Raw genomic sequence first — 226,365 nt, forward strand, 5'->3', positions numbered from 1 at the left:
CAGTTCAGGTTGGGTAGGCAGCCTTTAGGATCCAGTTGCCACTGCCTCTTTCCCCCCCACTCATACCTGCTGACACCACTGTTTTTCCCCACCTGCTGCTGAGGCTTTTGCCCATGCTGGCACAGGGAAAGCAACTTCTGCCAAGGCCCCCCCAACCACCAAATGCCACCAAAGTCCCATGTCTACAGACCACATCAAAAGGCTCTGCAGGCTAAATCCAGCCCATGGGCTGTAGGTTGCCAACCCCTGTTCTATAGTGTTACCTAGCTCAGAGTTTATCTATTTTATGGGCTACCCTGTTTTTGGTAGGCTAAATTAGCTTTAGCTGTGCTCTCTGTTGTCAAAACTCTTTAAGAAGTAAACTATATGGAAGACATACTGTTCTGCTTTCTAGGACATCTAGCATTGCAGCATCAAAGTGGTTCCCAGACTGGCATCCTGAGGACCCTTAGGGGCTTCATGAAAATGTATGCACTCTCTTTTAGGAGTCTGCTAAATCTCTGGTTTGGGAGATTGCTGTAGGAATTTCTTTATCTAACATTTATGGTGAAAAATCAGTCACAAAGTGGGAGAAGCTGCAAAATTTCCTGAAGATTGTTAATCTCCAATAGTCTCTATCCCTCTGGAAGCTCACTTCATAATTGGGAAAACTTCAAAATGAGAATCTATGTGCTTTTTACCAGGTATAATGAGCTGCACTGTCTGTAAATAATTGATGGTCTTGAAGTGATGCCAGAAGTGGACTGGGAATGCTGGGATGGAAAGAAGGATAATATGCTCATGTTAGTTTGGCTTGCCTCACCCAGTGATTTATAATTACTGATGGCAGCATAGCCAGGTATTCAAAAGCATCTCTTCACAAGGGAATTGAAACACTTCCCCTTTTAATTACAGCCATGTTTTCAAATAGCATCTGATCTCACCTTCAGTAGTAATGCCAGTACCTCCACTCGTTCTTGTTGGATCTCTCTCTCTCCAAATTGGCCTTATATAATTTTTTAATGATTAAATAGTGCCCCTGTGTAAAGTTCATACAGTTTGGAAAGACTTTATGTGAGCACATACCAAAAGGAATGTAAATTTATCATCTTTGGTTTTAATTCTACAAGATGCTGTACATCCCTACTAAGTATAGAGAAACTAGAGATCTGACAGTCTCTGACAATGTTGTCACCAGATATAAAGAGTGCCAATTCTTAGTATCTGGTAATTTTTTTAAGCCTACTAGGCCAACCATACTAGCAGTATTCTGTTAAGAATAGCCTTAGTTAGTGGAGCCAAAAGTAAACTTACTAATTAACATATTCATATTTACATCCTTAAGTTAAAGCATTTGCATTTTAACAATTAATGCAAAACCAAAGCTAAACAGTATGCAAGATGGTGCTCGCGCCTGTATGCAACAATGTTGAACACACAAGTTACTGAGCATTTAATACAGTATAATTCAATTGTTCTTCCAGGGAGATCAGTGAAGAGTGAATGTGTAGTATAAAGTAAGGACCTACCAAAATCTCATTTTCACGATTTTTTCAGAAACTGCAATTTTGGGCAGGCCCCACAAAAAACCAAGGGGTCCACATTTTTAGCAACTCCCTGGAGAAAAAGAAAAAACTCACTGAAAATAAAATGCTGGATCCCTCTGGGGAGCCAGCAATCCTTGTGGCCGCTGTGGCCTGGCTGCACAGCCCACCGGGAGGGGTAGGGGCACTGCCAGCATGGCAAGATGGCTGCTGGCCCTGCCCCTTGCTGCCTATTGGCTGTAAGGGCTCTGTCATATGGCCCTGCCCCTCGTCACCAATCATGAGGGGGTGGCTAATCAGCATCAAGGGGCAGGGCTATATGATGGACAGCCCTCACAGTGGCAAGGGGTGGGGCCACTGGGGCCCCTCAGCCAATCAGAGGTGGGGGAGGGGACCTGCTATGCTCCATCTGCAAAAATGGCTGCAAGTCTGGGCATCTGCCTGTGAAATCAGATGGCAGCCACCTCCATTTCAGCAGACCCCTAAGTTTAAATTTTCTATTGAAATTGCTACATTTTATTACGAGCCAGCAGCATGCCCTTGTTCCAGGAAGGCTAATGGCATCCTGATTGCATTAGTAGGAGCAGTGCAGTAGATCAAGGGAAGCGATTCTTTCCCTCTATTCAGCACTGGTGAGGCCACATCTGGAGTAGTGTGTCTAGGTTTGGGTCCCCCCACTACAGAGAAGATGTGGACAAATTGGAGAGAGTCCAGTGCAGGGCAACAAAAATGGTTTGGGGGCTGGGGCACATGACTGATGAAGAGAGGCTGAGGGAACTGGGTGTATTAAGTGTGAAAAAAGAGAAGACTCAGGGGGGATCCCTTAACAGCAGCCTTTAACTACCTGAAGGGGCGTTCAAAAGAGGATGGAGCTAGACTGTTCTCAGTGGTAGCAGCTCACAGAACAAAACAATGGTCTCAAGCAGCAACAAGACTTTTGGCAAGATAGCAGGGAAAAAAATTCTCACTAGGAACGTCATGAAGCCCTGGAACAAGTTACCCAGAGAAGTTGTGGAATCTCCATCCTTGGAGGTTTTTAAGACCCAGCTAGACAAAGCCTTGGCTTGGATGATCTAGTTGGAGATGGTCCTACTTCGAGCAAGGGGTTGGACTAGACCTCCTGAGGTCTCTTTCAACCGTAATTTTCTATGATTCTATGTATACTCGAATAAATCATTGTTGGGGATGCTGTTTGTGTGTTAAAATGATGCGGCTGTAACAGGAGAATTTGGCACTATATTATATATGAAAAAAATACGTTTTCCAAAATGACCCATGCAAAGGTGTTCTCTAAGAAAAAACTAACTCGGAGGTTCCTCTCGTAATGATTTAGATGGGCCAAATATAATGAATTACATTGAAAATGCCCTGTAACAGAATGTTTAATACTAGGTTTAATATGGAAAAGTTACATCAATCAGTTAAATAATGTATCTCTAAATACAGATACATTTAGCTATCATCTGCAGGGTGAATGAAAAACACATATCTAGGCTTATTATATTATATTGACTATGCAGAAGTTAAACATCTGTTTGGTATTAAAAGCCATGCACTTTTAAAACCAGTTTTGTTTACTGTTTGCATAAGAAAACATCCTGGTAATAACTGTGTAGCAAGTATAGACTTCCTGATAAGCCTATCCCTTTCCCCAGCCCTGCCCAAACCTTAAGATTCAATGTACTTTAATAGTAATGGATTGCATGCCATATGTACCAGCCAGGATGTACATCTTGATAAAATGGGTATACACTCTGTGTGTTATGAGAGAGTTAAGCCTATTAAAATATGGGACATGTAGAGATGCCGATATTCCAGTGACAATATTATAATACACTTATTCAAGGAATGCGTAGGTTTTCTTGTTCTTTTCTTTTAAGGTAGTATTAAAACATTTCAGTTATTTACCTCTAACACAAGTGGTTTTACATGATTTATGGTATGTGTGTATGTATGCATGATTTATTAAGGCAGGAGAAACTGTACACCAGCCAGTTTGAAACTTTTTTAAAAAAAAAACAACTTTAATTACCCAGAAGTTTTACATACAAAGAATAAATGAATTATGATCTTACTTTTCCAAAAAAAAATTAACATCTAACATTGGTGCAGGCTTTTAAATTATATAAAATCTGCTGTGGTAAGTCTGACATGTTTTTAAACATGAATCCTGAGTAAGAGTGGAAAAATATAGCATCATTGACTAGAAGAATAAAATCCTTTCAAAATTAAAATAACTGAACAGGTCTTTATGTTCTACCACAGAACAATAAGGCAATAGATGATGATGGCCTTGTAATCAACAAAATATTGTGAATACCCACTGCAAACCTGAATATTTTTAGCAAAAATAAAAAGGCAGATTATGCATAAGTTTTAAAAAAAAGCATCAGAAATAGATGCACCTGGGATTATTTAACCACAAAAATCAGAACTTAGTTTCTGTGTTAAAGTCACTGAATGGTGAAACCAATCTGAGATAACTACATTAAGCAAACACTATGTAGACACCCCAAAATAGGTTTGTACTGCAATGTTAATATGGTGTCCCAGATAGGCAGACACTTCTGTCACATTTGCATCCAAAAACTATATGAAATCCAAATCTCAAAATATTATTAGGATCCACCCAATATTTCTGTGTTAAGAAAAAATTCTGGCTGCTTTGGTAACTGAAGTCACTGAAATTTCAAAATTGTAGGTACCTCATGGAAAATAAGAGCACTATATTCAGCAAGGCAGCATCATATCAAGGTATTTTTACACCAACTAGGGCACAAAAAACTTTGCATCATGGTATACAATATTCAGTCTTCGAATAACGTTTTCTATGTTCCATGTGGTGAAAGTGCATAGGAGTGGGGTTCTGCTGGAACAGCAAGAATCCTCTCACAGTATTAAGGCCTTTCAACTTTGTGAACTGCGTCAGTCTGAAGTCAGCACAGTGAAAAATGAAAATCTGGTTTCTGACACTGTACTGCGCACCATCAGAAGCCATCTCAACAAGTTCTCTCTTCTAGCTGTCGTTCATCTTCTTCATCTGCTTCCTCAATAACCTGAATGTCATCTGTTTGAGGTAATGATGTATTCTCTGTCTGAAGTTTACTCACTTCAGATTTACTTTTTTCTTCTTCTTCTTCAGTTGCTTTCTTCCATATCTTGTGATTTTTACTAAGATGGTGCATTAGCTGACAAAATATTCGCCGTCTGCCTTTTTTCCTTTGTAGTTCTGTAAAAGTAAAAGGATGTCTGGTTCTTATCCTAGTCAGAATCCAATATAGGGTGGGTGAATGCTACAGCGATCAAACCTGACTGCTACTTCATACAATGGCTGTAAGTTTTGAAGTCAAACTAACAAGTAAAAATGGACACTTTTAACAAACATTGAGATTGTATCTTTACATATCAAAATCTTAAAAGAAATTAGAAGATTAAGTCAGTCCTAATTGAGGTTCTCTCCTGATTTTAAATCAAAATTTTTGTTTTTTTCCTGCTTACAGCTGTATACACATGTTCAAATCATCCAGCAGAACTCTCCCAGGTTTGTTTTCTTGACAGAAAAACCAACCTGTACAGAAGTTCAAGCAGAGAAGCACAGCTCCTGTGCTGCTGACCCTGGGCTCCCAGGGTTCCCTAGAGCAGTGGTTCTCGAGCATTTTTGTACCAGGACCCATTTGGAAACACTGATGGCCAGTCCCTGGCCCTCACCCACAACCCCCCAACCCTCCTGCAGGGGAAAAACCATGATTTCCCACATTGTTCTCCTTTAAAGGGGAAGCCATTTTTTAAATTGGTTCATGACCCTTTCATATATTCTTGTGACCCACTTTTGGGTAGCGGCCCATGGGTTGAGAAACACTGCCCTAGAGCATGTGTCCCAAAGAGCTTTGCAGGCTTCTTTTTCTGCCCAGTGATAGTGAACACAAGCAAGGGCATGGGTCAGCAATAATTAGCTCGCTGCCTCAGGACCACACCCCTGAGGAACTCCAGGTCAAAATCCCGCTCTCTCTCACTTGCTCTGGTGAGGCTTTCTTTGACAAGCTCAAAATCTTCCCTGTTAGGAAGCCGTGCTTCCCAGAAAGAAGTTTACCAGGTCAGGGAAGGGAGGGGGTGGGCCTGTGCCCTTCCGGAGCACAGACCTCTCCAAACCAGATTCCAACCCAAATGCAGCCAGACATGGACCTGCAATTCCAACCACCTAAGTGCTGCAGTTGGGGCTGGGGTTGTCTTCGTCCAGAAGGTGGGCTGGCTGGTTCTGATCTGTCCTGAACGGACCCCAGGTCACCAAAAAAGCCAGGAGCAGAACATGACCCTTATGTTCTTCAGTGCTGGACTTTTTCAGCCTTAAGCATTCAGGGGATATGTTCTGCTCCCTGCATGACAGGGACTGATATGGCCTCTCCCTGGCCCTGGGGGAAGAGTTTCACTCACAGTTTCACCTGAGAGAACAGGGACTCTCCCTGGAGAAACATCTGTCCAGTTTATATAGTACATATATGTATACACTAAGTAGCCTATGTGAAAATGCAATAGTGAATGTTTGTGAAGCATAATTTCAACTAATATTGCCATATGCAAATCCATTTGACGAAAATCCTATATACTAGCTTAATCTTACTTGGACTAAGATCATCTTCCATTTCTTCATCTTCACTCTCCATTTGTGCTCCATCATCATCTTCAGCACTTTCTGCATCATCTTCCTCATCCACCCACTGGCCTGGAAGCAAGCCAGCTGCATCATATGAATTACAAAGGGGGCCAACAATATGAGTAATAAATGATTCCTGTAATTTTGCAAGTTGAGGAGAAGAACGGTCCATGAAGGGGCTAATAGGCAGTCCAAGGCTTGCTTCTTCATCGCCCTGAAAATATTAAAAATATAAAATTAACTTTTTTTTTTAAACTGACTTATCCTCAAGTTGATGTTTTCCCTCTCTCTCAGAAACAATACATTTCAGCACCTACTATTCAGGATATAAATGGATTAAAAATTAGCTAAGATAACTTGCAATAAATAGGGCTAGATTGTGGGGCAAGACGGTACTTCCAGACAAAACGAGGAGTAAATCACTTTCATGTGTGGTACTGCTGGGTCGCTGCCCTGGGCGTGGGGGTGGAAGACTCCTGCACAGATGGCAGAGTTCTGACTGTGCTTACTGAGCTTGTGGAGAAGCAATCTGCTATTGACCAGACATGGTACCAAGATACTTCCCCCCAAGAGAGGGAAGGAAAAGGGAAGGGTATGTGATTTTCTGGGTAAGAAAAGATTCTTATAAATTTACTGAATTGAAAAGAATAATTGTTCATGATAGTGCTAAGAGAATTCTGCCTCACAATTCAGATACGACTTGGTACCATTGGAGTTTCTGTACAGAGGACTTTTTTAACAGTGCACACTAGTCTAGAAAGGCTTACAATTCACCTTGGTACTTCTGCCTAAAATAATCCACTCGTGGTTATGTCAAAGACAGACAAGCAAATGAGGACAGCTAACTGCACAGAGAAAATGTAAAGCTGATATTAAAAGGGCCATGAAACACACAAAACAACAAGATGGAAAAACAAAAATAATAATTGTTTTTCTCTAATTACTTTCAGTTATGGCAATCTTAGTTGACATTTGTAAGAACAAATCAGTCATTTTCAGACTATATAAATCTTAAATGACTGGTGACTAAATATATTAGTAATGTTTCCTCAATCAAATGTTATTTATCTTTAAATAGCATTATTCAGAGATAAGCATTTAGGTTCGCAATATTAAATAAAGCTTGTATTAACTAAAGCTTTTCCTGCACTTTAAATCTACCTTTATTTTTCAAAAAACTCACTGCAAAGTCATTACTGACTATTTTAGGATCCATTAGAAGTTCTATGTTCTCTCTGCCACCTTTAAACCAGTAGTTAATTCACAAATATTGTTCCCAGTATTGCACTGATATCAGAGGTAAAGGTGGTACACATATATGAATTTTGACCTAAAAGGATTCTATGCAACTAAGTTACAACACTGATCAAATTCTTCATCAATGTGCTTTATCAACATAAAATGGCTTTTTGATGGAACAACAGTTTGAAAAGACTTTCAGCTTCTGATGAAATTTTTTAGCTTTTTGGCAACAAAATGGAAAAAAAAATTAAATCTTTGTTTTCTCCCCTACCTTTCTCTCCCCTTTTCTCTTTCCTCCTTCCAGTTTGATGCTGGAAATGGAGAAAAGTAAGACGGAAAAAAGGAAAATGAGAAAGAGCTCGTGTAGGGAAACAGACTGAAAACGCAAATGTTCTGTGGAAAACTTCAATTTTTTTTTTTTTAACCAACTCTCCAGATATTTACCAGAAATAAGCACTCAAATATAGCACCTATGTACTTCAAATCAAGTAAAGCAGGGAGCCCCCAAAGGAGGTTACATATGCAGTTTACCACCAAGGTTGAATTTATTAAGAAATGCACAGAATTTATAAAAATGTACATATTCATCAACCAAGTAAATTTATCTATTTGAGAAGTGGACTAAATTGGTAGGAGATTTTTTTGAAGCTTCTAAGTCAATCAATAGAAAGTAAAATAAATAAACTACCTATAGAAAAGTTACTTGAAAATACAGCAGATGAAGCAAGAAATAGTTTTTCTAAAAGGGTTAAAAAAAAAGAATAATTCTTAACTAGTAAATCCTTTGTAGCGTTATCCCTCTGCCATTTACTTAAAAAAAATTCATACTTTCCATACCCACCTGCTCATAAAATTCATTAACAATGCCTTCGGTCCATTTCAGATGCAGATCTCTACTTTTGGCTGGGCCATTAATATCTGCAAGTTTGATGCATATCTGACACACCAGCAAGCGATCATTCTCATTGCTCCATTCTATACCAGGGCTGTTTATATCACTGGCCTGTTTAAGCAGACATTTTAAGATCATGTTGAACACTCATGTAAATAGCAGCTAAACATTAATGCTAACACTTTTTTCAACCTGTGCACAATATTGCACTTTTATACTAAAGTTTCTGTATCATTTTATGGCTTATGTTATCAGAGAAGATAGTTTTGTTTTGTTTTTTCCAAAAAACACAATTATGGGATAGTACCAGCAGCAGCAGGTATCCACCTTGGACGATAAAGAAATCAGAACAAATTGAAACAATAATATTATCAGTTTCCTGTACAGTTATTACATTCCACTATTATCAATCTTAATATACCTTTTCCCCTTTGTTACACTTTATTTCTCTCAAAGTCATGATTTTCATGTATGTTCAGCAATGCTCAATTCTTTTCTAAACATAACTCTACTCTGAAGTTCTCATCTAGAAAATGTTTCTGATTGAAAGGCTAAGTGCAGGATATCAACTTTCCAATTATGTGCAAATTAAAGAGGTTATTGTAGATATTAAATTAATGAATACACACTATCATTAGGAAACTAATTGTCCAAAGTTTTTGAGCTGGGTGGGTGGGTGGGCAAGTGTGTGTGTCTGTGTGTGTTAAAATACTTTAAAGTATAATCATTAAGTTTCTACTGACAGGTAAGCATGTCAGAATGGAATAGTATGTTATTACTTTTGAATACACTAAAAACAGCTTGATTTAAAGGTTCTGAGTATAACGAATTGTATAAGATACTTTAGTTGCCTTTCCTACTACTGTATTGATATCTGCAATTCTAAGTTATTAAAATTTAACTTATTAACAGCAATACATATTGAGCAATAAATGCTGACTGTATTTATTTCTGTAACAAACCTTGGCATTAAATTCAGCAAGAAAATCAAAATGCTTCTTGAGATCTGTGGCAAGGATTGCTTCAATCACTAAGAAACGAAACCGTTTGAATTCCACATGATCAAGATTAGATAAGAAATTATACTCTGGTTGAGATAAGAAGAGACTCCAAGCAGCGGCAGCATGATGATTTTCTAGGACTGATCTGTCATTGTAGAGCACAGCCTACAAAGAAACAAACAGGAAAGGGGAAAATAAACTTTTGAAATTGCAATTAAAAGTGTAAACACTAAATAATGACAATCAATATCAATTTGTGCCAGGAAGCTGATCCAACATCTCTCCCAATTTATACCTTTGGTCAGTAAGAGTTGTCACCCCCAAAAAAGCCTTGCTTCCAGGTCATTTCCTAAACCATCACGATTACAACAATACCCCAACCCTACTAAATAATGACAAGACAGTTTTGTTCAAGAAAAATGTCGAAGAAAGCATTATTTTGCTTTTGTATTGTAATGACTGAACTCAGGAGAAGAAAAAGATACAGAATAAAAACTAAATATAAAGATGAAGATATATTTTTAGGAAAAAAACATTTTGCATTTAGGTTTATTTTGTATCTACTAATAATTTTTATTTTCTCTTAAAACATTACTTTGAAGTGAACAGTTTGATTAACATCTTTTTCTGTATGAATTATTTGCCAGTTTACAACAATTCCTTTCTAGTCTACTTGCATTTCAGCTCGGTGCATAGCAATCAATTACTAAAAATGAAATGCGACTTGGGGACGGGGGTCTATATTTGGATAGATTATTTTAGTGGTTAAACTGGGATATACTACATGGTAAGATTATGAAGAGATGCAGCATTTTTGAATGCTGGAGCTTTATTATATGTAAATCTTGGAAATACTAACAAGTTCAAGACAGGTTTTGTTAGAGGACCTTCTTGGGTCTCCAAGAATACACGCACTGTGGTATATCATCGATTACCAGAAAGCCGATGCAGCTTTGTTGCCAGTTTGTAAATAAAATGACCACCAACAAGTGTCAATGCTCCAAAAAAGACAGTAAAGGTCTAAAAATAATTTTAAATACATTCAACAGGCTATAATTCTTTTTCATACTGTAGAAATCATCACCTTTACATTAACTTTCTGAACATAATGTCTAATCAAAATACCCCTTCTACCCCTTAATTAAGCATAGGTTTTTAAGATAATTGTCCATTTGGATTAATTAACACTTGTGAGATGCAAGGTATTTTTGATTGCCAAACTTAGAAAAAAGTGCGTTTGGAACATATGTAGGCTCCTGGATATCCACATATGTTCCAGAAGGTTGCGGCCCTGTCCCAATTAGTTCTTTCAACCACGGCCATAGCAACTGTAAACATTTAAAAAATGCTTGTCACCTATACTCTTACATTTTTCCTTGTTTTAACCTGGGAAAAATATTGATCTCAGTGTATTCTGGCTCACAGCTGCTTCTGGTCTACTCCAGGGATGCTCAACCCCTAGCCCACAGGCCAGATCCAGCCCCAGGCACCACATCATCCAGCCCACAGGGCTCCCCATGAGTCTATGGGGACCCTCATGGGCTAAATGGGGCATACAGGGCCTGATCCCAGCACATGGGGATGGCGAGGAGGGTGGAGGCAGTGCAGGGCCCTGAAGGATCAGATCCATGGCTCATGATCCATCAACTTTGTGGCAAAGCTCCTGTCAGCAGAAGTTAGTAATGATTCCAATTATCAGGAACAGCTATTTGAGTTAGGTGTGAATAATCACCATGAGTAGATTTCACATACGAGCTGACATTGTGTACCCAAGACTGAGTCAGCTGCTTCTCTGAATGGTTTCTTCCAATTCTGAAGTTTCAAAACTTCAGAAGAGACAAAACTTTAGAACAAAATTTATGAAGCAAAATAATGGCACAACTTTTCTTTCAGCAACAGGAAACAGGCAATCAGGTAAGTGGAATACATCATTTAAAGAAATGTCCCTGGTTTGAGTAAGGTAGCCAAAAAACCAGGGGGTCAAGTGTTTGAGTAATAGCATTCCCATCTGACCAGACCAAGGAAGAATGCAAATCAATGGATTTTAGGAATAAAAGGAAAGAACTCTTAGTATAAAGGGTTTTTGCCCTCCTACTTAGACAGAGATCATGGCAGAAGAGAGAACATTTTCACCAAATGGTGACAGACCCCCAAGAGCACACCTTAAAAAAATGGAAGTTTTGCAAGTTTACAGAGATGAGCTGAAATCTCTACATAACCTCAACATGCCTAGAACTTTTTTCTCAATGTCTTCTCTCAGTAAAGGCAGCTGCAGCTCTATGCTCCCCATATTGCTGATAGCCTGGTGTGATGAATGGTCTTGCTGCTGCTTAAGGTAAAAAAGTAACTCTCAGAAGCCTAGTAGTTTCTCATTAGCTGCATTAATGCTTGCAGAAGCAAAGAGGAAGAGAATCCCATAAGTTAAAAATTCAACACCTTTAAGCCTCTCCTAGATTATGGACTTGTGAACAGAGAAGAATGACATGGCACTAGACAGTGGGGTTAATGAATGCATGGGTGCCCTCGGTATGATGTAGGGGTCACATTGGTGCCTACAGGTGTATTATACACCAGAAAGTGTCCTCAAGTAAGATCTGTATATCTTTGCTTGTGCATTATTAAACAGGTCCCTTCTCAAAATGTTAAGATCTGAACCATGAGAGCAGCATCTGAACAAGCCATACTGAGTGCAGGAAAGAAGCTAAAAGATGTGTAAAGAGCATTAAACTAATTCAAGATTTACAAAAGAGTGAACAAAAGCTTAACATGGCCATCACGATTCATTTCCTAAATTTAAAAAAAAATTGCGATGCTATTATTTATTTAACCTCTAAATCAATGTTTATAAAAAATAACAGTAACTCAAGGCCACTCACCGTGACTGAAAAAATCTAGAAATCAATTGCAGTTTGGCACTGGAGAGACAAGTAATGGTAAGTAGAGTAAAACACTGAATACTAATTGGGACCAATGCTTGTGTGGTTATGAAAACAGGCAGTTGATCAGGAACCCTAAGATTTAACTTCTAGCTGTGTGTTCCTGTAGCACTACAACAGTAGCAAAATCACTGCAACTTTAACTCTCTTTCATTCAGGGTTTCATTTATGGCTATTTGGCTCATTGTATCACTACAGGAACATATAGAGATAACAGCTGCAGCATAAGAGCTGAGGCAAACTCCTGAAAGCAACTCCCTTCCTCCTTTTGAAGCAGTTAGAAGGTCTGTTCATCCATAGCCAGAGATTGCATTTCAAAGAACGTATCAGGAACTTTATAAAGGTATTTTTTTCAAGGTTACACACACAGCATAAAATTTCCTGATAAAAAAAGAACAGGAGTGCTTTGCAGAACTTTAAGAGAAGGAAAGAAACCGTAGTGCAGAAACACAGCACAAGAGGCAGTTGATTTGGCATTCAATGACCTACTGTACCTCAATCTTTCTGTGATTCATGAATATGTCTGCATATCTCCAAAACACAAATAAAGAAAACACAGGAAAATCCCTGCAGAAGTATGCACGTGACAAAGCTCACATTTATCACATTAATCTCCTCTAGAGATAATATTTATATAAAGCATATAGAAATATAATCGCACCTGAGCAGAATATACAGGATCACCTGAAGTGTTAGTGCTGGCTAATGACATTACAATAATTCAGTGGCTGGCAAGGTTTTGGAGCCACATGCCAGATCAACCCAGCTCAGGTCCCAGGTGAACTAGTGCTCCTGACCTGACCCGTCTGCCACCGCTCCTCCCTGCCACGGCACGGGCAAAGCACTTCAGCCGTCCAGCCACCATGTGGGCAAAACTACTATCTGGCTGCTTGGCTGTGGCACGGTGTGTACAACACCCCTCACCCCACCTAGCCTCCCAGCTAGAACCCAGCATATGCAATGCCACCAGCTCCACAGGCTGGAGCCAATGGGCCCTATGCTGCCAACCCCTGCATTGATGATTCAAGATAAGACATAGTAATTCAGCCTATTTTCATTCTAAATCTCCAAGTACTAGATTTTCACAAGATCTGTCACCTGCTGCATGGCCCAAAGAGTAAAGTATTGTGCTGCCATCTAGAAATGTGATATCTTCTACGGGAGACCTGAGGAAGGGCAGTACATGGCTGAAAGCTTGTGAGATCTCTCCCCCAGCTATACAGTTGATCCAATAAAAGATACCACAAAACCTCTCTCACCTGTATATTTCCTGGGCCCACTGCAGCTATAACACCACTCTCACCCCATTTAGAAATGTGCAATTTATGTCCCTTTTATTTTTCAGCATGTCTTTTAAAGTATCATATACTGCAATCCTATTAGTGTCATCTCCATTAACAGTTTTGTAGCTGAAAACAACTCAGTGGAGTTTTCAGTATTTCTCAATGATTCAGTAATTTATTTGCACAAGATAAAATTGTTTCCCCCATAAAAATATGGTATATTTGATTTACTTTTTTCCATCAGAGAACTTATGATAAAAATGAAATTTCAGATTGACTGAGCTGCACAGCCCTGTTTACAAGTTTTGCTTTATATGTGAACACAAGGAGATGTTTTCTCTTCACATTATTTTTTTTTAATCTTAAAAATCTTCCATACCAGTTTAGTATCCTGTGTTATTGCAGTCATTTATAACCAGCAAGTAGAAATGGATCTAAAACCAGAATTTTGAGAGCTTTTACAACTGAATGTTTTAAAAAACAGTAGGAAGTAAGGGTCAAGGGCTCCAGGTCTTTCCGCTTTACACTGCTGTCTGAAGAACACTGAGTGCCCAAGTAGAAGGTGGAACAAAGACATAGGACGGAGGCATAGTTTATAGCTCAGAAATTCATCTAGTTCATCCTGTACATCTAGATAAGTGCTACAGTGCACATCACTCTTAAGGCACAACCAACTCTGCAGGGCAAAAGTTAAAACACTAATATCAATCATTAATTGACCTGTATAAATGCATAGCATATGGGTTATAAGATCACCAAAAACAGCCAGACATACTATAAATAAGAAATGCATAAGAATTCAGGGAACAATGGAGACGCACAAGGAGAAAAATACTCAAATATGGAAGTCAAGCAAGATGAAAGAGCAAAAAACTGTATCAAAAAGTCTGTGAAATCCTGAGTTGCTGTCCTACTAATAGACAGCAATAAGCTCCATAGAACCCCTGCCAGCTCGTGCCCCGCGCTCCTGCTGCCCTGCTCTGGGCCCCACTGGCCCTAGCCCTGGCCCCAGGACATTGGTGAAGTCCCCGCACTCCTGCGTACTTCCACTCCCCCCCAACCACTGCCGCTGCTTTCCCCACTTTCCTGCCCACCTGCCAGCCGGCCGCTCTGCACCACATGGCTCCCAGCTGCATGGCTGAACTGTGGGGCTCAGCAGGAGCTAGCCAGGTCCTGAGGACTGGGGCAATCCCAGTGGTCCTCCCCTTCTCACCTGAATTTCCTGCTCCAGCGCAGGTACAAACAGCCCCAGAAGCCCCTGGCTAGGCACTATTTCTCATAGTGCTACTTTTCATGCAGGTGGAGAAAGAAGTGCGACTGATGTGTGGAGTGGAAGACAAAAGAATATGTAAATGGTTTGGTGCCCTCCTTAGTGACTGATCACTTCACATTTTACGGTTGTGTCATGCAACTTTCCCATAATCCTTCCTGATGTGTAGGTGCCATTATCAGACCAGATTTACCTTAAGTTCTAAAGGCAGAGTTTTAAGGACTCACCTAAAGAAAAGGAGTGTGCCAAAGTACATTAGGGAAAACACTAGAGTGAACCAGAGATACTGTTTCTGACAATACAGCCCCTATTCAAAGTGGTGCAGGGGTTTGGAAGCCTGCTGGACCTCCCTCTAAGAGTGGACAACGCCATAGCCATAGCATCTAAAAAGCAATTTCTTTCATCTCCAGCTTCCTAAGTAATTTTTTTTTTTTACATCTTCACAAATGAAGACATGGACACAGTAATCTGAATTTGTCACTTCTAGGCTAATTCACTATGTCTGAACGTTATGTGAAGACAATGCACAGGCTTCCAGTTGGTGTGCAATTCAGTTGCCAACTTTTTCATATTTTAGGCTGCCACAAGTACCTCAGGCCCTTATTCAAATCTCTTCATTGACTCTCAGTGAACTTCTGGGACAGGACTAAGAATTCAGTATTATATCTTCAAGCTGGGAACAAGCCGCCACTACACTGACCCTATGAATGGGTGAGACAACTACATTCCTCTGAGACAATGCAACTAAAAAACAAAGCTAAGGATGAACCTGTAAGAGCTGAGTACAAAATAATCTGGATCAAAGGAAAACAGATTTCAAAGCAACTTCCACAAAAGATTACAAAAAATGTTCCACAAAAAAAAAATTTAAAAAAATCAGGTAAATCTAGATTTTGATAATTTTTAAGAAACACTTGCAAAATCACTTGCAAAAAAGATCCATCTACCATAAAAATGACACTCAATAGTGACATCCTTCTACCAAAGCAAATAAACTAACAATACCCTTGTAACAGTGGGAGAAAGCCTAGATGTGGGGCATCCGATAAACAAAAGACCCTGTAAAAGCTCCCAGAAGAGTAAGCAGAGGAGAGGAGGAACCGAGCTGTAAGTGGACAGGGAGCTTCAAGGACCAGAGCAAAAGGCTGTTTGTTTAAAAGACTATATTCGGCTTGGGATAACTGGCTGAGGAGCTCCTCAGGGAACAAACATGCCTGCAGAAGTCAGCTGGCTAAGCAACCCGCTTACATTCCCCAACCAAAAATAAACGAATAAAGTAATTCAGCAAAATTTAAAAGCTCCAAAGTTCTACCTCATACAAATTCCAACCAAACCCGCCTAACCCCTCTCCCCAGGAAAAAACACCAAAAAAAATATTAAATCCATTAAGTACTTAATGTTGTCTGGAGGATGGTCAGAGAGTACGGCAATTGATTAACAACACTAGGGAACCTAAAGATCTAAGGCTGTATTTTTAGAATTTCTCCTATAGCAAGTATATGCAGTGCAGATGGATGTCTGTGCAGCTAAGCTGAGGGTCTTTTGATCCTAGCAAAGTGCTGGATTTGATATGGGGTCCTGGGACCTGTCATTCTGCTGTGGCTCCTTGAAGAAAAATTCTGTTTTTTAGTGCTGTTTCTTCTGTTCTCGAGCAACCTCACATTTACACACACAGTAGTTCAGTAAAACAGAACTGTGGGAGCTGGCAAAGTAAACCCACCTCCAGGCTCTCTCATAGGGTTTGAGACCTTGCCAGAGTTAGCCGTACAATGCACTGAATAAGAGAAAGCCCGGAAATAGAAAGGGCCCCACATGGGTAGATCTAAAATTTTGAAAAGGAGGGTGCAGATGGTGAGATGCATCATTACATATAAAACACATTTTTCTCCAGTTAAAAATAAACAAGTGCTTTACTGATATGCTAAGGGCCTAGGGCTGTTTTATTCTGTTTAATAATGAAGCAAAAAACAAATATAACTTCACTGGAATTACTTAAAAATAGATCTGAAGAGCTGTGAAATAGGAGCTTCATTACCAGGAAAAGCTAACAGACAGCAAAATTGCTGAACAATAGCTTGATTGGTGGAACATCAGGATGGTTAAAAAGAAGAGAGGGTTGTTAACACCTGTGGAATGGAGAGTTCAGAAGGGGCCTGGTATAGCACTGCCTGACTAGAAATGCTGCTGACAGGCAAATGGTTTCAAACTTCGGAAAGAATAGGATCAAGGGGGAGTGTACATGCACTGGTGCACCCCACTGAATACATCCTTGAGGCCCCACAAGATGTCCACATCTCACTTGGGTGGCTGAGACAGCTGTTCATTAGTCTGTCAAAGTGCTTCCTAAATTTTCAGAGTTGCTTTTGTACTTTCCTATTAGCTGTTTGTTTCATAAATGGGTATATCCTCTTTCCTCCTGCTGGAGACAGTACAAATCGAATCTGAGAAATGACTAGACATGTCATTTTTAAAATATCATTAGCTGTGGAACCACTGGACTATAAGGGAGCAAGAAAGAACACAAAGGAAGGACAAGACTACTACATAGAAGCTAAATGAGTTTCTTAATATTGGTTGCTGATCTAAATTAAGAAATTGATAATCCAAATAGTGATGAATCACCAGAACTGGATGGCATTCAACCAAAAGTTCTGAAGGAACTCAAACTCAAAATTGTTGATCTACTAACTTTAGCAGGTAACCGATTGCTAAAAGCCATCTTTGTACCAGAGAACAGGAGGGTAAGTTTATGTAATGCCAATCTAGACAAGGCTCTAAACAGAATCTGGGGAACTACAGAGCAGTGATCCTAATTTCTAGTTCTGGTAATAAAAAAAAGCAAGCTGCAATAAAAAAAAAATAATAATAATTGTCTAATATATGAATGAACAGGACTGACTGGGGTCAACAAGGCTTCCTCATTCTATTTTTCTATCTTATTTAAAATACTTCTTCCTAATTCTTAGGTCATCCTCCTAACGTTATTCTTTTTAATCTCTCCATACACCCTATGCTTCTTTCCTTTCCTGTTCTTACTAAGGCATTCGAATACTTTCCTCACATCATTTGCTGTCCCATATTTTGCCTTGTTTGTAACAGACTGTCAGCTCTTCAAAGCAGGAATGGGTTCTGATTATGTTTCATAAATAACTTAATTTATTTATATTATTTGCAAATGAACATGTAAATAAAAACATATTATTAGTATTAGAACAAATAAGATGAAACAGTACTAACTGCTGAATGGAACCTAATTCCGAGTTGAAATCTTAAATTGTCCAGGAAGGTTGTTTTGATCTACAATCATAATTAAATACAATTCTTATTGAAAATCAAGCAAAACAATCAATGGCAACTGATTAGGCCCGAAATAAAATAACTGCTCGTAGGAATCTTTGAGGCCTTCCAGTAAAATTACAGAACTACTATGACAAGAGACCAAAGTATTTTTTAATATGGAGAAAGGAGGTACCTGAAAAAAAAAAAAAATCACTGGATATTTGTTTTGTTTAGTCAATGTTCATGGAGCAAAGTTCTAACCCTGTTTAGACAGACACTGCTCTCCTGAGGAACACCTGGCAACTCATCTGCTTATTTGTAGCAGTGGCTCATTAGGGCTGTGCAAAGCTTTGGTCCCAATTCAATTCAGTGGAGATTCAGCCAAATTCGGTGGCCGAATCTCTGATTCCGAATCGAATCAGAGGAACCCCTTTAATCTCTCCAAATTAAATCAGAGAGATTCAGAGATTTGGACATATACACAGCTTTACTTATTTTTTCTATGTGCCTCTAGGTAGCAGGGGCTCATGAGTGCTACGATGCTGGGGCGCATGGAGTGTCCCACAGAAGCACTAGGGGGCTCCCCAGCATGCTCAGCAGCAGACCTGGAAGTGAACCAGAAGCACTTCCGGGTCTCCTGGGGAGCACACTGGGGGGGGTCCCCCTATACCCCTTCCCCTGGCTCAGTGATTGGTGCCTCCTGGGTCTGGGGGGGGGCCACATCCGGGGTCCCCCTGACGCCTATCGCCAAATATGAACCTGAAGATTCGATGCCAATTTGGAGAATCAGCAATTCGGCCATAGACACAGCTTTAAAAGTTTTTTCTACATACCTCAAGGTACCAGGTGCAGCTCATGAACGCTGCTATGGTGGGGCAGATGGAGCGTCTCACAGGAGCGTGGAGGGGGCTCCCCGCATGCTCGGCAGCAAACCCGGAAGTGGACTGGAAGTAATTCTGGGTCTGCCACCAAGCACACCAGGGGACCACCCGCAGGCAGCTGTGGCAGTGTTGGCAGTGAAGATAGTGAGTGGTGGGCAGCAAGCAGGGACCACCCACAGCTGCTGGCAGCGGAATTGACAGCAGGGAGGGAGGGGGTGGCGAGACAACCTGAAGAAACCAGCGGCAGCTCATCTTGGGGGGGGGGGGAGGGGGGGAGGATGTGCCCAGCCATGCTGTCCGTACACGTCACATATGATTTACTCCAACCCCTTGCCTGAAGCAGCATCATCTCTATACAAATTATCCTATATGCTGTACAACATCTGAGCTTATTGGTAGGTATGCAATGCTGCACTAAGGTATCTACAGTATATCTGGCCTGGGAGTTTGTTAAGAGCAAACAAACTGTCTCAACATGAAAGCAGGGAATCTTAGTACAGCACAAGATTTGTAACGCGCACACACACACACACGCGCACACACACACACACACACACACACACACACACACAGTCTTGTGTCCAAAACTTTTTACCAGCATAACTTCAAACTTCAGAAGCATAAGCTATATTATCTTGGTCTTCCACTGTGTCTTTTCCCTTCTTACCTCTTTTACTTCTGTTTGTCTTAAGAAAATATAAAAAGAATTGTATTTTGGCAACAGAACCTGAGAGCTGTTATCTAAATTTGACTTCTTTTCTTCCTTAGAAGGACATCTGATATAATGAAAGACTCAGTAAGAATACTGAAGGAATAATGGAAAATTTTTAATATGAACACTTGATTTGTTCATTGTTTGTGCTTTTATTTTTTGGATTTTGTTTTGTTTTTGTTAAGTAATTTTGAAACATTTTTGTTTGGTAGGAAGAACAAGTGAAAAAAAAAGTATCTGGCAACAAAACCCCAGCCTCAACTTACTGAAATGTGACAATAAACAAATCACAAATGGTATAAGATATAAGGTAACAAATGGTAAAAGGGAACAAATGGTACAGGCAACCCCTACTTAACACTTTTTCCTTTAGCACTGTTTTGCTATAATGCTCATTTTAAACTGATTCTTGATTCCACTTAGTGCTCAGCGAGTTTCATTATAATGCTCATGGTCACCAGCGTGGGTCATTTAAAATGCTTGCAGTCACCATCTTAGGTCATCAAAAACTTTTGGTTTCGCTTAAGGGGTCATCTAGTCCCAGCACTTTTTCCTGCCTATGCAGGGGGTCGGACTCGATGATCTATTGAGGTCCCTTCTGACCCTAACATCTATGAATCTATGAATCTTAACGCTCAGTTTTTCAGGAACCAATTAAGAGTGCTAAGTGGGAGTTACCTGTATGAAAGTACACTGTATTAAAACAACTGCCCAAATCTTGATGTGCTTCAAGAATCTATTTTCTGAAGGGGAACTAAATCACACTGCACTGTGTACAGCCTTAGATACAAATGTTTTAAGGTTCTGAAGCAGAGAAAAACTTGCTCTGGGATAACTTTGAGGCTTCTGGAGAAAAAGGGAATACTCTAGCAAGGTCTCAGGTGCTGCCAGACATTTGTGCTGGATAGGAGAGGTGCATCAAGCAGAGCTGGCACCCTGGATAAAACGCTGTGGGAGAGGGAAGGCAAGATTTCAAGATGAAATGCACGGGGAGCATGCATGGGTTCAAGAGCCGAGTTGTACCCATATCAGTAGCCGGCCCCAGTTCTGGCTGCTGTCAGCCGGGAGCCTGGGCTGCTTCCATCAAGCAGCTAGGATGCTGCAAGCGCTGCTGGGAGCAGCCCAGGCTCTGTGGCTATCAGCAGCTACCCAGAGCCGGGGCCGGCTGCAGCTGGGAGGCTACAAACAGCTACTGCCCTCCTGCCCTGGCCCTGGCCCCAGCTGTCTCCTGGCCCCAAGCTCCGGGAAGGCAGCAGGTGCCAGCACTGAGCTCATTGGGGCTGGGGCCAGGAGTCAGCAGCTGTTTGTAGCCTCCTGGCTGCAGCCGGCCCCAGCTCTGGGTAGCTGCTGATAGTCACAGAGCCTGGACTGCTCCCAGCAGAACTTACAGCATCACAGCTGCTTGACGGGAGCATTCCGGGCTCCCGGCTGGCAGCAGCCAGAACTGGGGCCAGCTGCAGCCAGGAGGCTGCAAACAGCTGCTGCCTCTCCGGACCCAACGTGCCAAGGAATGCTGACCCCGATCCAATTGGTTTCTATAGTTATTCAATGTATAACAAAGGTATGCATATATAACTATTCCGTCACACTTCAAAATGTCTACATCTCTGTGCACTTCCCCTCTGCCCACCAGTTTAATCAGACTAACTAGCTCAAGACAGCCACCTAAAATTACCAATTCCCAATGTACATATTTTGCAGTTATTGCGATATTTGAGCTGCACAAGATGACTGAAAACATTAAAATGATAACAGATTTTAACAGTCACCAAAGGTAACACCACCATGTTAATCAAAGGTGTTACATCTCAGCTCTGTGTTCTTGGGCAACCCTGGCACAGGATGCAGTCTGACTCACAAGGACTCACCCTCCCCCCTTCCCTCCCCTCCTCTACCTAAACGAAACTGATTAAGATGCAGTGAGACACACCTAAATCCCTCCAGATAAGGGTGACAAGGGTGAATCAACTGCCCTAGGTCTCATTTGCATCCGAGATGGAACCAAATGACCATTCATTTACACGAGAGATGGAGAACGGAAAGCCTGAAGCAGAGACTGCAGTGAATTCTGGGACCAGAGAAGCAGGGAAGCACTGCATGATGGGGAATCTGTGCTCTAAATGTTAATCAACCCATGTTCACACACACCCAGCTCAGCATTTATCAGACCAGTTCTAATCTGGATTTGCTAAGGACTTTTCCCCCCCCAGACACACACACACACACACACCTCTAAGTTTAATAGGCATCTCGGGCCGTACATTCCCCGGTCCCAGTATGGGAGGCCTATTTAAACTTGATTGACTAAAACTCGGTTGCCGGGTTAGGGAATGCTGAGGCAAGAGACCGAGTCAGAGGGGATATGGGCAACATTTGAACAATGGTTAAGGGTTCATCACAGCATCCAGTCTGCTGGAGCCTTAATCCCAGGTGTTGTCGTACTTTTCCCGAGACGACTGGTGGGAGTCCTCTCCACAAAAGGTTATGAGCACCCCAACAATTGTCTTAAGTCTGTTAAAAGACTATAGTAAAATCTGGAAAAGTCATGCTAAGCTGAGGCTTGTGAACAACAAGTAAAAATCCAAAATCCTGATGCTGCAAGCCATCTATTGTTCCTGAAGAAACCATGAGATATCCCATCAGTATATCTGCCATCCATAGGAATCTCAAGCTGGCTCCCAAGTATTTGGTTACTCCCTAATCTTAAGTGTTTCCTGATTATCAATCAGTTTCCTGAGATGGTCCAAACCAGATAACCCCTTGTCAATAGAAAAGACAATGATTTAAACTACTGAGGGTGCTTCGAAGCAGCTGAACTGAGGGTATAAAAATCTGTAAGTGTGTGTGCTGCAAGAAGAGAAGAAGAAGAAGCAGGAGGAAAGAAGGAGAAAAGGAAAGAAGAAGAAAACTCCTGTGCTGACACCATCCCCTGTCGTTCTTGGGACGCTGGAAGAACAGATCGTCTCTCTCTTCAAGGATTGTGCTACAGACTGTGCCTGTCAGCTTTGCAGCCTGAGTATCTTGGACTAGGTGAGATCCCAGTGCTCTCTCTCTTCTTTCTAGGCATAAACTTCTGAACCTGAACTGTATCAGTTAAGCTTGAGCTAAGTTTCCCCAAATACTTAGTGAAACCAGGGTAGTACTGTAATTGTTTGTGTTTGTTTTTCTTTTGCATGTCTATTACTACTAGTACTATTATATATTTCATATGCTTAGCAATAAATAACTTTTATAGTCAAACTGGTAGTAATTGGGTATATTTTTCCTTCTCTGCTTCTCTTTCCTCCCGTGCTCTGCAGCAACGCTTCTTTTACCTACGCTAAAGATCCCTGTGAAGCCCAAAATTATTGTGGGGTCTGCTCATCAAGAGGCCAAAGATTGGGACGAGCTGAGTTTGAAACACATAAGGGGATCAGCTGGTACAGGCTGATTGACCCAGTTTGACTAAGACGTGCCCTTATGAACTGAATGCTGGCCCATGAGGGTGTCAGCTGGACACCCAGCCGGATTCAGAGGGATTCTGTTTACCTGTGTGCTTGTGTTTGACTGCATTTTATTGTTGCTCTTATGAACTGATTCTTGGCATATGAGGGTGTCAGCCTGTCCATGCTGATCAGCCCGGCCAGGTCAGGCGTGTCATGTTAATTTGTGTGTGTTTGTATGTATGACTCATTTGGTGACTGGAGGAACCCAGTCCCATTGAGATTGAGTCCTGCAAGATAGCTCCACTGGGGGTGAGGGCTTGCAGAAGGGAGAGATACAGCTCCGTATAGTAACATAAGCAGCACATTGACAGAATCACCAAGACCCTAGAAACTATCCCTAATAAATGAGCACACCCCAAAGTAATGGGCAAATTTGGTAACAAAGGGTACCAGAAAGTCACAGGCATTATATAGATTTCATAGATTTTGGGGTCGGAAGGAACCTATTAGATCATCAAGTTTGACCCCCTGCCCTGGGCAGGAAAGAGTGCTGGGGTCAGATGACCCCAGCTAGGTGTTTGTCCAATTTCTTCTTAAATACCTCCAAGGAAGGGGACAGCACCACCTCCCATGGAAGCCCATTCCATATCTTGGCAACCCTCACTGTAAATAATTTTTTCCTGGTGCCCAATCTAAAATATCCTGATGGATGTCCTGGTAAACACTGTATCCCCGATTTCCTGCCACAAGATCACCTCTCAGCCTTCTCTTGTGGAGGCTGAAGAGGTTCAGGTCTCTCAAATCAGTCCTCACAGGGTTTTTCTGTAGGTCTTTAACCAGATGGGTCAACCTCCTCTGATGAACCCTTTCCAGGCTATCCACATCCCTCCTGAAGTGCTGTGCCCAAAACTGGATGCAGTACTCCAGCTGTGGCCTGATCACTACCACATGGAGGGGAAATATGTGATAATTGAAAAAATAAAAATTACCCGCTGCACAAATTAATCTCCATATAAGCAGTTAATTGCCCAAATCTGAAACTGTTTATTAAAAAAATCATTTTCCAGATAATAGAAAGGTATGGGTAATCTGTTTGGCCCCTGGTTGAAAGTGGAATAGTTTAGAAACTATTCCATTTTGATAGATTTCTGATATTGTTTCCAAAAACGAATTAGAGAAAAACAGCCAAAGTATCTGTCCCTCACAAAATAATTCTATCCAGTTCCCTAAATACATTCATAAATTACCTGGCAAGGAAAATCAAATTTGGGAGGCTCTCTTAAAAAATGCTTTTTCTTCCATGACACTACTTTTTCCTCTCCTTTCCGCCTCTTAATTACTACACTTTTTCAACTTGCTGTATCTAGTTTTTCTTTTAAAAAGTTTCTCCTTTCCTTTCAACTGCATCTCCATTCTGTTATACAAAAGCAACTTTATTCTCTTATGTTATTGTTGTCTCTTACTGCTGTCCTCCTCTTTCAAATCTATTACTTAGTGTCCATTTAAGAAGTTACCTACAAATAACGAAATAAATTTACTCTTTTGTTCTGTTGTGAAATAAGTGTCAGACCACATCATTGTCACTGGAAGATTAAAAAAAATCCCTACTCAACACCTGACAAGCAATAAAGCTCACACCTGTATGTAAGACTGTTTCCATTCTTAGTTGTATTTATTTTATTGGTTTTCAACTTCATTATCTAAAAATGATTCTTACGCACAAACAGAGCACCTGGAATCCCTCGGATTAAAAGGTATCTCCAAATCAGCTGTGTTAGTTTATTGAGGGCTGAGATGGGTCTATAACAGTTATTCTCAATTAATGCCTGTGAGACACTTACAGGGGTCCCACTATGCCCCCACTTCCAAACCAAACTACCTCACTGCACTTTTCCATTTCCAGGGAGCAGGCCTAGACTGGGAATCAGCTGCAGCAATTTTGGGGACAGAATCACAGTCTCTTTAGGACCCAAAGGTACTTGCCTCTTGTCCGGTAACAGGTGAAAGCTGTGACTGTGAAGGTAAGAGTGGCAGGAGCTGGCAGCTAGGGCAACCTAGTCCTTTCTCCCCTATGCCCTGGGAAAGGTAGGAGGCCCCATTCCAAGAGGTTATTCCCAAAGGCAATATGCAACCAGGGCTTGCTACCAAGCTATGCTACATGGCATGAAGCTGCACTGTGCCAGCCAGACCCTTCCCAGAACAGGGACTCAGCTGCCCTGCAAAGGCATTTCCATCCTGAAGGAAGAACCTCCCCCTCTCTATTTTTAATGGGCTGCCTCTTCACTTTTATTTTCCTCCCTGCTCTCCCTCTCTAGACAATGTGCTAAAAATGAGCAGTTTCCACCAAGCTGGGGAAGCTCGTGGTTTTATTGTTAATCTTATGAAATATAAGGTTTTGCACCCTCATTCCTAGACAGAACCTCATTTTGCATTAACAACAAAAAATTCAAATTTCTAGACTTCACACTTACACCCCTAAGTGCCATTTAGACACCTTTTGAGTAAAATGGAATCTGACCCTTAGTCTTATAATACTACTACTGGGTGTCAGGGTATTGCTCCAGGGATAAATACATTAAAGATCTGGGGTGTTCAGACCCCACAGTGACAGAAGCCATCATAATATCTTTCCAGAGCAGTAACGTTCAACAGAGACACTGCTCAAATGTTGCACTCATTATAATATTATTGTTATTCATGCATTTTACCTGTTTGTTTAATCACTGTGTTTCTGATCACATTATTTTTTATGCACTATGATATATACACTATTTTTAAATGGGGGCCACTAAAGTTAGAACAGTTATGGAAGGGTGCCTCAAATCGAGAAAGGTTAAGAACCATTAGTCTGTAAGAAAATGAGGCCACTGACCTGAAACAAGAAACTAGGGCTGCATACAGATGTTAAAAAAACCCACCAGCACTTTAAACTCAGCACGCCCTTGCACTGAGCCTACCACATGCCCAGAAGAGGCACTGTGTTAGTTGGACCTGCCTCGCCCACTGTCTGTATAGATCAGGCACTGACTGAATCAGCTCTTAGATAAAAGCACCAAAGAGCCCTGCGCTAAAGCATGCAATCTATACAGACGCTGCAGAGTGGGCTTGAACTAACACACTGCTTCTTCTGGTAAAGGACATTTTTTTTCCAAGTCAGCTGGCATCCTAGGTTTGCAGAGAAAGTCTATTTACTGTATTTTTCTTACATTTCACATAGAGAAATTTTTAAATTTTAACCTTCCAATAAAACATTTCCTACCTGAGGTGCATTTGTAGCCACTAGAAAAGCATTTGTCCGACCTGGGTGATCATAATCGTGCATGGCAGCTGCTACATACAAAGCCATCAACTCCAAGGCAGGAATATTTGATGCCATACACGCATAGCGGTTATCAAAAACTGGGCAGCTTTTTGAGGAAATATAGGTGACTCGTTCAGGGGTCATCCCACTATCTGCATCTGAGGAAAAGGAAAACAGAATAAAATGTTCAGAACATTCAAGAAAAATTCTTGCATTTCTGTCTTCAAAATAGTCCTAAAATATATCAACCAACACATTTCATTGCTCATGCTGGTGATTTATAGGAGCTATGTTGTTTATAGAACATTAATATTTTATAGTTTAAACTGTTTATTAATTTGAATCAAAACCATTAGATGCATTAGATGTTTCTGCATAAATTAGTATAGTTTTTATAGTGCTAGTATGTTGTAAAATTATATTGAAATTTGCTGCTTGCAATGGAAAATCCAGAAACGAAAGAGAAAAGAAGTCAAGCTACACCATGACATCTTCCTAACCTTGTGCAAGAAACATAACATCATCCCAAGGAGCCTTGTCATCTACACCCCTTTAGCTAACACACACAACTCTATATATGCAACACAACTACGCAGGAAAACTTCAGAAAAAAACCCGAGAAATTCTTCTTAACCTACCCTACTCCAAAAGGGACGTTTAAACCAGACATACTTATGTTACTAAACGAAAAGACATACTTGGCTACTATGCAGCAGAACCAAATGTACCACCAAAAATTTGATGACAGCCACCCAATATAAGAAGAAAAAGTCACAAGCACTGCACCAGCAACACAGGAGAGAATCAAGATAGAAGCACCCTGAACACCAACACCATTAACTTATGACAACACCTCTCACCCCACTTTGAAATACCTGTACCCTCCAACAGTCTGAACTTTTGCCCATGAAAACAACCTGACAAGATACTCACGTGCAGAGAATTAGAATTCTTCCACAGACTGCCTGAAAGAGTATTTTCAGTACCAGGACAGAACCACCTTTGACAACCCTCCTATCACAACAGGTAAAACAAAGAACAATAAAACACTGAACTGGACACCTCCCAAGGACGTAACCCCACACTGGACTACTACATCAACTGTTTCAAGAAGAAAGCTAACAGTGAAATTCTCAACAAATGTCATGACCATGACAACGTTTCTCCCTCAGAGAGAAAAGTCATGCAAATCCAAAAACCCAACAATGAAATAGTCAAACCAGTGGACAAAAGTGGAACTATAGTAATTTTCAACCATCAAGACTACATCACTGTGGCCAGACAAATGACACCAACTATGATAAAGAACTTGGGGAAACCAGTATTTGCTCTAGAATTAGAAAATATTATCAAATCCTTTCCCCATCAGATTCAGGAAAACCTACTCCACCATTAATCCCCAATTCTCCTAACATAGGAACTTTCTATGTGCTCCCAAAGATTCATAAACAAGGTAACTCTGGGAGACCCATCACATCCAACAGCGGTACCCAATCAGGATTCATAGAAACTGTCCTGAAATCACCTGTCACTCAAAGAGCAAGTTTTCTACAAAATACAACAGATTTCCTCAATCAGAAACTGAACACCAGCCACCTCCCCAAGAAGGCCATACTAGCAACCAGGGATGTCATCACCCTGTACACTAGCATCCCACAAGATGAAGGCACAGCAGTCTGCCTGAAATGCCTACAAGAACATGGACAGCCATCAGATTTGCAACAACATGTTGCACAAATCATCCACCTCATCCTCACCCAAAACAACTTCACCTTCAACAATCAACACTTCCTCCAAACCATGGGCATAAAGATGTCCCCTCAATATGCCAATGTCTTCACAAGTCAACTGGAGAAAGAATTTCAAGAAAAGTGCACCATCAAACCTGCATTATATGTGCAGTACATAGATGATATTTTAATCAAGGGAACTGAATACCCGGACTCAATTATTGACTTTCACCCTAGGTTTAACAACTATTACCCCTCAATCAAACTTTCCCTGGAATATTCCTATACTAACAAACTTTTTAGACACCATGATTCACATTTGGGATGGCCATACTTATGTCCACAAGACCAGCAATCATCCCAAGTACACAAAAACACACACAATCTATGGTCAGGCTCTCAGACACCACTGTATCTGCTCTGAAGAGAAAACAACACCTACTTGGCCAGCCTTAAATCTACCTTATACAATGGGAATGACCATTTAGACCATCTCAAATGACCTTGGAAAACTTTACATGCTAATACACACATCTCATTCAAAATAACAGATGTACAGAGCATGCACAATAGCTGTTTTCAGAAAGTCTACATTAATTCTTGCTCAAGTACTGGAATACAAAGATTTGCACTGAAATATCTATGACTTCACATTCACATAATTTAGAAGGAACTTTACTGAATCCTCATTAGAGGAAAGCATGTTTATTCCAATTAAAAATTTACTACAGCAGGGTTGGCAATGCAAGGTCCATGGGCCAGATCTGGCCTGTGGAACCATTGAATCCAGCTGGGTGGGGGGGGGGGGGGGGGGGAGGGGGGCGGGGGCAGATAGTTTTGTTTGTGCCTGTGCCTGTACCAGGCCAGGGCAGCAAGAAACTGTGCCAGGGTTGTGTAGCTGTAAGCTGTACCTATGCCACTGCCACTTCTACCCATTCCCTTCCCCCAGCTGTCCCTGCACTGCAGCCAAAAGGTGTGTGTGTGGGGGGGGGGATGGGTAGAACTAAAATTTAAAAAATAAATAAATAAATCAGAAGATGTATCAAAACACCAGAATTAATTATTAAGAAAACCCCATATACTTGGGGGCTAGTTTCATTAAATTTTGGGGTCTGATCCCTGAGTTTTAAACTTTTGATGCACAAGAATACTGAAGATGTGATTTTGTAATCCCCATCATCTAAGTCTAATCTCTATCCTTAGACAGCTAGTAAAACATTTTGTTAAGAGAAATAAATAATAGTATTTATAAATCATCATAGAAAAATTGAGTGAAATATATTTACATGAAAGAATATGTGGTAGATCCCTCCAGTTACCTCAGCTGAGAATAGGTCATAAAAATGGCAAATAAGATTCAGGTGTTGAACATCACTTAGGCCACAGGAGGTATTACATGTCCAGCACTAAATACACCCTATTAGCAATGCAAAAAGCCATTCAGACAGCTTTTAGTACAAAAACATGAAGCTGCCACAGAATGTTACCTCTTTCCAACTGGAACTCCCACCAGTTTTCTAGTGCTACTTTAAGTTCTGTGCAGTTACATGTGGTGCTATGAGGTGTGGCTTTGTCCTCCAGTATCCTGGAAGGCTTTGCTCCTCACCCTTTTCCCTACCCCATGACCCCAGGGAATCTATCTGTGACCACTGCTAACTTCCCAGAAATTTTTCATGCTTAATACTCTTACTCAAATTACTACTGAAATGCACAGTAATAAGAAACCAAATGAACAATCCCACAACATGCTGAAAAGTAAGCATATACACGTACAAAGAACAATATATTTAAAATTCTCATCTTTACTCTTACTTCAATGAACAATCAGCGGAACCATCTGTTGAGTAAATTGCTATATAATACGAATAAGGCTGTCAGAATATGATCCTAAACAGCTACCCATGCTAATAAAAAGATATCTAAATGAAATATTCTGAGGAGCAGTTTACTTTAACAAAAATTTACACCCTATAACAGAAAGTAAAAGAAAGACATTAAAGGGCTCTTTGCGCAACCATCTCTAAATATCAATGCATTTTTCCAACAAGGAGTATTAATTTTTTAGCATACGTCAATTCTCTGTTATTTAATGGTGTAAAGATGAGCCAAAAAAGTCAACAAAAAAACTAGAATCTATAGCTATGGAAAAACTTTAGATTTACATAATTTCAGACCCTGTATCCCTTGAGAAAAATTTAATTAGCCAAGTCATTATCTATAATAATTTATTAAACCATGAAGCTGCCATTTTTACAAGAGCCTACTGCAATTTATGGAATATTCCGAATACATTGTTCTGAATTTTGTTATAAATACGTATTTATGAATACATACATTATGGGCATATCTACACATTCATTAATATGCTTTAGATATTGTGCATTTAGTTTAGTATTTCCTTAATGAAGTACTAACTAAATGTGTAGTACCTAGAGTTACCATGCAGTAGCATCGGTACACAGTTATTTAGTGGTGCTTACTGCGCATTAGCCTAATAACACTGTGCAATAGGATTTTAGCACGGTTTTTGCCATGACACACTACTGGGCAATGTTATTAGGCTAATGCACAGTCCAGTATGTACTTATTATTAAATGAAAAACTGAGTTTAAGAACACCATATTTTATGTAAAACACTTTCAGACATCCAGATTGATGTACAAACCTAATCTTTAAAAACTGCCTCCAATGACATTACTAACTTCACAGCTCTAGCAACATTAAGCTTAGTGACATGAAATCAGTGCTGTTGTCAGTATTTTGATCACTGTGCTGTCTACTGTGCTGACATCAGCAAGCACAGTGCTGCTGATCAAGTGAAGCTGAAAATTCAAAGTTTCAAATACAGTTTGGCTGGTGGCTAAAATTTGCCAAACTTGGGAAAAACCTAGGAGACAGAGACAGGGCAGCTACAGCAAAGGAATATGATCCAAAGAAGGAAAGGTCAATGGCGAGAATGATTCTATTCTACCTTGCTCAGGGTTCGCTACCTTGCTATTTTTTTTTTACTCAGTCTTAAGGGTAAGATGGCAAACTTACAAAGATAGATGTATTCATTTAATTTTCAGAAGTTGAACAGGGTAGAACAGAATTACATTTAGGTCCCTAAATCCATGTAGACACCCAACAGATGGAGTAGCATCAGGCTCTTAGTCTGCATAGAGACTGCACCCTGTAATCCAGAGCAGTAAAGAGATGAAGCCTTATTACTGCTCCTCTTCTGACCATTAGCACTATTATACATCTGGCCATTAATAATAAAATGCTATTTGTCTAGTGTTAATAATACTTTTCAAATCTGAGATACTTCAGTGTAGTGAAATAATGGATTTTATCACTTTTACTTAGGGGAGAGCAGTAGGAGTATGATTTTTTAAAATAATTTTCACTTGAGAAAATTGTAGTTGAAGGTCCATAGGGTGCATCCAGATGAGCGCACACGTGCCTCTTGCAGTGTCTCAAACCAGTCTGAGATGTCACAAGAGGCATGCTGAGAACAAAAAAGATGTTCCCTGCGTTGCATATTTGCAGCATAGGCTCAAAATTTGATGCCTGGATTTCCAGGTATCAAATGAAAACATGGCAGAGAAAAGCAGAGCAGGGCACGGATCCCCACAGTGCCCTGAGGCAAGCCAGGGCTCACACCTCCAGGAACTCTGGCATCCAGCCACAGCGTCTCTATGGTGCCCCCTGCTGCTCTAGCATGCTGTGTTCACGTGCTGGGGCAAGCAGGAGTGGTGCAAGGCTGTCACTGGGGCACTGTCCCCAGTAAGTAGGGACTGGGGGGCAAGAGGGGGATTGTGAGGTGGGGGGTAGCTGTGCACATGTGGGGGTTGTGTGGGGATGGCGGGGGGCTGGTTGCGGGCATGGGTCCCCCACAAGGCCCACAGCCCTCCTCCTCCCCTACAGCAGCAGTGGCCACGGGGCACTCAGGGCCTGCTGCGGCCAGAGTCCCCAGCGGTGCAGCACAGCCCTGATTGCCTCAAAGCCGGCACCACTTGTGCCATCTCTCGTGGGACCGCCCCAGCTCAGCATGGCACCACTTGGGGCTGTGTGGCTTCAGGCAGCACCAGGGCCACTTGGGCTATCACCTGGGGACCAGCACCACTCGTGGGGACCGCGTGTCATGCCAGGCTGGGTTCTGCCTTCACAGGCCCCATGCCATATTCAGCTGGGCCAGTTCCATGGAGGCAGGACCTGGCCTGGCCCAACACATGATCCCCACAACTGGCAGTGGCCCCTGGGTGACAGCCCTAGTGGCCCTGGGCCAAGCCGGGCTGATCTCATGACAGGCAGCACAAGCAGCACCAGCTCTGAGGCAATCGGGGCTGCATCGCACTGTTAAGGGTTCTGGCCACAACAGACCCCGAGTGCCCCATGGCCGCTGCTGCTGCAGGGATGAGCTATGGGCTCTGCAGAGGGGGTGGCCAGTCCAAGTGCTGTGCAGGGAGGCTGCACCCTGTGGGGCAACGGAGGACCCGCCCCTCCTGAGCAGTGCCCCCACACAGCCCCCCCACACCCACAATCCCCCTACAATCCACCCACAACATCCATATCCCCAAGCCACCCATACAAATCCCTCACCCACATACCCAGCCACAAACCCCAAACTGCCGCATAAGCCCCATATCCCCACAAACCTCACCCCCACAAACCCTACACCAACCCACAAACTCCCCCACCCCCTCTCCAAATTGCTTTACACTTGTAAATACATCAATAAAACATTGCCCAACATTGCCCAAATAGATCAATAAAGCATTGCCTTCTCTATAAATAGTGGTGTTTTATTTTAATAGTGGAAGAACATTATTCTGGGTATTTTAATGAGAGAATTTGGGTTTCTTATCAGAGAATTTGCAATTCATAAACAGGGCACATCAGGATCTCTGCTGGCGAGACCTATGCAGAGGAGCCTGTTTAGGGCCAGCAGCTGAAGGGCAGATGAGGTGGCTGACCTGTTAGCCATCTGAGGCCAAGTTGAAAGTGGGCCACCACGAGGAGCACACAACCGGGTGATAGCTGGTCCAAGGGGGCAGATGCTGTCGCAGGTGGCAGCAGGTCACAGGCAGGCAGTAGTCCCCACTGCTAGACTGCTGCAGTGGGTAGAGGGTGCGGAGGCCACTCCAGGTTAGGGCTGCTTCAGCAGTCCATCTGGCACAAGGGGTAGCATCTCCAGATACCAAGTGGCTGAGCCTCAGAAGCTCCAGAGGGCAAGAAGCCTTGAGCTGCCGGCCAGGGCAGGTTTTTATATTGCTGGGGCTGCAGATGTGGGAGGAGCTGGGCAGGGTTATTTTGCCCCAAGTGGCACAACTTGCCCCACACCAAAGTGCATGTCTGGGCATGTGCGCCAAAGCAAAATTCCCTGGCTCAAATTCGTCCCACTCCTATTTGAGCCGCTGCAAGCGCACGTGCCTACATGTGTGGCCCCATAAGGGCCAGTTGTCTATAAGGAGGCAGTAGCCGATACATCCAGGATTCAGTCACTGTAATGGTCCTTGGTGGCCTTAATGTATATGCTCCTACTGAAGTCAGTAGGGGGAAAAAAACAAACAAACAAACCCCTCTTAACTTCAAAGGGGATGATATTTTTCTGTAAGCCTAGAAATGAGTGCAGTGGTAAAAAAAACTGAGCAATCTTTTATTTCAGCAATTAATAAAACACATGTTAAACACCTTGTTGATTTAAATACTTAGATGCAAACTCATATTATCCGCGAATACTAGATCTCTCCATTTTTGTTCTAATTTAATACACACAAATGTAAAAATAATCAATGTCCCCACTCTATAGACATGTGCATTAGTTGACTTACACAAACAACATTGCAGTGGCACACCTAGGAAGTTTTTCAGAGCTGCTTGATCGGACAAAGACTCAGTATTTGAGCTTCATCAATAAAGAACATTACATTACTTAAATAATTCAACTGTCCCATTGGCTTGTTTATAACTTGGCTACTAAAAATATCTATCATTATTAATACTATTAATATTAGTCTTCAAAAGGAGGCTAGACAATCACCTAGCCGGGGTTGTTTGACCCCAGCATTCTTTCCTGCCCATGACAGACTTGATCTGCTTAGGTCCCTTCTGACCCTACCAACTATGAAATACATTTTTCTCCGTTTTATATGCATCATAAACTCCCTGCAACCTAGACAGAAGGGTGGGTGTATGGGAGGTTTTGCATGGGCTGCAAGAAGGGAAGTGTCTTTGACTATTTGAAAGTTCCTTCACCTTGGCTTAAGAGAGGGAGTGATTAAGCTGGCAGCTTAAATAAAAGAGCAATTGTTCAGATAACGCATCTCTCCAAAAGCACCCCCTTTCACTCTAAATGTGGTTGTTTCCTAGATGGGCAGAGGGCTGGTTTCCTAAACCATGTTCAGAAACCCTGCAACTCAGTTGATACCAGAGTTGTTCTCTTGCACCTCTCAGGATATTAGGATATTACTTGTTCCCTACTCTCTCCCAGTCCAATCCAGGGTAGGAGCAGAACTTCTAAAAACAATGTTCTCATAACATCTGGTCAGAAAAGAGGCAATACCTTTCTATCAACCCATTTACTTTTTTATCTACAGAGAACATGGTGCAGGAAAGAGGAAATCCCAACAACGTACTAGTATCATATTTGGAGAGGCTGATGGCAGCCCTCAAGTAATGGAAGTAAATAAGAAATGCATGCTGTATGATCTGTACAATTTATTACTATATAATTTCTATGTGAATTAATAAAATCATGGCCCAATGAAGCCTCATGTGTTGCATCTTGTCTTTATTCCTGCATAACTGGGATAACATAGGGTTTATCTAGCAGTGCTGACTTAGTGTTAACTAAATAAACAGCAATGAAGAATTGGCTTAAAAAACTAGCCCCATAGTATAGTAAAAGCTCTGTTATCTGACACCCCCTGGGAATGGGGGACGCTAGATAACAAAATATGCCTGTTAATTGAGCGGCCCAAACAGGCATCCTTGCCTGTTAAGGCCGCCACTTCTCCTGCCGCATCCAAGGTGTCGCCGCCACTCCCACAGGCCACACAGGACAGGAAGGCGGGCCCGCGCAGCCTGTTATGCCCCCGGGCCATGGGGGCTCGGCAGCACAGGCTGCTTTGCCCTGGGCCATGGGTGCTCAGAGAAACCAGAAGTGCCACAGTGGGCACTTCTGGTTTCACTTTACCATGCAAGCTGGCACGCCAGTTAATAGAGCATGCCAGCTTGTAAGGTGCCGGTTAACAGAGCTTTTACTGTACTAAGGACTATTTGGATTTTTCCAAGCATACTTAGAAAAACAAGGGCTGCTTAGAATCTGAGTGCAACTGTTCCTCATTCTCCTCCTTAAGAATACTTTGTTTGTTGTATTTAACTGCTTAACCTAAGTCTTACTAATGCAAGCTTTGTTGGATAGATTAATATGTTGACTAAAACAGGATTCTCAGATGCTCAGGACTTTCTCATTTTTATGCTGGAGCCATTAACAGAGTTCCAATTAAGTTAAATTACTTAACATTAGGTATTTTTAGTTTGAGAAGTTTAATTTTCCAATTAAACGAATAGTGATATAATGTATTTCAACTGTGGCAGACATGCTGACTACAGCACAAAATGTTGGCCTCATTCAGAAGAGGAAACATCAAGGAAATCAGCATTCTTGGATAAAGAGCCAAGCATAACAGCAATTACTCAATAAATTACCATAAAACCAAGTTTCTACTGTTAGTAAATGATAAGTACTGCTACCGTCTTAGTTTTAAGTTTTAATATTAAAATATCTCTGTAAGAAAAGCAATTCTTACCACATTCTTATTTTTACCTTACTCTTCAATGCATTCATAATAATTATTCTAGTTTGGTACTAAAGATAGAAACAAAACAATTAAAAAAAAATCTAAATAAAACAAGAAGTCAGTACATACCTATATCACTTTCCTTTATATGTTCACTGTGAACTTGATGAAACCCAGGAATGGGACGTGTTGTGAGATACCATACTGCATGAAGAACATCTGTAGCATGTATACGATTATGATCTAAAAATCATCAAAATATTGAAGAAAATATGAAGAGCTTGCAGTTCATTAAGTATTCTGGGGAGAACTGGACCCCCATATAGTTCAGGTTGCCAAACAGTTTCTACTATAAAAGATTTTATTTGGTTTTTTTTGGAAAAACTAGCATCTCTACTACCAGTATTTTCAGCAAGACTTAGAAATTTAAGTGAGAGACAGTCCTACACCTTCACCCTTTTGCTCACCCATGAAATTCTATTCAGATCTGGCAGATACACAAAGGGAAATGGGAATTTAATTGTTTGTATCTCAGAAAAATATATAGTAGCATGACAAAGTAAAAAATGGACATGAATACCATAGAGTAGGGTCCTCATATAGGACAATTAATAGCTATGATTGTGTATTCACCATATTTACATTTTTTTTAAATTAAGAGTTGAATGAAAAATACAACCCCCCCCCAACAAAATATTAAATAAAGTATATCAAAACAATTATTTATATTCAAACGACCATAAAACCCATAAGTTACAAGGGCAAAACAATTTCATTCTCTCAAGCAAATGACAGAATAAAGTATAAGAGTTCATGGTGTCCAGAAATACTCTCTTTTGGTCATAAACAAATTAGATGTAATTAGGGTTTAGCATAATGAATACAAATTTATAAAATCCAAGTGTAGGGATTAAAGCAGAAACTAGTGAAGTGTTATCCAGGATAATCTCTTTATATTGCTACTGAATAAATTGCCATTCACAGGGAACTGTATCTTGCTACTGAACTAGTTGATGTCTGAAGAAGTTTACTCTCTAATTTTTGTTTTGTTTTATTTTTTGGAATCTGGCCTTGATTGCTGGCTGATTGAGCCAGAGTATTCTTCAGACTGGTTGTTAGGGAATGAATGTACACAAGGCTCTGTGAAAATGAATAGTACCATTTTTTTATTTATTTTTTTTAAATGAGGCCACTGTCGTGGTCAAGTCAGAGGGATGCATTATTTGTTCAGGTTGTAACCTACAAGGGGTGTGGGAGTCCACTTTAAAACTATATGGCTTACTAGTGGATGGAAAGCCTAGGGCAAATAAGAGATCAAGGCAGTTCACCAACTGTGTTCACTAGTGTAGGGGGGCAATGCTGATATAGGGACCCCAAAAAGAACCCATAGTAGGTAAAAAGAAAATTGTTGCCAATGCTGCTGTTAGTCCTATCCACAACTGGTCTTGATTTACTGGACAACCTGCATAACTCCACTAAAGAACATCAGCCAAGGGAAATCAGTAAGGCTAGAGATACCTATTGGTGGGGTCCCTCAGAAAACAGAGATGTGAGCTTCATGAGGAGACTGCTTACCTTTAAAGCATACAGAAACATAAGGGTTTCCTAATGTTCAGAAGTCTGAGGAAGCTAGCTGGCTAGAGAAGACTAGTAAGGAAAGGCAAATTATTCGTCCATCGGACTTCAAGAACTGCTAGTCAGTCTGTCTTGGAATAAAAAAGAAAGGAGAGTTCCACAAGGCTTGGAGAGGAGTCATGGGTTTCAAAGGCTGCGAGGATCACAGCTGTCTACCCCCAAGACTTAAAAAAAGCCAAAAGGGACTAATGATTAGAAACACCTTTCTGGAAGGGCAAGAAGAATCCACCTCCCACTCTAGCCTAATATCCTGAGAGGTACACTGCCTACATCCCAATCTGTAACAGCAGGGAAAAATTCCCAAATTTCCTCCGGTCCCCTGATCATTGTCACATTTTTCCCATCCATGCAGGCACTAATAATGCTCTCAAGGGTGACCTTGGATAGTGATTACAGTACTCTGAGATAAGTGGTGAAAGAATTATGGACAAAGGCAGTGTTTTCAAGAATCCTCTTGGTCAAGCATTAAGATCCAGGAAGAGATGGACACAGACAGGAGGCTGAATATACACGACTATAAATGGCTGTAGACATGAGGGCTGTGACTGCTTCATCCATGGAATGGTCTTCCACAAAGGGGACTATTGGGAACAGAGACGTCATAGGAGAGACAAGAGGGAGAATTATGGGATAACCTGACGAACTTCTGTGATTGATATACTAATGAATATTAAGAATAAACAGGATGGACTACAAGTTTTAATGCACAACTAAAATTGAAATGGCATCTCATAGCTTGATGAAACAAACTGCAGGACAGAAACTACACTCGGGTTTCTCTCTATGCAATTTTGTTTTGTGCAAATTCGCTTATATGTGAAGACCTTATCTATACCAGAAACTCGCTTTGTGCAAGAAATATTCGATCTTATGCACAGAAGCATACAACATGGCTATGCAGTGATGCGAGTGAAGCATTGTGGGAGGGTGAGTGAGACGGGTATGTCACACCATCACGCACTTGCCTCAGTCTCGCATCATCCATTGTTCTGTGTGGTGTTATGCTACTCGCACTCATATTGTGGGGCATCTATTTGCCTTTATTACTGAATGTCGTGAAATGTTGTCTAAGTGACCTTAATTTAGTGCATCTCCTAACCCCACCTCCTGAGCCAGCCATGAAGCAAAAAAAGGAGGCTGACATGTATCCCTATTAATTACATATAATAATGGATTTTTATGCAAATTCGCTTAATGCGAGGTTTTTTTGCAACGCAGCCCTCACATAAAAGAAAGACCCAAGTGTATAAAGAAGAGATAGCTTGTTCAGGAAAGACAGGCAAAGGTAAAAAGGGAGAAAAAGCTATTATAGTATGTTTATTTCTTCTGAAATCCAGCAGGAGGTTTGTAAAAGGTTAGGACCCAGAATGCACCTAATCTGTGCATGGGCAGAGTCATAGAGAGAGTGCCACTAAACCAGGAAGATTAGATATATGAGGCCTTTTAATCAATTAACTGAATTCACTGGAATGCAGGATTGCATTGAATGGACTGGTAGAGAACATGAAGGAAAAATGGCATGGGTAAAAATGATCACAATATGACAGAGCTCATGATTCTTAGAAACAGGAGGGAGAATATTATAACCAACACAACAGACTTCAAGAAATGTAGGTAAGAGTTAGGTAGAAAGAGGAGGAGGAATTTTAAAAGCAGGGTAGACAAGTATCTTGTCGGGGCAAAATCAAGGATGAATTTGATGTTCTCCTGAGGCCCTTTTAAGCCCCAGATCTCTGACACTGTTATAGGCCTAATCAGCTAAATCAATTAAAAATGTTTCCATTGCCTTTAATAGGTTTGGGTTCAGGCTCAATCTGAATAAAACTTCTGAACTATTTGTACAAATTTTACTAGATTCTATTTAAATGCAAGGGGCGGTGGGGGTGGGGAACAACAGGGGATGACACACGCTTAATTTTTAAACTCATTTTTATTATAGTATATTAGTCTGATTTGATAAGTTTTGAGAGACATTGTTATGAAAAACAAACCCAATCATCATACCTGTAATATAAAAATCAGACACTGGGTATATTCAGATATAACAACCATACTGATATCAAAGGATACCAATATAAGCTGTTATAGTGCAATCTGCATGACTGTAGTGATACAATTGCAGGAAAGCTGGTACAGCTTCAACCTTATTTCATTCTGGATCAAAGTTAGGATGATTTAGCTAAACTGGACTCCTACAGGATCATGAAGATATAACAGCAAGATCATAACTGATGTGTGCTCCCAAGTGGCTCCCTTTTTAAGAAGTGTATAAAAGATACGTTTGCCCAGATCCACTGCATACCTGTAATTTTGGGGGTAAAGTAAACAACCATAAATTCATGTTTTGGAATAAATTAATAAATATATATAACATTACTTACAGGGAATATCTCTGTAGCCATTTTCTAGTGCACGAAAGTAGTTCATGAATTCTTGAGCTGGGATTTTGAAAATTTCAAATAAACCAGTGTCTTGAAACAAAGTATATATTACCTAAATACACATTGAAATGAATTTTAGTTTGAGAATTTTCAAGGATCTAATAGTTTCATTAACTTAAATAAGAATTATAGAAGCAAAAATATTCTCATTATTTACTGACATACCTGATCAATCATCAACAGCTTACTAAGAAATAATGACCTGCTAATGTAGTTTAATGGAATTCCTCCCATCAAAACAAGCAGACTTGAATTTATTACAGCTTGGATTTAAAAAAACAAAACAAAACAAACAGCTAAAGAAAGTTAAGAACCTAAATCTTTGAAAATCCTGGCCCAAAACTTTAAAATTGTACCAAAACTGTGCATAGGTGTATATACAAGCATTCTATAAGCATAGTCTTCAAGTACGATGTACAGGACTTCAAAAGAGGTCCTTCCAAAGACTTTACATTTTAAAATGACCCAACATTTCAAACCCAAAATCACCTGCCCAAACCATTTTTTAATCTTTTATCTTCTCCAACAAACAGATGTGTTTGGCACTGTGATGTTCAGACTCACTAGAACTAATGAGCAAGAGAGATCTCAACAGTTAAGAACTAGAACTAAAACATTCCGTCTCCAAGCTACCTGGTCAAAAAAAAAAAACAACACACAATAAAACACACTTTTCTCTATTGTAGCTGTTATTCTTGAGGATGTGTTGGACATATACCTATCCTACTACTTAATGTATGTGGGCTGAGCCAGAAGTTTTTGGATATAGAAACTGTAGGGCCAAAGGACTTCCTCTGCTTGCCTTCATGCAGCTGTCTTTGGGCTAGAGGGTAGAGTTTTCCCCAACTCTCCTCAGTTTCTTCAAATCAAGACCAGGGCTGTATTGGAATCCAAAGGAAAAGGAAGGAGGATGCATCAGGAAATATACCTCTGTAACAGAAAGGCTATGGAAAAGACCAGAACCCTAACTGAAAATTTCAAATTGTCCAGGGCACTAACTGGGCTGTAACATAATAGTGGTGGATGGGTTGTACTCAACCTGGCGAGATGTGAGCAGTGGGGTACCCCAGGGCTCGGTCCTCAGGCCCGCACTGTTTAACATCTTCATCAGCGACTTGGACAAGGGGGTGGAAAGCACGCTGTCCAAGTTTGCTGATGACACTAAGATGTGGGGCGAGGTGGACACACTTGAAGGGAGAGAGAGGCTGCAACTAAATTTAGACAGACTACAAAAGTGGGCAGACAAGAATACAATGGGGTTCAACATAGACAAATGCAGGGTGCTGCACCTTGGGAGAAGGAATCCACAGCATACATACAGGCTGGGGAGTTCCCGTCTTGAAAGCACAGAGGCGGAAAGGGATCTTGGAGTCATTATTGGCTCAAAGATGAACATGAGCGGCCAATGCCAGACCACAGCCAGCAAGGCCAGTCATACCTTGTCATGCATCCAAAAGGTGTATTTCAAGCCGGTCCAGAGAGGTGATACTCCCCTTCTATGCGACTTTGGTCAGGCCGCAGTTGGAGTACTGCGTCCAGTACTGGGTGCTGCACTTCAAAAGGGATGTGGCCAGCCTGGAGAGGGTTCAGAGGAGGGCCACCCATTTGGTGAGAGAGCAGCAGGACAGGCCCTACAAGAAGAGACTGAAGGACCTGAACCTGTTCAGCCTCAGCAAGAAGAGGCTGAGGGGGGACCTGGTGGCTGCCTACAAGCTCATCAGGGGAGATCAACAGCAAATAGGCAGAGCCCTTTTCTCCCCAGCACTACCTGGGGTGACAAGGAATAATGGTCATAAACTGCTGGAGAATAGATTTAGGTTAGAGATTAGGGGGCAATATTTTACAGTTAGGGTGGCCAAAATCTGGAACCAACTTCCCAGGGAAGTGGTCCTCGCCCCTACCTTGGGCAAATTCAAGAGGAGGTTGGATGATCACCTGTCTGGGGTCTTGTGAACCCAGCATTCATTCCTGCCTGTGGCAGGGGGCCAGGCTAGATGATCTGTTCAGGTCCCTCCTGACCCTAGCTACTATGAAACTATAAGAAGAATATGTGAAAGGTAATCAATTTTGAAATCTGGTGTGAGGACATTGCCTACCATTTTTTTTCTTTCAACATATGCCACAAACAGCCATAGCAAATGCAAAAGGAAACGGCTTATATATGTCCAATGTAAATAGTTTCTGTTTGCTTTATTGGCATGAAGCTTAAAGAGAAATAAATGGTAAGTGAATATCTGGTTGAGTTGGAAGTCTGAAACCACTGTGGTGAGCTCTCAGCAAGTCCTTGGAAAAGCTTTATTCGTAGTAGGCCTACCACCATATATTGAAGTCCTCCTACTCTCCTGGCTAAAGTTATAGCAAATACTAATGCCATCTTGTCAGGTATATATAACAAAGAGCAAGTGGTCATAAGTGCAAAAGGAGGTCCAGAAAGCATTTTAAGTACTAGGTTTAAATTTCATCAAGGGAACAGATCTCTAAAGGAAGAGAAAACTCTGGTCCAATTTTTAAAAAAATATTAATTTTGGGATGCAAGAAAGCTAAATGCTTTTGCACTTACAGCTGAATTGCTGAAATGACTACCAATGCACTCCTAAGGAACTAAGAATTCTGTTGCTTTCAGCTAAAAGAAGTGGACTAAAAAGTCTTAAATAGACATCTGAATAGACCATATAAACAGCTCTGGTAGAGCCCTTTCTCCTATTTATAGGTATTAAATAAACCTGCTGAGTACAACTGCTCTCTAAGTGGTTCAACTATTCACCATTTAGACTGTGAGAAGATAACTGTGGGATAAGGTGGTAGATTTTGGCTGAGATGTGAAACGCATTTTCCCAAGACAAGTGGCAGGTGAGAGTGGCTGAACAGACTACAGTTGAAGGGTAGAAAACTGATCATGCCCTGGTCATGTGGAAACTATTAGGATATCTTTGAATTGTAGAAATGAATGTACTAGCTCTGAGTGTCAAGGCAGCTAGAAAGCATCTCTGAGAGAGTCTAGACTCTAACCCTCCTGGACTATACACTTGAAGCATTTTTTATTTTGTTTGTTGCAAAAAAGGTCACTAAGTGAAAAAATGTAGTGAAAATGAATTTCGCTGTGTCAGTTTTCAGAGACTAAGATGATCTGCAAGAGCACCGTATGTCACTGGAAGATGACAGACTAAGAGTAACAGTTTCAGTTATAAAAGGTCCATAACTTTTGTACAGGCTCCTGACACAAGGGGGAAGATCAGGTGCTGACCTGCCTCTTGGGATGAAGTAAAGTCATCATATACATCATCCACAACAAACTGAATCACCAAGTTTTTGATGGGAGAGAGGAATGCCTGGCACACTCAAGGCTGGCAAGGTTCATTGGGTAGATGTGATATCTTTTATTAGGCCAACTAAATAGTTTGGAAACAACATTATTTGCAAGCTTTCAGGCACAAACACCTTTCTTCAGGCAATGGGAGACTGCTGCTGTCTCTACCCATCATCTTCCAAACTTCCATTCATTTGCATTTTCACAGACAGACTTCTTGTTATACTTTAGGTACTTTTCTACCTTGGAGAACACACAGAACTTTTTTCCAGCTATTTAGTTGGTCCAATAAAAGGTATCACATCTACTCAAAGAACCTTGCCTGCCTATGTCCTTAAACCAACACTGCTACAACCAGCAACCCTGGCACACTTAATTATTCTTCATTATTCTTCATTTTAAAATGCCACACACCAAACATGGGAGGCACTGCAGCCTCTCAGCCCAGCTGGTGCCCACCCCCCAGGCTGATGCCTAGGGACCATGGCCTCCTCCTGCTCCCCTGCCCCCCCATCAGTATGCCACTGCTCCCAGCACTTCATCTGGGAGCCACACACCTTCAAACCAGGCGAAGCTGGCTCTGTGCCAGCACGTGGGGCTCCCAGCACTATAGCCAAGAGCTGCCTGCCTTCAGGATGAGTCAGACTGGCTCCAAGCCAGGATGCGGGGCTCCCAGCACTGCAAGCGGGAACCACACAGCATCAGGCTGGGCTGGCTCTGCGCCTCATGTGGCTCCCAGCTGGAGTTCTGGGAGCCCCACATGGAGGCACAGAGATGGCCCAATTTGATGGCATGCAACTCCCCATGGCTCCTGGCACTCCAGTGGGAAGCCATGTGCCATTGGGCCGAACCAGGCTCGCTCTGTGCCTCCACACGCAGATCCCTGCTGGAGTGCTGGGAGCCCCATGTGGCAGTATAGAACCAGCCTGACCCGATGGCACATGACTCTCCAAGGCTCCTGGCACTCTGGCGTGGGAATCCCCACTATTGGGCCAGGCTGACCGTGCCACTATGTGGGACTCCTGGCATTCCAGCTAGGAGCCATGCACCATTGGACCAGGCCAGCTGGCTCTATGCTGCCATGTGCAGCTCCTGGGACTCCACTGGGGGGGAGGGGGGGTGGCTCTGCCTGCTGTGGGCCCCGAGCACCCCAAGGGCCCACTGCCTGCTGCTGCTACCAGCAGTGCAGGCTGTATGTGATGGGTTGCCCACATGCACATCCCACCATACCTACCCCCAGACCCACACAAACCCCACAGCCCCCAAACACACCCCACCCCCACACAAACCCTGCCACACATCCAACACACACCCCACACCCCCCCACACACACAATACACAAAACTAAGACTTCATTTTGAGCTATTATGCAATTGCCTGTATATATACTATGCAAACGCACATAAATCAGGACAGAAATATTTTTTGAAATAAAATGTTATAACAGATGTTTGATTTTTAGTATATGATTTGAACTTTTTCTGCTTCCAAGATGGCACGCCCCGCCCTCCCCCCCACAAGAGTATTTCCAGGGGCAAAGGTCTGAGGTTAGGGGACAGGACTTCAGTCCCAAGATGGTGGCCAGGGGGTGGAGCACATCTCTTGCAGCCCCTGACAGCTTGCCAGAAGTTGTCAAGTGGCCCTCCAGTCAAAATAACTGCCCACCCCCTCTTGAGAAAAGACCAAGATCCTGATTCAATGCAAGAGCTAATTCAGCACAAATAGCCAGAAGGAACCAAAGAGGGTTGGGATAGCTCCACTCCTTTAAGAACTTAGCAGAAGGAACATGCACAGCCTCTGCAGAATATTACTAAAATCAAGTACACTAGCTGCATACACATTGACAAGTGGAATGTATAATGTGAACAAGCATTCAGAAATGAACAGCTGTGATGTGAGGGGGTAGAGGAAATATTGTGAGGTAACCAGAAGTCCATCTATTTGAGACTTTACAGGTTAAAACCAACTCCTAACTGGCATGGAAGTGGAAGATAACACAGATCATGAAGCAGTAGGGCAACAGATTACCTGGAAAGCAAAATGCCATTTAAACAGTGGGCCATGGCATTCTTGACTAGCTGAGGTTTCTGGACACTAAGACATAAGACTATCTAAACTGCTTTACAGTTGGTTGCTCTCATTGTGAAAAAAACATAAGTTATGGGTGGCATAGATTGCATCTAAACAAAAGAATTGTATCCTGCAAGCCCAGCATAGATGATAAAAGGAACCTAATACCATTGCTATCACTTAGGCAACAAGGAGGAGCTGAAGACCCAAAACAGACAGAAATTATATGCTAACAAAGGCATGCACTATCACCCAATAAGGGAACTGGGATAACCTCTGCTGGGTTCTTGGTTTTTGCTTTCTCAGTCTAACATTACAATCCATCTTGCCTTCATTGAATCACAAGCACTTATTTCAGTCTCAATAGAACAGTAAGTAGTCAATCAAGTGCGGCAGCTGCATCTGAAGGATCTATAGCTGAGTATCAGCTGCCTACAATATTTTAGAACCCTCCATTTGCAATGGAAAGTGTAAAAGTCTGAAACATTCTTAGATTGTATAGCAGTGAGTTTTAGTCTTGAACTGACTACTAATAAAGTTATGCTCCATGAATAAACTACAGTCAGCCTCACAGAGGGCAACAATTTTACATAAAGGAGCAAGCTGGCAACTGCAAGCCCTCATTCCAGAGCTTTAGGCAATATTTCATGTAGAAATTTGAGACAAATTTCAAATGCTTCCTGGTAGAAAATACAGAGATGTCCTCTTTCATAGCTGAACTTCTTAGGTTTGTCTGACCTGCTGTTAAAAACTTCTGGAGTTAGGAGATACAATCTCTTTAGGTAATCCGTTCCAGTGTTTAACAACCCTCCTAGTAACAGGGTTCTTCTTACTATCAATCTAAACTACCTTTGCTACTTGTTAAGCCTATTGTTCTTTGTCTTGTCCCCTGATGCCACAGAGAATGGTCTCTGACCTTCCTGTTTATAACTACCCTTCAGGTATTTGAAGACTATCACACATCTTCCTTCAATCTTCTGTTCTCCAGACTAAATAGTCCCACTTCCTGCAGCCATTCTTCATAAATTATGTTTCCCAGTGCTCTAACTCATTTTTGTTGCTTGAATGGCCATTATCCTCTCAGCAGAACTATATGCAAAACTCTAGTTTCATTTTGTTAAAAGATGAATACTGTCATTACACACAAAGGGCTTGATGTGAAGACCAGTTATTCTGTCAGGTTGGAAATATATATATACAAACTGGTAAAATTGCTTATCAGTTTATCTAAAATACATAAATATTATTAATGTTTTGTATAACATGGCTCATTCATCAAAAACAGCAACAAACCTGACTGAGGATCCTTCTGGACTTGTCTCCCATTTCTTGCACAAGATCAAAAATTTGGAAATTCCAATTGTTCATCTTCTCCATTAGTGAGTCATGATCTATTAACATCACTTCTAATGAGGGATCATACTCCATCTGTATGGGAGAGTGAGAGAATGTAATTTCTAAAATGCAAATGAAAACCAGATTTGTCAATTATATTGAACAAGAAATAGAAATTAAAATGATAAATTATTATTGAATGTTTTGCATTCTATTGGGCTGTGGAAACTCCCTTTACATTTATTTTGTCCACCCAACCTTTTATGTCTTGGAATGATGTCATGATATACTTTATACTTGATGGATCAAAAGCAGTGAACATTGTACCTTTGAAAAAAAAGCGTCTATTCATGCCAGAATAAACAGCTCAGGACCTAACTTTGCATATTTTCTAGCATATTGAAAACAATTGATTCACTTATGGCCCAGCAGCTGTCAAGACTTTTAATGTATTGTTAAGAATTATATGCTTCTATTTTTTGTTGTTGTTAAATCAAGGCTGAAATAGAAATAATGAGATGATATTTTATCCAAGTTAACAAAGAGCATTTTCCAACTTTGTAAAACTATAGTTTAAAACAGCTAATATTGATAAAAGTAAATGGAAATGGCAAATATAACTAAATGCCACTATACAACCTTCTATTCTGAACCTTTTTTATTTTTTGCAGTTATCTGTATTCATATAATCAAAGCCAGTCAAATTGTCAGAGAGCACATTTCTTTCTTTCTAAGGCTTCTTCTACCCTTAAGTCCTTGCTTTACAGCCTCTAATATCTAACCAATACAGCATCTACTCAATATGGCATATATTTATATATTGCCAAAATGTGAGGACAGATGCAATACTATACTCAAACTAAAACTAACTCTGGTATCTGTATGACACTTTCAGCTCTATTCGCTGATTAACAAGGGTATGTCTACACCACTTCCACAGTGTTCCTCAGCAAATGGCCTCACCTACCCATTCTTATTATTATTACACACGCTCCAAACACAGAAATTAAATGGTAAGACCATTCTGGGGGAGATGTACCTACATACACACGCACACAACTCAAATTCTCTGTATTGATTATTCTTGAGGGCACTGGTAAGGAATGCTTTCAGGGAAATTTACTGCCTCATTCCTGAGCCCATATGTGAGAAGCCTGAGAGAGTGGACAGGACATGCTCCTTCATGGTATACTCAAAAGCCCCAGAGAAATAACAGACATACACTAAGAGGCCACCATCAAGAACCAGGTATGTGGTGCAGAGCTTTTATTGCCACAATAAGAAGTTAAGGTTTTTCTTTTGTTTGTTTTTAAATGAGGAGCTAATTACAGAGTGAAAGAAATGCATAAATTATGGTCAAAAAAGTAAACTTATCCAAGTTTACATGTTCATATTGTCCATGTCTTTCTTGGTTGCCAATGCAATATTTGTACTAAGTTTACGCCTATGCACCTTTATTATTTGAAATTCTGAATCCCACTAATACACTATTTTACAAAGGATTTAAACCAGAAGGGGTCAAACACCTGGTCTGCGGCACCATGTCATTCAACCCGTGGGGTTCCCTCTAGGTCCAGAAATTAGGTAGGGGAGCTCTCCTGCTGTCAAATATCCAGGCTCATAAGGAGCTGAGGCTCTGCACACTGGATCAGGCATCAAATCCCAATCCACAGAGCCAGACAGGGGTGGTGCCAAACCCCAGAACCATATCTTGGCACAAAGGGGCAGTGCCAGGCCCCAGGGCCAAATCCTAGTGCTGGAGGTTGAAAGGAAAGTGTCTGGCCCCCAGGACCCAATCCAAGTGTGGAGGTAGGAGGGGTCAGTGCTAGGCCCCCAGGGCCTGATTCTAGTAAGCAGGGCTTGATCCAGCCTGCCCTGTGCTACTGATCTGGTCTGCAGGACCAAAAGGTTCAGCACAATTGCTTTAAATCATAATATATACAGGGATGTAAGACTTCCTAACAAGATATTAAAAATTGCAAGGAATAGATTACTATGCATCACTGAAATTATGTGCTTACATCAGACTGATTATTCTGCATTTGATCCATCTGCTGATAGTCACTTTCTCTTAATATTTTCCTACAATCTCTGTGTTCCTTTTTTTCATTTTGTTGTTTCTCTGTATGATGGAATGATTCTTTTGAAATATCAATGCTTCCATCTTCACCTTAAATATAAAAAAAATGCACAAACAGTATCAACAAATTACTCAAATACATTAACATTTGCCAATTAAATATTATTTACTCCCACCCTTGATCCACCACAACCTGGATTTCTTAACCATGTAGCTCCTAGACAGGGGGCAGGAGCAGCCAAAGCCCAGAAATACCAATAGTAGGAAACAGGCATAGCTGTGCCTAGATCTTCCCCAACCAGTGGCTGTCCAACCACTTCTTGAACACCTCCAATGAGAGAATCCACAATTTCCCTAGATAGTCTATTCCACTCCCTCACTAGTTTAAGAGTGAACAAGCTTTTTCAGATATACAATCTACACTTACTTTGCTGTAACCTCAAGCCATTGGTCTACATGCTCCTCTCTGCAATGAGAGAAAAGGCACTTTCCTACTTTATTGCAGCCTTTCAAGCATTTGAAGGCTGCTATCATGTTCTTAAGCACCTCTTCCACAAGCTGAACATGCCTAGCTCCTTCAGTCTCTCCTCACAGAACTTGTTTTCCAAGACCTTGATCATTTTTGTTGCCTGCCACTGGACCCTTTCGAACTTTTCTACATCCTTTTTAAAATGTGGAGCCCAGAACTGCACACACTACTCCAGATGAGACCTTAACCAGTGCCTAGTAGAGGTACTATCATCCCCTGTGTCTTGCACTTAATACTTGTACTGATGCAGCCCAAAACCTTTTGTGCAGCTGCATCACACTGCACTCATATTAAGTCTGTGTGGTCTACCAAGACTCTCAAGACCTTTTCCATAAAGCTGCCATCCAGGCAGATGTCTCTCATTTTGTATTTGTGTCATTAATTATTCCTTCCAAGGTGTAGCACCTTGCATCTGTCCACAATGAACTTCCAATCTGTCAAGATCCTTCTGAACTGCGCTCACATCCTGTGTTCAGAATCCTTCCCAGTTCTGTGTTGTGCACAAACTTGCTCAAGAAGCTCTCTATGCCAGCATCCAAATAGTTAATAAACACAATGAATAGCACCAGGCCAAGGACAGACCCCGGGGGTTTCCACTTGAATCCTCCTGCCATTCTGACATGGACCTGTTAATAATGACCCTTTCCTTGCAGTTACTGAGCCGGTCATCTACTCACCTTGTAGTAGTTTTATCTAGCCTACATTTCTCCAATTTGTTTATGAAAAGATCTGGTCACATGGGACCTTGTCAAAAGCCTTGCTGAAGTCCTGATACACTATATCCACAGCATTCCCTTCATCCACTCAAGCAGTTACTTTGTCAAAGGAGATCAGGTTTGTTTGACACTTTGTTTTTCATAAATCCATGTTGGAAGCTTGCAACCAGCCTTTCCTCCTCCAGATGCTTGCAAATTACTTTCCTTAGCATATGCTCCTGTAACTTCCCAGGAACAGGGGTAAGGCTAACCAGTCTGTAGTTCCCCCAAGTCCTCCTTCTTGCCTTTTTTTAAAAAGAGGAACACTACATTGGCCCTTTTCCAGTCCTCTGGAACCTGGCCCATATCCCACGACTTCATGAAGATCACTGCAAGGGCTCGGAGATCTCTGCCAGTTGCTTCCGGACACTGAGATAAAGCTCATCCAGCCCTGCTGATCTGAATTTATTCACACCCAACAAAAGCTCTCTGACCATCTCTTTTTGTTATCTCCAACCTCAGCTTTTCTTATCCAGATAATCCCTATTCGATGTCTGGCAGATGTTTTGTGACTTCTTACAATCTTCAGGGCTAAAGTAAACATACTTATGATCCCTGTGATAAAAGTAAGCATGCAGGAAGGATTTCAAAGAGGAAAGAGTAAAGACTGAGTAGACAATAACAAGCACATGAATGAGGAGAATCTAGTTGACACAATGAGTTTTTCAAAAAGTTTTCGATACAGGTCCCTCACCAATGGGACCCTCAAGTAACTCCAGCAGATTGGTGAGACAGGATTTTCTGTTTACAAAAAAGACATGCTGACCCTTCTCGGACATGATATTTGTCCATGTAAATTCTGATTTTCTTGCTTATTATAAATTCTACCAATTTACCAGGGTTATTTGCTGGACTGCAGTTCCCAGGATTACACCTGGTGCCCTTTTTGATGATGGGTATAATGTTAGCAAACTGTGAATCTTCTGAGGCCATTTGTAACAATTGAGGGTGTGCCCATTTGATACCAATCCGATCTGATTGCCATTATGCAACCCAGCAGCTTGGAGAGCAGTGTCTTGCCAGTATATCTGTTAGGGGAGCGGGAGAAGGGGTGTGGGAGAGGGAAAGGGCATGGGGAGGCAGATCAAGGCCCCCCATGGTGAGGGAGGGAGTGGGGCTGGGACAGGGGCAGGAGCCACTCAGCTGGAGCATGGCACGGGCTGGAGCTGCAGGAGGCTCATCCAGGGGACATGTGGAGTGGCTCCTGTTGCTACGTGCACACCCGGGGAAGGCATGGGGGGCATGTGCCCCTCAGATCTGTGTGTGGGGTGAGGGCAGGCTGCCAGCTGCAGGCTTGGGGCTGAGGGCAGCACCACGCTTTTCCAGGAGGGAGGGAGGGAGGGAGTGGGACTGGGGTAGAGGCAGGCGCTGCCCAGCTGGGATGGGGTGGGACAGGAAGTTTGCCAGGGAGCACAGAGCAGTGGGTTCCTGCTGCTGCACTCACCCTGGGGGAGGTATGGGGGGCACGTGCCCCTCCCAATCTCTGTGCAGGGCAAAGGCAGGCTGCCTGCTGTGGGTTCAGGGCCAGGGGCCGTGCCAGCCTCTTTCCAGCACGTGGGGCTGGGGGACTGTGGCGCTGGGAGGGAGGGGTTCCAGGGGTAGGGCACTATACCCCTTCCCCCCCCCATTTACTGTAGTTCCCTCTCCCAGTGCTGCTGCCACTGCCTGCTCAGACCCGCCCTGAGTGCAGCCCCAGAAAAGCCTGGCACTGCCTTCAGCCCCAAGCCTGTAGCAGGTAGCCTGCCCTCACCCCACACACAGATCCAGGGAGCACATGCCCTCCCCGCCCATGCCTTCCCTAGGTGTGTGCATAGCAACAGGAGCCACCCCACACATCCTCTGGACAAACCTCCTGCAGCTCCATCCCATGCCCTGCCCCAGCTGAGCAGCTCCTGCCCCTGCCCCAGCCCCACTCCATCCCCCAGCATGGGGGCCTTAATTTGCTCTCCTCCATGCCCCTTTACCCCCACAGACTTACCAGCAGGATGCCGCTCTCCAAAATGCCGGGCTGCATTCCTGGCCACATGCATGACACGGCTGCATGCATGCACACAGAATTTAATGGCAACATTATCAACCACATCAGCCAAAAGAAGCCAAATGCCGATAATGTCATTTTTCCTTTTGTCAGTGTCTATATGATTTGGACTGATATATTGGTGCACCTCTAATAAAAGTATTTTACATACAATTGACAACACTTCTTCAATTTCACCTTTGAATTCCTTCAGAACTTTCAGGTGAATACCATATGGTTCAGGTGACCTATTGATGTCAAGATGTAATGGAATGGAAAGAGTCCAGCAGACTGACAAAAATGATTAGGGGCCTGGGAGCAAAGACTTATGAGAAAAGGTTGACAGAGCTAGAGTTAGTCTGCAGAAGAGAAGACTGAGGTGGGATTTGATAAGTCTTCAAATCTCTGAAGGGAGAGTACAGAGAGGATGGCAATACCCTTTTTTCTGTGGCCGTAGGGGACAGGAGTAGGAGAAATGACCTCAAAATGTTGCAGAGGAAATTTACGTTGGAGATTAAAAGGAATTTCTGACTATGAGGGTGATCAAACATTGGAACAGGCTACCTAGAAAAAAAATGTGGTATCTCCATCTTTGAAAGTTTTCAAAACCAGGTTAGACAGCCATTTGGTTGGGATGGCTTATTCAGGGATGACCCTGCCTTGAGCAGGAGGCTGGGTTAGATGATCTGGTGAGACCCCCTTCCAGCCCTACTTTCCTATGATCCTAATTTATTGATTTGTTTTAAAATGTCCTTTATTGTCACTTCAAATTGATCCAACTCATCAAATATGCCTGCTAGGAAAAACTGATTCAGTGCAAGAATCTCTTCAATATTCTCTACAGTAAAAAGTTAAGTAAATAATTAATTTAACATCCCTGCTATGGCCCTATCATTCCTTTGTATACCTTTTATACCCTGAGCATGTAATGGTCCTTTGCTCCTAATGTATTTGCAAAAAATCTTATTTGATTTAGCAACATGCTCCTCAAATTCTTTTATTGCTTGGATTATTACTGTTGTTAAAAAAAAAAAATCAACTTTTTTACAACAGTCTACATATAATATTACTTCTTCAATTCTGTTAGTAAGGAAAAGGAGGAAGAAACAAATTTTTCTTAAGAACTGGGCAGAAACTAATTTTCAGGTTGTATTCATACTGTTCTTAAATTCTTTATCTGGGACATTTGCAATACAAAGAACAGAAATCACTCTCAAGACTTACAGAGAAAACTTGGTGAGGAGAATAATGCCAAGTCCATGGTTTGTACAAAAGATGATGCAGATAGCACTTCTGCCTCATCTACTCCTAGCTCCCAAAGCTGGAGGGTATACTCAGAGTAGTGACTAGGAAGGATGTATTGGTTATAGAGCAATGTTAAAAAGCAATAGGTTGTGGATATTCCCTATTCTGGTCTACAGTGGGCACATCTACATGAGATGCTTAAAGCACACTGAACTAAGTTTACTGTGGATTAGCACAGCTGGCAAAAACCATGCTAATGCACTAATGTGTAGTAGATTTAGTCCAGTGCACATTAAGAATCACACAAAAAGCATTCATCTGCATTAATGCACAGTAGTGTCAACTATGGAGCATTAAGTTAGTATTTGTTATTACAGGTACTAAAACTTAATGCACCATAATTTGGGCATGTTAATGAACATGCAAACCAGGGGTGGGCAAAATCTGGCCCACCATCTGGCCACCATTTCCCATCAGCCTCTGCCCGCATTGCTGGGGCCGGTTTCCATGGAGACCCCAGCAGCAGCCCCGCAATGATAGTGCAGGGCCAGGGTTTCCATGGAGACCAGCCCCAGCAGCACTGGCAGACAATAGCAGCACCAGCCTCTTCCTGGTGGGAGGGCTGAAAAGGGGCTGTGCTGCAGGCAACTGCTGTCACCTGTGCAGGGCAGGCAGTGGCAGCAGCACTGGGAGGGGTGGATATGGGGAATTTTGGGGTGGTTAAACTTCCCCACCCTCCCCCTAGCGCTGCCCCTGCTGAAAGGAGGCGAGGCAGAGCTGTAATCCACTGCCTGCATGGCTTTGCCCGGGGCGTGCAGACTGTAGATTGTGGCTCTGCCTTGGCTCTAGACCATGATGTCACTGACACAAGATCCCAGCCTGGCTGTGGAGCAGCTCTGTGCACTGCCGTGCACCCTGCCAGCGCTGCTGGGGCCTGTCTCCACAGAAACCTCAGCCTTGCCACTATCACAGTTCAGCTGCTGCTGGGGTCTTCATGGAAACCAGCCCCAGCCATGCGGGCAGGGGCTGCTGGGAAATGGAGTCTGGACGCCAGCCAGATCCACCATTTTGCCCACCCCTGATGTAGATGCACCCAGTCTCTTGAGAACTACAATCATCAGATAGAAGTTACAGTATCCACCAGGTTGCACTATCCTCTGCTGTGTTTAAAGGCATAGAACTTAGAAATCATCAATGCTTTTTCAGCCCTAAGAAGAAGGTAGACACAGCAATGAATCAAGCCTTTAATGTTTAATACTGCTATAGTAGATGATTCATGAATAACACAGATAATAAGCCCATAGTGTCTACTTTAAGGCATAACCCATTATTGCAAAGATCAGATCAGAAGTGCTGACATACTTTAGCTACTTTGTGCCTCTTTAGCAGCACTACCAAGTAGTGGTAAATCTTGCTTAACTGAACAATAATTCTTGAACTGGCCTCAAGGAGGTTCTCCACAGAAACATCAGCAAAATTACCTTATTTTTATTTATGGATTACTCAGAAGCAAAGTAAACATTTTAATATGCAATATAGATGTGCTAATTTAACTGGCAATTAAGAAAGCACAAACAGGCAGTATCAAATATTTGCATATTTTGAAATCCCACCTGATTTTTTGCCTTGATATTCTGCACCAAATTCTGATTCTGATGTTAAAATAGGCTTGAGTATCTGACGTCCACAGCTGATAGAATAAAAGAGAAATAATACAATACTAGGTACTTTTTCCACTTCTGAGTACTTTATATTTAAAGTTGTTCTCCAGATACTGGGCATTATATGACCTTGGTAGGCTCCCAAAACCAAAGCATGTTATTGTCTGTTAAGCACTTATATAAGTAACCCCCCAAACCCTCCAAGTGCCACTGGGGTCAACATTTTTGGCAGGCACGCCACAAATTAATCCCTGTGCCCTCCTGAGTGCCCCTGCAATCCTCATCCCCTATTCAATCTGCTTCCTTGCTCCCTGTCCTGTGCTTCCTGCCTGATCTACTGCCCTATTTTCTGCTCCCTACCCTATCTGCCACCATGCTGCTTGCCTCCTCCCTGATCTGTCTGTCACATGCCACACAGAAGGTGCCTGTGCCATGTGTGGCACATGTGCAGCAGGCTGACCACCCCTCTGCTAACAGAAGCATTGGTCATTTGGAAGGTGTCTGAAACTACTGAATTGAATTCCCAAATGTGGAGGTTCCCTACTCCTCTTGAAAGCTGTAGAATAATATTGCAAAAGCAGATTAGCTGCTGTATTCCATGACAGACTATGGACCATTTCAAATCAATATAAACTGCTTTATAATCCTACTGGATAAAGCTAATATGTAGATACACAGGTATAAATAGTATGAAGAGGTATCAATATGTCAGTATGACTGGAAAAAAGACTAAATTAGTATGAATGGCTGAATAAAAATGCTGATATTTACTATAACTGAACATTTTTTCTTTTAAGAGATTACAGTACCTGCTACATGAATAGCTGGTAGAAGTCCTGACATGCTGTTGAACATCTGGAGAACTAAATGTATATCCCAGAGGTTTATGTAAATTAACACTTGGCTTAGTAAGAAAATCAGTAGTATCAGGAAATTCTACAGGTGACCGATTGACAAGTGACCCACTGGAGATAGAACCATGACCAGGTGAACCCAGAGGACTTAGGCTACAGGAAGTACCTGCAAAAACAAACATTTACCATTTGATTGAATAGCTCCTTAGAAGATATTAAGAAAAAGGCTTTGAACAGTTAAAACAAAACAGGCGCAAGAAAATTCTATAGATCAAGAAGAACTGTCTGAAAAATTTAGGGAAAGTCTGCATATGCATCATATTTTTAAATACATATTAGACAGAAAGGCTTTTGGGGTTTACAAACAGGCACCACAGGATAGGCTGCACATCAAAATGACCTGTTGAGTGAACACTATTCAGTGCTTAAAAGAGTGTATGGAAGCTTCTGAAACAAATTTGAAGTACATATAGTATCAATGGGTCTCTTACATATAAATATGTTTTAAAGTATCTTTTTGTTAAAATGATGTAAATGTTAATTTATGCAATGATGATGATGGGCAATTACTCATGGACGAGTAAGATAGTCTTCCAAGGATCTTAATAGCGAGTCCCCAGGTGGCTCCATAGCCCAATTCTAGATCCACATCTTGTCGCAGTAAGGACAGGTGTTTCCAGGAGAGATGGGCACCGTGTTGCTGCATTAGATGTTCTGATGGGTTTTTTTGCCTGTTCCTCTTTTCCTCTTCTGCCTGTTGACGAGCCATTTCAAAGTGTTGAGTTCCCTCCCAAAGAGTCTTCCTCCATTTTGGTCAGTCCTAAGCAAGGGTCTCCCAAGTGTTAAAGTTGATGTTACACCTCTTCATGTTTACTCCAGGGTGTCTTTGAAGCGCTTTTTTTGGCCTCCACTACTTTGCTGACTTTCTTTCAGCTGAGAAAAAGATTCTCTTTGGAAGGCGGGAGTCAGGCATGCGAACATGACCTGCCCAGCGAAGTTGGTTTTGGATCATCATGACCTCAATGCTGTTGGAATTTTCTTCAGCCAAGACGCTGATGTTTATGCATCTATCCTCCCATCTAATCCAAAGGATCTTGTGAAGGCACCATCGGTGGTACTTTTCCAAGCTCTTGAGATGTCTTTTGTATGTGGTCCAAGTTTCCGAGCCATACAGCAGAGTTGGAATGATAATGGCTCGATAAACCAAGAGCTTTGTTTCAGCAAGGATGTCATGATTTAAAAAGACTCTCTTACTCAGGCATCCAAAGGCTGCGCTCGCGTATTTCAAGCAGTGTTGTATTTCTGCACTGATGTCTGCCTTTGATGAAAGATGGCTTCCAAGATAAGCGAAGTGACCACACTCTCCAGCAATTCTCAGTTGATTTGAATGGAGGTGGGGGTTGTTTCTCCATTTGGAGCAGGTTGGTAAAGGACTTACGTTTTCCTGATGTTTAGAGTTAGGCCAGTACTCTTGCAGACTTCCAGGAATATGTTAAGAATGGTTTGGAGGTCCAATTCAGACTGAACAATGAGCAAATGTTTATGTAGTCAGATACTGAAAGCATTGCCATATAAAGTTCCTTGACATTTCCCATTGTAAGACCTGGCTTTCAACTGGTTGAAATTATGTCAAACCTTAGCCATTTGGGCTGAATTTTTTCATAAAAGACATCTGCCTCAGGCAGAATTTTCATTATTATTGATTTTATGTTTTGGAAAATTTCAAGCAAACTAGTTCAGCTGTTTCTTAGAACAAGGCTGGGAAAAACAGTATTATTTTCCAGTATTAAAAAAGTACTTGTAACCATGGAATAGTATGGTTGGAAATGACTTCCAGGCTCATCTAGTGCAACTCATGCATAGATAAAGGATTTGCTGCTGGTGCTAAATCATCCCAGGTAGATGCCCACCCAGTCTTTTTCTTGAAAATCTCCATTGAAAAACATTTCCACTATTTCAAAAATTTATCCCCCTTGGATCTGCCCCTTAACAGGGAACTAGGATGAAGAATTAAACAGAAAACTTACTGAGAATAACTAAACACGGAGACAGACTATGAACTAGTGGGGAAAAGGAATAAGTCTGTAGAGGGGAACAAATCAGACAAGGAAGAGCTGGGACTGGATGGATAAACAAACTGAGACAAGGAGACAAAAGAAACCAGGACGCTAAGACGGTATAAGAAGCGTGGGGCTAAAACTTGAAAGGTGAGAGAAAACAAAAAATATTGAACAGCTTGGTTAAGGAAGCAGTGAGATTTATTCTGAAACTATAGTGTTCAATATAATGGTTTCAGTATTCTTAGAAGGCTATTAGACTAAAATATTAAAAGATCTGGAAGCTTATGCTACAATACTAATGCTAATTCACACTGATGCAGCAACATTCAGAATAATAAAGATAAATATTATTGTAATATGTGGACAATGATCTATAAAAGGTGGAGCATATGAGAAATTTTAATTTAGGATATAATCTGGACAGCATGCTGGCAAATCATATGATAATAATTATTGCCTTACCTGTTCGTCTAGGGCTTATATGATGAGCTAATGTCACTGAGGATGACCTTTGTTTTGGTATTATCAGTAGGTTTGTACTGAAAGGCCCGTTACAATGGGATCCTTGGCTAAAAATAAAAATTAAGAAAATATCAAGCTCTCTTAAGCCTCTTCACTTTTGTTCATTATATGCAGTTAGTCAAGGAAACTGCATGTGATAATTAACTCGTTTTAATTTAGCAAAACTGATAGAGTACAAAGTTTGATACAGTACTGTTACCCACCATTTTCTTTCCTAGCACAGTATTATACCTTTCTCTAATATTGTTTAGAAAACATCTCAGCTTCCCCATTATTTGTTTGTACAACTTCTAGCTCAACTCACAAATGTCATATGCTCAATTTTTTTTTAAGGAAGGCTCTAGAATGACAAATATTCCCAGACTATTAATCTATTAATAAACTAGTGAATTAGAAGATTTACTGTCATGTTTTGCTTATCAGGACATAGCCACATACTAATTTTACTGGGATCTGCAATACAGCAATGTGAAAATTTTTAACACTGTGGTCAGCAACATTTTTCTGGTGGCTGGCTGGAATGAGCAGGGCTTGGATCCAAAGTAGGCCAGTGTTAGGATCCAGCTGCTGTGGCTAAAACCACAGCTGCTTCTCCCTTTCACGCAGCCATGGGACAACACTGGTGAAAACTACCTGATGCCTGGCCTCAGTGCAGGCAAAGCAGCCTCCTGCCAAATACCACTGAAGCCCCATAGCTCCATGGGCTGAATTTTGCTAGTGGGCCACAGGTTGCTAAACCCTGTTTTAACCTACCTTTTGACCATATACTAGTATAACAATAGCAAAACATTTTCTAGCAAAATAAGAACTAGCTGGAACCTCTCCTCACACCTTAGGTCAATTTTGATGTCTGGCACTCATAAGCAGGGATCCTGGTTTTCCCTGATTAAAAACAGCAAATTCTCTGATAAAAAAAACCCAAAATCCACCCTCTCCTTCCCCTCTGGCTGGTGTCCCTCACTCCCTGCAACAGCCTCCTCAGCCCTGCTAATACCCCTCACTCCTCCCAAAACAGTCCCCCAACCCCACACACGTAGACACACAGATGCAGGCACAGACAGACACCCACCCCAGCAAGTAAGTGTGTGGGGGGGGGGGAAGGGTGGGGCAGGGCAAGGGTAAAGAATGGGACTGGGGGGGCAGACTGAGAAGGGGGTGGGGGTAGAGTGTGTCCCTGTGCCCACTCCCAGGAGGAGGGCTGGGGGGTGAGAACAGGGGTGCTCCTCTACAGGCTGCACACATGCTGGCCAGCCAGCCAGGGGGGGTTCGCACACAGCAACTGCCACCGCACCGCTGTCCCCCACACTGCCTTCCTGCAGCCAGCCGCACAGCTCCACAGGCAAGTGGCAGCATGGGGTGGTGTCAGCCACCATGTGTGAGCCTCCCCCCACCTGCTGGCAGGGACTTGTACACGGCACCCGCCACCACCCCATGCTGCCACTTGCTTGTGGAGGGTGCAGCCGGCTGCGGGAAGGCAGCATGGAGTGCGGTGGTGCAGTGGCAGCCACCGTGTGCGAACCCCCACCCCGGCCAGCCATCTGGCACGTGTGGCCTGTAAAAGGGCACCCCTGTCCTCACCCCCCAGCCCTGCTCCTGGGAGCAGGCTGAGGTGGGGGGGCAGGGAGGCACCAAGGTGTGCCGCCTGAGCCCGGCATGCCCCCCTCCCCCTATCTCCCTCAGTCCCCAGCCAGCTTCCTCCTTAGCCCTGCCCCACACATTCCAAGCCCCACTTACATCCAGGGGTGAGGGCTGAAGACGAGTGAATGTGAGCCTGAGCCTAGCCTTGGCTGACTCAGAGGCTTAGGCCTTGCCCTCCATCTCTCCATCCCCCTCCGGACAGGGGTGGGGGTTTCCTGCCCCTTTTTCAAATCAGCTCTTGCAGGCTGGAACTCTGCTAGCCTGCAAGAGCTCTGTGCAAAAGCGGGAAATCCGCGGGTTTCCCTGCTAAAAGGGAAAATCCATGTTTTCTCCAATAAAAATGGGAAATCCATGGTTTTCTCTGTTTTTCTGTGGGAAACTGAAAACCCGGATCCCTGCTCATAAGTCATCTTATTCTTTTTTTTCCCCCTGCAAATTTGGATTTCTGAAAGGCAATTAGTAGCAGCAAATTTTTCCCTTGTCCAAGTTCCTGCTCCAAAGGAAACCAAATTTAACTTGAAATAAACCCAAAATACAGAAACTAAGATCACTATAACCTTTTCCCCTCACCAAAACCTAAGAAATCTACAAACACTGAGACAGTGTTTTCTACAAAACACAAATGGTTTAATTTCATCACTAAACACAAAACTGAAGTAGCCTTACGGTTTCTCTGCGCAAGGAAACTATTGTGAAACAAGGTAGAATGTAAATTTTAAAATGAAATAGTTATACTAGAGTAAAACTGCAGGGGACACTCTTATCCCACAATTAAAAAGCCTTTCGTGGTTAAGGATAATCCACTTCCAAAGGGACTAAGCTGAATTACACGTAGGCAACCTTACTGCAGAATAAGTGTGTTGAAGTGAAGCTAGTAAGCAAAATATTTCTTCAAGTTATATTTCATGTATACAAGCCCTTATTCTTAATCAAAAAACCCATGGGGAAGCAGCAGCAGCTGTTGGGGCACACATCAGGCAACACACACCCAGGCAGGCACGGGGGAAACTGTAGCCAGGCAGCTCAAACCCCAGCACATGGGGCTCCAGCTCCAGGCAAACTTCTACCCACCGCACCTGACTGGTGTGATGAGCAGCCACCTGCAGGCAGCCAAGTGGGTGGAAGGCAGAAGCTGGAGCCCAACATACTGGAGCAGGAGCTGCCCAGGTACAGCTTCTGCCTGCCTGGCTGGGCATAGATTCATAGATGTTAGGGCCGGAAGGGACCTCAATAGATCATCGAGTCCGACCCCCTGCATAGGCAGGAAAGAGTGCTGGGTCTAGATGACCCCAGCTAGATGGTTAATGTGGTGCCTAGCACACATCCCCACAGCTTCCCCATGCTACCTGCTGCCCAGAGTGGTGCAGCAGGAGCAGGAAGAGAAACCACTGGAGGCGGGGGTAGCCAAGCAGCACTTGGGGCAGCTGCAGCAGCAGCCCTGCCAGGAAGCTGTGCACCCTGGCCAGGGCTGAGGCCATGTTGCCTGGCAGGCATGGGGCGGATGCAGGTGGGACCATAGCATGGGCAGAAGCAGTCAACACTTGGCCCATGTGGAGCACTGCAGAGGCAGCCAGATCCAGCTTGTGGTCCATATTTTGCCCACCCCTGCGCTAAGATATATCAGAAAAGGTATCTCCAATAAAGTTACCAAAGTACTGTCATTTCAGGAATACAATGTGGAATATTGTGTAAAACTGTGTTTTCCTATGTTCAATACGACAAATTCGTATCTCTGAAAAAGGTGCAGAAAAGTTACTACAGAGAACAGGGCACTTCTGTCTTATAAAAGAAGAAAAGGGCTTGGTTTATTTAGCCTAGCGAAAGAATGGAAAGCAAGGGAAGGGATACGACTGTCCTATAAACATAAAAGGCTGGGGGAAAATTAACGCTATTAAGTTGAAAGAACTATTTAAGCCAAGGAAAAATATTAGCACAAGAACAAGTAGAAATAAATTACCTGTGAAAAAAATCTAAGTTGGAAATTTAAGGTTACTAGCCATTAGAGGAAAGATGTTCTGAAACAACCTTTAAATGAGATTAGTCTGACAAAGAAATGTACTGATTTTAAGATAGAACTTGATCAGTTTGGGAAAAGGATTACATTATTTGACTGCTAGTGTTAGCAGGACCCAGACTGTTAGGGTAGCTTGTCATGTTTAATGCTCTGAAGTTGTATCTACTTATAGAGTGGTGAATTATAGTATTGTTTATAATTAGCCTTATTTAATCATTGCTTACATTTTGCATAGCCTTATTAACTTTTTATTTTTGTTATTAGCTGGCCTTGCATTGTTTTTGTAGCGCTCATAGTGCTCATTATATCTTTTTCCTTTTTACAATGGTGAGAAGTTCTTTTAACACAACATAACAAAGCAGCAGCATTGTTACCAGCTCAGATTAACTGAATTTGGCATGAACCATCTGAATCAAAGGGATGAAAGGATTGGTTATGTTAATAAAAACTGATAAGGGAGAGCAATGGACAATGCCCAAAGACAGACACCAGAAAAAGGCGAGATTAAGACGTGTGCTTGTGATGGGTCTGTTGAACAAATTAATATACTGATAAAAGATGGACAGTATGCTGACCACAGAGGCCAAACAGAAAGCAAAGTCATCAAAGGAGTGAAGTTGAAGAAAAGCATAAAAGGGGGCGGCAAGAAAGTAGGTGTCATCATAAATCCAGCCTTCAATACCTGTCTGGACCGTCCCAGCCCACGACATACCTTTGCTTCCAGGAACTGAACGGCTGTCTTTTCTGTTGAGCAAAATCACATCTGGGATTGGGTGATATTACTGTACTGAATGTTTTTCTCTCTCTGAATATAGAAGCTGCTAAGATAATACTTCTTGTACTAATAAAGTTAGACTTTGATTTTAGGGTGCTGAATTGTCTGCATTCAAATTAGACTCTGAGATTAAGACACTGAGTTGCCTTGTCTGTGTTCGTATTTCACATTCCATAAAAGGATTCATTGTGCTTTAATGATCCTTTAGCACTATCTGGGAGACAGTGGTGCTAACAAAACAGTCCCTTCCAATCCTAAAATATGAGGAAATTAGAACCACCTAAAGAGAGAATTACAGTATATACTATAGTATTCCAAAACTCTATTTTCAGTTTTTCAAACATCTGCTTTGAAATTATCTTAGCTTTGAAATACAAACAATTTTAATGGCAAGCATTAAACACTCTACTGACATACTCTAGAGGAGCAGACTATTTTTGATAGAAACTATCTGAAAACTTTTAAAAGATCCGTTAAATTTGAAGCAAGTGTGAACCCTAATGTATACAGTTTTCTACTCGAATTATATTTCATCATTCATTTCAGTTATATTTTTAAAACTAAAACTGATTTTAAAGTTTCATGCATCTATATTATATGGATCTTTATTAGTTAAAATCTGGTAGCTGGCTATGCTGTTGAACAGTGCCATCTGCTGTTGACAGTGAGATTGCATCACAATTTTAAACTATGAATTTGTTAGAAAATATATTTTACTTTTGAAAATACTTTTTATATGCAGTTGAAAAATAATTTTATATATGCTAATAAAAGGTCTAATAAATACTGCAGTAGAATGAATTGCTCTGTTCCAAAGCATGAAAATGCATAATAATTCACAGATTATTTATTAATCTATTGTTTGATATTTTATTAAATAACATTAAACCAATAGATTATACATTAAACAGTCCAACTTGTTGATTAAAATAACATCTAGAAATAACAAGTAATAGTCGACTAGAACAGTATGCTAGAGTTATATAAAAAAAAATTTCACAGTTTAGAATTTATTCTAATATTTCCATGTCTACCATTAATTTACTCTTGTGACCTTCAAAAAGGCCTTAGAGTACTATCTCCATGTACTAATCTACACATAAATTTTAACACTGCTATAATTTTATTGGTTTAGAGATGTACATTTTGTTAAATTGGTATAAACAATGTATAATTTGCCCTGGCACTATGGGAAAGCCTATTTCAGGATATAACCATAACTATGGAGCTAACTGGTGTGCCTCTATCAAATTAAAACAGAACTACCCTGAGGTACAAGGGGCACATTATATCTTCTTATTGCTTGCTTCACACCTAATTACTGGAGGAGGGGTAAATACTGCAATGACTTGCAATGGCAGCAAGGAATTTGCAGAAATTATATCATACTTTTTTTTAATCAAAACAAGAATTTGAAATCCAGAACTACTAGAAGAATTAAAGTAGGGTAGCATTTCCCAACCTTTTTCGTCCCACAGCACACTTACCTAAATAAAAAAGCACTGCACGTAGTGGATGTACAGCAGGGGGTAGAGGGGGTGGAGCATGGCCAGCCGGACACCACAGGGGAGGGGTAGCGCGTGGCCAGCTGGACAGCATTCTGGGCTGGAGCCACGCCCCCTGCCTGGCTGGAGCCACACTCCCCATCTGTCCGTGTCCGGAGCAGCAGCAGCAGGCGGGGGGCATGGCTCCAACCCAAAATGCCATAGCAAAGCGATTGGGAAACGCTGAAATAGGGAACTTTATCTAAGATAATAACGATCTGAGACTGGGCCTTGACAAAACAGAAAGCTAGTTTCCCTTGGATAAATTATTCTTCGATTTACAAAAACTGATTTGTGGTATTACTTCTCAAAATTGGGAAGTTTATTTCACCTCAGAATGGCCTCATGTCTGGTTCTTCTGGCTGAACAAACCTACATGGTCATATAAAGATTGTTACCTCAAGTTTTTACCACTTGTGTGACAATTTAGAGAACTGATTCAATGATGACATTTGCCACAAAATATTCCCCACAGCCCAATGCAAACATTTTGCAGATGTGGAAGATTTAGAATGGCTACATTTATTAGTATTATACCAATATATGGTTTACCTTGAAGTATTATGTTCCTGGTGAGGTCTCTTGGTGTTACTGCGTTCCCACCTAGAAGACGACTGTTCTATAGGTGGAAGGGCAGAAGTTCCTGAACTTCGTCTCAACTGAGTTGTTGGCAAGCTATTTCTGCTATTTAGACCCTGTTGAATAATTTAACAGCAATTAAAGTTTCTCTTACTGAAAATTAACATGGTAGCATCTATTAGTTTTGCAGACTAGGTTTGACATTTTTATACCTAATAATTAAATGAATTTGGAAGTATGGTATTGGTGGATTTTTGAGTGGCAACCTCAGAAAAACGTAGGTGCATCTTGGTTATTATAGCAATGATGTTGAGATGGTGGCAAAGCGATCAAGGGACTTTGCTATTGCCACAGAGGTATAAGATTGAGCCTAACTGAAGTCCATCCCAAGTTGAACAAACTGTAAACAGATAACTGGTTGTATGGACAGGGGAGTAAGAGGGCATAGACCAGTGGTTCTCAACTTTTTTAGCCTCAATGTACCCCTCAATCGATTCAAGACACCCTTTCATAACTTTTGTGAATTGAGCTGCACACCATTCAAAAACTAACTTATTACAGTGCTCAACTCCTTGCAGGGGGGCTAGGCAGTAAAGCAGAGGAAAGGGCCAGGCAAGACCTGAGTTTGAACCTGAGCTTATCTCCCTATCTCCTCATATCTGGCAGCACCCTTCAGAGTATCTTTCAGCACCCCTGGGTGCCTCAGCCCTCTGGCTGAAAATCACTAGTATAGACAAACTTGGAGCAGCTTCAAAAGTGAGAGGAAAGGGCGGCTGTCAGGGAACAAGATTTGTACACAAGCTTGTAGCGAAACAAGTAAATTAAATCATTTCAGCTTTAACCCGGGATGAAATAGGGTTAAAAACCTACCTAAAGCCTACCTAAATCCTACTTAAGTTTCTGGTTGCTTAAGTGGGGACAGAGTACACCGAATGACCATTTAATGTTGATGGTATAGGAGCAGCTTGAGACAAAATACAATTGTTGGAGAAGCAGAAGGTAATTGTGATGCCCACATTTTGCCTAATAACTCACTTGCCAGTGAAGTGGGAGACCTAGGTTGTAGGCCCTCCTTAGCATGAAGGTGATCAAACCCGTATCGCCCAATTCCTAGAAAAGTGCCCTAATCACCAAACTATTGTCTAGGATGGGTAGTATCCTCTTGTACCCTTCCAGTTGAAGCTGGCCCTTTAACCAGTAAAGATTGAAAGATTGAAGAGTCAGGAGAGTCTACAAGAGCAAATGCAACTCTAGCCTAGTGAGGAGGTCATTTCCTTGGGAAAGGCAAGTCCCAAATCCCAGTCCCTACTCTAAGAGCTGCTTATGAATTTTACATTAGATGGTCAAATACAGAAATAAACCTAATATTTCTACATTATTCTCCTTTCTTTTGTTATTATTCCAATCAATCTAATTGTACTTTTTGCCTCACTAAATTCCTCTTTCTTTGATGTTAATACTAGTAAAGATATGTAGTCTTAATATTGATCCTTATTTACTGTACAGTCAAGCTGTACAGACTCCGTTCTATTAAGCCTTGATGAAATTCCCACTAAAGTCAGTGCAGCAACTTCCATTGATTTAAGTGGAATTTAGATCAGGCCTTCTTTCACTTTTGTGATAATCATCTCGACATATAGTAAGTAGCACAGTAGCTACAATGTTATCAAGTCAAGACTGATTTCAAGAAGCAAGTAAGATTTTAGAGCAGATGTTTTAAAAGTAACCAGTTATATTTTTAAATAAGCAAAATAAGAAGATGCACTCAGAATTTTACACACATCTGCAAATTATGTCAATAAAAATGCCAAAATTATCTAGAAGGCAGTCATAGGTAACAGAATGGCATTCTGTTTGTAACAGCAACATTGGATACTTTTCACTTAAAATGAATGGAAGTAACAATAAAGCTATTTCAAGAACCAAAAATTACATTCCCATGTAAACATCCTTAGTAATAAAACGAAAAAAACAAAACAAAAAAACAAACAAACCAAAAAACCCAGGAAAATTAGAAAATTTATGAGAAAGTGGTTTTCCCTACCAGTATGTGGGATTTCTACTAATGTCCATTTGAGAATTTGTGTCAATGGGCTTCCTCCTGCAAGTGCCACTTTCATAGGCAGACAGAGCAGTCTCCAGACATTGAGCTTTTCCCTGAAAGTGATTGTATGTTAGGGTTTTGAATCAGTGCCCATCACTATATTAGATTGCCTCCCAGGCTAATTAGATTAACAATGTAGTCCCTCTTATTGGGTTTCCTGGAGTTTTTGGCTCTTTCCTGATGAACACTACTATAAAATATCAAAATAAATTAGATTCAAGGCCCCACATAAAGACTGAAAGCATCTATTTAGAAGGCAGATACCAAAATGAATAATCTGAGTTGAGGCCACAAGACTGCAGTTCAAAACTGATAGATTCCAACACCAGGTGACTGGTCTGTCTATCTCTGAGTGACACATACAGGAGAAAGCACTAAATATATTTAAAAATGAGCAGAATGGAGAATTGTTTTCAAATAGAACAATCTAAATTCTCCCATGAGGCACTGCCTTAGTAAATTCCTATTATAAACCAATCTGTGTCACTTGAAAAAGCAGAACTCTTTAGTACTGCCCCTCCTGTCCAGCCTTAGTAAGTTTCTCAGTAAAAAATGTTTATATATGCTTGGTCCAATTTTCTTTTGAGTTAAATTATACATTTATAATACAGTATAAATCTTTTTAAAAGTCAATGGAAAAGCCACATTGCCAGCAATTCTAAGAGATTTACCTGGTTAGGAATTGTGCCCTGAGCCAGTAGGGAGAGGCCTGAGGTGCTGGCAGATATGGGCTCTGGCCATGGGGGTGCTATGAGGTAGCCTGCAGTCAGGAGCTTAATCTTCTTGCAACCACCACAACATCCCAGCAATATAAAACCCCTCATTAGGGAGTAGCCATGGGAGGGTGGGAAGGGGGCACAAGAAGGGTTAATCCCAGCTGCTAGATATCTCCTGCTACTCCACATGGCCAAAGCCCATAGCTGCCAGAGCTTTCAGCCCTACTGCCTGCCTCCATTCTAGAACTGCCCCCACTCCTATACTCCACACTGACCGCCAGTTATGCCATTGATCAAGGCTCTTCAAAGATCTGGGACATTCCTGAGGTATTATCTTGGTAAGAAAGACAAACAGCTGCTAACTATGTGAAAGAATCTCCCTTCCAGCCTCCTCCCTCTCTTTGGGGGTAGTCTGTTTCCTCTCTCTCATGTGTCTATAACCCCAGGTGCTTAGCAACCAACTCACTGTCTATGTGACTGACTTCAGGTAAGAGGGAGCAGATCTAGCCTCATGACCTGAGGACAGGGGCTTGAGCTTAGGTCAAGGTGTGATGCTTTTTGAATTGGCTGATCAGCATAAAACAACACATGGCCTTGATTGGAACTAGCAGGTTAGGTCAGAAGGGCTATTTAAGAGGTCCCCTCCAGGAAGAGGAGGCAGACATTTTAAAGACACATACTGAACAACATGGACTTCAGAAGCCTTCTTTCATACTCAGGATCCAGAAGTGAGTAATATCCCAGAAACCTAACTAGGAACTTAGCTGACTGTACTCTAGTCGTGTGGTAAAAGGCAGACAAGCCACTCAGATTTGGTCAAGCCATTTTTTCCCCTATATTTTATTATTGGTATTCCTTCCCCTCCCCCCATCCCTCTTTGATCAATGCATCTGTTTTAGCATGCCTCACTGTGTGGGCTTAGGAGGGAAGAGAACCGCTAAGGTGGCCTCAGCTATTTTACTCTCCTTCTGCATGGGAGGCTGATGGTGAATGCTTCTTGCTAATAGAAGCACCCCAGAATCCTAAGGCCTGTGTACCCTGGGGGGCACAGGGCCCAAGCAACAACCAGAACCCAGGTGGTGGCAGCGGCTACCCTAGTCTTACGGGTGTGCTCCAGGAAGGGGGTCGGCCAGTCGTAGGCACCCCAGGGGAGACATTTGGAGCTTGGAAGGTGGTCAGGCACAGTAAGGTGGGTGGCTCAGCATAGAAGTGCCCCCTACTGGCCTGCCACAAACTATACCTCTCCTTTTTGGCAGCCTAGCTATATAAAACCACATTGTAAATACTGAAAAAATAGCAAACCTAGAAGTAGCAATGGGAACTGACAAATGCTGATGTCTTCGCATCGCCAGCTATAATAACAGGCATATAAGAAGATAATTCTCTAGTCTGAAAAAACTTATGGTAATTCCATGATGCTAAACACGTTGCATACGTGTACCAAAGACAGGCCCCTGTGTTCAGAGCTTACTACCAGAGGCTTACATTTTCGTGTTTGTTATGTTCGTTTTTTTAAAAACACTATTTAGACACTGTGCCAAGGCAAGCTGCACTTCCTGCAGAGAGTTCTCATAATTTACTATAGATGAGTGAACAATATTCTACCTAAAAAAATGAACAACAGGATACACAAATCACAGTGATAGATATGCACAAAGGGCAGCAAGTTAGAGTAAGTCTCTGGAAGGGATGGAACCTGTAAAAACCACTTCCTGCAACAACATGAGAACTTATAAAACTGTTAGGGCATGAATGAACAAACAGATGGAGCAGTTTCAAATGGGGAGTGTTGCTGCTACTCCAAACAGCCTGGCAGCTGTTATACGGTAAGATTTACATGTACAGGAGCCAGCAATGATAAAAACGTAACAAAATCGCCCCAATTTTAATTCAAATACCTCCGAAGTTAATGCTAGGGAAATTTAACTCTGCTTCTTCCAAGGTTAAAGCTGGGCAATTTAGCTCACTTAATATCACTACAGGCTCACGCATGCATGCTAATTAGAACATTAATAGCTGCTGCAGGTTCCCAAGTAGCAGGTCCCTCTTCCCTTTTGAAGCCTCTCCAAGTATATGTGTGTCCATGCCCTAACACTTCTTTTTCAAAAGGTGGCAAAAAACTCAAGCTGAAACTACCATCTATATAGAATTGTTCTTTTCAAAAAGTAATCTTTAGTAAATTGCTCAAAATGGTAACTCTTATTTGAATTACAGTTACAGTCTTTTGACCTTATGTAATTTTCGATCTCCTTTTTCAGCTGCGTCCTCCATTTCAGAGCAGGGGTAAAAGCCAGGAAATGGTGTAAACGGATTAGCCTTTGGCCTGCAGGAGCCTGAGAAAGCACCCATCAAACTACTAATGCTTCGAAGAGAAGAGGTCACTTGTGGGGGAAGAGATGGATCGATCAGAAGGTCTGACACCATGTTCCGAGCCTCATTAAGTACTGACAGATCAACACCATTTCCACTGCTGACATTCTAGAACAGACAGAAATATTGTAATGATCAATTATTCTTGTTTTCCTTCTTTTTTTCTTATATTTGGTAAACAACATAGAAACAAAACGTGCCATATAACATATATATAACTTATATTGCTATATAACTTACATTAACCACATAAAAATGCGAAGAAAAGGCTGAACATATGAAAACATCCAACACAATGGCAGCTTTTCAGAGAAAAACACGTCATTATAAATTAGGCAAAAACAATTTTTATTGGGAAAAAAAAACACTTTATTAGTACTATACAAATTATTCAGATTTCAGAATTTTTATATTTAGCCCTTTCCCTGGCCAACAGAAAATAAAAAATGGCTGTATCTGCAATTTCTGCCAAAGTAGGAGGATATATTTCAGAACACTTTAAACTTTTTTTCATTCTCTTTTTGAATACAAAATTCTGGGATCAATTCTTTCCTTACTTCAGCCTGTGCCTCATTTCTAGTATTATATCCTATGTATATTGGCTATCCTAAAACTGTATCCATGAGACTATATCCTAAGATTTATCAGTTAGATTTTTTACTATTATTTTACCAAAATTAATTTAATTCTATACTGGTACATTTGACTACTACTAGTGAATATCAAGCTACCAAAAGGAAACTTAAATAAAACATGGTAGTTTTTAAAGTGTATTTAATTTTGGAAAAAGTCAAAAACTGGAGAGACAGGCCAAGTTACAACAAAATAAAATTATATTCTACCTTAAATTCAAAGTTTTGGAATGTTAAACAGGTAATATTTTAAGTGTTTTAATTTCTTAATAATTTTATTTGATTGAGTGTGCTCTATATCTGAAAAGTGTACTCTAGTTTTAATTCAAGGCAAAAAATAGACAAAAAATTGATACCATGATCTATTAACATCAAACCTATCAAACACTCAGAATATCACCTACACATGATGCATAAAATATGACTAAGTCACTAAAAGTAGATGTTTTATCATCACTATTTTTGATATTGCAGTAGTGTTTAGAAGTCAAAGCCACACTTTATGCTAGGCTCTGCACAAATATGACAATTTATCACGTGCATTTCAGCAACACTATATGTCCCCAGTGAAACTCTTAGTTTTAGACTTCAGAAATGAAGGATTTAATCAACAGTGGAAAGCAAAGTACAAGTGAATCTATAAAAAGTGTCCAGAAGTTAGCAAGAAGTGGCTAAGAAAGTCAATGTCTTAATACGCAAAGTGAAACATGTAGGTTGACTAGCAAAAAAGGAAGGCTTCATCATGTATATTGTAAAAGATTATTACTGCTAATCTACTATTTTAAAAGATATCAAAAAATTCTCAAAACGAGAAGAGAAGAGCTATGAGATGTATTTGTAATATTGGCAAACTATCCGATTAGGAAACTTAAACAACTAAAATTATTAATTTGGAAATACTGTACTTCAAAGATAACTAACATTTCAGATGAATGTGAAACAGTGTATTCAAAATTAAGTCATCTTTATTAAAGGACATAATGAACTAGCAAACTTATGGACACAAACCAAAATTCAAAAAAGAAAAGTTTTAACTTGATATTAGTAAGAATGTTCTCTTCGAAGTTCTTTGGAATGAAAAATCAGGAACCACCAAGGTAAGCAGATGCAGTTAAAAGCAATCAAGGAATTTCTCATGAGAATAGTTAAGTACCTGGAGAATCTCAGCATTCCTGAATATACCTGAACTGAGCAAAAGAACAGAAGAACAAAGAAAAACAAAGTAGTGAGAAAGTATTTCTAAAAATTTAAAAGGGGAAAAAATGTCAATAAGATTTTATAATTTACTTATTTTTCCCCTTGCAAGAAGGATAGCTCGCTCTCTATCTTTCTTTACCCATATTAATAAAAAATAAATCAAAATCACACTGGAAAATCTCAAGTTATCGCTGAAAACATTTGTAAACATGAATGGAATCTATTTCTAAGCACTTGGAGGAGAAAAAGGCGATTAAGAACAGTCAGCACGGATTCACCAAGTTATGCCTGACCAACCTCATTGCCATCTATGATGAAATGACTGCTCTGTGGATGCAGTGAGACTGGTGGACATGGTGTACCTTGATTTTAGCAAGGCTTTTGATACAGTCTCCCACAACATTCTCCCAGGCAAGCTAAGGAAGTATGGGTGGATGAATGGACTGTATGGTGGATAGAAAACTGGCTGAAGCATTGGGCTCAGAGAGAAGTAATCAATAGCTCGATGTCTACTTGTCAGCCGATATCAAGTGGAGTGCCCCAGGGGTTGGTCCAGGAGCCAGTTTTGTTCAATGTCTTTATCAATAACCTGGAAGATGGCATAGAGTGCACCCTCGGCAAGTTCACAGATGACACCAAGCTGAAGGGAGTAGTAGATACGCTGGAGGGTAGGGCTAGGATTTAGAGTGACCAAGACAAATTGGAGGATTTGGCCAAAAGGAATCTCATGAGGTTCAATTAGGAAAAGTGCAAAGTCCTGTACTTAGGACAGAACAATCCCATGCACCAGTACAGGCTGGGGGCTGACTGGCTGGGCAGCAGCTCTGCAGAAAAGAACCTGAGGATTACAGCGGACAATAAGTTGAATATGAGCCAAGTGTGCCCTTGTTGCCAAGAAGCCTAACAGCAGGGCAGCACTGGTAGGTGTGTTGCTAGCAGGTCAAGGGAAGTGATTATTCCCCCCTATTCAGCACTGGTGATGCCACAGCTATCGTACTTTGTTTAGTTTTGGGCCCCCCACTCCAGAAAGTATGTGGATAAATTGGGAAAGAGTCCAGTGGAGGGCAACAAAAAAGATGAGGGGCTAGAGGACATGCCTTATGATGAGCGGCTGAGGAAATTGGGCTTATTTGGTCTGCAGAAGAGAAGACTGAGGCAGGATTTAATATCAGCCTTCAACTACCTGAAGAGGGGTTCGAAAGAGGATGGACCTGGACTGTTCTCAGTGGTGGCAGATGACAGAACAAGGAGCAACAGTCTCAAATTGCAGCAAGGAAAGTTTAGGCTAAATATTAGGAAGAATTTTCTCAGTAAGAAGGTAGTAAAACACTGGAACAGGTTACCCCAAGAGGTGGCGGAATCTCTATCCTTTGAGGTTTTCAAGACTCAGACAGACAAAGCTTTGGCTGGGATGATCTATTTGGGGCTGGTCCTGCTTTGAGCAGGGAGTTGGACTAAATGACCTCCTGAGGTCCCTTCCAACTCTAACTTTCTATGATTCTGTTTATTTTATGACTCTGGATCTGACAAGTGGTGTTAAGTCCTAATAACTTTAAGAAATATAGTTTAAACAAGAATCACTTGTTTTTTTTTCACCTTTTTAATATTATTTATTTAAGAACATCTATAGAATAGTTAACAGCATTGGGAACAAAATTAAAAAGTGGAACATTGATCAGCAAAAGACATCACATTATTGGTTTGTTTGACACAGATGTGCGGAATCTACCCTAAAAATGCAATTACATTGTGAATAATGGAAGCTGTTAACAGGCCACGTGGTAACACTGTGTATTGGCAACAGCAATTACCCACTAGAAACCTCAAATGTCTTCAGTGGGGAATATGAAAATAAACATCTTGGAGATCACAATACAGTTATTAATCATTTTGATTTAGAGCTGAAAATAGAGACAATGGAGGTATTTTCAGTAGGGAACCTAGTGCTGAGGACAGGCCTTTGGACACAACATGTAACTTTTTGTTGTCAAATATGCCAGTGCCAAAAGATACGTGACTGGTCAGTACTGGTACTGAAGAACACTGGTAACATGGGTGGTATCACCATTGACCTGATAGGGTAATATCTGACAGGTGCCAGTGAACAAATGCTTTTAGGCCTTATGCTACCCTTACTTCCAAGATGTGAAAGGACTTACAGCTTTTAGAGGCATGAAAAGGACATGGCTGCTTCTTCCTATGAGCCCAGTACTACATTTCTCACTATCAACTAATGTTTAACATACAGAGAGTGGCATTTGCCAACAGAAACCTCAGTTCCATGGAGTACAGTACACAATAGAAGCACTTTGGGATGACAAACGTTCAGAAGTTGTTGTGCTAGAATAAGAGGAGAGATTCATTCATCTCTCCCAGGGAAGGGGGAAAAACAAGCCAAAATGTCCCAACTCTCGGGAGCTTTCTGTATATTGAAAAATGACCTTCAGATGCCCCTGTTCCCTGATGCAATAAGCATCCAATGTACTTCTTGTTTTAAATAATTGTGTTTAAAGTTCAGACATTGCAACTGAATCTAATACTGCAAGATCATCAACAAAGAAAAGAGCAGTTTCTCCACAAAGGTAAAGAAAGGAAGCGTTGCAAAAGAAAATGACGCCACTAAATCTAATCACTCACTAACCACTATGCATCCGTCTTTTTAAAGCTCTTCACATATAAAAGGAAAAGATCACACAGTGCACAAAAATACTCTGATACTGCAGGTTCTCTCTCTCAGCTAGGGGTGGTGAGAAAGAACGGAGGGCTGGCTGGAGTAAAACTACTGCTCAATGACCTTACCTAGAGACAAAATGACAGCGTGCAGGTATGGCCAAGTGGACATTGCTGACAAACCTCCCCCTCCTTCCCAGAAAAATCCCACAACACTCAGGTTTGAGTGCATTTGGGTGCAGGTGTCTGAACAGTAGAATTCTGTATGTATATTTGGACAAACAATTAAAAAAGAAATAGGAGTTGTGAGAAAAGTTAAGGGATAGAATTGTGGTCACAGAAAAAAGAATGGCACACTGTGGGTATACCTAGACTCATAGGACCTGAAAAAGAGTGACACCACACCATGCCTACCACAAGACTATGTTTTGAGATGTCTGATAGGAAAGGATCAGCAAAAACATCACTGTCATCTATTTTATTCTTATCTATACAAGTAGAGAAGACTAGATGAGTTAATCCTTGTGCAATGTAAAACCTAATGGAAAACATACTATTTTGGCTTACACCCATGTGAAATCAAGCCTACATGTAAAGTATTCCAGTAGAAATATCAAGAAATCTTTGGCCATATACAGGAAGTTAATTTGATAGTACATAGCACCACTATGATGGCAGACAGCAAAGTAGCATAACCAAATTCTGTACCAGCTAAAAGGAAGGGCACGTACACCAAAATATCAAGTACAGTTTTGATTACATGATTTCCAACTACCACATTCATCAGCTAAATAATGAAGATATAGGTAAGGTACAGGTAAGGAGACTTGCACATTTATGTAATGATGACATTGATACAAAAAAACCCCTACGTTTGAAACTCTCTGGTTCATGAAGGACCAACTCTAGTTTCAGTATAGCACCATATTCAGAGGGGAAAAGGTTGCTGTTATCTATTTTACCCACATGAAGACGTCATACAAGGAGATGAAGAGAACCAAGGTGTAAGAGGGAACAAAAAAAAAAAAAAAAAAAAAAAAAAAAAAAAAAATGGTCAGACACTTCTAGAGAGACTGAGAAGATAATTAAAAGATGTTCACGGTATACATGCATAAATCACAACAATTCAAAAAAAGCCGTAAGTTAATCAGTATTTAGAGGTGGTATCACTCCTAAACCAAACTGTCATTTTAGTTATTGCCAGACTAAAAGCACTATTTACTTGACACAATGTCCCGAGGCACTCATGACTGGCAGTAGTGTCTTATTTGTGAGCCTTTAATTCCAAATGTTTGCAAAGGGGTGGGTTTAACCTAAACAAAGCCGGAGAAGCCCAAGACATTCCCACTTCAATGGAGCAGTCGAATGTTCATTAGAGATGACATGTTGCCATCATTCAAAAAGGTAAAGTGGTAGCAGATAGATGCCTGTTTGGTCATCATCCAATAACGGAATGCACTAGTAACTGGCTCATGACCCTAATCAGTCTGAAAGTTCTCTCTCAGATTTGTGTTCTTGGGGAACCCTGGCACAGTACACAGCCTGTCTGAATCAAAGGACTCGCCACCTCCCCACCTCTGCCTGAACAAGAACTGATTAGAGGAAGGACTTACAGAAGACAATGAAGATACAGTGGGAGATGCAGCTAAAGCCCTCCAGACAAGGGTGACAAGAGTGAACCAAATCCCCTGGTCTCATTTACATCGGAGATGGAACTGGATGACAACTCATTGTTATAGGAGATGGGACAGGAAAGCAGCCTCATTAGCATTCAGAATGGAGACCAGAGATTCCAAGGCAAGGACTGCACTGAATTCTGGAACCAGAGAAGCAGGGGAGCACTGCATGATGGGGGATCCCTGCTCCAAATGTTAATCAACTCAAGTCTACATACACCCAGCTCAGCATTTATCAAACCAATTCTAGTAATAACTCCTTTATTGGTACCCAAAACACTGAATCTGCCTGTCTGTATTGCAAGCTTCTTCAGAGTAATGCCACCCATAGCCAGAAGTGATCCATTCCTATTATCCAGCATATGAGCCATCCTTTACCCATAAACAAACCTAGTCTTCTACCTTGAGCCATTGTTAGTTCTCTACAAAAAACCCTACCCAAGCTCAGTTTTGGTCCTGGTGCTTGGATCCAAAAGCTGCACCAGTTCCACTCTTTTTCTGCCTGGAATCCCTGCATTGATCATGCTCAGAACTGTACCTGAGGCACCTCGACTGGTTCAAGCTTTGCTGAGTGGTGAGACCCTAACACTCCCTCTCTCCCCCTTCCCCTCCCCCTCTCTTTTATTCTCTTACTGCAGGCACAGCTTTCTAAACCTGACTTTTGCTAGTCAAACTTGAGCTAGACTTCCCCAAATACTTAACTGAAACTGTAATGTTGTAACTGTTTTATTAGTCTCTCTTGTATGGCTGTTATTACTGGTATCATCATAAGTTCATATACCTGGCAATAAATAACTTCTATGGTCAAGCTGGTTGCTATAATCTCTCTCAACCTCATTTACTTTTCCTTCCCCTTGACCATGAAAAGAAGCGTTATGCAGCAATGCTTCTTTTACCTAAGCCAAGGATCGCTGTAATGCCCAAAACTGCAGTGGGGTCTGCTCATCAAGGGAGTTACAACTAGGACCACTGTAACAAGAGATTGGGACGTGCTGAGTTTTGAGGCGCACGAGGGTATCAGCTGAAAGTGCTAATCGGACCCACCTGCTCAAACGTACCCTGTTAGCGTGTGTGTATGTGTGGCAAACTGCATTTATTATTGTCCTACTGAAATAAGGGATGAATTTAGTTCAAGGTACATGAGGGTGTCAGCCTGTCAATGTAAAATAATCCAGCCTGACTCAGGTGTGCCCTTTTAATCTGTGCGTGTGTTTGACTGAATCGGTGGTTGGAGGAACCGAGCCCCACTGAACCCGAGTCCTATAAGATAGCTCCATCGGAGGTGAGGACTTGCAGAAGGCAGAGATACAGCTCCATATAGAAACACAAGCAACATATTGATAGAATTACAGAGACCCCAGAAATGTATCCCTTAATAAGCACACGCCAAAGTGACAGGCAAATCTGGTAATAATGCTAATGTGCAAATTGTTCAATGGGCAAAGAGCAGCTCCTGATAGGAGACAGCTCTAATTTTCTGCATAAAAAGTAAAAGAACATTTGGGGAAAGTTCTGGATATACAGTAACAGTCTGCTAATCTCACAGAACATAGTATATAGAGTTGAAGTAGGAATGCCAAGTCAAGGTAAAGATACAAGTAAGATGGTTGCCTGCTGTCTGAGGGAGAAGATATAAATACTGTACATCATAACAAATTATCATTCTGGCAAAAAATAAATACTCCTGAAGAGCAAAAACACTTGATCTGTAAAAGCATGGAATCTAGAGAGCTGCAACTGAGAGAGACTAATCTAACAGCATAAACAAACGCAACTAATCCAATGAACAACCAAGGGCTATATTAAGTCTTTAAAAATAACGAAGAAATTCGGAAGAGACGCCCCAGTGACCCAACAAATATGCCCTGGTTGAAATTGTCCAGTGGCAATGCATAGGGGGTGCACATGCACCCTCTGGGCGTGCCAGTGCACCCCCTGACAGCCAACATTCCCAGGCTGGTGCACCCCGTCCCACCAAGAGTGCCGGAAGCAGCAGTCCCCCCTGTGGTTAATCGCGCTCACCCGGAAGTGCCAGTGGCGTGCCGCTGCCACTTGCGAGTTGGCAGGATTGGCTGCCAGTCGCTCATGAAATTGTCAGTATAACAATTACAGGACTGTTTGAAGAAAGCAGTAACTAAAAAAAAAGTTGATTTGGAGAGAGTCTCATTCTGGTGGCTTTGTTTCATATTAGTATTATCAACTGACTTATACATTTGTTAGCTTAAATATTTTATTGCTTTATAGTTTTAAAATTATAATCATATACCTATTTGATTTTAAAGAGGAGTATTTAATACGCCTTAAGAGAAGTGGAAATGGCTCAGTGGTAGCTGGAAGTGTGGATGCGTATATATGGGGCTTCACAAAAGAGAATCGTCTCTTGCAGCCTCTTGGACTGTACCTGTCCAGTACCAGACAAAATCATGACTATTACATTTCAGAAATTAAACTACAGGAGATCTGGAGAATGCCAGTGAACTCTGGGGAGTACTCAGGGCAGATGAAACCTATTATTTCCTGACTGGCAGGTCCAGTCATGAGTCACAATAATATAATAGAGACCAGCCACTCTCTGGAATGGGAAGACTGCAAATGATGAAGCAGCAGACTCTTAGATGCAGAAACATTGTTAACCTGGTGTGCAAAGACTAGCTAAAAGTTTTACAAAGGGAATAAAATACTTTGGCATGATAAGAGACTTGCCAGGGGTTTTACTAGAAGTAGAGACTTAGAATTGAGAACCCTGGGCATTTTTACATGTACTCTGGAGTGGGGGGGGAGGAAGGGGGGGCAGGAAGAAATGCTTTAATTACAGTGGCTCTGAGAACTGCTCTAATTAGAGTGCCCAGAGCATCTTGTGTATCACCATCCCCATGCTTCAAAGAGGTGGCAGGGGTGCTCTGTCTACTGCTCAAACAAGCTTTAGTTAATCCACCCCTGCCACAATTTTTAAAGCACAGGCACACTGATGCACAAGACGCAGAGGCTGGCTGGAGCACGGTAATTACCATGCTCCAGCAGACTCAATTAATTACAGTGCATCAGAGCAGCCTACCAGCCTGTGTACAGGTACCTGCTGCGATGAAAATAGTCTCTCACTAAAGACACAAAGCAGTAGATCTTGATTATACAGTCTTAGAGGAACACCCAGTTTCCTGGATCATCTCAAGAGGAACCTCTAAGGAGTCCACTACCCTCTTGACAAGGTCTTGAAACCCTTTCAATTCAATCAGTTTGGGGAAACTACAATTATATCTGTATACAAGGAAATCTCCCTATTTGGTTCTAAGGCTGAAGATAGTCAAGTAAAGGATGTTACTGGCAGATCTCTTGCAGGTGAATGATATTCTGTCCTATCTGGGCTTCAAGGTTTCCAGGATAGCCACAAAGGCATGTTAGAATCAAGTTCCTGTAACTATGGCAAAGAAAACATTGGTCCATATCTATAGTACTAAGCACCATCAGTCAGCAGACTTTTTAGGTGGGGACCCAGCTCAGGTCTGAAAAAAGGCCAGCACTTGGACCCAGCTACTGCTGCTGCTTCTACCTGACACCCAGCCACAGCACAAATGAAGCTGCCCACTGCCCTGCTGCAGTGTGGGTAAAGCTTCTAGCCACTGAATGCTGCTGAAGCCCTCTGGCTCCACAAGTGAGATCCAGCCCAGAAGCCACAGAGTCTAGAAGAGTCAGCAACTTAACACAGGAAGAGTCTACAGAGAGATACCAGGTTCAACTTGATATCAGGTTGAATTTTCAGGTAAATTTAACTCCTCCTTCTGAATCATGGATGCACTAGAATTCTACAAGTAAATAGCGGTATGAATTTTTAGCATGGTAAACTCATCATATTTTTCTTTAACCTCTTTTTAAGAAACATCGGACCCATGAAATGTTATTTTAAAAGAAACAGCCTTTTTAAAAGATACCGAAACATGAACATTTTAAACAATTAAAAGTTAGGCAAAGAACAATGTAAGTAACTGAAAACTAGCTCTTATAGCAGCAAGTGCTGGGCAACCTTAACTATATGTTTCTACCATGACCACATTTGAGTACATCTTCTAATTTTAATTTTTTTTTTAAATCACGCCAAGGAGGTGTTTTATTGGGAAAAATAGATTTCCATAGTGAATACAAAAATCAGACACAAAATTCAGAAAAACACCAACACAGTCTTGAATATGAACAATAGCTTCAGTCACTGATTAGACTCATGACAATACCTGCATTTACAAACTTCCAAATGCAGGCGAGTATTAGATAAGTGGACCTGAAAGTGAGAAGAGGAATTTATCACCCTCTACAACTATTACATACAGAAATACCATTTAAGTAGCTGTAAAACAAATGATAATATAAATAAAATAAAAATTAAAAATTATCATTCTATAGGGAACCTTTTACCCTCAATTTGTATTTTCATTGAATTAAAATGCTGTTAAAATGAACTAACCTGATAATGTGGTTTACACCATTGCTTCAAATCCCAGTCCCAGAGAATCATCTATAAGAAGAAAATAAATAACAATGAGTAACAATGAAACAGAATATACCTTGATCAGCAGATTCTTTTAAAATAATATGTTGGTGAAATGTAATAATACAAGTTCAAAATAAACTTCTTTCAGATATTGATGCAAGAACAAGAATCATGACAAACTAAGAAAACTATATGCAGCAGTAGTTGTCAGTAAAATATAATTATTTTAATAGTAATATGATTTAATTACTGATAAAAATATTGAAAGCACCTTATTTAAGTACTGTTGGAATGACAGGAGTAAAAAAAAGAAAAAAAAAGTCATCCTTCAGAACAGAAAGGAACCACTCCTTAGTGCTAATCTCTCTTTAAAATAGTTTATGAGCACATGGACAAAAGTAGTGCACATTATTGGAAGAAATTACATCTTCCCAGCCAGCTAAAAATACAAAAAAGATGCCTACTGAAAACTACTAAAAATAATTGAGAATCTAACCAAAACCAAAAATTGTGAATAAGAGTAATTAGTGGCAGACAAAACTGTTCAATGGGGGACCATACTATCTTGGTCAAGTTACTTGATCACTTTCCCTGATACACAAAGAGCTATGAAACAATCAAACTAATGGGAGAATTTAAGTGAGAGTTCCGAAGGACAGTTCCCTCTGCATTTTAGCAGTTTGTGTTTAGTTCAGCTGTCGGTATGGTCAGGAACTAGAGGTTTACTAATACAAATCAGCACCGATATAAAGGAAAATTTACATTAATCGGCAATCGCTTCTTTTGGCTGATGTCGTGTGCATGCATGCAGCTGCAGCGCAGTACGCAGGCAGTAAAGAGCACAGTGCAGCACAACAGCTTGGAGAGCAATGTCAGGCTCATAAGTCTGTTGCGGGGGGGGAGGGGGAGAGGAAGACTGAGGCCCCCACAGGGAAGTAAGGAGTGGGGTTGGTGCTGGAGCAGGGGCAGGCACTGCACAGTCAGGGTGCAGGAACACTGCTGCCATTGCAAGCCTTGTCAGCTGTGGGGCTGGCAGCAGAAGGTGCATCCATGGGGCCAGGAGTCCCTCAGTTGATGAGGCTCCCAGCCACAGAAGCATCTGACGACGATCAATTAATGGAGTAATAGTAACAAGCTACAATGTTATTATACATTTTTTGTGGAATAACTTTGTACCTTATTGCTTGTTTTATCTCCCCATCAATTGGGTGAATGTGTAGCTGTGTTACAATTTAAGGCATGACTAGCCAGTTAATCACACCTTAAGCGTAAGGTGTAGATATGGCCATAATGTTCACAGAACTGACTAAAGTAACTGCAGAGCCTATGGCTATTATCTCTGAAGAGAGACAGTCAGCCATGCCAGTCTGAAGTCAAGGTACGTAGGTAGGTATCACAATCTTTCATGAGCTAAAGCTCTCCATCAGATGTTGTAAAAAGATGTTCAGAAAGAGTGCAAACTCAGTTTGGAAAGGTCAGGTAAGGCCCAAGACTGGAAAAAAGCTCATGTAGTTTCAAATAAAAATTCAGGAGCATCCACAGAATCAATGACTGACCAATCTAACTATGATAATCAGAAAAGCATTTGAGCATATCTATCAGTTTCTAAGCACCTTGAAGATAACAAGGTAATCAGTGAGAAGCAATATGAGTTTATCGCCTAGCCAACTTAATTTCCTTCTACAACAGCATAGAGCAACGATTCCCAACGTGGTGCATGCGTGGTATGGCACCCCCTGAGGTTCATTCAGGTACTCATGTGCATTTTCACCATCAGTAAAAACCCTTATTCCAACATAAAATGCTGCCACTGCTGACTGAACTCAGGCTGTATGCAACAGCCACCAAAACGAGACTGAGTCAGTCGTGCTTACTACTCCCTCACCAAACGAAACTATGCACATGTGCATATCTAGGATGCTAAATTCTAAACTTTAATATTCATATTGGCACCTGCTGCTTTCTCTTTTAAAGAGATGCTCTATGTCCCAAAGTTTGTGCCCAAGGGCACAAACTTTGGGACATAGAGCATCTATTGACAGGTGGAAGCAAAGTACTCCAATTACATGCATACTAGATAATAGGGCTATGCAAAGCTTCGGTCCCCGATTTGATTCAGCAGAGACTCAGCCCGATTCGGTGACCCAGCACACTCCCCGGTGGACCTGAAGTACTTCCAGTCCACTTCTGAGTTCACCACTGAGCACACGGGGCAACCCCTACCCCTCCTTTGGGACGGTCCATCCATTCCACCATCGCAGCATTCATGAGCCACACCCAGTACCTTGAGGTATGTAGAAAAAACATTTAAAGCTATGTCTATGGCCGAATCGCTGATTCTCTGAATCAGCATCAAATCTTCAGATTCGGATTTGGCCAAATCTAAATCGGGGACAGTGATCTAAATCAATGAATTGAATCACTGTCCCTGATTTGGGCTGAATCCAAATCAAATATGGCCCGTTTCACAAACCCTTACTAGACAAGTGCATAATTAAAGTTCATAAACACCCTGCTAGCCCAATTTATTCCCTAATGCCCATGTTGCATTAAAAATTAAGACGTGAAATGGGTTACACTAAGATTCCCATTGAAATGACAGTAATTCTCAGTAGTCTACATAGTTCGGTTTTCTTAAGATGACAGTTCATAAATATCGTGGTGGTATCCAACCAAAGGCAGGGTAGATATGCCCTGACTTCTGATTGACTTCAGACAAGCACAACTACCTACCTCTTAATATCCAACAGCACACATAAGTACATGCCTTAATTAATTGCTATGTATTACTATGTTTTGTTTGCAATCTTTTCACAAGTTAGTATTCCATGAAACAGCGTTCCTGCCCAAGCCACCTGAATTTGTATTTCTAGTATGAATCTGTGAGACGAGAGTTGCCAGTGCTTTACTAAAAAATCTGATGTTTTTACTCAATTCAGAAATTCTACTAAAAACTTCAAATAAACATTCACTGTAATTAATCAAAATTACAATGGACAATTAGATATTTTCCCATATTTCAGATATTGTCTCTTGTAGTTCTGTGTAATATGTGATATGGTGATCCTGGGGATACCTTCACTTCAAGATACGCTGCAAAAGCTAAGGGACTAAACTCAATGACTTAGAAGCCACTTTTAGACATATATTCTTATATAAGTATATAACAGCTGTCTTGGTGTATCTGCCTGTCCCTAACCCAACAGCTTAATGGAATACAACACCTATACTTATGGCTGTTGAAAGACTTAGCAAAAAAAAACACTTCAAATCTTAAGTCCCAAAAATAATTAGTAGTATGAATCAGGGGGGAGACCCTTAGGCTGGTATAAATCATGCTAGAGCTACCGACTTCAGAGGAGATAATATAAATCAGCTGAAGATATACCCATTTTTATTGCATGCATGTTATTCATATAAGCATGTTTCCATTCTACTTCCATGCCACATTTTTGAGCAGAGTAACAAATCTTATGACATATTTGGAAATATTATAGATCAGGGGTCATCAAACCCTGGCATGTGTGCCATTAGTGACACGTGGAAACATTTTTCTTGGCATGCCAGAAGGCATGCAAGGAAATTGTTTACTTTTTTTTTTTTTTTTTTTTTTAAGTTGCTGCTCTGGGTTCTCTCATGCAGCCACAAGTCCCAGCACCCCAGCAGGCACCAGGGCGGAGCCAGGAGAACACAGGCAAGGACACTGTCTGTGTTCTACTGCCCCTACCTCTTGCACCCAGGCTGTGCCCTCCAGCCCAGCTGGCCCCTGGAGGGAGCTACGGGTAGACAGGGATGGGGCCAGCACAGACCTGCACAGGGTCTCTGCCCTAGAGGCTTCCAGCAGATGGCAGAGCCTCGGGCTTAGGCAGGCAGACATCCTGTCCCACCCGGGCAGGGCAGAACTGGGGTGCCGAGTGCCAGGACTGGGCGATCGGGGCAGGGTCTGGGTGGTGGTGCTATGGGAAAGCCAGCCCGGTTGGGCCCTTAGAAAGATGGGCTGGGCAGGCAGGTGGGGATGCCCAGCAGCACCTGTGGTGGGGCATGGCCCAGCCTATGCAACTCCTCAGGGATGGGCCACAGTCACCCTGCATGCAAGGGATGCTGCCTGGCTGGGGCAGGAGGCTGGGCGTGGGGGCTTCCAGCTCGTGGATTGGCCTCCTTGTACGCTAGGCACAGTGCAAGCAGGGAAGAGCCATCTCCAGTGCACGGGCCTGGCCACAGGAGCCCCCTGGACCTTGCAAACAGTCACCATGGCTGCCCCAGCATGCCTGGGCCCCAGCTTTGCCCACCCGCAGCTCCCAAGGGGCCAGGACCAGGGCAGGCACTGCACAGAGGGGCTGCACTGCAGACTCCCGGCCAACTTGGCCCTGAGCACCAGCTGCGGTGGCTGTTCTCAGAGCCCAGAGAAACAGCCTGCAATTGTGGCTCCCAGTAGCACTGTACCCAGCACACAGAGGCCAAGCAGGGAGCCCCCTGAGCCAAGTCCTGCCCCAACCAGGCAGCACCCCTTCATGGGCAGGGTGGCTGTGCCCCATCCCCGCAGAGCTGCACGGGCTGGCTGGGCCTCACCTCTAGTACTGCTGGGCTCCCCCATGGTGGCCTGAATCTGCGCTGCCCTGGGGCAGCCCCCACTCCCCACCTGACCCCCTCTCTCCAGCCTGCCTGCCTGCCTGCGGTGACTCCCCCTATGCCTGCTGCTCCTCTCTTTCTCCTCTCATTATAATATGCTTAACAAGAAAAAAAAAAATCACAAGAACAATGGCAGTACATGAAGTTTTATTTATTGTCATCAGATTTAGAAAGTTTAGAAAACCTGATATTTACTGTAAAAAAAGCAGCATTTATGATTATTAACTGTATTAAATATGCAGTGCATCCTGCCATGTACCCCGCCTCCCCGCGTTTTGTTTTTGTGGCGTGCCGGCACTCCAGCACCTTACAAGGTAGACATTGTGGGTTTTTCAGCACTCGGGCCAAAAAATGTTGCTTACCCCTGTTATAGATTAAAAGTCAAAGATTATTTTTAAACTAAAAAAAAACCAAGTCATGTTTGGGTCTTTATTTTATTACAGCATTATTAGCACTCCCCCTTTTATAAATTAACATGTAATGTCATTTTTTTTTTAAATCTCATGTTCTCTTACCCCAAAACATTTTGACTCTGTTCAGAAAACAAACACCTTTTTTTTTTCCCCCCCTGTAAACACTTTGTAGAAGGAACCTAAATTAACATTAACCCCAAAACCTTAGATATATCTGCTGTGCCTAATTGGAAAAAAGAAAAAGAAAATGCTCAAATGCCTTTTGTACAAATGTATTTTCATGCTAAGAGTATTTTGTTAGGCATTGCTTTTTGAAGTCAATCACAAACCTACATCCTGAATAGCTTTATAAAACCACCAAAACCACAAAGAAACGTCATCAACACAATCAGAAGATGTTATCAAGTTCTGGTACGTCAACTGGATTAATTTGTTCTCTCTGCAGACCAAAAATAAAAACCTACATACAGAAGAAAGTTAGAGAATGAGGACTACTAGTTACCTTTTAGTAATGTTCAAGTTGTGTGAATACAAACATTGTGAACTGGAAGCTACAGCAGGAGAGGAACAGAGAGTAGAAAATTATGGATATATCCAGTTCACCCTTCTCTCAGCATCAACTCTCTGCTGCTATGTGAGAAGGGCCCTCCCTATTTGATGTGCCAAAAGATCATGGGCTTAGGCCCATCACAGACTACTAGAAGCCTCCCTTAATAAGGAATGCCACTGGGGATAGATCAGCTAATTTCAGGGGACAAATAGAGAAAACAGGATGGGACATGAGGTCACAGCTTGAGAGTGTTCAGAGGAGAGCCCCGGACATGATCAGCGGTCAGGAGAACAGGCCTTATGAAGACAGGCTGAGAGCCATGGGACTCTTAAGCCTGGAAAAGCGCAGGCTCAGGGGTGACCTGGTGGTAGCCTATAAGTATATCAGGAGTATGCATCAGGATCTGGGGGAACATCTGTTCACCAGAGCACCCCAAGGGATGACAAGGACCAGTCACAAACTTCTCCAAGACTGTTTTAGGCTGGGCATAGATTATGAGAGACAAGATCCAGTAAATGGCAGGGTGTATGATATTTCAGCTGTAGTCAGGAGCATATTTAGCTTTCATGGTTATATTCCTAATAATTTTGTAAGGAATACAGATTATGCAAACAAGATTATCCACTATTTAAACAAAAATAAGCCCCTGAATATTCTCCTTTTCTATAGTTTCAATGCAACAATAGGATATAGATATACCACTGCCTTAACAGTTCACTTGCTGCAGCTGCTACAGTTAATCTTCATTTTTTAATATGTGAAAGGATGCTGAACTTTCTTTTTGTGGTGGTAATTATGTATCCCAACAGCTCTGTCACCGACAGAGTCCGTTTTTCCTGTTTACTCTGTACCAGAGGGCACAAAACCTGTCTCCTTATTGATTCATTGATGTGTCTTTAGCATGCTAATAAGAGACATTTCTGTTTCTCTGATACATGTCTTAATATAGTGAAACAGATGATTCCATGCCCACTGGAAATGAGGTTGGATGAGGTGTAGATCAGTCCAGACGAGTAATATATTTAAATCAAAAGAAGTAACTGCAAGAATTGATGAAGAGTAGATCAGCAAAACTGAGTGATAGCCTGAATTGAACAGTCACTGTTCAGTGTGCACTCTAACATGCCATATAATACAAGTTATATCACCTAATTAAATCGGTAATGTTTAACAACTATAAAAAGGAGAAGATTAAAATCAATATGATTTTAAAAAGTTTTGAACTCTTCCACATAAATCCACTACTTGACCAGTTCTAATGCTTCTTAAAATTACATTCTTTACATATGACTTAGAGTACAGAATTGGAAGTCCTCGCAGTCATGGAAATATGTTGTGATTGGAATAACAGACTAGGTGGGATAGCTTGAATGACTGGAGCACTGTCATGAATGGGTGTAAACTATTCTGGAAGGACAGGCAGGAAAGAGGAAGAGGCCCTGGTTCTCACGGTGGGGTTAAAATCACCCTGAGATCTGGAGAGTGTTATGGACAACTTCCATTCCTAGCACAATGCTGGAGAGGCCAACTAGGGGCCACGCTCTTCTTGATCTGCTGCTCACAAACAGAGAAGAATTGGTACGGAATGTAGTAGTGGATGGCAATTTGGGCAGCAGTGACCATGAGATGATTGAGTTCAGGATCCTGAGGAAAAGAAGAAAGGAGAGCAGCAGAGTAAGGTCCCTGGATCTCAGAAAAGCAGACTCTGATTAACTCGGAACTGATGGGCAGGATCCCCTGGGAGGCCAGTCTGAGGGGGAAAGGAGTCTAGGAGAGCTGGTTGTATTATAGAAAAGCTCACTGAGGAGACAGGAACAAAACACCCCAATGCACAGGAAGACTAGCACGTATGTCAGAACACCTGCTTGGCTTAGAAGGGAACTCTTCAGTGAGTTAAAACACAAAGAGGAAGCTTATGAGAAGTGGAAACTTGGACAAACAATTAGGGAGGAGTATAAGAGCATTGCTCAAGAATGCAAGGATGCAATCAGGATGGCCAAAGCACAATGGGAGTTGCAGCTAGCAAGGGATGTGAAGGGTAACAAGAAGGTCAGCAACAAAGGAAGATTAGGGAAAGTATGGGTCCTTTACTAAATGGGGGAAACAACCTAGTGACAGATGAATGTGGAAAAGGCTGAAGTACTCAATACCTTTTTCACCTCAGTCTTAACAGGCAAGGTCAGCTGCCAGACTACTGCACCTGGCAGTACAGTTTGAAGAGGCAGTTAGCAGCCAATAGTAGCAAAAGAATAGGTTAGGAACTATTTAGAAAAGCTGGATATGTACAAGTCCATGGGGACAGAAGGGATGCACCCGAGGGTGTTGAGGGAGTTGGCCAATGTAATTTCAAAGCTGCTGGCTATCCTCTTTGAAAACTCATCGTGAATGGGAGAGGTCCCAGACAATTGGAAAAGGGCAAATATAGTGCCCATCTTTAAAAAAGGCAAGAAGGAATATCCAGGGAACTACAGACCAGTCAGCCTCACTTCAGTCCTTGGAAAAAATCATAGAGCAGGTCCTCAAGGAATCCATTTCTAAGCAGTTGGTGGAGAAAGTGATTAGGAACAGTTCAACATAGATTTACCAGGGGCAAGTCATGCTTGACCAACCTGACTGCCTTCTATGACAAGATGACTGGCTCTGTGGATGTGGGAAGAGCAGTGGATGTGATATACCTTGACTTAGCAAGGCTTTTGATATGGTCTCCCACAAGATTCTCACAAGCAAACTAAGGAAGTACAGATTGGATGAATGGACTGTAAAGTGGCTACAAAACTGACTGGATCATCAGGCTCAGAGGGTAGTAGTCAATGGCCTGATGTCTAGTTGAAGCCAGTATTAAAGTGGAGTGCCCCAAGGGTCTCTCCCAGGGCCAGTTTTGTTCAATATCTTCATCAACGACCTGGAACATGGCATAAAGTACACCCTCAGCAAGCCTGCGAATGGCACAAAACTGAGGGGAGTTGTGAATACACTGGAGGATAGGGTTAGGATTCAGAGAAACCTCAATGAAATTGGAGGATTAGACCAAAAGAAATCTCATGAGGTTCAATAAGTGGTGCAAAAGTCCTGCACTTATGACAGAACACTCCCATGCACTGGTGCAGGCTGAGGACTGACTAACTGAGCAGCAACTCTGCAGAATAGGACCTAGGGGTTACAGTGGACAATAAGCTGAATATAAGCCAACATTGTGCCCTTGTTGCAAAGAAGGCTAATGGTATACTGGGCTGCATTAGTAGGAATGTTACCAGCAGATCTGAGGGAAGTAATTCTTCCCCTCTATTCAGCACTGGTGAGGCCACATCTGGAGTACTGTGTCCAGTTTTGAGTCCCACCCTTCAGAAAGGATGTAGACAAATTGGAGACAGTACAGCGGAGGACAACAGAAGTGATTTAGGGGGCTGGGGCATATAATTTCTGAGGAGAGGCAGAGGGAACTGGACTCATTTAGTCCAGAGAAGAGAAGACTGAGGGGGGATTTAATAGCGACCTTCAATTACTTGGGGTGGTGTGGGGAGTTCAAAAGAGGATGCAGTTAGACAGTTCTCAGTGGTGACATGACAGAACAGGGAACAGTGGTCTCAAGTAGCAGCATTGAAAGTTTAGGTTAGATATTAGGAAGAACTTTCTCACTAGGCGGATAATAAAGCACTGGAACAGGTTACCCAGAGAGGTTGTGGAATCATAGAATCCTTGGAGATTTTTAAGCTCTGGCTAGACAAAGCTTTGGGTGGGATTATATAGATGGAAACAGTCCTGCTTTGAGCAGGGGGTTGGAATAGATGACCTCCTGAGGTTCCTTCTAACTACTTTTCCATGATTCATCATTTGAGTAATTTTTACAGCATTTTGCATTATCCAATTTTAAAAAAAGATATGAATGCAGTGCAGGTTTGTTAACAGAAACACTGAAGTACTAAAGTTCACATTTCCTTCACTATACTCCTGTGCTTAGCTCCACCTCTGCTGTTTCCAAAGCACTTAGCATCTAGCATTTTTAGCCATTTATATCAAAGCTCTTTTGTCTTATGGTAGGCGTAGCAATGTTTTCTAAAAGGGGGACTAGAATGACCCAGCTAAAGTCAGAGATGGGTGGGCATCAGGACCCAACCACTGCTACTGCTTCTCGCCACTGTTCAGCTGCAGCACAGCACAGTCCAGTCGAAAAACCACTCTGCCCAGAGCTCATGCCACCCAACTATGGCAGGCACAGGCAAAGCTCCCCCTCTGCTGGAGCCCCAGCACACTAACAAGAGAACCCTCTGCTGCTGAATACTGCAGTCCCATGGGCCGTTAATTGATGACTCCTGCATTAAGATGTTAATCTATAAAGCCAATATGACTTTTTGTCACATTTTAGTGAATGCCTCTTTTCTTGTGCACCGGCTTATTTCTTCTGTTACAACAATCAGATGCAGTGTATTTTAGTGAAAACCTTTCTAAACTTGTTTCCCATATATATTTGAAGGAGATCCAGTAAAACAATATTCAGAAAGCAATGTTAGGGCTACTTTTTTGATTCATACATTTGTTTAATGTTTTAATAATAGAATATAATTTTCACTTGAAATATTTGAATAAACAAATTATACAGCCCAAAACATGCAAAAGAAAATATTTTTTGCCCTTTGGACTAGAAAAGTCAAACAATCTCCTTAGCTGATTTCAGCTGCCACAGTATTAAAACAAGAAGATAACAAGCTGCCACAATCTATACAAATTATGCTGAGGGGAAACCAGCACGGGTTCGTGGCAGGCAGATCGTGCCTGACCAATCTAGTCTCTTTTTATGACCAGGTTACGAAACGCCTGGACACAGGAGGAGGGGTGGATGTCGTATACTTAGACTTCAGGAAGGCCTTCAATATGGTATCCCACCCCATACTGGTGAACAAGTTAAGAGGCTGTGACTTGGATGACTACACAGTCCGGTGGGTGTCGAATTGGCTAGAGGGTCACACCCAGAGAGTCGTCGTAGATGGGTCGATTTCGACCTGGAAGGGAGTGGGCAGTGGGGTCCCGCAGGGCTCGGTCCTTGGACCGATACTCTTCAATGTCTTCATCAGTGACTTGGACGAGGGAGTCAAATGTACTCTGTCCAAGTTTGCAGATGACACAAAGCTATGGGGAGAAGTGGACATGCCGGAGGGCAGAGAACAGCTGCAGGCAGACCTGGACAGGTTGGACAAGCGGGCAGAAAACAACAGGATGCAGTTCAACAAGGAGAAATGCAAAGTGCTGCACCTAGGGAGGAAAACTGTCCAGCACACCTACAGCCTAGGGGATGACCTGCTGGGTGGCACAGAGGTGGAAAGGGATCTTGGAGTCCTAGCGGACTCTAAGATGAACATGAGTCAGCAGCGTGATGAAGCCATCAAAAGCCAATGGCACTTTATCGTGCATCAGCAGATGCATGGCGAATAGGTCCAAGGAGGTGATACTTCCCCTCTATCGGGTGCTGATCGGACCGCAGTTGGAGTACTGCGTGCAATTCTGGGCACCACACTTCAAGAGGGATGCGGATAACCTGGAGAGGGTCCAGAGAAGGGCCACTCGTATGGTTAAGGGCCTGCAGACCAAGCCCTACGAGGAGAGACTAGAGAAACTGGACCTTTTCAGCCTTCGCAAGAGAAGGTTGAGAGGCGACCTTGTGGCTGCCTATAAGTTCATCACGGGGGCACAGAAGGGAATTAGTGAGTATTTATTCACCAAGGCGCCCCCGGGGGTTACAAGAAACAATGGCCACAAGCTAGCAGAAAGCAGATTTAGATTGGACATTAGGAAGAACTTCTTCACAGTTCGAGTGGCCAAGGTCTGGAACGGGCTCCCAAGGGAGGTGGTGCTCTCCCCTACCCTGGGAGTTTTCAAGAGGAGGTTAGATGAGTATCTAGCTGGGGTCATCTAGACCCAGCACTCTTTCCAGTTTATGCAGGGGGTCGGACTCGATGATCTATTGAGGTCCCTTCCGACCCTAACATCTATGAATCTATGAATACTAACTTAATAGTTTTCACATATACATTGCAAGCATCAAAACACGTGATAAAAGATATGAATACAAGAGTCACAACCTGGTTGCTGACCACTGTGAAAAAAACCAGTTTCTACACTTCAGATAATTTTTCTGCATACTTCCTACCTCTAAGAAAGTTCTGTGGAAGACAGGACTTTCATAAGAATCTCTTCTTAATAAAACCCTTGACAACACTCCCAGTGCACGAGACAGGGATTCAATCCATTTTCTTCAAGGAATCCCAACAATCTAATGAGGTGATACTGAAATCTAAAATCTCTCCTTTCTTCTCCCCCAAAAAACAATTATTTGATAATGCTAATTATCTTATACTTGCCCCTTTTTTTGAGCAAAAAAAAGAATACAACCCAGTGGGTGCATCTACATGTTCATTAACACACTTTTGTTATTGTACATTAAACTTAGTACCTGTAATGTGAGGTACTAACTAAATGCACATTAGGATGCCCTAATGCGCAGCAGCGAAAGCACACACTTTATTAATAATGCTTAACACACAGTAGGCTTATTTTACTGTGCATTAACGTATTAGCATGGTTTTTGCTGATGCTCTAATACACAGTAAAGTTTACTGTTCATTAAAGCATTGCAGAAGACACACCCACTACATATTAAGTAGAAATATTAATCTACAGCTGTAAACACCCTCGGATAGGACTAATCTAAGATGTGGGGGCAAGTATAGGTTTGTAATCAATTTTTAAAATAGCATCTCAAGATTTGCTCCTATACATACAAGATTAGTTTAGAACAGAATTAAGCCCTTACTAAGTTGCTTGGAAAAGACTGAAATGAAGACATATTTTATTTCTTAACGACTTCCAGGAGAAATCTAATTAACTTAATAGCAGCTGTGCAGTTTCAATCTGGTACGTTAAAGCTAAGTGTTCCTTCTACTACCCCCCGTCATCAGCAACAAGCATTCTGCAATCATAGTTTTAATTTAAAAAATAGTCAATAATGCCTATCAGATTCCAGTGCATTATCCCAGACATATATTGATTTTGTTACATCAGAAGGAGTACAAAGTATTAAAATTATTTTAACCTGTTAACAGACAGGATTGTAAATAGGTCATTAAACAAAACCTTGTGAATTCCATAATTCTGCAGTCATGAAATTTGTTGCAGAAACACTCACTTGAAGTAGTTATACTCCATAATCCAAGTGTTTTTAACCCACAGGCAAACATGCTATAGATCCCCCCTTTATGCCTAATGCACATGTCCGCACACATGCATGCACACACACACAAGTTGTTAAAGCCCCCAAAATACAAATCCTCATCTCTCTCCATGCCTGAGGTCATTGTAAATTCTAGTGTGTTGGCTAAAATGGTAGCCATTTTATAAAGTAATGCTTCATCTGGCATTCATATGGTAGGGGGCTTCAAATACTGAAGAGCTGCCTTTGGGCAAGGGTAATCTATGACCTGCTTTGTGAGCATATACGAACAATATCCCTTCTGTGACCAATTTGCTGAAGGTATGAGTTCTTAGGCTGGAAACAGATGTCACCTTTGCGCTCCCATAAAAATGTTTATAACAATACAAGTCCCAAGCAAACAGATGTCCAGGCCCCTTGTCATGCCACAAATGCCCAAAATTGTGACTGTAACAAAAGTGGTAAAAATCTGTACCACTTTTTTGCAGCAGATGTGTTCATTTTATGGCAGGGAACGCAGGCAGTCTGGAGCTGCCCACATGCTCTCTAGCCACCCTGGGCAGGCATTCTCAGGGTTTCAGGGGCCTGATCCTGGGTGCCCCAGGAATTCCCCTAAAAGGGAATTCCCAAGGTGCATTGGATTGGACCCCTGAAGCCTTGGGAGTACCTTCTCATCTGCAGAGACACACTCCGGGAATCGCTTGGCAGGGGGTTCCCCCGGTGTGCATATCATGCTGCCATCCCCCCACTTAGAGCAATGCTTCTACAAATGAGGCAACCCCGGGTTCCCACACTTGCGTAAGCACACCCAGTGAATACCTTGGCATTTCCCAGGTGCATATTATGCTGCTGTACCCTGACTCGGGGCACGCATCTGCAGCTGCCTCACAGGATTGGGCTCCTGAAACCCTGGGAGCAACACAAGCCTGACCCTACAGGACAATAGCAACATCTATGCAACCTAAAAAAAGCAGATCAGCTGTGCCAGGATGCAGCTGATCCTGCTCCAAGTATGACATCTGCTTATAGCTGTAGAACCTTTAGGTCTTTAGTTCAAGCTAAACCAGCTCATGCTATAGCAGCTCATGCTCTGGAAGTCCATTCTTCTTTTCTGTGTGTATTAGCCAAAGCATTCTAGTTCCAATTTCACTTTTTAAAAATTCTGATTTCAAGCTGTTTTAGTTTTGAAGGAAAATCTGAAAATGTAAATAAAAACACTGTTGGATTGTCTATAGTCAGTCCAAGGTATAACTACATGGCTTCAGTTGAACTGAAGTCATGGCTTTAAACCAATAAAAAAGTCAGGGTAAATCACTATGTGAACACCCTTACTTCAATACAAAACTGGTCTTCTGTGATTCAGCAGAAGTCAACTGAAAACAAGTTTAGGTTAAACTGAAATAAGCTACTCCCCAACAGGATTTGCATGAGTTTAAACCATTAGGATAAGCAGGTCTCTTGTCCTTTCCCTCAACTTGTTCCAGGAGTCCTCTTTTTTTATCTTTCCTTTTCTTATTCTTCTCAATAGAGGCCTGTGTCAAAACGGGACTAAGCAAGATGTAAAGAGTACTATAAGGAAGTGGTGGAAGACATCAGGGAAGAGATGGACAGATCATGTAGAAGATGGACTGGTACAGACTTTTAAGTTAAGTGAGCTGTAATGACCATGGGACAGGTTGGTAGAGGTATACTGTTACACCCCCCTCCCCCACCGTTTATTTATATATATAGAAATATATATTTTTGCAAAAAAACACAACTGTTTGACACTGTTAGGCATTAGATCAGTAAATAAGCATTTCCATAGCAACCCAGCATGAAATTAACTAAGCAATTATACTGCCATAGCAACTTGATTCAGAAATTGATTACGTTGAAATCATTTGTTCCAAAGCAAAATTCTGCTACCAGCTGATGAGACAGAATGCATGTATAAAGTGACGTTTCTTTTGCTTTCATATGAAACTAGTTTATCTATTTCATAGTTTTGTTTTGTGTTTTTTTTAACCAGGATTATGCTTTTTATTTATTGTTTTTATTTTAAAATGAAATGTTTTCTGTTGCTTCAATTTTCAGTCTCCCGTTGCCAATACCATGCTTCTTGGCATTCTAGAACACATTGGAGCAGACTCAATTAACTGAGTTTGCTCCACATTCTAATTAGAACACTCCAGCATCACTGCAGGTTTATGTGTATTAAGTCTCTGCCATTTTAAAATAACCACAGGGCGCTTTATCTAAACCTCATGAAAGGTTAGATAAAGCATCCTGCAGTCATTTTTAAATGTGCATAGGCTTAATACATGTCACAGTGAGGTATTTTAATTAAAGCGGCTGCCCAGGAACCACTCTAATTAAAACGCACTCCCCCCCCCCCGCTGCAAACTCCGAGCACATGTACAGACAGTCCTCCAGTCCTGTAGCCTTTTCTCCCGCTAGAGCCAAGGGATAGAAGACAAATAAGGCATTACATTATTAGATGTCCTGAGCTTTCCAATTATTTTTGTTTGTACATGTGTCAAAAGTAATAAATATTCTCTTTAGAGCATACAGATTTTCAACAGATAGACCAAATTATCTTTAGCTTCAGGCAAAAGACTAGATTCAGATAGAGAATCACTCTGTCAAAGTTGAAGGTGCCGTATTTAGACTCCACTTTCAAAATCCTGTGGAGCAAGTTAATTAGTAGTCAAAATGTGATTGCAGAAGTTCTCAATCTTTTTAGGTTCTTGGCATCCCTCAAAAAACTTAAGTGAATTGAGTGGCACCCCATTTCAATAAAGCATCTATTTATTGTACAGCTTAACTACCGGCATGAGGGGAAGGGGGTGGGGAGGGTTAGAAGGTGCTGTGGAAGGACTTGGCTAGCTTCTTGCAAAACAGTGAGATGCAGATAATCATGAGCTTACATCCTTGCACTGGAGCCAAGCTGCACTAAGCTCTTCATACAGGGGTCAGGGCAAATAAGACATGCACCTTGTTTTTGGAAGGGTAAATGCAGGGGGGAAAAAGATTTTTTTCCGGAGTCATGACCAAGAGAGCTGACTGCATACAGCAGCTCAGTTTGCCTCAGCCAACTTGCTGCCTGCTGAATTGTCAGCAGCTACGAAATGGTTAATACTGGACTCTGCCCTTGTCACTGCCTAAAGAGAAGCATCAGCCATTACAACACAGCCAATGTTTCTATGCAAATGAAGAAATATCAGCCTCCCCACTTAAGAGAGACAGCCAATTTTGGAGGGCTCTTTTTGGGGAAAAGGTGTATGTGGTATATGAATAAACTGATTATTTAAGAAGAGAATTCCCTAAAAATACAACATCTTACTGGTTTTGCTTTGGTTTTTTTTCAAACAAAGGGGATGTTTCCCCTTTCGCGGTCTTCTATGACGTTATCTGTCTTAAGTGATTTTTCAAGGATAACCATGGCCCCCAAATTACTAGGGCTGTGTGAATTTTCCTTCCCCAATTAGATCTGGCGGAGATGTGGCCCAATTCAGTGGCCGAATCTCTGAATCGAATCAAGAGATCCTTTAATTCCTCCAAATCAAAATTGGAACCCTCTAAATCAATTCGGAAAGATTCGGCAATTCGGACATAGACACAGCTTTAAATGTTTTTTCTACATACCTCAAGGTACTAGGCAGCTCGTGAATGCTGCAATGTTGGGGTGGATGGAGCATCCCACAGGAGTTCAGGGGGTTCCCAGCGCACTCAGGAGCAGACCCAGAAGTGGACCAGAAGCACTTCCAGTCCACTTGCGGGTCCATCAGGAAGTGCCCCCCCACACCACCCCCCGGCTCAGTGATTGGTGCCTCCTGGGTCTGGGGAAGCACCCAGGGTCCCCCCCATGGTCGATCACCAAGCCAGTGAAGTGCAGGGGGGCCCCCCAGTGAGCTCACCAGTGGACCCGCAAGTGGACTGGAAGTACTTTTGGTCCACTTCCAGGTTAGCCACCAAGCACATGGCCCCCCCCCCCCCCCCACATGCTCCTGTGGGATGCTTCATCTGCCTCAGCATCACAGTGTTCATGAGCTGTTTCTGGTACCTCGAGGTATGTAGAAAAAACATTTAAAAGCTGTGTCTACGTCTGAATTGCTGAATCTCTGAATCAGCACTGAATCTTCAGATTCAGCCAAATCAAGTCAGGGACAATGATTCAAATCAACGAATCGAATCACTGTCCCCGATTCAGGCCAAATCTGAATTGAATATGGTCTGTTTCGCACACCCCACCAAATTAATAGTCTTTGACTGCTCATTTGGCCCCTACTTAAAAAAAACAAACAAACCCCCAAAAAACAACCATCCATTGTATAAATAAACTCCAACCTGTTTTTTCCTGAACTAGACTGATTACTTATCCTGTCCTTGCTGACAACTGTGCTCACCATATAATGGTTGATGAACTGTGAAAACTGAAGAAAAAGGAATTAAACACTTAGCCTTTTCTACACTGTCTACATCAGCTTATCCTTCCTATGCTTTCATTGGTTTTCCTCCTGCTTTTAACAATTTACATGAAATATCTACCTAAGAATGTATGGCATGTGGAGATTAATAAATCCTGCAATTAAACATTATTTTTTATTCTCAACTGTTCTCCAATTTGACATTTTCTTTTCAGAGTTGCCAATTAAATTATTTCATAAATTGCTTATAGTATGTTTATATTACATATATTTTAGTAAGTTGAGGACAATTAAACTGATCATACTGTATCTCCTTTTACCTTATTTATATTCAGCTTTGCACGAGTGCAAGCAATTACTAAGATGCAAGATAGCAAAGAATAAGGCCTAGAACTTCTACTTCTCTTAAGAAAAAAGAAATTCTCTTTCGGAAACCAATACCCCAGTTTCTTACAAGCTTATCTGTGAGAAGCAATAAAGGGTAGCCACCCAATAAGAATTCTCATACCTCTAGAAGAAAAAAAGAACAGAGATATAAGCAGCAATAATCAGAGATATTTAAAATATTAGGTATGGAATGCACTTCTCAACCCTCCACAGTATAGCAAGATCTTTATTTGATATCGTGTTGAACTGTATACAAGACAAGACAATAGCCATGAAGAAAAAGGATAGGAAAATTGCTCGTGTTGTTTTAAATTCAACTCATAATTTAATATCATAAGTATCACTTAAAATAATTACAAAAGAAAAAATACCCACATTAAAATATCACTATTAAGCTTGCAAAGTCAAGTACCTAGAAGTTAAGAAAGGACAAAATTACAGGTGTCTGCAAAAACTTAAATTTGGCCTTTTCATGCATCTCAATTAAATGTTAATTACATGTTCATGGATTACTTTTTCCACAGGGTACCTGCCTAATTTGGTACTTAGAACAAACTGTGCTCATTTCACAAATAGCTAATTCAATGTGTTTTCTTGTCCTCATTTTTCAATGTGTAGCTCCCAGGCCTACTTACAGCACATGCTCATAATTTATCCTGAAGACTGGATTATTAATTTCCTCATGGCCTTTTTTACGGTTCTTATCACTATATTATCCAAGTGCTTCATTCATTCATAATGAATTTATTTTCACAACACCTCTGTGAGAAGGACTATTTCCTATTCATATTATGGATGGGAAACTGTGACAAATGTAGATCAAAAGCACTAATTTTACTCATTTAGAATCCAATTATTTAACACCCTGAATTCAACAGCAGCTGCAGGCAGGGTAGGTTTAACTTGACTCTTGGCAATTACATCTGACACCTCTTGCAGCAGCATCCTGTTCCTCTTATGTTCAAGAGATTCAAGTCCCCCTGCCCTCATTCCAGTGCCTCCTTTACTGAGTACCTAGAATTGCATACCACACACAGCACCTGCTTGTACCATTTGTAACATGTGTGCCAGTTTCCCCCACCCTTATCTGGGGAGGAGGAATGATCTTGAGTTCCATTCCAGGATCTGGAAGGTAGTTTGTTCTAGTGGACAGGCTTCTGTCTTTTCTCCTTTAGAGTTTGTCCTTCCTTGTGTCCAGCCCCCTCTTCAACTTGTTTCCTTTCCAACTGTGACTCCTCATCCAAATCTCTTTGTACTCAGCTAGCTATCCCCATTTCTGCTCCTTATCCTTCTTATCCAAATCAGTCTTGTATTATTAGTATTACTGTCTGAGCCCTGGTAATGGATCAGGACCCACTGTGTTAAGCAGTGTACAAACACAGAATGAAAAAAGGCAGTCCCTTCCCTTAAAATTCAAGGATAAGGCAAGAGTTAATAGATATAAGCCCACATCTGCCTATCTGCATACATGTAAAAATGAGATAGTATTGGTCAGCATGACAGATCTTTGTACGTGTACTTCCATTTTATGTTTTTGTAGGCACCCAAGGAAAGGAAAGATAAGAAAGGTAAAGTAGGATAATTAGGTAGTTTTGCATATGTTTATAAAGAGGTATCTTCAAATTTAGGAAAAGCAGAAAGGTGCTCATTGAAAATTTAATAGGCGATAGGGACTAGCATTATGAGTCGATTAAAAACAGTACTTGACATCTTGATACAGAATGAGAGCTCTTAAGCAGAGGCTTTGAAAGTAAAGACAAGCACCTACATTATGTCTAATGTGATATGGAAGAGCCAGCTGGGAGATGCAAAGAAAGGAGTGAAGGGCCAAATCGAGGGCTAAGAGAACCAGAATGCTGCTGCAAAAGTAAGAGGAGATGACTGGCGCAAGAATGCATCTGTCAGGGGCACAGAAAAAGATTTTGTAGTAATCAAGCTGCAAGGTTATAAAAGCTTGGATGAGAACTTTGGCTGAATGAACTGACACTGAAGGTCCTATCTTAGAGGTCTTACAAGGAAATCATGAACAAGATTTAACAGATACAACCTGGATGCCAGAATATAGAAGTTACCTGACTAAGTGACAGGTAAGGCTGAGGTCTTGTCCAGCCCTTATTGAAAATAGTGGATTCTCATATAATGAGCAAAAAAGGGAAAGGGAGAAAAAAGGGAGTCACAGAAAGAGTTTGTGGGGTGAGACTGAAAGGAGACAAGTGTGAAGTAGAGACAAATGTATGAACTGTCATCTGAAAAGATGCTAGCTGTATTCATGTTTGTGGACAAGATTACACAGAGGGTAAGTTGCAGAGAAAGGGATCATCTCCTAGTAAAGCTCCTTCAGCTGAACTCTCAAACAGATATTTTAGCCACCTCCACTGTGTTCATTTGCTCCCCAACTCCCTTAGATTTGAATGGGATACTGCATTCTTTCCGTGTGGCCTCTCTGAACAAAGCATCCCTGTTACCCTTTCAGAGTGAGGGGACACCGTAGCCCCGCCACTCTATGCCACCAGGACTAAATGGCCTTCTTAAATCCTATCAACTTGCACGCCCTTTCTAAGAGCTCTGTGTGGGTGTTTCACATATACAGTATATTTCTTCAGTTGAAGAATAGTTAAAGTGAACAGATGCACAAAGCTTGCAAAAGTTTCTAACCAGTTATGCTTACTTTAGATAGCAAAATGATATATGGAATTGCACAGCCCCCCCCCCCCCCCAAAAAAAAAAACCCACCTCCCTTCAAATGTTTCACTGACTCAGTTTCCTCTGCAGCATTCTCTGTGCTTAAATCCAGAAATCTCTGGGGTCAACCCAGTTCTTCTACAGCACACAGGTTTTCCTACAAAACAGAGTCTGTCGGTCCATCTGCCCATTCCTGCAGATTAGCTTTCTTAGATCTTTGGTCCCAGAGCCAACAATATTCTATGCTATGAAAGCAAACTCTCTCCCCTACCCAGGCTCCTTGTGTCTCTGAATCCTCCCTTTGAGTTTATTTTGACCATCTCATACTCCATGCCTTTTAATATCCATGATTAGAAATTTAATTCTTTATTCTCTTGCTTATACCCCTTTCCAAAACATAACCCCTTCAAACAAACTAGGTTGAACAAGCTTCTCTAGACTTCTGACACTGTCCCACTTGAATGGGAACTATTCTTCATTGTTTCAGACTTGATAGATGCATAATACAACCTAGACAACAAATAGTAAATTCCATGTATACTAAAGCATTAATGAAACAGCAATTTCATTGCATCAGTCAAATTCTTAATTTCTACATGCAGCAATTCCTGAAATCAGTCATAGAAACCATATTTAGAAACCTAGTAATTCTCCCTAGTATACTTCAACTTAATAGAAAATTTGTATATATGTATGATTTGTGCCCCTAACTCATTTCTGCATTGCTCAACATGGCAGCTGAGGGGACTACTTGGGGGCCATGAAAGCCAGAGCATTGAGTCACTCCGTTCATTACAGCAGCTTCTCCTCAAATGCCTTACACATCTGCCTCCCTGGAACCAAGAACAGCTCTGACGTCAGCCAAGAGTTCTGAGCAGCTACTGTTTCCTCCCTGCTGCAGCTAGTTGTTCAGCAACTCCCCTCATGAGTATATTACGTTTCAGAGAGAAAGCAAGATAGAAAGCTCTAACTGCTACTTAATTTACTACCCTTCCAGAATTTGGGACTCCCAGAGACAGCAGGGAGACAGCATAACTGCTCTGTCTAAGCTTAGGGAAGCATCTAGCAAAAATGTGGCCTTTCTCTACACAGATGACAGGGAAGTGTTGCGTCTTAGGGCATTTGTCCACATGCTTGCCCCACATCAAAGGTCTCAAAAGCGCACCGCCACCATTTCTCAGCACTGATGTGCATTATCGCCATTTATACACATGTATGCAACACAATGCCAAGCACATCAGCTCACATGCTGAGCAGAAAGTCTGCTCCGACGCACCAGATCTCCGGCACATCGGAGAAGATAAATGCGTGTGTATAAATGCCATTATAGACTAACTGGTTCATAAAAACTAACCCCAAGTGGGTTAACTGCTTTGTTTATCCCCTTTGACCCCTTCAATGACATTTGCATTTCTCATCAGCGCTACCTTCTTTCCTCACCCTTTCCTTAAATATACCTTTTGGGTGTAAGAATGAAGCGTCCTGCCAATTTTAATCCAGAAAAAAAAAAAATATGTCCCAGGGATAAAGTTTTGGAAACACTGTTCTAATGGTTTTTTTTATCCTCTGTTAAAAAGAAAGACCAGGATATTTCTCCTCAGTTTGTCTAGCTTCAGTTTCCAACCACGGGACCTCATTATGCTTGTTTTTGTCTACTACTATCACAAATTTCTTCCCAATGCTGGTACTTGCAAACCATGATCACGTCATCTCAAAGCTTCTTTTGAATAAACAGACAAATATTTCTTTCACCATAAAGCATTTTTTTAGGTGTCAAATAATTCTTGTAGCTCTTTTCTGAACTGAATTTCAGCATCTTTTAAAATATGGCTAGCAGGAATGGACACTATTTCAGAAACAGGTCTCATTAACATCAGTTATAAAATTAATACTATTTTCTTCTACTACTTAATATGCAATCAAGGATCTTATCTGCTTTCCTACCTATTTGACAATTTATGTTCACCTATATCCATGACTTGTACTTTAAATTTCCCTACTTTTCAGTATCACTGCATTTTATGATAATGTCTCCTACCTTGTTTTCTTTTTCTTAGATTTGACCATCTATTAGGCTACATTAATATGGATATTATGGATATTGTTCAAATAAGTCCATTTTATCAAGTGATTCAGATCAGTCTGTAAAATGGATCCATCCCCACCATTATTAACCATTCCATAAACTCATCACATCTGCAAGTTTCCCCCATTAGACACTGTATTCCTCAAAATCAGAATTTCAGTGCAGACAAATGACAGTCTTTGCATAGCAATCTCTTAGGTTGTACTCCATAATAAATTTATTCCATAGTGGGCGCATCTACACATGATACTGTCGCCACAGCAACATGCTATGAAGATGTAGTTTCAGTGGGTGTCTACATGCAACCAGCAACTACTTCACCATGGCAACGCACTCCCCCATTATAGTGCACCGCTACAGCGAAGTAGCTGCTAAAAATAACCATGTATGGTGCATATGGTGCAGCATGGGCAGTTACTGCATTGTTACAGGGCAGTAACAACCTCGCCATATGGCAAGATGTAGACACGCCCAGTAAGGAACAAGCACAGAGCCAGTTCTCTAAAAACAGCCCACAGTGGGAATTACTACAGTACCTAGCCACTAGGTGGCAGGGAAGTCAGTTTACATTTAAAAAACAATGACCCCAGAATGAAAATTACTAGGGGGCTGAACACACAACACATCCCAGGTAATAACTTAGCCACGTTGTAAAATTACTACACTTCCTTGAAGGAGTAACTTTACCCTGGAACCAAGTGATTTACTACACAGTAGTGTTACACATTGGGTGTTCACTCCACTTTTACTACGTAGTAAAGTCAAATTACTGCATAGCAAATAGGTTGTGCACCTGCAATACCTTTGACTTTTATGAAGCTGTTTTCATTCCCAGGACACAGGGGGAAGAGTGTGATAGATCTAAAGACAAACACAGGCATTCTGTGGTGAAGGAGATATTGGTCTTGTCACACAGACAGAAGGTGGCCAAAAGCCGCAAGATATATAGTACCCAACTATTTGTACACATAGAATCCTGGATAATTCTGTGAGGTTACAAAGATGTTTCTGTGCCTGACCCAGCCTTCCTTAAGGCAAAACATGGGCTGGATCCAGCCCAAAGGATTCTGGCCGGCCCGCAGTAGGTCCCTCAGTCCCGCCTGGCACCAGGTGTGGAGGTGCTGCCTGGTACAGACCACCCTGTCCCCAGACATGGCTCTCAGGTGTGCTGGGAGTTGCAGACAGCAGGGCCTCAGGGCAGGGATGGTGCAGTGGCCAGACTTGGCTTCCCAGCAGTCCTTGCTGCCCCCACCCATGAGCAAATGTGTGCCCCAACACCAGACACTGCCCTGTTGCCATAGCACCCCAGGTCTTTTTGCCCCACACCTGCCACCAGGGATGCCAGACAGAGCAGGTGGGCAGACACGGTAGTGATCTGCTCCCTGCAAGCCCCTGTCCATGATCCCGGCCCCACGCAGTCACTGTCCTGGCTCCACCCCCCCCATCCCACTCCAGGACGCCACTCCCCGCTCACCCACAGTCCCATCCCATCCACCCAGCCAAGCATGTCCTGCCTGCAGGGGTTCTGGGTCAGTCTCCATAGAGATCCCACCTCATCTTAGAATTAAGTACAGTAATTAGTCATCATAGTCATATCTATATATATCTATATACACATATATGTAGATACACACACACACACACACACACACACACACACACACACTGCCTAGGAAGTGACCTGCTCGGTAGCACGGAAGTAGAAAGGGATCTTGGAGTCCTAATGGACTCCAAGAAAAACGAGCTGTCAGTGTGACGAAGTCATCAGCAAAGCTAACTGCACTTTATCATGCATCAGCAGATGCATGACAAACTGAACCAAGGAGGTGATACTTCCCCCTCTGTCGGGCACTGGTCAGACCACAGTTGGAATACTGCATCCAGTTTTGGGCACCACACTTCAAGAGGGATGTGGATAACCTGGAGAGGGTCCAGAGAAGGGCCACTCATATGGTTAAGGGCTTGCAGGCCAAGCCCTACGAGGAGAGGCTAGGGCACCTGGACCTCTTCAGCCTCCGCAAGCGAAGGTTGAGGCGACCTTGTGGCTGCCTATAAATTCATCATGGGGGTGCAGAAGGGAATTAGTGAGGCTCTACTCACCAAGGGGCCCCTGGGGGTCACAAGAAATAATGGCCATAAGCTAGCAGAAAGCAGATTTAGACTGGACATTAGGAAGAACTTCTTCACAGTTAGAGTGGCCAAAGTCTGGAATGGGCTTCAAAGGGAGGTAGTGCTCTCCCCTACCCTGGGGGTCTTCAAGAGGAGGTTAGATAGGCATCTGGCTGGGGTCATCTGAACCCAGCACTCTTTTCTGCCTATGCAGGGGGTCGGACTCGATGATCTATGGAGGTCTCTTCCGCCCCTAACATTTATGAATCTATATGTTATATCATAATAATATATCATAATGTTATATACATTAAGCATCTGTTTTGTTCTTTTCCCCCAAAGGCTCCAAAACTTCACCTCCAGACATTCATTTATCTTCTCTACACTGGAGGTATCAACCACATGTCCCACAAAGTTTCTCATGGGCTGTGCCACCCACCTCTCCAGCCTGAATTCGGCCTGCAGGGCTCATTTCCACAGCTGCTGGAGCCCCTGCAGCAACTGCATTAATCCCTTCGGTTTTAGTGCGACTATGGAACCCAGGGAGATAGTGCAGTTTCCCTTCCCCACCTACCCACTGCTGAAACTGGGGATTTTAGTTTTTCCTGGCAAATAAAAATCAGCAGCAGTGGAAAAACAGAGGTAAGCAGCAGCGCCACTGACTCCCTCACTTCCAGAGCCCCACCGAAACAGCAACTGTGGCAGCTCCAGGGATTAATTCTACTGTTTGCAGGTTGTCCAGCCTGCAGGAAGTCCCACAATCTGGATCTGGCCCATGGGGCAAAATGAGTTTGACACCTTTGTTCCTTTTCAATCTATTTTCCTACAACAGAAATGTACATCAATAATTATTGGTTAGTAATTTGGCATTTACCTGATTGACCTCATTCTACTACTTGTTTTTGTTATTCTAAAATTCTTTAAAAGAATCATGATTAAAACGGAATATATAAAATTACAGTGAAAAAGAGGAAATTTATTAGCATGTGCAGGATCTCTCACACAAAATGGTTAAAAAGAAAATCACAGAAAAGTAGCAATACCTTAATTTATGGGTACTTCTTCTGGCCATCTGCCTGAAAGCAAAACAGCTGCCAATGATGCAATCTGGAAAAGCTGCCAATCTGGCTCAGTTACAGCTGCATACCCAAGAGAGCAATTAATAAGTCACAAAACAGTACCCAATTATGCAAGCATTTCTGAATCCTGGGGCACTAAGCAGGGCTTCATAGTATGACATTGTCTGAAGGCACTCTCAGTACTGAAGTATACAAGATGCGCTTATACTACAAACTTTCTTTTCTAACAGTTTTATCAAGGGTAAAGCTGCAATAATATAATATATTTTATACTACTATTTGTAAATAGTAAAAAATACTACTATTTGTAAATGCAAAGCTAAAAACAACCACATTAAAGCCACTGGAAAAGATGTTTAAATAATAAATGGAGTTAAATTAGGAGATAATTTTAAAGTATGGGGGAGATATTTTATTTGTAAATAAACAGTAATTACGTGATACTTTATACCATAAAAGGGGAAAATGTTACAGTAACATTCAACCAATCAAATAGCATTAATGAATGTTACAATTTGACCTAGATAGCTCTATAAAAGAAAATAGCCAGCATCTTGATTTCTGAGGGGTTTAAATGCCAGTTATTACACCTCCGTATATATAGAGAACAACCTGAATTAATTTCTGGTCATTTTAAAAAAGAATAAAAACACTATAATGATTAAAAACCCTTTCTAACTGCAAGCTGGAAAGCAACCAAAGTTATATTTGGGCAGCCAACCAGAAAGGTTCATGCTGAAAGCATTCTTGGCAAATGTAGACAATTGTACTATATCAACTGCACGTTATTAGCCTTCTCTTTTGCTTAGGATAAGCTTCCCTTACCAATTACCAAAATCTACCTTTGATAAGGTTAACTGATTAACATTAGTGGTTTAAAATATAGAACATAATTTTTCCCAGTTGCCATTAATTCTTTTCTACTTCACTTTACCATCCTTAAAATAAAAGTCTAGATTTGCTTCAGTTACTGAGGCCTTTCCTTCACTGGGAAAAATGGGTTATTGATGCATCTTAAAATCAGTAAACAGAACAGTTTTCATTTTAACACACATTAACTGGTAAAGTCAACTCTATTAATTTGTGTTTCTTGATTTAGAAGGAAAGAAAATATTCTACATACACAATAGAAAATATCCAATACACTGCAGGGGCAGGCAATTATTTTGGGCGGAGGGCCGCTTACAGTTTTGGCAAGCCATCGAGGGCCACATGACAGGCAGTCAGGGGCACATAAATATTCATTTTCTAAGTTTTTTTAGGGGCCCCTGGGCCTGATAGAATGGCCTGGCAGGCTGCATCTGGCCCATGGGCCGCATTTTGCCCACCCCTGCAATACAAAAGCTAAAGATATAAAAACATATTACTAGTATCAATAAAAATACACTTTTGATAGTTTTCTGCAAAAATGTTTTAGGTACCATATTCCTTACTACATAGATAATTAAAAAGGATATGACATTTCCATTAGTAACTCCTTCCAGAAAGTAGGGGAAAAAATCAAGACCCCAAAATAGGTAGGAGAGTTATCGGGCCAACATGGAATTTTTCTTCTACCTTTTGAAATGCTTCCTGAATCATAACACCATAAAATATATAAAAGTTCAAAACATCTGCTTTCTGTTTGTCGCTTCATAGTGAGCAGAAAGAAGCTATTTTAAAACTTTGTTTATTGGACTGTGTAAAGTTGAATTGATCTACAGACAGAGATATGTAGATCTAGATAAATATTAAAGTAAAAACCTAGATATTTTTGTTCCAGGCATTATGCAAACATATCTGCAGACAAATTCCATACTCTCAAAAGTTTGCAATCTAAGCAGCTGAGGTTAAACTAAAAAATAAAAAAGCTTCATACTGAAGAAAAAAAATATTTAATTGCGTTGAAGTTGTACCACAAATAATGGTTTTGAACACTTCAATCAAAAACTAAAAATGACTACTTTCAGGTTGAGGAAGTTACCTTACTTTTACATCATAATAAGTTAAAATACATCAAAGCCACTTACATTATTTTAAATCACAATTATATTCTGTGACTTCAAAAATATATAGTAAGTATATATTGTTATTACTCAAAGTTAAATATTATTGTATCAATAAAAAGCAAACCTAAAACAACTGGCTAATTTTTTTATTTTTTTTTAATGGGCATAATTCCTATAGAAGAGCACCTCCCTCACTAATAACTCCATACCCGAGCCCCTGACACAGGTTACATTTATTATACAATTTATTATTAATAGATATGCTACACATGCAAAGTAATTATCACACAATTAAAATGACCAACCAGCCACAAAGATGTTTCTTGAAAAATGTAAAAAAAACAAACAAACTCTACTGTAGTTGGTCTCTATCAAAGCTATAATTTGAACATGTGGCACGTTACACAGTGGTAGTGTTTGGCCAGGTCTTCCAGTATCCTAGGGTAGACTGCTTTCTTTCTTCCTCTTCCCAACTTCCTGTGTCTCATGCTGAACACTGCTATCCCCGAGTGCCTCAGTAGGAGGTCATGACTAACTGCCCCTCATCCCTTTCCAGAACAAGCCTTCAAAGCTGCTTTTTCAAGGAGTCATTATTAGCGCCTCAACATACTTTATTTCCACATTAATAATCCGAGAGAAAAAAGAAGGGAAAGTTTGGAAAGCTGCCAGGGGGGACAAGATGGGGAAAAAGGAAAAGCATGTGCCCAAAAGCACCTCATATGGTGTTCTGGGAGTTTGAGCCTCACTGCTTCTGCCCTGGCCATGTACCCTTCACAGCAATCTCCCCTGTTCTACGCAAGGGTCAGGGGAGCAGCTCCTTCACCCAAGGGAGCTCACAACTTGTTTCTCATTAGCAGCACAGCTAACAGCCCATACCAGCAGCACTCCTTGCTGGCAAGCATTGGGAGAGCAAGTTCCTAAGGCACTTATTTTCCACTTGGGATAGATAGCCTGTGACCATGAAACAGGTCACGTGACATGAAAGTTTTCATCAACTTTGCAAGTGCTCTATATATAAAATCTAATTATTGAAGGGGTCATCTTAAATTCAGTCATCTTGGATTCAGGTGAATAGAGTAATTTAAAGGAAAGCAGACAGACTTATTAGGTCAGCTATTCTATGATAGCTTTTGTGTATGCTCCCATCTTGAAGTAAATGAAAGCTAAACACTTGCAGCTTACTCCAGGAATAAGGCATAAATTGCCATGATTTAGCTTCCACCTAAGAGTAGATAAGACCCAACACACAAAAATGGCTACAACTGAACCGCTGATGTGCCATATTATCCTCTTTCCAACCCCTTTAACTCCTTATAGTCTGCCCATATCCTGAGGTTCAAAAAGCCTCCTTTCATAAATACACTTACTTAATTACTTATAATGGGGGGGGGGGGGGGGGGGTGTCGCACCTTTATTTGAAGCCTCTCATGTTGCCCATGCTCCAACAGGAGACTTAAGCAGATGAAATATAGGAATTTCCTTAATGAATCCTGGAATTTTTCCTATTATAAAAACTTCATAGAGTATAAGGCCAGAAGAAACAACTGTGATCATCTTGTCTAATAAAGAAGCAGCCATATGCTCAAAATCCAAGATGCACCAAATTGTGAAACCAAAAGAAGAAAGTGTTCAATAAGCAATATAGCAGAAGCCGTATATTTTTCTCAGGGTGAGGTTTATGAATTAAGTAGAAGTACATATAGCAGCAGCAAAAAGCTATGCAGGATCACTGTGGTATTCTAGGTCAGTTTCCCAACCAGTGTGCCGTGGCACAAAAGCGTGTCATCAGAAATGAACAGGTGTGCTGTGGAATTTTGCCATGGCAATGAGCTACAATAGGTATGAGGATGGGGAATGCCTTAACAAGTGTGCCGCTGAAAAATGTTATTAATGTAACTGTGCCTTGGGCTGGAAAAGGTTGGGAAACACTGTTCTAGTTTTTATTTCAAAGAGAGCTGCTTCTCTAATGCGTTACACAGGACTGCTGCTGAACTCCAGCATTGGTCAGAGCAGCGTTCTTTGAAGTAAATGCAGAGGCAAACAGCTGAGTGGCTCGTCTTTAGTTCAGCAATCTACTGCAAACTAAGCAGAGCTGCAAACCACCCAGATATGAAAGATCCAGGTTCTGCCATAGTGACTTTACACCAGCTAACCAAATATCCACTCTACAGACTTCTATAAACCTTCATTTTAACATCTTCTGTTGGTAGGCCCTCAGTTACCAAGGAGTAAATCTCTCACACAATATAAACATTTAATACGTTGAATTACCAAGGTGTATGAAAGGGTAATCTTTCTGATATTGTTAATTCATCTAAGCAATTAGATCTGTAATTCAAAGTTTCACTTAGAAATGAGAAAATTTAATTATATGATTTACAGAGGTCTAGAGTAGAAAGATTCCAACTAGATTTATCTATCTATAACAATGTCATGCTATTTTTTGAGCTAAGAGTTTTCTTTTTCTGCATGTTAAAAAAAAAAACCAAAAAACCCCCACAGACTAACAACAAACACGTGCGTGCAAGAAAAACAAAAATGCCATGAGCTGAAGAAGGTCAGAAGCATCACGTCAGAGATGAACTTTATCCCACAATGGCACGTTTCAAGCATGAACATATTTCAACAGAAAGCAGTTGAAGGAATTTTTTATTAACCAGATTTCTAATGTAACAGCTGTAGCTTGTTTGCACTCTGTAAATACCATAATTTTCTCTAAAGTATACTAAGAAATTACTTGTTATTTAAAAAAAGATTTTAATAATTGTTAGAGTACAAATTCAAAACATTCAGATGAACTGAAAGATGTGCTTGTATGGTCTTCTACTTCATACTATAATGAGTTTGCCACCTACTTCACACACAAAATCATCCATATTCAGCATGGCTTGGGGAGCACAACTTTTATTGCAGAATCAAGAGTTCATGGTTGGGAAAGCTCTGTCTTGTTCAGTTTACATGGATGTTTCAAGCAGGGTTGCTTGCTGACATAAGAGAATGTGCTTAGGGGGATTTAAGTGGCCAGCTGTGAAACTGGACCTGTGCCCATCCTGGTTTGTAAAAGCATCTCCAAGGAGACTGGGGCCATTGCCAGCAGAGGTTTTCAATGCCTCCCTCGTGAAGTCTGAAATTGTCTGGCCTATACTCAAGAAACCATTTCTTGCTAGCAGCTTGCCCCATCTTCAACCTCCCCTTTTTAGCAAAGCTCAATAAACAAGTGGTCTCCTGATGGTTCCAGGTATATCTGGATGTAATCAGATTCCTGGACCCCTGTCAACCTTGCTCTTACCCTGGATATAGCATGAAGATTTCACTCATGGTCAACCATCTTTGCTTGGAAGTTGACATGAAACTGCTCTGCTGATCTTACTAGATCTTTCATCAGCCTTTGATACAGTTGACAATGGGTTTACCCATGACCTGGACTTAACTGGTTCTGCTTGTTCTTAGCAGGCAGGTCCCAAAGGATGGGACCTGGGGGGGTTCCCAAGGATTCCACTGTGTCATCCCACATGCTAAACATGTGTGCAAAGGCCACTAAGCAAAACTGTGTGGATATTTGGAGTGAGGTGCCATCACTAGGATGATATCCAGCGCCCTTTTTGTGTCATCTGACCTGGGTTCTGCAGGTCTTGGTCATTTCACAGTGGCCGACTGCAGTTGAGGACAGGATGTAAGCAAACCAATTGAAGCGGAATTGAGACAAGACTGAGGTGATGGTGATGGGCAGTGCACACAAACTAGAGGAAACTGGAACACCTGTCATTCATTCCTGCGGTTCAGCCTCTCCTTGTCTCTCAAGTTTGCAACCATGGGTTCCTCCTAAATGTTCCACTACACCTGGATCTCCAGATAACAGCACTGACTAGGAGTACTTTTCACCAGCTCCATCTGGTGAGAAGGCTGTGACTATTTCTTTCAGATTTGGATCTAGATGTAACCTTGATGCTAGACTACTACAATGGGCTGTACGTGAAGCTGCCCCCAATGACTGTCCAGAAGCTGCAGCTGGTGTAGAATGTGGCAACCTACCTCTGACGGGGTGGGTTGCCAGGAACACAAAAAACCCTGGGGCTACAGACCTTGCACCAATACCCAATAGCTTCAAGGTACAATTCAAGGTGCTTGTGGGTGTGTCTACACAAGACACTTTAGATTGATGTTGGTTTAATGCACAGTAATGTGTAGACGGTGATGCTTTACTGCACACGTGTAGCAATTACTATGCAATAATTAGTTTAATGTGGTTGTCTAGTACCTGTAGATACAGGTACTACAAATCGGTGTATTAAAACTAATGTGCTGAAGGGCACATGTAGATACAGAACAGAAGCAAATTGCTCCCATTCAAGCTAGGCACCATGGGGCCACAAAAGGCAGGGAGAACTGTCCCGGCTCAGCAGGACGCTGCCTGTCAGCCAAGAGAGATGTCCCAACTGCTGAGTAGCTGCCTCCCAGCCCCATGGAGATCAGGACCAGCTCCCGTGCTCCCTGCCAGCCCAGGGCTAGCACCCAGGAGAGCTGGAGCTCTCTCTGGCTGCTGTAGGGAGGGCAGAGCAGGACAGGACAGGAGTTCCCTAGACTGAACTGCTCCCAATGGGCACACATTCAGATGCATGCAGGGGCGCAGTTTAATGTGCCTGAATTTTCTGCACAGAAAGTTCAGGTGCATTAATGGCACATGTAGCCATGCCCCATTTTGACATAAGAGGCTCCAAATGGCATAAGCCCAACTCATCTAAAGGAACGCTTTGTCTTCTATGTCCCACTGCAATCCCTAAGGTCATCTAAGAGTACCACCCAGCAAGTACCATCAATGTTCTAGTTTACTTGGTGAAAAAACATGGGAGGTTGTTCTTGTTAGTCATCCTCAGCCCAAGTACTCCCCCATGGGTGGGAGCCCCATCAATCCAAGGACTCAGCAGGGAGAATGCTATCACTGTTGTGAGCCCTGTGAGATGCAGGCCATACCTCACAAGGCTCACAGCAGCAGCAGTATTCTCCTTGCTGTCCCTATTGTGATCCCTGCACCTTACGAGACTCACAGTGGCAGCAGCATTCTCCCCACTACCCCCCCCATACAAGCCTTGCAGCGTAATATTATCTAATACACAATGCCACAAATACACCAATTGTCATGCACGTTTGGCATAGCAGGAGATACAATTGTGTAGATTGTGCATTAGAATGCATAATACCTTCACCTGCATGTGTAGAGGGACCTTATTCACCTGTTTTAAGTCGTCTTGACCCTTCATCAGGCACACAAATCTAATAAAGAAATAAAAAATAAATAAAATACTATGAAAATAATCAGTCAGGAGCCTATGCTTGCTCTTCTCTTTTAAAAGAGTTATAATTGTGCAGAACAGAAGTTAAAGTCTGCCATTTAAAATGTCTAGTAAAAATTTATGAAACAATACAAAATAATATTTTTCGACTGAAAGTTTTGAAGACATTGGGGAAGTTCATTCCGCCGTGCCCCCCCCCCCCCGCTTCTGTCCCTTCATGGCAAAATTACAATAGTATGTGCACTTCAATTTTTCATATCTAAACATTTGAATTTTGTTAGCGTAAAAACTAAGCTCTGAATTGGCTGGCTCTGTAATGCATATTCCAAGGATAATTACAACCTCTCTCTAATGGTAAGTATACAATCTTAATTTCAATGTTATGCTTTTTTGGAGGAATGGTGGAGGTTTTTTTTTCCCTGCCTGCACTGCCTTTGTCCAACATTTTATGTAAACTCCAGATGGGAAATTTTCAAAATGGATCTTGATCCTGTTGCTTCTTCCTTTTTCTAAACAAATTATGCTCTCACTTAAGGAAGCAGGCAGCACACAAGGAATCCAGAGACATGAGTTCCAGATGCATTTCTCCTATTGCCTAGCAGTAATATTTCTGTATCTTTCTAAGGCTTTATTACCACTATAAGAAGATTTACACAAAGCTGAAAACAAATCAGATCTTTCATGGCCAGTAGCATAATGATGGGTAGACAAGAGACACGTGTACATACACCCTGGTCTTGTATCAGCAGCCAAAAAAAATTACATCCCTCCCTCACAGCAGTGACACTAAAGCCATTGCCTCTGCACTATGTATGTGCCTCCACTTGGCCAGGGCCCAGTAATAGCCAGTTTTGCCTCCGATTATGGCAGACCTTGAAACTCTCCATTTGGTTTCACTTGTTTTAGAAAGAGCCTGCCATAATAATGAAACATTTGTAAAATGAGGTAGCACAGGGTCTGGCTAGAGACCCTGCTTTTGCACATCTCCAGAGCTCAGAGGGTGAACACAGCTGCTGTTTGCTTTTCCCTTCCCTCTATCCTGCCCCCTTCCCTCCCCCAACCCCAACTGCTGAATTAAAAATTATGTTAAAATACTGCTATATTGCAAAGTCAAGCACCTGACAGTTAAAAAAAATGCCAGAAATAAAAGGCCATCCATACAAACGTTGCTTTGCCTCTTTGTATTGTAAGTATTACAGTCTTCAATTGGGTTGGCATTAACCAAATGATCAAAATGCATTTCTTTCCTGGAAGACTGCTATTTGAGTTGGGAGATGTTGCTACAAGTATAAATTAAAACTCAATAGTAACCAGCTAAAAATTAGTGTACATTTTCGAGGTCTAACTTTATAGCTGGTTGGAGCTTTTTATCATGTGATAAGTACTTTACACGTGTAGCTGGTCTTAAGTTAACTACACAATACCTGTAACTGGTAGAGGGGTCCTGTGTATAGGATACATAGCGCTCAGACCAAGACAGCACTACTATTTCTATATTTGTAACTCAGTGTGCAACTTCATGTCTTTTTAATGCTTACCATCCACACTCTGCACTGAATACAAATTTCCACATGGGCTTTTATACCATTCTGTTAATAGACTTATTTTTTACATCTCTCTTGACAAATTAAGAGTATTATTATTCAAATGTTACAGTTAGTGTCAACCCAGCAAGACAAGCAAAGTGATTAACAAAGTCACAAAGTGAATCTGTTGCAAAACTTGCACTGTAGGCCTGGATCTCCTGACTTTCTAGTCTTGCACTCATTTATCTACACCAGGAGTGTTAAAGATAGGTCCCAAAGACTAGATCCAGCCCACAAAACCCCATCACTCAGCCCTCAAACATTCCCCTGGGTCAGAGTTGACTCATGTAGCACACATTGGACCAGCCCTGTAAATGGGGCTGGAGATGTACTCCACACACGGTACCCACTCCAGGATCCATGCTACACACAATGCCCATTCTGGTCTGTCTGGGCTACACCCTGCATACAGTGCCCGCTTCAGCCAGTCTGAAACTCATGCTGCATGCAGTGTCAATGGGCACTAGGTGTAGTGCAGGTCCTGAAATGGCTGGAGTGGGTGCCACATGCAGCACAGTCCCAGACTAGAGGCAGCACAGATTGTGGAATGGCTGAAGCCTGCACTGTATGCGGCATGGATCCCAAAAGGGTAACTTTAGGCCAGTCAGTCTTACCTCTATCCCTGAGAAGATACTGGGGGGGGGGGGGGGGAATAAAAATAAATAAATAAAAAAAAAAAAATCAAAGAGCGCATTTGTGAAAGCCCAGCAAGGGAAACAATGCTAAAAGGAAACCAGCATGGGTTTGTCACTGGTAGATCCTGCCTGACAAACCTTTATGCCTTTTATGACCAGGTCACACACTGCCTTGACATAGGAGCTGAGGCCGATGTCATCTACCTGGATTTCAGGAAGGCCTTCGACACAGTTTCGCATCCTATTCTCATATAGAAACTAACAGGCTGTGGAGTGGACGCCTACGCAGTCAGGTGGGTGGCTAACTGGCTTAGGGACCGCAGCCAGAGAGTGGTGGTCAATAGGTTGTTCTCTGCCTGGAAGGGGGTGGGCAGCGGGGTCCCACAGGGTTCAGTCCTTGGACTGGTGTTATTGAATATCTTCATCAGCGATTTGGATGAGGGTGTGGAAAGCACCCTCTTCAAGTTCACAGATAATATCAAGTTATGGGGCAAAATTAATACACCGGAGGGCAGGGAGCAGATACAGGCCAACCTGGACAGGTTAGATCTGGCTTGTCCAACAACATATGGCACGCAGGCTGCCATGCGGCCTGCCAAGCCATTTTCTGAGGCCCGAGGTGCTGTCATGGGAAATGAAAGTAAACACTGTTTAGTTTTGTTCCCACCCCTTGTCCTTCCCCCAGCCCCTCAAGCAGGTGACCGGTGAACATGGACTATGAGGTGGTTGGCTGCCTGGTGACTGCTGACCCTCTCCCTGGGGAAGAGAAGAGCCCCTCTCTCAGCTTCCCCGACCGCAGCCATGGAGGCTGGGGTGGGTGAGCTCACACCATGCGGGTCCCAGGGCCCAGGCCAAGGTGCCCCCCTGCCCCCTCCACGCCCATCATGCGGCTCCTTTAAGCCCCGTACTGAGGGTGGTCCGCACTGCATCGGTGGGGAAGGGGCAGCACGGGGCGGGGCAGCGCAGTCTGGTGCAGGGATGAGTGCACGAGCATGAAATACGGCTGCCCAGCTGTCAGTGGGGTCGCATCCCCAGGCGGGATGCTGAGGAGCCCGCACAGGGGTGCCACACACGCATGTGCGCTCGTGAGGAGGAAGCACAAGGTCACACTCACGCCTTCCTCCTCCTCCATGGGAGTCAGAAGCGAGGATGGAGGCGGGTTGCGTGTGCATGGCCATGTGTGAAGACCAGGCTCCTTGTCCCCAGTGGAGCCAGGCAGCATCCTGAGGCGCTGCTTCTCCTCCTCCTCGCTGCTGCTGCTGGAGGCCAACAACTGGCTGCTCCTCCACGGCTTCCTCTACCTGGTGCTGTACGCCCAGGTGTCCCAGGGCAAGCCTGCATTAAGCTTCTTTCATTCATTGAGAAGTGAGTAGAAGCAAAAGTGTTTATTTTAGTCAAGTGTTTGGTATTATTTCATTGTTGCTTTTATATTGTTTTTATTTTGGATTTTAAACCACACTTCTAGACCCATTTCATTTCATTGTCACTTCCTGCAACTTCATTGCTGTCAAAGGTCACGTGACATCACTTCCTGATGTGATACCCCTTCCAGTGAGGTCTCTGAATATGGCCCACTGGCCCACTAGGTGATAAAAAGTTCATGATCTGGCCCCACATTCAAAAAGGTTGGACACCCCTGGGTTAAATCAATGGGCGGAACAGAATAGGATGAAATTCAAAGATAAATGTAAGGTACTCCACCTAGGAAGGAGGAATCCCCAGCACACCTACAGGTTGGGGGATGACCTCCTCAGCAGTTCAAAGGCTGAGAGATTTCATAGACTTCAGGGCTGGAAGGAACCTCGGAAGATCCTCGAGTACAGTACGTCCCCCGTTCCCCCCCCCGCCACGAAGGGCAGAAAGTCAGTTGGGGTCATAGGATCCCAGCAAGATAAGCATCCAATTTACTCTTGAAGGTGTTCAGTGTAGGTGCTTGAACCACCTCCGATGGCAGCCTATTCCCAGACCTTGGGGGCTCGGACAGTAAAGACATTCTTCCTTATGTCAAGCCTGAAATGGTCTTGCGGTAGTTTATAACTGTTCGATCTCGTCATCCCTTGGGGTGCTCTGGTGAACAAACATTCCCCCAGATACTGGTGGTCACCCCTGATAAACTTGTAGGTGGCCAACAGATCACCCCTGAGCCTGCGCTTTTCCAGGCTAAAGAGCCCCATAGCTCTCAGCCTGTAGTCATAAGGTCCGTTTTCCTAAACTCTGATCATGCGCCTAGCTCTTCTCTGGACTCTCTCAAGCTTCTCCGCATCCTTTTTGAATTGTGGGGCCCAAAACTGGATGCAGTACTCCAGCTGCAGCCTCACCAAGGCCACGTACAAGGGAAGAATGACGTCCCGGGATTTGCTTGAGAAGCAAACATGGATGAAAGCCAGCATTCTACTCGCTTTACTAGCCATAGCATCGCATTGCAGGCTCATGTTCATCTTGTGGTCAGTGATGACCCCCAAGTCTCTTTCTTCCGCAGTACTACCGAGCCTATAAGGATGCTGCAGGTTTTTCCTCCCAAGGTGGAGAACCTTGCATTTTTCAGTGTTAAACACCATCAGGTTCTCATCCGCCCATTTGCTGAGCCTGTCCAGGTCAGCCTGGATCGTCCTCCTGTCTTTAGGTGTGGATGCTTTGCCCCAGAGTTTGGTGTCATCGGCAAACTTGGCCAGTCCACTTTTGATTCCAATGTCCACATCGTTAATGAAGATGCTGAACAATACGGACCCAAGGATGAAGCCTTGGGGGGCCCCACTGGTCACAGGGCACCATGACAATTGACTTCCATCAATTACCAGCCTCAGGGTCTGACCACAGAGCCATCTCCCCAGCCAGCAGATCATGGTGGACACAAGGCCACAACTGGCCAGTTTCAACAAGAGGTGATCATGGGATACCAGATCGAAGGCTTTTTTTGAAGTCAAGATATATGACATCAATCTATTCTCCCTTGTCCAGGTGATAGGTCACCTGGTCATAGAAGGAAATGAGACTGGTCAAGCAAGACCTACCCACAAAAAAACCTGTGCTGGCTATCCCTCAGGATGTTGGTGTTGGCTAGTCCACTAAGGATGGCCTCTTTAATAAACTTTTCTAAGATCTTCCCCAGGATAGAAGTCAGGCTGACGGGCCTATTGTTTGCCGGATCCACTTTCCTCCCTTTCTTGAAGACAGGCAACACATTGGCTTTCTTCCAGTCTTCGGGCACTACACCAGAGCGCCAGAAGTTCTCAAAGATCTGTGCCAGAGGCTGGGCTATGATGCTCGCCAGCTCCTTGAGTACCCTGGGGTGTAGGGCCACGTGACTTGAAGGTATCCAGCCTCTCAAGGTGTTCCTTCACGAGGTCAGCATGGATGGGTGACGGAGATCCCCTGCCCTCCAGACCTCCCTGTCCCATAGTGGGCATGGGCGTCCCATGGGACTGATGAAAGACCGACGCAAAGTACCCATTTAATAGGTTGGCTTTTTCCTGGGTGTCAGTTGTCCCATCTGGTTCAGCAGGGGTCCAATGTTGCCCTTGCTTTTCCTCTGGCTCCCCGCATATCTGAAAAAGGACTTTTTATTGTCCTTGATGCTCAAAGCTAGATGGAGTTCAGTTGCAGCCTTGCCTTTCCTGGTTCGGTCCCTGCAGGACCAGACCAGCGCAGAATATTCCTCCTTGGAGGTGAATCCCATCCTCCATCCTTTGTAGGCCTTTCTTTTTAGCCTCAGGAGGTCTGCTGGATCCCTGGAGAGCCAGGGGGACTGCTATGCCCTCTTGCTGCCTTTCCTCCGAGATGGAATAGAATTAGCTTGTGCACTGAGGATCGCTCCCTTGAGGAGCGACCACTCTTCCTGAACTCCCCTCCCCCTGGGGTCGTGGTCCCTTAGGGCCTCACTGACAAGCCTCCTGAGCTTGTCAAAGTCGGCTTTCCTGAAGTCAAGGACTTCAGTGTTGCTGACTGACTTGCCAGCTTTACGGCAGATGGTAAAGGTGATCAGCTCGTGGTTGCTGTCACCCAGCTTCCCATCAATCACTAGGTCGCCGATTAGGTCATCCCCAGTGGCCAGTACCAGGTCGAGCAGCGACCTTTACCTCTTGTTGGCCCATAGACTTCTCAAGTCAGGTAGAGGTCATCCACTCACAATAGGAAGCATTGTGACTGCTCGGATTTTGCTGAGTGATCCTCCCACGAGATGTTTGGGTAGTTCAAATCACCCATGACAACCATGGCCCTGGAGCATGCAGCCTCAGCCAGTTCCCGGGAGAGCTCCTGGTCAAGCTCTTGACTTTGAGTGGGAGGTCTACAGTAGACTCCCACCGTTGTGTCCCCTGTGCTGTGTTCCCCATGGATGTTAACCCAGAGGGTCTCCAGATGTCCATCCTGGTCGCCAACATCAGCTTGCAGGGACGTGGAGCTTTCTTTAACATAGAGAGCTACACCCCTGCTCCTTTTATCTACTCGATCTCTCCTGTACCAAGGTATAGCCATCTATACCTGCGGTCCAGTCATGGGTGGAGTCCCACCAGGTCTCCGTTATCCCTATGATGTCATAATTATTTGCGTTAAGCAGAGAGATCTTGAAGTCATAGTTGACTCCAAGATGAACATAAGCCGGCAGTGTAACAAGGTCATCAACAAAGCAAAAATTGCACCTTGTCGTGTATTAACAGATACATGACCAACAGATCAAGGGAAGTGTTGCTCCTCCTCTATGCGGTATTAGTCAGGCCACAGTTGTAGTACTGTGTCCAGTTTTGGGCACTGCACTTCAAGAGGGACACAGAATCTAGAGAGGGCTCAGAGGAGGGCCACCTGCATGATTAGTGGTCTCCATGAAAGACCCTACGAGGAGAGGGTTGAGAGATCTGGATCTCTTCAGCCTTTACAAACGATGGCTGAGGGGTGACCTTGTAGCCGCCTATAAGTTTATCGGGGGGGACAGCAGGGAATTGGGGATGTGCTGTTTACCAGAGCGCCCCAGGGAGTAACTAGAAATAATGGGTGCAAACTAGTGGAGAATAGATATAGATTAGACATTAGGAAGACATTTCTTACAGTAAGGGTGGCCAGAGTCTGAAATGGGCTTCCAAGAGAGGTGATACTATCACCCAACTTGGAGGTCTTCAAGAGGAGGCTTGACAATCACCTGGCTGGGGTCGTCTGACCCCAGCCCTCTTTCCTGCCAGGGGCAGGGGGTCGGACACGACGATCCACTGGGTCCCTTCCGACTCTATAATATATGAATCAAAGCAGTGGGTAGCAGGGGGGTCCCCCCAATCTGTGGGCCAGATTCAGACAGTAGACTGGCCCCACACCACCTGTATGAGCTGCAGTGTAAAAGGAGTTTGATACCCTTGATCTATGCTAAACTACCTTCAAATACCATTGATGTAAAATGATAATTACTGAGAATTTAGCACTTCCCAAAAATGAAGCTTTCAATGCTGTAAGTTAAGTATATAGAAAATGAGAAAATCATGACCACTTGTGGAATTTTTTTGAGCATATCAGCCATTTGTAAAAAACTGTCTGCAACAATCTAATTTTTTTCCAAATGATATTCAACTGTTTTTACTGTTTTCCCTCTTCTTCAGTCACTACCTGTATTTATTTTACACCTTCCAACTCAGTAAGAATGAAGCATGGGTCTTATAAACTGCCTCTTAATTACATAACTGATACAAAGAGTCTCTGGGGATGTATTTGACAGTGAAAAATGGGACCAGCAGAAAAAACAATACACAGCCATATAATAAAGACTGCATTATAATGCATATATGCATATGCAAACTGTGAAGACTTACAAGTTTGCTTGCAAAGTTACAAAGCATAATTTATGTAGTTAATTTCTACTAAAAACTACATAGTTGTTTACTGTACAAAGAGACACATTTTAGAGCACATTGTATATCACGCTGATTAAAGAAAAGTGTCCACAGTGAAAAGTAGAAAAATCTATTTCAGTTCATACTTTATATTACAGTAACACTATCATTTGCTGATATTTTATAAATAACACTCATTTAAAGTTACATGGATGATAAAACTTGTCCCACTGGATAAAGGGACGTAGAAGAACAATTGTGTAACTAGCTTTGACATTCCTTTATAGTGATGCATGTAAGCAGTCTCCATCACTGACTCAATAGAATGGAATGTATTTTTAAAGACTAAATGCCCAAAACGTTGAAGTATGTACCTGCTACAGATGTTCTCTCAGACTGAGGAAATTCTTGTACACATAAAAGGAGGCATCCAGATTAATATCAAGACACTGAAATTGTGTTTTGTTTTTTTATCATCTACACATTATTAGAAAATTGCAAATACAAAACAGCAAACACAAACTATTAACATGCTAAATAGTTCTGGATGAAAAGTATACAGTGATGGATAACAGAGATGCAGATTTAAAGAAAAAAATATCCTTACCTTGTAACACAGTAAATAGGCTTTGTCATACTGTACCAGATCTATTGTCCATCAAAGTCTAGATGTTTTTTTTAGCAGGGATAGTGTTTACTTAATGAACAGCTATTCAAACTTTTGGTTTTCCCATACCGACCAATGTTTGGTCCCCTATTTTATGTACCCTCTTTAAACACTGGTTTAATGACAACATTGTTTATTTCAGGGGTTTGGGAAGGGGGGAGAAAGGGGCTGAAGGGGTTGTTTTTGGTTTTGTTTTTTAAAAATGATTCTTACACACTGTAGCAGGGCTGTTCAACCCCCAGCCCACAGGCTGGATCCAGCCTCTGACACCTTGTCATCTGGCCCACAAAGCCCCCCATGGAACTCTGCAGTCTGGTGCCATACATGCTAGATCTGGTATACAGTGAAGCATGAAGCCCCATCCCCATACACGGGGCTGGGCAGAGGTGGTGCAGGGCCCACCACATGGGAGCAGGCGCAGGCAATGCAGGGCCCCAGGGGCCCGATTCCAGCATACGGGACTGTGTGCAGCACAAGGTCCAGAGCTGGATATGGGGGCCTTATCCTGGGGCGCAGGGTCTGATCCAGGCTGCAGACCAGCCCCATGCCAGTCATTTGATCTGCAGGGCCAAAAAGATTGAGCACCACTGTACTACAATACCCAAATGCTCCGCAAAACATTGATTTATTTTCACTGCATCCATAATGGTGATGGGGTATTATTGTTCTCAATTTACAAATAGGAAACTGAGGTACAGAGTGATTATCTTAAATATCCACTGCTTTGAGGACCTAATTTGCAATGCCCGAGACCTAATTTTTCCAGAGTACTTTGCATAATACTTCATTTTATTCATGCAAAGCACGCCACTCATTGACCCTGCTTGTAGTTGAGAATGTTTAGTATTCCTACAAATCAGACCTTAGGGTCCCAAATAAGATACCCTGCAAATAAGGATCAAACAAATAGTAACCATCTAGAAAACTTTTAGTTTAAGTGACATGCCAAGCAACACGCATAAACTTAGTGACAGAGAAAAAAAAACAGAACTTACTTTTCAGAGTAGCACTCAAGTGCCTCCCTCATGGAGACCATTCTTCCCCCTCCCCCACTTCAATCCTCCAACTCATTATAACCTTAACACTGGTATCTTTTAACTGAGATGCCAGTTAAAAGCTTTTGCAACCTTAATTACATATATTTAACAGGGTGGTTTGTGTGGGTTACGGGTCCGATAGCCGATTTACAGGTATGCAGCTGGGCAGCTTAGAGAACAGCATCCTGCTGGTAAGTCTGTGGGGGGGGGGGGGGAGGAGCATGGGAGGACAGATCAAGGCACCCATGGTGAGGGAGGGTGTGGGGCTGGGGCTGGCCAGCCAGGGTGGTGAATGCGACACTGGGGGCAGGACAGAGCTGTAGGCAGCTCATCTTGGGAGATGCGAGTGTGGGGAAGGGGGTCAGCTCCCTCCCACTGTGCACACCTGAGGGAGATATGGGGGGGCATCTGCCTCCCTGGATTTGTGCACCAGGTGCAGGCAGGCTGCCCGCTATGGGCTTTGGGCCAGGGGCTGCAGTAGATTCTTCCCGACTGGGAGGCTGGGCAAGGAAGAGGACAGATAGCAACGCTCGGAGGGGTGGCTACAGGGAATTTTAGGGTGGCTATAGCCCACACTGTAGCCACGTCTTCCAGCGCCTCTACCACCCGCCAGAACCCAGTCCCAGCCCAGCCTCCCCACTGGGAAGAGACCGGCGCAGACCCAGGCCCCAATCCTGCAGCAGGCGGCCTGCCCTCACCCTGCACACAAATCCAAGGGGACACATACCCCCCCATGCCTTACCCTCCCGTGGCCCCTGGATGACCCCCCCACCTCCATCTTCTCCCCCACCCCACATGCCCCTTCCCCAACCACAGACTTACCAGCCAGATGCTGCTCTCCAAGCTGCCCAGCTGCATTTCTGGCTGTGTGCCTACACACAGCATTTATCGGTGACATTATTGGCTACACTAGCCAAAAAAAGCCAATTGCCAATAACGTTAATTTTCCTTTTATCAGTGCTGATCTGATGTGCAACTGAAGTATCAGTGCACCTCTAGTAATTAGTTGTTATCCTCTAAGCCAGGGGTGGACAAGATGTGACCCACAATGCCACTATCCGGCCCGTAAGGCCCCTAAAAAATTTAGAAAATTAATATTTATCTGCCCCTGGCTGCCTGTCATGCGGCCCTCAATAGCTTGCCAAAACTCAGCAGCCCATCACCCAAAATAATTGCCCGCCCCTGCTCTAAGCAAACCAGCACTAGAAGAAATGAAACATTTTATCAGCAGGTTCCAGCAAAGAACGTTTGCCAAGTGGAAAAAAAACACTACTATTCCTGAGACAAATGTTGGGAAAGGCATTCATAACACTGCAAATTTCAGAGAAAAAGTACTACTCCGGGGGTGATAAGAAGCAGAAAGCCAGCTATCAACAAGGAGGCACAGTGTCTCCTCCTTGATGGCTTGATCTCCAGCAAATTCCACAAGATGCATGAGTTTTGGAGACTGACTTGTACTCAGTCCCTTATTAAATGTTCTTATACAGACCTTATTGCCATATCTTAATGTCAAAAAATCATTTAAGGATTTATCTTCATAAATGAGATGGGAAAATACTACTCATATTTTCCAAGAGGAAAAAATAGGATATATATCAAGTGACTTTCCAAGATCACACTACGAGTTTGAGACTAATCCAGTCTCCTAATGTTCTATTCAATTCCTCATGATTGAGATCTTTCTCCAGCCCTGGCAGGAAAGTCGCATGGAAATGTTAAGTTCCACTTGTAAAGTGTTCAGTCCCCCCGAATATCAAAGCAGGTACTGATGTAGCCCAGGGGATAGCTACCTATGGCTTGCAGGCCGGATCTGTGAAGCATGGGAGATTAGCAGCACACTTCAACCAGGCAGCAGAGGCAGCATCTATATGGTCCTACCACCAGCCTTTTTCCATCTAGTCCAGGGGTGGGCAATTATTTCAGCTGGATGGCCACTTAATGAGTTTTGGTGAGCTGTCAAGGGCTGACACATGCCCCATGCCCCGGTCACCATCTTGGGACTGAAAGTCCTGCCCGCTAACCATTGCTACAGGACGTCCCTCCCTTTGCTACAGGACGTCCCCCACCCTCCAGCAGTACTCTTTTTGGGGGTGAGGGGTTGCCATCTTGGAACCGGAAAGAAAACAAATCATATACTAGAAGTCAAGAATCTACTACAATATATTTTCATTTTATTTCAAAAAATATTTTTGTCCCGATTTATGTGCGTTTGTGTAGTGCATCTAGAGGTGATGGCATAAAAGCTTAAAAATAAAGTCTTATTCTTGTATATTGTGAGTGGGGGGCGGATGCAAGTGTATGGTGGGGTGTGCTTTATATGTGTGTGGGGGTTTGGGGGGGTGTGGAGAGGTATGGGGACCCCTCTACATGCCCCCTGCATGGTGCACAGCCCCAAAAGGTAATTTGAGTCAAAAGTTTTTAACAAAAATTTTTCACATTAATTTTTTTTTAAACCCTTACTAAAATGGTAAAAAAAAATCCAGGAACAATATTAACCATTTGAATTTTTCATGGTGGTTTGTAGAAGGAGAGAGTGTGTGCACGCGTGTGTGTGCCCACGCCTGCCTACACATGCATAAAAAGACCCCCACCTCCCCATCAGCATTTTTTTTTTTTTTACACTGTTTTTTCTCTCTCACTGGGGTCATAACCCTCATGCAAGAAATCTAAAATATTCTGGAACCAATGCTTTGTCTACATTATTAGTCTGTGTGTGCTAACACAGGGGTTTCAACCTGTTTGGGTCAGTGTACCCCCGGCAGCAGGTTGAGAAGGAATGATTCCTTCAGTGGCCAGTCTACGAGCAGGGAGGGAAGAAGTGCCGGCAGTACAATGGTGGTGCCCACTGTCAAATACCCCCTGGGACCATCCAAACTACCCCCAGGGGTACACGTACTCCCCAGTTGAAAACCCCTGTGCTAACAGATCAGCTATAAAGCTTTTATTTTTATAATACTTGTCTGTAGAACATTTTATAATAAGTTTACATACAAACAGAACTCTTAGACTACACATGAGTTCTTGTCTGTTGTACCTAACTACTGTTCAAGTTGTCATGCCACATTATGAAGTAGGCTAACAGCATATGCAAAGTCATTGTAGACTCAGAACCCAGATCTTTAACATGAAAAGTCCCAATCTTATTCATTGTACCACACCACTTCTCACAGTGACCAATCCAGTTCTGGATACCCTGTCTGTAACTATTAGAAATCAACACTTCTCTCCAAAAACTAGAGCTAGAATCCAGGATTCCTCACCACCAATATTCTATTCTTAGTAAAGTTTTTAAACCAGGGCTTCCCAAAATATGGTATGCATACCCTTGGGGGTACACAAGACATCTGGGGGGTATGTGGGAGAAATGGTAGATTTAATGGTGGATTTAATTTTCATTATAATAATAATAATAATAATAATAATAGGCATTTAAGGGGTTAAAACAAAATGCATACTGGCAGGGGTACACGCATTACCTGGTAAATCTGGAAGGGGTACGCAGTAAGGAAGTCTGGGAACCTCTCATTTAAATCACTGGGAAAACATGAATCATGTCCTCTTTCAGTACCTAACATGCAAAGTAGCTAATGAATCCTGTAGCTCATTTAATGTGTGTTGAAACTAGGTATCTAAGGTCTAGGAGTTCAAATTCTACAGCTGATGTGCTGAGGGTAGGGGTTGCACAATTTTATGGGATTGTCATATGGGAAGACCTCCTTAAAACAAATTTTGTATGCGTTAATTAAAGATTCACAGCATATCTCAAATAGCAAAAACCTTTTTCTCATTTTATGCACCCTGTATTCTGCTAGCACATCTCACTGAAGAGAAGAATGGTCTCCCTTCTGTGCCTGAAGCACAGAGGATGCAAGTCTCTGAACACTTCCCTTTTGAGGGCTTGGCTCTTTAGCACAAGATAGGGAATCACACTTTTAAGCAAAGCAAATCTGCACTCTTACACAAATCCTTAACAGTGACATCAGAAGCATTAATTAGTAATTTTCTAACTGCATGTAATATATTATACAGTCAGATGTGCTGACTGGTTGATACAAAATCATATAACATCACTGTTAGGACTTTGTCAGAATGCATGTTTAAGATGAAGTATTGTGTTTTGTCCCCTGTGGGTACCAAAAGTTAAATATTTAGCATACTAGGAATCAGACACATGTAGGTAAAAAGAAGATGGAAAGGGTACGCAAAAGTCTCTCCTTAACATTTTACCTCCAACCTTTGAAGCTATCTGGTACATGACAGTCAAACTTCTCTGATCTTCCTTGATCAATGACTCAAATCCTCAACATCACTCGCAGTTTAAATGCGCATAACAGAAACATGCTGCCAGAACAGCTGTAACTAACAAACATCATTTCTTCAAAGACAAGTGTGTCCAAGTGAACCCTAATGCTGAGGACTACAGTTTTGATGGAGATTGTGTTTAACTAAAGTTACTGTAGTTCCAAATGATTTCTTGAACAAGAGAGGTAATTCCACTATCTACAAAAATCCACTGAACAGAATGCAAGGAAGGTTTTCTTTTTCTCCTTGCAAGTGTTAATTATTTTAATCAGTCACAATTTACAGTATAACTTAATTTATAAATTGTGACCTAGAGGAATTGTTGTTACTTCCAATCTATGCAGTCCAACAGTTTGAAGGACCCACACTTATTTGTAAAATATGAACTGAAAACTAGACCCTGGAAAGCAGCAATATTCTTCCTCTGTCAACACAACAAACAAGTCACTAGCTGGTTTGAGCAGTTTAAATCCAGAACATGTAGGATAAAGTTTATTATAAAGTAATAAAAATAAACATGCAATATGAACAGATAATGGAACAAAGGAAGAGTATACAATACTTTAGATACCTGTTTAGCTTTTGAGGATATGAGCACTGTAATTTTCTCAGTGCAGTGCTTCATCATAACTTATAACTTCTTCCCTTTTTCCTGAACAGGAAAAGAAATCCACTTCTGAATTCTATGCATTTTAAAGATTAGTTGTACATAAGTTTGTGAGATACAGAATATTCTCAAAAGAAAAAATGATTCACAGTTCACCAAAGCTACAAATGAGTTATTAAAGTCTTCCCATTCTTCAAATGAATTTAAGTTCTACTTCCAAAAACAAGCCAATAATTATGCTTATACCACAATCAATAAGGTTTTTAAAGTTTTTGTTTATAAAAATATTTTAAAACACTTTTTAAAATAGTGTAGCAATACAAGCAGAAGATTTCTTCACAAAATATAGTCAGTCTGTTGTTTATCCAATCGCACATTGTTGACATTGCTCTGCTTCCTATCAACGAACCTTTGGCTAGCTCAAGCTTATCAGCAGGGACCCAGGTTTTCCATTTGCCATAGAAAAAACATGGATTCTCTCCTTAAAGGAGAAAATGTGGGAAATGGCAGGTTTCTTCTTACAGGCTAGCAGAGTTCCAGCCTGCAAGGGGCTGATCAGATGCAGGGGGCACCACCTGCATGTGTGTACAGGCACATAGCCAGCAATACAGCCAGGCAGCATGGAAGAGAGCAGCTCCCTGCAGGTAAGTCTATGGGGAGGGGGCATAAACGACATGTGGGGAGACAGGGGAGGCCAGATTGGGGCAGCAACAGTAGCTCATGCCAATCCCACACAGTAAGGGATGGAGTAGAGCAGGTTTGGCAGCTGGGGCTGGAGATGCTGCCCAGCTGGGGTGGTGCATAGGGCCTGGGTGAGAATGCATGGCACTGGGGCCTGGCTGGGGAATAGGATAGAGCCACAGGCAGCTCGGGGTAGGGGGGCTGGCAGGGTACTCAACTCCCTGCTGCTGCACACACTCCTGGGGAGGGGTGGTGTGCCATAGGTGATTCATTAGAGGGGAACATGAGGGGTATCTGCCCCCCAGATTTTGTTCCTACAGTGGGACACAGGGCTGCCACCAAGGCCCAATAAGCAGGACGTGAAGTGGGATAGTGGAGCAGGGTGGCCAGACTCACTGCCACCCCTACTGGGACTCCCATGCCAGCCATGCTGCCAGCAGCACGAGGAGTAACAGACCAGAGAAGGGGCCATGATGCCCTCACTTCCTTCTGCTACCAGCACAGTGGGCCATGGCTCTACCCCAGAAGGGAGATGGCATGGGAGGTAGCACAGGCAGCCTGAAGGGAGCAGCAGCAATGGCGGCCGTGCCACAGCAGTAGGGTATAGCCAAGGCCTGGCATGCAAGCGACTGGCGGCAAGAGAAGATAAAGGCAGTATGGGCCCTCCCCCCCACCAGTCCATTACTCCTTGCACTGCTGGCAGCACAGCTGATATGTGGGTCCTGTAAGACAGTGATAGTGATAGCAGCAGCAGCAGCAGCAAGTCTCACAGGCCTGCTTCACCCTCCTGCAATGGGTCATGGTCACTGGGCCGTGGAGACCATTCTTGCCCATGCTGGTTCGGCCAGGCTGCAGCTATATCCCTCACCATGGGGGGCACAAGACACGGACATGTGCTCCATGTCCCCCTGACACTGCACCTATGGAAATCGCCTATGGTTGGGCACCCCCTGCCCTGCCCCCCATGCCAGACACTATGGGGCTGGGAGCTGCAGCTCAGGAGTAAAGGACACCAGCAGGGTTGGGGTGGCTGTGACTTGAGAGAGTGAGGGGCACTGGCATATCAGGGCTGCTCAGTGCCATAAAACAGTGTTGGGGGACAGCCACAGCTGGACCCGTATCCTGGTAAGCAAAAGAGGCAGTGGGAACTCTGACTTTCTATGATAAAAACACCAAAAAGCAAAACGCCAAAATATATAAGTATTTAGAATTTATTTTATTATAAGGATTGAATCACTAGTAGGCTTCCAAATTGCTTTAAAATTGTAAATATATCAATAAAACATTTTGTGTTCAACTGATACATACATAATACATACACATAAAATGGTATTTCATTTTAAATTGTGAAAAATGTGGATTTGTGGGTTTGTAATCAGGGAATTTGGGATTGTTTAGCAGAGAACTTTTGGGGTTTTTTTAAACAGAGAAAACCAGGATCCCTGTGTATCAGTACTGGATAAATTATTTGTCATTTCCATACTGTCTCCTAATGTATGCAGAACATTATTGAAGGCCCACGCTCATTAAAAGCTACAACTAAGAGTGCTTGACATCTTAATTAAAAAATATGGTGATTTATATATGCTTATAAAACTTCTGTCTTCTCAGACTTTGGCTCTCCTGCATAAAAGGAAGTCCTCAAAGTACTGAAGGAAATCTGAGCAACTAAGCATAACTTGCATATCTCAGCTGTGGTAGTGGACAGAAATTTAAAATTGCCTAGACTCTGCTAAAATCCTTCCAGGAAGTTTTACATCCCATACTAAATCATGCAATCTTCTGGAAAGGACTAAAGCAGCTTAATATGAACACTTTTGATAATTACTGCCTGACATTAACTCTCTTCCTCTTGAATAAAATCATCAAGACATTGGTTAAGAGTCATCTACAAAAATAAAGAACTTTGCTAACTCCACTTAACCTAGCCAACATACAAACTATTCATAATAGACTATTCATCTTTTTGTTTATTACTACAACTTCCAATGTAGTCATTCCCAAGATGGTCCCAATTTTTCCTTTAGAAAAAACAACGGACTGATAAACAGTGCTGATGATCCTTATTGGTTCATCACAGAAGGAAATGGGGATCAGCTGAAACTCTTAATTAGCTATCTCCACATTGCCCTACATGCCCTCCCATCCTGTGTAAGCTATTACAAAGGACATCACCAGTTACAAATTCAAACAGAGAAATGTCAACATGTTTAATTTGGCCGTATGTATAATATGGTCTTTAACAACACAACTGCACGTATAATTGTACTGGTCTCATTCAGTGCTAAACAAATAGATATACAGTATTGGATCTCTTCTTACCTTATTTAATATATAGCTTCACGTCTTATTTATTGTACATTAACTAACTTCAGAATCAAAAACTAAATTTAACTAAAGATCAACTAAATTTCTATGTGGGTTCTCCTATCACTAATCAATACAGTATCTGAGTACTTCACAAGTGGTTAATTCATCACAAAACAGATGAGATGAGGGAGGCACTATCATCCTCATTTTATAAAGGAAAAACTGATGTACAGCCAAACTGTCCACTAGTTCTGGATGCTCCTTTTGATGGGCTTAGGGACCAATTTATATAAGTTGAGTACACTTATAGCATCATAAAAATGCAGATGGCAATATTCCAGTATACTTAAGGAACAGTGGCAAGGTCTCAGCAATTCTACAAATCAAGACTCCAGTGTTTTGATTAAAGCATTCAGTGGCCACATGTGAGAAGTATGGCTTAAGTCAGGGCTGTCCAACTGACGGCTGGCGTTTAAGGGTACCCCAAGTCTCCCACCCAGCTGCTGTTCCCTCAATCTGAAGCAGCAGCCACCAAGAACTCCAAACTCCCCCCTTTCTTCAGCTTCTTCTTCCTGCCCCTGTCTTAGTGGGGGAAGCAGGGGATGGCAAAGCAGTGCAGCACAGCATGGCCTTCAGTGTCAGATGAGCCCGCAACCCAAGTGATGCAATGTAGCAAAGGAGTTTGTGGCTAAGGAGGCTAAGGGTGAACTGTGATGCCCAGGTATAGGGTGCTTGGAGAGCACAGGGAGCATCCAGTGCACAAGCAGCACAAGCACCTGAGCACACAGTACAGGACAGTGAGGCATGTAGCCCCTGCTAATGTAGCCTAGGCAGCACGTGACCCAGGGCCACTTAGATGTTAGACAGCCCTGGCTCAAGTGGTGGGACAAGCATCATTTAGGAACCCTGTAGCAGTCTGAGAGAGTAACTAACTAACTAACTAACTAACTATTTCCAAGCAGTAGCATTCAGCCGCTGTACCAGAAAACCATCCCTTCTCTTCCAGTAGTCAGTGCCTCACTTTCAACTTCCAAGAGGGACTGCATAGGCGACTAACTCTAGCATTTCTAACATTCGAGAAATTAATTAAAAAAAAAATGCAAATCAAATAATATTTGAAATTTCGGAAACTGCACACAAAAAGAAACTAACAAAAAGAAACTAACCCAAAAAGCAGAATGCCCTTCCCCCCACCCCCAATTCCATCAAACAGAACCACAGTGGTCAATGGTAGGTTTGCAAATTTCAGAATTCACTAAATACAATTCCACCACTGGAACCGAGAGAGTGACAAATACCAATAAATATATGGCAGCCCCTCAACAAATCCTGGGAACAATATCATATTCTTTAAGGAAACATTCTCTAGCAGTTATAGGCCCTTCTATCTATCTATCTATCTATCTATCTATCTATCTATCTATCTATCTATCTATCTATCTATCTATCTATCCCTTCCAGTAGGTTTTGATCCCTTCTCTTCCCTACTCCCAACTATGCTATCCTCATGCAATTCCTATTTCTCTCCCCTTGTTCCTCTCCTATTCTGAGTCCCATCATCCTTTGCCTAGCATGATCCCTAAGAGCTCCTCACTCTTCTCTGTTCAAGTATGGCAGCTTCTTAACTTTTTGGCATAAGGGCAGCATTAACAGAACATGAGAGTCCTTAGTTCTGGCATGACAACAGCACCCACACCAACCAGGAAAAAGAATTTCAAAAAGAGTCCTGTCCTCTTCTACAGCACCCTCATTACAAAGGAAATTTTCAGAATGTTTTGCAAATGAACACACCACTACTGACCACGTACAAACAGAAAATCTTCAGCTGAGTCAAAATATGGGTAGGCTTGTCCTACGGTATTTTCCCCAGTTTCATATAACCTCATTGTGAATTTTGATTGCCTGTTCCAAAGGATAGTGGGATTGGGGTTTCACAATGTAAAAAGTTATAAAAATATCAACATTGGCAAAAGATTTCCCCTAATCTGCTTCTGAAATGACTTGAGTATTTTGCTGAAACAACTATAACAACAACAACAGCCATTACCATAACAACATTAAAAATCTGAGGTTGACATGGAAAATTTCAGCCTGCAAGGATTTGCAGATTTATAAGCAATTGAAAACAATGTTTTTATAATGGAAAATGTTAGGCACCATTCCCCACCACAACTACAGAATATGGTACCAGTCTTAGTCTTTCCTGAAAACTAAGAAATATTTTAAGACCTAGTGACAGTGTGTAAGCAAACAACACTGAACCCTGTATTTCTTTCGCAATCATATATTAATATCACCATTCCCCAGTTACCTTGAAGCTTATGCCAGATCTGTATCTGGAGCAAAAATGGGTGGCTGAAGCTATACCAGAACAAACCACCATAACACATCACTTTCAATTAACCTTTGCTATTCCATCTTTCTGAGCATCTTTTCAACATTCATATTGCAAAAGCTGAGAGCAAGAACTTTTTTTCAACTGCGGCTAACCAAAGGCTATAGCCCTATCTTCTTACATTTAAATATTTCATTTATTAGCACAGTATCCAGGTCAAACAAAACACAAGCATTCATAACAAATCAAAGATGACACTTGCACAGTGCCATATTTACTCAAATAGAAGTTGCACCCTGAATACAAGACAACCACCTAATATTTAGATTCTATATATATGAAAAAGTTATAGGTTTATTATAATTTTCCAGTAAAGAATCCAATATTGGAGGTTTGTCTTAAATTTGTCCCACTACCACTATTACAATAAGGAAAATAAATCTTAAGGGTCAGGTAGCCCCCTTACCCCTTCTCCCCAGCTTTCTTCCCCCTGTAGCCCCTTCTCTCCCTCCTTATTACCCAAGACAACAGGGTCTGACAAATTACTACAGGTATCCATAGATTTAGTTCATCCAGAATTGATGGATTTTACCTTAGACCAACACAGGTAAGCCAACAACCCTTTTACCTTTTTTGAAACTGCTGCAAGTTTTAGCACAGGTAGTCCATAAATGCATTTTTAAGCAATACTGGACCTGTACCAACCCACGCCTCCACATGAAGCATGGGTCTGTGCTCGACCCAGCTTGGGGAATCAGGACCACACCGGGACTCGTACAGGATTGCCCCCCTTACAAAAACACGTCCCTGGAGATCACAGGGGAGGTCTCTGTAAATGGGGAAAACCCTGGAGAAGGGTAAAGGGGCCCAATTACACACAGGAATTCCTGGGGTGTGCAGAATCAAGCCTCTCAAGCCCCCAGAACACCTGCCTGTGGGGAATGGGAGAGTGCAGGCAGCTCTGGGTTGCCCACGTGCCCACACCCTCCCATCACAGAGCAAATGGACATCCACTGCAATAGAGACACTATTTTACACTACCTTTCAACTCAGCCACTGATGTGATAATGACAAGAATAAGGACATCTGCTTGCTTGCCATTTATGCCACCATACTAGATGTTCTACAAAAATTGGGAAATACATCTAACGTAATAAAAGCCTGTGCTTTGTCTTAGCCATTGAAATAGTAGGGAATCTGAAGCTATATTTAATCAAAATGAAATAGTTGTACTTTAAAAAACAAAAACAAAAAAAAACCAAACTTGAAATGTTGTCAAAATGATAATGTAGCAAGGAAATTAGAAGTATTTTGTGATTATGATATGCAGAAGCAATGGACTGGGAAATCCAAAACTGGATCATAACATTTACAATGTTAAAATTGTTGACAAGTGACACAACAAAGAAGTGCTGCCCATTTCACTTGGAGTGCAAAGACGTAATCTGAAGCCTTTATGGGATGGCTGATTTTTGGACGAGTTCCAGACAGGATAAACCTTGGCACAATCAGCTCCTTTACAGAACTATATACTTCCTTGCCCACACTTAGAAACATGCAGTACAAATACACCTGCAGAAATCCCAAGCAAGCCACCTTGTGCCCAAGACATAGCTGTTTCCCTGCCTCCATTTTCTTATAAATTCACTCAAACTCTTATGGCTCTCTGACACTACGGTACAGAACCAACACCTTGCTCCCTGTCTTTGGAGTTTAAAACTACAGTCTTACAATTCTGTTAAGACTACAATCTTCCTACAGCATGGATCCTCCTCCACCCCCTGACTCCCATGTCAGACTTCTTTTTATTTGTTTCAGAAGCATCTCAGTTGCTCCTGATGTTGGACACAACATTTAAAAAGATCTGCACCCAAGAATCCTGATGGCATGCTGAAAGATGGTAATAGTCTAAAAATAAGATTGCATCATATATTACTACAATAAGCTTGCTTTAAAGGTATGTAAAGCCATGAATTCTGGAACCTTGATATTTTTTGTAAATTACCCAAAACCAATATTTTAATTTGCTGTTATACATCAGGATACGAGTAGCAGTTTCCGCCGGAGTAGTTTCCACTCCTTACATTTCTGCTGGCAAAAGAGAAAGTAACTGCATGCAGTCCAGAGAGCAGAACAATGAGCAGGTTCAGCTTCCTAGCTGCTGCTACTTAAAATACAAGGAAAGATTTTTTTTCTTCATTCTGCCTTTCAAAAATAAGGTGCATATCTTCTCCTATACACGTTTTGGAATAAGGTATGGTAACTGTTTCCAGATAAATTGTATGCTGTTGTTTCCTAACTCTTTCCTTCCTTCCAACACCTGCCACTGATTAGGGAAGCTGGCCAGCACACTGTAGGTGTTATAAAAAAAGAGGAAACTTTTCTTGTCTAATTTACAGAGGGGGCCTCGTTTTTCAGAATGCTACAGCACCCTTTTCTGATTTCTGTATGATCAGAAACATATAATACTAGAGTAGAAAAAGTTAGAGCCTTCCAAACAATGATGAATGATTGGTTCTCTCTTATCTGAAGACACATAATTACAGGTTCATAGTATTCAAAAGGTAACCATTAACAGGTGCTGTGACCCTGGAAAAGTAAAAAGCTTGATGCATGTTTAAAATAAAATACAAGAGAAAAAAACACAACAAACAAAACAAAAATTAATAGCCTTGAAATGTAAAATAGCCATTATTAAGGATTAACATCCCAAATATGAGAGCACTAAAACTTCCTACAAAAATGCAAAAGAAAGGTTAAAACACCCACAAAAAGGTAAGTAAAAGAAAAAGTGAATGTTTTAAACCTTTGTCAGCCATGATGTTGGTAACATAAGCAAGATGCAAAAATTCTCATCTATGCCACATGGTATTCCAAACTCTATGCAAGCAGGTTCTTCATTAACTAACTTTTAGAACTGTTAAAATACTGAATAGTCAGCCCACTATATCTTCCAAGTTTTAGTCATTCAGCCAGATTCCACTTATTTATGTACCAGTATGGTCATACCATAAGATACAGGTGCCAACTTTTATTTTGCCAGAGGGACCTAACATGATGGACATGAGGAAAATTTTGCACATTTCAGGTGACAGCCCTCTCTTCAGGGTAGAAAGCCCTCAGACCTGAAAATAACACAGGAAAAAAAAGTTTTCAGGTTGTTCACTTTGTAAATTTGGCACCATTTTCTGTAGCCAATTTCACCATTTCCAATTAATACTTTCAACTGGCTAGCTTGTTTTCCCACTTCTGCTTCCAAACAGCAAAAGGTAAGTGAAAAGAATTGTTAAAACAGCAATATATGATTGTGAGGCTCAAAAACTGGTCAAAGTGGATCAGAGGCAGTCATTTAACAGCTATTTAATTTTCCTTTTTATGATTATAAGCAACAGAATCACCTGATTTGGGAGAAATGCACAGATGCTAGAACTAGGATTCAAACATATACCCAAGCAAGTAATTCCTTATATGATCACTGTAAAAACACCATGGTGACTAGTTTTATTTTCCAAAGCTTGGCTTTAGATTTTTCATTGTACAAATGCAATTTTCTTATAAACATAGACTCAGTTCTACACAGCTGAAATATTTGTGTAGAACAATGGTACTCAACTTGACAGCCACATAAGCCACAAAATGTCTGTCTATGGGCCAGGTTGGCATGTGGGGTTGGTCCGTGGGTGTGATTTCGCACAGCAACACAACCCTGTGCCCCACTTCCAATTAGGTACAACCCTGCACACTGGATTTGGCTACCGAGTAACCATTTGCCAGGACAATCCATCATGTGGAGCCATGCCATCCAGACCCTGGCACATCCCACAAGTCCAGAAATTTGGTGGCAAAGAAAACAGCGGCAGTGTTAACTGCTGCAGTTCATGTGCTACTACTGCTCCCATGCCACCAAATTTCTAGAGCCAAAAGGAGCCCATAGGCCAGATTACATGGCTCTGCGGGCCAGAGTTTGAACATCACTGATGTAGATGCATCACAGAATGCAGGGCAGAGTTTGTTTGTTTTTTATAAAATATTGCCAAGTATATTCCTAACATAAGTAACTGTTTCATGTAAACTTTTTCTGGCAGGATCTGCCCATACACAAAATGAATGATATGCAATATTTAAACTTGGGAAGTAATTCCATTCATTCTAGGATACAGAAAACATGGTCTCCTAAAAGACCAAAATTATTTTCTCTTAAGACAGTGATAATTTATGCAGTGGTTAAAATGCTGCATTAGAGCATTTGTACAATATGTTTTAAATAAGTCACTTATCTAAGAATGTTAAAATTAGGGATTTAAGTTATTTTTTCTGAATGAGCAAGTCAAACTAATAAAAACATATATCAAGGATTTATTCTATTTTACAACTACCTACATATTCTGCTTTTGACACTAAACCTATTTTGTTACTATTTACACATGTAAGTAAACTCATCTGATGCATCTCTTTTTGTGATGGGAAGCTCTAATCACTAACTGTCTTTAATGTCCCAACAACTAAGTTTGCAAAAAGGACGTTCAAAACTAACAGTTTAAAAATAAAATCACCATCAAGGACAAATTTATAAAGATTAAACCAGCTTTGTTCCAATTCCGTTTAGTACAAAAGCATACCTACCAATTAACTCTATTAAGTTTTCCAAACTTGCTTGCTTTACTCCTTCAAAATAAAGTCTCTCACTTTATAATAAAATATCCCACTTGAATGAGAATGTATATCCCTATTTTACTCGCAAATATGGCCAAGATTTGAAAATTATAAACAGCAAGCATGTAAATGTTCTTCCCTGTAACATTTATGTTCCTTTTAAATCATCATTTGGTGTTATACAAGAAGGGCTAAAAAAAACAATCTTTTAAAAAGATAACAAGAAAATCAAAATACCTCTTTTTAATCATGGTCTGCTAACCAAAGCTTAGTTACTAAACAATTAGGTACAGACAATGGAAAATACAAAAATATATTTAAAATAAAACAAAAAAGAAAAGCTTGACAAGTACTGTGTATGTTTATATAAAGAACAAATCTCTTTGGACTAATCAAGCTTCATAATTTCGCCTTTTCCAACAGTCTGCCCACAGCAGATAAACACACAAACCTTCTTGTGCAGCATCAACTGACGTCAGCAGTCGCTTAGGAACCGCATTTGGTGCAGAAGTAGTATTGCTGAAACTGTGTTTACAACTGAAAAAAGCATGACAGTATGCAGGGGTAACCACAACTTCAGGGACATAATTACAAAATTACTAACTACAAAAGATCTTTTCTAAAAGCTTCATTAGCTTTCCAGAGAATGCTGATCTGTCCAAATCTCTCTCAGATTGCTCCAACATGACTAATGCAATAGACTTATTTTTCCATTTTTGTAATAATTATTTTTTCTAAAGAAGAAAGTCATCAGTTTTGGAATGTGAGCTTTCAGTTTCTTTCATTCCTGTTTAATATGTAAACACAAATTCAAATCCAGCAATAATTTCAACTAAGTAACTATTTACAGGCACAAAGACCTGCTATTCTCACAGCAGGAAACAGGAAACAAAAGATCTCACAAAACAACCTACAGCAGTAGATATCCTAATCCTGCCACTGTTTTCTAAACAGGGAGACATTTAAAATGCTTAGCATTTCATGGACATATTGTCCTGCTTCTTCAGAAAATAGAGAACCAAACTTGCTTCCAAATACTTCAACAATAAAAAAAAAAAACCTTAAAAATTGTACTGGTGTCGTGACAACAAACAGATTGTTCACTTAATGTAAGGTTTGCCATATAAATGAAGTACAAAAAAGTTAAATGCTGACATTTAAAGCTATGAGGTTTCTAACTAGTGAAAATGTGAATGAATGAGAATTATATAACTTTACAGGTGGAAGTAGTAGGAAAGCCTGTGATTAAGGGGTCTCTACCATTCCATTATAATACCCTATCCTCAGTAGCTTATACTTTGACCAAGCTGTAAGCCATTTGTAATGACAATTTATGCTGATTTTTTTCCCTTAATTTGAGGGAAAATAACTATTCAGCTATTTCTGAGAAGGGAAAAAAATAGTTAAGAAAAAGGTTGATGGTTTTGCCAAAAGGCAAACTATTTAAAAATGGTTTCATTGAAAATCATGGTACTTCAAATTTTAGAAGGGCGGGGGTGGGTCTGCCAGGTATTGGCCATGAAAATCCTCAAGAAAATCCAGCCAAATCTGCATAAGTGATAAACCCCTAGGGGAAAAAAAATGTAGCCTACATGGGCTCAGAGATTATTTGTCAGAAGCTATAACTAATTTCTCAAAAAGATTACACCTGTGCCAGACATCTGACAAAAGCAAGCAGATTTTTCCCTGAAATTTTTCTTAACAGCAGTTGGGGGCACTGTGGTGTTAAACACTACAGCAATCCTCCTTTTGGCACCTAGGCAAAATGAAGGAGGGAAAAAAGCAGCATCAATTTTGCTAGAATTAAGCTGGGGAAGGAAGACTGGACATAGGAATAGCAGTGGATGGCATACATTTGGCAAATTTATAGGATATTTATAATATAGAATGGCCATTTTAATTTTCTGTTAATATTCCTCTAAGAAACCCTGTGCATGACTATTCAATTTCAGCCTAGGCCTCCGATTCAACGTGAATCCAAAATACTCTAGAAACTATCATTTTGCATATGTTTCAGCTTTTTTTCTTTATCATGCCGTGATAGAAAGAACTGTCCAGGAAAAGATCACATTCTTTTAAGTTCCAGTAAGTTCGTTGTTCTTTTCAGCCAATGTTATTTCTGTCACCAACCTAGCAGATGCCTGGGGCATATCAGATGGCAGAAATTAAAAAAGACTACCTCCATGCAAAATGGAAAAAAACTGTCCATAAGATAGCAGGATGTAAATATTCCTTTAAAGAACATATTTATATGGAGTCCTGCTATGCTTGTCGCTAGCTGGGAGTCATGAAGACAACTTTGAGACAACTAAAGAGGCTGATCTTACCAAAACACTTGTTCTATCATTTGTAGGGTGCATCATACAAAGCCCCATCACCAGGTGACAGATGAGCAAGTAATAGCCCATCTACATTTACCAAACAGTTATTCTAGAATAACTGGACACACATGAATTCTATAGCAGCATGAATGATGCCAATTTATTTTTACTGCTGGTTTTATTTTTTTTTCCCCTGGAGAGAACTTACAAGAGTTTTATGCAAGTTAGTACAGAACTATACATTGCATGTGTCTTCTTTTTATACCTAAATGTTCAGGCCCTTGCAGAATCAGAGAAATGAGAGATAAATAAGAGAAAAAGAGAACACACTTCAGAGACTGGAAGCTAAGATATCTGCTGGTCATGTAGCTGCTATGCTTTTATCTGGAATTTAACTCTCCCAAGGCAGAGAGTAGTAGTTTCCTTCCTTTGAACTAAGTCCTGACATGTTGTCCTTTGCTTTACCCAAGTCACAGAAATATAAAATGTAATCTGACAGTGAGAAATGCACATTCCTCTAAGCAACAACACCACCTAAAGAAAGATGTTAAAAAGGAAGTTAAGGCAGATTAAACTTTTGGGTAGTCTATCCAGGAAACAATTCCAAGAACGTTTTCAGTTTGAACACAGGGATGGCACTCTAGTTGGAAGTATGGATGTGGCTAGAAAGATGACATGATGATGGATCCCTATTTAAAATATATCCTAAAAGATCTGGTAAACGGATGGACTTGGTGAATATGGCCATCTCCCAGAGGGCTTTGGTATGTAGACATTACTACTTCGTAATTATATACTCTTAATGGCCAACGAATGCCGAAGAGAAAACCTTCTTACCCAGGCCATCAAAAAGAATGGAATGCATTTACCACCTTTCTGCTCTCTGGCTACTGGCAATTTGGGAATGAGACACATATGAAGAGAGGAAAACTCCTTGGAAAAGTGCATGATGGAGGGTTTCTGCTTTTGGGACAATGAAGTATTTAAAGGCAGGATTCCTCTAAATCCTGTTGAGAGGCAGAATCCTTTTTGGATCCTTCCTGAAGTAGTTTTCAGTGTTGAGGACATCCTGCCAAACTAGTTCTGAAACAGAATGGCAACTGGACAAGAGACGGGTGAAACACCACCTGCCAGCTCTGACTAGCCTTACTCCACGGGAGTTTCCTGGCATCCAGTACATCCCTCAACTTCTTCCTTGGAATACATGTCCTGAATTAGCAGTGTTACTACCTTTCAAGGAACTAGAAAAGTTGTTCTACATGCTTCAAACCCAATGCAGTCAATTTGTTCCCTTCTGTATTTGTCTGTCTAGCATCTGTATCATTGGAATATCTAGACTAATTTGTGGCAGGTGTCACAAGTGGCACAGGCAGCCTTGTGTGTGGCATCTGCAGATCAGAGAAGGCACAAGCAGCACACAGGCAGAGCAGGCAGGGAGCAAAAAGTAGAGCATCAGATCAAGTAGGGAACAGAAAGCAGAGCAGCAAATTGTGTAGGGGGAGGGGATTAGAGTGACACTGTGACACCTGGGCCACAGGTTGGCCACCCCTAATCTTGACAAACTTCAATAACACCATCTAGCTCCTCTAGCATGTGTCATCATTCTTGCCAGTATCCCATATTAAAATGTTTATCATAAAAACCTAATGAGTAAGTGGAAAGAAAATTGGAAATTCAATTACAACTAATTAAACCTTCTAACTTTGTCTATTTGGTAAGGATCAAATATCTCTAAAATACTATTTAAATGTAACCAGTCCAGTCAAGAAGAAAGTTGTCTGGCTGGACCTGGACTTTATCTTGCCATTGTCCCAGCAGTTTGAATAGGAGTCACCACTGCCTTTGGTAAACAGCATGCAAGATAGACATCTGTGTCTGTCTTGCAAGACAATACATTTGCACTGAGTGAGGCATCAGCTCATTGAACATCTGCGTGTGTGGCAGCAGAGCCCAATTCTTGAATGACAACCCTTCTGTACTTATCACACGTGTAGCTCATATCTAACAGTCCTGAAAGTGGTGTAGGGTTCTTCCTGAGGTTTCTTCTGTCCTCTACATGTTGGGCTCTTCTTTCCTCAGAAGTCTTCATTCCACATTTAGATTGTTTCCAAGTGTTTCAGTCCTCAGCAATCTTCTCTCAGTAATTTGGCTCAAATGTTCACTGCCTTCATCTCTCTCTTGAAAGCATCTTTGAAAGAGAGATAAGGATGCCCATGCAATCTTCCTGTAAGAGTTCTCCCTACAAGAGATCCTTGGGTATACAGCCATCGCCCATTCTCTGCATATGACCAAGCCGCTGAGAAGACAAGAGAATGGATGCTCAGATGTTGGTACATTCCAAAACCTCAGCATGGGCAATGTTGTCCAATGCAGCAAAGGCAATTTAAGCGGAAGCTGTCGAGTATATGGTCCAGGATTCATTGCCATAGAAAAGGGTGCTGACGATGCAAAAATGATATGCTTTGACCTTGGTCTTAACAGTCAAATTGTTGGTGTCCCACATTTGTTTGCTCAGCATGCTCATGATACCTGATGCTTTGCCAATATAAGTCTTCAGTTCAGCCTCAAGTGACAGGGTGTTGGTAACAGAGCCAAAGTATGCAAATTTACTTAGAACTTCTAATGCATTTTCACTTATTGTGACCACTGGTGGTGAACCAGAGTTCTGGCTCGTAACATTGGTCATCGTGATGCCGAGTATTAGACCAAACTCTTGGACAGCATGAGGCTTTGCACGTCACTCTCTGTATGGCCTATCAGCAAAGCATCATCAGTGAAGAGCAGCTCACAGATCAAAACTTCCCACACTTTAATCTTCACTTTAAGCATGTGAGGTTTCCATTTGAGCATGTATGTAAGTAAATTCCTTTGGTGGCAGTCCCAAAAAACAGTATGCAAGACAAATCTAGTTTTTCTAAGGAAAGGGAATGCAATCTCAAGGGAGAAGTCCTCTAATTGTAAGGGTTTGATGATAGAAGACATTTTGTTTTTCATCAGTTAAAAGAAAAAAAGACACCACCATGTGGCAGTTTCTCTTATTTCTCTCTATTTTGCCATGAGGATTCTTGAACCAGAAAAGCTTTCACATCCAAGTATGATCCAACTGCAAATCAAAGCCATCACTGAAACAATGAATGTAGTAGGCTCAGGTGAATATAAAGTGAACCCTGGTATCTTTTCAGGTATTATTACAACAGGTATGCTTATTATGATAGGGATAGGACTCTTTGTTCAGATTTTGCTCTTGATAAGACCCATTGATTTTGGTCTGGATTCCAAATAGGATCTTGGAATTGACCCAACAAGACAGTGCTTCTCAACATAATTTTTGCTCCTGGAGGCCAGTACTATCAAGAGGGCTTGGGATGCATTGTAGCCCTGGTTGAGTAGGGCTATAATCCATATTTATAGATCTTATTGGCTTGAAGCTGTAGGGTTTAGCCAGCATCTCTCGTAGCAGTGAAGACTGGAGCCTGACACCCCTATGTAGCCTTGAGATGAAGGCACTGCATATGAAGCCCTTCTATAGATAGCAGCATATGTCAAAGCAAGACAGACACTGAGCATGGGCTTCTGAACCAAGGAACAGGTAGAGAACAGGTGCAAATCTTAAATACTGCCCTCTTCTGTTTATATTCCAATGTAGAATCCATGGGCCTGTGCCACAGGATTGGCTCAAAATCTAATATGCTAAAAAATGCATATGATAAGAAGCCTCGTCTTTCTTCAACAGTGGCTGAAAACAACAAGGATGGTCTATCTGCTTTTACGACTTCAGTTTTAGAACGCTTAGGAACCTGAGAAGGAAGGCAGGAATACATTAGTGCAGGGGCAGGCAACTATTTCAGGCAGAGGGCCGTTTACTGAGTTTTGGCAAGCCATTGAGGGCCGCATGACAGGCAGCCAGGGGCAGATCAATATTAATTTTCTAGATTTTTTTAGGGGCCCTGCAGGCCAGATAGAATGGCCTGGCGGATTGCATGCAGCCTGCACTTTGCCCACCCCTGCAATAGTGCATCAACATGTAAGGCAACCAGGAGATTTCACCATCCATGTTGCACAATTGGTACATCCTCTGAATAGGAATATACAGCATGCTCTCACAGAATTTTTAAAAAGCATGATCTTTTTTTCCAACTCATGATAGAAAGAGGAGACCAGAAGCAAGTGCATCACACATGGTAAAGAAATGTATTTAGACAGAGATTCTGTCAGAGTTGAAGCACTAGCATAAACATTTCTCAGGTGTAAGCAAGAAAAGTTCTCATCTGTAAATCTTTTTCTTCTCAGAGGCTCTCTTCTGGGTCTTGGTTCCCAGCACAACTTTGTGTAAGATGTAGGCTGCTTTTCAATATTTTTTGTTCAGGTTGTGTCTGTCAAAGACACCAAAAGAATTTGTGGAGAAGGGAAGGTGGCACCTAGCTTAGAAAACACTCTAAATCCAGAATATCCCAACTCAGTCTGAGACTATAAAACTAATTCATCAGCTAGCAACGTATGTGCTTTGTTGAGGTACCTTAGACAATAACCAATTCCTTTCTGAATTCCTTTTCCTAACAAAATAGAAAAAAAATTTAGCACATGCAAAAATGTGCTAGCAGAAAAAAAAAAGGGGGGGGGCAGGAAAAAATCACAAGCACTACTGATTAAACCTCCAATTTTCTGGCTATTAATGAAACAGAAATAAGGTAAGAAATTTTTCTCCCCACCTTGTCAGGGTGCCTACAGCTGGCTTTGGCTAGAGGACTGCCTCAGCTAAAACCAAAAAGAAAGACTGTGAATGGCAGCCAGTTGTCTACAGAGTGCTTCCCTTCAAAACTGGCAGCCAGATATTTGGAGCAACACTTGTCAGCAGGAATCAAGTCAATCAAGAGTTAACCATCCTAGCTGGTGGTGCATGACTAGGATGCTTGCTTCTGTAATTCCGGATCCCCTGTTCCCTATGCCTAGCTGGCTTCCCTCCCTGTCCTGTTTCCTCCTGATACCTGGTGGTCTTCCTGGCTCTTACTTGAGGTATGGACACACATACATTTGGAACTGTTTCAAAAGGGCAGCAGCTCTTGTGTTCTAATTGTTACACGTGGATAAGCCAGGCATAATACAAATACAGTAAAAATGCTCAAAATATATTCATGTGCAGAAGCAGTACGCAGGCAGGGAGCAGGGTGGGGCAGTGGGTGGTAGGAGGGGAGGGGCTAGTTCCCCACTGCTGTATGCGCACCCACGAAAGTGGGGGACCTGTGCCCCTTAAAACTGTATGTGGGGCAGGGGCTGCATCCTACCCACTGTGGGCTCAGGCTCCCACCCTGCTGCCCTCCCCTGGGGCCTCCACAGCCTACAGTATGCAACCTGGCACTGCAGGGAACAGCAGGGCCATGCAAAAAAGCTGCTTGCTGCTGCTGACAGCTCCTTGCTGCCCTGGTGACATGTCCCCTGCAGGTGCAGATGCAGATGCAGCAGGGCCACAGCGCAAGGTTGCACGCAGGACTGGGGGAGCAGGAGCTGTGGGTGGGGGGTGAGGGGCACAAGTGGGGGGGGCTTTAAATTTTAATCATGGATTTGGGGCTTTTTTTTTTTTTTTTTTTTTTTAATCGGAGAATTTCCAATTTTTTTTTTTTTAAATCAGGGAAAACTAGGATCCCTGATAATCATACAATACTGAATATTCATAGAAATGCTAGAGGAAGACAATTCTAAGATATATTTAGGCTTGACAAAATTCAATTTTTATTTTTTTAATTGGTTTTTAGCTGTCAAAACTACATTTATTTTTTAAGCATTGATTTTGTTTTTTTATTAAACTTTTCCAGATTGCATGACATTAGGCATGGAGTGGGCAGACAATTTATAAAAATCCCATGTTAAAATATAAAAAAAGTAAATATCTATAAAGCAAACCTGCTTTAAATCATTCTAGTCATTTGATATTACATTCATACCAGGCTGGAGCCTTCGCTCTCACAGAGCAAAGAGCAAGAGTAGGCTAGGAGCTGCAGGCTGCTATTGCTGGCAGTGCTTGCTGAGGGAGGACTTGTCAGGGGACTCCTGGCTGTCAAGTATCACAGAATTCCCTGCACCCCATGCTGTGCAGGGTGGTAATGGGCACCCAGACCAGGACACAAAGCAGCTCCTTGTGGCCCCTCAGGAGGCAAACCCCACCTGGCAGGCACCAGCAGAAGGTCAATCCAGCCACTTGACAGCCCCCTAACCCTCCAGGCAGCACAAGGGCAGCTGCTGTGCCCCAGTGGCACCTCTGCGCACCCTGCCCCAAGCATGCAGGGACCAGGCTGGGCTAGGCAGGAGTTTGGTACCGGATCCTTGGCTGGGACCTGGGCAGAGTGAGCAGTCAGGCCCAGGCTCCTGGCTGCCAACAGCCCAGCGCCCTATCCCAGCACAGCCCCTACCTCTTGCAGCAGCTATGTGCATGTGCATATCAGCCGTCCTGGATTTCCTTATCCTCATTCCAGATCTTTTCTTCTTCCCACATCCCCTTTCTATACATTTTGATCATTACCAGTGGAAAAACTTCTTTTGGTCTACAAGTATGAGGTGAAATCAACAGAGATTGACATTTAGCAATAAAAATCAAATCCCGCTAAACCTAAATATATTAAATATAGATCTCAGATCCATACATCAAGAGTTGCATTTTTAAACTGCTGTTACTGATGTATTCACACACAGGACTGTAAATAAGCTAAACGTCATTCTGCATTAGCTTTGTACAAGAAAAAGAAACAATCTATTTGATAAAGAAAATTCTGAATCTGGGACAGCTCAAATGAGAAAGGTACACGCCTTTCATCATTTATGAGAATCAAAGCAGTAACATTTGGATTTACAACTGGCCAACTTGAAATTAGGTTGTAATACTGTTAATATGGGCTATTTAAAAAGAACACAAGCTACATTTTACAAGATATGCAAATGTGCTTTGAACTGCATCAACCAAACCTATGAGTCTGCTTTTCTGGTTTAAAAACCAGGGTGACCCTTGTCTCAAAACAAGGACCTGCCAGTTGCTTTTAAAATATTTCTATGGTATCTATCATAAACAAAATATTAATCAGAATAAAGGGCAAGTGTTAAAATTAATTTGTAACAATTGCAGAAGCTGAGTCAATGGTTGATGTGTCCAGAGTTGGACAGATTCTTAAAAGCATCAAGACAATCATGTGTGTACTTCTAGGAACCAGTTTAGGTTTGTGCTCTCAAGCAGCCGATTTTCCACAGGACGATCCCCAGTTCTTACAAGGTCTAATTCTGCAAAAATCAAGGACTGTCCTACAATAGTTGTAAAGACCTGCCTCCCAGTTCTGTGCCACATGGCTTCTTGTCAGGCTTCACCTGAATCAGGTTAGACTTGCATGTGTTCTTTAGCAAACCCAGAGTGCTGAAGGATGCAAGTATCCAAGTCTCTGGTGACTGTATCCAAGACAGACCCCATGGACTTCTCCATAAAAAATAACAGCCAAGTCTCATAGTCTTTCCATTTCCTGGATGTAAATGACCTACATATGGAGCATTTTCCAAGAATAAGATTTTCCTAAAGAGTAAAGGCATCCAACTCCCAACCAATCCAGACAAAGCACCATCACAAAGTGAGTACACCTAACACTGGAGAACAGGGACAAGTCTAAAAAGATGCTTCAAAAGGAAAAAAAAAAGGCTCCTATCAAGAAAGAGAAAAAGGCATAGAAAATAGCTAGGACAGGGAAGATGAACTCCAATGATGGCACTTCAAGCACCATAAACGCTAAAGTAGGAAGCGGGCAGGGGGGGGAAGCATGAAAGGGCATGATCTGCAACAGAGAAAGAAAATAGCTAAGAAAAAAAATAATGTGATTTTTGTGAGAGAGAAGCAACAGCAACAATAATCAGAACACTACAGGGAATATTAATAAATTGTAGAAACTCTCCCAATAGAAGGCTTTCAGAAGGTTTGCAGATTCTAAGAATGCTCTGACAAGGGTACTTCATCAAGCCAGGGTAGTGAAGAGAGAATAAAGAACAAGAGGATAATTGACAAGCTGTGCCAAGAGAATAAGCAAATTATCCTGTTGGCATAGCACTATAGTTTGCTCTGCAGGTACTGCTAAGGCAAAAATTATCTGATCAATTGGTTGAGGTACAAGTGTACTCACAGTGAGGATGTGCATACAGACAACCACTCAATGGGGAAATTGCTTCCTTCCCCCCCCCCCCCAACAAAAAGAAAAAAAAATCATCCAAAAATTCTCATAATTTTTTTCATGCTCAATTTTCACATCTTTGCCAATACCCAAAGAGGTGATAAAATGAAAGTTGTTGCAGTATGTCTCAGTTATAGTTAAAAAGTTAATTTCTGATTTAAGACTAAAAAAATTAAATAATTAAAAAACCCTAAAACTAGAAGACGTTGTAAATCACCTAAGAATTAGGAAATACTAAATGTAAGCCTTCCTGAGCAACTTGATTTCTATCCCACTGAATGTACTTTCCAATATAGTCTTTAAGGCTAAGTACAGACAGTCAAAAAACCTGAGACTGAATCGATTCAGTCTTTGCAGGTTAGTCTAAGCTGTAGAGATTAAACTGAGAAACAATTGGACAGACATTCATTTCCGATTCCAGAAATGCAGCCACATACCTGCAATGCCTCAGGCCAGAACCCAGGGGCACTACAGCATGGCACTCTGGCGCACAGCCAGCATGGGCTGTGTGTTCATTTCCTCTTCCTGCTTGCCCCAGAGGTCTCTGGGATTTGCAGTCGAGAATCACAACAGCAGGTTGTTGCTAATCACTTCCCCTTCCTGCTTCCAGGTGCCTCTGGGACTTGTAGCCCACAATTACAGACAGCAGTAAATTTTTAGCAAAGCACAACAGCTCTGTACTTGGGGGAAGGGAAGTTTAACCCTCCCCCTCCCCCCCCCCCCAAGGCCCCAGGCAAGTTTACAGGGGAAGGAACAGGCAGTCCCTGCTTCCCTCCCGACCCCCTCAACACCCCAACCCTTCTCTGCTGGAGCAGACAGCACAGCACAGGGATAGAAAGGATGCTGGGGGGCTGTGATTTAACTCAAACCAAGAAGGAGTCTGGGACAGAAGTTTCATAATCCAGTTTGACACAAATCAGTTAAGTCTGGTATTACATTCAACCAGGTTTATCTTAAGCCAGTTTCAGCCATTTTGAAACTGCTTTATGTGCACTGAGCTTCTATTCTGTTACAAGTTTAAACTAGTTTGATTATTTAAACCAGTTTATGTGCAAGTTCTGGTTCCTAGCCTAAAGAATCATTTCATGTTCCACAAATAAAAAGGAAGGATTACAGGTGGCTGAACTCCCTCTTCTTGAGATAGTTCTTCCTTCTCAGAGGCTTCCTATGAATCGTAATTAAGGCTACACTGATTCTTGTCAGTGATTGTTTTCTTCTTTGAGATGTTACACATGAAGAATGCCTTCCATAATGACTTCAAGGATTACATGAATCATGTGCAAATGGCTACCCTTATAGTCCTTATATCTGAACCTCTAGAACAGTGATACTCAACCAGGATGCTACAGCATCCTGGGATGCCTCAAGAACTTTTCAGGGGTGACATGGAATGCCACAAAGTATTAGCACGGATAGGTGTACAAACATGATTCACAAGGTAAGCCCAATGACTTCAGATCAGAATTAATCATATTAAAAAAAAATCTGACTTAGTGATCTTTCTGAGTTCTTCACAATTAAAAAAAAAAAAATGCTGTATTATTTTTCCATAGTCAGAAAATGAGTGAAAACTAAGAGCTGGCATTTTTTTGAGGGCTGTCTTGACTCTAAAAAGCTTGAGAACTGCTGCTCAAGAAACTTACAGATCTAAAAAGCTTACAGAAGTCTAATGAAGGGGCTGTAGGAAAGCAAACAAGCAAATAACTCCTTACCTTGCTGAGATTCAGAAGAATAAGAGAAATTTACCTTCCAATGGGAAAACTATAGATGAGGTACTAAAAATAAATAGAAGCTCCAGAAAAGGAAGTCACTAACACTAAGACAGTAGCTCTGCGCTTACTGAAAGCAATTTTAGCTACTCTCTTGCAGCACTTGTGCACTGCTGCAAAAAAATTTGATTATTTCTTTTATTTCTCTCCTAGGGAGCTACTAGATCATGGCAAAAATGGAAGGAAGTCCTAAAGAGAACATTTGTTTGTAAGAAGTATATTCAAGGATGATTTCACCATTGTGAAATTCTATTTTGTTTCAAAATTCTGACTTCATAGTTAATAATTTTATCAGATAATCAACATGTACAGACAGATTTAAGTTTGAATAGTGATCTCATTACCTAAACAAATCTTCATCACAGGATCCCTTTTGACACAAAAATTTCCCCTTTGCCATTTCCAAAAGAAGGGTGGGGACAATTGAGGAATGCAATTCCTACAGGGTGAAGGACATGAAATGGTCTCATCTTTCTTTGTCAGTGTTATTCTTTATCCCCATTCAGCTTCGCTGCCAAAATCAGTCTTTGGCAAAGGCTGTTACTGTATCCATTTCCTGTTCTTGTCTGACTCTGATCCAAACTGATTTCTTGGAGAGGTGCTCTGGAGACCTGTGGAGTTGCCATGAGGCTACAAGTTTCTTCCTGATCTTGGGAAGAAAGCTAAAAAATGACTGCCCTTTGGAGTCTCCCCAAACATTTTCCCTCCACTGATTATGCTGCAATTGCAAGTGTAGATATACCCTTTGTCTTGAACTGGGTTAGCATCTTGCACTGGTCAGTTACACTAGGTGCCCATTAAAGGAAGAAGAATCTAGTATTTATTAGCAACAAGTGCTGTACTTCACAGGAAACTGACAAGAACAGATTCTCCACCTGCCCAAGACAATACTAATCAAAGGCTGAAAAACTAAGCTCTTCTATATACAGATTTTAATATAATAAAAATATGGTATTCCCACTCCATCTTCTGGTTAGGAGCTTACTAGATCAAATTTTTTTTTTTTAAATGTAATCAGAAGGTCAAAAAAAAAAACAAAAAACTGTATAAAGTAAATTACTACTTAACTAAGCCTGTTCTTTTTTAGTTTAGTTTTGATTTAATCTCAATTCAATCTGAGAGCAGTTAAATGTACTTAAAACTTGCTTTTTTACCAAGATTTCTCTTTTCCTTGTAAAATTAGTCTCCCTCCCTAATTTAACTTTTTTAAATTCCCCGATATTTTTCTTCTATTTTTAAACATTTGGCTAAACCACTGTTATAGCCAACTTTTTTTTATAAATATTTTGCCTAAGAATATGTCTGTAATAGAGCAACTATATGACTCTTTTCTACTTCTCTCTATCTTACTGAATTTGACATTTAAAAAATATATTTAGTAAATGGTCATAAAAGAAATAAACGTGTTCCTGGCATGAAGCTAAAAACAACTTTATTAACACCACGATATTAACCCACAAGTTACAGGACATATGGTGAAAATTATTTCTCTATAATTGTTTTTTAAAAAGCATTTCACATGATTCTCCTGGATCACAAGCCCCTGTGCAAAGCCACACATACTTATCTGGTCTGGTGACAGGAAGCTCTGGCAGCAGCCAGCAACTGCCACCACCAAACCAACCCAAAAAAATATGCACGCTCATGTTCTTCTGGTGAGTCCACTACAACTGCTGTAGTGCACACTCGCAAGGCTGCTGAGAATGGGCTGTGGCAGGCTTTTAAAGCAGGTGCTGAAATATCTACACCGGCCTTTAGCTAGCTGCCAGACAAGAGAAGCCCTTACGTGGGCTGCAAACTTTATAAAGCATATACAAAGCCCGTGACTGGACAAAATTCTCAAAATTAAGAAGGAGATTTGAAGGTCTGAAACTGTCTTCTAGCAAGCAGAGCTTTCCAACCATAGGGAAAATACAGCCCCAGTGCCTTCAAACTCCATGTAGTCTGCACAATGCAAAAATCAGACTAGAAGCTAATACCCACATCTCTCTCACTAGGGCTAGGGATAGAAGTTACACATAAACCGGTGTAAGTGATTAGAAACCAGTTCAAATCTGTAACACAACAGAAGTTCAGTGTATATAAGCCACTTTCTGAACAGCTGAAACTGGTTTATGATAAACCTGGATGGATGTTGTATCAGACTTAAGTGACTTAGATTAAATCAGTTTTTTGAACTTCTGTCCCAGATTTCCTATAGATTCAAGTTAACTCACAGTTCCCCATCATCCCAGGATGCTCTTCACCTCCCCCACAACCCCACCCTTGCAGGGTGGGCAGGCTAGCCTTGGCCCAAGCTGTCTGCTCCAGCCAAGCTGAGAGGCATGCTCTAGTCCAACCTCCCAGCTTCTGGCCTGAGCAACCACAGGCATGTGGCTGTGTTTCTGGAATCAAAAGCGAATGTCTGTTCACTTGCTTATTGGTTCAATACATGCAGCTTAGACTACCCTGCGGAGGCTGAATTTCAGTCGTGGCCTTTTTGACTGTCTGCGCTTAAATTTAATTCTCCAGGAAAGGAGGCTGAAGCTTAGAGAAAGATCCCTCCACCACATCAATATTATGCAGAATAAATTATTATAGAAGAACCAAGTAGCATTCCCTACAGTTAGAATAAATAACATTTCTAGTACAGAAAATTATCTGGACTTTGTGACATTCCAACACTTTCACTGTTTATCTTTGAAGACTTCTGTAATTTAGCAGGGACAGTCTTGTTCTAAATATCTTCCTTTCATTTGTCCCAGGAAATGATGTTCAGGTCTGGCCAAATTAATTTCTTGTTCTTACTCACACTGCACGGGCAAATTTTGTCAGCAAACCTAATTAACAAACCTCATACAAACATTCTAAAAACCCGATTCCAACTTGACTCCCCACTAGAAACATTGGGGGACTACCAAAGCAATCATCAAAACAGCATAAGAACAGAACTAAGAGAAGGTCCCCTTCCTGAACTCAGCATATCATTCCATGAAGCATCCTATATTCTGAGATAGTCTCCTGATGCCAGCTAATGTATTTAATGCTGTGGTAACAACTGTGCTATGTGCTCTAACAAGATACCACGTCTCTGATTTCATTAATTATTTTTACTGGGAATTTATTCTGCAGTATACTTGCATGTTAAGAAGCATTATAAATTAAAATGATGGTTGTCATAATGAACATTACTTTGAGGCTTTTGTGGGACACTGGTTTTTACTAATTAATATATATAAAAAAGTAAGTTTAAGTGGGTCTACTAATTACTACTCAGAATTAGCTAGGTTTGTATTATAATTCACTAACCATTAGATTAGCTTGCATTAGATTTTCCCCAAGTTTTTGAACTTCTGTATTTAGCAATTAGTATCAACCTGTTTAAAAAAATTGTGCTGTAATTAAAAAACTTGCGGGTGATTCATGGTGGTAGAGTTGTTATTTAATATTAACAGCTGGATTTTACTTTTGACTGTTAAAACAAAGCTAGAGACTTGCATAAAAAGAACTATTAAAAAAGTTATGCATACTGAAAACCAACCATTTACAGTTAGAAAGTGCTAATTTATAGTAGTTCTCAAAGCCTTCATTTTGCACCTGTGACATGCATATACCTTCAGTCTTTTGCTTCCTTATTCAGTACATAGGATGAATGCACAAGCAGGAAAAATGACAGTTACATGGGCAATTGTAAGTCTGGAATTCTGTGGTTTGACAGCTTTACCACAAAACTATCTTTTTCTGTTCCAGCCATGCTCTGCCTCATTCATTATAGACCTTCCACTTCTACAAACAAATGGGGCAGGAATAACCTAAGCAACAGCTTTACTTACTGTACTGGTCCCTGTGAATATTGAGTCCTATGCAGCAAATCAGGCAAGGGTCCTGTGGAGAAAGCTTGGCCCAGGCTCAGAGCAATTACCACAATAAGTATTGGTAGTTTATGACCCCAATAGCTTTCTCCCCACAGATGACCATTATGCACTACACTTGTCGAATTATTTTAAAATAACACCCTTGAATCACCATGAATAAACCATACAGAAGCACAATAAAATGTACTTTGAATTTTGAAGAAAATATGCTTTTTCTATAAGTAGCAGAGAACTTGCTAACTCTGCATTCAAATTGTTTAATCACTTTTAGACAGAACGTTTCACATTCTGATATTAACAAGGTCAACACCTGTTTTAGCTGTTTAAAATAATTTTGTCCTGATCTGGTAAATGTCACATGTTTAATAATCATCTTGAAGTATGAAAGAAAGGCTCATTTTTCCATGGATAACACTTTCTAAATACTAATATATGATCAACTTTAATATAACTTCTTGCAACTGACTTAAAGTTTTAAAATGTAATAATTTTGTCTTCTGTTAAATGCTAACATTAAAACTAATCTTTTAAGACTATGAAATGCAATTACGCTAGCTTGTAAAGTTCTAAAATGTACTTTAAATTTTATATCTATTATAGTACTATTATAATACTATAATATATATAAGCTATAAATAAGCATCTGAAAATGCATAGAGTGACAGAGCATAATCTCCCAGTTTAGAAACCCATTACCACTTCATTCTTCTCCCCCAAAAAGTATTTTAGCTAAACAGGAATACTCACAGTAAAACATGCACAAAAATGTAAAACAGCTTCACACTAACTGCTAAACACACAAGTCAAAAACTTGGGGAAAATCTAATGCAAACTAATCTAACGGTTAGTGAATTATAATGCAAACCTAGCTAATTCTGAGTAGTAGTAATTAGTAGACCCACCTAAAATTACTGGTTTTTACTAATTAATATATGTAAAAGAGTACCCAAAAAACCTCAAAGTAATGTTCATTAAGACAACCACCATTTTAACTTATAACACTTCATAACATGCAAGTATACTGCAGTATAAATTCCAAATAAAAATATGTAATGAAATTAGAGATGTGGTATCTTATTAGAGCACAAAGAATTGTTTATTCATAAAAAACAGGGTCTCTAACATTACTATTTTCTCAGGATCAATCTCATTTACAGTACTGTCTGGAAAGGTTAAAAAAAGGAGAAAGTTGAAATCTTAAAAAAGAAAAAAGTTATCAGGGCATTTATTTCACAAACAAAGTCACATAAGCGCCAAAGTAAGAGCTACAATCACATACTAAGAGCGAGCTGAGGCCAGTCTTTTTCTTTGCTGCAGTCAAGTTCAACTTGCATTTCTATCAAAAATAAAAGAACTGTAAGCTAATTGCTGGTAAGTATGACGCAAACCGTTTCCTAGGCAACAGCCCAAGTTGCTGGAGTGCCTGCTCTAGCATTTCCTCATCTGTTTGCACTCACACCAGCAGTCTGACAATGTAGTCACTGCATCCTGTTTCACTCAGCAGCCAAAGAAACATACCAAGAACGCTGTTTAACCCTTTACTAACAGCTTATTCTAAAACAGTTGTTTCAGTAAATCTTTTATATTACTACTTCACATATGAATTCTTGTTTTCTCTAAAACATAGACAAGTAAAATGCATGAAAAGATAGCTAATATTTTTAAAATAAAATATTGTACATAGTTTAAGATAAACTGGTATAAAAGAAACTAACATCTGGAATAAAAAAAAAAAATACAATTTTGTTTTGTTAACTCATCCCTCACAAGCACTTAAATCAGGTATCTGTCATACATTCCAAAAAAGTAAATAAATTATTACATTTTCATCCTGAAATTATTCTATGCTCTTCAGCATATGAAACATACACTGTGTTCCCAGATTCAGAGTTCCCCAAAAGATCTAGCTGAAATAAAGGGAGCAGCATACATCAAATTGAATTTTACAGTTCCCTGGTTTCAGAGGTTTAAATACTATTTCTGAAATACCCTCATTATGAGGACCACTCAAAACATTTCAGATTAAGATGCATTAATTTTGTAGTCTTTAGGAAACAAATATAATCCATGTTTTATTTACCAGAATTTGTAAACCAAGTGCATATTTTAAACCCCCCTCAGACAACAGGTATAGCACAGAAGACACTTTCTAAACCTGGAGATTTGGTGTTGGAAGGAGGCTCTTTATTCTGTCTTGAAAATTTACGGAGCACAGACAACATCAAGGAGCTACCTTCCAAAATAAGTTATTTCACTGGAACTAATGTTATTTAAAATGTGCAAAGTACTCAACATTTTCATTCATCTTTCCCTCGTCTAATAAGACTTCACAACAACATGTCAGTGAAGATTGTATAGAGAGTTCTATTTTAAAAGTGAAATAGATAGTTGGATGTTCTAGGCCACCAGCTTCCACCATGGCTCTTTCATGAACTGAATGCATCTTCTTGATATTACATTTTCAATAGGTGTAACTGCTTCTTTATATTATGGAATAGTTGAGGCACAAAGAAACATGTTTGTTCAAATTAGATGCATTTTTCTCAGATCCAAGAAAACTATTGCAAGCCTCAGAGCCACCTTATCTGGGAAAAATACATATCAGGTTTACAGAGACGGGCATCTCCTGCCTGCCCCCATTCACTAACTGGTCCAGCCACTACACTGCTAGTGAGAAAGCCATTTAATTAAGTCTGAAGAAGCCTCTTCCAAACACTGGAAATGGAGTTGGTGGCAATGTGCAGAACAGAAATGTTATAGTGACTGCACACTAAAATGAAAGGAACCTATGAAAGTGCAAAGGTGTAAAAGGTGGAGGAGGGGGTAGTGCAGGGGAAAGGTGAAAAGGTAGCAGAAATAAGCCATTTTGTTCTCAATACTGCCCCTGTACTCACACAGTCAGTTGATCCATAATAGAATTCCAAAACACTTTTTCTTGTTCAACAGAAGAGTCTTGTCCCTATGAGCGTATCACAGATTTTCCATATTGATATTGAACAATTTCTAGATTAAAAGGAAGAAACCTACAAGCTCTCCGAAACATCCATGCCTTAGGACAGGGGCAGGCAACATTTTTTGGCCCGAGTGCCGAAAAAACCACAATATCTACCTTGGAAGGTGCCAGAGAGCCAACATGCTGCCCAGAGCAGCTGTTTGCAGCCTCCCAGCAGCAGCCAGCCCATAGAACCAGCCTGCTTGCAGCAGGGCTTGCAGCCTCCCAGCTTCCTGCTGGAGGCAGCCTGGGCTCTATGCCTGGCAGCAGCTGCTTAGAGCCCAGGATGGGGGTGATGTGCTGAGCAAAATGGCCTTGTGTGCCATACTCAGCATGCATGCTGACCCCTTCCTTAGGAGATGAAAAAAAAGTATCAGTTTGCAGGCCAAAACACTGAGTTGTTGGAAACATGAATACAAGAGGGCCCTGTGTTAGGGCAATATCAGCAACCTGTGGCCCAGAGGCCAGATTCAGCCCATGAAACCACTGGATATGGCCAGGAGCTGGGTGTCTGCCATAGGCAGAGCTACCTGCTTGCTGAAGAGTGGGGAGAAGCAGCAGCTGCAGTAGTGACAAGGCCCTAGTGTTAACCTACCTTAAATCCAAGCTGGGTTTTTCCAAACCATTAAGCAAAAATGTTGCCAAGCCCTGGGTTAAGAAGGTTCCAATCAATAAAAAACAAACAAGGATTGATTGCCAACTGTACTTGTATACAGGACCAGAGACAGCTGAACCACCATTTTTTTTTTTTTATGAGTTCAAGTATGCTGATTTAGTTATTATGTTTTCTACACCCAATTTGCCTCTAGATTATTTTTTTCACAAAAGCTAGGTGAGCTTTGGTCAAATTCTATTCCACAATCAAATAGTTCTTTCCCTTCCACTCATATATGCAAGCTATTTTGTTCTTCTCTAACAGCTGTAATGCTAAAGTGCGGAGCTGTTGCCAATTTGTTATGCAAGTAGCAACTAGAGGGAGACCTTGGGAACTAAGGGAGAAAGAACAGACTTCTGTACTAACAACCATTTTCCTTGATCTAGATTTCCTCAAGGGATGCAAAACAATCTCTCCCCTAACTCTGGGAATTCCAAAGATATAAAATCAAGAAAGTTTGAAGAATATGGGATATGTTATCATACACAGAAAAATTTAACCAAGTCCTGCTGATGCAGACCCAATACATGATGATTGTTGAAAACATTTCTGATGAAATACTGGAGGTTTGAATTCTTTTCTTTATAAATAACTAGAACTAAAATGAAGTTAGTTTGATAGAAGATTCGTAAGTGAGTCAGTTCCTCAAACAATCAGAGGGATTCATCTGAAAACTGATGTGGACATCATTAGACATGAGCACTTCAATGGTCCAAACAGTACACAGAAACATTTGTACAAATGCGATTTCACCAGCAAGTCATCCAAACAGTGGTTATCTAGATCAAGTGTACCTATGGTATAAGTACCACATTTGGCACAGGCAGCCTCTGTGCGTGTGGCAGGCAGCAAGTTAGGGAAAGGACAGGCAGCACAGCAGCAAACAGGGCAGGAAGCAGAACAGAGGAGAAAACCAGGCAGAAGGCACAGGACTGGGAGCAGAAAGCAGAGCAGGAGATCAGGCAGGGAAAGGGGTAAGTGTGGCACTTGAGAAAGGTGAGAGACTAATTTGTGCCACACCTGCCAAAAAAAGTTTACTCCCCACCAATCTAAATGACAAGTGATAAAAATTATGATCAGCTTAGTGAAAATTCACAGAACAGGAGGAATTGAAGAGCACCACATGGAATCAGTAACCATTTTCTGTTATTGCATAGTACAGGAAGTGTTCATGGCAGAAGTGAACTACAACACAGCTTCCTTACAGCAAAACAAAAGTTTCAACTAACAGTTTTCAGGAATTAGATAACCAGAGACCAAAAACAGACTAAGCCAGAATCTAGCTAAGTTCATCATAATTTTCAACCACACACTTATTCTTTCATTCTTTTCTGAACAAAACATTGAATAAAAACTTTGTAAAATCTCTCTCTCAAAGTCAAGTAACTCATGATAATAAGATGAAATTCCCAACTCCTGTCTGCCACTGCATATCATTTACTGAGCCAGTAAGAGTGAGAGAGAATGACAGAAAGGAATTGCTATAATGGCTTCCAGTAAATATGGATTGGGAATCTACTGCTTTACCTGACCTCCTTGTTTCCATGCACAAGCAGACCGGGATGTAAGAAGGAAACTGTGCACTGTACAAAGAGCTGGATGAACTCCCAAATGAGATGTCTGAAAGGGGATGAATGGAGAAACAGAAACCCTTCTTTCTGTTTCTGGCCTTTCTTCATCCAGCTCTATCCCTGAAGCCAGCAAGGGTATCAGTCACTGCCACACCTCAGAAAGAGGAGAAGAATTGCTAGGACAAATCTCACAGAAGCACACAGCAAGGAAAAACTATTTGCACAATATGTTTATCATAAAATCCAAAATAAATTTCAGAATTTCCCTCCACCCCAAGTAGACTTCCCTACTCAAAAAGAATAAGGCAGTCTATTTGGGTCTGCCCAGCACCCTGAAGGGGGAAGGGAAGGGGGGAAATTAAAAAAAAAAAAATTTAAAAAAAGCTTGACATAAGGCATTTCCCTGGTTCCCAATAACTGAGGGGTTTGATTCTATCATCAAGCTTTAAGCAGGCTGAAATATCCAAATTAAACAGATCTATCTATAGGCCTCAGTAAAGAATGCACTTGGCAGAACCGTTCAGGTAAGACTTCTGGAAAGAAACTGCATCTTTGAGCATTCTACCTCCAACCTATTATTTCATCAGAAGTAGAAAGAGAGAGAGAAAGAGAGAGTAAATTACTTCACAGCCTTGTTCAGGGTTCAACTTGTCCCAGTTAGCCACTCCTAAACAAGTACAGGAATGAAACTTTGACTCCACCATCCCTCCTTTTTCACTTTGTTAACACTGGGTAAAATACTAAGCAAGCAACTGAACAAAGCAGCTGTATAGAAAAAATGAGTAGGGAAGCTTTATTCCCTCCAATAAAAAAATAAAAATAAAAAAAAATAAAAATCAAGAAACAAAAAAGGGGAGATTAAGATGTAAGTAAGGAAATTACTCTCAACCTTAAAACTATAAATGGACTGAATTCTTCACAGAAAACTTTTATACAAAAAGTTTTATAATCTAAACACCAGGTCCTACAATAGACCCTTTGTGTAGAGCGAACATAAAAGTTAGACCTTTTATGCAGATCGGAGCTCATGAGCCGACACAGGTTTGAGGACCTGCTCCTAGGTTCGTTTTGCAGAAATGGGTCACAAATGAACAACTGAAACAAGTAACGTTTGACAAACAGAAAGAACATGGAAGGATGGAGTAAATATATAAGATTTTGTACTTTCAAGGAAATGTGCATCTCATTTGTTTTTTATATTTTTATTTTTTCATACTTTATTGCCTGGAATTCTACATTAATAGACATTTTGATTTTGTCAGTTCAAGAGAAAATTTTAATTCAATATTATGAATGACAATGTCTACTAAACATTATGTGCTATCCACTTTCAGACAAAACAGTGAGTATTAATATTGTTTAAGCATTAAATACTGCAACATAACCTTCACAAAGATGAAAACTGTTCAGCCCCAAACATATAAACTAGTTTTACAGAATGAGCCACAAACTACATTTAATGTAACACGTGGAAAAAAGCAGGGTTACATCAGTAGGAGAAAAAGAGTTTTAAAGTCAGGAGAGACTAAAGCTAAACATAGAAAACCATGACAAAATAAAAGTATATTTTTGAGAGAAAGACAGAAGTACAGGCAATAGTTATAGAATAAAAGAATCCACATTCCTTTACCTTATTAGGAAGATCCCATACACTTCCAAAAAAGGGGAGGAGGGTGCCTTGTTACTTGGGGGACACATGTAACCCTGTCAGTCGCTGGCATGGTGGAAGCAACAGGGCTTCTAAGAACCCATTTGTCTGAGAAGTGAAGTGAACTGTAGTAGCAAAACTATAGAACTGGGTGTTCAATCATATTAAACCCTGTATAATTTTAACAAGCAATAAATATAAATATTATTAGATTAATTTAAATTAAATATAAAAGTACACAATATGTTTTCTTTTCTATCTGAAAAGTAAAATTCTACCTTTGCGGCAGCAGCCCTGGGGACTCTCTTACAAGATATTTTCACATAAGTACAGAAAGTCCATAAATCTTTAACAATGAGTTTTTAACTGCCTAGGAGAGAAAATAAGAGCAGCTATATACAAATATTACATTTCAAAGCAACAGTCACAGTCCTATTGTTAAGGATGAATTAGCCCTTTATTGTCCATGAAAAATATAGTACAACCTCTTAAAAAAGTCACAGCATGTCCAGGAGAAAGAATGACTAATCAATTCTTCTGAGTATTCACAAGCATGCGTGTCAATTTTAGTTCAATTCTAATCTTTTATTCTAAATGACCTTAATGGATTTCAGGCTTCCTACCTGCTTAAAATATAATGAAACCTTGTATTGTGTCTGTAGAGTGTTTTTGTTTGCTTTACTGATTTTTTACCATTATTCTGTAGAATAATTGGAAGTTTCTTTTTGTACAAAGATTGAATAAATTATATGTTCTATTTCTGATAGTTCTTTAAGAATTTCACAAAAGTGGTTGCTATTGTTCTTATACTCTAAAACATAGTGAGCAATGACAGACACAGAAGAAAAAAAAACAAAAACAGAAAACCCTCTACTGGAAGCAGCAGCACATTAATTCAACCTGGCTCCACAGCATCTGTAGAAATTGGGTGCTTTAGCAGGGCTTTTTGGCACTTCTAGCTAGAGAAGATTCAATCAGCTATTAGATAAACACACGAAAAAGCCCCACTAAAGTGCCCAATCTCTACAGGTGCTGGGAAAGCCAGGTGCAATTAACACGCTGCCTTTTCTGGGCATGTGCTAGGCTCAGCGCGCATGTTTAAAGTAAAGTGCCATTTTGCATTTTTTTCCACATCTGTAAGCAGCCAACGCAACTAACTGATGGCAGAGTTTAGGTCTCTTGGGCTTGTTTTTACACGGAGAAGCAGTGAACCCGAGCTCATATTTTTCAAGTTATAAACAGCACAACTTACTGTATTTAAAGAATGTACTGTAATCCAGTTACAGTTCAATTTATGCACTTGAGGACAGTTATGTGGAACTGAGTGTGTATATCAGCAATTCTCAACTAGGGTGCCAAGAGGTTGGATGAAGTAAGCAAACTGTAAAGAGATAAGCAGATAAATACAGGCTTAGTCTTGTCCTTGCCAGAATGGTCCCCTGCCACCACTGTCTGGCCCTTCTGCAAGAGGATAAGCACCCTTATGTATAAAACCATTTTCTAAGTTGGGTGCCATTCAATTCACAAAAATTATGGAGGCGTGTCTCAAGTCTAGTGCGGGGTGCCTCAAGTCAAAAAAGTTATATCACAGTTGTTTATAAACGGAAACTACCAAAATAGATGTTAAGGAGTCCACAAACGTATTTGGATGGTAAAATACGGTCATTGAGATTAGTATGAAAATTAATCCTGGAAATAGCCAGTTAATGCACCATAACATTTCCTTTAGTGTACTTGTTTTAACTTCATCTTTGTTAAGGGTTTTTATACATGTATCCATGGACGTTATCAAATAATTATTAATTGCATGCCCTTTGCAACATTTATAAGCCTAGCTACAGAGACTCTCCATCTTTGGAAAACAAATTATTTCAAGAGTCTATTCCATTCATATATGCAGAATTAAGAAAAGGATCTCTTTGGCCTTCAGCATCTAAAAGCAGATCAATCATCAAATGAATAAAATCTGCTTGCCATTTTTAACATTTGAATGAAAGTCTGGAAAATGTTCAAGAAAGCCAAAATAACTATTAAAATTATACCAAATAGTTTTTCCGAAGTTAAATTCCTGATAATAATCTGTTTGTACTGCATTTTTAAATTCCCTTAAAAGATTTTTCTAGAGAGAAAGCTCAAAATTATGTTCTTTATGCAGGAACAATCATTGTCTAATACAGCTTGCAAAATGAAATTGAACTGAACATGAGGTGAATGATATTATGGGCAGACCACAATTTAATGATTGAATGGAAGGTCCCAATGTAGTGTGTTATTCATGATGTGCAGAACTAGGTTGGGTGTGTGTGACCCATGTCACATTCCAGTGTAGCCTTTTGCCTCTACTGAGTACACTATCCCTTTCCAGGAGCATGTACTCCCTCTTTAACAGCCTTTGGGATAGGCTCCAGAAAAACAATGATCCTCCCTTCTACTTAGTAGCTCTTTGTTAGAATGCAGAGAATGGTTTCTTAAACATTTATTTTTTCCCCCATTTCATGTTATAGGTGCTAAGAAAAAGCAGAAAAAAATGACAAGTATTTATTGTCCTGATACTGTAGTTTCCTGCCAGCGATGATAAAATGTTTTCCCCACCATTTTCAAATGCTATTCCCATTTTCCCTTCCCATACTAGAATTCACTTTAAGAACTTCTCCAGATAACTTTCCCCTTATTTAGGACTCCTGTACTATCTATTGTTCATGCCTATGGAATGATAGGAGGCAGGTTAGTGATTTTACATAGGCACTTCTTCACTCTGTTTTAATGCTAGACAATGTTATCCTGAGGCAAGTCCCAGGAGACTTGTTCCCAGTCTGCATACTGCCTTTTTAAAAATATGCTTACCTAGATGGTATTTTCCCACTGCTGTACGTGGGAAAGGAAGCTGCCTCTAGAGTGCCCCTGGAAAAATCCACTGCCTTTTCTCTATCTAGCGAGGAAACAGCAAGGCACCATATCCCAGCACTAATACAGAGAGGGTGCCATAGCAGCAGCAGCTGCCAAGGTACAGGGTTGCACATCGGCATCCCCTATGACCCCCAACATCTTTTACCAGAGTGTCATAATCGACAGTCAGACCTCTGCTTTTCTACTCATTTTTCTCTTCCCAGTTCCATTAAAAAACAAAGTCTAACTAACTTTAGGTGGAGCTTTGTCAGTTTATAAAAAAGTATGTGATGTGGTGGCCTGCAAGAGAGAGGGACTGGACTCAGTGACCTTGGATTTCCCTTCCAATCCTAAATTCACATCTTCTGCTAAAATAAACATGTCTGCCAGTAAATGGATTTGGTTTTTTATTCCTGTGCTGCTGACAGAGTGGGAAAGGATAAAGCATGCAAAAAAAACAAACCAGAAGGGAGAACAAGCAAGCAATAAGCAATGGTTATCTTGTTTGCTTTGTGGAAAGCTGTGCACTACCATTCTTTTTGGGGTGCTGGAACAACATTAGCAAAAGGAGCGTGACCAATTTTGCTCATACTTTAGGCCAGAGCTGTCCAACTCTGGGCAGCTGGAGGACAGTCCATGCAGGCCACATACTCTGTGGGGTCACAGTAGTTCAAGCCAGACCCCACAAGCTGCCCCCATGCAAATCACCCCTGTTGCACTACACGCATGGGCAGGCACATGCAGGCAGGTGCCCCCCCTCACCCCTAAATCACTGGCTACAGGCTCCCCCAACACTGCATTTTGCAAAATTAAAAGGGCAAGAAAATCTATACGGTGGTACAATTCAATTTTGAAATTCTAACAGTTGGTTTAGAAATCTATTCTCTCTTTAAAAAAACACAGGACAACACCATATCCTGGAGCATTTGTAGTTAAACAAAGAACAAGAGAATGAGCTGCTTTATCAAAACTTCAACTTGCCCTCAAATATAGGAGGAAGAATGATCATGGCAAAGGAATGAGGAATAGGTTTTGTTCAAAGGGCAGAACATTTTCATGACAACCTTTGTAAGTAGGGGTGCACCGATAAAGGTTTTTTTGGCCAATACTGATGTTTCCAGCCATACTGGCCAATACTGATCTGATACGCAGCCCGGCAACTTAAAGACCAGCATCTGGCCAGTAAGTCTGTGGGGGAGGAAAGAGGTCTTGGAAGGGGTGGGGCAGATTGAGGCCTCCATGGTAAAAGAGGGAGTGGGGATGGGGCAGGGGTTGCCTGGCTGGGATGCGGGACAGAGCCGTAGGCAGCTTGTCTGGGAGACGGCTCCCTGCTGCTGTGCGCACCCCCCAAGGGAAAGCATGGGGGATACATGCTCCCCCATGCCTGCCCTGGGAGATACGCAGTGGCAGGAAGCCACACCCCCATCCTGCCCCCTGGATGAGCCACCCATGGCTCCACCTTTCACTCCGCGCCACCCTAGCCAGACAGCGCCTGCCCCTGCGCCACTCTTTCCCTCACCATGGAGGCCTCGATCTGCCACCCCTTTCCTCCCCCCCGCTCCCCCAACGCCCCTTCCCTCCCCCATACTTACCAGCCAGACGCTGGTCTCCAAGCTGCCTGGCTACATTTCTGGCCACATGCATGCATGTGGCATTTATCAGTGACGTTAATCGGCTAAACCAGATAAAGAAAACTGACTGCCAGTAATGTCAATTTTCCTTTTATTGGCACCAATCCGATACGGACCGATATATAGATGCACCTCTACTTGTAAGGCTGGTTTTATTGATAAAACCATGAAGGATTTAATTCTAATTTAGGCTTCAGCCTTTTTTTTTTTTTTAAATAAAGTACTTATGCAAAATAAATTAAATAAATCTATATAGTTTTACATTCAAGTTCACACACGTATAAACTGGTTGTCAATATCCTTTTTAAAGAAAAAGATGCACATTTCAGTTCCTAGGTAGTTAAGATCTTCTTTGCACTGATGATCAGAGCAGTAGCTGGACTATAGTCAAGGATGAAAACCTACTTCTGTTTGAAGGTCAGCTTTTAACTCCCCTAAAATCCAGAGGCTTATTCATGTTTCCATGAAATCTAGCATGGTCCATGGGAGTACAGGATAGGATTATAAATTTGGAGTCATCAGAGTATGAGCTTCTTGAGATATGACCTCTCTTCTTCTACCCCATCAAAAAAAAAAAAGCGTCTCCTTTAAGGTTAACAGATCCTACCATAAAAAACAAACAAACAGAGTGAATATGAAACTACTATGACCAGGCTCAAAACACACAGTCTCAGTAGTTTGACATTTATCCCATTTAGTGCATGGATCCACTACCCCTTTGGGGGGAACAAAACTTTTAAGAGTTGGGCTCTCAGGGTAGACAGGGACCTAATTAATGCAAGAACTGAACAGATGAAAAGTCTTCTAGGCTGCTAGCTGAACCTATTCCTGCCAGCTTCAGTTTGATCTTTAAAATAAAAAACAAACAAACAAACAGCTTGCCACAATCTGTCCTTATTAAACTCTTCTTGTTTGTTTGTCAGTCTTGAGGGGAGGGACAGGTAGTGGTTATGTTTTGCAAGGAGTGCCTTAAGTCTAACAAGATTGAGAACAACTGTTCTAAGGAATGTCTAAGCTCCTGTCTGCTTCTCAATACACATTTGGGATACCGAAGGCCCTACCCCTACAATCATGTGAGCACTACTTTTTCCTTCCATCCTAGTGTGATAAAACAGGATTTAGAGAAGGACTAGTTATTCTGTTATTCAGCCTCTCTCCAACCCCTGTGCATATGCTGGGATCTAGGAAGCACATACCTTTCTACAGAAACCTGAACTCCTTTCCCTGCTTATCTACGTGATCTGGCAAAGGCCTACATGCACAAAGCACACAGTACTAAGTTGAGATGAAGAACTGAGAATAAATGGTTAATGCATACCCCTGACTCATGCAGGCAACATTCATTGGGTAAATGTTATATCTTTTATTAGACCAACTAAATAATTGGCTACAACCAACACCCCCAAAACCTGGAACCTTGTCTGCCAATGTCCTTAGACCAACACAGCTACAACCAATAGCTCAGACTCTCAAACTCTGATGCTGGGAAAGATAAGTGAGAACACCTACAATTAATCAAGCAGTTCACACTAGGCCTGTGCGAAGCAGCTACTATTAGCTTCAGATTTGGCCAATCACTGTCCTGAATCAATTCAGCTGAATCTGATTCAGAGATTCAGCTGCTGCCAAATCTCCAAACCACCCAGGCCCATCCCCCGCCTCCTCTCCCAGCTGGGCAATGGCTGCCCCACCTGCCCCAACTCCCAGCACTTGGGGAAAAAAGCCCTGATTCACTGGGGGCTGGCGGGTAGGGGGGTGATCTCTGCTTCCCCACACTGTGTGGGAGGCTCTCCACAAGCCCCCCACCCCACCCCACTCGCTCTTCCAACCCCACAATGGCTGCCCTGCTCACCCCAGCTCCAGCCCTTTAAGGGAAAAAAAAAAAAAAAAAAAAAATAGAAACCCCCAGATTCACAGTTCCTGCCCAGTGGGGGGCAGTGATCTCCACTGCCCTGCGCCATGCAAAGGGCTATGCATGAGCCCCCCAAGGCCACTGCAGGAGTTGGTGAGTCCGGGGGGAAGGACGAAGAGGGTCCTCTTAAAGGGCCAAAGCCGGGGAGAGTAGGGCAGCCATGGGGGGGGGGGCTGTGGGGGTTGGGGGGCTCATGCAGAGCCTCCCCATGCAGCATGGGGGGGGCAGCAGGGATCATCCCCCCCACCCAGCAGCACTATGAGTGGGGCTTTTTTTCTTTAAAGCACCAGGAGCTGAGGTGGGCAGGGGCCCCCCCCATGGTCCCCTCCCCTAGCCCCCCTCTCCCACCCCCTACTTACCAGCTCCAAGTTAGGCTGCAGCTCCCTGCTGCAGCGGGCCGGGACTGTCCAAATCAAAGCTCTCCAAATCTTCCTAAAAGATTCAGAGATCTTCGAATTGATTTGAACCTTTTTACTGGCCCCCTTGATTCAGTTCAGATTCAGAAATTCGGCCACCAAATCGGGCCAAATAGAATCAGCACCCGAAGCTTCGCAAAGCCCTAGTTCACACCATTCGCAGCTGTTTCAGGCTCTATTCATATCCAGGGGTTATTCTTCATTCTGCTGAGAACACCACATTAAGATCAACGTCCCATTTCCCACTTGCATGAACACCTTCCCTCACTTTCTGTTAAAGACTGCCCCTCTTAAGAATCCTAAAATCCATATGTTTATTTGGATTTTCTTAACATTTGGCAAGTGAGGCAAAATTAGTAGTAACCCTTCAAGGGAACAATATAGAAGAACATTCAACAAACTGCTAAGCTTACATTTGCTTGTAGAGCTTAATGCTTGGGATGGAGGAAGGGGTGGGGAGCCTAGCTTCTGTGTGTCTGTGTCCCTGTACCTGTTCCCTCCACTCCTATATAAACTCCAATCTGGATTTTTCTGTCTCTCTAGTGGGATTTAAGGCACCCTATCCTGCCGCACAAGTTCAGAGCTAAAATGAGCGAGAGCTCTGCTACTCTGGTGCGACTAGAGTTAGTCTCTCTACCCCTGCACCATAGGTTTGGTGGGTGCCCGTAATATAAATACAAAGCTAAGCATCTAATAACCAAGAAATACACAAGGATAACATATACCACAATTTTGTATGATGACAGAATTAGCTAGAGGTATAGTAGGGAGGGAGAGGGGGGAGGGAACGTTGAGGTGGGACCAGCCAGATGGGCCAAGAGCATGACTGGGGAAAATGGCCCAAAGTATGGGCAGGGGAGAGGGTACAATATGACTGTATGGCCTGGTTTGGTACATAATTAAAAGCTACATAATCACAGGAGTATACAACCCTACAATAAGCTGCTACTTGTGACAAATACAACAGTAAAGGGGACAAAAACATAAGCATCAGATTCTTTCTGTGCCAATGGCTTCTAAAATACAATGATTTAATAGGCAGAAAAGGATGAGCTGAAAATGGTAGTAGGTAGCTATACATGTTGTGGGGAAGCATCAATAGGGGACTGATACAAAAATTTATACACATAATTTTTCATTTGATAACTATTGTTTATTAAAACCGTCACATTTTGGTGACATATTGAACATGGGTAAACTTTCTCACCCAGTCCCATTATAAAATACCCAAGCTCCAACTCTGCCTTTGAACTAAGCAGAAACTACTTATACTGTACCTGCTTTGCAATCAAATACTTAAGCTCACCCCACAGAAAGAACACAATACAGTACCTGCTAATTTTTATAGTCCCCACATGATTATGCTCACAATGCCATAAAAACTACACTTCTGTTTAGGCACAGACTGCATACATTTTCTGCCCTAATTGCTGATGCTCCTCATGCCCAGATAGTTTCTATGTCCTGCTCTTGACAGCCTACGTGGAAAAGCACTGAAACGACCCATTCTGACTCTCAAGGTACATATAAACCACTTCCTTCTGATCATACACAGAGATGTCATAAGAAAGACATTTATCTGCTCCCTCTGAGAATGTTAAGTATCCCCTCAGATTTATAATTGAGATGAGAGACATTCTGTCAATTGTAACTAATCCCTCCACCATTCAAGAGAGATGCACTTAATTGCAATGAATGCAGCTGAAGAATTTGCAGGTAACTCTCATTAGCTACTGTCATGACTGGGTTAAGGGGTGTAGAAGAAGGGGAACAGAGTTAAGGTTGTAGGAGTATCTCTCTGAAATCTTTTTTGCTTTCAGAATTTTGACTTTTGCTGAACATGATGTTCTGGAAGGATGCAGGATACCACCATGCAACCTTAAGTCTGCAAGACTAGCGAATTCAAAAGATGACAGAGAAAGACAAGCAATAACCCAAACCAAGGTAAGATGGTCCTTGCCTCATTTTTCTGTTGTTTTCTCTACTCAAATATTGGTTGAGAACAGTTAAAGATAATCTCAGATTTGTTATGCTAAGGTTGAATGTTCAAAGAAAAATATATGTATTTTGTCTCGTAAATGCATGAATACTCCTATTGCTAGCTAAAATAAGTTACTCTGTGTACTTATATCCAACTTCCAATCTTATATTTTCAAATACAAAAGCAATATTTTCTAATTTTCTTTCATGTACAAAAGAAATCAAGAAATTAGAAGTTATGATAGGAACACAAATATTTGCATGCAATTATATCTGCTCTGGCTGTCACTTCAACCATTTTAGAAAAATAGCAAGCTTCAAGAGCTAACTTCTAAAATACTTCTTGCAGGCTACAGTAAAACACAGGTAAAGTGCTAGTATTTTATATTATATACATGCTGAAGAAATACAGAGTAAAACAGAACTTATCCCCCAAAGAATTTACAGTATAAAAGCTGAGAAAGAAAAAGGATGAAAGTGTCTTATACTTACATAAAAATGGGGAACTGAGACAAATTGCGTAAGCATACACATGATCCTATTAACTTCAAGTTACACATGTGCTTTAAAAAGGCCACTGGACAGCTGGGAATTGACTATAGATTTCCCAAGGACCAGTCTAGCCATTCAATAACAATCCTTCCTGTAAGCAGAATTGCATGAAGTGGAAATAATCTTATCTGTAAAACAAGCTAAATTTCCCTCATCTCTGAATAAAAACCCAGATAGCTAAACAAGTTAGCTGCGTTCATAGTTTCAGTTACACATGCCCCATATATTTAAAAATAGAAAATAATTCCATCTTCTGCAAAACAAAACACTTTTTAGAAAGTAGGTGATCTTGTTTATACTCAGCAAGCCCAATCACGTGTTGTACGTCTGACCAGAAGCAATACATATCTACTATTACCTAGGTTAGGGTATGGACACACATTCAGTTGGAGCCCTTTGAAAAGGGGAACACTTCAAAATGGGAACTGCTGAATTGGAAGGTACAACAGCTGTTATGTTCTAACAGTTGTGGGCAAACAAGCCAGGAACAATATTAGTGTAGCAAAACTGCTCCAAATTTAAACTCAGAATGAAACAGTGTTAAAATTGGAGGAGATCTACTACATCTGTACCACTCCCAGCTTGTTCACAAGTAACCCTTAGAAGGTAACAGCCACTACACCACTGGGAGAAAGCCACCCCCTCCCCTTTTGAAAGGGCTCCAAATACAAAGCCAGCAGGCCTCCCTGGAGCTGAAGAACTGGGACAGATCATGATCATCACTCCCTTTACTCAAGGTACTCCTCTTTGGGGGAGGGCTTCAACTCCACCTAGGCAACACATCACCCACCCAAAGAAGGAAGAAGGATCTGCACAGCCTGTGCAGACTTAGCTGGCAGGCCATCCCAGAAGGGCAAAGTTTAAGGGCACCTTGTGGTCAGTGCCAGAGGCAAGAACAGGAGGGTTTTTTTTTTATTTTTCACTTTTGTATTAAGGTTCTTTGAAATTTGCTTTGTGTTTGTTAGGGGGAGGGGAGGGCAGGAACAACAGCCACAGGCCCTCTTTAGGAGAGTGGGTGTGGGCTTGGAGGAGACATCAAGAGAGGGAAATAGAGGGATCTCCCCTGGGGTTGGTGGGAATGGGTAAGTAGGGAGGCGGGGTTACTGGAAAAAGGGTTCTTGGAAACTGATACAGGTGTCACTTGAGAGGTGTGGTTGGGATTGGCAGGAGGACTTGCTTGTGGGCCAGGGAGGCAATAGTGTGGGGGGCAAGACTTGGGAGTTCTCAGGTTTTGGAGTGTTTGAGGAATCCTGTCTGTGGGTTGTTTGTTTATTGTAAACTGCTCTGAGCCTTTTGAATAAAACAGGATTAAAACTGAATAAATAAATAAATGTACACATTTCCATACCCTTATATTATAGTGCTTTTCAAGACAAACTATATAAAAATTTATTTGGTATTTAACTGACAGGGCCAGTAATACTGACCACTGTTGTTTAGGAATACTTCATGTTTCTGCAAACTCCAACTGAACTATTAAATATGCAAGCGATATTATGTTTAATTCATGCAAGCTGTCCCTTTGAAACCCTCAGGGCTGCTCCTGTACGCAAGCATTTACAGGAACAGATCCTTATGATTGTTCCTGCACCTACTGAAGTCAAAATAAATTTCCATTTGACATTAGTGTAAACAATTAGGACATAAACATTTTTTTAAATATAGTGGCTTGACTAAATGGTCTTTATAGTTTTGTTTTTTAACACCTAAGATATACTGCTGTAAATATCACACCAGGCCCAAGATTGAACATGACCATACATAGTTATAAGAAGTCTACTTACTACTAATGCATTCAGATTAAAAATCAAAAATTTTATTTCAGTGCACAACAGAAACACTAACATGTATATGGCTTTAAGGTATGTTGGGGGAATTGCTCATTTGATATTTAGACTATAGATAACTTAATTTAAAGCCTCTCTTTTTTATTTGCATTTAATATTTACAAAATGTTAAATAACTATTTAAACACATCTACTTACATTTGCTAAAACAGCTTGTTGTATTTAAAAAAAAAAAAAACCACCATAAAAAAAATCTGTTAAAAGTTATGCCTAAAGAATATTATTTCATACATACCAACAGCAAAGGCAAGGAAAAACATAATTTTAAAGACATTTCAGTAATAATTACCATACTTGTCAAAACAGAGCTTGATCTTGTAAACATGGACTACTCAAGTTTTGGAAATGTTTACAGGATCAGGCCAAGAGGGCCTCTTCCTACTCCCACTTAAGACAGTGAGAGGACCATCCAATTTCAGCGGGTGTCAGACTGGAGCCACACGAAAGAAGCCATGTATTTGCCACTACGTACACAGACCTCTTCCGAAGTATTAGCTTTAGCTGACTACTGAAAAATAGACTATGAACCCATATAATAACTTTCTCATAGGATTTAACCAAACTAAGCAAAATGCAGGCTGCCAGCCATAACTATAATTCAGCACACAAATTGCTAACATTCAGTTTTCCAGTTATGTTAATATTTTTCCTGATTAAGTCAAATCTGTTCTGCAGTTCTTATTCCCCCCAGCTCATCCTGTGTCAATATACCATATTAATAACCTTATAAAATACATTAAATATATCACCAGAGGAACCAAGCTACCTTATATTACTAAAGCACACTCATAGCATTGTGGGCTTACAGTGTATTATTTGTATTCTTCTGACCTTGTTATAAAACGCTCATTGAAGACCAAGTAAAATTTAACTGGTTAAAGATGTCAGTATTGGAAAGTGGATTTTATAGATGGTAAAATGAAGTGATGGTAAAAAACATGAAATTATCTTTGGAGTTTATTTTTTATATATTTAAGCCCTCATAATTCTCAAGTCTCGATGAAACCACAGAAAAGGATCAAAGCAGTCAAGCAAGCATATACTGCATTGATTCCATTTTCATATATGAGGTGTATAGATTTTAAAAAATATATCTAGGTATAGCTTTATATTTACACATTTAATTTATGAACTCCACAGTGACCATCCCCTGTAAATAAGATTGAAAAAATAGTGTGTTTAATAGTGAGTTTACTCTTTACACCATTGCCTATGCAATACTGTATAGAAAATGTAACTAAGTCAAAGTGACCATATCCATAAAACATGTTTAAATCCTTCTTGATGGAGCACAATCTACTGCTAAAAAGAAATACAATAAGAAATTAACTTTTTTTTGCTTTTATTCGTTTTGATGGAAAGGCCATTATGGGTTTCTGCAAGCAGTTGCATATTACTATGAACACTCATTACTTCAGCTTTTTCAAAAAATGTTCAATGTAGTTTGAGATAATGCTGAAGAACTTTCTTCAATGCTAGCAATGTATGTGGAATTCAGCTTAAAATTGAAATGGATGATCTTTGCCATCCAGAAAGGGATTTCATTACAGTTTTCAGCATATTTTGTCTTTTTCCTATCATGCACACACAAGCTGCTCATTACCTACTACTGAACTGAAAGAATGCAAGGCAGCTACAGAAGACTCAAGGAAGGTAAAACCTTAATCGCTGGATAATAGCCCCTGACTATTTGAAAGGTGCAGTTGCAGTGGTTTTAATGAGTGCCTCCTGTTGGGTACCTAATCAGCACCTCAAGGTTGGCTGCTGTCAGAAAATTATTTCTCAAATCCGTTACAGCTGCTTACATTTTGAATTAACCTATCACGTCGAAACAGTACCGCTGGGCTGCTCCTGATGTGCGTGCACAAGCAGAAATGCCCGATAACTCTTCCCCCCCCCCCCCCCCGACTTCACAGCCACGGGGCAATTTGGATCAGCAGCTGTAGGAAACACCCGCACCAAATCCTCTCCGAACCGCGCTGCGGAGCCGGGTTAGACAGACTTCACTGAGCTCCGCGGCGGCAGTTTGCGCCGAGCCCTCGGGACGCAGCAGCGACTCCTGGTTCCCCAGCCTGTTGCAAACGCGGCTTTTCCCTTCCCGGCTGCGGGGGCTTCGCTTTCCCCTGCACAGAGCCCCGAGCTCCCTAGCCCCAAACTATCTTCCCCCGCACCGGAGCTGGCGCTGCACAAAGCATCAGGCTTCTCCCCGGCCGGACCCACAGGCAAACGCCGCAGCGCCACGGGCAGTTCCCGCCCCCCCCAGCGACCGCACCTCCCGCGGGGAAAACAACCAACACGGCTAGCTGGGGGGCGGGGGCGGGGGGGGGGGGGACAGCGAGGATGAAGATATCACGGGGAGTGCCCCCAAACCACCCTCCGTTTGTGGGGAGAGAGGCATATTGTCCCCGAGGACTCGGACAATCAATGCGTGGAAAAAGGGCTGGACCAGATCTTGCGAGGTCCCTTCCAGCCCTAATGTAACGTCTATGAAAGCGTGAAGACGCTGGTGCTGGGGCCCCTGCAACGCCGTGGTTTGGGTGTCCCCGGAGGGCTGGCGGAAGCCAAGGAGGCGCTTTGGGAAAGGCACTGGGAGGAGAAGGATACTGATGATGACAACGAGGATCCACAGCAGTTCGGGGCTGGAAGGGACCCGATGCTCTCTCTCATCGGGTACAGCCCCCTGCTCTGGGCAGGAAAGACTGCGGGGGGCAAACCAACCCAGCAAGGTGGGCGCCCATTCTCCTTCTGAAGAGAGGAGAATGATAACAAGATGAAGAGGATGATGACAGCAGCAGCAAAGGTGGCGGCGGCCGCTACCTCCCAGGGGCCGCGTTAAGAAAAGGCCCCAGGTATCCGGACTCGCTGCCCCGCGCGGGCGAGAGCAGCTCCCAACCTTGTCTGCGACCACCAGCGGGCAGTCCCCGCGCAGCGCCCCTCGCAGGCCGGGTCTGGCTGCAGGGGAAGAGCCGCGGCGCCCGCCTCTCTCCTGCAGAGGAGACTCCCTCCGCCCCCCTCTCGCCCCGGGGATCCCGCCGCCGGGCGGCCTTACCTGCTCCCGGGAGATGCAGGGCAGCGAGGGCCGGCGGGACATCTTGCAGCGCGCCGCGGTCTCGCCCAGGGCCACGCAGCTGGAGCGGCGGCGCGGGCGGAGCACGGGCAGGCGGGCAGGCGGGCGCGGAGGCTGGGGCGGGGGCGGCGCCGGGCGGCCGGGCCCCGGGGCGCCCAGCAGCGCCGCCAGGCAGCCGGCCGCCCCCACCGAGCCGGCCAGCAGCGGGCGGAGCGGCGGCGGCAGCGGGCCCAGGCCGGTGCTGGCCACGAGCCACACGAGGCCGGCGAAGAGCAGCAGCAGCAGCAGCGAGCGGCGCAGCAGCAGCGCCAGCGCGGCCGCTGAGCCCAGCGCCGCCGCCAGCCGCGCCGCCGCCAGCCGCTCGGCCCCCGCCGCCCAGGGCAGCGCCGCCAAGTCGCCCGAGTAACAGCACACAGGCAGCGCCAGCAGCCAGCGCCCGTCGCCGTCGCCGCCGCGCCGCGCCAAGTGGCCCGTGAGGAAGTAGAAGGCGCAGGCGATGCTGAAGAGCGGGCTGAGGCACGGGCCCAGGCGCAGCGCCAGGCTCCGCCACCCGCCGCCGCCCGTCGCCAGTGCCAGCGCCAGCACGGACGCGGCCGCGGCGCCCAGGCGGAGGCGCGGCAGCAGGCGCGGGGGGTCGGGCGGCAGCGGGCTCACGTAGCCCCGCACGTAGCCGTTGGCGGGGGGCGGCGGGCAGGCGCCGGCGTCCCGCTCGAGCCTCATGCTGCCGCGCTCCGGCGCCGCCGGCCTCAGCCCTGCCCGCTCAGGGGGCCCGCGACGCTGCGCAGCATGCTGGGGAGGCGGGGGGCAAAAGTCCCCTGCGGGCGGGCGGGCAGAGGGACGGGACGGGGCGGGGCGGGCACGCGAGGCCCCGCCCCCCCGCGGGAGCCTCACAAGCCGCCCGGGCTGCTGGGCTCCAACGGCCGTGCGGGGGCGGGGACACGCTCATTGGCGCGAGCCGCTTGCCCCCGCCCCCTGCCCCCCCCCGCCCGGCCACCCCTGTGGCGGCACGAAGTGGGCGGGGCGCTTCCCCCCCCGTTCTGATAAGCCCCGCTGAGGCGCAGGCTTAACCACCCCCAAGCCCGCGCTGAAGGGTGCTTTCACCTGCCCGACTCGGGGGCTCTGTGTGCAGCGACCCCTCCCCGCCCCAGTGTGACCGTGCGGGCCGCTAGCCTCACGGGTGCTCCCGTTCTCCCCGCTTCCGCTCCAGCACGGGGCTGCCAGGTGCACGACTTGGTGCCCTCGCTTCACGTTCGTACCATATACGAGCAATAGCGGGAAAACTAGCGTTGGAAACGTAGGAGAGCACAAAGCCTAGGATCGTTGTCGAGGCGGAGACTGGATGCAACCTGTATACAAAGCCGAGTCACTCTCGAAGAAGCTGAGCCCACTTCTGGGTTTGCTGACAGCCAGCGCTTTTTATATATATATATATATATATATATATATGACTGCTTGTCTCGCAGTAAAAAAAAAAAAATGCTTCCACTTCGATGACAGGCGACTTAGTGTCTCACAGGCGACTTAGTGAGCAATATGAAGTCAATAAGAAGACTTGTTTGCAGGCTTGTCTGCATATTTTTTCCCCTATGCTAGTTTTTCAGCAGATACCATCATTTCAGATTTAAGACCTGGCAGCGCAGCTTCAGTGTCACGGACTGTGTTGCCATTCACACATTCACATTCTTTGCAAGGAGCTTGAGGCACCCACTGCCTGCCACCTTCCCTGCACTGGCTAGGGGCAGGGATGAACTCCTTCCCTCCTGTCCCCCATCACATGAACACCGTGTGCCACAGGAGGCTAGGAGGGCATGGCAACCACCTGCAGATGCTGCTGGTAGCAGCAGCCAGTGGGGTCAGGGACCACCCGCAGACAGGACCGGCGGTGTCGGTGGCAGGGGGTGGAAGGAGTGGTGAGCAGTGACTGCCTGCAGGTGGCACTTCTCGCAGGGGGTGCACCACCAATGTCAGGGGGTGCACGTGCACCCGCGTGCACCCCCTACACATCGCCAATGCCCTATTGGGGTGGGGGGCAGCCTGGGACTGGGTGCTGCCTGAGGAGAAGAGCTGTGGGAGCAGAATGGTCAAAGTGCCGTTCTGCTCCCCTGACCCCTTGCTTCAAACTGTCCGGCAGTTGGGAGGACAGAAAAGCCATGACCCAGGCCCTAGGCTCAAGACTGCCTGCAGTGCTGAAGCTGTAGCTCCCTCACAGAGGGGCCCCCTAGACCTGCAGTGGGCAAAATACAGCCTGTGGGCTGTATCTGGCCTGCCAAGCAATCCTATCCAGGCAGCTGCCTGCCACTGGGAGCTTGAGAGGGCTGCACCCATGCCATTCCCTTCTACCACAGACAGGGCTGGGCAGCACACACTCCTCTATCCCCCCCATATCCATCCCCCCTTACCCCACCCCACTTCCCACTGGTGCCACAGCTGAACAGTCCTGGCACCATGACCACTGGCAGCTGAACCCACATGGGACAGGGCACAATAAAGTGCACCAGGTAACCATCCCAACTGCCCACCCACCACAATGAGCCACTGCTGCCACAGTGCCACTAGGAAATGAGACTATGCTAGCTGCAGAGGCTTTCCTGATGCAATGCGGTTGCAGTGGCTCATTGCAGTGGGTGAGCAGGCAGAATGTCTACTTGGCACACTGCATCGCAGCCCATCCCATGCAGGCCCGGCTGGAGGCAGCTGCAGTGGCAGAACTGCACGGCACCGACAGGAAACGGGGCAGAGGGGGAGGACAGATGCAGGGAGGCAGAGGAGTCTGTGTGCTGTGCAGCCCAGCCACGGCAGTGGCAGAGCAGCACAGGGCACAGCTCTCCCACATCAGGCTCTCAGCAGTTGCCCAGATAGGATCAATTATTATGTCCCTGTACTCCTCCTTGTCCCTCAACAGCTCACCAAAACTCAGTAAGTGGCCCTCCAGCCCAAATATTTGCACACCTCTGCCCTAGACCTTCAGATAAAAGAATGATAGGATGTGATGCTCCTGCCACACAATCAGACCTCTTGACAGGCACATGCACGTGGCATGGGGTATGATTGTGGGATCCAGCCTCAGATCCCATCATGTCTTATTGCTGGTGCAGGGGGAGCTCAGGATCATGATCCCAGGCTCCCCTTACAGCAGCTCCTGCTGTTGCAAACCCTGAAGTGCCAAGGCTCACACAAAACATGGTTGCGAATGCTGCCCCCTCTGTGAGCCCCACCGATGATGGAGGATGCTGCCCCTACAGCCAACCCTGTGGCTGATGGGAAATGCTGCCCCTCATGCAAGCCCCGCAGCTGGTGGGGAACACTGCCCCCTCTTCAGTTTCAGGGCTCACAGTGGAGCACCCTGCAGCTGGGAGCCCTGTCAGGGGAGCATTTGGCCACAGATTCAATCAGTGGCATGATAAGAACAAACCACAAAGTTATTGTGCCTATTTTGTGAAATAACTATGCAGCTTATTGCTTGTTTTATCACATCATTTGTTGATTGAACCATGTGGCTGGGTCACAACTTCAGTTGTCATTAACTGAAGTTTTTGAGGGCCAGCACTTACAGCCTCACTCGCATGACTAGTCCCTCTGAGGTGGATGGGACTAATTGCATGGGGCCAGATTACTAGAAGTATTTAGTCTACTAACAGGATCTTAAAAAATGCCTGGACTCCTCATTTCAGAGAGTATTAGATGCCTAGCACGTTGATCTGCCCCTTTAGCAGCCTACATACTGTACTTTTAAAAACCTGTCCTTTAAGTTTTAAGCTTTGTCTACACAAACAAATGGAGTAGTCTGGTTTTACAACACAATTTTACTTACATGTTTAATTCAGCTAAAGAAATGCTCTCATGGAATTGTACTCTTTCCAAACTTAAGTCATTTAGAAAGTACGATCTACACAGAAATTTTTACTTACATGTTTGTCTGCAGGGATTAGTTTTGTTGTAGCCACAGAATAATTAAGATTAATTCCCACATATTTCTGTGCACAGACTATTAACAAGATCATTTCTTTTTTTTAACCTAATATATATTTTTTAGATGTAAGAATTTTTGTTTCATGTCTTGGCAGGTCTGTCTCTCCATAAAATATGGAATACTAAGCAATACAGATTGGAAAGTAGATAAATTAGAAGGAATTAATTTCAGGGTCACATACAAAATGTTTTACTAATTAAATACCGCTAGCAGAAATGTATCAATGGGTGTTGGTGGATTTTGTAAAGGATTACTTATTAAAACATATAACAGCTTTACACAGTGGCTATTGATTTCATTAAATAGTGTCTCCAGTTACTACTTGATGGATTGTTCAATGAAAAACTGGAATTTGATACTGCAAGATATCAAATTGTCATTTCATTGCAGATTCTCTTCCTTCAAAACACATTAATAACAAGATGGACAGTCCATCATTTTACTTTTTACATAAGCCAATAATCTTGGCTCTGTCTTTGACTTGTGTCTTTCCTTTGATCCCTTTACAATCTTGTTATTTATACCTGAATATTTCAAAGGTTTGGCCTTTTCTCTTTGTCTGCGCCATCGACATTTGTCCAAGCCCTGATTATTTTGTGCCCTAACTACTATAATCTTCTCTTCTCCAGCTACAGCACATGCAGGCTCATGCATTCATTAAAATTCGTTTAGAGTACTTGTTAAAGTCATCTCTTCATTCTAGCTACTGTATGTTACCCCCTCTAGCTCCCTCTGTTGGATATTTCAGCACAGCTTTTTCTTGAATTGATATGAAAATAAAACAATAGCTTTAACAACAGTAATTTTAAAAAAACAACTCTTATGCAGTAGGAAAAAAACAAGACCTTTTAAGTAAATGAAATAAATTTTTCTTTTCAGGAAATAAAACCTTGCATGATTTTTCTTTTGGGACACTTTTTGTTATATAATTCAGCCTATATTTTTGCAAAGATACCCAAGATATAGCCTATCTTACCACTTATGTCATCTTTCTTCCCATCTATTCATACCTCTAGTTATTCACCTTTTGCTTTTCACAATAAATACTGTTCACTGTTATTTTAGTATAATCCAAACATAGCGTAAAATAGGACTCACTGATTGGCTTTTTAATCACACATGGGACATGTGTATCCAGTACTTTCATCCATATTATTGAACTCTGAGTAATTTGTTCCAGTGACTGGAGGAGCAAATGTTACTACTGACCTTTGGTGAACTCTGCTGGAACTATGTTTTCAGTTGTAGTTCTTGGCAGCACATGGGTTAACATATCACTGTGTATTGCTTATACACTAGTGGGAATGGAGTTGATACCTGCAAACTATATGTTGAGAAGTGGGTTACACTATTTTTTTTTTTACTTTTGTCAGTTGTGTGCAATTAGCATATTTGGGAAAATTCTTAATGCATCATAAATCCAGCTTTCTATGATTTGTTAAAAGAAATTTAAATATCTCTTTGAGACAGGTGGATACATTTATTGTGGTTTGAAATGTAATGGCTCCGTTTTTCAGTTAATTAATAATATAATTTAACACCTGTTAGAGGTGTTACAGTACTTCCACAGGCCAGTAACAATTCAAGTACACCACTGACTTTTTCAGTGGGATAAGTAAAGAGCTATTGAATTATTACAGTACTTAATGATTTAGTAATGAAAATAGAACTATTAATCCTCCAAACACTAAAAGAAGGTGGTGCAGTTCTGATGATCAATGGGTTTAGCACCTGTTAAATCCTGTCAAGGATGCTAGTTGAATTCATTATTAAGCAGTATGAACTGAGGAGAATGCTGTGGTTGATCTGTTAGGTAAACTGCACAACTGTGTGCCCTAACATGCAGATCATTTGCCAGAATAGACTCAAAGACATCTATATGTGGGACACATTTTCAGGTCTATGCTAATACATGTTACCATGGCTTATTTATTATAGATATTGCCTGTTCACCACCCAGCTAGTGCTAGTCAGCCTCTTGGATGATCTTGGACTTATCTCCACATAAAAGCATTTGTTATCCTTTTAAAAGAAGGTACAGCTGGTGCACCCTGTTGCGGGACCTGAGCAATCCTAAGGTCAGGCATCAGAGCCAGGCATATTTTTTAGAGGGAACACCTGACTAAAAGGGATCATACAATTAGGAGAAAAGAAGACAGGATGGGGGCTGAAAAAGCACATTAAGGCCGTGACCAAAGAAGCATGGCCATGTGGTATGTGGTGCCGCAGACATGTCTGTAGTGCCACATACTGCACATTCAGCTGTTCTCTGCATTGCAAGGGAGCAGCGTGGGGGGTGGGGTTTGACCCTTGGATATCCAGGAGTCAAAAAAACCCATGCAAAAAAAAAAAAGAAAAACGTGGCACACGCAGGGGCAGCGCACGCTGCTCAAAATGAGCCTGGCTGGCCGAAGCCAGATTCCAGCTGCCAGCCAGACTCCAAGCAGTGCGATCACCACTGCTGCAGCCCTAGGAGTCCCCCAGGACTCCAGGGAAGGCTTCTGGGGCCAGTCCAATGCTGGTTCAGCTTCCCCTACCCCACCCAGGGTAACCTGCCACGACCAGAGGACACGTGGCACAGGCATTCCCCGAGAACAACTAGCAGTAGCACAAGGTGTACCACCACCAGTTGTTCCTGAAAAACCAAAAGTCCATGCTTATGTAAACACAGCCTAAGAGTTTCTTGCGCTTGGTGTGACGAAAGGTTTGTTGGTCATATTCTTAGAGAAAGGAAGTTTTCTCATCTCTAGTGGCTCTTTAGAAACAAGAAGCTACAGAAGACTCCTTACAAGGCTCTAAGAAGTGGAGGGGGAGGGGGAGCTCAGAAGAGTGAAGCCTTTTCTATGACTATGAATCCCCCGAAGCAAAGGGGAGAAGGACACATGGATCCTTGAGAGAGAGACTATTCTGGTGAGCTCTGACAAACTGGTAAAAGAGAACTCCGGGAATTAAACAAGGAGGGAGGGAGTGGGGAAGAGTTGTGAATCACTGGCTGAGAAAAGCGCAATAACTACTAAGATATTTGTAGGGCTTGAAGCCTGTCAAGGTATTGTTGGGATCATCAACTTGTGAGAGTACTGGGATATGTTTTGTAAGGTTATAAAACAGACCCATAGAAGGGAAACTTCATGTTGGGAATTTAGTTATTGTAAATTCCTTCACCATTTTAGAATGAGGGGGAACTGAGGGATTTGGCACCGAGACTATTGGGAGCTGAGAAAGTCCATTGGACACCTCCATACCATGAGCTATTCAAAACCCTCTGTCTTTCAGGAATGTTTGTATAGGAAATCTTTAAGTCACACATTTCAAGTGTAATCCTTTTTATGCAATGGAAAATACTAACTTGCAATACTCACAGCCTCACTCAAGTTTTAGTTTTGTTAATGAGTTACCTGAAAACAGGAATATGACAAAGAAAACAGACAAGGAAAGGAAGGGATTTTTTTTAGAAATTGCTTTCTACAATGTGGTGTAAATTGGTGATTCAGTTCAAAAACCAAAAGTAGTATGGTTTTGGTGAGGCTGGAGAAGCTGTGAAATCCATTTATTAGATGAGGTTTCCTTCTTCTTCTGTTGGCAGAGACCATCAGAGGCAACACCAGTCAGATGGCAAGCTCTAGACTATAAACCAATGACCGTTTCAAGAAGCATTGAAATCAGAGAGGTTGTAAACAACCTAATTAATCCTGTAACTCAGAAAAAAATAAAAGGAGGCAAATTTGACCATTCAAGTCATTCCTGGTTTCCAAGATTCTCTGTTCATGGGAAGGGAACCCAAGCTTACCCCTAGCAATAACACATCCAGACAATCTCCATTACTTCCTTTTTATCCGCTTAGTCATACCTCCTAAACCAGCAGTTCCTAAATTGTGAGTCATGACCCCAAATGGGTCACAACATCAGCAGATGGGGTCGTGGAAGTGGGGGACTGTGGGTTGGGAGTGAGGGACCATGCTGAGGAAATGGAGTCATGTCAAGGAAATGCGGCCATAAATGGGGTCATGCTGAGGAAACATTTGGGAAGCACTGTGGACCTAAACAGAACAACCTCGAAACACTTACAAATTTATGAAAGTAGGTTCAATTAGCAAACAAGCTTTTCCTGTTATGTTAAAGTCTTTTAGCAGCACTGCAACTAAACAGTAAGGTTAGACCCTAACTGTCTGGATAACAGCTGCATTCACCACCAAAGGGTTTTTGATATCTCTTCTTTTAAACAGAATCCACTGGTCCTATTGTTATGGAAAAAAATAGAAACATGCTGTAAATGGCGCCCGTGTCCCTCAAGTGTCTTTAATGCGCTAATGCTTTAATTTGGCTTTATAAAAGGCTTTTATAGGATTCCCTATAAGAGCAGTTTGTCTTAAGAATTGTACAAAATAATCTCAACTGACTTCTCAAATGTTATTTAAGAGGATATTAATAAAATCAAATCCTTTGGGGCTGACATTTTTCAAAGCAGCCATAGGAGTTAGACACCTATTTCCTCTTGAAAATTAATGAAAATGGGGCATGCAAATTCCACAGGTGGCTCTAAATTATTTCTGAGTTTTTGAGCTTATTCAGAGAATCTGTTGGCATTATTCATTCACTAAAAGCAATTGTTTGTTAGAGAAACATTTGCCAACATATTGCTTCGTGAATTGATTCCATGCTATATGTATATGTGAAGATCAGGAATAAGAGGCAGAGTAAGTGAATATCTTCACCTGTCTGCAAGTTGCATCTACTATGAGGAATTTTCTTTAAGGAATCATGTTTTACTATGATATATGTTCTTTGTGAGGTAGAGTTATTCGTGACATATTTGTTAATAGACCTTTTGTGATTTATTCTAACTTGTAAATTTCCTCTTTTGAATTGTAATAGATGCATTTGATAGAATCCAATTCACCAACAATACTGAGGGTTAAATCTAGCTAGGCAGTTAGGCGGGCCAAAGCTACCATGGAGCTGAGGATGGCAACCCAAGTAAAAGACAACAAGAAATTGTTTTTTAGATATATTGGGAGTAAAAGGAAGGCCCAGGGAGGAATAGGACCCCTGCTAAATGGGCAGAAACAATTGGTGACAGACAGGGGGGACAAGGCTGAACTCCTCAACGAGTTCTTTGCCTCAGTGTTCCTAAGTGAGGGGCACGACAAGTCTCTCACTGGGGTTGTAGAGAGGCAGCAGCAAGGCGCCAGACTTCCATACGTAGATCCTGAGGTGGTGCAGAGTCACTTGGAAGAACTGGATGCCTTTAAGTCGGCAGGCCCGGATGAGCTCCATCCGAGGGTGCTGAAGGCACTGGCCAACATCATTGCACAGCTACTGGCGGGAATATTCGAACGCTCGTGGCGCACGGGCCAAGTCCCAGAGGACTGGAAAAGGGCTAACGTGGTCCCCATTTTCAAAAAGGGGAGGAAGGAGGACCCGGGCAACTATAGGCCAGTCAGTCTCACCTCCATCCTTGGTAAAGTCTTTGAAAAAATTATCAAGGCTCACATTTGTGAGAGCCCGGCAGGGCAAATTATGCTGAGGGGAAACCAGCACGGGTTTGTGGCGGGCAGATCGTGCCTGACCAATCTAGTCTCTTTCTATGACCAGGTTACGAAACGCCTGGATACAGGAGGAGGGTTGGATGTCGTATACTTAGACTTCAGGAAGGCCTTCGATACGGTATCCCACCCCATACTGGTGAACAAGTTAAGAGGCTGTGACTTGGATGACTACACAGTCCGGTGGGTGGCGAATTGGCTAGAGGGTCGCACCCAAAGAGTTGTGGTGGATGGGTCGGTCTCGACCTGGAAGGGTGTGGGCAGTGGGGTCCCGCAGGGCTCGGTCCTTGGACCGATACTCTTTAATGTCTTCATCAGTGACTTGGACGAGGGAGTGAAATGTACTCTGTCCAAGTTTGCAGATGACACAAAGCTATGGGGAGAAGTGGACACGCCGGAGGGCAGGGAACAGCTGCAAGCAGACCTGGATAGGTTGGACAAGTGGGCAGAAAACAACAGGATGCAGTTCAACAAGGAGAAATGCAAAGTGCTGCACCTAGGGAGGAAAACTGTCCAGCACACCTACAGCCTAGGGAATGACCTGCTGGGTGGCACAGAGGTGGAAAGGGATCTTGGAGTCCTAGTGGACTCCAAGATGAACATGAGCCGGCAGTGTGACGAAGCCATCAGAAAAGCCAATGGCACTTTATCGTGCATCAGCAGATGCATGACGAATAGGTCCAGGGAGGTGATACTTCCCCTCTATAGGGCACTGGTCAGACCGCAGTTGGAGTACTGCGTGCAATTCTGGGCGCCACACTTCAAGAAGGATGCGGATAACCTGGAGAGGGTCCAGAGAAGGGCAACTCGTATGGTCAAGGGCCTGCAGACCAAGCCCTACGAGGAGAGACTAGAGAAACTGGACCTTTTCAGCCTCCGCAAGAGAAGGTTGAGAGGAGACCTTGTGGCTGCCTTTAAGTTCATCACGGGGGCACAGAAGGGAATTGGTGAGTATTTATTCACCAAGGCGCCCCCGGGGGTTACAAGAAACAATGGCCACAAGCTAGCAGAGAGCAGATTTAGATTGGACATTAGGAAGAACTTCTTCACAGTTCGAGTGGCCAAGGTCTGGAACGGGCTCCCAAGGGAGGTGGTGCTCTCCCCTACCCTGGGGGTCTTCAAGAGGAGGTTAGATGAGTATCTAGCTGGGGTCATATAGACCCAGCACTCTTTCCTGCTTATGCAGGGGGTCGGACTCGATGATCTATTGAGGTCCCTTCCGACCCTAACATCTATGAATCTATGAATCTAGAATATGCAGCTCAGCTTTAGCTCACCCAAAGCTCATGTTTGGCCTGGAGGCCTGTATCATCACCAGTGCATCAGGTTCATTGTAGTGTTCCGTAAAATCCAAATTGAGTAATCCAACTCATTTATTGGAGAGAGTTCATTTATTGGAGGAAGTGAAAGAAAGTGTTGTTTTGAGGCACTTAGTCACCCTCTTAGATTTTTCCTGGCAATGTTTTAAACAACACAGATTGCTAAAATGGATCCCTGTTGATCAATATTATCTTGAATTCTTTAATAGTGAATCACTAAAAATTACTGCAGTCAGCAGCATCATAGGTTAGATTCTCAGATGATGTAAATTATAGTCAGGCTAAAATAGAGCAGTCTGATAATCTGGCCCATGTATCAGCACTTATCTATACCCTCAGCTATTATGTTTGGCCAAATTGATATCACTTAGCTAGGCCTGTAAAACACTTATGCTTGCTTTGCCTAATCATCCAATACAGCTAGTACAGTAAAATATTAAGCAAAAGAAAGTTCTTTAGGGAAAAAATGTTAATGTACTTGTTGTTTCATTCATAATGTTAAAATGATGTAAAGTAATTTGATAAGGTAACCTTTGATCTGGAAAATCTTTCAACATTATAACTGAATGATGGGAGGAGTGTGGAAATGGGTGAAGTGTTATTACGCCCTAATCCTGATTACTAAAAATTAATATTCAAGCACATTGCATAAGAGTAAAATTATGGTCCGCAGATGAAGAAATAGCATAATATATAGCCCCACAATAGTGATTTTGCAGCTATGTCTTTAGTAACTGACAAAGTTGTAACATGGGAGGTAGAAAATGAAAAAAATGATGGTTTCTCGCAAATTAACTCATTAATAAATATTATGATATTTTGTCTTTCCAGCCAAGTGATGAACTCAGCAGCATGAATGGTGCCTGCTAAAGTGGACTGCAGAGGGAAATTACCAGAAGGATAGATACATGTGCTATATTTCTATGCTCTGAAATTCGTTGGCCTGTCATCTTTTTATTTTTCTTTAAGATTAATTTTAAACATTGTTATGACATAACTGTTTACCCCCTATCCTGGGTCTTGCATGTTGTCCAGGAAATAAGTTTTATGTAGTTTGGTATTCAAACTATATCAGTAAGCACTGATTTCTAAGTAAAAAAAATACATACATACACACAAACATCTCAGTTACCCTGTCACTTTCTTTTTAAACAAATCTGCAGACTTAAGTGAAAGTCATAGGCTCCACTGTACCTGTTTTATTATTAAGAATCAACATTATGTTTAACTTCTTTATCAGTCTGAAACTTAGCACTCCATTTCTTTGGCCAGTTAAAGCTTCCGTTGTCTTCCATTGCATACAATTTATCTGAAGTAGTGTGTTGCACTTATGATAAATGAGAATGTTAAGTCACCACATTACAAATTAGACATTAAATGAAGACTTCAAATACTTTTGTCACTTCTACTTGCTGTGCTGCTTGGTCCAGGTTATGCACTATTGACACTTTCCTCTGTCTTACAATCAAACATATCAAACCTATTTTCAATTACCAGTAAGTGAACAGGTGGAGCAGGATACATGATTTAACAGTTCATCATGACAATCAACTAATACAGTGATAGGCACAAATAAAATGAATTATTTTGTGCATGAAATTTGTGTCATTACCATTGGAAAACTTATTATATTTAACAAGCTGGAGAATGGGTTTGAGGAAAAAATGTTTTTGTTATTTCCAAGACATTCATTTTCCTTTTCGGATATTCTTCATTCCCAAGGAAAGATAGGAACCTATAGAAAATTCTGCTAAATTAGGTGGAAGTTTTGGGAAAGGACTGAAAGCAACCATCTTGGACCATGTGGGCTCAGTGAGGAAAGATAATGCTGCCACTTTAGACGAGAACCATTTGCCCTGGACTCTTGTGTTCCATCAGTAGTCAGCTGCTATAGGATTTAGACACTCACTGGTTAAAGCCAGGGGTACCGTCCCCAGAGTAAATCATAGCAATGGTGGTGCTATGTCAGGTGTTTGTCAGGTTCTATCAGCAGGGCCCAAGGAACACATCTGAAGCAGGCAGCACACCCTGTGGACAGAAGCAGAAGTGGATTATGGGACCGAGACAGCTGCAACAGGCCCCTTTTGAGAGATAAGTAATTGGTGTTTGAAACTGAAAGTACTTGGAGAAGGTGATACACTTGGGTAGCCCTAGTATTTAGTCTATGGCTAGAAATAAGTGATTTGTGGCAAGAAGGAAAGGGTGTCCACACTGGATTTAAGACGTTCCCCTAATTTCCTTCTCCTACGAGCACAAAGAGCACCAGTATCAGGATTGTTCCAATATGGTGTATGATCATGCCCAACTTGTGCTACTGAAGCCCTATGATCTAAAAAGTTGTAGTAGATAGAACAGAAATGTTAGGCCTGGTGATTAGGCTCAGGTCAAACATTTTTGCAGGAACTACTGATAACCTCAGAGATTTTGCAGAAAGCAAAATGGCTTCATACAGACTGCATCATGGTGATATCCAGCCTCAGTCTTAAGGGAAGCAGTTAGGATAGATCCAAAGCCAGGCAACAATATTAAGGGAGACAATTAGAAAAGAGATTTTCCTTTTCCAGTCCTGAATTTTTCAGTAACCATTCCAGGTCTTAAAGGGAACTTTTTCATGCCAAAAAGGAGGCTCTCAGAGCCCAGGGGGGAAAGCTGAGAAAGGGTCACTGGTGCAACGTGACCTGGACCCTACAGAAATGCCCCTTGAAGGACAAGACCATGGAGGCAGATACTCAAGGGCAGATGCTTAGGGCAGAACTAGGAAATTTTGATTTTATTTAAATCCAGGGGGATTATGTGATGGTCAGCTGGGTACAAGGAATGGTGTACCTGTGCCCAGAATTTTAGCATCTTGCTATGAGTGGTACTGGATACTTAGACAAAAACAGTTCAAATCTATTTCCTTGTTCCTGAAACAACCTGGAGAAAGAGAAAGAACTACTTTGCTTCATTCCCTGAGTGCTAGCTCATGACCACAAAGCTGCCACTGTCACTTTGCAGTTCGTTGACATTCCATCTAATCAGGTTGGGGTGGTCTTGGTGGAACCTCACTAGCCAAGTTCAAGTGGTTGTATTGTGTTCAGACTGTGGCCTTGGGCTCAACAATGGCATTGGCTATGGCTTTAAAAAAAAATTAAAGCCATAGAAGGTAATCTTAACCAATTAGTGTATTTCATTCATGTCACAGCTGATGTATGAAATGTGTTCCCTCCTCAGTTGATGGACTGAGTTCATTTTACCAAAGAAACCTATCCCAAGTTAAGGTTTGAGTGGAACAGGAATCAATTGGGGGGGGGGGGAGGAGGGTAGAAGAGTACAATTGCACCACTACACCCCACCACTTCCCTGATACACCCCTGCAGGGTCCAGATATAGGGATACACCCTGAAAAAGAAGCAGCTCAAACCCCTTACAAGTAAGGTAATGATTGTATTAGAATCAGCTACAAGCCACAGTTTTAGTGGTATAGTAGGTGTCCCTTTATGCTCCAGGTTTCTACCTTAATGGACCTCCTGCATAATAGAACCAATGTAGAAGAAAAACTCAGTGCTATGTCTCTGTAAAAAATTCCTTCCAGAGAAGAGAACTGGTAATTGAGATAGCATTTAATGATCAATAATCAAGGCCATAAAGTATCACCTCCATGGTGCACGTTTTATGCTATTTCCTATATTTACTCAAATATAAGACAACATATTCCCAATCAGCATGGGGAAGAAAGCTCCTCATCTTTCATCTGCATATAAAAGATGTCATTAAATACACTTTAAATATCATTCAACTTCTGCCAAAAGGAATATGTGCTTATTAAGGAAAACCATCTGTATATTTAATTATATAAATTTAATTAAATGCAGCCAGCACTGAGCATGGCTATAAAATACATGGTTCACATTGGGTAAGCCACCACAATAGTGCAACCCATCTCAATAAGCTATATGGCATAGTGCCCATTGCATTCAGTCCCTCTCAGCACTGACTCTCTCAAGTCATGGTGAGCCACCACATTAAGTACTTTTTACTTCCTTTTCACTCCCACATTTGAGCTGTGCCTTTCTTTCCCATTTCTAGGTAGTTCTGTTTCTTCATCAGCCTTAAATATCTGACAAACATTAGCAAATGGGGCCCCAAACAGTTCACCTAGAATCCCTCTGTCACCCTCACTCTCAGCCTAGTGCATGTGATTACTGTGGGCCAGCCCTCCATGAGGTGGAACTTGACCAGGATGCCCTGCACCTCATCTGCATGTAAATTTTTGGAGTACCCAGGACTCGTGACAAGAACACCCAGTTCTAGTCACGTGTGAGGGACTAATTAACATATGGGGAGGTCTGGAGTTCACACACATACTGAGCACTATTTATTTATGGGGTTACCATGGCTGTAATGCTGTTGACTCTGCTGCAGCCCAGCCCAGTGAAGTATATGGTAAATCATGAATCTTATGACTTTGGACTAATATCAAGCACAGTTTATACTATATGTAAGTAAATATAAAAGTGCTGCTTAAATGCGTGTTTATGGAGTATCTGTGCTAAAATTTGCAGCAGTTTAAAAAATATATATAAAATTCACCAATTTACCTATATGCAACTTACTACAGACATGCTTATTTCAAAGTCAATGTTTTCAAATTTCCCCCTTATTTTCATGTGCTCAGGGAGAGTAGGGTTTGAAAGTAGGGGCGGGAAGCTGCAGGGAGGAAGAAACTGGGGGACAGCAGAGGGGAAGGGAGCCACCTGGCCCCCCAGACTTATTTTCCCTGCTGTAGCAGTAGGAGGGGGATAAATTCAAGGCCAAACTCCAATAATTAGATCCTATACCTCGAAAATTATAACAAAGTTATCAATTTTCCATATATAGAATCTAATTATTGGGGAGTTGTCTTATATTCAGGATTGTCTTATATTCAAGTAAATATGGTATTTAACATGCCCCTCTAAAATACTGCAGCCAACCCCTAACTAAACTGGTAGTTTCAGGATCTATAACTCTACCTTTGTGCCATAGATTTAGTGTGACTTCTGTAAATATGGATTTATTTTCCTGGAAGGGTAACAGTTTATTGGTGGAAGAGTGTTTTGTGCCTCCACTCTTCAGGGGGAGCAGGGTAGAACAGTCAGGAGAAGATTAAGAGCTGGCTGCCTGCCACATAGTAATTCAGGCCAGGAGGACTTTAGAGGACATGGAGGCAGAGGAAGAACTAGAAAAGAAAGACCTCTGCAGCCTGTTTTGGTCCAGGGAAAGAGTCTTGCTCTGTGTTACTTTGGAAGTTTTGTGTTTGAATTAATAAACTGAAGGACCTAAAAGATTTGGGTACACTGGTAGATTTTTCCTGAGTTAGCAAAAATACTAACCAGTTTACAACTATAATACAAGTATAGCAATGCTTAACTACCATGAAATTGGTGGCAGTGGATGACACTGATGTGCTTAATATAAAATAAACACAACATTAATAAAAAGTATGAGTTTTCTTTATTAGCCACCCATGTCCCTGCACTCTCATGTCTAACTTTCTGACTGACCAAAGAGCAACATTAATTCCCTAAAATAAGACATTTCATGATGATGTAACTTAAACATATATGTGGATAATAGTTATGAAAACATGTTAATATTCAGTTAGTATGATGATTAGACTATCTTATTTAGGTAGAAAAAGTAAAGTTTATGCCAGTGGTGGCCAAACCACAGCTTCTGAGCCACATACAGTTCACAGGAAGTTTAAATATGGCCCTGAAGAAAGGGTAATAATGGGAGTGCTCAGATTAACTCCAAGAGTAAGAATTAGCGACCTTTTTCCTAAAATGGGCCAGAGCTTTGACCCCTGCTTTCTGCCATGGGCCACAGATTTCTTCCCCCTGAAGAGCACAGGTACGAGAGAGCAGCAGGAAGGAGTGCAGAAGAAAGTAGAGTGACTGGGTGATTTGGAGCTTTTCCCCTATGCCACCCAGCACAGGGACCACGGGTTGCTGACCCCTGCTTTAGAGCATGCATATATAGAAAACATTGTGTCCTGCAGCTCTGAGCTGATTCAAGATTTGGCTTATAGCCAGAAAGGTTGGAAAATTTAACCCTCTCTAGTAGATATAAAATGTTTGCAACTTGTAGTATACAGAAGAATGTAATATAGTTGTGGAATGAGAACTGTTATGTTGATTATGTACCTTTACATACAAGTATGGTTTAAAGTTTCCAAAAAGCAATGGGGCAAATGCGGGAAGGAAGAAAAAGACTTAAGATGCAAATGAATTTATGAACACTACTGTAGTAAAATGTGCTATGAAACTTGGATAAGAGAGAGGGGCTGATCTACAGGTGCTCACAGGCTGCCAAGTCCAAGAAGCCCAACAAGAATAATGAACAGATGTATAAGGTCCAGATGGCTTTTGTGCAAAGAAGGAAAAGCCAGGTGCTATTGAAGGAGATAGAGAAAGGAATGTAGGGAGTAACTGCATGGACAGCTGTGTCTTGGAAAGAGAAATATAATGCTCCCAAATAAATAATAACCATCTGGTCCTGATCAGTTTCTGAAAGGTGGGCATCCCTGAAGAAAATGATATAATATCGGAAATCTATAGGAGCTAAATCTATGGTGGGAAAACCCCTATAAAAGAAAGGTTTTTTCAGTATCAAAGGGTTGGTGTCAGCATGTATCAGCAATTCTTTCATGTGTGGGCCTTGTAAATATCTGATTAATGCTTGCAAATGGTTTTCTGTTGAAGTACTGCCATAAATAATGTTTTAGCAATGGTGGGATTGCATCTAGCATTTGGTATACCATTTTGGGGTGCACTTAAAAGTAGCTGTAAAGTTAAGCTTGATTTTTTATTTTAACAAGTGATTTTCCAGGTAGATTTCTTTTGGCATATTGGATCTCATCAGAGTGATGTGTAAAGAAAGTAATTTTGTGAATGGAGCTCTGCCTAATGTTGCCTTGACCTGGCTTAGTTTCTTTGTGAGAAAACTGCATTAGAAGAAAAAGTGGTATATTGAGAAAGGGGTGAAAGAAAGACCATTTACAGTGGATTACATTGATTTAATATACGTAAGACCAATAGGGGTTCAACCTACTTGCCTTCTCCTTTCCGGTCTCACTTCACCTACAGTCTCTTGCCTGCCTGGTGATGTTTGTTGTTTGGGAGGGAGGGGTTCTTGGGGTCAGCAGCAATCTCACGAATAACCTGGTCTGTTCAGCCAGACCAATCCCCTACCTGGGGGATCCTTTGCCCTCCTACAGCACTTCATCTTTATGGGAGTACTCCTGTATGTTTTTGAGGGCTTCTCAGTGGCTTCAGCTTTTTCAGCGTGGGCCCCCTTTTTTTCTCTGGCTGTGCCTTCCACCTTGGTCCACTAATTATGACCTCAGCTCATAGGTATCAGTCTTGCCTTCATGGCAGCCCCTTTTGGGGTTCAGTCTCAGTATGCCTGTCTCAACACCTCAGTTTGGGGCTGACTTCTGCCCCCTATAGCAGGGGAACATTACTTCAGCAACCCTGTTTATGACCTCTTCCATCCCTGTAGCCACAATCTGATCCTCCGGTAACACGATCAATCAGAACAAAAACACAGGCCAACTGCTTTATAAAATGAATAGTCCCTTTTCTTTGGGTAAATGTCACCTACAGGCCCTACCTTTGCAGAAGCCTTCTCACCACAGCCTCTGGATGGCTTGGGTACCTGTCAGCTCATCTCCAGCCACCCCTCACTCCTGAGAGTGCCTCTCCTTGCAGGCAGGGACTGTCCCATGTATGATCAGAGGCTGGGCTTAAATCCTCCAAACCCAGTTTCCTTCCAGCCATGTGACTGAGTTCTCAGCACCCGGTGACCAGATGCAGCTAATTGCTTCGCTAGTCACCTGGCCTTATTGGTCCTGGACTCAGTCCACTTAGTCTGCTAGTCCTAACTGCCTTTCCTGGCTCCTGGTTTTCTTAACTTTTCAGGCTTCACTAGTAACAGGGTCAGGGTTCTCTGTTTCAAATAACAAGAAATATAGAGATTTTTATCATACATTTTAGTTTATGTATTAACACATTTACCATCACATTGGGATACATTTGTTTTTACTCAGTATTCAAATAGTTCTTTGTATGTATACTATACAGTAGAATTTTACTAATATGTACTTCATAAATGCAAATACTGATTGCAACAAAAACTGGCTTATCTCCCCATTTCTCAGAAGATTTACTGAGTTTCTAGATTAACAGTTTTTGGTTTACCACATGTAGCTTTAAACCTACTACAATTTCCCTTTTAGCTAGAACATTAGGAAATATTAGAATTGATGTTGAACTATAAATGGCAAATTTAGTGAACAAAATACATTTAATTACATGGTCACATTATCTTTTATTATATTTGTACTATTTGGTAATTTAGTACTATTTGGACTAATTTGGACTATTTGGTAATTTAGAATAAATTTTTCTGTCACTGATGCCAATTAGTATGGCAGTCTTTCATGTAAAGTATTGGTTAGGATATAACTTGTACGGGGTAATGCTGATAGTGCTGAGTTTGCAGAGTATAACAAGTCTGTAGTTACAGTGTTGTAAGGTTTCCTGAAATGCAGCAGTTTCCCAAATGTAGTTCTCACAGATTCATATAACCTCTGGGATTTTAAAACACCACACACTGCTTTCATTATTTGTTATATGAAAACTCGAGAAGCAGCCATGTATCTGGGGGTTGGCCAAATACCAAAGGAACTGAGTGACATACTTTGACTGAGGGTTGCTTAGTCAGATTCAAATCTCTGCTGTAAATTCTGCAGTACTTTACATTTAAAATAGGATGACAAATATTGGGTGATGTTGGTAGAGGCTGGACTTAATCTAAGCTTTATGTTCCTTAATTTTGGCATAGCTTACTCACTGTGGAATTGCCCCAATCAATAGCCCCATTCATAAAAATATTTATATATTTTGGCATGCTTGCTTTCTTTAACACTGCAAGTGTGGACTCCATTTTCTGCATATAAAGTATGCTTTACTTTGATTTATTAACACATCCCTTCCCTACATGAAGGGACACATCACATATGCATAAACGTCCTGAAACAGGGGGGAGAAAGAGGAAAAACAGCATTCCAGTGTTAAATAAAGGACATCTGATCATTCAAACAAGCCTTTGAAACTGTAATGAAAGAACAACAAATGACTACAAATCATTGTAAATTATGCATTGAGTATTTTATTCTCTGCTTGTCTGCAATTAAATTGTTTTATTAGCATCCTGAAATGCATCCTATTCAATAAAGTTCTAGTAAACCATCATACAAAAGCAGGATATAAACTAAATCAGCAGCCATAAGTGACACATTTGTGAACAGAAATACTTTAAAGGAGAAATTTTACTAATTTTTACATTTGAATCATAAATTAATATACCTAAGGAATACTTAGATTTCCAGGTCAAGGGCCTAATTCTTTATACTGGTCTGACAGAGTAAAAAAGTCTTAAAGTCAGTGAACAAGAATGTAATGATGTATTACTGTAACAGAGAATCTGGCTCAAAGTTGAGTTTTCAGGGCCCTATTTTTTAAGTTGTATACCAAAATACAACTAGTTGCTGTTCGGTTGGTAACTTAGTGCCCAAACCCTATTTTAAACATCTAAGTACCCATTTGAATGGCGAAACATTTAGGCTCCAATGTGCTTGTGAACATCTAATGTAGGTTCTTTAGAATTATATTACTTTATGCTTAATGAGACCATAGAAGGATTGTGGTAGTAGAAACAGAAAAAAGGATGGAAGAAAATCTAGCTGTATATTTAAACTGTTACTGGCTGTTTTAATAATACCGAAACTGTGATATGCTTATGTGCAATGATGCTATCTGAAGTGTGGCCTTTCCTATACCTAGGATTATTTTCTGAAATTCCTGCCCTCCCCAACCAGTCTGCTTTGTGCCGGTGATAGTCAGTTATCTCTAGTATAAGAAACATAGTCAAACTGACAACTAACTGCTTTTAATCTGACAGCAATGCTCAAAAGCATTAAAACTCCGAAGAATTTGCTAGAAAGTGGAATACTCAGCTTGAGCAATGAAAAGTAATTTTGTCATTATGAGCCTGTTGAATGCTGCAGTTACACAAGACTATGATACCCTTTGAAAAACTCTTTACTTTGCAAAACAATTGATACATGTATACAGAGATGCCACTTTGTTTTAATTAAAAATAAAACAAATAAACAAACCAGTAACTAGGTTTCTCATCTTCTCTGGCTTAGGAGGCTGTGGATAAGAAACAAAGAAACAACTCAGAGATCTGTCACTGAACAACACCTAAGGCTAGGTACAGGCATTACGCTTAATGCACTTTTAAGTGCACAGAAAGTGCTTTACAGCTGTAACAGAACAAATGTTCATGGCACATAACGTGCTTTAAAAATGACGGATCTTGCTCTGAGTTAACCCTTGATGGATGTGTATTAACTTAAAACACCTTCTGGTAGAGCATTTTTATCTAACATCTCTGCCAGATCCCATCAAGGGTTAACTTAAACCATGATCGTCACCATCCCAGGGTTGCACAGGGCTGCTCATTTCCTCTGCCTGATTGGCTGGGCTGGCCCCACCTCTTTGGCTATCACTGTCCAGAGTCAATGACAGCCTCTGATCCTAGCTTCATGTGCAGCCTGGTGTGTGTGTGGGGAGGGTCTGTCCCCATAGCCACCCCAGCCCTATGGCATGCCACAGCCCAGCCAGGGGGGTGCTGTGGAGGAAGGAGTCCAGGGTCTCTCTCCCAGCCCCACACCCCCACCAGCTGGCAACTGGCAACAGCAGCTATGGGGAGAGGGGAGGAAGGGAGCCCCCTCCCTCCTGCAAGCCCCCCCTCCTGAGCAGCTTGCTGGCTTGGGGATGTGGGGTCTGGGTCCACATGGCAGGGGGGCTCTGTTCACGCACCCTTTTCGTCCAAGCAACCTGGCAGCTGCAGCCAGAAGCTGCAGACCAGGGCTGCTCTGGCTTTTCACTGTGCCAGGAACTGTGACCAGGGGCAGAAGGGAGCTCCCCTTCTGTGAGGACCCCTCTTAGCTTGCTGGCTTGGGGATAGGGGGTCAGCCTGGGTCTGCATGGCATGGGGGGTTCCCCCCCCCAGTTCCTGGCATAAAGAAATGCAGGGTCGGCCAGGTCTGTTGCTGCTGCTGGCTGTCATTGTCAAGAGAGGGAGGGGGAAAGAAAACAAAACTAAAACCCAAAACTACTATTGTCTAACATGAGATAGAGAGGCGTCCAATACTTTCTGAAATAAATGAGTTGAAGGTCAGATAGCCAAAATTGAAGTTTTCCAGATCAGTAGTCAATTTTGTAATTTTTAATCTTCATCTCTACATATAATTGGCAATCTATAAAACACTACTGACATGTCTCTAGTGATTATTTTTATATACTCTGATAAAAGGTGCTGGAAGTGCAAAGCATTATGTTTTATTTATGTTTTGGATGTTTTGGTTTTTTATGTTTTGAATGATGTTCTTCTATAAAATCCACAGTGAACGTGTGATGCAATGTTCATTGTAACCCTTCTGCCAGGCACTCATGGCAGTACAAGGGCCAGGTTCAAATTTAGGGAATTTTTGCTTGAGTCCCCACCCAGAAGCCTAGGAAAATTTCAACTTTACTGGGGGTCCTAAAAGAACAACTTCTCCACTAGTAAGCAGTTTGGATATAGACAATATACAGACATGTATTACATGGGGAAAAGAAAACAACTAGAGCTTATTATCAAATATAACAACTATCAAGTACCCCAACTATTAAATCCCCACAAAATAACAAATAATGACCCCAGACTACAGAAGAATCCCCCCCAAATAATGAACAACTCTAAACAACAAGCTGTCTGGGTCTTTTGGTGTTAGTTTCTTTCTGAAAGCTTCCCCTACCTGAGCTCACTCAGTAAAAGTGGGGCTGCCTCAGCCACTGCTCTGGGAAAGGCAAAAGCATGTTGCCTGCCACCTTTTGAAGTGGCTCCTCTGCTGCTTCTCACTATTAGGTTCACTACTGCCACTCTGTCAGCACTGCTGGGGTCGGCCGAGGCATGCTGCTGCCACTCGGGATCACTGTTGAAGGCCCCCCACCTGGGATTCTAGCTCAGGGTGTTCCTAGACAGCTCTCCCTGCCTCTCACCTGTGAGGGCTTACCAGCCTCTGTGACAGTACCCTCAAATGGGCACTCCGCTCTGGGGTCCCCCTTGACTTTCTGGGCTCTCCACTCCCAGCCTTGACACTTTTCTTCCTTGGCCCCTTGAGAGACTCCCCCCCTCTCAACTGTGGGTGTGCAAATTCCAGAACACCCCCAGCGGGCCACATGACCCACCACACACACAAGCAGAGTAACATGCTGTGCAAAGCACTTGGTAAATTTCCTGAAGAAGTATGGTTTCCCATTCATTTGGTGGTATTGCAGGCACAGCTTGAAAACTATTGGGTGATACAGTACCCATTGTGAATGAGACTAATAATCTGCATGTTTTCTCCAAAATCTAGTTTATTTAGTGTACTTCTTCCTAAAATCAGTAACAGTTGTGCAAGCGTGTCAAACATATGATGATACATTAATAGCTATTGCAAAAACTCGGATATTTGCTGGTTAGTTTCAAGCAAAGCTTCTATGAAGTGTGTCTGGAATTCATTTAAAACCCTCCAAGCACTTCCTCGGGCAGGATTTAGAAGCCAAGAATTTAACCAAATACTCTGGATTTAGAAATATCCTTACATCAGTGGAATTTGTTTGTAATTTAGGCACCATGTACGATGCACTGTCTGAACTCAGTGATGTGTCAAAACAATTGCAAGGGATGCACATTACATTGCCAGAAGCTGTCGTGCTGTTGTCAAGGCAGGTTCAGATTTCTGCTTCCAAGACTGACTGTCTCGGAGTGTATGCAAAGAGGATGGCAGTGCCAAACAAAATGTGCACTATAAAAGCACTGTTCTGCATGACAGCAAAGCTGTTAAAATCAATGTAGCATAATCTTTCAGGAGCTTGGCACACATCACAAAAGGTTGAATGATGACAATTATGCTTTCCAAGACTAAGTTTTATTCAGACTACTTTTTTCTGAATATTAATTGTTCCTTACATTTTTTTCTCTAAATAAAAGCTCAACGTATTATAAAAAAACTGTGCAAGATCACTTTGTGAAAAGTTTTAGTATTTCCAAATACTAGATATTTTGCTTCAAGGTACAGAATAATAGTTGAAAATATTGCAAATTAAATAAATCTATAGCTCTGGGAGATACTTGATTGAGGAGTGCTATGCAAGTAGAAGTTTCTTTTGGAACTAGAATGCACTGACTTCTTGAATGTTACTCCTGTAAATCTTGTCTTTCTAAAAGGTGTGTGCACACTTGTAATTCATTTAATAGAAACTGGTAAAACTATTTGTTTAATGTGGTGATCTGTTTTCAGGCAAGGACTTGATGGCAAAAACATGGACCTCTGATTGTCTGAACTACACATTGGTACTGACCTATATGATATTTACTTAATAAATGTAAGTAGACAAAAAGGCAATACTTTGCTATGTATCTAGACATTTATTTTTAATACGGCAAGAATGTCTCCATAGTAAGGAAATGGGTCCCACATATTACAAAGCCTTTCATCATCAGGGCTCCCTTTGAATCCTACTGCTATGACAAATGCTTTCATTTCCATGTCTGAGTGTAACTATCTCTTCTAAAAATGTCATCACTAATGTCTCTCACGCATTTTACTGATCTCTAAATCATCAGTTTCAAGATGTATTACATCCTGCCTGTGTTTGATTACAGTAAAATACAATAATAATTAAAAACAAATAGAAAGTGTTTCTTGTTGCATAATCTAAAAAAAATATCAGACTATGTACATTGATCAGTTATGCACAAGGGCTGGTGTTCTATTTCACAGAAGCTTCACAGATCCTTCCTAAACAATAGCTGTGCATTGTTTTCCACGCAGCTGGAAGCCAAATGTTCAGACATCAGTTGATGCTTCTGCAACAATAGCATGCACAGGGTCTCTTGTACATATCTTTTTTGTAGGGGTGTTTTTTCCCTTCAAATTATTAATAAGCAGGCAAAATTCCTGATATGTTTCTCTAAATATTTTTTCTGTTGCATCTGGTACTTCAAATAGAGAAGTCCTTCCTCATGCAGTATAAGGAAACATATTGTAGACAGTTAGCCTCTTTCTTCAGCAGAACACCCAGCACTAACAAAAATCTATTTCAAACCAAGGCATGATTTGTGGACCCCTAAAAAATTATCTTTTTTCATTTGTGGACTCCTACATTTTTTTAATACAGTTGTGGTCCGGACCCCTCTGAATTGTAAGTGTGGGTATTCATATACTTTTGATTGATCATGGTTATCTTTCATGGAGCCCTTATATGTAGTCTGTGGATCCCCAGGGGCCCATGGACCACAGGTTGAAAATCACTGTTCTACACAGTAGTATTATACATAATGCTACCATTAGCTTATTTTTAATGTGGCACAATCTTTAAAATTGCACTACAGAAAGGATATGGGCAAGTGGAGAGAATCCAAGGGAGGGCAATGAAAACAGGGGATTGGGGCACATGATTTATGAGGAGAGGCTGAGGGAACTGGGCTTATTTAGCTTGGAGAAGAGAAGGTTGGGAGCAGGATTTGATAGCAACCTTTAACAACCCAAAGGGTGATTCCAAAGAGGATGCAGCTAAACTGTTCTTAGTGGTGGGAGGTGACATAATAAGGAGCAATGGTCTCAAGCAGCAACAAGGGAAGTTTAGGTTGGATATTAGGAAAAACTCTCTAAAAGGGTGATGAAGCACTGGAACAGGTTACCTAGAGAGATGGTAAAATCTCCATCCTTGGGTTTTTAAGGCTTGGATTGACAAAGCCCTGGCTGCAATGATCTAGTTGGGGATTGTCCTGTTTTGAGCAGGAGGTTAGACTAGATTAACTCCTGACATGCTTTCCAACCCTAATTTTCTATGATTTTATTTATTTTGCCTCTGTTGTTTTAGGATCTCAAAGTGCTTTAAAAAGATTTTTTTTTATTAAAATAAAAAATTAGGAAGGTTTATATAAAAGTGTGACAGTAGAACAGATGCTGACTGGATGCACTGTGAGGGCCTGCAAAAAGAAAATTAGGGTAATTTAATTAATGTTGTTCTTCCTTTTGGAACATTTAATACAAAAATCACAGGCTGCTGTTTTCTTTCCCTCTCTCTTTGAAAGACCTGTGCAGGTCACCTTTAAGTATTTGTAAGTACAGTTTACTAATGGTTATTGGAGCTACTGCACTAGACCCTAATCTAGTTAACTGTGATCAGATACAAACAATGTCCTACACAAATGTGTACAACAAAATATTCTTTCTACATTTACAAATCAAAATACAAATTGTTCAGTCTGTCAAAGGAATGAGAGTTTACTTAAATTAAACTGTTTGGTCTGAATTATTAATTCAGAATATATTGTAACAACATCCAGTTGACTCTAGTCCTTTGCATTTCAGTTCTTTCTTCCCCCACAAAGCCAGTCTGACCACTTGGCCAACTGAAATTAGAATGTTTTCTTTCTATGTGAGGCAAGTGAGGATGGCACCCTACTGCCTGTATACCCAATCAGAGGCACTGAGTACGTGGGAGGCCGGAGGGCCCTGGCCCACCTCAGGAAGAGGGCTGTCATCTGAAAGGCACAAAACTTTCCATATGTCAATCATCTTAGCACCACTCCCCCAGCAAAAATAAAAGTCGGCATCTATGTGACCAGCTAAGTTCAAGGCAGCACTACATCATAGAAGACAAAGTCAATCTTGTCAACTCAAAGATGAAAAGCCCAGTATTAAAATTTGGTTGTTAAATAGAGTGGCAAATTAAAAATAAATTAGCTCTGAATACAATCCACCTAGGTGGGCCAACCAAACAACTAAAGGTTCTTCCATAACAAATGGGACCCAGGTTTCTGTCTACAAAGTACTATGAGGATATGATAGGTCACAGGATTATTTTTTTTTTTTTGGCCAATTTGTGGGTTGCCAACTACCCACCTTTAAGAACATGTGTCCTAAATTTTTTCCTTCCAATTCACCCACTTTTCTTTATTTCCAAAAACCCCTTACTACCATGAAGCCAAAAAAAATTAATTTCCCCCCACAATTGAACCAGGAAGTGATGTGTTTCCTGACCTTTTCCCATAGTATTCAGGTGTAAGGAGCCACATTCTGTGAATTAAATAAAACCTCCACATCTAAAGCATCTAGACACATGCTCTGGGGAGGGGGTGGGGGCGCTTTAATTAGAACAGCTCTAATTAAAGCAACCACAGACCTACATATATTTAGCATCCTATGCTTCAAAATGGTGGTGAGGGCACTTTAACTAAAACTCATTCAATGTCCTTTAGTTAAAGCACCCCTGTCACCACGTTGAAATGTGGGGACACTGAACACATGACTCAGAGGCTGCTGGAGTGCTAATTAGCACGCTCCAGCAGACTTGCAGCAGACTCGATTAATCAAGTCTGCTCTGACACATGCTAATTAGCATGCATCAGAGAAGAGCTCTGTCACATGTATAGGTGCCCCTAGATTACAAGTTCATTCCATATTTTATTCTTGAATCATCATAGCATGTGGCATCACTATACAGGCAAAAAGAAAACTTTTTTATAGTTGCTTCATTCCTTACAGAAGGTAAATCCTATTAACAACATTTAAAATTATATTTTAGAGAGATTAATTCGATTATCTTTGGATGTGTTGTCTAATATGGTGTAATAGCTGGGAGATGGTAGTGAAGACTGAAAAATTCATATGAGAAAACAGCATCTAACAAAGTTCCACACTCAGGTATCCTGAGTTAGTCTTACTAAAAGAAATATATAAATTATATATAATATATATTGTTATATATAACTGTATACATATTTGATATAAATAATGTCACAGTTATCATATTGAATGAAATAGTTTGAATGTTTGTAATAGTTGCCCATTAGCCAGTTTCAGGAAGAAGACAAGATTTATCTCATTATCTAGGCCATTGTTTTGGTCTACGTGCGAAAGATCCTGACTTTGCTCAAAGTCTTAACTCTTGAATTTTATCTTTAGAGGTCTTTAACAAAGTTAACCTAAAAATGACCCTTAACCAAATATCCCAGATTCCAAGAGATCAAACCCTAGAGCCTTTTAAAAAAAATTGGAAAGAAAAGGTCACTTGCAGTGGTATGGAAGTTCCCCAAAAGTAATTAAAATGATCAACAAAAGAAACTAATTACTAAGCAAAAGAATCTGTTGAGTAAGATCCGAGCCCAAATTTGGGGGTAGTGACAGGTTTGGGTAGGAGTGGCCCAGGACGGCAACTCACTCAATAAAAAGTGTAACCTACTCTTCCAAATTGGAGGTAAACTTCACTTGCAGAACAATGAAGGAAGAATCGCAAGTGTAGACCGGATCAGACCGATCACCTGAACCACCCTCTCCGTGAACACGAATCTCTTAGTTCACGCTGAAGCTGCAGAGCGCCTGAAAGGGACTGAAGGAAGGGGACTTGTTCCTATCAGTATTGAGGCCAGCCCATTGAATTGTATTGCTGAGGCGAGCCCATTGAACCGTACTACTGAGGCCAACCCATTAAATTGTACTACTGAGGAATGAAACCATATTTAGGTGTTTGGCTTCTCAGAATTCTAGGATTGTAAGTATATCATGAAAATAATAGTATTGATTCAAATTTAACTTTTAGTTGTAATTGTAGTTGTTTCTGTAATACTAATTCTTATAGCATTGTTTGGGAAGGAAGTGCATTCGGAGCATTGTTTCTGATATATGTAGTTATTGTGTTCTTAATGTTTGTGGTATTTCTTAAAGCTAAGCAGTGTTATATGCGTAGCAAAGAATTTTAAAATAAAATTGTGTTGTATGAATTAAGTGTGTAATCATTGTGAAATCGTGCAATCAACTAACTACTCCCCCAGCCAGTGCATCAAAACGAATCAGTAAATTGTGTGGGATCTTCTCTATTCCATAACCCACTAGAGACAACAGTATTATATGACAATGTATTGTATTCCAATGTTACTATGCAATTAGGTTTTTTCATACCATCACAGACACCAGACTATGGGACCTTTTTCAACAAAGAACTGCAACGTTCTTAGGCTTATGAAATTCACCTGTTCGTCTTTCTCCTGAAGTAGACATTCAAGTCTCCTGAGGCAAATAGTCAGCACTTCTTCCCATTCACGATCTAACCATTAAATACATGTAAAAAATGTTTAAGGAATAAGAGATCAAGAAAGTATTCTTTTATTCTTGTGTGTGTGTTTATACACACACACACACACACACACACACACACATATATATATTTATACACACACATATATATATAGCTATTAGCGTAGGAAGCTGTGATACTATGTGCCATGAAATATGCATTACAAAAGTTACATGTCAGTAGATGTATTTCTTCATACTGTTAGCAGTATGCCTGTTCCCACTTGTTCAACATCAACAGCTTGATGTATTTATTTCTCAATGGACAGTATCTGTATATGTTAGGTGAAATCTTTATTGATTATGTACTACAGATATACAAATACTGTACTTTAATGCTTGTCTTTATGCTACAGTAGGACAAAAATAAAACTAAAATGCATCATTAGTACAATAATATTTTGACAAATACTGCACTATAGTTTGCATTAGATTCATACCTGTCTCTATATATTTATTTATATAATTCTATTTATGTCTCAGAGCTAGCCTAGCTGAATTGCTTGTCTTTCTCAATGCTGCATCCTTTTCCCACTTGACAATAACATATTTAAAAGCACTTTGTGAACACAGGTATATATTTTGAGAAAAGATTTATTCATTCTTTGGAATAATACAGATGCCATGTGTAAAATTAAGTGTAAGAAAAGAATCATTGTGTCACCTGAAACACTCTAAATTGGCTATTAAAATGGAAATATAAAACATTTAATCTGTCAGCTATACTATTATTTTTGTTGCACTTAGAAACCAGATTTTTAACCTATTGCTTTAAGAATTGACATAACACTCAGTTGATGAATAGCAGAAAGGCTTGCTTTAATAACTACCAACAAACTATAAAACTAAATGACAGAAAAACAAAAGACTTTTCCTTAATATTCAATAAATGAGCCATTACAGTTCTTTTATTATCTTAGCTGCACAGAGATCATTACCCAATGTAGGGAGGAAGCAGTTCTTGTACAGCTTTACACAGGGTGGGTTCTTCACTCCGTGTGCTGGGTGGTAGAACAGCTTCTTGATCTTCCCTGAACTGCATAGGCACCTTGCTGGCAGTTCTGTCTTGTTTTTTATACTATTTTAATTGTATAGCTTCAAAGCATTTCTTTTTGATAGTTGATTAATCAAAGTTTGAACAAAGCAGGTAAGGACGGAATGAACATTTTACCATGGTATCCTGTTTATGTGTTTGTGAAGTTACAAGTTTTTGATCAGTTTGGAATCAAATGGGATGGGTATTGATTGAATGAGATACCCTTAGGAAGTTAATCACAGAATAGAATTTGTCAGTAGTTAACAACAACGCCTTGGAGTAGTCGCATGAAATGGCTTATGGAGATAGTGAAGATCAGAGGCCACAGGATACAACAAATGTGAATTTCAGGAAAATACAGTGGTTTTGCATAATAAACATTTAGAAATTGACTGCCTATTTTGAGAAACATACCTTAATTAATAAATGCAAATACAACACACTGAGGATCAGATAGTAGGTGTGACTTAGGTTAGATGCAGTCACCTAGACTGATTTAGCATAATAAACCATTAAATTTTAAAACTTTAGACAGATATTGGATGTTTGCTTTGAGAAATAGGTCTTAATCAAAGAGGAAATGTGTTAACCAGGATATATTTACAGTCATGTTTTCACTGCACCTTGGCTTTTCTTGTCTCTTACAGGCTTTGTTTTGAAGTGGATATTTTAGTTCTTTTGTTTTCTTTAGTGACACTTAGCTCAAGTGAGATGTAGATGTAGTTTGTAGGTTTTTCCCCATTCTGGCTTGCTCTCTGAGTCTTGTTATATACATGTAATGAGTGTGTCAGGTCTTTGCCAATAATTTTAACCATCACTTTTATTTTTTAGGCTCAGATATGGTAGGAAGTTCAGGACTGTTATCATGACTTATTATTTTATGGCCTGGGTCTGCTGTTGGGTACTGCAAGCACTCTACTCTCTCTCACGCTTCATGAGTTGCAAGCCATTAGCAGTTTTATTTTCTTTGTGGTGGGCTTGTTACCACAACCCAGTCTTGTCCCAGCCACTGTCTTTAATTTTTGTGCAAGAGGCAGTGTTCCAAACTTTCAGAGTCAGCAATTTTACTTTGTGATTACCGGTGTGAACTGTAATATTGATTGCTCATCTGAAAAATTATTTGAAATCTTTGCTAAATTGTTACAGTTGGATTATTTGACTAATGTTTGAAGTGTATTTCCTGCTATATTGATGTAACTTAAACATTTATGCTTCAAAATGTGTTACAGTTAAACATAAACATTCCTATTTCATGCGAACTGGGCTTGAGTGACATTTTTGGGGACATCTATCAACAGATCAAGTACAGCAATGACAATAGCAATACTAAGTTCTCTCTCATACTCTCTCACCAGCGTTCCTCAAACCATGATTATTTTAGACAAAATGGCAGTTTAATCTCCATGCTCACTCAGTATTTTGATTATCAAGTATGCCTGTGTGGGTGTTGACTTTTGTGCTGTGGATTCTAGCCCATTATGAAACTGTCCAATACCATTACTTCATTTAACACAGACCACCGAACACCAGTCAGATAGTAAAACCATTATGTGTGAAATTCACATTTGTGCAAAAGTCCAACACCAGGCTTATGCACCACCTAAATACTCTTGCAACCCTGATTTAAGGTCTGTCACTCAAGGTGTTTAACGAGCGTGGATAACTTAAAACCATTAACTTTAGGAAAAGGAAAAGATTCTTGGCCAAATTTTCACTGCATTAGGGTACAGCACCATTAGGGTGGCTTCACTGTGTAAGATGGGGTTGATAACGGTATTGCCAAGAACCCAGGATAAGGATAAGCTTTTGTTATTCATTGAATTTCCTTCTGATCTTAATACTTTCATACCTACTGCTTTCAGGCTAGAATATACAGGGTTTTTATCCAGCATAGCTCTAGTAGCTGAAATACTGGGGAGATTAGCTAAGGTATCATCAAGTTTTTAATATTCTGTTCTGGCCTACTTGTGAATGTCAGGGACAAAGCACTATGGAGCCTGCTTTCCTTCCTGTACTGCTACCCAGGATGTGATTAGCAGTCTACTCCCTTATGCCACCACACTAGAAGAACCACAGTTTACCTCAGAATTATTGTTTTAATTAATTAATTTCATGCTAGTTTGTTAGGATTTTAGAATTACATAAAGTAATATTTTACTCTGCACAGGGATTGGACAAAACCAATTTCAAAGAATTTTCAAAAGTTATTTTTATGTGACTTTTAATGTATCCCATTTTCCCTGTAAAGTTTAATAACTGGGGGGAGGGGAGGAAAGATGCTTGTGCTTATCAATATAAAGAAGAATAGGGAGTCTTGGCATAGCAAAACATTTTGCAAAACTAATCTACTTTTGCCAAAATAGAGGAAGTATCCGCCTATTATTCTGTTATAGTAGGTAATACAGGCCGGTCTTTTGGGAGTCACTTATTGCTCTAGGAAGTTATTACAAAATACTGTTACAACAGAGCCTTACCAAAGTACTTATTGCAGCTAGATTGAAACTTGAAAGCTATTCAGCTTCCTTATCGAAATATTTATAGTTCCCAGTCCAATGTCATTAAAACAACATTTTAGTACAGGAAGGTATTCCATATCAAAAGCAATTTTATTAATCACAAAGTTTAAAAACAAAACGGGTTAGGCATACTGTAATTAGTACTGTGCGAATTCTGTTATGAGATGGTTATGTAAGTACAATATCTAGTTGTGTATAAGAGGTTACTAATTGTAATAATAATAATAATAATAATAATAATAATAGATAATCCTAGTTATTTCTCAGCTTTGAATCCAAATACCATTATATTCAGCACAGACAAATTGATCTCTACCTGATAGTGTAGCAAATAATAACTATGGGTTCAGCAGTATTGGTTTTCAATGTTCACTATTGGTGTTATTTCTCTCTCAGATCATTGCTAGTAGTACTTCTCGTTATAATTTATAATTTACTCAGGTTCATAGTTAACTGGAATTTTCCTCCCATTTTCAAGTTACAGGATTCTCAGTTTGTTATACCTTAACTGACACTTTTTTTTCAATTTAATCAACATTTCTTAATTGCTGCATTTTGCCTTTTCCCATGCATTTAATTTTTTTGTTAGCACATTGAAGGAAAATGCAACTGCAGTTTGGAAATCACTATGTACCCAGTATTAAAGAAGTATTTCCATTTTGACACGTAATTATAGCTAGAATACTCTGTAACTTTACAGCATACTTTCTGATTTTAAAAAGGAACAGAACTGTGCTCTTAAGTCCCATAAAATGAAACATAGTTGGTGTGTAGGTCTTATGCTAGCCATCTGCATGGGGTTGAATTTCACTGAGTGTATAATGTGAATAGGAGTTGACATCATATTTTTTTTTTGACTTCTCAGGTTCCAGATATATAAAGTTTCTGTTTTCATTTGTTTGTTTGTACAAACTCAAGTCTCAGTTCAGATCTTACTCTCCAGCTTTCTCCTCAAATCCTCTATGACTTACCTGTCCTGTCTTTTTTGTCTACTCTACTACTGAAATCCTTAATCATTACAATAAAAGAAAAGAAAGCATACCATCATACTGCTTATCTACTACAGTCTTATTTTTAGAGATACCAAATCTGAAAGTTTTCCCAAAGACTAACAAAAAGTCACTAATCAGGCCAGGGACAGAGAGGTAAATGTGGCTTGCACAAGAAATCTTGTGGTTGGAAAAAGGGACCATGTTCCATTTAGAAATAAACCAACCTATTTTATTATTTGTTGTGGCAGCACTGGGGCTAAGTGGCATGGTAGAGCCCTCCTTTGACCCTGTGACCCTTACCTCTTTTTGAAACATCGCCCCCTCCCTCCCCTTCGCCCAACCCATCTTCATGTTACTTTGCAAAATGGTTGGGAAGCTGCCCAGGGCCAGCTGGTGTCCCATCTATTTTTAGGCAATTTTCTAATGATTGTTTCCTAGGGGGATGCAAGCAGAGCGCCCAAAGCCCCCTCCCATGGCAGGACCCAAGACAGGGCTGACCTGCCCTGAGAAGAAAGAGAAAAGCCCTGAGGGCACAGCATACTTACCTTTTTTTAGGAAAAGCAGAGCCAGATGAGCCACGCTGAGATGGACCACCCGCACAGTTCATCAGCCGCTTTTATTGCTGGCTGGGGATGATGCAGGCAGATGATGTCATCAGAAAATGCTGCCTGGCTGATTTAAAAGCCGACGGCAGGCAAATGGCTAGGGGAGCAGCACCACCAGAACCAGATGGCAAGGCTGTTCCCTGAGCTGCACACAGGTTGTGTCAGCAGCCTGGAGAGGATCCAGACAAGGACCCAATGAAGGGGTCCAGGACCAATTGAAGGAGACACCATGCTGGCCTGGCAGGGCGACCGGGCCAAGGAGGATGGTATCAAGGGATCTTGGAGCTACAGACACCAGACCTGTGAGTGGGTTGGGCTGAGGCCCCCCGCCCCACCTTCTCCTTTTTTGTCTTAATTTGTTGTGAATTTTCCCAAGGCCCCAAAGCAGGGAGAGGGGCCACGAGTAACCTCTGTAGGTCGGGGGAGCCAAAACAGCTCAGTGGACAGCTACACAGTGGAGGGAAGATCTGGTACTTTGTCAGGGATGGTCTGACATCCCATGGTCATCCCTTGTAGAAGGACACCGGGAGACAAGCAGGGGGAAGAGAGGACAGGCAAAGACATCAGAGGGCAAGCTGGTGATCCATCATCTGGCTGTTCTGAAGGCTGGTACATGGCTGGGGTGTAGGGGAGGTGGAGCCCCAAGAATGCCCGTAAAGGGCAGCACCTGGTCTGCGAAGAGCTGTGGGAAGGAGCCCCACCACTGAAGAGAAAGATCAAGTTTTGGCAGGCGAGTATTGGGGCCTTCCTTGGGGTGAATGTGACCCAACGCCTAGGCCACAGGAACACACCCCGAGGCCAGCATTGGGTGCACACTCCAAAGCAGCAAGAGAGCACGTACACGAGGCCAGGTGGGTGCAGATGCCTTCAGGCACCAGATGCCTTAAGGCAGTGGTCTCCAACCTTTTTAAGCAGAACATCACTTTTTGAATTAAAGTTCAACCCAGGATCTCCCATGTACGCCACCCCCCTCCACTCAGCAGGTTAGTCTGTGGTGGAGGGAAGGGGCATGAGGGGGGCTGATTGAAGCTCCCACAGTGAGGGAGGGAGTGTGGCAGGGGCTGGGGTGAGCAGGGCCCAGCCAGGCCAGGTGGTGAGACAATCAGAGCCTGGGCGCACCCTGGTGGAGGCCTGGGCGGCATGTGCCCCCCTAATCTGTGCACAGGGTGGAGGCAGCTGCGCCCCAAGACCAGCTGCAGCTGCTCTGGAAGCACTACAACACCATGTGCATCCCACCACTGGGCTGAGCTATGTCCGCTGCCCACCTGGCGGTGGGACACGTGGCGTCACAGCACGCCCAAGGAAGCTTCAACAGGGTTTGGGGCACAAAGCCCAGCATGCAGCAGCAGCCACCTCTGTCCCTGTCATGGGATGGGGTCCTTTAAGGATGGCCGTGTTCTCCTAAGGCCCCTTGACCATGCCAATTTGGCTCTGTGGGCACCCTCAGTTCTCACCCGCCACGTCTTTGATGAAAAATCTGAAAATAGGGATGCTGCCTTTAAGTCCTCTTGGACATGGTTTGATGGACTTACTGAACCCCATGAGTTCCCAGACCGCTTGTGGGTCTTGTTTTGCAATGGGTGTTTCAGGGGCACCCTAGCCTTATGGGCTATATGTGTGGCTCCAACCGCCCCTTTACAATGCCCCAAGCCTCGCAGATGGTACTGGCATTGTTTTGCCTCAACCTTGTTATAATTTGGCCCCTTGTCCTCACTGGGCTCTCTGCAGCCCTGTCTCTGCACCCTCTCTGGCACAGGGGTCTCTGCGCCCCAAAATGCCATGCCTTTTCTGGCGCCAGTGTCTGTGCCCCCACCAAATATCACGCCCTCTCTGGTGATGGGGTCTCCACTTTGTAGTGGGCCCCCAATGAGGCCTCCTCCTTCCCCAAGTAGCCTCACCCAAACCACTGGTCTTATAAAACTACAAACAAAACATAAGCCCTTGGGCTATAACTTGACATAGGCCACCAAAGGTGTGCTCTGCCCCTTTACCATTACCTGGAGCAGAGGTTAATCAGGCCTCTTTCCCTTCTCATTCTAAGTGGGCTCCTTCCCCCTTAGCCGCCGGCAGGAAACTGCCTCCCTTAATTTCAGCCTGGGGTTTATATGGGCACAAGGCCCTGCCCCTTCCTGCCAGCTGACCAGGTACAGGTGCTGACTAAATTTCCACCTTAGCCGGTTGCCATGGCAACCTGCACCTGGGCTCCTGCCTGGCTCTTTGGGCTCTCCCCAGGCAGTTCCTGCTCTTCTAGGAGCAGGGCACCTTAATGCCCTGCGACAGTCCCTCATACAGATTGGGGGGGGACATATGCCCCCAGGCCTCTGTCAGGGCACCTGCAGTGGTGGGAGCCCCTCCACATCTGGATGAGCCACCCAGGCTCCGATGGGTACCTACTTTGTATTAGGCCTGTGCAAAGCAGCTAGCATTTGCTTTGGATTCAGATTCAGCTGATTCGGGGGACAGTGATTCGAATCACTATCCCAAATAAATTCAGAACAGGCCCCATCTGAATCAAACAGGCCTCATCCCCTGTCCACTCTCCCAGACCCATCAATGGCAGCCCCACCCGGCCCCAGTGTCCCGGCACTTAAAACAAAACAATGCCCCACACTCACCAGCTCCTGCCAGATGGGGGGGGCGATCCCTGCTGTCCCCCAGTGCCCCATGCTGCATGGAGGGGCCCTGCCACAAGCCCCCAGAGGCCCCAATTGCTGCTGCAGCAGCCGGTGAGTGCAGGCCTTTTTTTTTTTTTAAAGTACCGGGACACTGAGTCTGGGCAGGGCAGCCATTGATGGGGCTGGGAGAGTGGGTGGAGGTCAGGGGGCACTCAGGGAGGCTGGGGGAGCAGGCAGGTAATGGGGCCTGGTGGGCGTCCCCCCATGGTCCCCTCCCCTCCTTTAGCCCCTCCCCCCGCCTCCTACTTACCGGCACAAAGTCTGGGTCCAGCTCTCTGTGGCGGTGAGTGGGGACTGCCCGAATCAATTCAGAGACTTCAGATCAATTCGGACCTTTTTATTGTTCTCCCAGTTCGATTTGGATTCAGAGATCAGGCCACCGAATTGGGCCAAATCTCCTTTGAATGAAATCAGCAACCAAAGCTCTGCAGAGCCCTACCATGTATATCACCTGGCTTTGATTTCATGCCAGTCGACCTCAGTCTTGGGGAGGCTGAGCATAGTGCCCACGTGCGTGCACTCAGCCCCCCCCACTACAGCCATGCCTATGCTTCACAGGTATTACCAGTCATTACCACAACAGAGCTCTGTGCAGCATTCACTGTTTGGCTCAGAGTCCTTGTAGGAGGCTCAACCTTCCTGGCTTGCCTCCCTTTTCCTATTTTTTCCTATCTGGGTTTGCTTTCCTTAGTCTCACTGTCAGATAAGCTTAGCTTCTGGTCCCAACCCCTGTTGGCTTTCTCCACATCCAGACACCTCTTTTCCCTCTCTAATAAAGAAACAGCCCTTACAGTCTGTAACCTTCTAAAGTCTGTCCTCCCTGGATAGTGGGTGGTGTCCTCAGCCCCTCCTCACTGCCTCCTCTTTCAGGCTTGTGCAAACTAGCTCTACTGTATTTCTAGTTCCTGCTCCTAGCAGGATCTCTTGAAATGCATTTCTGGCACCCTATGACCTCCTTCTTCCCCTGATAGCCATTTCCAGTCCACTGGTTAGCTTAAACCAGGGGTTTTCAACCTTTTTGGATCAGTGTAGCCCCGGTGGCCAAATGTGGAACGGGGGGGAAGGGGGCAGTGCATGGCCAGATGCAGAGCAGCAGCAGCCACTGCGTGTCAGCTTCCCCCATGTCTGGCTGGGCAGGTGGCACCTGCACGGCAGCATGGGATGGTGCATGGTGGCATTCTATCCCCACCCATCCACGCATACCCCCTAGGGCCTTCTCAAGTAGCCCCAGTTGACAACCCCTGACTTAAACAAAAAGACAGCGTATTGTGAAGAGGCTAGCGGTGTCTCTTCGTGGAAGTTTGATGCCCCTAGCCACGAGTTACCTGTGAAGAAGATTGCCACACTGTGGAGGGAACTCCTGGCATGCCCAGAGCCAGCTTTATTACCTCCCAGTGCCCAGGGGCTATTTCTGGCTGGGCAGCTCTGGCGAAAGGGAGAGGAGAGTGAGGAGAGGTGGGCTAGATGGATCCACTGAACATTCCATTTGTGGAGAACTTCCCTGGGAACAGGGTGGCAGATTAATTGATCTGAGAGCTCAGAGGAGCTCATTGCTCATAACAAGTGTTAATTGCTGCCACAATCTCTCAATAAATCACAGTGGCATGTCAGTTAATTGATTTGGCTGTAAAGCAGGTCACTCAGGTTGGGATCCCCAAAGAGATTATTACCAACCAGGGGTCTAACTTTATGTTGGGCATCCTGTGAAATATGTACAAGGTACTCAAGATCAAGCAGTTACATAGGACCATGTACCACCCACAAACCAACAGCCTAGTAGAATGGTTTAATGGTATGTTGAAAAATATGTTGTGCTGTTGCGTTCAGGCGGAACCCTGTAAATGGGACCTTATGATTCCCCCCTTGCTAGTTGTGGTCCAGGAGGCACCCTAGTCATCCTTGGGCTTCACCCCATTTGGCTTGGTGTATGGGCACCACCCTAGAGGCCAACTAGATCTGGTATGGGAAGGTTGAGAGGAAACCCCATCTAGGGGCACAAATAATGCAGACTAGTGAATGAGTTAAGACGTTGTCTATGAGCTGTGGGGGAACTGTTGTGAGAATGTCCAAGACACACTCAGGGGGTTCAAAAGACCTATTGTGACAAAAAGGCACAAGAAAGAGAAATCCAAGTAGGTCAGAAAGTATTGATCCAGCTCCCCGACACTGGGAGCAAGTTCCTTACATGTTGGCAGGGCCTGTTTGAAGTAGTTCAATGGGTGGCCCTGTTGATTATGAAGTATTTAAATCAGGGTATAGAAAGGAAAGGCCTGTTAATATCCTGGAATCCCAGGAATATCCTGTTAATTTGTTGAAGGAGTGAAGGGAACAGGAGGGCTTGTTGACTGGCCCTTCCCCAGAGGAAGAGGAATTCGGTCATGACGTAGGTAGTGGGGATAAACCGGGGGCAACGGCTACAGAGGTTCCCATAGGAGCTTGACTGAATAGTCAGCAGCAAGGCCAACTAAGAGACCTAGTGAAGGAGTTCCAGGACGTCTTTAGTGAGATACCAGGTTGTGCTAAGGGAATAGTCCATCAAATAATCACTCCTGTAGGCCAGATTGTGAGAAAGAAATGAAGAAAGATCCCCTATCATAGATATCAGGTGATCCAGGAGGAAATTACTACGATGCTAGACCAAGGAGTCATTCAAGAATCCTGCCCATGCAAGAAAAGAAAGGCATGCAAGGATGGTGGCTTGCCTAATGGCGAGGTAAAGGGGAATATGTGTGAAGAGGCTAGTGGTGCTTCTTCATGGGAGTGTGACACCCCTAGCCACGAGTTACCTGTGAAGAAGATTGCCAGGCTGTGGAGGGAACTCCCAGCACACCCAGAGCTAACTTTATTACCTTGTTAGGTGTGCCATAATGGCACTCCCAGTGCCCAGGGACTATTTCCGGCTGGGCAGCTCCAGCAAAAGGGAGAGTGAGGGAAGGCAGGCTGGATGGACCCGCTGAACATTCTGTTTGTGGAGAACTTCCCCGAGAATGGGGTGGCAGATCGATTGATCTGAGAGCTTGGAGGAGCTCATTGCTCATAACCGGTGTTAATTGCCACCACAACCTGTCAGTTATCACGGTGGCATGTCAGTTAATTGATTTGGCTGTAAAGATTGTGCAGCAGGAGCCGCAAGAGCCAATGGGCTGTAGTCAGGGCAGCAGCTAAGCCTGCCAGCCTTTTCCTTCCTTTTCTTTTTTTTTTTTTTTTAACTCATTGTTAGGTTTTTTTCCCCCAGAGCCGAACCCACTGAAGCTACCCACAGCTCAGTCAGACTGGGTGAACACCATCCTTCCCAGAACCCAGTAAAACAAAGTCATGGCAGGAGAGAGCAAGGAGGAACCCCAGTCTGGCTAAGACACCAGGGTTTTCTTCAGTGAGGGCAGGCCCCCTGATATTATCAGGGTGCAGAGGGTTGTCCTTACGCATTGGTTGCCCAACACCTATCTACTTAACCCAAAACCTCCCCACTTGTGGTGGACAATTGTCCTAAAAGAAAAAGGTGTGCTGCCCCTTTAAGACAATCCCATTCCTTCTCAGGGTAAACTAACACAAAAAGCAGTCAGATGATATTCATAACTCAAACATCCCTGGTCTGGGTAAGTGCACATAAAGAAAGAGCAGATTACCACTTTCACTATAGAAGTTCCCCTCCCTGGGTACACACCATAGATTCATAGAAGTTTAGGACTGGAAGGGACTTTGTGAGATCAATCGGGTTCAGCCCCTCTGCTCTGGGCAGGAAAGACTGCCGGGGTCAAATAACCCCAGGATTATGTGCATCTCGTCTCCTTTTGAAGATCTCCATGGTAGGTGCCTGCACCACCCCCACCCAGAGTCTTCCCCTCCTCCTGAGCTTCCACCACACCACTTGGAGTGATCCAACTCTAGTACGGATGCTAAGCTGGGTCTCCCTCTCGAGCATCCAGCTTCCCCAGCCAGCCCCCTCATCTATTCACAAGGTGCCACCTTATCAGCACCAAGTGAGTCAAATGCTCATATGAGTGTTTTGTCCTTGGGGCTAACGAGACGCCCAATCCTCACTGATGCTGTTTCAGTCTGCAGACCTTAGCTCTTCTTGGTGCTTGTTTGTTTATGCCACCAGGTTGTTGGCTATAGTTCATCCTTCTCACTACCAGGGGCCCCTGGATCCCTCTTACACTTGTATTACAACAATACTTAGAGGTCCACACTGAAAACAAGCTTCTCTCCTTGTATTAGGTCACAGCGATCCAACTTCTAAGTGGCTGGGGGGCTGCATGCTGTGCAGGCCCTACTGTGTCCCATGGGTGCCCCAGGCCACAAGCTCCCGCAGCAATGTGTGCTGCAATGCACCGCACCACCTCCTGATGCAAGGAAAAGGGAGCGCACAGATTTTAGCTGCTGTTGCTGCCATCTGAGTGATGGGGCAGAGCTGCTAACTAATCCCTCACAGGACACCAGGTGGACAGCCATGCATTAGGTGTGGCATGTACATATTGTAAAAGGGAAATCCTGCCTGAAAGAGCTTGCAGACAAAACATAGAAAGAAAGAAGAAAGCATTGTTATCCCTCCTTTACAAGTGGAGAATTGAAGCACAGGGATATTAAATTGATTTGCAGGAGTCAGATGGGAAATCTTTGAGAGAGATGGGAAACAAAGCACAGTGCAATGGCGTAACTATAAGACTTTTCTTCTGAAACGAATGTGGTTTATAAACTTTGAGCTATCTTTGTGGTGTTAACCATACGGAGCACAGTTGTTATCAGTTCAAAGAAAAAAATCCTTTTTAGGAAGAAGATGACCAGGGTTTAACAAATGTTATTGTATCTGTTTTAACAGATGTTATTGTAAACATCTGATATGTTAAATATCAGACTTTAAGTAGACTAGGAAATTACAGAGGCAGGAGAAAACACTAGATAACACAAGTGTACAGAATAATCTTGTATTGAGCAAATCTATACTGCCAGTCAAGCATGGAACTTTTTACTTCTCTGATTGTATGCTGGTTTTGTACTGAATATTTTATTCTGCAATTTGCAGCATGATTTGCCTCAGGTGGAAGGGAAGTTATTCCAAAATTTAAAAACTGTAATACTTGTGCCCATTATATGATTAGTTTAGTTATTTCACCTGTGGGCACACACACTTAAGCTTTCATTAATACAGTCTTGCACCTATTTTAAAGGTGGCTTTTGTAAACTTGGCAGTGTTTTATCCATAATTCAGTTATAAGGATAACTATGATCTGAAGTACTTGATTTGTATATGCCACCATTTCTACATACGTTTTCTCTATAAGAAAAAAAAAATACTCATTTGTTCTCAGGGGTGTGTCAAAACCCATTGTTCATATGCCCATAGTACAGTGGAAAATTCCATAGTTTGATACAGAAGGCACAGTCTGTCAATCATTTTGTAAGTAGGTCATGTAAGTAAGTCACGAGTGGAAAATTCCAGAGCCCAGTGACTATATATTAATGACCTAGAAAAGTTCCCGCCAATCTTATGTAAATTTGTACCCCACTATTGGACTGTTCTAAATTATTCCTACCTGGCGACTAGCGATTGGCTTGCTAGCCGTATAAGAGGTTGAAGCAGTTTCCGCCCAAGTTGGAGAACTCCACACACACCTCGTGGAGAGCTCTGAGCACGTTGTGGAGCCTAGTAAGCTCCGCGTGTGTCTTAGAGAAGAACTTAGCGGCCTGATCAACCACTAAGGACTCCCTGTCACCGACCCAAGGGGGCCGAGCACACCCCCACCCGAGACGTAAGATGACTGCTGGCTCGAACACCCTGAACACCCCGAACACTTCTGCAGACCGACCAAAGAAACTTTGTAATTTCTGCCCGACTCAAGTTTAGTTTACAACTGTAATCGAAGCAAGCTTCTGACCTGCACTGTACGAGCAGTGTAAGTAAACAATCTTTTTGCTTAACCAAAACGCGTCAGTACCTGGTTCCACTCCAAGCGTCACAAGTACCCACCCGCCGACTAGGGCTCCTAAGGCCCCGAACCCCACGCCGCGGCTCTCGGCGGCGACAGGGTGTAGGTTGTAGCTGTGTTGGTCTAAGGACATAGGCATACAAGGTTCTTTGGGTAAATCTGATGTCTTTTATTAGACAAACTAAATAGTTGCAAAAAATTTTCTTAGCAAGCTTTCGGGTTTAAAAGCCCTTTGTCAGGCTGAGGAAGCATCTGCAGTTGGCGTGTGCTTTTCCTGGATGGAATGAACAGTAAAGAAGCCAGAGGCTGGTTTATTATCCACCAAATAGTAATAAAACCAGCAGATAAAAGGAGGAGCCATAGTCATCCTTAACTGGGAAGACTACATAAAAGAAGCCAATAGACAACTCTCTGACATCACTTAGTACAGAGAACTACAGGAAGATTCTACTCCCCTTCTCACCTTGAATAATCAAAAATGCCATCAAATCATTTCCATCAGAACTACAAGAAAAACTATAGACCTTGATTCCCCCCCAATACCTAACCCAGGGACTTTTTACATGTTCTCTAAAATCCACAAACAAGTGAACCCTGGCAAAGCTATCGTATTTAACCATGGAACCCTAACTGAGGAAATATCAGGTTCTGTTGAATCAATCCTAAAACCGCTTGTCACCCAAAGAGCAAGTTTTGTCCAAGACAGTAAAGACTTGCTCTAAACACTTAAAAGCCATGGGCCACCATCCCAGCAACACCCTCCTTGCCACTATGGATGTTACTAGCTTATATACTAACATCTTACACCAGGATGGCATCCAAGCCTGCTTTACATACCTACAAGAGCAAGATGACAACTCAGAGTACAGACCCAAAGATATTACTGACCTTATACACTTAATCCTCACACACAACAATTTCACTTTTAATAACCAACACTTCCTCTGGACCATGGGCTCAGCTATGGGCACTGTACCTCACAGTATGCCAACCTTTTTATGAGCCACCTGGAAGAATTCCTCAAGGACTGCACCATCAAACCCTTGCTATACCTAGGATATAGCGATGGAATCTTCATCATTTGGACTGAAAACCTACAATTTCTGATTGAGTTCCACCAGAAATTCAGCAATCATTACCCCTCCATCCAACTACCTCTTGAATACTCCAGAACCAACATCTCCTTTCTAGACATGATGATCAGTATCCAGAATGGTAAAATACAGACCACATTATACAAGAAACCCACAGACTGACATACATATTTGTACAGAACCAGCAATCACCCAAACACACGAAGAAAGCTGTGATATACAGCCAAGCCCTCAGATACCACTGAATTTGCACTGAGGAGAACACCTGGGATTGCCACCTCACAAATCTTAAAAAGACTTTCACTCAATGAGGACACTCCTCCAGAGAGATAGATCGCATGTTTGGAAGAGCCACCCGGATACCACATGAAGAATTGCTGCAGTACAGAAGGAAAACCCCCACGAATCACACACCACTGTTTATGATATATCACCCCTCCCTCGAACCTATATGGAAAACCCTCAAACAATTGCAACCCATACTAGAAAGAGATGCAGTTCTTAAAAGAGATCTTCCCAGAACCACCCATCCTAGCCTTCAAACAAGCACCGAACCTCACTAACCTCATCACCAGAAGCAAACTTTATACAGCCCAAATCATACCTAATGGATCCAGACCATGGCATGACAAGAAATGCAAAACCTGCTAACATATCTCCACTAGAGGTGCACCAATACATTGGTCCAATATCAAATCAGCACCAATATAAAGAAAATGTAATATATTCCGAATCAGCCGTATCAAGTCGATAATTTGGCCAAAAAATGGCCTGCACATCCGCAGCACAGCACAGGCAGCGAGGAGCACAGCCTGGCAGTGTGGAGAGCTGCCTCCAGCTGGTAAGCCTGGTGTGATGGAAGGGGAGGGAAGAGGTGTGGGGCTGGGTCATGGGCTGCCCAGCTGGGACGGGGCAGGGTGGGCGCAGGATGGAGCGACAGCTCATTGCGGGGTGCGGGGAGGGGTGGGGGATGTCTCCCACCACTGCGCACCACTCAGCTGGGAGCCACTGATCTGGCAGCTTGTCCAGCGCTTGCCTGCTCATTCGGGAGCTCCTGCCGCTGCTCCTGCTACTCATCCAGGAGGGCATGGGAGGGACACGTGTGCCCCCAGATCTGTGTGGGGCAGGCCAAAGCCAGGGCTGTGCCATGCTCTTTCCAACAGGGTGGGCTGCACTGGGAGGGGACTACAGGGGGTAGGGGGGACCGTGGTGGATCCACAAATTCACCATAGCCCCTTCCCAGCGCAGCTCCGCCGGGAAGAGTTTGGCGCAGCCCCAGCCCCAGCCCACCCTATGCAGACCCAGAAGCACCCCCCGCCCCCACGCCCTCCTGGCTGAGCAGCAGGAGCCGCTGGATAAGCAGGTGAGCGCTGGACGAGCTGCCGGACCAGCGGCTCTCAGCCAAAGGGCACATGGCGGCTGGAGTCGCTCCCTCCCTCCCTGCATCCCCAGACAAGCTGCCACTCCATCCTGTGCCCACCCTGCCCAGACAGCCCCTGCCCCATGCCTTGCTCCCCACGGGGGCTTTGATCAGCTCTCCCACTTTTTCTTCCCACTTCCCCCTCCTCCCTCTCACCACACCGCATTTACCAGCTGGAGGCAGCTCTCTGTGCTGCCAACCAGGTATCTGAAATCAGATCGGTATCGGCCAATATGCCTCCTTGAAAATCGGCTATCAGTACTGGCCACAAAAATCTCTATCGGTGTACCCCTAATCTCCACCACCCCCACAGTTATTATACCCCGTAACAGAACCATCAGCATTCCTGGATTTTACAGCTGCACCTCCAGAAATGTAACTGTGCCCGCCTAGCCTCGAATGCCTGTTCACCTGCTGCCTTGGCCCAAACAGCTGATGACGGATGTGCTGGTGCTTCGTATGGCCCCTGAGGTAGGTCTATACTGCCTTGGTGGCTGCCCCTAAACTTGCCTGCCACGACTTTGAATGTACTACCAGCAAGGGTGGGGAGGGCGGCTAGCTGCTGGAGGACCCTCTGGGGTGGGTACTCTGCTCGATGGCTGTTCGTAGGGCTCCACCTCCCCTACACTCCAACCTCACACCAACCTCCGGTGGGACACTAGGTCTTGCGGTGATTGTTCCTCCAGTGTAGATATTCCCTTGATCTCAATGCCTTTCTCGGACTTTGTATCCTGTGCGTATTTTGCCTGCATTGGCTCCCAGGCCTACTAGTTATGTTGGCCAGGTCTCTACCCCCTCTGGGACTACCCAAAAGCGGGGAACAAAAATAGGAATGAGAAACAAAGGAAAAATAAGGAAGGGAGCAGCAACGCCGGCCTCCCTTGGCCACACTCACTCCCCCGTGCCAGGGACCTTCAGGATTATGAGACTCAAATTAATGAGGCCCACGTGCCTCATCACCGCCCCACCAAAAGGGGGAAAAGAAAGTTGAACAAAACCCAAAATAAGGATATGGGTGACCTACTGGGCCGTTCCACCGGCCCCACTATCAAAATGTGATGGGGTCCCCTCGATGTCCCTCTTGGGGAGTTTCTTTAGCTCTGCTACCACCAACCCGTCTCCTATACCCATTACCTAGGGTGGTCGGGAGAATGACCCATCATCTCCCTTGGGTCTGCCGTGGCCCCTTCCTCAGGAGCATTGCTCCTCTCACTTTGCTGAATTCCCCTGGTGCTGCCGTCTTCCTTTGATGCCGCCTGCAGTGTCCCACCCCCGGCATCCTTCAGCCCTTGCGGCTCATGTTCTCTTTCGCCTGGGCAGGGGGCCCCAGCTGCTTTCCCTGCTGATCTCTGCCTGAATCCTCCCCCGCTAAGCGAGCACTGGTCACCGCCAGTGTGGAGAGCCTCCTCCGCCTCTCCAGCCCTCCCCACTTCTCCCACAGTGATTCTTCTTATTTCCACCGGCCGGTGATTACCCATGATGTCACCGGCCAGCTTCAGCTGGATAAAGGCACAGCTCATAACTCACTCAGGCTCCAATCCTCATTCCTGCCGTGTTGCACGTTCTGCTGCGGGTGAGTACTTTTCTTGTTTTTTTGCTTTTAAATGTGGCCCCTGTCCCTGGAGCCCCCAGGGTGCAGCTTGGGTCTTTTTTGTCCAAATGCCCCCGGGACAGTAACATATCTCATCCAATGCACCAAATGCTCTGATGGAAGATACATTGGAGAGACCAAACAACAACTGCGCACAAGAATGAATGCACACTGGAAATCTATTGAAGATAAGAATACCCAATTACCGGTGGGCACATTTCTCACAAGAAAACCACTCTCTTTCCAATTTCTGTTCTAATCCTCAAAGGAAACTTACAAAACACTTTTCATAGACGAGCCTATGAACTTCACTTCATCAACCTCCTGGATACAAAAAATCATGGACTAAATATAGACATTGGATTTATGATACATTATAATGTGCCTGATACCTGGCTCCCCAGGTACCTCTCCACTACTTACCTCCTATATTCATCCCCTTTCCGCCCCCCAGCCTGTCTCTTACCCACTGACACTGCATGTATACCAGCCTCTGGCTCCTTTACTATTCATTCCATCCAAAAAGAGCACACACCAACTGCTGATGCTTCCTCAGCCTGATGGAGGGTTTTTTAACCTGAAAGCTTGCTAAGAAAACATTTTCCAACTATTTAGTTGGTGTAATAAAAGATACCAGATTTACCCAAAGAACCTTGTCTGTTTGTTCTCACACTTTCTACATGAAGTGGAAAGGGCACAGGTTCAATTTTTCAAAAATACAATAAACAGATAACAATAAAAGATGTGACAACTAGTAGAGACCATGAAATACTTTTACTTTGCCTCCACTTCAAGTTATTTTCATTCGCATTTTTCAGGACACTTAAGATTTCAAAAACTGTTATATTTTCAACACGAACATCAATAGTTTTGAATTCCCAAACTCACTGTCACAGGATGGTGTCCCTAGGGATGGCCATGATGCCCCTAGGGCTCCATGACCATGCCAGTCTTGTCCAATGGGCACCCTTTTCCTCGCCTACCATGTCTTGCTGGTAATTATAATATAGGGAGGCTGCCCTCGAGTTTATATTTAGATATGGTCCTGATGGACCCTGCTGACCCTATGGGTTCTTGGACCCCTTTTTGGGTCCTGCTCAAAATGGATGCCTCACGGGACACCCTCAACCTTATGGGCTAGATGCGTGACTCCAAACCATCCCTTTGCCACGCCCCAAGCCTCACAGATGGCATTCACACATTGTCCCTCCGAGGCCTTAGTTTAACTTGGCCTCCAGTCATTGCTGGGCTCTCTGCAGCCCCTCTGTCACCACGCCCCTGGCGCTAGGCTCTCTGCAGCCCCTTCGTCACCGTGCCCCTGGTGCTGGGGTCCCCACACTGTAGCGAACCCCCAATGAGACCTTCCCCAATAGCCTCAGCCCGATCCACCAGTTTACAAACAGAAATCAAAATATGAGCCCCTAGGCTATAACATAATGCAAGCAGTTCAGGGTGTGCTCTGTCCCTTTAAAAGCATTAAACCTCACCCCCAGCACTAAATGCCTTGCAGGCCAGGGTCCCTGGTGATCCCCTGGAGCCTTTTATTCCTACCAGAAGTAAAACAGCAGTCAAACATCTCCACTTAGCTTCCTCTAAGAGAGCTCCTTTTTCCTTGGCTGCTGACAGAGAACTGCCTTCTGGTCTCATCCCTGGGGTTTATATGTACCCCAGGCCCTGCCTCTTCCGGTCAGCTGATCAGCTGTAGGTGCAGGCTAATTCCCTCATTCCTGCTGCCATGGCACCTGTGGGGTTCCTGCCTGACTGCTGGGGCCCTCTCTCTAGACAGTTTCTGCCCTTAAAGAAGCAGGCATCTTAGTGCCCTGCAACACTCACAATTTTCCCAAAACGAGTAAATTTTAACTGAATACAGAAATTTTGTAATTTCTGCTTGACATGCGCAGAAAGCAAAGTACAGTAAAAGCTCTGTTATCCGGCATCCCCCGGGAATGGGGGATGCCAGCTAACAAAATATGCCAGTTAACTGAGCGGCCCGGGCTGCCGCTTCTCCTGCTGTATCTGGGGCATCCCTTTGCCCCTCCTGCAGCATCGCCACCCCTCCTGTGGGCCCAGCGGGCCCCGCACAGCCTATGTCCCTGGGCCATGGGGGCTCAACAGCTCAGGCTGCTTTGCCCTGGGCCTTGGGTGCCATGGTGGGCACTTCCGGTTTCATTGTATCTTACAAGCCAGCATGCTGGTTAATTGAGCATGCTGGCTTGTAAGATGCTGGTTACTGGAGCTTTTACTGTATTAGGATTGCAAAATTTGAAATAAAGCATATGGAAGTATAATAATATAGGGGTGGAGGGTAACATGCTTACTTGGTAGCACAATGGCCTTGGATGTGAGAGCCAGGTTCAATAATTGCTTCTACAATTAGTTTGTTGACAGACCTTGGGAAAATCACAATATTGCTTTCTAACTCAATATCCCCACCTGAAAATAGGGATCTTTATATTGGCCCCCTTTGTAAAGTGCTTGTACTGATAAAAAGTGCTATATATGAACTATGTATTTTTATTATTAGATATGCATATACAGAACTTAGCGCGTTCAAGGTTGCATTTATTTTTAAATGTTAATAACAAAATCTGTCCATGATGTCTCCTGTTGATGGTATTTTCTCTGCACCTGCTTCCTCCTCCTTCCTCACAGGAGATACAAATCCTTTTTATATTCAGATTGAAGCTACTGGGTATGTTTTCCTATATGAATCAGTAAAATTGTCGCTTGTAGGTGTTGTAGGGCTTCGGTCCCTTCTTGATAGGTGCCTTGCTCCCAGGCGTTGTCAGGCTGAGATCACCACCTAGATGGTGTGGGTGCTGCTTCTACTCGTCTGCCACATCTTCGATTTTCTTTACTGGGGAGGCAGTTCCCTTCAGGTGGCCCCAAAGCAAAGAGGTCTCAACCCGGGTCTTTCTTTGTGGGGCTCCAAACCTCCCATTTACCCCACCCTTACCACATCCACGGCCTGGGCAAACGCTGCACCCTGCAGATCTTCTCTTGGATGATCTCTTCTCATCCAGACCACCAGCCTCGAAACGGGTCGGGTCCTCTCAGCCAGCACAATCTTCCCCACAACCAGTCCCACAACTTTGGGCCAGCTTGGGCCTCCAAACCTGCGCCGGCTTGGCGCTAACTGAAACTAAAAATGCAACCAACAGAAAATGTCCAGCCTCCGCCGATGGACCCCTGGGATCCTTTCTCCCAGTGCCTGCTTGGTCACTCAGAAGGGGGAAAAGAAGGGGGGCTCGCCCATCGCTTCCCTCCTAGTAGTGGTGGGGGTGGGCAGCCTCCCTGTGCACCACCCTGATCTGACTTCCCAGTGTGACCACCTCCAGGTCCCCACTGACTTGTAGTTGGTCTCCTGTCCTTCCTGAGCTGGTGAGGCTCATGGTTCCCACACCGGGCTGCACTTTCCTCCCCACCGAGCTGCTCGAGAGGGTTAGCAGCTCCCTGCCACCATCCCCAACCACCATACCTGTATTCCCTGGTGGGGCTGCGATGTCACTTCCCGGCGTCCCTGGGACTCCTTGGCTTGTGCTGCTTGTCTAGTCTCTCTGGCAGATGCTCTGCTCTGTTTTCCTGCGTGCAGGGTTTGTGATCCCCGGTCCTACAGGCAATGTCTCCCAGCCGGTGTCCCGCTGCAGCCCCGCTGGCCGCTCAGCTGTGTTCTCAGCTGCGTTTTGAGCAGCCCGCGTCTCTCTGGAGCTCCGCCCCCATCGATCACTGATACGCAGGCTCAGGCAGCTCCTGAATTGTGGAGCCTGCATCCATGTTTCTCCCCGGCTGCTGCTCGTTTGGATTCCTGTGATAAGTATTGGGGTGTGTGGGGCAGGGGTCTGGGACACACTAG

The 226,365-nt window shown here is 42.4% G+C and overlaps 1 protein-coding gene across 3 annotated transcripts; it reads right to left on the reverse strand.

Annotated features, from left to right (window-relative positions):
• Window positions 1-3,526: 3,526 nt before the first annotated feature.
• On the reverse strand, window positions 3,527-176,362 carry PDE3B (phosphodiesterase 3B). Of its 3 annotated transcripts, none has more exons than XM_059722645.1 (16): window positions 175,542-176,362; window positions 80,793-80,843; window positions 70,024-70,272; window positions 64,948-65,090; window positions 58,365-58,471; window positions 55,798-56,008; window positions 54,941-55,017; window positions 48,723-48,871; window positions 46,660-46,794; window positions 39,930-40,041; window positions 36,043-36,156; window positions 26,355-26,554; window positions 9,271-9,474; window positions 8,258-8,419; window positions 6,142-6,388; window positions 3,527-4,752 (listed from the first exon to the last, which is right to left on the reverse strand). In XM_059722645.1, exons 1-16 carry the CDS (start codon window positions 176,277-176,279, stop codon window positions 4,523-4,525), a joined length of 3,129 nt encoding a protein of 1,042 aa, XP_059578628.1. In that variant the 5' UTR covers window positions 176,280-176,362; the 3' UTR covers window positions 3,527-4,522. The 3 variants fall into 3 exon arrangements, with proteins under 3 accessions (XP_059578628.1, XP_019332514.1, XP_059578629.1); XM_019476969.2 differs by lacking the exon at window positions 175,542-176,362 and adding an exon at window positions 113,584-113,625; XM_059722646.1 differs by lacking the exons at window positions 54,941-55,017; window positions 55,798-56,008.
• Between the last annotated feature and the right edge of the window lie 50,003 nt (window positions 176,363-226,365).

Source organism: Alligator mississippiensis, chromosome 2, assembly GCF_030867095.1.
Source record: "Alligator mississippiensis isolate rAllMis1 chromosome 2, rAllMis1, whole genome shotgun sequence".
NCBI lineage: Eukaryota > Metazoa > Chordata > Crocodylia > Alligatoridae > Alligator > Alligator mississippiensis.

What these genes read in the sequence shown, in the direction of transcription:
- PDE3B (XM_059722645.1), bottom strand. Translation starts at nt 176,279, where the DNA reads ATGAGGCTCGAGCGGGACGCCGGCGCCTGCCCGCCGCCCCCCGCCAAC. An exon ending in TGGCTACAGAGATATTCCCT is followed by an intron (nt 36,157 to 39,929) that starts GTAAGTAATGTT and finishes GATGATTTTTAG; the next exon opens with ATCATAATCGTATACATGCT. An exon ending in TATAAAGGAAAGTGATATAG is followed by an intron (nt 26,555 to 36,042) that starts GTATGTACTGAC and finishes CCTTTTCCTCAG; the next exon opens with ATGCAGATAGTGGGATGACC.